This window comes from Canis lupus, chromosome 4 (assembly GCF_003254725.2).
Source record: "Canis lupus dingo isolate Sandy chromosome 4, ASM325472v2, whole genome shotgun sequence".
In the NCBI taxonomy this organism is placed as follows: domain Eukaryota; kingdom Metazoa; phylum Chordata; class Mammalia; order Carnivora; family Canidae; genus Canis; species Canis lupus.
In genome coordinates this window covers 13,936,797-14,211,848 of record NC_064246.1, presented here as the reverse complement: position 1 = coordinate 14,211,848, position 275,052 = coordinate 13,936,797, and the positions used below count along the sequence as shown (strand labels likewise).

The window sequence follows — 275,052 nt, the reverse complement described above, 5'->3', positions numbered from 1 at the left end:
CGCTTACTGTGAGTAGGTAATCAGGATGCGTCAATGAACAAAACACACACAAATTTCTGTCATAATAAAGTTTGCAATCTAGTGTAGATGACAGACAACAACATTTAGCAAAAAGAAAGTAGTCTTGGAATTGCTGGGAAGGTAGGAGTGGCAGTCACAGTGGAGCTGACTGAAGAGGAGATGGAAATTGTAGATATTCTTCAAGAAACTTAAAAAGTGAGTAGAAATGCAGGTAAGAATATGATGAAGACGTTGGGGTGTTGGGTCACTGAGGTTTTTTGTTTCTTTATTTTATTGGTTTTAAAAATGGGAAATGGGGGCACCTGGGAGGCTCAGTCAGTTAAACATCTGCCTTTGGCTCAGGTCATGATCTCAGGGTCCCGGGATCCAGCCCCATATCGTCCGTCCCCCATGCTCAGTGGGGAGTCGGTTCCTCCCTCTCCCTCTGCCTCTCCCCCACCCCCGTTCATGTGCTCTCTCTCTCTCTCTCTCAAATAAATGAATAAAATCTGTAAAAAATAAATAAATAAAAACAGGAGAAAATAAAACCTATTTAGAGCTTAAGGAGCAATCTACAGAGATATGGAAAATGCAAGAAATGGGGCACTGAAAGAGCTTTGCCCCATGCCTTATGCTGCATCCCAGGGGAGCCATTTCAATTCCGGGCCTTGGTTTCCCTGCTTCTAAAATATGGATGTTGAACTACATCAGCAGTTTTCAAACCATATTCATGAGTTTTTTAGCCATTTAACTTGAATTTTATTTTACAGTCTATTTCTATTCAATTTTAAGAATTTTAATAACAAAACCCATATACCCCCAAATTCTATATATTGCAGCTCATCAGTCCTTTTATTTGTGTGGCCATGTGATCTTGTTTTGACGAAGGCCTTGGAATACAGTGTCCTCTGACATTTGAAATTTATGTATTTATTTTTTTTACGGAGGATCCACACCCAGCATGGAGCTCAACATAGGGTTTGAACTCATGACCTTGAGATCCAGAGCTGAGCCAACCAGGCAGCCCAACATTTGAAATCTTTTAGATCAAGTTTCCTGTTTATACTTATATTTTACTTTTTAAAAAGATTTTATTTATTTATTCACGAGAGACAGAGAGAGAGAGATGCAGAGACACAGGGAGAGGGGGAAGTAGGCTCCATGTAGGGAGCCTGACGTGGGACTCGATCCTGGGTCTCCAGGACCAGGCCCTGGGCTGAAGGTGGCGGTGCTAAACCACTGAGCCATCTGGGCTGCGCTGTTTATACTTTTAAAATATAAAACTGTTACTATAGTGCACTGCTTATTTGTGCGAGAAATGGTGCTTTCAAAAGCAAGGAACTAGATGCTGAGGCAGATGTAAAACTGTTGTCATAAACCCAAGTATCAATATTTTCTATTTGTCAAACCAGTCTTGTCATTCTCATTTGTCCATGATATAAAAGGTTAAGCATTAAAATCATGACTTCTTGCCTGCTTTTAAAATACATTTATGATGTTAGAATGGCTGTTATGGTTAGTTAGAATCTAATTTGCATGTTGGGGTTCTTCTACACATGATTCCATTGACAAGATATTCAAAGTCTGAAAGCTGCAGACTAGGATAATCTCTAGAATTCCTTAGAGCTCCACCAAATCTACAGTTCTGTTGACCAAACAACATAACCTGGATTTGTAGGATAATTGCCAACTTCCCACTTCACTTTGTAGTTGGAGCAAGCTTTTGATGAAAAGAAAGGAAAAAAGGCTCCCTGTAAAGGAGGGGAAATTCAGCTGAACTTCATGAGACCAGCTTAGCTCTTTCAGGGAAAACGCTAAAGAGCCAAAGGATTGGCTTTCCATCACTGTTTCCCATAGCTTGGTGGGAAACCGGTTCCCCTTAGAGGGCCATCTCTGTCTCTTCTAAATGACTTTAATTCCGTTGGTTGCATGGAAATAAAACACCATCCAGGAGCTACTCCGAACTGTACAAACTGAATTCTGTTATCTGACCCAACCCCTAATTTTCAGTCTGTCAGGGTGTAAGTATATGCTTTTGGCTTTCTCTGAATTTGCATAAACTCCAGTAATCTTTTTTTTCCCCCTGGGTTGATAATAGTGTTTGTGTTAAAATCACACCTTCTTTTCATTTCTTGCATGCATATAGGCTTTTCTCCTGTTTGTGGACACAAGTGCTTTTATCTCACTCTGCAATCAGTCACAACCCCGGGTGGAGGCAGGGAACATTTGCTACAATATTTCCTATATAAACAGTTTCACTGTAAAAGGAACAATATGGCTCTAATTTTGATGTATGATCAGTTTAGAAATATGCAAACACATTTGAATATACATCCTGTACATGACAACAGCAATGTGAAATTGGATACACGAAAGGGTTTTGTTGTTTTTTTTTTTTGCTATGGTGATTTCCCCAGCCCCCCCGCCCCGCCAGATAATATCAGCTTTATTTCCAAGCTTTTAAGTGAAAATGCCTGCTTTGATAGCTTTCCCAAATTGATAAAAAATATATGTAGTCAAATGGAATTTTTTTTTTAATGGTCAAGTTATCCCCTGGCACCCACACTCTATCTTAGTCTGAATACAAATAAAAGCAGCTTAAATTGAAGAGGGTTTAAATTTTTCCAATGTAGCTGTGAAGTAAAATTGGAAGTGGCAGGGGTAGACATACAGCCCAGGGATATTTCAGATGCATTTGTTCAGTGTGACGAAAAAAGCACTTGGATCATTCTGTCCTATTCGACTGGGCCGGGAAGGAAGTGAACGTTTGTCCCTCTGGTTTGGTCACAGGCTGCCTAGGTGTGGTTTAGTATTGATCGGGCACCCTGGTGGTAGTAGTGGTGACTTTGGTCTTCTAGCTCTTTCCCACAGTACAGCTTTGGGGTTGAACAACAGAAATATAGTGAATGTAGTTGTAATTTGGCTACTTTACATTTTCTATAGCCAACAAAGATCCTTTTTTTTTTTTCTTTTAAACATTTTATTTATTCAAGAGAGACACAGAGAGGCAGAGACAGAGGCAGAGGAGAAGCAGGTTCCCTGCGGGGAGCCTGATGTGGAACTCGATCCCAGGACCCTGGGACCACGACCTGAGCCAAAGGCAGATGCTCATCCACTGAGCCACCCAGGTGCCCCAACAAAGATCCTTTTTTGAAGGTAAAAGTATCACCCACAATCCTAAAACCTTAATATTAGTACCATTTCTTGGGAATTTACTCAACACCAGAATTTACTAACATCAGCTGAGCCAACTTGGGAGGTGGATACTATTATTAATATCCCTGTTTTTCTGAAACGGAACCCGAGGTTTAGAGTGACTATGTAATTTAGCTAAGATAACATTCAGGAGGAAACCTAACTGGGATTAAAGTCCAGTTTAGTGGACTCAGGACTCACTTCTATGCCAGACTGTCTCTCAGCTCTAATGCACAAAAAGTCTTACTTTACTATGTTTTTATTTGTCTGGGTCCAGAAATATGCACAGTGTTCCTCACGTGAAAGTAGAGTGAATACACATTAAGGCACACACTGGAATGTATTAAAATGGGAATACTGGAATTTTTGGAGTATCTTTTAATTGCCTTAAGGGTTTCTGATAATTGCTTTTATGGTCTTCTTTACTATGATTTCATCATTTGTAATGGCTGCATAGTTTATCCTAAAAATATATTTACTGCATGATTTCAAATTACGTGCTTAGGCATTACGTATTTATACACACCAGGCATTTTGTCTAGCCTCCGCCCCCTTCAAAAACATTGTTGCAAATGTTGATCATTATCTCCATTTTACAGACATGGAAGTGGGGAGTCCTACGATTGACGTAACTCACCCAAGATTATGCATCTGGTCAGTGTCTGGGAAGAAATATAGGAGACTTGGCTCCATATAACCTCACCCTTTCTACTATTCCACAGCTGCCTTCAGAAAATTAGCAAACCAAAACGTCCAATACTTGGGGCATGGATAGGTATCATATCCCTTGTGGGCCATCAACCTTCTGTGTTGATGGCAGATGAGTGTGACTGTATGCACTGTCTCTCTCCAGTGAGAGCTTATCTTGTGGACTACAGCGACAGGAGGTGTGCTTGGATGTGCGTTCTGGTGATCGGGATAGATTTGGGCGGATTTATCCAGGCCCAACCACCTGTCAGACAATATGAGTTTGAAGGTTTGGGGCTCTGGGGACAGAAGGACAGAGGCATCTTGAGCATTTGACTTCAGTGCTTCATCTGGGGAGTGTGTACACAGATGGGGAGTCCCCCCACCACCTGACACAGTTTGGAAACCCTTTTTCTACAAATGCTAAGCCCTAGCTATTTTTTTTTTCTCACTCTTGCCTTTTCCCGGTGTCTTCTTCTGTGTCTTCATCTGTTCAGGTGAAATCCCGTAGACTGGGTGGTTTAAGTAACAGACATATTTTTTTCACAGTTGAAGAACCTGGGAAGTCCAAGATCAAGGTGCCAGAAGATTCCATGCCCAGTGAGGGTCTGATTCCTGGTTCATAGACTGTGTCCTCACATAGGGGAGGGCAGACTCAGAGCCAGCTCTAGTGTCTTTTTATAAGGGCACTAATCCCATTCATAAGGGTTCCACCCTCAATACCCAATTATCTCCCAAAGCCCTCACCTCCTAATGTTATCACATTGGAGGGTAGGATTTCAACCTATGCCTTTGGGGTGGGGGGACACAAATATTTGGTCCATAAGAGTAGGGTTTCCTGCTGTGAGGATGCCTGGTGGTACACCTGAGATCGTTTTTAGGGACATCAGGATAAACTTCATTTTAATGGTTATGCCCTAATTTTAATGTATATTAGAAACAAACACGAGCAGCTCGTTAAGCAGTGACTTTCACAGATGCGAGTGCTTGGGATGAGGCTGAATTGAAGGAAAAAAGTGAATCATCTGAAGAAAATATTAAATAAATAATAATAATAATAGAGGTGGTTCTAGGATGTGCAGAAACCCTGAAGGTGGTCTGTGCGGGAGGGCGGTTTGGGCAACACTGCCTCGCAGACACTATTCCCCTCTCCTTCTGCACTGCCACCACAGCACCAGGCCTTCTCGAACTTTCTGGCTGTAACTCTGCCTCTCTCACCCTTTGAATCCACCCCTCTGTGGCCCTGGCGCGTGGCACAGTGCCCAGCACAGAGTAGGAAGTTTGGCAGGGACCTGGGTGCTGTGCTTGCCGGATGGCAAGCTGGCGGACCTGTGGCCTGCCCCTGCGTCCTGTCTCCCAGGACTAAGTTCTGGGATCCAGGGCCCCCGAAATCTGATCTCCTCCTAAGAGAAGGAAACAAGGGACAGAAATAGAATCAGAAATCTTGAACACAGATAAAAGGCTTTTTGATATTTGCATGAAATATGCTTCTTAAAGAGGAACTATTTTTATAGCATTATCTATAAGAGATTATAGGCAAAAATTAATTTTCTAAGTCTTTATAGTTAAAACAGTCTGTGCACAGAAGGAATTTAAATTCCTCTTTTAATAAAAAACCATGCATTGTCCTGCAGGCAAAGGGCTAGGTTGTTGTTGCTGGTGTGTGTGTGTGTGTGTGTGTGTGTGTGTGTGTGTGTGTTTTAATGTGATTATTTTGTGATTTGTGAGACCAAGAGAAATTTGTGAAATGCTATAGACTGCTGCGCTTACCTCACTGCATACCGGGCTATGTCTATGCTGCTTCATAAAGGGTTATTTGGGATGGGGGTGGAGGGCAGAAAAATTACAATATAGCAATTCAATAAAGTATTGTAAAACCATAAAATCTAGCAAGGATAAGGACTAAAGCTTTCTAGGTGAAGGAATTAAGAGACAGGCGAGGCAGGTCTAAGTGCCTGAGCTAAATGAATAGAAGGCCAATAATTGAGTTTAGGGCTGAGGGTTGAACCAAAGGCATTTGAAGTGTTAATTTATTAAATAACCCTTTGCTTTCATGGCTTACAATAAAAAATATTTGTGGTCAGGAAAGTTAGGAGACAGGAAACTGAAGTCTTCTAAGCCCATTTCTACACTTGGAATGAAACCAAACTGTTATCCAATCATAAACCTTATGTGTTTATTTGCAGGGGAGTGGGGAGGGAGACAGGGTAGCAGTATGTGATTTCTATTTAAAGTGCCTCTTTTCGCCCTGGATTTCAGTCCTAACAGGGTGTCTTCCTGCGGCTTAGAGGAGACAGCTGCGCCCCTACCCCTCTACCGCCTTGATCCATAGCACCCACCCTCTGAGCTGAGGTGCATGCGTTGGCTCAGTTTCCCACTTTGGTGAAAATTCACAGGGAAGTAGGGAATGGTTTAATGATCAAAGCTGAACTTGATCTGTATCAAAAAGATCCTTTCCATCCTGGACATCTGAGCCACTTGAAAATAGTTTAGATCCAAGAGAGAGACTACCCAACTGTCCACACAGGCCAGCTTGAAAGGAGACTGGGGCAGATCACCAAACATGCCTTGTCTTTAATACGATGGAACGGTGTATTTGAGGGCGAGCCACTGCCCTTCAGCTCCTTTTCAACAGGGGCTGCATCCTGGTCTAGTCTCAGTGAAGAATTTGATGGGAAAGACCCCCCTCCCCCAAAATAAAAATAAAAACCAGGACAAAGATATGAATTTCTCATACAGTTGGATATTGCTGAGATCTTTATTTGATGGATGAAGTAAAATGACTTGTCGTGGTGTGTAGCCACTGGGGAATGAGACACTGAGTCTACTTGGATAGCAGAGTGGTCTTGAGCGAGTGACCTAGCCTCTCTAAACCTCCATTCCCCTCCCCCCCCGAAAATGGGGTTAGTGACAGTTTGCATTGCCATGTTTGTTTATAAACAAACATCTGGGTTCTCCATTCCCAGTCCAGGGCTGAATATGGTATAATTTTGCCTTCTTTACAAGCTTTTGTCACAGCGTGGAGAGAGAACATGTGTAGGTTTGGTATAATCTGCTCACTCTTTACCCAGTGACTTTCTGAGATAAGGTGGGCCAGAGGGGAGATAGGAACTTAAATTTACAAAATGCCTGCTATGTACCAGGCATTTTACATACATCATCTCATCTAATTCCCACAAAAACAAAAAGAAAATTTAGGAGAGATTATTATTCTCTTTCTCAATCAGGAATATTGAGCCTCCAGTAGTTTGCGCGAGGTGACCGATATAGTGTGCAGCTGGGGGCCCAGTAAGGTCCAGACCAGGTTGTCTTGGCTCCTGAGTGTATGTAGGCTTTTTCTGTAGCAGTAGGGTAGTGGGGGCAGAGAAGATGATAGAGGGAGACTAGAAGTCAAAACCCTGGGACATTAGGCACGGCTCAAGTGGCATGACATTTCCTCTTGGTTAGCTACTGAGAAAGGTGCCTTGTGAATCAGACCTCCTGACATATAAGGAACATTCAGATTTCATGTTTGGGTCCCAGGGGAGATGCCCTGGAGATTACAGGGACGGTGTACACATATGGTGGCTATTTGCTGGGCATCATTACATGCCTGGTTTAGTTTCTAAACTAACTATGAGCTCAGCTCTCACTTAAACCTCACACTAGCCCAACGAGGTGGGCATTGCGGCAAATTGAGGCCTATGGACATTAGGTATTTAGGTATTTCATTCCATTATCTTCAAACAACATAAGGACAGAGCCCACGGTAGAAACAAGATAGCACAGTACTCAAGAAGCCCAGGCTCCCTACTGCTAGAATATGGCACATTAGCCATAGTCCGGGGGACATTTGAGAAACAGAGTTAGGCAGGACTTGGTGACGATCGCTACTGCTGGGTAGTGATCTGGCTTTGGGATCAGTCATTCCCAGCTGGTGTCCAGGCACTGCCTCAGGCAGGCACGGGGAGGGAGCTCCCCAGTATCTCTGGGCCCTTTACCCTGATGATAAATGGTAATCCTAATAACGCTCCCTCCTGGGGTTGTTTTGAAGATCAAATGAGAACATATTTGTAAAGAAGTAGCAAGATAGAGGCAGGATCCAGCCCATGGGTGGCCTGTAATGGGTTTTGAAATGTTTTAAGTTGCTGCTAATTTTTAAAAATAAAGATATCACTGAACTGTCTGCCTGCCTGTCTACCTATTATCTATCATCTCTCTCTCTCTCTCTCTCTCTCTCTCTCTCTCTATCATCTATCATCTATCTATCTTTATCTTTTTCTTCCCCAAATATGAAATCAAGGACGCAGATTTTCTCTGACAATTCAGATCTGGCAGCAAAGGACTTTTGTTCCCACAATCAAATCAAGATAAACTGCAGCTACTAACTTGGAAAGCACACAAAAGCCTCAGTCTTTGCCTCAGTTTGCCTCAGTCTCTCGCACTCCCTACTGCCTGCTTTGTTTTAGAGTATAGAGCCTGACATATGGCAGCAGTGCTGTGCTTGGCATAGAATAACATGCAGAAAGTAGCAGTCAGGAGCTGAGCCCTGCCAGTCTGACTCCGAGCCAGCAGGATTAATCAATCCCTCTAGTCTCTGGCCTCGCTACTCAAAGTGTGGTCTACAGGCCAGCAGTCCTGGGGTCACATGGAGCTTGATAGACAGGCAGTATCTCAGGACACCTGGGTGGTTCAGTCGGTTAGGTGTCTGCCTTCTGCTCATGTAGTGATCCTGGAGTCCTGGGATGGGGATTGAGCCCCTCATTGGGCTCTCTCACCCTCTTCTTCTACCCCTCCCCACCATTGTCCTCTCTCTCTCAAATAATGAGTGAAATATTTATTTATTTATTTATTTATTTATTTAAAGATTTTATTTATTTATTCATGAGAAACACAGGATAGAGAGAGAGAGAGAGAGGCAGAGACACAGGCAGAGGGAGAAGCAAGTTCCATGCAGGGGGCCTGATGTGGGACTCGAACTCAGGTCTCCAGGATCATGCCCTGGGTTGAAGGTGGCACTAAACTGCTGAGCCACCGGGGCTGCCCTGGGTGAAATATTAAAAAAAAAAAAAAAAAAAAAAAAAGATAGGCAGCATTTCAGGCCTCACCCTAGACCTGCTGAATCAGAATCTGCATTTTCATAAACACCCTAGCTGATTCTCATGCCCATTGGCATTTGAGAAAGACTGTTTTATTGCTCTTATTATTACTATTTTTTAAAAGAATGTATTTATTTAGAGAGTGTGAGCAGGAATGGGGTAGAGGGAGAGAGAGAGAGAATCTCAAGCAGACTCCACGCTGAGCGCGGAGCCTGACTAGGACTCCATCTCCTAAGATCACTATCCTAAGATCATGACCTGAGCTGAAATTAAGAGTCCAACACTTAACTGACTCAGCCATCTAGGCACCCCTGCTCTTATTATTAACTAAATGTTTGGACCTTCAGCTTTATGGAGTAGACCAGTATAATAAATGGGAGACTAGCCTGGGACCTGAGAATGGAATTCAAGTATATGTCCTTTGAGACTTGATCAACTCTACTCTGGGCCTCATCATCTTTCTCTGTAAAATGAGAGGACTGAGGAATATTTATACTTTGCATTCTACACAAACACCTATTTACTAGTGGTGTGGCCTCTAGACAAGCGCTTTCAACACAACGCTGGGTGCTGACGCTATGACGTCTGATGAGGCACAAGCAACTCCCGCCCATCCTCTGGGGCCTCTCAGTTGAGTATACCAGAGAGACAAACAAATTAACAATTACTGCACTTATGACAAATGCATGCCCAGATCAGACCCCATGCTAATGCTCTGTGATTCCCCAAACAGCATCTAAGATGCACTAAATGGTCCCTAGTGTCCTGACCCAGGTAAAGGAGCCCCCACGTGAGTCTGAGCAACCCTCCAGCACAAAACACGCTCAGTGAGGAAATGGACCTGCCACGTTTATTGCCCGCAACTGGGTGCAGCCCCAGGGGAAGACATAGGTTGGACCGACACGATAAACAGTGTAGATCTCACAGATCTTTATTTATTAACATTTGTCCTGGGGCAGGGGAGGGTGGTGGTTGGTGGGGTGGGGAGAGAATGCTTTTTAATTTCATTAAAAAAATAAAATAAAATAAGGCCTCTAAGCTACCACTGAATTATAGATAGTGCTAATTTGTTTCAATTATTTTGCTCATTATGGGCAGAAACACAAGTTGCCATTATAGGCCCAGGACTGAGAAATCAAGTCCCAGATTACTCGTGTGAAAATACAAGTGGGATTTAAAAATGTATCAAATAACTAGCTGTCACACCTGATTAATACCACCCGATCTAAGAGAAGTGGCCGTTCTATCTTCTAAAATGTCATTAAAATATCAAAAATAAAGAGTTCACGTAATTAAAGAAACATTATTTTGTTCACACAGCCTGAAAAAATGTGATTAGGCAGCACTTCTGAAATGGTGATATTCAATCAGGTAGGTGTGCATGTACCAGCTCGGAGCAGACGTTGCTGGTTATGGGAAACGTTGCCTCCTTACGTGCTGCGTGGGGACAGGCGCCAGGGAAAGAGAGAGATGGAGGTGAGGGCACATGGTTCATTTGCTCTGAAGTCAAAAGAGTGGAGTTTTTGTTTCAAAGCCAAAATAGCCCTGTTTTATCAAATAAGCTATCTGGGTTACATTTCCTGTCAGCAAAGTGACAGGATCCACGTTGACGCTCGGGTTCCGAATAAGACTGATTTAGTTATTCTGTCACTAAACACAAGCTTAATTTCCATTCAACAAAAACAAGAATAATTGGTTTGGTTTTAGAAAGACAAGCAATCATTTTTCATTAGCGTATGCAGGAATGAAGCATGCTGTTGGTTGTTAATGTATGCTCACAATGATGCCAGGGGCTGGGCATGAAAACTCTGCTTAGCATTCATTTTTTTGTGAAATAATTTTCTTAAAGTGGGAGCTCTGCCTAGAAGAGTCTCTTCAGCCTCATATCTATGTTGGCTCAAATCGTTTGGCAAAATAAGTTTTTATTTGTTGTGTCTTGTTCAAGGTAGCCACTCAATAAATGTTGATTGAATTAATTTGCAGGAATATGAGTAGAAATTGGCCTAAGAAAACACAGTTTTCGCGTAGCGGATGGGCTGTACACTTTGGCCTTGGAAGGAGAGGATGCCAAGAATGCTGGTGCTTCGTAACTGAAGGCCTGGTCAGACTACACAGCCTGGCTGTGTCCACGTAATGTGTTTCTGGAGAGAATGAGCTGGAGACTTGCATTCCCTTAGGTCTTCCAGCATTCGCCAAATAAACCAGGTCTTCCTGGTGTATAAGTGAGATATTTTGTGAGGAATATTCATTCAAGCAGTGTGTCTACTCAATGCTAAAGCCAATGGTTGAAAAGCAAATAATTCATCTGATTTGACCATGGCTGCCCTTATCTCAGGAGTGATTTTAAGTGTCCGTGGATCGCAGACAGGATCAGGGACAGTGCCAGCCAGATTGGTGGTTTTCTGGACCGAAGTAAGAAATACTCAGGAGAGCTCCAGCCCCGGAGTGCAGGTCTGTCGTCGACTGTGCATATAGGGAGCTGTAATTTGATTAGGGCAATGCTAGGCCATTGGAGGCCCAGTCCCCCAGACCAGTGTTCTTCAATGAGGGGTGTGGGAAGGAAATATTAGGACTCTTTATTTTTTTTTTAAAGATTTTATTTATTTATTCATGAGAGACACAGAATGAGAGAGAGAGAGAGAGAGAGAGAGAGAGAGGCAGAAACATAGGCAGAGGGAGAAGCAGGCTCCATGCAGGGAGCCCGATGTGGGACTCGATCCTGGGACTCCAGGATCTGGCCCTGGGCTGAAGGCGGCACTAAACAGCTGAGCCACCCGGGCTGCCCAAGGACTCTTTATATTAAGTGTTGGCCTCATCCTTTTTGCTTTCTGTTTGTTGGTTGGTTTTGATGTGTATACACTATACTACACATATTTGAAAGAAGAGCAAAGACACAATTTATAAACAAGTAAATATACATTTATGAGGGATGCTTGCTCAAAAGTCTTTGTAATAATGGAGTGAAACAATCCAAATAGTTTAGAGGTATTGTGCTTGATGAAGCTCTGTGAGAGTGATTTATCTCTGTATAACCAGTTTCTAGCACAGCATGCAGAAAGCACTTTTTATATTATAGCCTCCAAGAAAACTGGCTCTTCTTTCTTTTCTTAATGCCATATCCCAGGTATCTAACACAGTCCTTAGAATTTAGGAGGTGCTCAAAAAAATTTTTTTTAAATTAACGTCTACTAGATAAACCAATTGTTCCACCAGAAGGTGTTTGTGTTGTTGTTGCTGCTACTGTCGTGTTATTTTATTTTTATTTTATTTTTTTGTTTTCTTACACAATTGAGGATCTCTACCTTGGGAGATCTTTGGAAGTATTTTGGACATATTGAATGATCTATTTGTCCAAACCTTTGAAACAGAGGGTAAGATATGCTCTGTCTTTTACATATGATCTGCATGCCATCAGGATTCCCTTTCTCTTTAAATTGTAGACCAAACTTATTTTTAAGCAATCCTGATTGATTGATGCCCAGATTTAAATCATGACACTCATTTTCTTCTCAACATTCATATTCTTCACTTTGCAGAAGGGTTATCATAAAATCCCTTTAAATAAAGATATTTCTATATAGTAAAGTTTGACTAATAAAAAGTAATGAGTACCCACATTTTTAGGAATACTCTTCTGTATTGTGTGAGGCAGACCTTCAGAGTTGTTTAAGGTGCTAATATGTCTTAATTGGAGAGAAGAGCAGAATGACTCACAGAAGTCATTTAAAATCTCATGGCAGCATATATTGTGTGTATGTGTATATGTGTGTGTACGCTTTCCCTTATCTACATTGTGCCAGGTTTTTAATCATATGACTGAGAACAGGAAAGTATAGAATTACAAAAGTCCAACTTTGGATCTTAGCTGTGCTGTTTATTAGCTGTAATTTGCCTATAGTGATGTTCTGGAGTCTTAATTTACAACAGTTGCTTCTAATAATACTTTCTTTATAGGCATATGGACTAGGACTCTTTTGGTTTATGAATTATAGAAAACCTAATTCCAGTCAACCTACATAGGTAAAAGGAGTTAATTTGCTCATACAAGTGACAAGTTCAGATCATAGGAGTGGCTTTCAGCCCACTTTCATCTAGGGCTTATCCAACATCATCACAACTATGTTTCCTCTGTCTTTTTGGAGGCTCAGGTGGGGCAATATGGCTATAGCAGCTCTTTCATCATTTCTAGGAAAGAGTATGTACATTTATCTTAACAGCCAGGCTACACTTCTTGCCTGTCACTGGCTCGTTTGGTCATGTGCTCATCCCTGAAGGAATAATTGTGGCTAGGACAATGTGCTGTGCTAGTTGGCTCTGCTCTTGGCCATCTGCCTATTCACAGCACCTGTCACTCCACCAAAATTACTTGGTTCTGGAGTAGGAGATGGACTGTTCTGCAGAGAAACATTGGAGTAAGTTTATAAGATGAAAGAAAAGTGAATTCTAGAAGGAGGCAGAAATACCAGCTATCTTGGCTAGTTTGTGGTGAGATTAAATTTAGGTCACGTATGTGAAAATGCACAGGATATAGACAATCAGTGAACAATCAAAAGTAGAAAATCAGATTAAGTCAATCTCAAGAAATGAGACTCAGAGCAATATAAGTGGGACAAGTTTGAGATTAAGTGCACAAGCCTTGTTTCCTTGGAATAAATTGGCTGACTTCACTAAATGTTTCTTCAGCATCTGTGCTGTGCCAAGTGTTGTATATAGGCCTATGGGTATTGAAATATAAAAAAGAGTTGGTGTTGGCACTGGATTATTTTATGGTCTAGCAAGGGATACATACAGGTGTGCATATCCTTGCAAACAATGTGTGGTAGTGTTCCATGGAAATGTGCACCAGGGCCAGTGGGAGCCCTACAGGGAGGGGCTCCTAGCACAGACTTGGGGGATGGGTGTAGTGATGAGGGAGGCATTAAAGGGGAACTTTTTTCTGGAGGAAAAGTTCTTGAGGAGAGTTTTGAACAACTAAAGAGAGCTATCCAGGTGAAGAAATGAGGTGGGGAGAAAGCTTTTTAGGAGCAATGGAATGGTATGGATAGAGATGGCAGATCTAAATGCACAGTATGACTCCTGAGAGGATGGAGTGGTTGCTAGAGGCCATTTTCTACAGTTGATGTGGGGAATTGGAGTCTGAGAGTTGCAGGAGATGATACTGAAAACATACTTCTGGGGCCCTGACCGTCCAGGGTCCCATATTCCATGTGATGGACACTGGGCATTAACTTTAGCCTATGGGGGGCCACCAAATGGCTTATAAGCAGGGGAGCAATATGGTCTAACCGGAATTTTAGACTATTTAGGCTGGAGTCGGTGAACTGAAAGGAGTGGGCCCTGATGGACTCTACAGAGCTCAATCCAGGAGAGAGATGTGGGAAGGCCTGGACCACTAGTAGTAGATGTGAAGGAGGAAAGACAAGACGGCAGGAAGGGAGGAGTTAAGGCTGCAGGAGTTAGTGACTGGTCAGATGTATGAAATTAGGGGTAGAGAGGAGTCAAGTGTATGACAAATATTGGGGTACATATGAACCTGTTCCTTCATGATAAAAGGTAAAAGGAAAACTGAAACTGGATAAACAAATCCATCAAAAAAAAAAAAAAAAAGAAAAGAAATGGTTGAGGACATAACAGTACTTCCACATGGTAGGCTAAAATTACTCTGCAGAAGTCAAAAATAATATTTTAGTAAAATATTTAATGGTTGGGATATATGTTCATGATATAGAAAGGGAAAAAAGCAAGCCATAAAATAGGATAGCATTATGACTTCAGTGCACATAGTTATAGGAACATCTGTATTATATAATTCCAATTGACTTACAGCATATTAATTACTTTTACCTCTGAAATGACCGGGTATTTCTTTTTTCACTTTTAAAAACAATGAACTTGTAATACTTATTAAAATTAGATAAAAATCAGTGGTACACTATACAAGAAAACCCAAACAGCCATTTTGGATAGACATTGACCTTCCAGGAAAAAGGTTCCCAGTGAAGATGGGTAACTGGGTTTGGGACTTAAGTCCTGAGCCTGGGGAAAGAGTGTCCACTTGGGCCTAATGCATTGGTGGGTGAGAATGTTCATTCACGTCACAGGTTTTGAGGAGGAGCTCTGACATTTGATATATCTACGCAACTGAAGCCTGAAGTCCATCATTTGCTATTGGCTAAGCCAGAGGATCCCCCATATCCAAAGACCGTGAAGTCAGAATGTGAATGTGAAGCTTTACTCTGTATTTTTTAAGCAGAGGGATCATGCAAATCACTTATCTTCCCCAAATCTCATTTTTCTCACTTCGAGAATGGGGTGACTACTACATGCCCAACCTAACCTATTGGGTGAAGTTGATGCAGGATTCAAGAGATGATGGGAAAGGTCTTCCTAATGGGTAAAAACTTACCCACCTCTGAGCTATTATTTACCTTTGTCTTGTAATAGCTTCTAGCTTAGTGCCACCTCTTGTCCCCCAGATGACCTCCCACACCATGGTGGGGAACTGGTAGGCTCATTCGATGTGAATAAGTTTACAAATAAACGCATGCAGGTATTCACCCACATTCCTCCCTCACTCGCTATAGCAACAAAGATAGTGTGCCACATATTCCTACTGAGAAACATGGAAGTCTGTGTTTGCTTTTTCTTCTTTTCCCCAGTGATACCAGCTGGCTTATCCCTCACATTTGGGTTAATGTGCCAGAGATTGTAAAATTCAAAATGTTGAACAAAAGGCCAGAGAGGAGTGACACCTGTGGGTAAGCTCTGGGTCAAAGGCATTTTTAAAGTGTATTAACATATGAGTGGTGGTATTTCACCTGAAAAACCATGCCCACAGAGCATGACTGAAGGCAGGTGATGCAGGGGGAGTAACCTGGAGGGAGAGTAGCTGCTCAGGGCTTCTCTTGCTGCCTGGAGAACAGCTACCATCTCCACTGAAGTGAGTTGCCTTCCACTTTCTCGTCAGGATTTTCCTGAGGAATTGGGATTTCATCAGGATTGCAGTGTGAAGGGCGTCCCCGAGAGTTGTACCTGCACAACCATCTGGCACAGTGGCCCTGGAAAAGAAGGTAACATCAGCAGGGAGAAAAGTGGCAGCTCTTGGCCTTCATGACATATTAGTTTATACTCTAGACTAGGTTGATTTGCTGTAACAGCGTTGGCTGCTTTACACAGACGTATGAGTGTGATGCTTGTACCTCATGGCTCACTCTCAGGGCATTACATGGGCATCATCGCTGTGATAAATGGCATTGGTGGTGTAGCCTTAGTGATTGGCTGGGAATAGGGCAGCTTCTAAATATTTAGTAGAGTCAACTTATTTGATGCAGAAACTACAAATTAGAACAGAAGACTCATATTTTTAGTGGACTAAGTAGCTTTTGAATTTGATATTATTAAGATCCTCTGGAATGGTTTAAGATTTCTCCATGCAATTCAGGCATTGAGAGTTTGTTTCACTGTACCACTTTTCTCTCCTGAGCTCAAATCTGTTTCTCCCCAAGGTCTCTTCATCTCTGTAAATGTCCCGTTGCCTACTCAGCTGCTAAGGACCTTAGAGTCTGGTCTCCTCTGTCTTCCCTCACACTCCACCTCTAACCTATCAGTATTGACTGTCCATCCCCAGTCTGACCACTTTTTCTCACCTCCACTGGTTCTATCATCTCTTTCTTAGACATTGAGTTAGCCTACATAGAGTTTTCTTGTTTCTATTCTCTTTCTCTTTTTAAAGATATTTATTTGTTTATTTATTTAGAAAGTGAGTGGGGGGAGGGACAGAAGGAGAGAAAGAGAGGGAATCTCAAACAGACTCCATGCTTAGCGTGGAACCTGACTCCGGGCTTGATTTCATGACCCTGAGATCATGACTGAGCTGAAATCAAGAGTCTGACACTTATCCATCACGCCACTCAGGCGCTCCATTCTTGATTTTGTTCATAAGCTCACACAATCTATTGTTCACACAGCAACAGAGTGATGTTTAGAGAAATATCCGGAGATGTTTATCATTCCCCTCTCAGAATCCTTCAGTGACCGTATCTCACAGTAACCAAGAATGGATGAGAAAAAATTTCTCTTTATAAAAATATTTCTGCTAATAAATAAGGAAACTATGATAGAATTAGAAAACCACCATTTAAAAACTCTCTAGGAAAAAAATAAAAAATAAAAATAAAATAAAAACTCTCTAGTGAAAAAAACATACTTAGCTAACAGTAGTGGCTACTAAGATTAGACTGAAAAAGAATGATAAACTGCCATCGTGTGTGGATGTATCTGCTATTACCTACAAAATTTTCTTGTTAAAATAGTAAACCCAAATCTGGCCAAACTTCTACATCTAATTGTCAATGCATAGGAAATACGAGGGACAGAGGTATATAATAAATGACACAATGGAAATGCACTTAGCAAAAGTCAAAATGTGGGGCATGCTACAGGACAAATAACTTGACCACTTCAACAAATAAAGAGCAAAAGGGTAAAGCAAAGAAGGTACAAAGAAACTTCTAACTGTTTGCACTGGACTTTTTGGTTTCAGGACTGAAAGTCAAGCATTCTAGAAACCTGCTCAGTCCCAGGCAAACTGGGAGGGTTGGTCATCATCCTCAGCAGTGGTGGAGGGTGTGGGGGTGGGAATAGGAAGAGGATCCCATGGATTAAAAGAGGCATAATACACAGATATTTGGACTTTATTTATATCTTACTTAAATAAAAATTGTATGGGATCCCTGGGTGGCGCAGCAGTTTGGCGCCTGCCTTTGGCCCAGGGCGCGATCCTGGAGACCCGGGATCGAATCCTACATCGGGCTCCCGGTGCATGGAGCCTGCTTCTCCCTCTGCCTGTGTCTCTGCCTCTCTCTCTCTCTCTCTCTGACTATCATAAATAAATAAAAATAAAATAAAAAATGGTATGCCTGTGTGTGTGTGTGGGGGGGGGGACATGACGGAATGTTTGATGAAATTAGGAATTTTTTTAAAGTTGTTTTTTAGGTCTGATTATGACCTAAAAGGTCACGCTTTTAAACAAAAAATTATTTTTTAGAGATATATGTTGAAATATAAAATGACATGATGCCTAGGACCTCTTCTGAAATAATCCTGTGTGTTTAGATGGAATTAGGCCACCTGAATGGACGATTGCACCAAGGTGATAAAAATATGGGGATTTGTTATACCATTTTTCTCTAGATTGGTAAATGTTTGAAATTTTCTATAATAAGTCAACTTGCAAACCAACAACCCCAAAATTCCCTCCCAGTGTCTTCCCTTTACACTCAGAAGACAGATCAAACTTTGGACTGCCCCTCCAGGGGTTGGCGAATTCCTAGAGAGAGTAAACAACTTGCCTTGGGGTTGGGGCCTGACTTTTGATATATAAACCAATCAGTCCAGAGCTGTACTTTCACACCTCCCTTTTTTCAAACTCCTGTAGTCCCAGACCATTGTCGCCTCTGCACTAAATCAGCCGGACCAGGTACTAGGGACTACCCGGGTAGCCCAGAGCCCAGGGCTCAACTGCTTGCCCTGCCTCACCCATTCCTTACCCATTCCTTACCCATTAAAACCACAACAAAAGCTTTTGCTCACTTTTCCCTTTTACCCCTTGTGCCTTCTGACTGATCCTGCTGCTTCCCCATGCAGCCTTGCCTGACATGGTGAGACCTCCTTCCACTGGGAATGGTGAGTAATTATCTTTTCAATGGCACCTGTCTCCTGATCTGTTGGCCTCACCATACCTGAATAAAACCAAAATCCTAAATGCATTTTGAAACACCAACACTTGTCTTCTATTTCCTTACTTTGCTTTACTTTTCTCTAGAGTACTTATTACTATCTCTAAAGCATTACTATATGTATGGCCTTGAGAGTAGGAATCCAGTCAGTCTATTCATCTTTTGATGGCCCAGAACCTAGAACGGTACCTGCTGGGTAGTATTCACTCGGTAAATATTTGGGAAATAAATTAGTGAGAGAATAACCCCCATTTGTTGCTTGGGTAAATAGAGGTTTGGGAAGGGAGATTGCATTGCAGGGAGTTTAAGGCACTTCCACCTTAGCAGTTATTCGTGGAAGTTTACCACCTTCCAAATGTCAGAGAAGGTGTGATCTCTGGTTGATGCACCTGATGCAGGCGGTAAGGTTGTGACCTTGGGAGAGAGCAACCTGTTTTCTGTTCTGAATGCCAGTTTCAGTATTAACAACGTCACTTTGAACAGGTTATAGCCCCTCACAATCTCTGTTTCTTCACATTTAAAGTGGAAAAATAATCTAGAGTGAATGAGTTAATGTGAGGACAATTCTTAACATAGTGCCTGGCACGTGGTAACTACTCAATAGACAGTAGTTTTTACGACTAGGGTGATACCTGCTATCTTGACTGTTTTCTTCTTCTTGGATCAACAAGAAAAGTAGGAAAACTAATAAGGGAGAAGGTAAACCTACTATGATTCTTATTGGTCAAAGTACAATTGGACTATGATAGTCATAAATCCATTTGCTCACATGGATCCAAGCAGGGATGTCAGGTAGACTGGAGACCACATCATATAGAGATGACTGATACATTGGGAGAGCTTAGCCCCCCAAAATAAGACCTGAAGGAGACATTACAGATGACTTCTAGTAGCTGACATGTGCTCATGCAGATGAGACAGCAGATATATTTTGGGGGCTCCTCAAAAGGAGGGCCAGGACTCCTAGCTTACCTGAGCTGTCCTGAGACAGAGTAGGCTTCCTCCAGCTGACTGCCACTTCCCGAGGCAGGGTTATGTCTACAGGAACCTCACTGCACCCCCTGAGCCCAGTCATAACAGACACCAAATAAGTACTTATCTCATCAAGGAGAGAAACGGTTGCTGGTCAACCACTCAGTGATTCTAAGGTCTTCTGCAGTCCAGCTTTCCATTTCTGTGATTCTACTCCAACCCAGTCAGCTTTAGAGAATGTTCAACCCTAGCTCTTGGTTAATTACCTCTTTAACTCATCATATTTCACTGGTAAAATAATTCAATAAATGTGGGTTTCTCTTAGATAAACATCATTAATAATGTCCTTCTATGTATTACCCTAAAACTGCAAACTCAGAAGCCTTTGAAATTATCTACTGATATTTGGGAATTATGAGACTAGTCTTATATAAGTAATTTTATTATCAAGGAACAAATGGCAATATAAGGCTGTCAGAATTGCAAGGGATTTAAATGGTCATTTGGTTTAGCCTCATGTGATACTTCAATCCTTTCAACAATATTCCTGCCAAGCAGGCCCCCAGTATGTATTTGAATATCTTCAGTGAAAACAAATGCACCTCCCTGGAAAAGAGGTATAGAATACGATTTGAGACCACGGACTTCGGAGTAAGGCAGACCCAGGATTCAAAGCCCAGTGCCGCTACTTAAAGCTCTGTGCTCTTTGGAAGTTATATGACTTTTATGAGCCTTAATTTCCTCATCTATGAAATGGGAAAATAATGTTGTTTGTATCACAGAGTGATCATGGACTTTCAATGAGATATAAAATGGTTGTGACTTTGCCTGGCACGTGGCCCATAGCCAATACACTGTAGTTCTCTGGGTTTTTTGGGAACTGCTTACTAGATTGACTATTGGAAAATATTCCCTTCTATAGTTGAAGATTGACCAACTGGCTCAGAAAGATCAGTTGCTCAGAAAGATTGTAAGGCCTTCTCCAACAGGAAAGAAAGACAAGAGGACTTAGTGATATCTGCCATGGTTTAAGAATTGGGAAAAGAGGAGGGGGGGGGGGGGGCTCCGAAATTCAGTGAACGACAGCATGGGTGCAGTTCATTTGCTAGTTCTGCCTATTTTTACCTCGAAGTCCCCTAAAATGCTGCTGTTCTCTCACGTCTCTGATCCTTCTCATCTCATGAGCCCTGCACCCAATCCTTACATAATATTTTTCCTGTTGGGTGGCTGACTGGCTGTCCTCACATCAGTAATGCCCCTCTTACTTGAAGAGCAGGAACAATGCTGAGTAGCTGTCAAAAAGACCTTACTTTTTAACCAATTCATCAAATTCAACAATGACTTTTTGTAAATGCGATATGAATAAGGAGAGACAAGTCTCACTTTTTGATGCTAACAGAATGACAATTACACCTTGGATAAGGAAACAGAAATTTCAAAATGAGACTCCAGCAGTAATAACATGGAACCGTAGGGTCTTTTGGTGTGGGGGCCAGCAAATCTACTTTCCTTAATAGCTCCTGAGGGCTTCATGACATGATATCAGAGTCCGACAACTGGTGCCTAAAGTAGCTTCACTCATCAGGAAAACCATAATTATAATCATTGCACTCTGTTTAAGAAAGCAGGGAAGTTTGTAATATTTTTTACAAAGGTTGCCAACAATTAATGGAAAAGAAGGAAATAATAATCCTGGAAAGAGGATTGAAATTTTTATTATGTGAAACACCACATTCTTTGATGATATTGCACAATTAGAAATGTTTTCAACCTCAGTCTCACTTGGGTGGCATGTAGTATTTAGGAGCAGAGACTATTCAGTGCTGTGGAGAGATTATAAATTAAATAGATAAAAAAACAAAACTGAGAGGGAATGAGGGGTTCATCGGGAGAGATGGTAGATACCCATTTAATTTTGTTTCAACAGGCATTTACCAAGCACTTTTCGTGTGCCAGACACTGTACTGGGGCCTAGGGGTATTACAGGAAGGTGCTCACTCGCTCAAGGAGTTCATAGTCTAGCAGGAGAGACCACCATGTTGTAAATCAGTCCAGCCCAAATGGAGGAAAATAATTCTGCCCAGCAGAGGATAAACGGTGTGGCAGGAAAAGCTAAGAGGAGTACTAAGGTACTGAAGGGTAACTAGGAATTTGCTATTTTCTAGACGTGCAAAATGAAAGGCATCCAGAGAAGTCACTTTTCCTGTTATTTACAATCACCTACAGTCATATCATCATAGAAGAAATGATGAGGCCAAAAAGTGTTTTGCTGGGAAAAAATTGGATTTTGAGAATGCATATAGATGGAAATACTGGAATTGAGTCTGAATCAAGAAAATGGAGAAAACCTGAAAATATTTAAATAAAAGGAAAGGCTAGAGAAGGCATGGGATTTATATGACGAAGGAAAGTATGTACTTAGGCCAAGCCAGGAGAGCCACATTTTAGTGTGTTGCTAGCTCTGACTGTTATGAAGTGATCTTTCGGAAACACTGTAAGTCATGGCCATCTAACTAATTGTTCAGATGTTTATTTATTTATTTATTTTGTTCAGACATTTAGTAAGAAGATGAATGAGCTTGTAATCAAGTTTTCTTCTAGATCCAAAATGCCCCAATGTCCTACAAGATGAGGGAACTTGGATAGAGACAGCATCTGGAAGAACATAGTGGGAATTCAAAGGAATGAATTCATGGCCTTTCCTTTAAGAGCTGGAGGCCACTTGTGGGGTCCCATGAAAGGCACTGGCATGGGGCAGGTGTCTGATTTTACAAGTGGTTGGTATTTTATAAATAGCATTGTGTAATTGGAAATCTCTTTGAGCAGGAACTCAAAGTGAGATGGCTGGTAATAAGATGGTGACCGTAAGGATAGGGCAAAAGAGGAGTGTCTGAGGACTTACTGATCTGGGAATGTCAAGAAGAGGTCAAGTATTGGTAGGGTGTCCACATTTGGGAATATTCTGGTACTCAGAGAAATGGCTTAACCTGTGGGATAGTGTTTAGATTTCTACACTGAGATTGTGACTGCGATCTATATCCTTGGGTGTCTGGTCTGAATAACCTTATATAGGATGATCAAGGGCTCTGTAAACATTCAAGCAAGACGATGAGCCACACGTCCACCTTCTCTTACAGAAAATTTGTGGGATTTAGAGAGGAAGCCAGGATAGGCTATCATGCACCCAATGGAGAGCATTAAGCTTAATGCCACCCACTAGCCCTTCTAATGGTTTCGATTACATTTTATATTCTTAATTTTTGCAACATCTTGGTAAAAACCTCCTTTGACTAGTCCGTGGGGATCAGTGGCATTGTGTCATGGGGAGAGTCCCAGGAAACTAGTCATGATTTATAGATTTACAGTTTAACAGCAGCACTCAAGCGTCTCACTCTCTGAAGCTTCCTCAGTTGTCAGAGGCAACAGTTTTAGTGGGACAGATTCCCAAACACCTGAACAGAAGGAAGCAATAGCATAGGAAGCTACCTCAGGGGAAGAAAAGGGGTGCCTTGAAGGACATGTCATCCTACCACAATCACAAAAGCTTTGAGGGCACAGAAGGTAAGTGATGGTGCAAATGCCAATGTTGAAATGAGTAGCAGTTACCTGTGAACACTATTCTCACCCATAAGTATGTCATGGATTTATGGAGATGGAATTTTGTGACCCATGTCAAGCTCTTTGATAAATGGTATTGTCTTAACTGGTGCTAATGTGGTAGGGTTTTTGTTGTTGTTGTTGTTAACCAAAAAAAGTTAAAATTACTCATATTGCCATCACTTTTTAACAATAATATGAAATTAACCATTAAAATCTAAAAATGGCGTTCTCATCCCAGTACGCCCACCAAAGGTAACCACTCAACATTTTGCTGTGCATCTTTCCTGAGTCATTTTGCTGTCCTCCTATCTATCACCTATTATATGTAAATATGTATATATATCCATCCATATCTACATGGACAGGATTATCCTACATACATTTGCCTGGACCTATAGATATATTGTGGATATGTTTACATACTGGTAAATATAAATGTATAACATTTTAAAAAGTAGCTATATAACTTTCTATAGCATGTATCATAATTTCAACCAGTGCCCTCCTAGTGGACTTTTATGTATTCTTTCCCTTCAGTTTTGTTGTAAACAATGCTGCAACAAAATCCAAATATATGCTATGTGTGCTTTCATTTCTGTAGCCTCGATTCCTAGAAATGAGATTACAGGGTCAAAGGCTATACATATTAAAAATTTTACTTTCCAGGAAAAGTTGGGTCAATTAATATTCCCAATATCAATGTATGAGAGTGTCTATGTGTATTACCTCTGGCACCACCGAAAGTGTAACTCTCAAATTTCTCCAAATTGAAGGCTGAAAACCAGTATCTCATTAGTGATTTAGTTTGTAATTCCTGACAGCTCAGAGGTTGAACATTTTTCTGTGTTTCCTGTACATTTGTTTTTCCTTTTTGCTTAATTGCCTATTGCAATATTTTGCTTATATTTCCCTTGAGTTATTTGTATTTTAAGTTAATTATCAGGAACTCATGATATATTTCACATTAACCCTTTATTGATGTTTTCTTCCCAAGACAAGTGACCATTAAAGAAATGCTTAAGTAGCAAAACATTTTATTCTATGGGATTTCATGCCAAAGCCCAGTAAATACAACTGATGAAAGTGAGGCCTCAGAATATGGTCTTTATATACCATTGCTCATTAAAATAAAGCAGGGCTCTTTGGAAAAATGGCGAATTCCAGACATGAGGCAAGAAAAGTATGAGAAGCACCTAGAACATCTAGGCATAGTAGAGAAAAGTTATCAAGGACTACAGGAGTCACATGCAAGGACCCAGAAAGCCAGTCTAAGTTAGCTCCACTGGACAAAGGTATGAAAATGTGAGGCTCAGGAGGACATTAACTGCAATGAAGTAAAACATCAAATTGCTCAAATCCATGGATTTATACTGATAGTTATAAGAACGCTTGATTGACGATAAGGAACAACTAATTTTGAAAATGGATAATAATGAAAATGAACATTTATCCTGTCTTTCCTGTACCTCAGAGTAACCAGAAAGCTGATGAGAAGTTCTCATCATAAAAGTATTTCAGCTGATAACGTTATCAAAATTAGAGTATCAGCAACTGAATAAGGGATCTAATGCAATGATTCTGATGAATTCTCTTAGTGATTCACAAATTATTTCATGAACCCCTAATGAAATGAGGGATCTAGGCAATGGCCATACATGGCTGCTAACTTCACAAAAAGCTCAACATCAACCAGATATGAAAAGCCTCCTGAAACACCTCTGAAATGCTCTTGCCAAAAAGTCAGAAGCAACTCTCAGCAAATGTCTGGCTGTAACTAGCCCATTACAGGAAATACTCCGGACAGAGGAGGGACATGTTAAATGAGACCACGGGACGCAATCAGCAAAATCCAGACTGTACAGAACAGAAGACATGGTTACTCCGGCAAATTTCAACCGAGAGGGAGAGAGAGAGAGGAGAGAGGAAGGAAATGTCTTAGACCCAAGGAGAGTTAAGAGACATATCAACTAATTTCCATATATGGACCTTATTTTGATCCTGATTTACATACATACACTTAAAAAATATGAGACACTTGGGGGAACGGTAAGTGAGATTACAAAATTAATGCTAACTTTTTAGGTAAGAAAATAAGTCATTATTATTTTTTAAAATGTCATCTGTGTCTTGGAGATGCATGCTGACAATATTTACAGATGAATTCCACAAAATACTATGCCAGAGGGTAGTGACACTTGGACAACCTCTGGGGTAGTATTTTGTGGAATCAACATATGCTTTGAGTGGCATTGGGCTAGTTTCATCAGAATCACTGGGGGAACCTCTTACATCACAGAGGCTTGGACACAAGCATGGGCTCCACACTTGGTGCAAGCAAAGAAGTTCGTGGCTCATTCACAAAACTAGAATGTCAGAAATCAGTTTGGCCTTGCAAGCTAGGGACTTTGACAGCCTTGTGGCTCACATGGCAAGGCTGACCCAGCCCACAAGGTCCATGAGGTCTCTAATCCTGAGGGTCTCCCCGTCGGTTGTGCAGAAGGACCACCTGGAAGGGTGGTAAAAATACAGTCCCCTGGGCTCTGCTTGCAGAGGTTCAGACTCTCTATTTGCAGGCCTGGGGGCCCAGGCAAGCTATTGCAACACAAAACTCCACAGGTGACTCTGAGGGCGCTAAGCAGTTCCCCAGATGATTTCCTCAGCCCCGTCCTGGCCTTGGCCCACGGAGCTGTGGTTTAATAACATGCCTACAGCGTCTCCCTGTTGGCGGGAGGCTGACGGCCTTCCCCTTGGCACCTGGGCAGGTTCACCTGGGCACGGCCATGGAGACACGGGCTCATCATGATCCTCCTCCTTGCTCCTCAGCTCACTTGCCAGTATTTGTTTTCTGAAGTTGAAACATTTTGCTTTCATGGGGCCCTCCCTGCATATCCTCTGTAGGCAGCCCTCCTGCTTTAGAGCGGAGTTGTCCCGCTTCTTTGTTTTTAACTAGCATTTTTAACTAGTTTCTGGAGGTGGGGCTTCCTGCTGCTCCACTGGGTCCCTGGGCTAATGCTTCCAATTGATATTCCTCCTGCAAGTTACCTCAGAGATAAGGCTCCTTCATGGCTGCCGAGTCTGGCTGATTTCTTCCCCAGGCCTTGACTGACTTTTGCTTTCCTATTATATCACTTTATTGATTGATCAAAACTATTGCTCACAGCTGCTGGTTAATGGATGATGGCTCTGGAGTTTTCCTGAATACAATTATTTATTGCTTTATTGATGTGCTACTTATGACTCTGTTAAGTACCACGGGGTGTTTAATTATGTGAAAGGGAAGTGCCAAGGCAGCTGCTGAAAGCTGGCGTTAAAGAGGCCCGGCACCTGAGCTCCTGACAATGTGCCATAAAACAGCCTTAAAACACGTGCACCCACAACGGACAAGCCCCGCTCCCGAGTTTAACGAGCCTGCCAACAGAATGGACTCGGGGAACTGCCGTGCCACGTTGCTGCGTGATACTAGCCACCGCACCGGCAATGAAATCTCGATGTTTCACGTGAAAAGGAGACTTCTGGGGGAGTTTTCGTGCATTTTCTACTTACTGCTAATGATCGAAGTGGAGCCCACGATGGGCACCACAGTTAGAGGATAGAGGATGGGATTGAAACAGGTAGAATGGGGAGCGTGTGGCCCACATGGCCTGCAGGCTACCTGGAATTGGGCTCCTTTCCGGTGGGTGGTCTACTCTTGCCATCCCAAAGGGCAGCCACATCGCCCCAGGAGAAGCCTCTGAGAGAAACACGAGCAGTGGACTGTTGGAGTATTCACCACATTTTGCTTCTCGTTCTGTCCCTGCCAATGAGGATGAGTTCCCCAGTATGACGCCAGTGAGGTCAACACCTCAGAGGCCTTGGTGAAATGGGATTTGTGCTGGTGTTTGTATTTATTTATTTATTTATTTATTTATTTATTTATTTATTTATTTATTTATTTATTATTTATTGTGCCGGTGTTTGAGCAAACTCCTTGCTACTAAGTCTGAGCCCTGATTTGATATAGAAGGAGGAGTTTCCATCCTTTGAATTCTTCAGGTTGGAAGTTTTCAAGTTACACTCTGAGCAATCCTAGATTCCTTGTTTCAAAGGTGGGCAGCCTTATTTACCATGCTAAGCTGAAGCAGAAGGGTCTTTGGGCAAAATGCCTGGATTGGGGACCTTGTGGACAGCTTCCTTGGGAAGCCAGCACCCCATGGATACCTTGAGCAAACCTAGCACACCATCCATACCACTTGTAGGTCACCTCTGTCTTAGGAATCTCTCCAGTCTTGGGAAGATACTCCTTGACAGTTTTGATTTACAGTAAGGAAAATGCCTTTTCCCTTTCAGTCTCCTATAACATCAGGAACATACCATAAATTAATATCTCAGGAAATAATCTTGTCATAGACATGTATAGATGCCAACATAAATAATTTGTATGATGGGTCATATTGTAGTGCAAAGAACTCTCAGTCTGGAATAAGAAAGAGTTGGAATCCTGCTTTTCAGTTATATGACCCTGGAACAGTCAGTTAATTCCTCTGAATCTTGCTTCCTTATTAATAAAATGGACAAAACCATAGCTACATCACAAGCTTGTTGTGCATATTAGTTGAGATGATAGAGGAAAAAAGCCCAGCTGTATCCTTGATAATGGTGAATGAGAAAACACTAATAATCAGTTGTTCCCTGATAATAATATAAGTTGTTCTCTCAGGAAAAAATCGAGATTATTTTTTGACTTCTAATGCATTTCTTTCTAGAGTTTTTTTCCATGCTGCACTTTATGGAGATTGTATACTCATGAAATAAGCCTATGTTCAGGATGGTAAACTTGCATATGAAATATGGTGTTTCCTGAAAGAATATTTTTACAAACATATATTTATTAAAAGTTTTAAAAATGTGTATGAAATTGGGATCATATATTGTGTGCAATTGTATATTCTAGTTTGTTATACAATTATGTCATGAGTAGGCTCATTTTAGGAAGCTTTGTTTTGTTTTGGAACGTAAACGCTGTTCTCAAGAATTCCTCGGAACTGGGACTTTGCTCAAGTACTTAAAAAAAAAAGTTGTTTATTGTACTTAAAAGCCCATATTTGTCCCATGTAATAGGGAATGCCTAAATAAAAATGGGTACTTTTCCATCACTAGGATCTGAGGCTCCGGAGACAGCAGAGCACTGTGGATGATGGGTGCAGTGGTCCTGCAACCAGGGAGTCAGGATTGGGATCTCAGTTCTTCCCTTCATTAGGTTTAACTGGACCTTGGAGAAGTTCTTCAACCTCTTTGAGCTTTGGTTTCACATCTATAAAAGGGGAAAATCAGAGCGCCTAACCCAGAAGGATGTGGTGAGGAATACCAGCGACAAGCTAGGTAGGGCATTGAGCCAGTGCCTGCCATGGAGTAAGTGCTCAGCAAATGAATAGAGAGTTAGTGATTATTATTTGATTCTTAGATTGCCTTAAATTAAAATGAGCTCATTGAGATGCAATGAAGGAAACTGATCACAAATAGGACCCATTACTTACATTTATTTGTGTTAACTGGCTGAGTTCTTACGCCAAGCCTAGCAATGTCTTGGAAGAAGGGCATTTGGAGAGCTGTGGCCATGACTTTGTTTTCTCTTGTGGAGTGGATTTGTGATTCAGATGCTCAGTCCAGTGCCTGAGCTGGATTTTGCTCAAAGCTTTGTTGTAAAATACTTTTCCCTCAGGATGTTGAAAGTTGAAAAATATATATTATCAATTTGATTTTCTTTATTTAGTGTTTATTATAGTTTCAGCTTGAATGGTATCAAATGGTACGATATGGAAAACCAGTGTTATGTAGTGGTTTAAAACCCTCTCTCTGAGGGGCACCTGGGTGGATCAGTCAGTTAAGCATCCAGCCCTTGATTTCTGCTCAAGTCATGATTTCAGGGTCATGAGATCGAGCTGCCTGTTGGGCTCTGTCCTGGGTGTGGAGCCTGCTTGAGATTCTCTCTCTCCTTGTCCCTCAGCCACTCCCCTGAACCCCCATGCCTGTGCTTTCTCTCTAAGAAGCAATCTCTCTTGGTCATCAGGCCGAGCTAGGTCATGGCTTTGCATAAGTGAGGCAAAAACTTCTTTTCTAAGCTTCAGTTTTACCAACTGGGAAATAGGGATAATAAGAGTAGAGTCATCTTTGTATCCTTTACCATGCCTGACATATAATTACTGCTCATTCTGTTGAAATCATCCTCAGGCTACATTTTAAGCTTCTTTGTCCTGGTTTGGCATGTGTGAGGCCTACCCTACCTGCCCATCTCAGACAGGCCCCCTCAGATCCCTGACTACATGACTTCATTGGTTCAGTGGCCCCTGGTATAAATTCTACTCTTGGCTCATTTGGGATCTTTATTAACACTCCAACCCGACATAATCTTACAAGATCCACTTGGGTATGCATGATTCTCATGCCCACCCTGACGGCCTCATCAAGCAATGATGAGTCAAACCCCACTTCCTCAGGGTTCCTATGAACATTTCATACAGGTCTCTGGATCATTTAATGGCCTACAACATAATCCAAGTACAAATCAGACCTGAGGGCATTTGGAGAAATGGAGAAGCACTCCTCTATATTGGAAGAATGAAATGGAAGTCCAGAATCTTTTTCTGTTCAGAAATGAGATGATATCTATATAAGGATTGTATAACCAATAAAGTGCTTAATCAGTGTGACTTATCCCTGTCATGATATCTGCTTAGGGCCTCGCTCTCTGGGGAATGAGCAGCAGGCAACTTTCCTCTCCACTTTCAAGATGCAGAAGTTTGTACTAGAAGGCTAGATGATTGGCTTGAAGATATGTAGGTAGTTGGTGACACACGTGGCATTTGAAGTCAGAGAACTGACTCTCAAATCATTATAGTAGCATTGAGTACTTACTATGCATCAGCTACTATACCTGGATCATTTCCTTTAATCATTTGAGTCTATGAAATAGGCATCTTACAAATAGAGTAACTGAGATGAGAAGAGAAACAGTTTACTCAGGTTCTCACAGCTAGCAAGTGATGGAAGTGAGGTTTAAACTTTGGTCTGTCTGGTATAAGGCCTGAGCTCATAATACATAGCTTCCTGAGGAAAAACCTATTCTATATTGAATAGAGCATAAGGCATTTATGTGAAGCATTAAAAACAAAATCATGTTTTATTCTGTCCTTCCTTTATTTGACAATATTGACTAAGCCTCTATGGTGTGTGAGCCACATACTATACAGAACAAAGAACTGCAGTTGAACTTCTTGGGAAGTTACTGCTGATATTTTGATTCCACTCAAGGGGCCTTCTAGGGCCCTGCCCGTAGTCAGTCTCCCACCCCGGTGACTTGTTAGCACTCTGGCTTGTGCAATAACTGCTATCTCCTGCATTTCTTTGCTTGAAAGCTACCTCTGATCACCAAAACCTGCTTTGTCGGCCCGTGTGGCCAGCTGTCTGTGCCCCAGAGTGAATGCCTCTCGGGAGCAACCTCATCGAAAGGCTGATGGCAGCTGGTATAGAAATTCCCCAGCTCCCATCTCTCTGGTGGGATAACACTGAGGTGTGTGTCTACACTGGCTCTCTTAATCCACTGGGACTAAGCTCCCATTGCCCAGAGTGGTAGTTGGCTTGTCTATACATCTTGCGTTGGCTGCCTTCCCTGGCCAGTCTCATTTTCCTTCTCCTTGACTGGTGTTTTTCTTTTGCCTCTCAGATTAACTTCTTCACTCAAATCCTCGTCTGAAGGGTACTTTTGAGGCAACCCAAGTTAAGACAGGGCTCCTCAGGATTATTTTGGTCTATCATGAGTAGGTATTTTGAATTTTATGAAGATAAGCAGACATTTAAATTTTGTCTTAGGAGTTAATTCTTGCTCTAGTAGTTGTTTAACTTATTTTTACTTCAGCCTCTCCACATAGTCTTATGTGGGGCTATGGAGAGCTGTCACCTACTTTATACTAGACTCTCAGTAGATGTCAAAGAAATAATGTACCAAACTTTCTCCTGAGAGAAAGTTCTTACCTTGCAGGGATTTACTTTGTGAGGCCTTCTGGGGTGAAGGATACACGAAGTACTTACATATGGTAGTATTCTCCTTTTTCTGAATCCTACCATTTTAAAGGAAGTGCTTATTGCCCTTGTTGAGAGGGTAAGTACATCCTAGACCTAAGCAGGTTTTTGTGTTGGGATTTATCCAACAAGTCTGGATGAGTGAACCTGGGAGCCATCCTTATTGCCTTAAAGGGCATTTTAATTTTGCTGCTCAACAAAAGTTTATTGAACTTTTACGGGATTTGAACCCCAGACGAAGCAATGTGGAATATACACAAACACACAAGATGGATAAAAGGCAAAGTTCCAGGTAGGGTAATGGGTCTGGGAAGAACAATTGAAATATCCCTTTTCAGGGTTCATTTGGGTGGTAACACATTGCATCTTACAGAATAATCAGAAAATCAAATAGACTTTGATAAGTTTGCCTGATTTTAAAAATATAATCTCGGAGGGGGAAATGGCCTGTCTGCAAAGACAAATGGTCACCAAATCTCAAAATAGTTTTTATTTTATTTTTACTCAGCCAACAAACATTCCTTTTTGGAGTTTTAACCTAATTTCCCAGAGTTGCCTGGTCTATCTTTCTCCTCTAATTTTAATGTTCTACTCAAGTCTTTAAGGTCTCAGTTGGTTAATGTTTAATGCTCTCCATAACCACTGTTTGATATTTACACTTTATAGGGCTAACCAAATTTGTAGAGCAAATTAAAAGTGTGCAGGTCTTTGGTAAGCCACGTTTAGATATGTGTTGCTCAGAAACCATCTCCTTGTTCAATACTGCATGCCTCAAATAGTTTCAATTAACTCTCCTTTCCTGGCAAGATCCACAGCTCTCTGCATTGCTTTTGGGGAGCTATTACTTCCCAGATTTACAAATGTCACAGCCTTATACCCTTCTGTTTCCAGAAATCATGTCACGGCAGAGAGCTTCACTTCTGTGTGAAGTGAGAGTGTCAGCAACAGGTAACCTATTAAACCAGATTGACCAAAGACCACAAAAGAAGTACACTGGAGAGGGAGCAGGGGAAGCTGGCGGTGGAGGATTTGTGGGAGGGAAGGGGAGAGAAAGAATTGAAGATTTGGTATTTTAATTTTTAAAAAAAGTACATATTCTTGAAAAACAAATGTGGGGAGCCTGGGCTCAGTTGGTTAAGCATCTGACTCTTGAATTTGGCTCAGGTCATGATCTCAGGGTTGTGAGATGGAGCCTTGATGGAGCTCTGGACTCCAAGCCCAGCGGGGTGTCTGCTTGAGATTCTCTCTCTCTCTCCCTCCACCCCTCCCTCAGTGTGCTCTCTTTCTCCATCTATAAAATAAATAAATAAATTTTAAAAAAATTAAAGAAAACCATGCAGGTACAATAACACACAGATTAGGTAAAGAGTCAATACTGTAATTACCTAAAGATATATATTGTTTTTCTCACCTGTGAGTTCAATTTCAGTTGCTTTATTTTGTTTTGTTTTTGTTGTTATGAACACGCTGAAAGGGTGGTGGGGCATCACACAACAGACAGCAGTGGGGGGGACCAAAGCTTGGGTTTCATGTCTAGTGAAGGCAAGCCTCATTGTAGGACATTGGCCACACCCTCTCCTTAACCACACTGGGCATCATCCACGGAAGAAGAGAGTGCTATGATCTCTGGAATGCCTTCCAGTTCGGGCATAAGGGGATTCAATCCAATCTTTAGCCCCAGTCATGAAATTCCAGCTGACTGGAAGTTGGGGCTTCTGCCAATGCTCTTAAAGGACACAAAAGTCTCACAAGTAATTGCCCAATAGACTACAACTTAACTTGAATTTTCTTCAAAGAGTGTCTTGCTTGCGGCTGGCGATTAGCAATTTTTTTCTCCATCTTGCCAAGCCAATGTTCTCTTTCAGCTTTGTTGAGAGACCCTAGTTTTGACACAGCGTGAGAAGATATTAAGAAGCTTCTGGGATTTAATCAGCAGATGAAAATGAGGAATCCTCGAACTGTAGGGTCATTGATGGACTTGGGGACTCAGATTTCCTGGGGGGCGGTGGCGGGTGGTCAGATTTCCTGTCTCCTCCAGACGATGGAGAGAGTCAGGCCCGGTCCGGAGTGATAGCTGCTTTCCTGGCACATGGGCAGTGGCTGAACACTAATGTGTTTAACAGTTGGACTTATTTTTAATCTACTGTATTAGGAACACAAATTAAATCAAGAACAAAATGTTACCAATGTTGTTTTTTTGTTCCTGCATATGCATATATCCTTAACACTGTTTTGCATTCCCTTGTGCTAGGAAGCTCTCCATCTGACATCTGACTTATTTCATAACATTAGTTTTTTTGTTGTATTTTTTTTAAGTGCAAATATATGTGGAGGAAAAAGAGAAACAAGGAGCCACCGAATTTCCACTCAATGCAGCCCCCCCAGCTTAAAGAAATAACTGCAGTACAGATTTTAACAATTAACATTCCTGCCGTGGAAGTCGTTCTGATGGAGCTAATAAATGTTTTCAAACACTCCCCAGCTCAAATACGCATTCAGCTTATTTTCTGTCATTTGATGGCATGGGTGGGTTGAGACATTCCTCCTAAGCCTTTTTTCCCCCCTTCTAGTCAAAGAAAGAGATCTTATCTCCCTACCCGCCCTGACTCACCCCCTTCCTCTGCCCTCCCGGCTCTGCTCTGCTCTGTGCCCACTTTGCTGAAACCTGACTTACAGGTCAGCGCGCTGGTAACAGATTAATTTTACTCTGTGAGGAACACCAAGCATTTTGGCCAGGAAACATGAGAACCCTGTTATAATATTACCGTTTTTCTAAATTAAATATTAGGAAAAATTAAACCAAATTGTGGCGCATAGTGCAGTGGAAAATATTTCTCTTCCAAACACTTCTCTGTGATAAATGCCCGTGTAAGGGAAACACAATAAATATGCACTACATTAAAAACCAAGATTATTCAGGTTTTAAGACTTATAGCTAAAAGTGGTTTAATGTTTCATGCCTAATAATAGATTACTCCTATCACATTTCTAACCTTTATTTCTCCTAGCTTTGAAGTCCAGCCATATAAAGGTTGTTTGTAGAACCACACGAAAGTTAAAGCAAATATTACTTAGAATGATTCATACCAGCAAGAATTTGCAATGAAGGCAGAGGCCTGTGTGTGTGTATGTGTGTGTGTGTGTGCGTGCGCGTGTGTCTGAATCAAAGGAAATGAAATGTTTGTAATATTTTTTGGTTGATAAATTTATTAAAACATTTTAGAGGCTTGTAGTAGAGGCACAGCTGACATAAACAGTCTGACTGGAAGCAGATTATATTCTGCTCTGTGGGGGAGACAGAATTTAGAGGGGAAAAATTCCCTGGATTTCAAAAATTGCCACCAGGTCACAGCAATACTTAATTAACTGAATACATTAACGGAAGGCTATAACATAGACGCTAAAAAAAGGGTGGGGGGGGGAGAGCATGAAGTTCATTTAATCCTCTGTTCTTTGCTTACAGATTAGCCTTTCAGAATGAGCAACCTGATTTTTTTTTTTTTTAAAGGATCCATTTACCTTCCAGAGCTTTTCATAGCAAAACATTTTGCATGGTTGCAAAAGAAATTAATTTGTTGCCAGTTGCTCCATACTGGCAGGAATTCTGAATAAAGAATGTAAGCAATCTATCTTTGTTTGCAAGATATAATTAATCTGGCAGTTAAAATTCTTTGGAAACATTCTGATGACTTATGTGGAAAAGTAGCGCAGCATTTTCAAAGAAAACTCAGAACTGTATGCAGGGGAAGATAAAAGATATATGAAGTGTTTGTTCTAAGCGATACTATTCATTTAAAGATCATAATGTAACCCCACCCTAGCAATTATTGTGAAAAACAAGACAAATCTCCGTCTATAGCTTTCTGACACAGTCTTGATTTGAGAAACAAAATAAGCACATTACTGTTATAGTCTAATAGACTGCAAGCTGTTTTATTAGAGTCAGCTGAATCCTGTTTTGCATAAAAAAGAACTCTGTTTGCTATCAAGAACACATTTACATTAATATGACTTTGACAAAGTAAAATAAAATCGCATTAAGATGATGTAAGTAGATAAGACAATGAAATCTCTGTGAGATAGTTTTGGCATACGCTAATTACAGTCAAGTCCCTGCAGGAAAAGAACATATTTTTACACCAACTATCCATGTGTTTGAAAATGTAGAGAGCCCAAAATGCAATCCTTGGTTTAGGTATTTCCTGAATACATTGTGTTTCTGAGGTAGTTTTTTTTTTTTTTTTTTTTTAAAGGAGCCTGCCTGATAAATAACACTTTCATTTACTATAATGCAAGCAAGTTTCTTTCTGAATACTAGCCTGTAATCATCCTGATTATTTTAAGGGACTTTCCAATATAGGGCAGCTGAAAACAAGGTTTTAGATTACATGGTAATTTAGGAATGCATGAAAAGCTAAGCAGTTACCATAATAGGGTTCTGGATAAACTTCATGGTTTTTAGAGCAAAACATAACAACATATGTTTTGTGATTTGTTTCAATGATTTTTCTGTATTTTTTTTGTTCAGGTTCTATCAAAATATTTGGAGGCCTCATCTGTGTACAGCGTTTTTATAACCTTATTTTGAAAACTTTGATGTCTCTCTTTTTATTCAGTCATTAAAAGAAAGGCAGTGATGGATGATGATAATGCTGTGGATTTTATGACTAATCAGTTCTTGGCAGTGGCCATATTTCTTCCGCAGTGAAACTTTAATATTCCTTTGGCCTTGTATAGACTTAAAAAATTTGGGCTAGGGAGGGGGACTATGGTACACCAGCTACTTATTAAGGATTACCAAACAGTTATTTATTGCTCAGAAGTTAGCACTCTGATATAACACCTGACAAAATGAAGCAATCAGGAAAGAGGATTTTTCCCCCTTCCTGGTTACTCACAAATATTGGATGCCTCGTAATTGTGTTTTTCCCATGTTTTAAAGGCAAGAGTATGGGGAAAAACTAGAGACAGCAGAAAATATGAGAGGGAAGAAAGTCTCCTAGGCATGAGATGGCCTACCATTTGCATTTCCTCTTCTCCCAACTGTCTGTGATGATGCAATTTTTATGAGGAGCCTGACTTTCTGCCTGGAGTCTTTGATGTATTGTTCTTGAAGTTGCAACAACAAACACCAGGTGTCTCCACTTAGCTGAGCTAAAGTTTCTGAAAAGGAAGGCCCCTATGCCAGGAAAAGTTGAAGCAGCATTCCCTTTCCCTAGTGTGCTTGGCTACTGCCTACAGGAGCCCAGAGTGACTGGCAGGGGCCAGGGGAAAGGAGTTCATTCGTTGACGAGAATTCAGGTTAGAGTCCATTGACTCATATCAGATCTGTAAGGGAACCTGATTTTTGTGTGGAAGTCATGAAGACCGGGTCCCTAGAAACATTGGTATGCTGGAGAAGGAGTCTAGTTAACCAGGGATGCAGTGACTGGAGTTACATCCTTGGGCTACTCTGACAAGGACTTGCCATCCTGGAAAGCAAGAGGCCAGTACTGGGTGGATGGGAGCCTTCTTCTAGTGGGAAAGCCAACTCAGTGGGGATCTTCTGCTTGCGGACAATTAGACTGAAGACCTAGGAACTTCTTCTCTACCCGTGGCCAATACCTCAAATTCCAAGTAGGGATTTTCATTAAAATTTATTTATTTATTCAAAAATAATCATTTGTTTCTAGGTACTGTTCTAGACTAAACCCTTTCATTTGATGGCAAGGGTAACAACTGAGGCCAATGTTTGCCCAAACACTATATTTCATGGCATTCCAATAGGGCTTGGATGTAACCTGTTCAAGGAAGGTGATGTTTGCTCCAGAGAATGTGACTGTGGAAGCAGTACTGATCTCAGTACCAGGGGAAAGCTCTGTTCCCCATAGGTACTGAGTAGCCTTCAAATAACCACATGGAAGATGGGAAAGCTAAGAGGTATGGGTTCTAGTCCCAGCTCTGCCTCTAACTAGCCGTACAATGTTGGGTAATTTGCTTGCCCATTTTGATCTTAATTCTTCATTCCTAAAAATCAGCATTGAATATGTATTAAGACACTTAATCATCAAAACAACTTTATGATCAAGTTATTACCTCTATTTTATAGATAAGGAATCTGAATAACAGATTAAGAAACTTATACAAGGTCACACAGCTAGCAAGTGATGGTGCCAAGAATATTCAATGACAATTTTGGACCAGATGGTTTCTTCTTCAAGATCTAATCCATGATTTTAAAAGAATGACTTTTGCTACAGCTCATATCTATTGTGATAGAACAGTCAATCCTCTAAGCAGAAATCATCTGCTTAGAAATCATCAGTCAACAGATTTATTGAAACATGTACTTTGTACTCTAGCCAAGGTCCTAGAGAATCCACAGGGAACAAGATAAATAAAGTACCTGCCCTCAGGGCCTTACAGTCTAGTGGGGATGTGTGTGTGGAGCGGCTAGTAAATAGGCAGTCCATTTGTATAACAATATTAATTATCACTAACATTTCTATGGTGAATCATAGTATTAAAATATTATGGCAGACTCTTCATTAAATCCAAAAGGATAAACAACCCAAGTGCCCATCAATTAATGAATGAAATAAAAAACATGTGGTTTATCCATTCAATGGAATATTATTCAGCCATAAAAAGGAATGAAGTATTGAAAATGCTACAACATGGATGGACCCCCAAAACTTGTTAAGTGAAAGACGACGTACACAAAGGCCATATATTATATGATTCCATTTACATGAAATGTCCAGAAAAGGCAAAGCCATAGAGATAGAAAGCCGATTAGTACATGCCAGGATCTAAGGGAAGGGAACATTGGAGAATGACTGTTTAATGGGTATAGGGTTGTTGTGGGTCTTTTGGAGTATTGACATATTCTGTGATTATTGCACATCATTGTAAGTACTGAATATTTCTAATGATAAGTTTTGTGCTGTGTGTGTTTTACCACTATTTTAAAAATGATGATAGATAAGGCCAGGCTTATTCCCATTTCAAGTTAATAAATTCCTATTCTCCACCTGAATTATGGAAAATGGCTCACTAGTGTTGTGGATATAAAGGTGAATAAGATATAATCCTTCTCCTAACAGATTTTATAATCTACTGACTGGAATAACAGAAGATCAACAACGAATTGCAAGAAAGCATAATTAAATCATCTTTAAAATGGCAGAACAGGCAAAAATGAGGAATACTGGGGAGAAAGAAACAATTCATCACAAGGGCACCAAAGATGGCAAAAATATAAGTCCCATCTGAAAAACCCAAATGGGCCTTCTGCATCATGATGGTGATATAAAGCAAGGATTGGCACACAGCCGTATAGTAATCGTCGGCCATGAGGGTCAGGTGGTGGAAGTTGGTGGAACCAAAGAAGGTGAGGAGGACGACAGAGCAGTGTAGTGTGTGTAGATAAAGCTGCCCCATGCTTCTACAACATGGCTACTATCTGAGTTATGGTGACAGATGAGGGGCAGATGTCATGGAAAAGTGGTGACTCGGGTCCAAAAAAAAAAAAAAAAAAAAAAAAGAATTCGTTTTCTACTGAGGTTGTTAGAAATTCTCATGGAGGAAATGGTGGTTCTTGTGTCTTAAAGGTTGAATAGAAATCCAGTTGATGAAAAACAGGAAATCAACAGGGAGGATAAATAACTTGCCAAATGTCATATAGCAGTGATGGAACAGAAATTGTATGGTAGGCTCCTCATTCTAGTTGAATATACCTTCAATCCTCCTTATTTGTAGATTCCATCCTTGTGAATTATTTGTAGTTCAGACCAGTACTTGGGGCATTTTTGCAGGTTTCTGTGGATCTGTGCAGAGTGGTGAATTGAGTTACTGGATAGGCATCTTCCCAGTGGAGGTCAAACCAGGCAACATCTGCCTTCTCGTTTCCTCTCTCATACTGTAAACACCTGTCTTTTTTGCAGTGCGTTTAGTGTTGCCTTTTCACATTTTTGTGCTTTTACTGGTGATTTCACTATTCAAAGTGGCCCCCAGGCATAGTGCTGAAGTGTCGTCTGGTGTTCTTAAGTGCAAAAACGCTGCAATGTACTTTGGAGAGAAAATGTGTTAGATAACTTTGTTCCCACTTGAGTTATAGTGCTGTTGGCTGTGAGTTTTATGTTAACGAATCAACCATATATGTTTATCCAGGTATCTTTAAATAGAAACATACAAAAGTAGGTTGTATGTTGATAAGTTGATGAAAATGTTGGGACCAGAGGCTCACAGGAACCTAACCTTGTATTTCCCCTAGGAGCAATGGTTCAGTGTTCACAAATTCAGTACTTGCCATCACATTTTTGATTCCAAGTACTAAAAATACTGAGAATAGACTGTACTTCTCATCATTCTTTACTTGCAGGTTGAATTTGGGTCATCTTTTCTTTGCTCATCACTCATCATCAATCCATACCTCCTGGCTAAACACACACACACACACACACAGATGTGCACATATGCATCACATACATGCACACACTCACACGTGCACATACACATGTACACACTTCTCTCCACAACTGGTTACATAATTTTTAGCGTTCAGAGCAAAATAAAAATGCACATCCCCTTGTTCAATAGTTATTAAGAATTTTAAGATGGTAAAAACATGGCATTAAATCATATGCACACACTGCACACCCATGAAGCTGGCCCTGCTTCTCCCTCCACCAAATCAGCTATGTCTTCACTTCAGTGCATGTCTTTCTTTCTTCTCTGGGACAAAGAAAATCTGGTCACTGCTCACTCTACATTATTTGAGATAGGAAGTTTACCAAGCCATTTGGCCTTACCAGATGTCTCTGGGGAAGAGGGTAATACACTTACAGACACACTGTCTGTGATGACTCGGTGGCTGAATGGCTGGTTTGGCCTTTGGCCTCCTGGAGTCAAGTGACTTGGAGGGGGTTTTGTTTTCTCACCAACAACCAGCCAGTGTCACATGGGCTTGCATATAACAGCAAAACAGGGCCGCAGAGCTACACTCTGCCTCTCTCGATTCCCCGGGGTCACATTCCCTGCAAGAAGTCTCCTTAATGATTTGATCGGTCCCAATTTAGCTCCTTGAAGTTCCTGGACAATGCTGGAATCTTGGCAGCCTCTCGCAGGCGGCCTTCGTTCAAGGACTGTTGCCTCTCCAGATAGACGTCCAGACTTCCAGGACAGAAGCAGGGGGAGGGCGGGCACTGGACTCCTGAAGTGGATTTGCTTGGCTCAGAACCTGCTTTTTACAAAAGTTGCGGCTTAAGTGTTCAGTGAGGAAAGGAAGGGAGGGGAAGAACAGACATTTAACAGCAAGGCAAGGAAGGCAGATCCCTGGAGTGCATTTCCGGATCTGGGCTTTGCTCAGTGCTACTCACCCTCTGACGCAGCAGGAATGGGACAAAGTCCGGGAAAGTGTGTAGGCTTGTGAGGAAGCAGACTGTACTTCCTTTTGGAAAGGAGGACCCAGTCTGCTGGGTTCCCTAATTCCCACCTTGTGGTTCCCAGACCTCTCTCTACCTGTCATCTCTATATGGCCACATATCACAGGGCCTTCAGGGCCATCTTATTCTAGAAAGCCTCTGAGCCCAGGGAAGGTAAGAGGTTGTGTTAGCTTGCCAAGGCTGGCCTTACAAAGTACAAGATATGGGGCTTAAAGGATGGAAATTTATTGTCCCATGGTTCTGGGGGCCAGAAGTCCAGGAGCAAAGTGTTGGCATATTTGGATCCCTTTGAGAGCCACAAGGGATAATCTTTTCCAGGCCCATGCCCTAGCTTCTGGTGGCTTGCTGGTCATCTCTCACATTTCTTGGCTTACAGATACATCCCCTTGATCTATGTCTTGATGTTCAAATAGTGTTTTCCCTATAACTAATTACATCCACAATGACCCTATTTCCAAATAAGGCCATATTCTGAGCTATCTGGGACCCATATTTCAACAAATGAATTTGGAAGGACTCAGTACAATCCAGAACAGAGACTGTGGTGAGAATGAAGAACAGTGGTGAGATTTAGCAAGGTGTGTGCTGACGGAGGTGGGCCAGACAGCAGTGGTCCGTGTGGACCAGGAAGAAATGGGACTTAGACTTTTACATGTGCCGTGGAGCCAGGCTGTAAACCGTTTTAAAAGGCAACAGAGTAAAGTCAGACTTACTGTCAAAGGTAGGTGGGAGCCACTGTAGACTCTTGAGCTGGATTGGAAAAGTGTAAAAACGGCATTTGAGGCCACTGGCTCAGGCAGATGTAGGATGTAGGACAGGATGGACTGCGGAATCTGCCAGTAGAGGCAGGGGTGAGGGGTAGGGGATGGGAAGGGCTAATTGCTACCTGGGAAGTGGAATAGCAAGGCTGTGAGAGTTTTTAAAGGGAAAAGAAGATGGTAGGATATGATTCATTAGCAAGGTTCAGAAGATGGGAGCATTGATGATAGGAAGCAGGGTCTACAGTAAGGTGGAGACAGGGAAGTTGGGATTGCGGGTGCAGAGGGCACACGCACTTGCATGAATGCGCATGCTCAGGTGAAAATCTTAGTTTGGAATGTCTTGTGTTTGAAATGATGTGCAGCATCTAAGAAGGAAGGCATGCGCTCTATTCAGAGATCATAAAGGGCCAGGTAGGAACTACATTAGGCTTTGTGGGCCAGATGGTCTCCTTGTAGCTTCAACTGCTGGTGCATCAGAAAAGCAGCAGCCATAGGCAAGATGTAAATGAATGGGCATGACCATAGGGAATATGTAAATGATGGGCGTGGATGTCCATCGATGAGACTATTTATGAGTTGGCCAACTCTTATTCCCGTTTTACAGTTGAGGAAACTGAGGAAGCCCTCAGTTAAGCAACATGGAGTTGTTTACTTTTTCCTGACTAGGAAGTTTAACCAGTCTCTGGGTGGAGGTCTGCCATTCAGGCAGGAAGTTTGCCTAGGCTTGATAGTTTGCCTGAGGCAATATCAAATTTAACATCTGCTTACATGTTGTCAAAATTTTAACTTTGCCGGCAATTAGCAGTCTTCAGGATAGCTGCACTGTGTTCTTGCTAGAAAGTAAGGTCTTGATATTGCGTAATATCTACAACCTGTTCAAAGCCTGGAAGAGAGAAAAGTTGAGGGAAAATAATTTAAGGCTCATGTAACTTGCCCTTTTCTCTAAATTACCTACATTTTTTCCTTTGATCAAGTTGACTGCTGGGTCCCTCACAGAATCTTTCTCATATAATTTAAGACATCATCTTGCTCTCTTTGCTGGAATTGCTACAGAAAAGTTCTGTGGATTTTGCTTCTGATTTAGCAGAGACTTGTTATTGAAAATACCATTTATGGGGCACCTGGGTGGCTGAGTGGTTGAGTGTCTGCCTTTGGTTCAGGTGGTGATCCCAGGATCCTGGGATGGAGTCCCATATCAGGCTCCTGGCAGGGAGCCTGCTTCTTCCTCTGCCTATGTCTCTGCCTCTCTCTGTGTCTCTCAAATAACATATTAAAAAAAAGAAAAGAAAAGAAAAGAAAATGCCATTTACTACATTCCCCTGTAAATTGTTCCCTGTGAGAAAGCTATCTCAGAATTTAACATAAGGAAATTTGTTCTGAAAAAATGATTCTGTTTCTCAGCTAAACTAATTGCAACTAATTGTTGCAACTAATTCTAATTGTGTTTCCCTTTTTGATTGGGCTTCCAGGAAGCTCAGAGCTATGTTTAAAGTGCAAAGATAATAATTGTCACTTACTAACATTTTCAAGACTAAATCTCCCTTTTTGCACCTATTTCATTAATTTTCTTTTTCTTACTATAAGCTGCTTTGAATACTTCTTAAAGAGAAATGAGTGTTTAGAAAACATAGATTTAAATTGAATTGATTCAGAATAAGAGAGTTTTCCAGCCAACTGGTAACCTAAGTTCCTTTAGACTATAAAAACATATTGAAAAAGACTTTATGACTGAGGGCAGACATTGGCTTGTATAACTCTTAGAGGATACATGGTGTTTGCCTTATGATTCCACATCTGCTGAGTGACCTGCCCAAATGATCACTACATATATTTGCCCTAACAGTAAGCACTGGGAAAGGTACTCAGGACCTGGGAATAAGCGCAAGGCATGGTGTTAGAAGATCTGAGAACTTGTTTTAACTCTGCCACTAAGTAGTCACGTGACTTTAGGCAAGTGCCAGAAGCTCAGTGGGATGATTTCGAATGTCCCTTCAAATGAACCTTCTGAACACTGTTGTATACTTGCTGCAGTCTGTCGTTCCATTGTTCTTCAAGGGAGTGAGTGAGTGTGTGTGTGTGTGTGTGTGTATACATTCATGTATATACATTCATTGAGTTATAGAAACCACATTATTTCAAATAGATTTCAGTAGCTAACAAAGATTAGTGCAATAAAATAAGATGAAATGAATTGAAACTAAATACAAAACAGTTTTCTACAGAGAGGAAAAACAAGACTAGAAGGATAAAAAGGGAGGTAGGTAGGTAGGTAGTAGGTAGACACCTGTGGAATTAAACACCAGCATCTACCTGCCAGCAGAAAGCACATTTGGTTTCTGCATAAACACTGTTAGCCTTAAAAATGGAAGCAAAATGGAATAAGAGTGTGAAGAAATCACTTTGTCTTAAATTAAATTTAACCAATATGTGATGGAAACATAGCATGCATTGATTGAGTGTTAAAAGTCAGTTGCTGAATCATTGATCTGTAAAGATGCTTACTGGATGCAATAAATGGAAAGTCCTACAGACCAAAGGTGCAGCAGGGAAGCTCAGGGCATCAGGGCAATTGCGACAGTGAGACAATAAGGAGTTTTGGTTGCCCCCCCCTTTTTAAAGATTTTATTTATTTATTCATGAGACACACACACACACACACACACACCCCCACACACACAGAGGCAGAGACACAGGCAGAGGGAGAAGCAGGCTCCATGCAGAAGCCCTACATGGGACTCGATCCCGGGACTCCAAGATCATGCTCTGGGCCGAAGGCAGGCACTAAGCCACTGAGCCACCCAGGGATTCCCTGGAGTTTTGGTTCCTAATGGCTGCCTGTGGCTCTAACAGAATGAGGAGCCCCTCTGAGAGCCAAGCAGATAGTGGCAGGGAAAGTAAAAAACAAAAAGGAAGTAGATTGAGGGAATTCAACAAACAGCACTTCTTATGACATTAGTGAATGATAAGATAATATAAGGGCCCATTCCTCTTTATGGGGAATATTCTTTGGTGAGCTCTTCCAATGGGAAATTCTCAAATACTGTAATGTGCTGATATGAAAGATTTATGCAGCAAAAGGCCTGAACAGATAGCAGAAGAAATTGAAAGGTATGGAGGCTGGCAGTCCTGCCATTAATACTTCATTCATTTAACAAATATTTATAGAGCTCTTACCATGTACTAGATACTATGTCAATCACTTAAGGGAATGGGGGCAAGGGAGCAAATAATGAGTGATAAATCATATCTGTCTTTCAGAAGCATATATCATAATGGAGAAACTAGCATAAAATAAATATCATTCATTCATTAAAAGTATTTATTGAGCATCTATTATGTACCAAAGATAGTGCCAGGTGAGATCCACAGTGCAGAACTAAAATGAATACCATCCATCTTGAAATGTTTAGAAATCTGTAAATCAGGAATTTTTCGTTTTCATTTTTTTTCTATCTCAACAGAGAATTAACAGACTTTGCTGAGCAGCGCAGAGATTAAAAGGAATTAGAAGGTCCAAGTGGATAGATAATAAAGCAACAGGAAGAACAAGGAAGATTACTATTGTTTAGGAAGATTACTGTGGTGATCTTGGTGAATCTATTGTGATGAACTATTTAATTTAATGTAAATAGTAGGTTTTCTTAGTTCTGAAGATTGAGGTTGTACCTAAAATGGTGATCTTATATATTTATTGAGGGGCAGAGCCTGGAAAAATGGCCTGAATCCCCAGGAGAAGAGAAGGCCTAGCTAGCAGGTGGGTACTATATGTTGCAACATGCTCCATCCCATGTCTGCGGCAGATGTTATTCAGAGATCACGCACTGTTTCCTGCTATGCCCGGATACAGCCTCAAGATCCTTCTTATTACAGTGTAAGTGTCCAGGGCTTTTCTTGGCACGTAAGGATGAAGTCTTTTTGCCTCTGAAGGCCCATTAGCCATTGGGATGTGCCCTAGTTCTTCATGCTTTGAGAAACAACCGAATGCTTTGAGTTTCTTATGGGCTTTGTCCTGTTCTTTCCCTCTCCCCGGCCCCCGATTCCCCTCTGCCCCTGCACTATACTATGTTCTTTACATACATATTTGATGTGATCCTCACAATAAGTCTGGGAGGTGGGTGCAATTATTATATCTTCTGAGACTAACTTGCCCGAGATCTCACCCACAGTAAGTGGTGGAATGTGACTTCAAATCTACACCAGGTATCTAATCCCAGAGCTGAAGCTTGTCCCCTCACCAGCCCTTGAAGAGTCAGAAATGTGAGACTGGCACCCCCAGTAAGTAAGGCTGTCCTTTTTAATGAAGAATTCACGCCCTTATTTCTAAACTTGAAGACATCATCTATATCTCTAGGAGAAATGACAGAGTTGGACAACCCTCAGTCTCACGTTCCATCTTCTTATTTGGACCAAGGAAGGAACAAGATGCCGAAGCTCAAGTGTGTATCCCTGTATCCCACCCACGCTCCCTGATGTCTTGTGACCATTACTGGGAAGGAACAGCTGGGATAGCACCGCTGGCCTGGGGGATGGGGATTAAATGCTTAGAACCCTAGGTATCTTTTTCTTTTTCCAGGGATATTAACTAGCTGATTTGAATTCCATTTCTCATCCTGCCCCATACTCATTTTTGGGTAAAAGATTCAAGAGGATAAGTTAGGCATCAGAACAGAGAAGCGAGACATACGGATTCAGACAATTGTAATCTCCAAATTATCAAAGGTTGACATGGAAGAGGAAAACCTTATCTTCTTTTTTTTTTTTAAAGGAAAACCTTATCTTCTAAATGAATATCGACAGGACTAAGATGTGAACAAAATGAGAAGTATTGGAAATAAAAACAGTACTACTATTGATAGAACTCCTACTAGATGCTAGTGAGATGCTTATTTCAGTGCTTTACATGAATTTGAAAAATTTGCATAACCATACAAAGCTAAGATTATTTTCTCTTTTATAGTTGGGGAAAATGAAGATCAGAGAAGTTCAGACACTTGCCTAAGGTGACGAAACACCTCTAAGTGGACAACACAGGAGTCAAACCATGGTTCCCCAATTTCCAAGGCTCTTTATCGATTTGCTAAATCTGACCTATGTGAAAATGGTATAAACTTTAAACCACCAAAACCGAAATATATTATGAAACTAATGAAACTTAAGTTCCAGGGACCCTCACTTGCCAGGGCCCTTTGTAAGACTTTGGGAGAGGTCCCAGTAATTTTTATTTATAACTTTGTATTCTATTGCTCAAAGAGGCTCCCCTCGATTATATGAGCTTTGGACTTCCATGAAACTTGAATCTGCCACTGAAAGCACCATATATCTCTAGGCTGAATAATCATAACGTCCAGTCCTTCCATTCTTATCTACCACCATCCCATGGAGAATCTAGTAGAAACTTCTTCTCTTCTCTTAGCTGGCTATTAATCATCATCCAAATTTCCGGTGTTTTCCTTCTCTGGAATCTCTCTCTCCCTCTTTTTATTTTGTATTTATTTTTTACTTTTATCTTTTTAGATTTTGTTTGAGAGAGAGCATGAGTAGGAGGAGGGACAGAGAGAGAGGGTGAAGCCGACTCCCTGCTGAGCACAGAGCCCATCATGGGACTTAATCCTAGGACCCTGAGATCATGACCTGAACCAGAGTCAAATGCTTAACCTACTGAGCCATCCAGGCACCCCTCTGTCTCCTTTTTTAGATAGCAAGTTTTGTTGGGAGCTGACAGCTTCAGCATAAAAGTATTAATCTTTTTTCTGGCATCACACATATAACATTGCCAGTGGTGTGTTTGTAACCCCTTGTGAGAATGGCCAGTCTTCTAATTATAGTAAATGCAGTCAAGGAAAGGGCCTAGATTTTAAACAAATAGCCATGAATTCTACATTTGCATGTCATGCTCTGAAATCATCTTTTTCTGAGTCACAGATTATCCATTTAAATCAAGCCACAAAGAGCATCGTGTTTTGTTAAGTTGGGGCCTTTGGAAAGGGTAAAAGAATTCTAGCCAAATATACTGAGATTCTGTACTCTTCAAAGTAAAACATCTTGGTAAATCATAGTTCTCTAGTGGCTACACATTCAGGACAAGAATATATTCATGCTGAGTGAACTGTATTTCCAGAACTGTGAAAATGTAGAATGTACAATTACTGGAAGATTCAATGAGCGCTGGAGAACACCGAATTACTGTAAAATTTGATTTGGAAACTAATTTGGACCATATGATTATTGGGACAGGGCTTATAAAAATCTTTTTTTCTTACTGTCTACAGAAACAAACTTGGTATTTGTAAGGAGGTATTAGTTCAGGCAAAAACAATGTTACAAATAAGCCTTGTGACCTTAGACAATGATATGGTGATGATAGTGACTAAAGTTCACATTATTATTTACTACATCAGGTACCATGCAGAGCACTTTATATCCATTACCTCATTTAATCCTTGCAACTCCATCATAGTCCCCATTTTTCAGATGAGGCCACTGAGGCCCAGAAATGTCAAATGACTTTCCAGGTTGTTTGGTAGGTTGTTGACCTGGGATTTGAGCAAGGATCTCATAGCAGAAACCAAGCTCTTAAACACTCTTCATGCTATTTCCCCTTTGGGGGCTCAGTTTTCCAATCTGTAAAATGAGGAGCTTGGCTCCCCCCTAGTCTCTGCTGTTTCTTCTAGCTGTAAAGCTCTAGGATGCTATGATTTCAAATTGTAATCCTCTGGCAGCAAAAGAGTGCTTGATTTTTTACTAATATGTTTGTTTTTCAAATTGATCTCTACCAGCTCAGGGTAATTAAAACCCCACAGCTCTTCCATTTCCCAAATAAACAGAGGCGTGCACATTCACCAGCCCTCACAGCAGTGCCTATGGCGTTGTTTATGCCTAGCACCTAAGATAAAAATCAAATATATGGTGAAAAGTAGTGAGCTCTGTATGAATAGAGGAATAATGTGGGCACACCCTAGCCTAATGTTCTGTAAGTTTCTGCTTATTTACTGATGACAGTAAGTGTTGACTTGATCCAGGGCTCCCATAAACAACTTCAGATGTTCTGATGGTAAATAGTACTTTACATTCATGGTGGCTGTGCAGTGGAATGGTGGCTTAGACATGCCCAGAGGATCATTCAGCAGCTTGCAATCCAGGTAACCATTTATTATGGCCAGAATGACAGAATTAACAATTTGAAAAATGCTCAGCCTTTCTGGATTAAGATGCTATCATGGCAGCGTTCTTTGTGCACAACCTCAGTTACCATGGAAATCATGATGTAGAATGTTCTAAGTTCTTGGCATCTCTGGATTGCAAGTATTTATTTACCTTTTGTGAAGAATATGTTCCTGAATGGAGGTCCAAACAGAACAGGTTTCCAACGAAGAATGTGGATGCTGGTTCCTTAAGTACAATGCGGCAGGGCAGGGGAGAGGACCCTTTGCTCATTTCATAAACAGCTACTGAATGATTCTCTTCTGGCTTTCTGTTGGGAACTCTTGGCACCCAGATGAAGTATGTGAAGCCTTGCCCTCAGGAGTTGTAGCACGGGTAAGAAGCTGCACATGAAAAGAAGCACTATGTATGCTTACATGGTGCCTATGTCTTTCTCTATGTTCATGAAGAAGATGGCATTGAACTGAACCTTAAAGGATAAGAATTTGGACATACAGACATGGATAAGGGTGGAGATGAAGGAAAGACAGAAGGAAAGTCTAGGTAAAGCAAGACAAGAGACAGATTGGGCCTAGGACAAGTCTGTTTCTATTTTTCCATTGTAGCATCATTGTCATTGTCATTGTGCTGTTGTTTGCTTACTGACCATCTCCCCACACTGGAGTAGAAGTTCCTTGAGAGCACGGACAAGGAGCAAGGTCTGTATTATTCACTGACATATCCCGAGTGCCTATGACTCTGTCTGGTACGTAGAAGGAGCTCAGTCACTATGTATCACGTGGAGAGAAGATGGGTTTGAAACAAGACAGACCAAGAGTGGAGGGACATGCAGAACCTTGGGATCAAAGACACATTGGGGTTTAGTTATCCCAACTGTTGGACAACCTTTTTCTTCACCTATTTTTTTTTAATTTTTCAAACTTCTTTTTTTTTTTAAGATTTTATTTATTTATGATCGACAGAGAGAGAGAGAGGCAGAGACACAGACAGAGGGAGAAGCAGGCTCCATGCCGGGAGCCTTACTTGGGACTCGATCCCGGGACTCCAGGATCACGCCCTGGGCCAAAGGCAGGCACCAAACCACTGAGCAACCCAGAGATCCCCTGGACAAGCTTTTTTTTTTTTTTTTTTTTTTTTTTAATTTATGATAGTCACAGAGAGAGAGAGAGAGAGAGAAAGAGAGGCAGAGACATAGGTAGAGGGAGAAGCAGGATCCACACAGGGAGCCCGACGTGGGATTCGATCCCGGTTCTCCAGGATCGCGCCCTGGGTCAAAGGCAGGTGCTAAACCGCTGCGCCACCCAGGGATCCCTGGACAAGCTTTTTTTTTTAAAAAATCAGAGCTTTGCATTTGTGTGCTCATAATGCTAGCTAAGTACATCAAAAGAATTGAAAAAAAAAAAAAAAAAGCAAACAAAAACCAAGCAGACATTAAGACTATGAACAGGAGTCAGAATGGGGGGCAATTTAATGTATCACAGCAAACATGTAGCAACCACAAAGCAAGCATTATGGAGGTCAAGATGAACTTCAAAGGGGGAAAGATTGTGTTTTCTTGGTAAATAATGGTGTCGCAGAAGAGGCAGTATTTCAAGTACAATTTGCATAATAGGTAGATTTCTAGAATGGAAATGGAGAGGAGAGGGGCATTCCAATAAAAAAGCAATAAAATGAACAAACAAACAAACAAAAAAAACCCCAAAAAACTAGAACTGGGAAGAGGAAGAGCTGTTATGAAGAACCTAACTGTGTCAGTATTTTAGTTTGTGTCTTACTTAAATCATCTTATTTATTTTTTGCAGAACCAAATAGGACAAGGTTACAGATGAGGCAACTGACCTTCCCAGTGCAGCTGAGACTTAAATCCATGTCTTTTTGATATCAAATCTGGTGATAATGGTAATAATAATAGGTAACATTCATTGAGCTACCTTTTTCTTTATCCTCTTGGGAAACCCCACCCTTCATGAGACAACATAAACATCACCTCCCTGGAGATTTTTTCTAAAAGTTCTGCATTGAGTGATCTGCATCTACCCTAATTAGAATAGCTATTTCACTTTATTGCAATTATCCAATGATATATATTTGGAACATACTAGATCATGAACTTGATGAGGAGAGGGATGGATGTATCTGCCACCTTCTTTAAATGGACTCTTGGTAGCACTTCTTCGTGTAACCAAATTTTGAATCCAAATTCTCATATGAGATCATTAGATGAGCTGAGCTTGAACTAAATGGTTGTACTCCTACTGTGGGAAGCCTGGTAAAGTGAGTTTGATATCAAGTTCGTGGTGAGACGGGCTAGTAAGTTGGGGACTCCGTGACATACATGTTGATGATCAGGTGAGCCAAACATTCAAAAAGAAATTCAGGAGTCCACCAGAGAAGGCAATGTTGTCAAATCATTCCCTGAAGCACCTCTGAGTAAAGAAAAAAATGTCTTGTTTTGGGTCAGCATTATGGATAAAGGGAAGAAGAATAAGAGAAAGATTAAAAGTATGGACAAAGAATAAAGGCTAACCTTACAGAGACTCAGGAGAGCACACAGTCTAGACTGTGTGGGGCACAGGTTACAGAGTTCATCCTCTGAGCTCAGTGTGTGCATCATGGGTGGGGCCTGACTGATTTTAGGGGTTTATGAACATGTTTTATTGATTTTTAATCTATTAAATATTTTATTTATTTGACAGAGAGACAATACATGCACAAGCAGGGGACAGGCCAAGGAGAGGGAGAAGCAGACTTCCTCCTGAGCAGAGAGCCCATCATGGGGCTCAATCCCAGGACCCTGGGTTCATGAACCAAGCCGAAGGCATGCCTAACCAACTGAGCCATCTAGTCTCCTCTATGAATGCATTTTAAAATATTTGAATAGTTATTTATTTTAAAGTATATTGGACAAAATAATTACCACATCAAAGCTGTGAGTTCACAGCTACTACTGCTTAGGAAAAGGTTAAATTTAAGTTCAGTTTAAAAAGGGTAGTTCAACATTAAAAGGATTCAGTTAATAATACAGCAGGTGGCACATAGCTGGTAGAAGAGGAATGGTTAGAGCCTGGGAAAGCCAAACCTTCACTCATTACCTACATGTCTTTATCTCAATGGGCTCAACCTCATACTTCAAACGGGTACAACAATACTATCTCGACTTCCTGAAGCCGGAGTCTAGACTAGATCTCTTGTGCCATCCAGGTGACACTTCAGACAGTTTGCCACATATGCCAAGAATGCTCGTGAATTTGGGGGAATTTAATTATTCGTCCTCAGTATTCAGCCAAGTCTGGGAAGTGCAGACCTCCAAGTACCAGTCTTTAAATTCGGGTCTGCATCTGAGTGGCCTTTGGAGGAAGGGTCATCGTGGTTGGGTGTATTTTTGCATTTGCTAAATGATTTAAGCTCAGTTTTTGATTTGCTCTAAAAATGGGTCTGCTCCCTGGCTCAGTTTCACATCCTCTGGCTTTCCCATCCATAAATCCTTTGAGTTTGTCTTACTCTGAGACAGTGAACTCACTGAGATGGGAGCATGCCCAGAGTCTAGCTTCCAGTCTAGCTCCTGGTCGGCCCATAATGGATGTAGAAACAAATCCCCTGAGAGTGGACATTATTCTACTTATATAAGTTCAGCTCTCAGGAAATTGTATTACCTTTTTATATGTCTCCCCCCTCTTCCCCACAAATAATTTAGTTAGTTATTCCTTGGGGACGTTTATGGTTCAGCAAGACCTGCCACTTCAGGAAGCAAAGGAAGAGAGAAATTGAGAGGGGAAGAACACTTTGCATTTGTTAAGATGTTGGAGTAGCTTTGGCATGGGGAGAATCTGGCTGAAAATGAAGTGGTAGCAGTGAGGACAGCCTGAACTCAGTGCTCTGAGCATTTGCGAAATGGCAGTGGAAGGCATCTCCTACTTGGATCTGTGCGTATAAGAGAGAAATTTGGATAGATGCCCTAATTGTAGGGTCTGTTTTCAGCCTATTGTTAAATATAGCTTACATTGCATTGGCAGGGACTTTGGACCCTAATAGTAAAGCTGGGTCAGCTCTCAGACCGAAGAAGTAGAGCCAAGGATCGTACCCTCAGTAAGCAAGCCTCAATGCCCTTCCTTTCCACTCATGGTTCCATGAATAAACCTCAGACGAATCATTTTCTCAGTCAACTGTCTCTTCTTTGAATTAGTAATAGTATGGTTGATGGTATCTCTGCTCACCAAAGACTCCATTTTCTTTGTTGTACCTTTTCCTTAGGGCACTGACACATTTCCACCTTGTTAGACATACAAGTGGCCATCTGATTTGCTTCCGCCAGTGAAATATGGGCCGAAGTGATGCATGTCTCCTGGACAAAAGCTTTAGGAACTAGCAGTGTTTTTCCTCTCTTTTTCCTTTGCCACAGTAGCTAGCAATGTTCTAGCTTGGGTCCCCGAGCACAGGTGAGTTGGAGCAAAACTGCCACAAACCTGCAATGGATACACAGTGAATTCAAGAGATAAATCTTTGAATCTGCTGGAATTGCTGGAAACCACTGAGTTTTTCTCTGTGTGCTGTTTGTGACAGCCATATAATCTGGCCCATCCTGGCTGATAAAGTAGTGATGGTAATAACCCCAGCAATAAGAATATTGCCATTTTGGGGAGCTAAACCCAGCTAAGGATTTTACATGCTTCATCTCATTTAATTTGGTAACAACCGTGTGTGGTAGATCTGTTTCCTCAGTTTGCAGATGAGGAAGTTGGAGTTCAGACAGATTGACAAAGTTTCCTGTGGTCATGTCCCTAGAGTGTATGGTGAGGATTTGCACTGGCCCTTGCTCTAAACTGCTTCACTTTTTTATGCATCCCCATCCCAATAACTTTGTCAAGTTGTCATCCTGTGCAAAGGCCAAGGCTTCAGATTCTCAGATGCTCAGGTATGGATCCTTGCAGGGAACAAACCTACAAAAACCAGGCATGATGTCCCATAATCTGGGGAACAAAATAAGAAAGTGTAGCTAATCTCTTGCTTACAACTTAAAAACCTATTATTTGTCATGTAAGGGAAGATAAGATCCAAAACACAAAATTTCTTATTATAAAATGGTGCCCTACTCCTACAAAAATAACCCAATAATTGCATTAAACTACTAACTTGATAGTATGTTGGGAGTTATATAAATAAAAAGGACAAAAATTTATCACCAACAAAATGCCACTGTGCAAGCAAATTTAGGGGGAATATTTAATATATGAATATACTATGTACGTATGCTTATAAAATATATTTTATCTATATACATATTTATATATTTATGTAAATGTATTCACATATATATAACACATATATAAGACATATGTATATAAATAGAATCTGCTTTAGAAATAATGGTCTGGAGAATTCATATTTGAACATATACAATATATATGTATGCCTTAAAGTTTAGTTATTGGATAATGATAGACCAAAAATACTCTTGGTGCAAATATGCACCATTACACACAGTAGGGTTTACCGAACAACTGACAACACACACAATTAATGGTGTTATAATGAAACCACAGTAATCTGTAATTAAAAAACAAGAATAGCAGCAATTTGAAAACCACAACCACCCAACCCAGAACAACATTGCCACTACACTGACAACAAAGGATCCTTCCTGAAACCTGTGGGAATTCCAGCTGTATGTGAGTGAGCTTACGTTGGAGTTTGCAATGTTGCCAAGTGTTATGTGGGAGCCAAACTTGTTAGCAGAGCAATGAATTAGGATCCTCAATCAATCTGTAATGTGCTAACTTTAATTTATGAAGACTAAAATTTAGTGACCTCTAATTGTCCACGTGGTAGTAAATAATCCCTATGTCTATGAATTAAAGGACTAGTTTTCTTTCATTGAAATGACAGCCGATCAGATCAATGGGTCTCATTGGTCTTAGTTTGATAATCACAGTTCTAGAAGTCTGGTGAACCAGATTGCCTGACTTTTTCTAATTACACCCCAATCCAGATAGATTTTTTGGCAGATACCTCCACACCTGAGGGCCCAGGCACTGAGCATCTGCTTTCTATATATTTTCAAAAAGGTCTTTGGGGATCTGTTGATCATTTCTGAGAATGAATTTATTTTGTGAGGTGTTTTAGTCCTGAGAGAGAAGTGCTTTGTGTTGAGGGCTTACCTGGTTTGCCCTGATCCAGTGGTCAGCATCACATTTCCTAAGGCTGGGAGAATGTTAATCCATCTGTGGGCCAATACCACCAAATGGCTAACGTGTTTCATAGATACGGTGCCGAGAAAGGAAAGAGAGCTTCACACTCTGGTGGAGAAATGTTTTTTGAATTCCTAGTTGGGGACACATGATTAAAAAACTCTGTGTGAAAAAACAAAACAAAAACAAAAAACCTCTGTGTGATTTTTCTCCAGGGCCCCTGTTTGGACCATTATCCAGGTAATTCTTTCGGCTTCCCTGTTCCCTGACTCCCCATTTTTGTACCCCTACCTACCTATTGCTCCCAGTAGAGGTAAAGGGTAATGGATGACTTGGTACCTGTTCAGAAGAGATCGGGCGTGTCCAGAGTGGTACAGCTGTAGATGACCCGGTACCTGTTCAAATGAACATCCAATGACTGAAGACAGGTTGTTTTATTTTGTTTGTTTGTTTGTGATTCAAGTTTGATTGTTCTGAATTTAAAATATCCTGTTGGTACACCTGCCTGTGTATGCCCTCAGCATATGTATTACTACTTAGAATACCTGTGTTAGGGGTTGAATTATATCACCCCCAAACAAATATATTGAGGTCCTGACTCCCCCATACCTCAGAATGTGATATTACTTGGAAGTAGGGTCTTTATGGAGGTATCAGGTTAACATGAGGTCATTAGAATGGGCTCTAATCCATTAAGACTGATGTACTTATACAAAGGGGACATTTGAACCGTGGAGACAGGCATGCAAAGAGAAGGCTATAGAAGACACAGGGCGTATACCATCTATAAGTCAAGGAACGCCTGGGCTACCAGAAGCCAGAGGAAAGGCGTGGAGCAGATTCTCCCTTACAACCCTCAGAAGGAATCAACTCTGACAACACCTTGATAGAGAACTTCTAGCCTCCAGATCTGCGAGACAATAAATTTCTGTTGTTTACGCCACCCAGTTACAGCAGCCCCAGGAAACTAATACACCATGTAACTTTGCCGATGGTATTAATGCATTAAAGTTTAATTTAGCAAGTGCCTGTAAATGAATTCAGGCAGAGGTGGTGATATCTGATAATGGCTTAATGTGCTGCTCCCTCCTCAAGCTTCCAAATGTCGTCTTCCCCGCTGGGACCTACACACCATTTTTCCACCAAGCCTTTTGCTGTCCCTCAACCCCTCAATGTCCTCAGTTCACTCTACTAGCTTAGACTCCCTGGGCCATCATTATAGTCATTTATTGTGTGTTCCATCAACTACTTCACCCTCCCTCTTCATTATTCTCTCTGGAAAACCTCAGCCTTGATTAAATTCTGCTCTCTGCCTGTACCCAGACAACGAAATGTGGCTGCAGAAAACACACATGATGAACAATAGCATTTTAATTAATAGCTACTAACCTGAAATACTTGGTCTAGTCATTCCCTCCCTTTACAGAGGATGATTTTCTTTCTTCCTCCTCAGAATTCTGGGATCCCCTTCCCTCTTCATTCTCAGCTAATGACCTTGCTTCCTGTTTCACAGAGGAGCAACCAATAGAAGATGTCTCCACACTCCAGTTGCCACGTCTGCTTGAGTCTGAGCTGTTGTCCTCTTGGACCCCCTTTGACTATGTTGGGCTGTCCGTGCTCCTGGGTGCCAGATCTCCCCTCTTCTTCCTTCTTTCAGGAGAACTTGACCCTTGCCATTGTCTGTGCCTCTTCTGTATTACCAGCATTCCCTGTTTACTAATCTGCTGGATACTTCCCATCAGCATACAAACATGCTGTGAGTTTTCACATCTTAAAAAAAGAACCTCTCCTGACACACACTCTTCCAGCTGCCAGTTCATTTCTCCGAACGTTTCTACAAAAAACTAGTTGAACAAATTGTCTTTATGCTTTTCTCCAGTTTCTCTTCCTTCCATTCTCTCTTGAAGTCACTCCAATCCTTTCTTTTGCCTCCAGATGAATGCCACTAAAACATCCTGTGAGGGCCACACCGACACTCTCCAACTGCTATGTCCATTGATCACTTCTCAGTCCTCAACTTCCTAAACTTATCAGAAGTACTTGGCATAATGATCAATTCCTCCTTGTTGAAATATTTTCTTTCTTTGGCTCTAAGACTCCTTATTTGATGTATTTCCTTCTGTCTCAATAGCCACTCCTTCCTATATTTTGATGCTTTCTCCCCATTTCTCAAACCTCTGAATGCTGGCATGTGCCAGGACTCAGTCCTTAGAATTGTTATCTTTTGTATCTATCCCATGCTCTGGGTGAGATTCCATCTCATGGTTTGGAATATCTAAATGCTGATCATCCTTATTTTATTTTTCAATTTTTACCTTTTCCCTGGATGCCAGATTTAGGTGCCGACTCAACACTTCCACTTAGGTGTCTAATAGGATCTCAAAGTTAACAGAGCCCAAAGTAAGCTCCATGTCTTATACCCCAGGTTTTCCTCCAACAGTGGCCCCTTCACAGCCCTGCTATCCCTATCAGCTACTTAGACCCTGAACTACATTTACCTTGAACTCATATTTCATACTTAATCCATCAGAATGAACGATATGCACTAGTCATTCAGAAGGTATATAATACTTACTGATTTCTCCCACCCTTTGCCTCTCACCCTGGTCCCATCCATCATCATCTCATACCTTGTTTTGGAGATAGCTTCCTAATTGTTTTCCATGCTTCTTCCCTTGACACTCCATGTTTTACCCAAGCCACTCTGATCCTGATGATTGACTGATTTTATTTTCTGTAACATCCTAATTGAGATAATAATATTCACATACTCTGTATAATTCATTCATTTAAAATGTACAATATTATGGTTTTTAGTATACTTACAGAGTTGTGATGCTGTCAGCACAATAAAATTTTGAACACTTTCATTGTCCCCCAGAGAAACCCCATATCCATTTAGTAGCCACTTCTTATTTCATTGTCAGGTCCCCTGCCCATCCCCAGTCCCTAGGCAGCTACTAATCTAGTTTCCTTTTTTATAGATTTGCCTGTTTGGAATATTTCACGTAAACAGAATCATGCCTGTGACTGGCTCTTGTCAGTTAGCATACTGTGTTTGAAGCTCATCCATGTTATAGCATGAATCAATGTTACATTTCTTGTTATTACCAAGTAATATTGTATTCTATAGATATATTTTATTCATCTGTTCATCAGTTAATGGACATTTGTGTTGTTTCCACTTTGAGCTATTATGAGTAATGCTGCTATGAACATTTATGTACAAGTTTTTGCATGGGCATATGTTTTCATGTCTCTTGGGTATAGAAGTAGGAGTTCAATTGCTGAGTCATAGGGTAACTCTCTGTTTAACCTTTTGAGAAACTGCCAGGTTGTTTTCCAAAGCGACTGGATCATTTTACATTTCTACCAGCAATGTGTGAGGGTTACAATTTTTCCACATCCTTGCCTACATTTGTTTTTGCCTGACTTTTTGCTTATAGTCATCCTAGTGAGTATGAAGTAAACTCTCATTATTTAGCTGTTCCTTACACACATAAGCCAAATTGTGACACTGCTCCTCCCCATTTACTAAGTACCCTCGTGGCTCATCACTCATAGAGAAATTCAAAGTCCTTCCAATGGTTTTTAAGGCCCTGTGTGATTTGCTGCCCATCCCTCCCAACTAGACTCTCTCACATGCCACATTCCCTTTTGCTCATTTTGTTGTTTGCCCATGTAGCTTTTGCAGATGCCATGCTTTCTGCCTAGAATAGTCATTTGCTCCAGATAGCCACCAGAGTTGCTCCCTCACCTTCTTCATTCAATAAATAAATCTCTGTTCAACTCTCATTTTGTCACTGAGGTCCTCCCTTAACACCTATTAGTTCCTGAAGCACCTTTCCCTTAGACACCAGAGCCAGCAAATGGAAGTATGTTGGGCCAAGGAGACTTTTCAGTAGGTGTCCCAGGCCACATGAATTCAGCAGCCTATACCTTCTTCTTATAAGTAACTGCTTATGACCTTGACAAAACTTTGATACTTAAATTAAAAAAAAAATTTCCCCTGTGAGTTTTTTTTCCTTTTTAAATTTTTTTTAAATTAAAGATTTTATGTATTTATTCATGAGAGACACAGAGAGAGATAGAGAGAGGCAGAGATCCCCTCTGGGATTTTTCTTGTTCTTTCACAATAAGGGAAAATAAGGCAGAGTGGAAATGGCTCTTGGATGGGACAGACATTAACATATAACCTATAACATTGCCAGAGGGGAGTTGGTGTTAGAACTTTAGTCCCATTTGGTCCCTAGGCTCCCTAAAGATGATGTGCTGTGACTATCTGGAAAAAAAAGAAGGTGATGGGCAGGTGCAGGCAGACGTGTGTAGGGTGACCATCAGGCAAAGGTTTCAATTCCTGTCTTGTCACTAAGTTGCTGGGTGACCCTGAGTAAATCACTTAACCTTCCTGGGCATATTTTCTCTATTTGTAAAATGAGGAGGTTAGACTACATGATCTTTGAGGTCTCCTCTAGCCTTGACGTTCTGTATCCTGCCATACTTTTCACCTAATGCTTGTTTATAGACCTTAGGGTCTTGGGACCTGGCAGCTATCAGCGAAAGATCTTCTAATGCAATTTGAACCCAGTGGAGCTTAATGTATTTTTGTATCTGGGCTTCAGGAGATCAAGCTTTGAGTTGGCAATATGGGGAATTCAGTTGCTATTTTTGACAAGCAGTTGGATTTATTGAATGATACATTGTATCTGGCAGCATTACTGACAAATCAGGGAACAAGGACAGTGTTAAGAATTTCAAAATAGTTAAAGGGCCTTAAAAGATGGACCCTAATGAGGACAGTAGATTATTTTAAGAACCACAGAATTTGTCTTGCAAAACCCTCATTATGTAGAATGAGTTACTTAAAGACAGAGAGAGATGATATGAGGCGGGACGTGTGAAGAGGGGAGAGGGACAGGGCTCAGATGGACTGAGCAAGAAGACTATTACTCTTGCTCTAAATAGGTGAGTTGATTTCTTATAAGTGTGCATTTTTTGGGAAAAGGGGAAAGTGATCATGAAATTGTGAGGGTAAGACAGTTTGGGGATGGTTTGTCTTTATGTTGCTTATGGAAATAAAAGATTTAATTCCCGTAAAAAAAAAAAAAAGTCCTATTAAGGACAAGTAAAGATCAGAGCTAACTTGCCTGAAATGATGACTCATGCTAAAATTGGTTTTCTATGTGATAGTTTCACCCAGTGTGATTGTTTGACATGACCTAGGGCCACCTCTACTCAAGAATTCCTTATTGGGCCAGGTTAGTGACAAATGTAGCTGGAGTCCAAATTTATGAATGGGACCCTGGCCCTAGCCTGCCAAGAGGTAGAGAGGACTAAGGGCATTGGAAAAAGTGGGACATAGTCCGTGACTTCTGCCTGAGAAGTTGTCCTCATGGTCTTGCTGATGCCATGTGCTCCTAGGACAACTACCAGTAAGAGTCATTGGGGCAAGTGGGTTTGTGATTCTCCATACCTGGCTCTGAGCATGCAATCATAGCCTGTGGCTGAAATAAGGGAACTTTTACCAGAGGTGGTGTGTAGGTTTCATGTTCAGTATCAGCATTAATTAATTATTAGTGATTTCCCAGAGCATTTTGTTGAGGATTCTGTTTCTTATCAGGAGAAAAGAGTAGCTTCATGGATTAGCATGAGATTAGGGGGCAGGTGATGAATGGAATCTTATCTCTGTGTGATCTATGGTGGGTCTGCTAGTTCCACCCAGTGGTCATCCTCCTGGACCTTGAATATATAACTGGAATAGATGTACTTGGGGATAGGTAGAACCATCACATTGTTTTTTTTTTTTTCTTGGTCAGGGGAGATGCTCTCAATGGGCAGAGCATCAGAGGGTACACTGGACTGCCACTTTATGTGAAAGGATAAGTGGCCCAAGGTAAGAATATGCATGGAAAGCATGTACACAGACTCAGAGTCATGGCATATGGTTGACTTGGTCAGAAAGAGGCCTTTAATGAACAAGATTATAAGACAGAGGAGAAGATTTGGGCAAGACACATGTAGAGGGACTTAGGAAAGTGGGTAGTAGTGTGAAGTATGATATGTTAAACCCCACCTAAGAGCACCTACTCCCAAACCAACACTAGCAACCAAATTTCATCTCACTGTGGAATCTTGGGCTTTGGCCAGTAAATTGACTAGATTTTTGTTTGTATTTCAGCTTATTTGCTCCAGAGAGAACTTCCTTAACTACCTTAACTAAGGGCTTGCCACCTCTATCTTATCACTTTGTTTTATTTTTTTCATTGGTTTAATGATTTATTATATGCTGCCTGTGTCTTTGGTTAAGTCTTCAACTGATAGAGAAGAGACATCTTTGTCTTATTCACCACTTTATCCCTTGTGCTGGGAACAATTCCTGACACATAGTATGCATTCGATACATATTTGTAAATGAAGGAATAGGGCTCAGCAAGGTTAAGTAACTCGCCCAGGGTCACACGGTTAGTATTCCAGCTGGGGTTTGAACCCAGGTGCCAGCATGCTACTTTGTGACTTTGACCAGATATTGACATCTGTCTTTGTAATTTAGTTTCTTCCTCTATATGTGTGTGTGTGTGTGTGGGGGGGGGGGGGGGATAATGGTATCTACCTCTGTGTTATCCTGAGGATAAAAGGAAGTTGTAGGTATAAGTATTTAGAATAGTGCCTGCTAGACATTTAGCATGGTAGAAGTGTTCACTACTACTACTATTAAGCAGTGAATGGGATTTAAACTTGAATCTGACTGGGTCTTAAGCTTTGATGCAGACCCTAAGTGGCATTTTTAAGGGCCCTGGACACTTGTCGGGAGAGGAACAATGACTGAGGAGAGAGCAGGTGTTGGACTCACAGTTCCTTCATAATCTCACCAAAGGCACGGTGGCAAACTCAAAACTACAATAGGTCTCTGTCCTCAAGCAGAGCTTTCCTTTGAACAAAATGTTTTAAATGTTTACAGCCACATCATGGAGCCAGCTCATCGGTGATGGCGCTGAGGCAAGAAGCACCCTTCTCCAGGACCAAGGATAGCGATAACTTTGTTACACCTGTTGCCATACTGTTTATGTATTCCCTCCATCGAGATGCATGGAAACATCTATAGAAATCTTGGGACATCACCATCTGTGATGGTAGAAATACCTTCCTCAGGTATCGACTGCAACTTCACTTTGACTTGTGTCAACTGAATTTGCCCTTCTGTCTGAGATATAACTGAAGGCAGCCTCCCTGTGGCCCTGGACCCAACTCACTTCGGGTCTGACTTATGAACTTCTGACCGCCAAGGACCTTGACCAACGGCTTGGGTGGGATTTATGGTCCAGGACTGTTTGAGTTCATACCACTGACTGATGGAAGCACATGGCCACATTTTTATTCCTGACACTGAAAACTTCGCTGAAACCACTCTTGGGTGAATTGCGTTGAACTTTGCCTGGCATTTTGTGCCGGTATTGTTTGCTGAATACTCTAGTGAGTGCTGAGCTTATATTTACTGCATGATTTAACTGTAAGTTTTACTGTTTGAGTTGACCTCCAAGAATCAAAGTAAATGACAAGGCCCATTATACCTTATTTTGTAGATTTGTTCATTGCCACGGCCACGATGCATTCTGCATTTTTGACAGGGGGGTTATTTCACATAAGATTCTAGGATACTCATTGCTTTGCCAACATTAAGAATTTGATTTAAAAAATTGTTTTTCTTTCCTAATGTGGACATGTGTGAAATATTCTCATCTGATAATTTATTTTGTTCTTCCTTTCCTCCCCTAGCAATGTATTATCAGCTTTTCCTTTGCTTTGGGTCTCAGGAAAGGTTATATGGTGTTTTAATCGTATGTGTATATAATGCCCATTAGTACTAATGGGATGTATTCTTTCATTGGGACATAATCGCTAATAGTATGCAAATCAGCACATTCGTTCTTCTCCAACGTTTGCTGAAGGCTCCATTCTTGGGCAACATATGGTCTCTAGTCACCTCCTCACTCTGCTCTGAAAATTTTCCATTACACATCTTAATCATCAATTTTTTTTTGCCCTCTGCTTAAGAAATGAATTAAGGCAGTAAAAAATTGAGATGACAACCATTTTTAGATTGAAAAGAACCTCTTCTCCTTGCTGCCAAAACCCACTGTTGCATTTTTACATTTTTATTTTTCATTTTTTACGTCACCAATTAGCACCTCAAAGTGATTTTTGCGTCTGGCATGCATGGGGTGTGAACTATAAAAATTCTGGTTTCAAAGCTTCTTTTGCTCTGTTCTCTGGGAAAAATTCCCTTTATCAGATAGCAATTGTTCAGGCACAAGGGATAATAGTTTAAGATGTGTCCGAATAGCATTTGTCCAGACAGTGAAAGTAATTTTAGAAAATGTGTGGGTTTGATAAAAGTTAACCTTGTGAATAGCCAGAAAGAAGAAATTAATTTTGAAAGAGCACCTAGTATAGGTCAGGCACCACATTTACTTTCTCTTATTTGGTTTTCATAAAAGTAAAGGCAACTAAAATAACTTGCCCAGGTTAATTTGTTCATTTGCCCCCTTATTCTTCTATCACAAAATTATTTAATTTGAGCACTATCCTGTTCTAGGCATTGTTCTAGGCCCTGGGGATAGCATACTGAATGTGATACACTTGTTCCCTGCCTTTATGGGGCTTACAACCTAATTGGGAAGACAGATAAACTACAACTAAACAAAGAATATATCAGTGGGAAGTAAATGATGGCAAGTGCTCCAAATAGTATGTTAAGATAGAGAATATTGGGGGTACAGAGTGAGAGGAACCTTGGCTTTGACCTTGACCTTGAATACACAATGCAAGTAGGGACCAAAGCCTTGATACACACACAAGTTAGTCTGTTCCCAAAACTACTCTTTTCACTATACTTGGGTCAATTGGGCAACTCTATTCTGAGTATTAATCAAGAGTATGATGACCTAACAACTCCTGAGTCCCTAGTATGTGCCAGGCTCCATTCAAACGTTTGTGTTTTTCCAGCTACCTATGAAGCAAGAATCATTTTCCCATTTTACAGATAAGAAATCTGAGACTTAAATCTGAGATTTAAGTTTGTAACTTGCCCAGGTTGCATCACCTGGGCAGTACCATTTTCTCTCTGGTCCCCAATGCTCTTGTTCCCAGCAGCTAGATTCTACAGCCATCCTTTCTTCCCAGAGTCCATGGGGTTCTGTTCTCCTTGGGAAAAGAGTTTAGGGAATATGGACTGGCCAATACATTCTTTCTCTATTTCTTAAGGAAGGAAGGAAGAAAAGGAAGGAAGGAAGGAAGGAAGGAAGGAAGGAAGGAAGGGAGGGAAAGATCCATGCCTGAAACCTAGAAGTAAAAAATAACATAGATTTCGAATGGAGCTCTATTTTTTAAAAAATCATGTATTTTTCAGATTAAAAAATAACTATAGGGGCACCTGGGTGGCTCAGTCGGTTAAGCATCTGACTCTTGATTTCCACTCAGGTCATGGTCTCAGTGTCCTGGAATTGAACCCCCACTGGGCTCCACACTCAGTGGGGAGTCTGTTGGAGATTCTCTCCCTTTCCATCTGCCCTTCCCCCTGCTTACACACACTCTCTCTCAAATAAATAAATCTTTAAAAAAAATGACTATAAAAGTCATAGGTGATTTGGGGGAAGAAAAGGATAATGAAATGTAAAGGCAAAAATAAAAATCACTTATAGTTCCATCATCCAGAAAGAGTGGTATTTTTTTTTTTTGGTGTATGAGAACAAAGATGACTGACATGTATATCGCACCTATAATGTACAAGGTGTAATTTCACAAACTTCACATACACTAACTAATTTAATAATCACAGTAACCCTACGTGAAAGGTGCTGTAATTATCCCAAAGTTATGGAAAAGGAAAGTGAAGGAAAGAATGGTTGAGTAATATTCCCGAGACCAAAGGATGAAGCCTACCCAGTTCTGGTGTCCATGCTGCTCATCATCCTGACATTCCACCTCTATATTAAAAGAGATGTATATATTCTTTTATAGATCTGGGATCACACCTTACATGCAGCTTTAGATTCCACTTTTTAAGATAACATTATTTCATGGGCATTTTCCATGTCCTTATATATTCTTCAAAATATTTTTAATGGCCGTATGGATATATTTTATATAACCACCTCCCACTGTTACACACTTAGGTTGTTCCCTGTTTTTTTGTAATTATAAAAAATGATGTAATGAGCATCTGTGTTCATAAATCTTTAATCAGCTTCTTGATTATTTCCTCAGGACAGATTCCTGGAAGAGAATGACTTGGTCAGAATTTTTGGCATTTACTTCAAATCTGTGGTAGGAGAAAAGTGTTCAGATGTGTGTCACAAGATTTAAATAACATAAAAACTCAGGAAAGTTGGAGATCTGTGTGGGCTGAGTTTAAAAAAAAAAAAAACAACAACAATCAAGGAAGTCTTCCTTAAGGAGGTGGGTGGAGTATGAGCCGGCCTTGGACACAAGACTGGAGCCTTATGTGGGGACATTTCTTTGAGGCTCTGGACATCACTCTTCCATGAGTCAGTTGACTTGGGCAGGGGATCGGTGAGAGAAGGCTTCATGGAGCAGAGTCTTACAGGATGAAAATGAACTTCCAAGGTGGACAACCTACGCAGGCCCAGAGGTGTGAGAGAACATGAGGGGCTTTTAGTTGGTACAGGAATGATTTGGGAGAAGAGCTCAGAAAAGGTAGGTCAGGGCAAAATCCTGCAAGGCCTTGCACATCACCTCAAGGACCACGAGTTCTCTGGCGCTGGCAGTAGAGCATGCTGAAGACTTCCCGCCTAAATAATATGTGGTCATATTTGCATATTTGATGGCCCGGTGTGGTCAGGAAGGAGATGAGCCCAAGCTGATGCAGGCAGTGGAAGCCCCTCAAGGGAAGATGTTCTGGGGACTCAGAGGAGTACCCCGCACAGAGTTTCTGGTAGCTTTGCCTGCAGCAGGCCGTGGTCCCTCCTCCTTGTTCCTTAGCCTGTGCCAAGGGGAGTACAGACTGAATATTTATAAAACACTGACACAGAGATGAAAAAGCTGCAGAAACAAAGAGCACAAACACTTCCTCTATGTCATTGAGAATTCACATCCATGAGAAACATGCATGCATGTTGGAGCAGAACATCACAGGCAATGCGCCTCCTCAGCAGGTTCAGTGCATCTCGGTGGCCAGGTGGGCAGGAGAGGGGGCAGCTGGCTAGGCCCGGCCACTGGCAGCCAGGGCTGTTCCTTTCCCAGCAGACAGGTTGCTCGGTGCTTTCTTCTAGGCAATTATTTTCGGAATGGCTAGAGATTTCGATCAACCAATCAAGCTTTTATAAGAAGCCACTTTCCTTGATTATGTCCCCGATCTTTAACTCAGAGAGATTTTCCTCAGTATGTCTTGACAGCCTCAAGGTTTCAATTAATTTCTCTCTTCCCACCTCCTGCATCTTGCTTTTGCTTTCATTTGGGGAGCTGGAGTGTTCATGGGCTCTCATGAATTTCCCTTACGGGGCGTGTGTGTGTGCGTGTGCGCGCGTATATGTATGTATGTGTGTGCGTATTTTAAAGGCTTCTTTCTAGTTTCTCTCAATGAGGAATGTCCCATGAAAGGGCAGAATGATTTGTGAGCAGAAGGCCTGAGTGAATGAGAAGTGAGAATACAGATTGTGGGGTATAGAGGATTCTGACCCCTGGGCAGCGGGTTTCCGGATCAGCCCCAGGGGTGCAGGGGTGAAAGAGGCAGGATCTGTGTTTTCAAATGCAGCAGGCGTATCTCTGCTTCAAAATACACTGATGAATATTTTGAATTTTAATGGATACACATCTATTTCAGTGTGATTTATTCCATGGGAATGATTGCTTTTCTTTTAAAATAAAATTATTTGCATAAGATATAAGTGACTTAAATAAAAATGTGAGGTAAATATTAGTTCAGATGTTATGTGGAATGTGGCAAATCTCTCGAAGGTGGCACCTAAACGCCTTAAGATCAGGAGACACCGAATCAATTTTGGAATCAGAGAGACATGGATAAAATTCAGGCTCTGCCTTATACTAAACGTGTGCTTCTGAGAAAAGTAGTTAATAGCTCTACATCCTAGTTTAGCTTAGTTTTTTTTTTTTTTTTTTTTTAAATCTGTAAAATGGTGTGTACCCTTCAACACTGTTGTGGTGTTCGGAGATTCACTTGTTCAGCCATGTATTCATTCAATCATTACTGAACATCTGCTATATGCCACTCACTGTCTGGGCCCAGGGAATACAGCAGTGAACCAAACAAGGCTGATGCCCTCATGGAGCTCCCGTTCTGATGGGGAAGGCAAATAATAAATGCATAGATAAGATATATAAGAAATTGTCAAGTTCTATGAAAAATGTAGCAGAGTAAGAGAGACGTTATAGTAGAGCCTCTGAGAAAGGAATGCATTAGATGTGTTTGAGGAAGGGCGAGGTGGTCACTGGGTGGTGAAAGTGGAGGGAGGGAGAGAAAAGGGAGGAAGGAGGAAATGAGGTGGGACGAGTAGTCCAATGCCAGGATAGAGCACACCTGGTGGGGTGTGGTAGAGACCTTGGGTTTTATTTTAACTGTGATGGGAAGAGGAGTGATCGATCCAGTGTATCCATTCACAACGGCAAATTGTATTAATATTTGACTAGCTATTTACTTAGTGCCCAACTTGTGCAGAGCGCTACATCAGGTTTGGAGGTCTGGGGAATACCAAGCTAAACTGGATGGAGGAGCTCAAATTCCTGTTGGAGAAACAGTCATCTAATCAATTAATATCTGAAGTTCGTCCAGTACTTGCTGTGGGCCAGGCATAATTCCAAGTGCTTCCTCCTAATGCAGTAGCTCATGTGGTCCTTCGAAAACAAGACTATACAGTCAGTGATTATCTCCATTTTGCAGATGAGGAAGCTGGGGCTTACCCATCGACATAGTGCCTCTCACCTTTCAAAGGCAGGAGAGTGAAAAACACACGATCCCATTGAGGGTCAAAGTTGGGCATGCAGAGCAAACGTTACCCCCAACGAGGGAGAACACAACCAAGAGACTGCAGGAGCCCTGCAGTGAGGCTTGCCACCTGCTCTCTGTGATGACAGCCACCTTGCCTCTCCTCTCCGTGCTTCTGTTTCCTCATCCATGAAATGGGATCAGCAGCAGTAACCATCCCACAGGACAGTAGTGAGGATGAAGCGAGACCGCATGTGGAAAATGCGTTTGCACAGAGCCTGGTGTGTGACAAGCCAAGATTCTCAAGATCTAGCAATACACCTGCAAGGGATTAGGGAGACACTTCATGGTCTGGGCCTGGGCCTTGAGGGGGTGAGTGATAAGAAGCCAAGGTAGAGGGATCCCTGGGTGGCGCAGCGGTTTGGCGCCTGCCTTTGGCCCAGGGCGCGATCCTGGAGACCCAGGATCGAATCCCACTTCGGGCTCCCGGTGCATGGAGCCTGCTTCTCCCTCTGCCTGTGTCTCTGCCTCTCTCTCTCTCTGTGTGACTATCATAAATAAATAAAAAAAAAAATTAAAAAAGAAAAAAGAAGCCAAGGTAGATACGTTAATTCCAGACTGACAGAGAACATCCCCTGAATAATAGAGTGTTGGTGGCTCCTGGTGTGCTGGGTGGTGGGGGAGGGTGTAGTGGACAATTCTTTTAATTCTATTAACCTGTGACATCGAAGACACCTTGACTGCTATCCTTGGCACAGGGAACTTTTTTTTTTTTTACAGGCTACAGGGAAGCTTTTGATCCTTTGAGCATAGGGGAGGCGATCGTCTGACTGTGCGTTGGTAGGCATGCCCAGCAGCAACATGGGAGGAGTGCCTACGATCCAGGCCATCGACACTGAAAACCAGACAGGCACAGGAAAGAGTGGGGAGCAGAGATGGAAGGTAGAGACATCTCAGAGATGGAATCCACAGAGCTCGAGGCCTAATTTCACCAGCTCCTTGGAGCCACGCGCACGCGCATGCGCACACAAAGCAAGAGCATGCTAGACTCCCCCCACCCCAGCCTCGGTCTGTGTCCCATCGGGGATGAGGCTACTTATAGTTCCTCAGTTTCCCCATCTTCCCCATGTAAGATGAGAAAAATAAAACCAGAATCTCATGGTTCCCAACAGCCTATGCTCCCATATTACGTTAGCTTTGAGGACCCTATGGAAAGGCAGACTGCCTTCATTTCTCCTGCTAATAAAGAACTGTCTTCCTCCCAGAATACAGTACCCACGACGTGCATTTTCTGAGTATCAGCAAGCAACGGTTTGGGTTTGAGCTATTCACTCACTTATGATCTGAGATTATTCTAAAAAGACTTCGCAGCTTAGTCTAATTGGGTAATTGGGATGTTTCCAGATGAAATTTGACTTGTATTTTTAAAAAACGCTTTGAAGAACTGGTTGCCATGGTGCTGTTCTGCTGACAAGATCCTTCACTGGCTCCCACTAAGCAGCAATAATGGGCTTCTGTTTATTCTAAGTTTCAGGTTACCCCACCTGAACATCCTCTGCAAGGAAGGAAGGTATGAACCTGGGGGATCGAGGGGAGTGCTTCCCTCCATCTCCGTGATGGGGGGTGTTTGTGTGCAGCTGATGGGGATGTTTGTCAGGGCAGGGGCAGGGGCCTGTCCAGGCCAGGAGGGACTTCCCAGACCGCCTGACCCCTGGGCAGCTGGGAGTTGAGGAAGAAGCCACGGCACATCTGCCCCGGTATAAATTGGGTGGCTCTTTCAGGATGTGAATACTTATCCTCTCAAATTTTGGGCAAATAGGTGTTGGCAGAGAGAATTATCTTTATTTTAAGAAATAACATGGTTTTAAAAATTAATAGTTACGTTTTTATAGTATTATTGTTTTAAATTGGAAAAAAACTTTTGTTCTAATTCAATTTTTCAACCTACTGGATAATAATTCCTCCCCACCATCCTTAAACTTCTATCCGAGTGTTTATTATAAGAATGTGAAACATCTTCCCCAGATGCAGTATTTTTGGCTTCATTAAAAGTTTTTCTAGTTCCTCTTCAGTCATGTCAATATTTACCTTGGGCAATGCTTTGTATCCTTTTGTTTATAATTCCAGAATTCTCCAAGACAAACTGATTATTCATGACTCTCTGGCCTAGGTTACAATTTAAACATACCTTATGTTGACGTTTTAAGAATATGAGTCTCCAAACCATTTCCTGTAGTTCTCATAGTTTGTGACCTGCTGTAGTCACTTTATGCCTTGTAATTTTTTACCCCCTTTTCAGGTACTTTCCAGGTGCATCTTTTTCATTGATTATACTCTTAGAACATTGGTAAGTGAACTTTCTCTTCCTTTCCTTTTAAAATCCTGGGATCCCCTTATCCTGCCAGGGATGCTTTTACAACATTGCATCATACCCACAATGTTTTGAGCACTCCCGTTGTTTTTCTTAGGGAGCACACTCTCCCGTGTTGCCCACTCCCTTCTGTTGTATTTCTGGCTGCTGATGAAGAGAACACGTGATCTCAGTTTCATTGTTTATTTACAGCCGATAGGATATATATCTATTAGCTATAGTATAGACTAAAGTTTAAACCCTCAGTGAGTAAGAGGAAGCCTTAATGGCCAAAAAGACGTCACAAGGCTATAGCATGTTTTTCTCGAGAAGCCCACTTATGTAGAGCCAATCATCTTTCTTAATCACTCAGGATTTTATAATTCTGTGTGTTTCTTTTGGTTCTCTACATGTGTCTTACAGTTGTAGAGGAGTTAAAAATCTACAAAGTATTTCACATACATTATTATTTTTGATCCTTATAACAACCTTGTGAGGGAGAACCAGAGGATTCAAATGACCTGTTTGAGATCACAAAGCGAGTTGCATAAGACACATTTTCACCCTGGAGGATATTTATATTAATAAATGATTCGGTTTTATGTAAGTCTTTCTGTTCCTTTAAAACACAAAATACTTAAACACACACACACACAAAATACTTTTTTCTTGTTTGGGGGACATTGCATGTGCTACTTCCTTCCTTCCATTGCATGAACTACTTGACTTCTTCCTTTGATTGGATAAACTTTGATTAGCTTTGATTTCACTTCCTCTAGGAGCATTCTGCAGTCTCCCAAATCTAGGTGAGGATTTCTTCCTTTGTGTTCCCACAACTCCCTTAAAAATATATAATTTTATCACAATGTCTGTCACCTAATGAACACTTGCTAAGCTTGTGCTGTTATCATTCTCTACCCATTTCTTACCACCTGTATATTTCTTGCTTGCCTTTATCTAGCTCCGGCATGGCACTCAATAAACAGTTATTAAATAAATAAACAATGCAAGGGAGCTGGGTAGCTCAGTCGGTTGAGCATCAGTCTTTGGCTCAGGTAGTGATCTCGAGGTCCTGGGATCGAGTCCTGTGTTGGGCTCCCTGTTTAGCGGAGAGTCTGCTTCTCCCTCTCCCTCTGCCCCTCCCCACCATGCTCTTATGAACATGCTCTCTCTCTCTCATTCTCAAATAAATGAATACAATCTAAAAAAATAATAATAAATGATGCACATTCTGTCTTCTGGTTGATGTAGTTCTTGGCTCCTTGAGCTCAAGAACAAATGCCATAGAGGACCCCAAGAGGATCCAGAGCATTTTAGATATTTCCAAGTTCATGCTTCATAACACCATCTGAATCTTGGTAATTTATAAGGTTGCTTGTTTGTCAAAACAAAACAAAATGAAACAAAAAGTCCTTTCCCCCTTACTTTGCCTTTACCTCCCTTTTTCCCTTGGGGAGCTGTTCCCTTTCCCACTTTTGTTCAGTGTCATGCAGGTAGGGCTGCCCACACCTTGGGACTGGGAGGAGGTCTCATAAGCAGATTTTATCCTCCAGGTGCCAGGACAAGCTGAGGGATGGGCACTCAGCTCAAGCTGATACCTCTGGGACTCCTGCTGAAACTCCTAGGTAAGAGAGGGTCTCTTTTTCCTTCGAAGGTTGCAGGCAATAGAAACAAGCATAGAACAGCTGGTTCTTTGGGGACTCATGGAGAGATCAATGAAGCCATCACAGAACAATGAGACCCAAGAGATGGGGAGAGGGTGAAAGTATGATAAAGACATCATTGAACACATGGATATGTTCAACACTTGATCCCTTGAATTTCTAAATGTATGAACTGATAAACTCCCTTCTTTTGTTGCAACTAGTTTGAGCTGCATTTTGATCAGTCACCAATGACTGATAGAGTTCTGACTAATTCAGTGGAAAACAAAATACCATCGTATTTTTATTACAGATATTAGTGCTTTTTGTTCCTTTGTGGCTTTGGCTTATGCTTTCACTTCTTCATATGTGATTTACATCCATGTAATTTGTCTTAGGCATTTAATTGGGAACCAAGAAAACCAGCATGTTTTTTACTTATTTCCCCCAACTCTAATGCCATGCTCTAGGATGTGCCCTGGTTCATATTGTAGCTGAGCACACACTTGAGATTCTTCTTCTAGGAGTGGTGATAGTTTTACACAGGTTCGACCTTGCCTATTGGTCTTTTGGGTTTCACTGTGGGAGAGCGAATGCACTGGGGGCTGGGAGGGTGCTCTGTGATCTCAAAATAGCACAAAGCTCCTGAGCCTATAGAAGCAGGGCCTCAGAACTGAATCTGAATGAGCTTCATGCTTAGTTATGGGCTGACAAGGCCTCCATATTCTCTTTGGAGACCACTTTCTGCCCCGTTCTGGGGCTGGAGAATCAAAAGGAGTTGCAGGTTATTTGAACATCATGGTTGGTAGATGGTGTTATTTAAGTGCTGTGGTGACTCCATCCATGGAATGGGTCCTATGGAAGGAAGGATATAAACATCTCTCTTTCCTAGAAGCCTTTGAGAAGTGCCAGTGAAGATCCCTATGATGATTGTTTATCATAGTCAATATACTCAATATACTTATCAATTGCTCTCTATTCCTGATTCACAGATGGATATAAGTAATTAAAGCAGGGATGCAAAGATTCAGTCCTAGCTCTTTGCCAAAACATATTCTTGGAAACTGAATCATTGAGTGCATCACTGTATATGGACAATATTTTCCATTTAGAGTGTTATATTTGGGACTTGTGTCCCCAAACAGGGATGCAGCTTCAGATATATTAGAGATGACTTTTCATTGTCACCAAATTCAAGATACAAACTGCAAAATCATAAAATAATGAGATTAGAATCTAATTCCTATTAAAAAATCTAAAATCACAAGTTTTAAATGAAATATATATTCCTTACCTATTGTTTGTATCAGTACCTCAAATATATGTGAAATATTCATACATCACATAAAGATCTATTGTAATGTAAACAAAAATGTGTTTTTTTCTTAGTGATGTGTTCATTTTTGAAAGTGTTCTTACTTTAGAATTAAATTAATTTTGCTTGTCTTCTTAGAACCTTGAAGGGTTTTAGGAGGATGTTTTGGATGATTTAGATCTATATATCACTGCCCACTCACTTTTGAACTAGTCTTTTCTTTTACACTTCTCTATAGTAAGCATGGACGTGCCAGTCTTTTGGTTAACCAACTGAGTTAAGAAATGTTTATGGTGATGGTGATCACAGTGATGATGGTGGTGGTGCATTCCTTGAACCTGGTAAAGATATGGAGAAGCAACTTGAAAATTGTCACCTGCATGTAACAAAATTGCAATTACCAAAAGATACAAAATCGTCTATTAAGTGAAATTCAGTTTTTCTGTGAGCCATATTTGTAAGTAAGAAGCGAAGTCTGCTGCTTCTCTTCATTAGGCTGAATTAGCAAAATTTAGGGCTCACCTCCATGTGGGACTTGGAAAGGTCCTTTCATCTTGTGATGTTCTAGTGATAAGATTAGGTTTTAGGTAGATGGGCAGGGAGAGAACCCAGAAGTCCTGAGCTAAGGCATGAGCTCCAGTTGACCCTATCAGAGAGGACTGCCTAAGACCTCAGGACACAAGGACAACCAACTTTGAGGCATTTGGCATTTTCTTCTGTAAAATGACTTTCTTGCATATGACTTCCCAAGAAATTTTCTATGGATCTAGGCTTCTAGATCTTTAAGAAAACCATGTTCATTCCATCAGTATCTTCCATTGATTCTTAACAAAACCTAAAGAGAAAAAAGGCTTCTGCCTCAGCCTCAGTTAACCTGAAAATTCAATTAAATAGCCTTCTCCAAACACTCTAGGTCATTGAAGTTTAAGTATGCACGTCCTTGGAAAGGCCAGGCTAGATGAAACTGACATTTTGAGAGCTGTATTTTGCATTGAAATAGAAATTGAAATAGGAATGTATTTTTCCTTGCTTGTTTTGATAGCATTTTTTTCTGATAGAAAGTTTGGGGAGAAGGGTTTCAGGGGGCAAATTTTGGTTTATTATTAGTGAACATTTTCCCCAAATTGTACACTGTTGCTTAGTTCACAAATGGTGCCTAGCAAAATTATGTTTTTGCTTTGCAACTTCATTGCTTTCTTTCTTGCTTTTCTACAAGATCTTTAGATAGTTAAGGGTGGCAGCCACTGAGATTCAGTGTTGACTTCTGCATTGGAAAGTCTCTCTTTCACTGTATACTAGATTTAGTGAGTTCAACAAACAGCTGTGCTAATGAACCCATTCTGCTTGGTGACACACTTTCGCCAGGGCAGTTGATAGGTAATCCGCCTTGCAGAGGATGGCAGGGGCATGGGGAAAATGCTGTTAGGAGACCAGGCCCTACTTATTTAAAGCCAGGTTCCTCCATTTTCCTTGTGGTATTTAGCATCTTGCCTCACAATTTCTCCCCTCTCCCCACTTTAATGAGGTGCACAATCTGTCTGCCATTTATATATTTCCAATTGGTTCTACTTCTCTTTCAATTCCAACATTTTTATTCCTGGCACTGGCAACGTTGCCCAAAGTACTCTTAGGTGAGTGTCTGGGGGTGTTATTCTGTAAGAAGTCCACAGCTTGATTCAATCTCCTGATAAAATTACAACCGGAAAGCAGCAAAGTGAATAAAAGGAGACAAGAGGTGCTAACTGAGTGACAAAGGCAATCTTGTCACACTAGTGTTATTCAGACCAATGTTAGCCTGGATGCAGAGCACGTGCCTGTTCTAAGACTTGGGTGGTGCGGTTTTGTCTTTGATTTTTATTACCATGCCCTGAATGAAATTACCTGTTTTATATCTTATATTTCTCTTGGAACATGTTAACTTATGTCTAGGCCTTGGATTGTGAGAAACCTATCTGAGTGACTAGAAATCCAGGTATTATTTTGTTGTTATTGTTAATTTGTTCTAAAATTTTCTCTAAAGAAGTGAAGGGAAGACCCCATTTGCTTCTAAGAAAAAAAGAATAGTCCCTTTCCCCAATGACTTTTGGAGAATTAATAGCCCTAGAAATAGGTGTGGGCATGTCTATGTATGTTCAGTTAGCTCGGCTCCAAATTTTGTCCTTGAGCTTCTTGGTATCCTCTATTTTAAGTTCTCTTGTGGGCATTGAATATCAACCATTGTTTTTGAAGCTGAGGATAGTTTACTCACCCCTAGAAGAAACTTTCTTTTATTTCTTTCTGGCTTTATCAAGGTATAACTGACAAAATCATATATATTTAAGGTGTACAATGTAGTCTGATGTACGTATACATTGTGAAATGTTTACCACAATTAAGCTAATTAACATGTCTGCCACTTCACATGATTACCTATTTTTTTTTTTTTTTGGTGATAAGAACACTTATGATCCATTTTTAGCAAATTTCAGGTGTTCAGTACAGCATCATTAACTCTAGTCACCATGCTATGCATTAGATCCCCAGAACTTACCCTTCTTATAACTGCAAGTTTTACACTTTGAACACCATCTCCCCATTTCCTGCATCCCCAGTCCCTGCATCATTCTATTCTCAAGTTGAAGGAGATCTACTATTTTGTTGCACATATAAGTGAGATCACGTTTGTTATTCTGTGTCTGACCTATTTCGCTTAGCATAATGTCCTCCAGGTGCATTCATGTTATCACAAATGGCAGGCTTTCATTTCTTTTTTATGGTTGAATAATAGTTCATTGTAGGTTTACCTATGTATCTATCCTATATCTATCAATATATAATCCATCTATATCTCATTTTCTTTATCCATTCATCCATCAACAGAGCCTAAATGGTTTTCATATCTTGGTTTCTGTGAATAATGTTGCAATGAACACGGGAGTGCAGATACCTCTTCAAGATATTGATTTTATTTCCTTTGGATATATACCAGAATGAGATTGCTGAATCAAGAGAGACTTTCTTCTGTAGGAAGTATTTTTGATTTTCTCAAGATGGAAAATGACTCAAATCGAAAGACTCTGAGATACTGAAGCCACTTCTGTAAATGGCTCCCAAAGATTGTTCTTGAAATCTTGACACCATAAGGAAAGTGTCTATTTGCAAGTGGGGCAGCAAGCCCTAAGGATGAGTGTCAGGATTTACTTACACTTCATGGACATTTGGACTATGTGACACTGAGGGTCCCTTATGGTTTTGATATTATCCAGGAATGAGGGAGTTCCTTCTTCAGGAACTTCCTTTCCAGATGAAGGACATCCAGCTTTTGCCTGAGTGTCAAAGGAAAGGAAGGATGATAGGAAATCCACTACTTTAGCAAGGCATTATTTGGGATTTCTGTAATTGTGAAGATTATCTTCCTACCCCCATGGATCCTACTCCCATAGATCCTTCCTCTTAGAAGGCCCTTCCTTCTAGGATGGACCTCCTAGAAAAGGCCCATCAAATCCCTCCTCCCATGACAAATCTTCAGTATTATCTTCTCCAAGTCATTCATGCTTGGGCTAAACATCTCTAGGGTTATTAGCTTCTGTCTAGATGTGTTACCATCTTGACCACTCCTGTGTGGAAACTCCAGCTAGTCAGGGTCTATATAGAATTCTCACGAAGAACTGGCAGGTGAACAGAATGTAATATCCACACTGAAGGTGGTGTGATATCCTGGATGTGGTCTAACCAAGTGCAGAGTAGGCGAGGGTTCAGCAATCTCTTTCTGGAAACATCTCACGTTCTTGTTTTTAGGAGAAACATCTGCCTCTGAATTCCAAAGTAATCCAGATTCCTAGGCAGTGCCTGAGATTCGATATTTCTGCTTGGATATCCAAAGAACCACGTAAAATCAAATTTATTCAAAATCCAAACCATGTTCTCTAAACTGACACCACATTCGGCAACTCCTCTTGACTTTGCTATTTCTGAGAGTGAGACCCAGATTCTTCCAAACATCTTTGATTCCTCCTTTTTCTCCTTCACCTCCTTCAGATGGTTTTCGTTCCCCCTCCATGGGGCACCCTGTTCCTCCTGGGCCTAGTTCCTTTCCCGGTTTGGATCCGCCTTTTCGGCTGATACTGGGAATGTGCAAAACGTAGGGCATTCCCGTAATACTTTACACAATCAGACCTTCTTCGAAGGCCACACCGAGGAGGGGGTTTCTGCAAAATAACTGGCTCTAGGGCAGGGCTCATGTGCATTTTCCTGAAACACACATGCACGAGGGAAGAAGTGCATGTGACAAAGAAAGCAGAGAATGAAGTTATCCATCTTCTTGACAAGCCTGATGTTGAAAGGGCCACGGGACGGACACAGCCTCAGACTGAGTCATCATCTACAAATAGTTAAAACAAAAGTTCCTCCAGCCTCGGCTACAGCCAGAGGAGTGGGGCAGAGGTTCTGATTGAGAACTTTGATTTCCCACAGATTGTTTGAGTCTTAAATGAAATTTGGAAAGGTTCCCTGACATCAAAGGCTGTTCCTTTTGGCTAATCGATTGAGTATGTTGTGCCTGTCCTCCCCCGAGTCCCCCACGACTGGGAACATATGTCAGACTCTCCCTCTGCCAGTAATTCGGAGGCTCGTGATAATAAAACATCCTTTTCCTACGTAAAAGAAAGGGTGGTCCTGGGGAATGTTATAGCAGTAGAAAGCAGCAGTGATTTACTCCTCCCTGAAAAAATACACAGAGTGTGATCAATCCCTACCCAAATATCATCTACATAATTTGAAAATAAGACATTGGAGGGAATAGGCCCAACCTCACGATCCTGCTCACATTTACATCTGGAACAGCTGCCAGGGCCTCTCGGAGTTGATTTTGTTCAGTTCTGCAGGGCCGACTTGAAATCCAGGCAGAAAATGAAAGTGAGCAAATTTACCTCTGGCATTCAAAGAAACGCTTTTGGTCAAAGTGAGTATTTCTGACCATGACTCATTTTCAAAAGAAGCATTGAATTCGCTTTGTCATCTTTGCCTGGATCGGGCTCAATCGGCCCTTTTATGATTTTTAAAATATCCTATATAGCCAGGATGGCATTTATTAGGCTTCAGCTATTCAATATTGCATTTCAATATATAAAAGTCAGTGTTCAATTGAATATTGAGTTTTCTAAGGAAGTAAACCTACAGAAAAGAAATTTGCAAGAATCTAAAATAAATGAGTTTGAGGAAGATCAAACTGCCCTTTTGGCTGTTTCAGAGATCAAAAGATCTCTCTTTTATAGAAATCAGGAGCAGTGTGAATAGCCTCTTTCCTCTACCGCAAAGCCCCAATTTTTTTTTTTTTTTTTTTTACGATCATTGATAGCTTGGGACTGCACCATAATGGTATGAAAGGCCCCGGGGAGGAGGGAAGATGGTTTCATTCCCGAAAAGCACCCAGGACTTTTGCGTCTGAAATAGCAGGTTTTTCATTTAATTTAGTCTCGAGCTCAGTAGAGTGAGAAAATGAAAATCTGTCCTCAGCTCCTTCAGGAGGAGGGGTGGCCTTCAAGGGCTTGAGAGGGTCTCCTGATAATTGTTTTTAAAGCCTGCCTGGGATTTTTGTCTCTGCCTCTCAGAGAAGCTGGATTCTGTGTCAGGAGGCTGTCTTTGGGTTCCTACTGCCCTATGTTCTGCATAACCTTAGGGAGTTACCTCATTGCTCTATGTCTCTATTGCTTCTTCTGTAAAGTGGGGATTATAATATGTACCTCCTTGGTTTATGCTCCCTCCAACTTCGGGGCCTTTGCTTGTGCTGTTCCCTCAGCGTGAATAACTTGTGCTCAGCCTCCAAGATTTAGCTGGAATATTTCTGGAAAATATTCCATGAACCCCCAAACCCAGTTATGCCAACTTCCCTTCCACCCATCAGTGTGCCATGGTTTTCCTTTGTAGTACTGGCCTCAGTCATAAGTGAGAAAATCCCGTGTGAGAACTGGTGTCATGTCTGGTGCCTCCTATAAAGGATTAGGAAGTTGAGTTTATTCTATAATAAAATAAAAAAACCCAAAGGGTTTGTTGAGTGAATGAAATCAATGGAGGAAAGTCCCCCACCAGAAAGTGATCAAGAAATGGCAATCCCTATTTCCCAGGTACCAGGAGCTCCACAAGTGTCTGGGTAGTGCCTCCACGGAGTGGCTGCTCCAGAAGGTTTTTGGCTGTGCAGACGAATGTCACCAATCATTTCCCAACCAACGGCCTGTTCTTCACCTGCCCATTTCGTTGTTTGCTCTCTGAGAGCATGCTGCTATTGACTTTCAGAGAGATTCTTGCTCAACCCCTCATGCTGCAGGTTTTCTCTCTCTTGGGATGGTCATAACCTCATAGAGCACTCCCCCTGAGAGGTCTGCGGTGAAGGGTAAGGAGCTGGGTGGTGACCATGGTGTTTTCTGCTCTGGTTAGAGGATTGAGTGGAGTGCGGTGGGGGAGCCAAGTCAGCCTTATAAATTAGATTCACGCTCTAACACTTTCAGACATTACCACTACCATTACCACTATCATCTCTGTCATTATTAAAAACTTGCAACAAATACATTACAGTTTCAAAAACCTTTGCCTTCTCATCTAGGAACCAAAAATTCCAATCAGCACTGCAAACCATTCATGTTTGGAAATTCACCATGAGAATCTTTTTTGCTTGGGCTAAGGCAGGTACCCATATGAAATTACTTTATTACTTATTAACTACATTATTGTGAATTTATCAACTCATTTCATCTGAGAAGTTGGGGGGCAAGCATTAAGGCACTTGGTTGTTTATGCAGGAGAGAAGTGTCTTTGTCAGAATTTAGTTGCAGGTAACAGAATTCAGTCTAGTTATTTTTAACAGAAATGGATTTCATACAAGGATTATGAAGTTTACAAAAACCCTAGAAGAGCTGGAGGAGAAGGCTCTCAGCAGAACTTCCAGGACTCACATTCTGGAACAATACCTCAGAACTGACCCACAGAGGTTGCTGCTGCCATGATCCAGAAGAGAATCACCTCTACAACTGCTGGTTCTCATACATCACCAGGTCTGTCCCAGCCCACACCAATGAAACAGATGCTCTTCTGGGCTTGCCTCTCAGTAGCCATGGTGCTAGGGTCTGGATCCCACCTCTGTTAGATTTTCCACACCTGCTGACTCATGGAAGTAGCAGAGTCTAGCCTCCACCTCGAAGTCTACTTTCGTATTTCCTGAGGGAGTGTCTGCTTGGCTGAAGTTAGGTCTCATATGGAACCTAAGCTTTAGGCCACTCTGGGAAATGACACCACTTAGCTCATCAGCCTCTGTGGAGCCATCCAATGGCCATGAAGGCATTGAGATGGACTAGAGTGAAGAAGCCTGCAGATTCTAGCACAGGTGCACATGGTAGGAGTGATAGGGAGCATTTTTGAGAGGGAAACACAGAAGGGATTGAAAACAATCTTGACTGACCTCACAGCTATAGAGCTGGTCCTGGTTATCAAGGTGAGGCATTTTAGAAATGCCACATCAGGGAGACATTATGGTTTCCTTTGGGTAGGTGGTATTAAGATCTGCTTGTAAACTTCTTTGAGTAAATAGCCTCCCTCTCCTCTACCCCTGATGTTTATAGTGGAGGTGGTGATTTGAAAGCTGGCTCCCATAGAAGGAGGGGAAGGAGAGAACTGAGAAGGTGGTAGGCCTCTCCGGCTTGGTAGGTGGGAGGTTTAATAAACAAGGCAACTTACATATGAGGCATGTCTTGGGAAGCTGTAGATCAGTACCCTCCTGCCTTCCAGAATCTTAAACATCTAAATAGATGTCTTAACTGGATTCAGTCACATATACTGTCCAGACGGTCTCAACACTCAAGGGCTACTTCCTTGAAACTGGCTTCCAGGATGGGAATGGTAGGTAGAATGTTCTTTCCAAGAACACGGAGGGAGTGAGGAATCTCTGATTATCTAGGTCCTGTTCACAGGTTAACTGGTGGTCACACCCCCTCGATAGCTCCTTCAGCATGTTTTAGTTCCCTCCTTACCAGAGTAGGAAAGGTGTTCAGACTCACTTGCAACTGAGTGGACTTTCTTCAGGCCAGTGTCTCTGTGGCTTAAAAAACCATCTTCTCACAGTGGCTGAAAAGAGAAGCTGTGGCACTTTTACCTACTAGGTAAATCTCTCTTTCCCTGATGAGGAGACCCCAAATGAAGGTTCAGAGTTGTTCATTTTGGATGGATCATGGAAACCCCTCCGGCTTTTGGAAGCAGGCAGTCGATAGCGTTATCCTGCCATCTTCTTTTTAACATTCAATCCAGCGAACACTTTAAGCTTTAATAAACATCTTCTCCTTTAATAGTGTTGACTCCAAGCTAATAAGGCAACTAACGAATCAAGTGAAGGTAAATTTCTCATTAACAATTTATTTAACTTTGTTGAAGAGAGCAATTCCAACTTCTGCTAATTGAGTTTGTAACAAAAAGATGGATCCATTTTACTACCACCCTCAGGACCTTCATCAAACTCTGAGAAAGGTAAAGTAACTCTCATTAGCAGACTAAGAGGTAAAATCTAGGATGGAATGGAAGGTACCAGAACACTGTTAAATTCCAAAAACTTCAACACATTATAAAGCACAGACTGGCATTTCACAGTATTTTGAATTTTATTTGCCAGAGGAAGAGCCCTTTGACTTGAAGCTAAAGCCCTGTGTAAGACTTTGAAGATACTGGCTTTAGGATGTGGGTGATGTGTTCAATTTCTCCCCCTTTATTTAAGATCCCTCTGTGGAATGTGGAAAAGCGTGCTGGGTAGACCTATAAGAGGACTTACCCTTTGCAGCTGATCCAAAGCCTTTCCCTCTGGCTCCAGGAGGTTGCTGTAATTTAGGAGTTTTATAACGAAGGGCTGAGCAGGACTGCCTAAAGTGACAGCCCTGCGGGCAGAGGGGCATGTGGTGTGTCTGTGATCGGTCAGTGATTGAATTGGAAGGGATTTAATAATTCTTGAAATTCTCGGCTTTTTCCTGAGACTTTCCTCTGGAAGCCTGATTAAATGAGTATTATTTCTTCTTAAGTGATTTTACAGGTCGTTTATTTTGGATTTATGAGTATCAACACATTTTAAAAGGTATTAGCGAGCTGTACTGCTGGATACTTGTTCTCTAAATCATTAACTTTACTCTGTATCAGCATCAGATAATAAGAAATCTTTCAAATATCACTTTGTTTTTTTCTTCTTATGTATTCATTCAGGCAACAAATATTTTTTAAACACCTTCTGTTGCTAGGTCCTGGAAATACTCCAATGAACAGACAGGCATGGTCTTGCTCTTACTACATTGTAAGAATTAGGAAAAAAAATGTTTAGTAAAGTCCATATTATTGTGAAGTCATGGAGAATGAATCTGAATTTAAATTAGTCATCCCTTCCCATTCAACACTGCATCCAACAAATCAAGTTCTATATGGAGAAGCACAAACAGGATAAGATTCCTCTGTGTTTTTACATATGCTAGTGTGTGTGAACATTTAAAGTAGGAAGAGGAGGTGAATTGGGGAAAAAAACTATCCTTTTTCCTCTGTGGTCTTTCCCCAAGGTAGAGTTTCCATAGAATTCGAAATTGGCCAATCGTTCTAAGTCTGTAGCTTCAAAAAAGAAAATGTTTGGGAGGCACATCTCAAGTTTTGCACCTGCCCATAAAACCTGCTCTTTGTCTGTGTCCCGTTCATAGGGCTTGGGTGTCCGGTGTTGGGCACAAGGTAAAGGGAGTGTGAGTAAGTGAATCATTTGAATCATGTTGGTGAAGAGGATGGAAAGGCTCAAACCAGATAAATGGAATGATCTGGAAGCAGGAGAGGCAAGGCAAACAATAGCAGAAAGGCTAGTCATGAAGTCAGGAACAAGGTGGATTTGGGTGAGGATTCAGAATGGGGATCACAGGAAATGTTGGGTCTGGGGGGCATTGGTTCTCTGTATTGATCTGAAGCCATGTGAAGAGTCAGGGGTGGAGCCTTGAGCCAGCATGAAAGTTCCTGTTGGGTTTCAGTACTTGGAGCCCCCAGGAGTGGCCAGCTGTGCAGCAGTTGCAAGACTCCCTGAGAATTGCCTGTTCTTTTCACCCTTGGCTTAGGAGAAACCTGGTGATGAAGGATGTGGCAGCAGAGTCAGGGATGCCACCATTTTCTCAGAAGAAAACAGCAGTTAACCCAAAACAGAGGAAAATTCAGCCATGTTCACGAAGCTTGAGATTTGACAAAGTACTTTACCACCCATCTCATTGGCCCTCCAATGGCCCAGCTGTAGGTGGGCAGCTAGAGGGAGGGTGGTCTTCCCGTTTGGACAGATGATGAAATGGAATCCAGAAAGAGCAAGTGGGTTTAAGGTCACAGAACTATGTCAGGTTAAACTTAAAGTCTCAGCCTGAATCTCCTCATTCCAGCTGCAACTCTCTTTTCAGAAATTTAGAGAATATTCAAATGATATGGAAAAATAAGTAAATGATAAAACAGAGCATTGCAGACATATTGACTCTTTGAAACATAAGTGTGAGATTATAGCCAAGTATCTGTGATTCCTTTAGAAGCTTTGGCAATTCCCCCTGGCTGTCTCCTTTTCCACCATTTCAGCCCTGGTTGACACTGGTGGAAATGTGTCTCTGAGCATTTACTGCACCCTCTTTCAACAACATCCAGACTCAGTATTCCGTATGTGGCTATAGTCCTCATGGTAGTTAAGATCCAGGAGTACCAGGAAACATTTTATTGAGTAAGATTCCACCCATTGGCTTACTCGGTTCCTAAACTATCTTTCAGAAGTAAATCAGAAGGTTTTACCAGTCTATTTGTTTGCTTGAGTCAGGAAATCTGAGGGAAATGAATCTAATTCACTCTTCACATTTCTAATTAAAACTCCTTACATTTCAAACTTTCTGACAGAAAAAAAAAAAAAAAACAAACACCAGAAACATTGTGTGGAATGCAGCTCTGAGAAGACACAATCCATGTGTGATTGCTTGAGCAGGAAGGGTTAAACGAGGCAACAACAAAAAAGCCGCTTGTTTTTGCTTGCTTAAAAAAAAAAAAAACTCAAACCATCTCCAAATGTAGCTTAATCCATTTTCAGACTCTATACATTATGCATCAAGATTTTGTACAAAAGGAATTTGAGAGGAGTGTTTGCGTGAAACCACTCCAGTGGATTCAATTTGCAGTTTAGCATATTAGACTCAAAAAGTTTACAAGACATTCTGAGCACCCTGCCTTCTGCCCTTATGGACCAGGAGGTTGCTACTTCAGATAAATAACTTTTTAAGAATGAATAGGTTCCATCAGGTGTCCTCAAAACAATTAAGAAAGGATTTGGTCTCCCTTCCCCTTAGCTCAGCAATGATGACAAAAGCTCAAAGAAGAGAAAGCATGATTGAAAAGGTTTCAGGGGTTCTGCAGATCCTGAGGTTCTTTCAGGCAAAGCCACCTGGCCCAAGGTAGAAAAGCTAGTTGTGAGAAGACACTCCCCCTGTAAGGAGCTCACACAGGTAGCTCCGTAATAGCTGCCAACCTTACTCACCTTCAGTTCAAAGCTGAGTTGCCACTGTGGTTAAACATGTGGATGGAAAGCTCAGAATCGATCATCCAGATGTCTTCACCTAGTGGATGTCACATGTCATTGAGACCACATCTGGATACTTGGAGGACCAGCTGTATTTTTATTTCCTTTTAAGTAATGAATTGTTGGGGTCTTGGAAACATAGTATTCCTTTCTTCTTACCCAGAGAACATGTACCGCTGGGGAAATACGCTTTATGGTGGCCATCAGGCAAGAGTCTGGAGAACCCCCCAAACAACCCATTTCTGGGTTGTTGATGATGGGAGGTCCTAAGCTGACAGGTGAAATCTGACCCTGGCATCGTTACTGTTACAAACTAGGGACTGTCTAAACAATCTAAAGAGCATTGAAAGTTTATAGTAACTTTATTAATTTATTATTTTTTTCAGTATTGAAAAGTTCCCAGTGGCATGGCTGGTTGCCTGGGCTACAGTGTTGTGCTGACAGCTCCAGTCCTTTTCCTGGCAGCTGAAGACCCAAAGACAGTGACCAATGAGAGGGTGGCATTCTCCTCTGAACTTTTCATTAGGCTGGTGATTCATCTTGAGACCCACATTTTATGAAGGCTGTGAATTCCATGCAATGTAGCTGTTGAGGTGTCTACATTCAAATTGGATTCCATTAAGTTTATGGCGTGATTAAATGTCTGAATCATAAGGAGTCAGGGTTGAATTTATGTGCCTTCTGAAAGCACTTTTGAAGACTGGCAGCTTAGATGAGTGTAATTTGATGCATGGAATCAGAAGAACAAACCTAAAGAGACATCAACTCAAATATAACAAGGATCTGAGGATTGAGGTGAGTGCTGCTCTTGCATATATGTAGTGGGGCTGTTATCCAGCATGCATTTTTTTTTCCCCTTCAGAGTATCCAATTTGGGGCATAAGAAGGGACTGGGTGGTCTGCCATTGCAGTGATTTTCAAACTTAAAAGTCCCTAACCAAAAAAAAAAAAAAAAAAAAAAAAAAAAAGTCCCTAACCATTAATTGAGGTGCTTGTTAAAAATGCCAATTTCCAGGTCCTGTCTTCTGATTCTGAAGGGATGGAGTGGGGTGCAGGAATTTTAGGCCTCACTAGGAGAAACACTGACTTAATAATTATCTTACATTTGGACAAGTGATATGCGTCTTCCATTGCCTGGCTCACAACTAGTGGTAAGAGAGCAAGATCCAGAACCAGATCTCTGTACGGTTTGCTCAGTTATCTTTCATCGTCCACTTAGTTCTTGCTCATCCACACTCATATATATGATGTGGAAATGGATGGATGTGAAAGCTACACGTGCCATGTTAGAAAAGTAGAGAACAACATGAGGTGGCAGAGAGAGTGAGTGAACGGCATATTGCAAGTTATCAAAACTGAATTCCAACATCTCATTAAAATTTTTGAAATATTCCTTAACACATCAGGGTTAAATGGGAGTTGGATAATACTTCACATATTTGAGTCAATTTTAGGCAATTAAATGGCACATGAAATACTTTCATTTCTGCATTTCCCTTTATGGATTTCTTTGACTCTAAATACATCAAATATATAGCATTTAGAAATTCTAGAACTGATGTTGTTAAACCCTTTTTTATATTCTGACAATTTGCATTTATTCTTTAATTCTCTAATTTGTGAATTGGTTCAGATCTTTAGCAAATTTTCTGAGTTGTTAGCACTCTTTGTATTGATTTTATAGAGCTGTTTATATATTAAAGTTGTTAACTCCATATCTATCATACACCTTGCTGAAAGTATTTTTCTTTTTTCTTTTTATTTATTTTTTTTCTCTTTCTTTTTACTTATGGTGAAATTTCTTTTGTACAGAGCAGTTCAAAATTTTTTCTGTAGTTAAAATGATACTTTTTGCCTGTTCTCTGTGACATTGTTTCATTGTTTTTATTTGTTAGAGCCTTCCCCATAACAAGATTAGGAAAAGAATCACTTATATTTTCTTCTAGCTATTCTTTAGTCTTAACATTTGCATTCATGTTTAATGCTTTAACCTGTTGATATACTTCGTAAGATGTAACATACAAGAAAACGAATATGTAACAAATATTTTCCCTCAATTTATTGTCTCAGCATCATTTCCTGTAGATTTCCTTATTTTCCCATCAGCCTGTGAAAATAGAATTATTTTTATCCCCATTTTAGAGATGAGTGAACTGAGGCTTAGGCAGCTGATGCTGCTTTTATCTACAGGAGCAGATCTAAGAACGTACCTCAAGTCTGAGTGACTAAATTCATACCCTTGGCCACCCAAGTGAATTTCATTGTAAAACAAATTCTTAATTTGGAGGCTACTTTTTCACTAATATCATACTTGAAAATATTTTAGCTTTGTCAGGTTTCTAAATTAGAAAGCCCTTGCCCTTTTTTATTCTTTCAGCATTCATATTGATCGCAGACTAGCATTTGCAATTATAGACGCTGAGATTTTCCGTGAAATTACACTTAAAAAGACGTCTCTATTATATTTAACCATTACATCTAGCAAAACCCTGTAGGAGAGTTTTATATTTTTCTTCAGCCAGGTCCTTTACATTTCCTATTTTCACCTTAAGTATTTGGTATGTGTGTTACTACCGTAAGAGATTTTTTTCCATTATATTTTGGAATCATTATTAATCTATAGAAAATCTATTTTTAATATTTATTTTTAGCCAGTTATGTTTTTAGAATAGTTCTTCTTATGGGTTTTCAGTGTAGATAGTCTTGCATTCTAAAAACAATAATGGTTTTAGCTTTGTGTTAATTATGTTTTTAATTTCTCTATGGTGTCTTACTGTAGTGCCAAGAAAAGCTCTTACCAATGGTGAAAACAGCCATCCAGCCAGCATGTCTGCTTGCTCTCTGCTCTCTCTTCTACAAAACACTCATGAAGTACCTCCTCTGACAGGCACTGTGCTAGACGTTGGAGACAGAGCACGGTCCCTGCCCTCCTAGAGCTATAGTTTGGATAGGGAGACAGATATTAGACAGATATTCACATAAGTACTTCATTGTATACTACCCTTGTCTCATTCTTAGCTGAAATGGGAATACATCTGGTCTTTCAATTTTAAGCCAATTCTTTAACATGCTGTGTTTCTTTAAGACTAGTTTCTAGGTTTTCTTTTGTTTTGTTTTTTTTTAAAACCAGGGATTTTTAGGAAAAGGCTTTCCAAAATCACCTTCTTTTACCTACTGTCAGTCATTTTATAAACAATAGACCCGAGGCACAGTGGGGTAATGTGACATGGCTGCCATCAGTCAGTTCTTTCTAACAGAATCCTCTGTGGAATCCAGCTCTAGAAGCCATCTCAGTACTACAGGGGCAATGTGTCCACTTACCCAATGCCATGGGCTTACTAATGTGAAGACTGGGAGCTTTTTTAGAATAGTAGTCATTTTGGGCAGCTCTCTGCGCTTGCCCTGGGCTAAACGGTACCTGCTGACTTCTAATGGTTGCTGCTCTAGAGACGCCAGGAAAATACCGGAGCTCCCAGGGGATTGGCCCAGAGGCGGGCACAAGGGTAGTGATGGTGCAGGCCAGGGGATAGCTTAAACCTATTAGAAGCAGTGCTTATTTCTTAGTCAAAAAATAGTTAACATAAAATGTATGGAAAACACAGCAAACAATTTTAGAATCACCTGTAATCTTACCACCACAAGATAACCCCCATTTTGTTTAAATGCTTTTTCTTGGCCTATCAAATTTTCTCCACAGCACACATAGCATGTTAAGTGATAGACTTTTCCTTATTTTTTTTCCATTCAATATTACATCGTAAACAATTTCCCAAGTCTGTAATTGCCTCATCTTTTTGTTTGTTCTACTACCTCAGTTTAGCCCTGACACATGAGTTTTGCTTTGCAATGCTCTGCTGATTCATTTGGCTATTCATTTTGAAATAGTTCTAACAAATAAAGGAGCCTATGAGGACACCTTGAATAAAGACACTTAACTGAATCTGAAATGGCCACACTTGGTTGAATGAATGATGACCATGTCATCAAAGTTTCAGCAGGAAGGAAATGGTAATAATAATTCAATATGAATCCAGCACCTTAAGAGCTGAGAAGGTTTGGTTTCAACAATTTCTAGCTATTTTTCATAGACATGTTGAAATGCAGCTAGCTTCTTCTATGGTAAACATTTAAAAAACCACACCCACCCATAGGGATAATAATCAGCATCAGTAGCATGGTTCTTGAAAAGGAGGAAAGATTTCACTCTCTCTCTCTCTCATCTATCTATTGCTTTCTCTAAAGTTTGAATTGGAGAACACCGAGCATGGTAGGATGTCCTGAAGCATGATGTGCTGTGGAGTAGACATGCAGCTGCCCATCCAGTGGCCACTTTTTTCTCTTCTCTCTGATAGAATCTCAATTTTCTTTTTCCACCTCTGTCTGTGATCTGAGCACGCCTTTTATTTTAACTTGTCAACTATCCAAATCAGAATAAGACTTGAGTAACACATATTAGTTTTTAGAAATAAATATAGTTAATATTGACAGCACCCAGCATATCAATATTCACTCTAATGTAGGCCTTCATGAGGTTCCTGTGGAAGTCTTTAGTAAATAATTTTTAGTGGATTACAGAGTATTTCAGCTCAGAAAATACTTCAACCAATAGGAAAAACTATTAGCAAATTAATAATTTAGAGTCTTGTTTATGCTTTTCTTATTATGTTAGCATAATCCCTAACCATAGACATTTAAAAATTTACAGGTCTTGCTCAAAGTAGAAAGTATTTAAGGTGTGTCCTCTCGTGGGAAATTCCAGAGTGTGCAATTCATCACGTTTGTGAGGCTCAGTCAATTATTTCATAGAATGTCAGCCTAGGAGAGGCCGTGGGCTTATATAAACTAAGAATTAATTACCTTATGTAATAAAACTAAAGCAGATCCCTAGTTAATGAATTTGCTAGTTGTTTTCTCAGTTTATAGACATTGACCCATATGAGACATAATACACATGCACAAACACAGACAGACATAGTCACCGAGTTAATCAGGGTATGCTCAATTGCTGTAGCAGATAGACTCCGGAATGAAGTTGCCCGAAGAAGTGGGAGCTTACTTCTCCCCCATGACAGTCTGGACACATGATTAGGTTGGGAAGTGTCTCCTGCCGTGGGGGCATTTAGGAACCTAGAACCTAGGCAGATAATTGTTCTATTACCTTCAAAATGTCACCTTTCTCACGGTCATCCAGCTGACAGGTGGAAGAGAGAACAAGGAGAAACCTTGTCTGGTCTGCAGCAACACCCTTCAAGAAGCCCCCCATTTCACTCCTGTTCACACCTCACTGCCTGGAGCTTAGTTACATGGTCACACTTGACCACCACGTGACCTGGGACACGCAGCCCTGCCATTCTGGGAGAGTGGATTCCAGTGGCCGGCTTCTGACACACAAGTAGTGTAACAGAACACCAGGCTGGAAAAATCTCTTAGCTGGTGAACCCATCCTCCCCGGTCTCTTCTCCATTCTCCCCATTGCCATCAGTATCATCTTGGCATAGTGCAGATGTGCTTGTCCTTCCCCAACCACCTCCACATCTCTTAAAAACTTTCAGTAACTCTTCATTGTATTTTGGACAAAGACAAAACTCTAACTTGACATACAAGGCTCTGCATAATCCAATGTCCACTTACCTAAGCATTTTCAATTTTGAAAAATACTCCTGCTCACTTTTGAGGCCCTGCCACACACTCTCCTTTTCACAGCTTCTACTTATGTGGTCTCCTTTCTAGACACTTGACACTTGCTGTTTCCTTGGTCTGAAAACTCTTTTCTTTCCTTGTTGCCTCATTAGTGCCTATTGATCCTAAATATGACTCTTCCAGTGGAAACTTCCTTGATTTGCTCAAAATCCTCTAAGTAAGCTCTCATTGCAGGAGTATATCTTTTTTTTTATAGCACCCATTACAGTTATGCTTTTATAATTGCTTGTGTGACTGATTAAAATCTACCTCTCTCAATAGACTATATATATTCTATGAGGAGAACAGTTATGTCTATTTTAGCTTATATGTGTTCAGTGTCACTTCTTACCCCAAGAAGATACTTACTAAACATGTGTTGAACATAAGCATGTTTGAATGAATGAATGCAAAATTGTATTTTAGTTTGGCTCCTGCCACAAATTAATTGTGATCACAGTCTTCACTCCTCAGGGCTCAGTTTCTTCATTGTGAAAGGGTTGAATTAGATGATGTTTAAGACCTTCAGCACCATGGTCCTTTGGTCTTACTCTTTGAAAATTGAATCCTGTGGGTCATTACATTTGTCAGTCACTCAGGTACATTTCCTAAACAGATGTAACAAATTTTGAATCTGGCAAGTTAGAGTGAGAACACTTCTTATTGTTTCATTTTGAATTTCAACACAAACGTTAAGTTTAGCCTAATCCATGAAGTCCAGTAACAACTGAAAAGGATAGAGTTAATGAAAAACAATAGTATTGATTATTATACAGAAAAAGATAAGGAAATAAAAGCCACAAACATTTTGTTGATCATTGTAAGAGTAACTTCTGTATAGGGTCAGAAGATGAGCAACATGTTACTTTTATTCTAGTTGAATTTATTTATTTTTATTATATTTTATTTATTTATTCATGAGAGACAGAGAGAGAGAGAGATAGAGAGAGAGAGAAAGACAGAGAGAGAGAGACAGAAGGAGAAGAAGGCAACCCACAGAGAGCCTAGTTTGAGACTCAATCCCAGGACTCTGGAATCACCACCTGAGCCAAAGGCAGATCCTCAACCACTGAACCACCCAGGTGCCCCTATTTTGATTGAATTTAAAACTTGGCTTTCAGAAGGTCATGAATTGACAATGCATTCACAGAAAATTTCATTGGTATAAGAACAGGGGTTTCTTCTTCTTTTTTGATTTCAAGATTGACATTCAATAAAAAAGGTAATATCTAGGCTATTTTAATCTTTTTTTGTGTGTGTGACGTAATGGCAGGAAATCTTTTCCATATCCAATTTCAAGTTGTTTGATATTACTTATGTATCATCTACCTAATCTATCACCTATCCTCTCCCTATTTAAAAACAGCACTTTCCATATCATATTTATATTTTAAAAGTCAAGGAATGCTCACTTAGAGAAGTCTTAGTAGGATCTAGGGGAAATTTACTTCATTGAGCATAGCTTGAGAGACTAGGACCATTCTATAAATGGTTGTAAGGTTAGCTGATTGATAGACCACACTAACATGTTATATTGTAGAGTTGGGTATTTAAAAGGAACCTGTATACCCTCTGCTTTTATGAGTTATGCATGTTTTTAGAAAGTTTCAAAATCTACCATGGAACTGAGAAGATAAGGTGAGGCCCAGGACTGATGATGTTTGTAGTTTCTCTTAGAAGTGGATTTTATCACTTTGACCTTCTTTATGACCATTTCTTTTGCTGGCTGTCTTCGATTTTTCATGTGTCACTAAGAAGGGGAATGTCTCTACATCAGTGGTGAAATCTGACTAGGGGCATCTTTCCTTCTAACTAATTTTGTTTTGGCTGAGAGTCTTTTAAATTAATAAATGATTTTTTAAAAACAGTTTTAGATATACATAAATCTTTAAAAAAGATTTTATTTATTTATTCATGGGAGACACACACAAAGAGAGGCAGAGACAGAGGGAGAAACAGCCTCCCTGTGGGGAGCCCGATGCTTGACTGATCCCGGGGTCCTGGGATCACGCCCTGAGCTGAAGGCAGAGGCTCAACCACTGAGCCACGCAGGCGTCCCAGATATATATGAAAATTGAGTAGATTAGTACAGAAACTTTCCAGATATTGTTCCCCTCCCTCTGCACAGTTTCTCCTATCATTATTATTGCTGTAATTACTAGTCTTACATAAGTATGATACATTTGGTATCATATTAGTTCATACAATTAATGAACTAATATTGATATATTTTTTAAAGTCCATATTTGTATTTATTTTTTTTAAATTTTTTATTTATTTATGATAGTCACACACACAGAGAGAAAGAGAGAGGCAGAGACATAGGCAGAGGGAGAAGCAGGCTCCATGCACCGGGAGCCCGACGTGGGATTCCATCCCGGGTCTCCAGGATCACGCCCTGGGCCAAAGGCAGGCGCTAAACCGCTGCGTCACCCAGGGATCCCCCATATTTGTATTTCTTTAGATATCCTCTTTCTGTTGCAGAATTACATCTAGGATTCCATGTTTCATTAGTTGTCATGTGTCCTTAAGTTCCCTTCGACTATAACTTTTTCTCATATTTTCCTTGTTTTTGATGACTTTGATGGCTTTGCGTAGTACTGATCAGGTATGTTGTAGAATGCTCTCTTACTGGAATTTGTGTGATGTTTTTCTCATGATTAGCCTAGGGTTATGGGTTTGGGGGAGGAGAGTACTATTTTCATCAACTCTTATCAAGTATATATGCCACCAATATGATTTTTGAATGTTGACATTGATACTGATCATATGGAGGGAATAACACTTGTCAGGTTTCTTAACGGTAAAGTACTCTTTCTATACTGTATTCTTTGGAAAGAAGTCGTTATGCAGAGCCCACATATAATGATGGCCGTTATGCCCCTCCTCTTTTGGAGTAGAGTATCTATATAATTTATTTAGAATTCTTTTGCAAGGGAGATTCGGACCAAGATTCTTTTAATTAGGTGGGCTTATTTGGGTTTCAGGCTATCCCAATAAGCATTTTCTGGCTATAATTATGCATATATTTTAAAGATAAGGCAATATGACCATGGCAACAGGACAGAGTGGGATTAGGAACATGAGGATCTGACATTGCAGACCAGCCAGGTTCGTTGCCAGAAGTGAGACCTGGGTAGACTTGTCTCCCCTGAGAGTTGTTTTGTATGATCAGAGGTTCTACTTGGCAATATCGCTTTACTTGTTATCCTCACTGCCTGGAACAAATGTTCCATGGTGTGGCCCATGGCTGGTTTCTTCCCCTATCCTAGTCTCAGTTCAAACACTACCCCTTCCAAATAGAGTTCTCAGAGCACCCCAGGTAAAGTAGCTCTCCCACATCCCAGAACCTTCTATCTCATGGCTTTGTATTAATCACTAAGCATCATCTATTGTTATCTAAGGTCTTCTTATTTCTTCACTTGACTCCAGCAAGTCAAGGACCTTACCTATCTTATTTTCATCTGTCCTACCTAGAAGGTTCCCTGAATATACTCAAAAGAAGAAACAAACATCAAATGACCCTTGGAGACATCCGCACTGAACATTCTCTGAAGCTAAAAATTAAGTGAAATAACAGAACTCTTTGGCAGTTCTGACCAAGATAAAAGATAAGCCCATCTCCACTGCTGGTACTTCCATGAAAAAGGACAGGATCCTAAAAGCAAAATAGATTTTTAGTATTCTTTCCTTGTTTTGGAATTTGAATTCCAACAAGATGGTATTATTTTGACTTAGATTCCTTTTTGCTTAGGAAACTTAAATTAATAGGTATTTTGGCTGCTACGAAAGAGTACTGACTTCTCTTATTTAACAAATCAATGTCCAGGAAAAAAAAGACTTTGATGTCCAGAAGAGGGACGTCTTCCTGAGGCTCTCTGAAATTTGAGATGTCAGAAGTATTTCTCCTCTACAATTGTTGGGAAAAGGAGCACGTTTATTCTCTAGGGGAACTGAAGCATAATGAAATGCAATCTAAGAACATGCAAACTTATTATCTACCAGGATGGTTGAATGGTTCCAATCAAATGGAGGATAGAAATAGGGGCTTTATATTCGGATTTTGGAAAAATGACTCCACAGCTATATTTAGGCGCAACAGTGCCTGCAAATACCTGAAATTGTGGCAGTCTGTGGCTTGTTCATAACATAATGAATATATTTTCTCTTTGAAACTTAACATGGGGGTGAGGAAAAAGTGCCCCAAATTATTCCTGGAGATGGAAGAAAGCTATCTTATTATGGATGGTAAGAGAAAGATTGCAGCTTGTCTAAGTAATTGATTGCCGTTGGTTTTTAATTGGCTCTTCAGAAGGCTGCCTCTGTGCCAAAGACTGCTTCAAGTAGGTGAACCCTGTGACTTCAAAAAGTCAAAATTGTTCTTTATTTCTCTCACTCGTAGGAATTGCTAAGAAGTGGAGCTTAGCATCATTAGCAGTAGGAATTCTTTTATGAAAATACTATTTTCCTTGTCTTCATGGATAGAAGTCTTAGCACCAGGGAGATGACCTTTTAAAAAATACGAATCTGATGTCAATTGCTATTTAAAACTTACCAACAACTTTCCATTGCTATTAACTTAAAAATGAAATTCTGTAATGGGTTCTATGGGACCCTGCGAGAGCTTTGACTGTGGCTAAATTGTTCAGCCTCTCTTGTGTCCCAGGAACTTTGCACATGCTTCTGTGTCTGAAACTCCTCTTCCTTCACCTTCTTCTGTCTAGTTGATTCTAGGTACCCCTCAGTTCCCAGCCCAAATGTCAAAACTAGTGGGACATGTTGTGACCTCCCAGACTCCTTCGTTCAATATGCTCATAATTCCCCAAAGCTTGTCCTTATCATAGTTGGTATTAACTGCCTCCCCTACTAGATTATTAGGTCAGAGACCATGTCTGTTTGGCTCACTACTAAATGCCCGTACCTAGTAGGTACTCAATGCTATATACTGAAGAATGAATGAATGAATGAATGAGGCTAAGTTATACTTTCCTTTTTTGCATAAATACTTTCTAAATACTTAATACTACTTTTCTAAATACTTAATATGCTAACAATAAAATAAGTGTATTCCTTTATTATAATTACAAAAAGGAAAAGCCAGGTTTTACTTTGTTTCATATTGATAATGAGATAGCTCAATTGAAAATGAAGTGAAGAATGTGAGTTTTGTGATCATACGGGCCTAAGTTCAAAACCTGTTTCGAACACTTACTGGCTGGGTAATCATGGGAAAGTACCTAAAATTTTTCTGTGTTCCAGTTTCCTGGTCTATAAAATAGTTCAGACCTTGGTTTAAAGCTCTGATCCATCAGTTACTAATTGGGCAACTTGGTTCAAGTTAATAATTTCTCTAAGCTTCAAGCTTCATAATACCTCTCTTTCTCTGTCTTAGGGTTACTAGGAGGATTAGCCACACACACACACACACACACACACACACACACTTATAAACATATGAACGTTGTTCAATCTGTGTGTAGTAAGAAAATAAAAGCAAATTAACACGACAATGTGGCACTATGTTCTACTTATCAAAATACCAAAGATAAAAAATTGGCCAATGCATGTTTTTGGTAACAATGTAGAGAGAGATATTCTCATAGACTGTTGAGGTAGGTATACGCATTTCACTGTTGGTAAAATATCTTTGGAAGGCACTAAATTTGACCTAGAAACTTCCCCTCCTAGGAATTCATCTTACAGGTACAATCAATCATACATATTCATAAAAATGGCAATGTAGCATGTGATAGTAAATTACTGGAAGCAGTAAAAAGTTCATCAGTAGGACTAGTTTAAAAAGTTATGGAATTGATAAAATGAAATACTGCATGGTAATTAAAATGTATTGATAGAGAATTACCTCTAAAATATTTGATGAAAAAAAGCAATGTAAACAGGATGCAAATTATATTTTAAAAATGATCGCTCTATAGAAGCATTCAATTGTTTAAATGGCTAGAAAATGCTTCAAGAATTTACTGGAAGCCATGGTTGCCTCATGGGGAGAGAAATAAGGGTACGTAGCTTGAGTGAAATTTATTTTTCATTGTCTAAACGTTGTTATCTTTAACTGAATGTTTACATTCCTTTATCAACTTAAAATCAATTTAAAAGATCTACTGCTCCTATGACTGCTCTTTCTGTTATTATTAGAAGTTAGAATTAGGCTGCCAGAGACCCCTGGGCTGCTCCAACATGAAAGATGTAAGAGAACACAGTGACAAAGTGGTTACCATGGGAGGACACATTTATCTACAGGTGCCAGTGGAGAGACAGAAGGCTGGTAATTCTGCCAAAGAGGCTCATCACACATCTGGGCAGTGGGTATTAGGGATGGGCATTGGCTTTTAGGGTATCCTAGAGGGGAACAAAGACCAAACCTCACAACAAGTGTCCTTTAATATGAATTTATTGGATCCTTAGAACTACCTCGAAAATAAGTATGATCCCCATTTAATAAATGAGCAAACAGAGGTTGCAGAGCTTGTCCAAAGTCATGCAGTAGCCAGTGGTGGGAAGTCAGTCTTTTCCAAAGGCATGCTTTAGGCATGCTTATAGGTATCTGTGTAGTTTTTAGGGATCTTACTGCTACTGTTTATTCAGTTTTAGACTGCTGTCACTCTTGCTCAAAATAAGCACTATATTAAAAATGCAAGTCCACCCTGCGCCAATGATTGCATTTGAAGCCATGCTTGGTGATTTCTAGATGCGCCTTTATTTCCTGTTTGTGGTTCTCTAATTTTACCTCTGTTTTCCCTGGAGAATAGACTACTTGACAGAATCAAGCCTTGTGAGCCCTCCTATTGATCTCCTATGGCCTTCAACATTTTCAATTAGGAAGGACAGGTCAAGGAAGAAACACAGCTCAGCACATCTTCAGGCCTTCCAGACTTGGGACCGAATGAACAATAAACATGGTTTGATCTTAAGGACTACTCTTAATTTGCTGGTCAGTATGGTTAGAAACTTAACCAAATGCTTTCAGATCTGTCTCTACCTCAAATGAATATTCTGGGCAACCTCTTTGATACTGGTTTAGCCCAAAGTTAGAGCACAGAACATGTTTGAGCAAGTGCCACCCAGATGCAAGTACCTCTGGTTCCAGTATAAACTGGAAACTTCTTGAAGGAACTCTCTCTTCCTAGTAACGCTCTCCATTCTCAAATACTCTGAAGTCTAAGAAATTTGGAAAGGACCTCGCCAGTAATTAATTTATCCAACCTGAAACAATCAGTTGGCAAATGGATATTTTTCTTCTAAAATCATAGTTTAATAAAGGTATTTAAAGGCTTGAGATGTTTTCAATCATTCTATTGCGATATAATGGTTAATTTTAAGAACTCTGTGAGTTTGATTTGTATTTAAGATTTTTACAATCTATATATAGGTTGGTCTTTAATAACCATTTATACATTGCTTCTTTTTATATAGGTCATGTATTCTCCTGGGAGAATAACAAGATTAGAAATAACAAATACAGTACAGAATAAATTAAAGTGCTTCAAACTGCATTATATAATTTCAGAAAATTGGTTTCACACTGAAACGTTTAAATAAGAAAACCAAATGATTTAAGGGGGAAAAAAACCCCATAGTATATGCATTTTAATTGCTATTGTTTAGCAAGTTTTATCCTTGGCAGTGTGGTATCTGTTCACAGGGCTAGAGTAATGTGGCAGCTCACTGGGTCAATATGGATAAAATTATTATTTTTTTTTCCTTATTTAAAAAAGTTGGCTTCATTCTCCCTGAAGAAGAATAGCATTTATTAGTCAAAGCGTCAAAGGAGTATCGTAAAAGTAATTGTATTTTTATATATAATTCTCCAAACTCTTGTATACAAAATGTTCTTATTACACTTTGTGCCATAAATTCAGAGGGTGTTATGGGACAGGAGATAGCAAAATGGGGGCCAATACTTTTCTAATTACTTAGGATAATAAAAAGGAGGGCTTGGTTTTTCTCTCCCAGTGAAATGAAGGAGATCTGGGGCTCTTAGAGAGTCTCCTGGGCCGGCTGGTTGTGTTTGTTTCTGTGAAGTTTAGCATCACTCTCCTGGTACTGAGTCCTCAGGCCTTTTTCAATTTTTCTATTCGTGCATTAAAGGCCTCTTCCTGTATTTGCAGCTTTTCGTTTATCTCGGTCTGTGAAGACAATCATAAAAAAGTGGTTATGATGGAGCTATCTTTTGCTGCACATTGTCTTTGTGGTTTTGACATACTATAGTGCCTAAAGACAGACATTATCCCTCACACACCTTCCTGTTTTGCAGACGGAGCCGTGTTTCAGCCTGTAGTGATGTGATAACACTTTATCATATTTCTCTGCACATTCCCGATGTATAGCATGGCTGCTATGAACAGGAAGTGGTATTTGGACAGCCATTTTTCACATAGCCTTGTGTCGGAAGATAGGATAATTTATCTGCATTCTCAGACAGACTTTACCAATAAGCACCGAATCAGAATAACTGCTCTGGGCTCAGTTAGTGCGGTGTTGGGGGTCTCCCCACCCCTTTGCAATGATGTTTTTGTCTCCTGTGTAATATGTTCTAAATGGGATCTCAGAAAGCTTCTGTTGTGAAACCACAACACAAATAATCTCACAATTAGAACAACTCTCATAATTAAGAATATTCATCATACATTATCACTCTTGGAATTATGCCACTTTGTGGTATAGTTTTGGTAGAAATAAGTACGTGATTGCTGACAGGTTTTAGCATTTGCTGCAGCTGTGATAGCATTTAGCCTCTGGCAGTGATATTCTGTGGGCTGACACTGCTACCTGCACAATTCCAGAAATCCTGCCACATTATCTGAACATTAGTAGTCTGGAAATATCCTCCCTTTTTCATGATGGATAATAAAATTATGTATTAAGAAGCCAGCGATGAGTGATGTGGCAAAACCAGTGTTTGGTTTAGGTGATTTAAAAAGATTTGTTTAGGTGATTTTGTTTAGGGATTTACGAGCATGTGAGTAGTTTATACACAGAAGTATTAATAAGCAATTCAAAGTTCAGAATGTTAGTGCCTATAACATAATTTGATGTCTTCGGGGTAACTGTATTTTGAGAAACTTCTATTATTTCAATTTATACAGAATAAATTTTAAAAATCAAATACTGTTTTGGGCTACATATAAATTTTCATTCTTATTTATTTATTATGAGTGTAACTGTAACAGATAGTTTTGAAATGTATACCCTGGCTCCTTATGTGATGAGATTTTGTTCACCTTCAAGGTAAGAATCAGTATTTCTGAAAGGATCGCGCTGGTGTCAACAATTCTGCATCCTTATGTGACTCTCCATTTTTTTCTTGGGGGGGGGGTTTCAATTTTTTGATGTTGTTGTTTTTTAAAGAATTATTTATTTATTTTAGGGCAAGAGAATGAAAGAGTGCATGCATGAGTAGGGGGAGGAGTAGGACAGAGGGAGAGGGAGAAAAATCTCAAGCAGACTCCCTGCTGAGCACAGAGCCTTGCCCGGGGTTCCATCTCATGACCCTGCGATCATGACCTCAGCTGAAATCAAGAGTCTGATGCTTAGCCCATTGAGTCACCCAGGTGCTCCTGGCTCAAGTTTTATCAAGCCCATCAGTTCTGGCCTCTGGTTTCTCATTTTTTCCCCTTTTTCCTTTCTTGATGGTTGGGTGGAGGAGGCAAGGAAGAATGAACACGGTCCTCCAGGTTACAAAGGAACTCTGTCATTTTTTAGGAATCACTAATCCCCTTGGTCTTGGTTTTCGTAGAGTTGGAAAGAGCACTGATCTGGGATCTGGAGACCTAGGGGTTAATTTTGTTATGTAGCCTTGGACAAGTCACTTAACCACCTTGGGTATTAGTTCTTATCTGAAAAATTAAATAGCTAAAAATTAAGCATATTAACATTAGATGCTAACTTCTAAATTCATAATACCAACTCTTATTTTGTGATATATTCACCAGTGTTATATTTCAGTAGTATTACTTTGTGAATTATTTTTAAAAAATGTTACCCTTGCTTCCATCTGACATGCAACCAGATAGGAATTGAAATAGTTTGAAGAAATAATCTTGTCAGGATGAGCACTGGTTGTTATATGTTGGCAAATCAAACTTCAATTTAAAAACAAGAAAAAAAAGAATCTTTTCACAATTCTAAAGGACAGAGAAGCACCACTCTAAACAGTTAACTCTTGACTCAATTAATGTGTTCTATGCCCACTAATACTTTCATTTCTTTCAACTAAGGACACAAGTACTATTACCTATCAGCTTCTGTTTCACTGTGTCATCAGTGTTTTCACCTTAACCTGGAGACCTTTCTTATTTCATTGACACAAAATTCATTGACACAGGTGTGGGCTTTGGGGAGATGGTTCTGAGGGTAAGGTGCAGCACAGTGTGGTGACAGAGGGGAGCTACATTTCAGCTCTCTAGACTATGGTGATCAGTACTTCAGCTCAGGCACAAGCAGCAGAGCCTGGATGCAAACTCCAGGTCTGGTCAAGAACAAGGTTGTAATTAGTCTACCATGTCTCCGTGTTATTTCTCAGAACATTGCTGAGCATATAAGCTATCCCACGACCACTAGCATAGGGAAAGTTTCTACTGCCTTTAAGGGAAGAGTGGAAAACCCATGACCTGGGCTCACTAGCCTTTCACTGACCGCTACCTTGAGGTGATCTCCCTCTCAGCTTTTCTAACCTGGAAATTCAAGTTGACCTAGAAATACCTATGGTCCCAAGATGGCAAACTTCCCTCAAGGTTTTTATGTTACATTACCCTGTTGCTTGGACAGGGCCAACAGCCAACATTTAATGTAAGAATTTAGTGTTAGTATTCATATTTCTCTGAAACGTAATTCTTTAAATATATTAAAGTTTGCTCCATTGGGTATAATTTTTATTATACAACTCAGAGCCAGAATAATTTCATTTTGAATGTATCCGTAAAATTAAAATACCTAAACTATATAAGCTTAAAATGTTTGCTCTATTCAGTATAATTTTAATTAACATCTCAGAGCCAAGATAACTTCATTCTTAATAAATCTCTAGAACTATAAAGTGAGTCAATGGGAAAATAAGTGGATTAACATAAAAAACTTAAAGATTCACACTCAAGATTCTCTGAAATTTCTGAATTATAGAAAGTGAAAAATGCCTGAAACTACACTGGAGAAGGAGTTCTAAAAAACAAAACAAAACAAACAGACAAACAAACAAACAAAAAACCAAAAACCACACACACACACACACACACACACACACACACACACACACACAACTGTATTCAAAACATGAATTCTCTAACTACTTTTCCTCCCAAAATTGTAAAACAGCATGGCTCTTAAATAAAGGAGACATGAAAACTATTGGGAAATTGAAAACATCTTACAAATACTAATTCATTAAATGTTCCTACAGCAAGTCAGTGTGTTCATACCCTGACCATGGACATGCGGCTATCTTTGAACAGGGATGCTGCAGTTTTAGGAGCCAGCAGTATTGTAAGGCAGGGTTTAGAAGGGCGAAAATAACGTACCTCTCTAAAACAGGGGGAAAACTCTAGGTAAGCAGTGAGGAATTAAACTTGGAACTCGACCAAGACCCAAGGGTAAACACTGAAATAGTGCCACACCACCAGAGTATTAAAGTCCAAAGTGGTCTGGTCGTGATATTAGAGGTTGTGTGGTTTTTGTGGATCACACTGGGATTAGAACTAGAATCCAGGTCATAGCTCCTATTCAGGGCCTTTCAACAGTTTCTGACCCTGGCAATGCTGGATAAATGATTTAGTCTTTCCGTGTCTATCATTTTTCAATATATTTATCAGTGAAGTGCCTGGCTCATTCTTATATAGTTTACCAGGGTTGTTGAGAGAAAATACATAAAAGGGTTTGCTGTATCTTGAAACATTGCATAAATCCACATCATCAAGCCACTTTATTGAAAAATTGGCAGTAATTTGGCCCAGACTAATGTCCATGAATCCATTTAAAATGGAAACGACTGTGGCACCTAAAGGATCTGCATCCCCCACCTCTGGTCCAAGTCCTTTCTATGCCTAATTGCATTTAGATGAACCAGCTAATGAACTTCCAGGCCCAGCAAGGTTGGCTTCATGCCAAAGGGACAATAACACACATACACAGCAATCATATTCTTTCTGTTATAGAGTAGTGGTATAAATGTTGCAAACTCTAACAGTAAAAAAAAAAAATTCAATGAATAGTTAAAAATATACTGCTCACTACATGGAACATGGCTTTGGTAAAGATGTTTTCAATTTTGGGAGCCTGCAAACAATTCTATTACTGTCTAGTAGTTCCTCAGCAATAATTTCAGAGCTGCAGGATGGCAAAGGAGCCCAGGGCCATGATTATACATAAACTATATTTAGATGAAATGTTATCAAATCTAAAAAGGAGATATGTTCTGAACTCAGTTTAATTCAACTGCACTCTGCCCTTCTACACAGTAACCAGTTATTACATTCATGGGATTGTTAACAATAAAGCTTTGTGTAAAACGTGTTCTACCACTATTTCTGGTAAACACTAAACACCCCTTATTAAGCTGAGGACTTTGGCTGATTCTATGGGTATCAAATCATTAAATGTTCATGTAAATAGAGCATTAATGTTTGATGATTAGACAAGTAACAAGGTGTGCTCATGCCAAGCTAATCTTTTGCTCTTTCTAAATTAGTTGTTAATACAGTGTGCTTTTTATATATAGTCTCATGTTCAGATAACAATTAAATCTTTTCCTGAGACATATTAATATTTTAAACATGTAGTATGTTGTTCTGTTGATTCATAGTCATTTCTAGAAGAAATCATAAATCTTCTTAAAATATGCAATTCACTTGTTTAATCATTTTGCCTGGAAAATGATGCAAGTCTTTGTGTTGAGGTAGAAATGAGTTTTGGTTTTGTTTTGTTTTGTTTTGACAGGGAAAAAACATTAAACATAAAATTAAGCTGACTGATCCATCACTGGCCATTGCTACTAGGATGGCTGTCCCACCACCATATCCATGCAGCTTTTGATGTAAATTGCTTAGTTATTAGTAATATGTAAAAAAGAACAAACTATCTGAGAGGGAGTTCAAGGATTTGAAAGCCTCTCTTTAGAAATTTGGTGAGAAGACTTACCTAAGAATTACAATTGATCTTCTGTGTTTACTGTTAGAAATGTATTCCATTTACTCTTGCATGTGCAATGTTTACAGTATAACTGGCATGAAGTTTTAACCATGTTATTTTTGGAGTTTCGTTGATGGATGATTTTGTAAACTGACAACACATACCACAGTAGGTGATGTTGGCGAATCTGTTTTGTAATCTTATTGAGTCTCAGATGACTCAACTGAGAATTATGGGGAGGTGTTAAATTGAAGTCCTCCATCATAAGCATCACTGGTGCTAGCAGAGTGTGGGTAGTGTTTACAGGCATTAAGCTTGAGGTTGGCTAATTAACCAGCAATAATAAACTAAGTGAGCACACTATCAAGGCCAAGTACCTGAATGCCGATTAAAATATCATCTGTGACTTGATCCAGTACTGATTTTATATCTTCGATGGTGAAACCCACTAAAGGATCCACATCGGAGGTGTTGGCTTCTGACTGGGATTCCTCAAGGACTTGTTTTTGATCCAATCTCTGGAATATTAAAAGACAACAGCACTCAAGTGATTTCTGGAACATTCAGCGATTTATATGTAATCTCAAACTTCTGTTGGGTGCTTTTGTACCAGGAATGATGTCGATCTGGGAGAAGGTTTTGATTTGATGTTATCCTGCATTATTGTTATTCATGAGCATCAGGACAGATCCAGCCATGGTGCTGTGAATCAGTGCTCACTTGGAGGGAAGTGGAGACTGGGGAGGTCCGAGTGGAAGAGATTAAATTTGCTGAGCCATCCTTAGCTGGCCCACCAGTGCATCAACCCTAAAAGAGATATCTATATTGATCTGGGAAAAATCAGAGGGAAAGAAAATGGAAGAATATTTGGTTTCTTTCCTCCTGCTTGTAGAGAATACAATGCTGAGACAAGGTGAGTTAAGAGACAGAAGGAAACCTACCTTCATTTCTGTATCCAATATTGGGGGTGGCTCTATGAATGTTGAATATAGATCAAACGAGATTCCTTCTTCTAGAGGATCTGGGAAGAGGCCACCTGAAGGCTTGACAACCTCTATCACTTGCTGAAGGGGGAGAAAAGAGCTGTATCATGACAAACCCTGTGGTGACTAACCACAATTTTGGCCAATTCATTCATTTCTGACTAAATATTGTAATGAGCACATACCATATAATACATAGCACATATTATATAACATATATCACATAACCAATTATCAATTACATTAATTAAATTATATGATAATATATAATTATATGTAATTAATGTAACTACATACATAATTTTTATATAGGTATGCATATATATCTACATAGTGCCAAGCCTATAATCTTTTAAGAGCTATCTCCTCTGAATTCTTGACACCACTGCTCTCTTAGTTCTCTATTGCTTTTTGATCTCTGTATTTCTGTATCTGATAGTTAGCATTTTATTCTTCCCACTGTATTATTCTCTTTCTATACTATGTGGCTTAGGACTTCATTTTATACTGCCTTGATCTTTAATTGTTTTATGTATCAGTGTTCCCTTCCTGTTGCCTACAAGATCTCCGTAGGTAGAGACTGTACTTTAGATCCTCTGTACACCTTCTCCAGTTCTGGTAGAGGTTGGGCGCTTGAAACATTCACCAACCGCCTAATGATGATCGATGTTACTCAGCAAAGTGTGGCCGTTCTTGGGTGCAGTGACAAAACGGCCACCGGGAACTTGGTGATGAGGACAATAAACACGTTGAAGGTTAATGTATAAAGCCAGTATGCTGTGAATCAGAGAGATTTGCAAAATCAACCAAAAACAGAGGGCAAGGCAAGATCTCACCATGAGCACTTCAGAATTTTGTAGTAAGTGTGCAAATCTGAGGGAAGGTGATGCTTAGTCAACACTGGGAATGAAGAAATGGGAGTCAAAGAAGACAACTTAAGCAGTGCCCAGTCCACCATGACTTGGAGGTGAGAAAGAGGAGATGAGGGTACTGATGGCGCCACACATCTGAATCATTTAATTAGTTCCTTTTGTTCTGATTCCATGTCTAACAAGCAACATTTTGATCATAATTCGACTTCCCATCTCAACTGATCTATAAAGACATGCCCAGCTGAGTGCTTTGATTTTCATGTATATTACATTCCTCACTGTAAATCAGTACCTTGATGTTCTAGTTTATACAGTAGGCTCCCATGAGCTTGCTTTTGAGGCCCAAAGGTGAAGCAACCCAATGTGTGCTGACAAAGTCAGACCCCAAGCCTACAAGTTTAAAGGCAAAACTCTGGAAATGCATAAAATCACCAAATAATTACCATCCTATGGGACTTGGAAAAACCTGAAGTCATCATACATTCATTTCTAACTTCTCCACAATATTTCAAGTTAACTTACATGTGAAACATGCGATCATGTATAACTTACCTGTTATAATGTTTTGTTATTTGAATATTACTAAAATTTTTTATTTACATAGGTTTTGGAATGTCCTGAAAGCCAAGCTATTACTTGGTCATCCCAATGTATTTTGCATTGAATTCATATTATTGATTTTAATTCGGCTTTATAGAAAGTTGCTTCTTAGTATAAATAAGGACTGAAGTGTTAAAACTTTATAGTCAAGGCAATTTGGAAACCAAACAACTAAATGATTGGCTTAGGGTCAAATCATCACCTAGTGCCAGGGTTGGGAGTTAAATCCTGCTGTGCCAACTTCTCGGCCTATATAGTTTTCAGTATGTCATCATGTTGCTATACTTAGAAGTTTTTTTTGTTTTAAGATTTTATTTATTTATTCATGAGACACAGAGAGAGAGAGAGAGAGAGAGAGAGAGAGAGAGGCAGAGACACAGGCAGAGGGGGAAGCAGGCTCCATGCAGGGAGCCTGATGTGGGACTCGATCCTGAGACCCCAGGATCACGCCCTGGGCTGAAGGCAGGCACCAAACTGCTGAGCCACCCAAGGATCCCCATACTTGGAAGTTATTATTATTAATCACTTCATCTCTATTCTGTTAGGTGACATCATGCCAGATTGTCCTTCTTAATTTGACTAAATGTTAATCAAAATAGTATATATATATATATATATATATATATATATATATATCAGAACAATTCTTTTCTCTCATCATGTTCTTAAGTCATTTTTCCCCCTAAATGAGACAAACATTTTCATCTTCCCACAAAATTATTTGTACCTTTTTCATCATGCTTCTTTTTCATCCTCCCACACCTTATATTGCTCTTTATTTTACCAAGCTGGGAAAATGAAACAGCTAAATATAATTTAGTGTCCTTTGCAACATTATCAGTAAAATAAATAAGCTGCACACAGGATCCAGAGACAAGGGCAGATGATGGGGCATTTACTGAGTGGTACAGACTTTCATAGAGGGTGAGGGAGAGGAATTCAGTGGGGTGGGGAGTGGTGGTGAGTTAGCCATTGGAAAGTAGAAAAGAATGAAATGGGGTTTACTGAATTTACTACAGGCCTTGAGAAAGAAAGCATGAGCTAATCTGCAAGGTAAAATATTTCCTTTAATGAAGCAGAATCTTATTTTGTTACTCTTGCCAAATTTGTCTTACAGCTCTGCTTTTCTGCACAGAGGATCAGACTTTCTGCTAATTTTTTCTGATCCCTTGGTGGAAATTCACATTAGATTGCTTCTGCATCCTAGTGGTAGCAGATTCCATCCCGTACCTCCTCATGCCCTTTCTTCCATCGGATCATACACAGGAGTGCAAACAAATATTTGTGTTCTCATTGTGTATCTCAAGTTTCTCATTTTGTCCCTCACACCTCTCCGGCCTGGATTTCTTTACAAGGCTCATCTGAACTACCTGCCGACTACTTAGTTTTTTCCTAGTCTTTGGCACTGGTAGTGTGTGTATGTGTGTGTTTGTGTGTGTGTGTGTGTGTGTGTGTGTGTACTGGTCACATACTTGGGAACCTGGACCACTCCCAGCCCCACATTATTACTTTTTTTGGTGGAGTGAAGCTCCTATTTATCCCAAGAACCTCTTTTGCTTGATTTTTATGAATATAGCTCAGACAGGTATTCATTTGATTTAATTCCTGCACAAAAACTTGGGCTGAGAATTTCTTTTCTTTAGTGTGTTTTGCATACTATCAATGAGCCAAATCAGGGCTACATTTTTCTCTTTCACAAAGAGTTACATTTGGCTTTGTTAGTAAGATACTAGAAAGGAAAGAAATGCCCCAATTTCAGATGGGGGTAAATACAGAGTCATCTCACTAATAATAAGAAGGCACACTGTCAAATATATAGTTTGAAATAAACATTGTGCCAGAAGTATCATAGTGATTTTTCCCCCATTAAATAGTCTTTTTAAAAAACAAGTTTAAGGAAAATTAGAATCAATAATTGTGGTGAGAGCACAGAGCCAGCAAATATGTTTAAATGAAACCGTCTGATGCAATACTTTCTTAAAAAAATACAATTAGGCCTTTGTATTTTTTTTAACAAAACCTCATGTTTTACAACATCACTGGTTCTGTAATAAAATCTATTTAAAACAGAAAGACATGGTCAGCTTTATTAAGTTAGATTTTCTGAAAGAACGTTATAATTTCCTCAAGTCTATGAATAGTTGAGGCAAATTAAATAAAGCTAGTTTTATAACTATTTTTATACATTCCTGTAGCATTGTAATTGTCTCATATTTTTTCCTCAAAAGTCTAATATGTTACCTCTTAAACCTAGGAAAATAAAAACAGAAAAAGGATCAAGTATGTTTATTAAAAAAACACTCTTCTTTGGTAGCCTGATTTAGCAAAGCACCCTTTCTTCTTCTCTAAGAGAATAGCACCCATAATCTTCAGATCAGGAAACAAAGGGAAAGACTTTAAGTGACTTGCCTGAGGCCTAATGCTGAGATTAAAAATCAGGAGTTTCTGATTATACACATACATCCATTTGGCCAAATGATTGGTTTTGCTTGACTTTCAAATACCCCCTAAATATTACTTTGAATGTAAAGCAATAAATGTGTTTCTCTTGCCATTTTTGAATGCTTGCACACAAATGGATATAATAAAAACAATCATGTTGTTCCATGTGAATGCCATTTATATTTTTTCTGATAATGAGCAGACCATTTGAACCAAGGTGAGTACATTAAAAGCTCTAATAAAGAAGAGAATAGATTTCTAAACAGAATAATGGACTGTTAAGTGAACATACAATAAATAACATCTACAGATGTGGTCGCTAGAAAATTAGTTTTGCATAACTTACCAATATACATTTCCCCCAGATGTTATCTGTTACATGAAAATTAACTTAAGTTAGCTATATTGTTCATTATGTGCACACTGCATTAGTGTTATTTAAGATGGTTTACAATCTGAGCTTTAGTTGAATTGTGCTATGGTATTTAAAGAATATCAAGTAAATGGCTTTTTGGCATAATTTAATACTCGTAAGTACAAAATTTCATCGCTGAAACATTATGTAGGTCTTAAAAAATCCAAGATCTTTACTTTACAAGCCAAATAAAATCACTAGAATCCTTTTAAGATTTTACATATTCAATATGAAATGGACATCTATCATGGGAATAATGATAGGAATTTTGAATCCTCCTGGAACTAAGTACAGGGTCAGTTTAGGTTTAAAGAATGCTTATAGGAATTAGAATCTGCTTCAGATCTTCCTGTGTCTGAGAAGAAGTATAAGAGTTTTATCTGAAAATTGTGTTACTTCATGCTTTCTTTTTCTACTTTTTGTGTTAATATTAATGATTGTATCAACTTTGGCATACTGTTTTTGTTATTGTGTTGTTTTTATCTGTTGTTACTTTTTATTCTTTTCCTTTGGAAAAAAGTGTGGATGGATTTGTGGGTAGTGGTTGTACTGAAGAAATCTATGATCAAGGTGGCAATTGTTAAATTATTAAATCCAATTATTAAAATATCCAAGATATTAAAAAACGCAATTGAAATGACAACTTTCCACTGTTTTGAACAGCAGAAAGCAAGATAAATCTGTTAAACCTTTTTGGAGCGATAGAAATACATACAAAAAAAACTGGTATGCTTTAAAAAGACATTTGTTTCAAATTGTCAGATGATGACTTCATATGTAAATCAAAACTTACTACAAAATGTCAAAGTTTCAAAAAGCAAACTTTATTGCAAACATTTCCCAATACTAATTGAGGAAAAAAGGCACAAAATTCCTGTAATGTTTTAACTATTTTCTCCCCTTGAAAAAAGGCATTACTCATTTGCAAGTCTAATGAAGAGGTACATGTGTGGTTCTGGAAATTTTTAACAAAAATTGTAACCCCTTGCCCACAATATACTACACAAAAAGTAACCAACATATGAGTGCCACCTGCAAAATGCAATAAACTCTGGTAATGTCATACTGAGGCCATAAATTTAAAATCAAAAGAGAGGAAATTCAAAAGCTCAGATTATCAGAGAAACTTCAATTAATCCATTTCTAAAGTGTTTTCTTTTGTGTTCAGGCCATTACAAACTTCTTAATATACCCCATAAATGTAGAATATCAATTCTGCTACAAGAGTCCTCCTCCCCTTTTGCATTTTTGACTTGGAAATAAATTTGCAAATGCAGCACATTAATTTTCTTTCCTGTGCTTAATATGCAGTATTTACATTTTGAAAAGGTTCAAAATGTTGCCAGGCTTCTGCAGGGTATGAATAGACATCTAATAGCAACTTCTATTTTTATGCACAACATACTGGCAGTTTGAACATCTATAACTTAATAGAGCTTTGAGACCACCAGATCCACATGCTGATCACCTCAACAGTGACCAGTGACACAGGACAAGTTAGGACAGGAAATGAAGACTACCCATTCCAGCTGAAGTGGTGAGGAGGAATTTAAGTTGGCAGGGCCACAGTAAACCAAATTGCAGTCTGGCTAGGACACTCAAGTTAACACCTAGTGCCCATTTTTATTTATATCTTTTGATTTGATCTTGTTTAACTTGGGCTTGAAATTTTTTAAAAAAGTGAAATAATGAAAGAAACTGATTCAGAATATTTTAGATGTCTTCAGTATTTCCAAGCATAGTTCTGTTTTTAAGGCCAACATTATAATTTGAAAAGAAATCTGAGTTCTCCTATCTTAATGACCTCAGACAACAAAATCCTCTCTAATGAATTTGAAAAAAAGTACCTTCTTGTAGTGTAAATGCAATTTAAAAGGAAAAGATGTTTTGATCTGGCTCTGGTGTAAACATTTCCTGAGGGATAGAACAGTTCTTCAGATACCCAGATATTTTCTAAAGATGGCAATAATCTGGAAGATAGACCACTGAATTATAGGCTTTAGACTTGGCTCTATTCCTAATTGTGTGATGCTAAGAAAATCCCTAGGCCTCAGTTTGTTTATCTGTAAAAGTAGGATAATGATAATTGCTACCTGGCTACTTCATTGAATTGTTTCAAGCACAAATTAGATAATGTGGATGAAAATTCTGGGAGTTCTTCAAAGGGAAAGTATTATTAAACCCAAAGGTGGGTTTATTATTATTTATAATTACTGTTATTATTGAAAGGATCATCGTTCTAATGCCAGCACTGGAAGACAGAATAGGGTAGCCATATTGAGAGTACACGTCCATGCTATTTCTATATGAAATTGTTAACATTGTCCCAAGAGTCCAGTTAATGCAGAAGAGTTTGTTAATAAGGACACGTCGCCATCACCCTTGTTTCTTTTTTTTTTTTTAAGATTTTATTTACTTATTCATGATAGATACACATACACAGACACACAGAGAGAGGCAGAGACACAGGCAGAGGGAGAAGCAGGCTCCATGCAGGGAGCCCGACGCGGGACTCGATTCCAGGACTCCAGGATCACGCTCTAGGCCAAAGGCAGGCACCAAACCACTGAGCCACCCAGGGATCCCCAACCCTTGTTTCTATATAGTCACAGCCTTTGAATTACCAAACATATATCCAATGTTATCTTACTTGAAGAATTCCTTGGACCCAAATAACTTCTCTCTGGAAACCTAGATAGCATGACACAGTGAGTTGTTCTGTGGCATGATCAGGAGAAAGGCAAACCACCTATTTAAAAAAGGAGAACGTTGACATCTAACTTTCAAGATTAGAAAAGCTGCCTCTCTTCCCTTCCCCACCCAACTGATCACTCTTTTCATCTTTTCAGGATCCAGTGTGGCCTGTGGTTGTCCAGACTGAGTTCACTTCCAAAAGATTTCCTTCAACAGATGTTGTCAAAGGTAAGGAGTTATGGCACATAGGACACATTTTTAGCATGTCCTTCTGGTGAAAATGGAAACACCAGAGCTCTTGAAACTGCTAAGTTCAACACTGTACTTTTGGTTCTTAGCAATCTAAGACCTTATCTTGCAACTTCCTCAGGGTGAGAGAAGGAAAGTATGGTTGGTTCTATGATAAATAGTTGGAAAATACCTAATGCTTTTCAAAGATATTTTTAAAAAGCCACTCAGAGTATATTTGTTTAGCTTACTAAGTTACACTCTAAAAGGCATATCCTTGAACTCAGTGTAAAGTATTTCAAACAGTTCTGATCATGGATAAACGTGTTTTGGTTTCATCTTGGCATTCTATTTAAAGCTGGATGGTTTTTAATATTTAATATTGAGGAAATACTCCATCTCATGTTTTAAGAATTGAGGATCAGTATCTGTAAATTAGTTAGTGTGAAAAAGATGAGTTATGCAATTAACTTTGTGGAAAGCCTGTTTTGAATTATCAAATATAAATTTAAACAATTGATTTTACATATGCTGCATTCTAATTATATCTTATGATAGCTTCGTGAAGATGAAACAGTTTCATGGCCTTTATATTTGCAAATACTCGTTTTGAACAACTACCTGGAATTTGCAGAAATCACATGAGAAAATAAGTCATAATGCTTAGAAGAGAAAGTGCGATAAGTGAAGGAACCCTAAGTCTTCGGTTCTAGTCTTTCTCTTTTCATGGACTTCCTGTTATTTTTCACAGCTTAAATTACCTGAGTAAGAGGAGGCTGAAACTATTTGGATAAAGCTATCCATGTAATTTACTTAACTTCAAAGCATACCAATTGACTTGCACTTCAGTCCTGAAGTCATCATCTGTTGGTAGCAAAAACACCCTCCAAAACTAAAAAAAAAAAAATTCTTAAAACTATATTGAATTAATTTCATTTAGAAATATAAAGCTTTTTTTATGGCTAAGCTAGAATGTTTGTAGAGTGCCATGAAGTCTTTAAAGAAGTCAACATAATATTATTATTCCTGACCTCTTAGACCCAAGATGTCTATTTTAAGTAATCTGACATTAAAAATGTGCTGACAAATATAGATTAAAAAACAACACAGGAAGTTGTAAATCAGTTGGTAACCCTTAGCATCAAGGAAATAAGAGACCACGAAAATGTAGTCATTTACTTTAGTCAACCTCAACCTTAATTTTTAACTAAAGAAAATTCACAGAAGGCATGATGTTTACATTTTAGATATTTTATTCATAGTTTGTGTGTTTCCTTTTTCTGCAGTGGGCTCATAAATTATTACAAGGAAACATGTTGTCACAGTTATAAATATTTCCCCCTGGGCCTAGCTCCCTCACCATCCCTCCCCCCACCGCTCCCTTTAAAATCTCCACTAACTGGTTCTTTAAGTGCAGTAGTCATTCTTCTTTGATCAGCAGGGCAGGATTTTCGTGCTTCGGAGAAAACTGCTGTTGATTACTCTTGTGTGCCTGGTGTTCTGGAAACAGGGCTCTTTCAGGGAGCACCCAGGCCCTTCCTTCCATGCAGGGCAGCCAATTATTATATACATGGGGTTGTCATTTTTTCAATAACCTAAAAGAAGCCTCGTCTTTTCTTCCTAGGAACAGTTCTAGGTCCTATAAGTTTCCAAGGCTTTTTGTGGAATCTGAATTATTGGAAATTAACTACAAAACTGGTTTTGTGACTGGTGGCACCGCATGGTAATACATTTTTGCAAAAAAGACCTTCCGCCTATGATATGGTAAAAATAAACTGAAATCACAGCAACTCTGAAAAATTTACGTGGTATATGTATTTCAGATTTGAATGTTTTAGAAATCTGGACCCCAATCCCACCCTCCTTACATGTATAGTCAGAGATCTGGATTAACTCTGCCACTCAGTAGAGAGTATCTCTGGAGCATGTTTTCTTTATTTGTAAAATTAGGGGGTTAGACTAGGTCATCTCTAGTTCAGTTACAGATGCTATATCCTATGTTACTAAATTTCAAGTGGCCTTTTCTCTATTTATACAAGACTCAAAGTTGCCAGCCTGTGCAGATCCTCAGATTCAGTATTTTTCTGTCATGATGTAGAAGAATATTTGGATTACAGTCTCAGTACTTAATGGAATCTTAGACAGGCCATAGCTTGTCCATTTATTTCGACTTAATTATCTTCTGCAAACCTGTTCCTCCTTCATTTTCTTTATCTCTCAATGACATCACCAGCTTCTTGGTTTCTGGACTCAAAATGTTGAGGTTGTCTTCAGTTGTTTCCTCTCTCTCGGCCCTACCATTAAATCGGGTGTTGAAGGCACCTCTGTGAAGTGTGTCACCTCTGCCCCCTTTCTTTTTCTTAACAATGCTCACCATGTAGCCTCCAGGTCCAGGATCTTGCCTTCAGAGATCTTGAACTCTGGCCATACTGGATTATTACTTTCCCACTATGCGCAGTATTTTCAACATAGTGGGTGCTCAATAAACATTCATTATGGGAAAAGAGAAAAACAGCCAGCCAGCCAGCCAGTGTGGATGGAGGTGCTTTCCCAGCAGTGAGTCTTGCCTGTGCTGTCCTCTTTGCTGTGAGGGCATTTCTTCCTCAATCTGGCCAATCAATATTCCATCTGCCCTTCCAGGCTAGCTCACTTACCTCAATGAGGTGTTCCTTGATCTCCTTTGTGCTTCAGAGTATTTTGCTTGTTCCCCTGGCAGAGTATTTGTTACATTGTACTTTAAGTTATAGCCTTGCCTCAGTGATCTCCCACCACTTTGTGGAAACAACTTGAGGGCAGAGACCATGTCATTCATCTTGGGGCCCTAGTTCAGGTCTTTGTACAAAGGCAGCATTCATTAGGTGTTAAATACTCCATTAGGGTAACGATTCATTCAAAAATTTTCAGGGCTGCCAATTTGTTTGATCTGCTATGATTCAGTTTTAAAAGTTTAACATGAAAAACTGTACCACTTGGAGAAGCAAATCTAATGGTTTATTGTTGCATCAGTGCAATACCTGTATTTCTCAGTTATGAATGGAGTCCTAGAGTATTCGCTTGATTACCATCATGCCAAAAAACAAAACCACCTTTCACTCACTTGACTGCATTGCTTAAACTGACTAATTAGTTGTTTTACACAGTATAGTTTAAAATTCTAAAGAATTCCTCAGAGATACCACTTTCCCCCCACACAGCTCCTGATGGAAGTAACATTATCATCAGAAAATCTAGGGATTTTCTGAGTTGCCCAACTCCAGGGTCCATGATTCGTATTGCTCTTCATGGGCCATCCACTTGCATCCCCAATTCTCAAAACAATGTGAATGTTACCTATTGGAGTTGTAGCAGCACTGGCCACCATCCAGAAAAATGAAGATTGCTGATGAAGAAAAGAAGCTCTCCGTTTATTGAGAATCTACTCTGAGCCCGGCATTGGGCTAGTTAGAAAGCACATTATAAATATTGGGTCCCTCAATTCATACTACCTTGTGAGGAGAGGTTTTATTGAGCTCATTCTTTGGATGAAGAACCTAAAGCTCACAGAGGCTGGGTAACTTGGTCAAGGTCACACAACTAGAGAATGGCAAATTCCATCAGAACTTGAACCCAGATCTATTTGATTCCAAAGCCCATTCACCTAATTCTTGGCAGCAAGTGGAACCCCACTCTTTTTTTGGGGGGGAGTGGAATCCCAAAACTGTTTCTCTCTGATTTACAGGTGAAAAATACAGGATTAGAACAAATAAGATGATGTATGCACATAGGGATCTGAAAGCATAAGTTCTCAGGGAATTTCAGAAAGAATTTGTTCACTGGTTCCTCACAGCCCTACTGTGCATAATTCCAAAATAACTCAACAAAAGTAAGACATGGAAGTTGTAATTTTTTTTTAAGATGGCAAGATGTAAAAGACCTTTGGTTTATAAATAAATTTGAGAACATGCTTAATTCATTTGTGGAAGCAGGAAAATATGGGAGCATCAGTTTGCTGTTGGAGACTGGAATTGCATGTTCCTGCTCAGATCGTACTTGGTCTCATTTGTTGTAATTGTAACGACTGTTTTATTTGGAATCACAGTCTTTTTCTAGGAACGGGCACGTAGAGAAAAGCAACCAATAACCTAGACAGTTAAAAACCACATTGAGAAATGAGTCCAGTTGTGTGAACAAATCTCTTGTGATTAGTCTTCCACTGTGTGCTGTAATGTGCTTTAAATCCATTTCCATATTTTTAATTAACACTTAGTTCCAAAAAACTTTCTGGAGGCCATTTAAATCACAAATGGAGGAAAAAACAAATTTGCTTTATCAGAAAATTGACTATAGACTATTTTGGTGCCTTTTATTATTTTTACATTTTAATGATTAAAATTAAATATAGCCCGATTCCGACAGAAGACAGTGAAATAATTTTCATGGCTGATATAATTTTAAAGTCAAACCTGAGTGAATGAGATATTCTTTCTGTTGTGGACGAGTTTCATCATCCATCCTGTGGCTCTAATTTCTGATCAGTCCCATCCATTTCATAAAAGGAATTAGACAGCTGTACCACGTTACTCTTCTAGCAGAGACCCGGTGGTGCTTTGGCTCTATCTCAACAGCTGTCCTATAGGGACTATAGTGTTTGTTCTGTCTTACAGATTTTAGACACCTGTTTTCATAGTTTGAATCATTCATTTCTTTTGAGTGAAAAACAGAAAGCACAAGTTTTATTTTAAAATTCTTTGCACCAAAAATATCACCTGCTATATTGAAACCCAGTCATTGCTACAAGTAAAAGGCATAACTGCAGCTCTCTGAGGATGCTTGTTCATATGTAGTCCTACAACAAAGGCCACTGTCCTCATCTAGAAAATGGGGATAAGGAATTACCTACCACTGGGTTTTGTAAAGATTAAATCAATATATGTAAAGCACTTACACAGTGCCAGGCATGTAGAAACAGCTTAAAAGTGTAAGCTTGTTTTTTTCAATATATATTTTCATGTCATTTATTTATGTCTACAATAATGATAAACAAAGATCTCTCCAGGGTAAGGACTTGGTCTATTTTGTTCCCCACTTCACTTCCTGGTAGGCAGCTGATAAATAACGGGAACGTAATAAATATTTATTGAATAATTAAATGTAGGAAATCACTGTGGTCAATAGATCATTCTATCACCATTTCCCCCCTGCTCTGCAAGTCTACTGACATACAGGGTGCCAAATTTTGAGATTTTTTTTTTCTGTATCTTCTCCCTGCCACCAGCCCATGCCCCCAACTTTGGCTACTGACTCTGATTTATAACTCAGACTGCTCCTCATCTGGGTGTCCAGCCTGGCTTCTTGACTTGACATATTCTTCCCCTATTAATGGTTGGATTCTTTATAAAGGTGTCTGTGTTAGATGGAGTCATGCCAAATGAATAGATTGTGGTGGTAGGACTGGAATATAAGGATGAGCATAGCCTCTTCCTTGATGAAGGAATTATTCAGGCCAGGAAAAGCCTTGAAGGATCGTTCTGGTTTTCACACTTGTATGAACACAGCCTTGGCATGAGGGGTTGCTAATGAAGCCAGAGAATGTGGCCCAGCATGTTAATTTACTTGATTCGGGGAACTTCCTCGTATTTATAAATGAACTCCATACATTAGGCAACTGATATTTAGATAAGAAAATCAGAAAACAGCACATGCTGTAATATAGTGCTTCAACAGATTATAGTATCAATCGATTGCAGCAAAGCTAACACCATTTAAGTAATCAAAAACAAGCAAGGACAATGAGCTACTGTTTCGAAATCCTGCTAGAAATAAGAAACCAGGACTAAAACCATTCAAATAATAAAGGTAAATTGCAAAACTAAGCCATAGTATTAATTGGGCTAATCTAACTATACAATCTACAACTGAATCTTAACAGATTTAGGATTGGAGTATCACTGGAAACATCAGCCACCTGATTATCATCATTGCCCTAAGAGAAGATGCAGCTTTTACCTGTGAGGGATCTGGTGTTCAAGTAATGTTCTGAAGAATGGATAGAATATCAAAATGTTATGAAAAGGCACATTTCTATTTCTTTAGCTTCTAGTTGCATTTGAAGCATTTTATTCTGTTCATCTTGGCAGTGATGGTAAATACTAAGAAACAACTGGGAAGATAATATTTTACAGTTATTCTTTTTTCTAAAAAATACTATTTTCCTTACAGTTTATTTTGTTATAATTGGTTGGCTTACTTGCTCATTGGCAAATAATTTTATTTTTGATTGTAGACACAGTTATAATGTACAACTTTGTTCTTTTATTAGATCGATTTTTCTGCTGGTAGATCATAAGGCACTTTATTATTTTAGCAAGAATTTTTAAAAGCATTCACTGCTACATCTCTGAACTTCACCATCTCACTAGCATCTGTCAGATTTAATCACCTACAGGACTACCTTATAAAGATTACCTTATCAGAAAAAGTGTCAACTTGTGAGCTTAGGTGTGAGAATTGCAAAATAAAGCTGAGCTACACTAACAACTGCTGTGCTAATTTATTGTAAATTATGTTTTTTTGTTTGCAGAGATAAGACACGAGAAGCGTTTCTATTTAAATTCATTTCCTATTATTTCAACATAAATACCAAACAGCTCGACAAGAATGTGAGAAGGTAGGATATTCCTTAAATAGGTTCTAGTGATAGTGAAATTTATTTTCTAAGCTATCGGGACCAGTCATGTCACATTGTTCTAGGTACAGAATCAGACGGCACAATTAACACAAAACATGGATGTTTAGAATATTAGATGGAAATTGCTGATGGTCATGTGAAGAGTGATGATTTATAGGATATGAACTGGAAATAATTGCGTAGCAAGCTGGTCTACAACAGAGCTCTAATTCACTGGGCTGACACTGTTAACTCATAATGTGTCGACCTGGCACCAGCCATGATAGATTATGGCTGTTCAGAACACATAAGCATATCCCTTTCATGAGCATTTTGGGAACCGTAGTTCAGATGACCCCAGTAAAAACAACTGCAATGGTTTAGCCAAGCTGGTTCTCTAAGAAATGTAAGAATCATGATGAGTCATTATGTTATTGAAATTCAGAACTAGGTGGCAATGAATCACACGGAGTTATCACCTTCAAATCATCAAAGGGAATATAAATTGGGTCGTATAAAGTACCATGAGTCTCACTGCATTTTTAACTAGATGAACCTCTTATATAAACAAGGTTTTATTATTATATGTATTGTTATTATTATTAAAACTAGAGTAAAATTTAGTGCACATAAAAGTGAAGGGCTAATGTTGCCAGCTTGAGCCAGAAAGAGGACAGGCCTGTATTGGTAGATTGCTTCATGTAACACTATCATTACGTTTTGACCTATATGAGTCAATGCCAAACATGGGAATTTGTATGATTCTTAAAAATGCATGAGTGGATGGGGCACATGGTAAGAGGTCCTCAAATCAATTTTGTTTTTTAAGCTAAACTAGAATTTGAACTAGAGAACTTGAGAACCAAGGGTAGGTCAACCCAACTCTTTCATTATCCTCCACCCTCCTTTTTAATACATTGGATCTTTCAAAGAAAACAGGGTAGAAATATCATTTAACAGAAGAGCAAGAAAATCACTTTGCTGGCTTTGCTATGACTTTTTGCTAGTAAGCTGTACGCTATGCCAGATCACATATTTAAAAGCAGAGTTTTGCCTCTTGGGGAAGAATTAGATTTCAGTTCAGTTCAATTGATCTGGGTGCATTCTGTACAGGTAGGATTTTTGTACTCACAGGGGTTACAATCTGGAGGTGAAGTTAGAAGGCAGGGGATATAAAATCAATGATAACAATACATGGAAATGGCCACAACTGGGCTAGAATAGGGGACTACTGGGTTAGTCATACTTTAGTTAGATGATGACTAAATGATGTGCTAGTTAGGGAATCAGCCAAATGAAGAGACTAGCAAGGGTGGGAAGGGCATTGTGGAGTATTTGGGTGTTTCCATTGTCAGGTAGCCACTCTTCATAATAATTATCCAAAGCCAGAGGAGTAAGTGGCATTAAAACACTTGACTATAAAAATATTTTAAAATAAACTTGGCTCTTGAAGAAGCTGAACATACTTGTTAATTGCTGATAAATATTACTTTGATCATAAGGAACAGAAGAAATACTGTTGTTGGTTAATGGTTATTTTTACTTAAAATGTTTATAATTGGAGGGATACAAATAGGCCTGTGGTCATAGATTATGGAAAACACATTGATACATAAATATATTTTAAAAATCCAAATATTAATAACTACTGACATTTGTGTAGTCCTTTCTCCCAAAGCTCTTGACAAACATTACTGACTATACACATACAGGAATAGCACTGAAATGCTGCTACTCTTTCAAAGGACAAGATGTTAATTCAAGAGAAAAGTAGCAAATGGCTGATATACTTAAATATAGGTCTGCAGAATATAGGTGTGCATTTGGAAACGTAAACTCGCACCACAGAACCTCCCTCCCAAAGTGTTTGTCATATTTTACTTCAACTTTATTGAATTAGTGGTTTCATTTAACTCCATTTTTTACTAAGACACAGATGATTTTTATTTTTCCTTAGATGGAGATTGAGCTCCTTTATGATTGCTGCATGGTAGTAAGTAAGGACCCAGGCGGATGGCATTTCCTTTCTGAGGACATCAGCTCTGGCCCTGTAGCACCTCCTGGTGTGAGGAGGCCTGATACGCCAGCGCAACACAAGAGTGCCGCCTACTGAAGGACTGGTTTTGTTTGATTAAGAACCAAGATTATCCTCAGTTATCTGAAAGAAACCAACCACCTGGTTCAAACAAGTCTCATTTATGAAGTATTAGATCAAATGGATTGTTGCTGGGCTGGTTGGTGACACTGATTGAAAACATGCCATGTTTGTCATACTTACTTGAACAATGTGTAAATTACATGGCAATAATCATTTATAAAGATGAGAGAGAATGTTTCATGTATACTTTTAGGGCTCTTACTGTAAAATATTAATTATTTTATTGCATTCTCAAAGTATGACTGGCAATGCCAGAAATATTATTTGTTTCTTTACATTTCCTGTAAAGATATCAATATCAATCCTACAGGTCTTCAAAAGTTCAGCTAATCTACCAGCTCCCCCTTAAATATTTCATATTTTTTTTTCTCAGAAAACAAGGCAGTCTATGTTTCTAAAACTCTCATATATACAATCATGTTTAGCATACCTTTACTGAGCATGCACTAATGAGACAAGTACTGCTTAGGCCCTGGGGATTCAGACACAACTAATACACATTCCTCGACTTTCAAGGAGGTCACAATCTAGTGTGTGGGTGGGTGGGGCTTGTAGAGATGACATACACAGTAAATTGCAGAGTGAAATAATTATTAGAAGTATATGTAGGGTGTCCTAGAAATTTAGAGGAAAGAACTATCTCATTGTGGTGGAAGGGAAGAGGGAAAGAGATTCAGGGAAAATGTAAAAGAGATAGTGCCTGAATTAAATCCGAAAGAATAAATAATGCTAGCAAGCAGATGGGGTGAGATAGAGAGGGAAAAATCCCAGACAGAGAGATAGACAGGGAAAGTGGCCTTTACAAAAACAGAGAGAGTAAGAAGCACATTCCCAGATAAGAGATGTACACAGTGTTGGTGAAAAGCTGGGGTCACATGGGTCTGGGTTTAGTCCCAGCTCTAGTGTTTATTAACTACATAACCTTTGGGCAAGTCATTTAATTTCCTATGTGCCTTGTGTTTGCCACTTGTCACATGGGGCAAGTAACATGCTAACTGGCATTTAATTGGTAGAACCCATTTTGGGGGGGATTTTGTGGGAAATTATATCAAAAATTCAAAGCTGAGAGCTATGGAAATGAAAATGATTATGTAGAAGTCTAACAACAAAATGAAATTTTGTTTGATGACTGCTAATGTTTTAAAAATTTACATGTTTTAAATTTAAAATGTGGTTTGTAGTCTTTTGGAGTAAGTCATGTCTAAGAAGTAAGTGTATGTTTGTCTTTTGCTATAGCTACATTGAAATGATGGGGAAAAAATAAAAAAAGAAATCAAAGGATTTGTTTTCCATATGTCCCAATAATAGCCAGCAATTTTTAAAATAAGTTTAGTAAAAGTTAGAACAATGCAGTTCCCTCATCCTTTGCTGAGAGGAAGCCTACTTGATTAATGTAATTAAAGGGTTGCTTGTAACTCAAGACTCAATTAAAAAAATAAATTTGGCCTTATTACTTTACTTCCAACTGGTGGTTTTCCTAGTGTGATTTTTGAGCTAAAATCTGCGGCTGCTTTGTTCATGACACATGAATTGTTTTAGCACATCCTTTCCCCTGCTGTGCATATGATTAAGAAAGCAGAGGTTAAATAGTGCAGTAAAGAATTGGGTAAATTCATTCTATTCTTGCTCACAGCACTTAGGTCCCCTCCCCCTTTTCAGGACTGAAAGAGTGCAGAAGCCTATTATCTTTTCCTGAAATAATTTAAGATATGTTCTTATGCTGAAAGTGTAACTTTTCTTTCTCAACATTTTCTAGTACACTGATTTTGTGATGTCTGTGCTATAGATATTATCCGTATTAGCAAGAAAACAAATGCAAGCGCATCCTACCATTTTATTCAGTGCTCATGGGTGCTTCTCACTGTGATAAGCATTTTGCATACATGGTTTTATTTTTACTTGTGATACTCCTACAAGGTAAGGATAATTATTCTGATTTCTAGATGAGAAACAAGAGGCTCTGAGGGGTTATGGTATTTTTCCAAGATGCCACAATTGGCAGGAGACAGAAATAAGGTGTTAAATCTGGTCTACTTCATTCTAAACCTGGGTTCTCATGCATTTGCATTTTTTGTAGGGCAAGTTTGATTCAAAGGATTTAAAACTAGTTCTGGTACAGCATCTTCTATGTGTTTGGTGCAATACATGTTAAATTCAATTGAATGGAAATTTTAAGCTCAGGAGGGCAAAGAGCAGTGAGTTCTCTACCCTCCTTGAGTTTATAGTCTGATGTGGGTGTGACTATAATATGAAGTGCAATTGATAAGCAACAGAGAAGGCGGTGTGGTATAGTGGGGAGATCATGACAAACTCACCATGTCCAAAGGAACTCTTCATTTCTTCCCTTAACCTGTTCCTTCCCCAGTCTTCCAAGGAATGGTGCTAATATGCATCTGGTTGTTCAAATCAGAATCCCTGGGCCATCTGCAATTCCTCCCTCTCGCTCACCTTTTGTATCTTTAGCAAGTCCTGTCTGAGCTGTGCTGAAATCTGACAGCTACTTCTGTCTCCCTTCCCTGTCACAACGTCCTCCAAGCCCTCCGGACCACAGATGTCATCACTTTCTAGCTGTAAAAAATAAGTGTCCCTGCTCCTCTACCCAGTGAGAACCATGTACGAGGGGCAGCCAGAGTAGGTTTTGGGGAGCCCGAAGCTAAGGTATGATACAAAATTACATGCAAAAGTGAACATATAGAATGACAACAGTAGTAGCGAGAAATTATATATATTAAAAAGCTGATGGGGGTGCCTGGGTGACTCAGTCGGTGAAGCATCTGCCTTTAGCTCAGATCATCATCCTGGAGTCCTGGAATGGAGTCCCACATTGGGCTCCTTGCTCAGCGGGGAGTCTGCGTCCTCCCTCTCCCTCTGCTCCTCCTTCTGCTCGTGCTCTCTCTCCCTCTCTCTCTCAAATAAATAGAATCTTTTTAAAAAGCTGATAAATTCTAAAAATATCACAAAACAGAAAAATAAGTTAAAGATCATTAGCTGCTTGACCTCACATCTGTGATATATTTTACTCTACTTTTTGGGTTTCATACTCTAATCAGCTCTTCACATGACAACGATTTTGTAATATTATCTTCCATAGAAAGAATGTAAAGATTAGTTGGTCTTTGCTCTAGCTCATTAATGGAATTTCAGCCTTTGTAACTCATTATCGGTAGTATCATGTACATTTGAGGATTGATGTCAAATTTCAGAAAACCCGTATCCAAGTTCCCTTTCATATTTGACTTACAGAATTTAAGATGCTTTTCAGGTTCTTTTCTGCAGTGAACAATTTAAAATAATCGTTACTTGTTGAATGGATGGCACTCATTAATCAATTTGTGTCGATGTCTCCGCTGTAGAGGCATATCATACGTTTGATGTTATCTTCATTGATGTTAGTAGTTTTTGTGAAAATGAAAGAAATTTAAATCTTTTTACAATGTGTTCATATGATTCACTCCTCTTCACTAATTGGACTATCAAGCAATCTAGAAGCCTATTCATTGCTTCGATTTAAAATGTATTTCTTCTTATTGGATTACTACTTTTGTTCTGATCTGAATTTGGGGGGCTTACAATTACTCATTGATGTCAGAATAATTTCTACTGATTTAATTGCTCATCTGTATTGCCCTTGTTTCATATTCCACTATACTTTGAATTTTTCTCAGTTCTTTAATAAATCAATTTTAAAATGACAAAAGAAGGTACTCTGAATATAAGTCCAAATCACAAGCTGTAATTTCTCACTTGTTGAACTAAAACATTCCAAAAGTCTGCCCAAATTGCAGTTAAAATGGCATATTCAAAATTTATTGAATAAAATGTTTGCATTTCATTTGCACTTGGGTTTTTCTTCCAAGTCTTCAAAAATATATTTTAGAGTTTTTAAAATGTCATTTAATTCTTATTGCAAGACTTGAATAACTTTTACACTGCTGATAATTATTAAAAATTTCCATAGACTAGCTTCTAGCTCATACCTCTCAAACCTGGTTTCTCTTCCACTATTTACACACGTCTGGGGCCTGGTCCTAAAGCACACATTCATATGGCAATGTGACCTTGGACTCTGTACCTTTGTATTAAGATGTCATAGTGGGTGGTAGAAGCCATATCTGCACAAAGATGGCTAGACATTAATTATTATACAAGAGTTCCCTCTCCTGAATCAAACAATGGCCTTTCTAATATATGTAGCTATGTATCTCCAATTGTCTATAGGAAGTTTATACTTTGTCATTCTATTATCAATTATATTCCATTATAAATTTAATGTATTTAACACTAAAGTCATCACCACAACCTTTATTATCATTATGAAAATATCTTTTCTAATTATGTCAATGGCACAATTACTTTCAGATCTTCTTGTCATCAAATCCATACAAGATTTGATTCACCTTCCTAGTCTTTCATATCTAGATTGATATCAACTTCTTTGTTAACTTTTTAAATAATATTTTTACATATATATGCTCATTCCTTTCCATTTCCATTGCTATATCCTGAGCCTATATATTTTTTTTACCACTTCTCTATTTCCTAATTTCCTCATTTATCTTTTTGTCTCTAATCCTTTTTCACTTCAAATGTTGTGTATAACATTGCCAAGTTACTTTGATCAAAATACTGCTTTTATCATACTAGTCTCATGCTTAAAAATGTAGTCTAGAATTGCTTTTTTTTTAACATTTAGATAAGAGTTTTTATCACAGATGGAATAAAAAAAAGAGTTCAAATTTCTGAAGAATTCAAGTTAATAGTATTAATTTGGATGACTTGAGTAAAAATTGAGTTTCAACGTAATAGCAGTCACATTATAGAATATTTTCTAAATAGAGCTTTACTTTTAAGTGGTGGCATTCTCAACTTCTTAACCAGGGTTCCCAGAGAAGTCAGCCTTTGTGCCTAAGGCATCCACTGTTTATGATAAATTAACTTCTCTCCTGTGTATATAGGATCTATGTATCATTCTTGAGAAAATGAAGAAATTGGTCACCTAAACAACTTTCTGTAGCACTCTTGCAGGACATCTATTAAAAAGATTAGTATAGTAACTGAAATAAACTGCTAACAAAATAGTACAAGTAGAGATTCTCCATCTACCTTAATGACTTTAAAAAACCCTACTTGAGAGGCATCTGGGTGGCTCAGCGGGTGAAGCATCTGACTGGCTCAGGTCATGATCTCAGGGTTCAGGGATCGAACCCCACGTGGAGTCCCACATGGAGCCTCACGGAGCCCCTCATGGAGTCCTGCATCACATCAACCTCTACTAGCTCAGCAACAGGCTCTATGCTCAGCGGGGAGTCTGCGTCTCCTTCTCCCTCTGCCAACCCACTTCCCCTCCCTGTCATCCGCTTATGCTCTCTCTGTCTCTCAAATAAATGAATAAAATCTTTAAAAACCCCCACTTCATTTATAATAACAATGTCCATTTGTATATAAACAGTGAATACTGCCAAATTAAAATCCTGTCTTAAGGAAGCAAGAGGCTATTTATAAACAGCTTCCACGTAATATTGTCTACATTATGTGTCTCTGTTCTTTTATAGACTAAAATTTTACTATTAGTGTAGACCAGGTTGACATTCTGAAATTCTAAGTTATTTAGGTTTGAATTAATGAGGTTTCTACTGTTTATATTTTGCAAGAAGACTCAAACTGCTACAATGTGTATCATCCAATATAATTGTTAACATATAATGTATTCTACAATGTTTATGTTAGAATTATATGACAAAGACAAATATTTTGAGAGGATAAAATATAACATTTCAATTCTGGGCTATCATTAAAATGTTTTTAATTTAACTTTTAAAGTTAAAAGTGGGTAATATTTGTTAATAATATAAAATAGTGATATTGGTGTATTTGGACAGCAGTTAGCTGTTAAAGTGACAGAAAATCCAAAGTTCAACAGCTTTAACAAGATACTATTTTACCTTGGCTTCACATAAATATCCAGAGTTAAGCAATAGAAGGCTATTATTTTTGGGTCTAGATTTCTCTATTCTTGTTGTTCCTCCATGTTGGCCTTCATTCATTTTTGCAAGATTATCCTCTGGTCCAAAATAATTGCTCCATCTGAAGCCATCTCCCCATTTTTAGAGATTTACTTATTGGGGCCCATGTGTGGCTCAGTCCGTGAAGCCTCTGCCTTCAACTCAGGTCATGATCCTGGGATCCCGGGATGGATCCTTGCATCCAGCTCCCTGTTTAGAGGGGAGTCGCTTCTTCCTCTCTCTCTGCTCCTCCCACTCATGCTCTCTCTCCCACTCACTCACTCTCTCTCAAATAAATAAAATCTTTAAAAAATTATATATTTTTTTGAGAGAGACTGGGGGAGGGCTAGAGGCAGAGAGAGATGGAGAGAGAGAATCTTAGGCAGGATCCACACCCAGCATGGAGCCTTATGTGGGACTCAATCTCATAATCCTGAGATCAGGACTCGAGTTGAAATCAAGAGTCAGTCACTTAACTGACCCCACCATCCCTTTCATATTCTAGCCAGAAAAATAGGAGAAAGGCAAAAAGGATATGCTCCTTCTCTTTAAGGACACTTCCATTAAGTTCCATACTTTACTTCTCCTCACATCCCATCAGCCACAAACTGTTAAGGCTAAGCTTACTTATTTACTTACTGTAAAGAGCCTGGAAAATGAAGTCTATTCCAGTCAACGATTTGCCCAGCTGAAAATCCTCTATTAAGGGCAAAGTGAGAGAATGGATTTTTGATGACAATTCAGAGGGTTCTGCCACAGATCATGTTGTCCTCATTAACAGTCCCCAACTGCCTAATAATAAACCATCTATACTTAGAAGATGGTAGGAAGTATGCCAGCAAATTACACCTAGTTGTAGCAGGCAAAGTTTAATTTTCCAGCTTTCAACCAGGCTTGTACATCAATATCACCATGGGGTTTTTCAGATTTAGAGATGCCAAGCCCTAACCTAAACCTATTGAACTCGAGTTATGGTAAGGCAGGTCAAGAGCTGATTTTTGAAAGTACTACAGATGATTCAGGTACATGATCAAGCTTAGAGAGCAGCACAGACCCATCCCTTGGTGGGATATCATTTAAGAAATAATAAGGGAAAGGGATTATAGGAAACACTGGGTTAGAATTGTTAGCATCTCTTTTTAATTTATTTTTATTATTTTATTTTAATTTATTTATTTTATTTTATTTTATTAATTTATTTTATTTTATTAGTATTATTTTGGAGACAGACCATGCATGCATGTTCAGAGGGAGAGAGAATCTTAAGCAGGTTCCACATCCTGCTCAGAGCCCCATGTGGGCTTGATCTCATGACCTAACTTGAAATCAAGAGTCAGTTGCTCAAGTGACTGAGCCATCCAGGAGCCCCTGTTAGCATCTCTTTAAATGTTCCCTTCTTCCCTCATTTATCTGACCTGGTTACCCATTCTTCTGTTCCCCACCTGTCATCAAGCCCTCAGAGCAATTTTGCAATAGCTCACATGACAGAGGAAGGAGAGAGAACAAAAGGAATTTAGGATTTAAAAAGTTTCCTGCAAGGAACGTAGGTGATAATGACATTTACAGCTACACAGTGAACTTCTTGAAGGTGAGGCCTTCATCTTTTCCAAAGAGGACGTCTAGAGCCTACAGTGTGGTAGAAGCTCAAAGAATGTTGGGGTGAGGGAATACTAAGTACCATGCTGGTTTAGCTAAGTGTAGCTGCTCCAGGGGATTTTGGTGGGAAACCGAGACTCAGTATGTAAGATTACCATCACCTAGCCTTCAGTGGTCTCAGCTGGCTGATTGTATCTGATTTTATTGACATAAACCTGCCTGGAGTCTAGAAAGAGAGATGAAACTCCTGCTGTGCTGAATTAGCTTTCTGAGGGTATCTTTTGAGCCCCATGTGTTCCTTTTTGACTGTGGACCACGTGATGCTCATGCTGTAAAGTTTTTGGGGTTTATCCTGGACCCGTCTGAGGGAAATTTTCTGGCTGGGCCCCAATTTTATTCCACTAATTTTACTGTTCTAAAGATACTTCAGATTACATCATTCCTTGTCAATGGAACCTCCTATATTCCTGGCCTTGGAAAATCCCATTTTTCTCTTAGATTCTCTTTAGAACATAGAAGAACAAGGATATGCAGTACTAAGTGTGTATCATCTAAAAATTTAAGGTTACTTTTAAGTTAGGTTGAGTTTCTTGACTATGGTTCTAATCTCATTTTACTAAAGAAAATGAACACCACTCTCCACTCTTTTCCACATTATCTCATCCTATTTTTATTTTAAGATTTTATCCGACACTTCTAGTTTGGATGAGCTTACTTATAATCTCTTTGATCATGGCTATTGCTTCAGAGAGAGCTCCACTTACTTCTCTAGTCATGAATGTTGCCAGTTACCTAATAGTCTGTAATTACAGACGTTTAAACTTTAAAAAACCAGTGTTTTTCCCTTCCCATTTGCAAGAGACAGATTTAAAGAGATTTATGTGAAGAGACAAAAATCCATTGTATTTGTTGTTGACATAAAGAGCTGCAGATAGCTTTCTGGTTTTTGTTTCAACTCTTTTTAATGTTTTTCCCCCCTCCTACTTCTTTAAGAAAGTCTTAATTAGGTTTTAGTGGTTCTTAACACCTGTCTAATTTTCCATTTAAGAAGGAAGGTGGGGTTTAGGCTCTGCATAGTTAGCAGGTATCTTAGCATTAGCAAATGAAAAAGGTTGGGTAGTAAAGCAGTAGGCTACTGGAGGAAAAGACTAAATAGGAATAATGAGACACCTAAATCCAGGGATCTGAGGATTTTTTACACACTGAACTTGATTATTAACGTGCGTAGAGAATAAATAAAAAGAGCTTGGGGTATGTATACATATGAGTGCATATGTGTGTGTGTGTGTGTGTGTGCCTGACATACATGGTAATTAACAACAGCTCCAAACCGGGAAAACTGAAAGTAAAAGAAGGTTTAGAGCTGAGAGGAAAAACAAACCAAACTATTTTGAAATGAATACCTAAAATGGAACATTAACTTATCCTTAGAAAAAAGTTTAGATCTTGAATTGGGGGGGAAAAAAAAGCTTGAGTTTGAAAAAAGTTTTTCATATTTTTGGGCAAATATAAGTAAGTATATATTCTAAACTTCGTCATTTTTTTCGTAGTTTAAAAATATAGTCTTTATGTTTCTAACAATAAAGCTCTGTTTTTATTACATAAATCTGAAAATGTCTTGGACGAAGGATTTATCTTTCTAGTTAAAGATTTGAGTATGCTCTTTCTTCTTTGTTATTTAAGTATTTAAGGAAAAATCAAGGAAAGAAATCTATTTCAATAAGATAAGAAATAAAGATAAAAAACTGACTGCTTTGATTTGTATTTCGTACTGCAAATCTTCTGAACTGTGAATGCTTTTATATTTTAAAAGTTTAACAACTAGTTACAAATGAAAAAAAATTACCAAATTATTTCAAACTTCAGTAATATAAATGTAATGATTTTGTCACTTTGTTTGAAAATCATTCTCATGGGCATAAAAATGAAGTTTTAACCAAACCTCCACAGGAGGGCACTATAGCGTGACTCTGGTATAAATTGCAACTCCAGCAACCCATTCTGTCATTAGCTGGTTCTTGATTAAACATCTAAAATAGTGAGTCCTTCTCTTTAATTAGAAAATTCTAGTTTTCAAAACTTAAGATAGGTAGATTTCACATGTGGCAAATATATTTTCTTTGGTAAAAAAAGGAATGTAGGTAATTTAATCTTTTGTGGCATATACTTAAAATCTTATCACAAACTATAGCAAAATTGGTAAGATGTGTGGTCTGGATGAAACAAAATCTAAATAGGTTAAAATTATGTAATATTTTAACAAATAACAGGGATATTTTAGAACTATCAGGCTAAACAATCAAACTCAAAAGACATTCAACAGATACATGCATTATTACTTAGAAGTGGTACATTTTTATAAGTAGCATATGTAAATATTATTACAAATAATATGTATTACTTATAATGATATGTCTAGCTAGCTAGGCAGTAGGTATGTAAATAGATCTCAGTGAATATAGAAATATAATTAAATATAAATAGCAAAGCATTTCCAAACTGGCTCACCTCCTCTTGATAAGGCTTTAAAAACATTCACTGTAATGATAAAGGTGGATATTTGGTCCAAATTAAGATGTTTTAAATGCCCCTGGTCCTAACTCCCAACATCATTAGTGTATTTTCAAGTAGTTCTCCAGGAGATAAAATATTTGGATATTTTACTAGAGTTAAGTCAATATGAAAATAATTGTACTCGTGGCAGTTACCATGTGTCTTTGTGGGCCTTGTTATTTTGAGGATTTGCCATATAAGTCCAAAAAAGCTATACTGAATAGACATTTTTATAAAATTTGAAGAGTAACAAGATCAGTGGTTATAGATATAGTTACATACTTGTATAACTGTACAGAACAAATCTATTTCCATTAAGGAAATTAGTCATTTCATTGTAGTTTTGCCAAAAAATGGCAGGGATTTGGGTAAATTCTAATAATGGAGGGAAAGTCTAGTTAGAGAGGTGAAAATCCTTATATCAACCAGCTTAACTTTCCCTCTTTATGGTCAAATACAGATAGCTTTAATGTTCTGGGAATTTATAGTTGAAGCAAAATAATGTAACTGTAATACAAATCTCATAACTTTCTGAATCTGCATTCTCTATAAGACTCAATGGCATCATATTTTCATACAAATGCAAAACACTTATTTAAAACAAGTTCTCTAAAACTTTTGTTGGTTCACACCTGGGTTGAATAATTAAATTTGTTGGTAATTAAAATGCTAGTTCATCACTCCCCTGGGGATTCAAGGCAGCCTGTTTTAATTTAAATATCTTTTCTTTTAGCTCATAATTACAGATTCTTTAGCCATTAAAGAACTCAAAAGTAGATTTAAAAGTAATGAAAAATAAGAAAGTAAAATTTGCATAAACTGTTTCCATATAATAAAGATGACTTTTAAATATTATTCATATGTAAAATTGGCAAATTGCATAATGAGATACTTATCATAAATAATAGAATCTTATACCATTAAGGTTTTCTTTGTTTTTTAATCTGGAATCTAGCATACCAGAACATTCCATTTACTGGATTTTTTGTTTTTTAGAACATCTATTTTCCAAAATTTTCCCCAGATTTACTGAAGTATACTGTTCTATATTTTAAAATTTTACATACTAATGTATACATTTTTATAAGATTGGACATGTCCATACACTTATGATACTATCACTATCTCCAAAGGATTTCTTGCTTCTTTGTTTACTTATTTTTGTGGTAAAAATTACTTAGCATGAGATCTAACCTCTTAAGTTTTAAAATATGCAATAGTGTATTGTTAACTACAGGTACTATGTTGTACAGTAGATCTCTAGAACTTATCTGAAACTTTATACCCATTAAATGCTCCCCATCTAGCTCCCCCTTCATCCCCTGGCAAAAACTATTTTATATTCTCTGCTTCTATGAGTTTGACTATTTTATACACTCCATGTAAGTAAAATCATGCAGTATTTCTCCTCCTGTGACTGGCTTATTTCACTTAGTAGAATGTCTTCCAGATTCATCCATATGCTGTTGAAAATGGTAGGATTTCCTTCTTTTTTAATGCTGACTAATATTCCAATACACAAACACACACACAATTTCCTTTATCCATTCATCTATTGATGAACATTTATGTTGTTTCCACACCTTGGTTATTGTGAGTAGTGCTATAATGAATATAGGAATGCTAGTATCTTTTTGAAGTGCTGATTTCAATTCTTTTGGCTACCTACCCAGAAGTAGGATTGCTGGATCATATGGTAGTTCTATTTTAATTTTCTTTTTGAGGAACCTCCTTACTATTTTCCATAGTGGCTGTACCATTTAACATTCCTACCAACAGTATACAAGAGTTCCAATTTCTCCATATCCTCACCAATATTATCTTTTTTCTTTTATTATTTTTTCTTTTAAATAATAACCATCTTAACAGATGTGATGTGATATCTCAATGTGGTTTTGATTTGCAGTTCTCTAGTAATATAAGTACCTTTACTACCTGTTGTTGATTTGTATGACTTCTTTGGTGAAATGTCTCTTCAAGTCCTTTACCCATTTAAAAATCAGCCTTGTTTTGCTTTGTTTTGCTATTGAATTTTAGGACTTATATATTTTGGAAATTAACCCTTTATTGAATATATAATTTGCAAATATTTTCTCCCACTCTGTAGGTTGCCTTTTCACTCTGTTTCCTTTGTTGTGCAGAAACTTTTTGGTTTGTTGTACAACTATGTGTCTATTTTTGGTTTTGTTGCCTGTGATTTTGGTGTCATAACCATGATCATTGTCAAGACCAATGTCATTAAGCTTTTCCCCTATGCTTTCTTCTGGGAGTTTTAGTTTCAAGTTTTATATTCAAGTGTTGAGTCCATTTTGAGTTGATTTTTGTGTATGGTGTAAGATAAGGTCCAATTTCATCCTTTTGCATGTGGGTGTCCAGTTTTCCCAACACCATTTGTTGAAGAGACTATCCTTTCTCTATGTGTATTCCTGGTACCCATATCAAAAATTATTTCAGTTGTAGTCAAATGACTTGATGTTAGTAACTCAAAAAATGCAACTTCTGTTTTCACTGAATGTTATATCACTCTTGGATACTAAAGTGTCTTCTTAAAAAGAGTTTTATTGGGATCCCTGGGTGGCGCAGCGGTTTGGCGCCTGCCCTTGGCCCAGGGCGCGATCCTGGAGACCCGGGATCGAATCCCACATCGGGCTCCCGGTGCATGGAGCCTGCTTCTCCCTCTGCCTCTCTCTCTGTATGACTATCATAAATAAATAAAAAATATAAAAAAAAAGAGTTTTATTAAGGAAAATGTTTTCTTTTTTTCTTCCTTCTTTCTCTCTTTCCTTCTTTCTTTTTCCCTCTCTCTCCCTTCCTCTCCTTCCTTTCTTCCTTTTTGATCTACTATTTTTACCAAAGTCAGTAAGAGATACTGATAGATTTTTCACAAAATCTAACTTGTCAAAATAAAAGCAAATTTTGGTTAACCATAATGCTCCATCTCTTAAGCACTAAGCAAAATTTTGCTGCAAAGTTTATTTAATTTCCAAGTTTGACTCCACTGAAAAACAGAAAACAGTATTTTGAGGAGTGATTGTCATTTCTACTTTAAAAACAAGAGCAATCAGAAGGTGAAATATGACGTTAGGTGAGTACTAGAAACCTTCACACTACAATAGTTAAAAAGAGGAAGATAATGGGAAGTTTACAACCCTGGATTTTATAGGGGCTTCATCTTTAGGTAAATGAAATGATACACTATGCTTCCTTGGGCAGGATTATATAACAAAATCCAATAAAAACAGGAGCCAGAATATGTGGAAGCAGCTTCTCTGAAGGGCCCATATAAATTTCCAGTGCTCCTATAATTCAGACCTTCAGATTTTAAAAATATTACACAGAATTGTAGTCATTTTTGGTTTGTTTTACATTTTTCTTTTAAATAACTTCCAATTTACACATAGGTTATGGAAATAATACACAGAGTTCCTGTGTAACTATTGAGATTAAATTGCAGACTAATGCTGCATTTCTTATCAGACTTCGTGCCTATATAATCACAAAACAGCTATTAAAATTAAGTTGATCTAATATTGCCATGTAATCCCCAGACTCCAACAGAATTTTGCCAAATATCCTAATAATGTCTTTTATAGGTCCAGGATCCAATCCAGAAGAAGCATGTTTGGTATTTAAATGTTTCTGCAGTCTGTTTCAATTTACAAGAGTTCCTCAGTCTTTCCTTATTTTTCTTGACCTTGACACTTTTGAAGAGCCTAAAACAGTTACTTTTTAGGATATTGTTCTTTTGGAGTTTATTTGACATTCCTCATGATTTACACATTTTTGGCAGGAGTACTCCATGATGTTATATTCTTCTCATTGCAGTTTATCAGTAAACAACTATGTTAATTTGCATAATTTCTTATACTATTAATGTGTATTACTAGGATAAGATGGTATTGGAGAAGTTTCTCTGCTATGAAGTCAATTACTCAGCATATTATATTTATTCAATATACAATAACAATTTTTATGGGCAGATACATTGATATTATGTAAATATTCATTTCCTTATCAAACTTTTACCTTTAGTTTTAGCATTCTTTGATCATTCATGCTGAAATCAATTACTATTGTGATGATTACCAAATAGTAATATTCTAATTTCATTATTCTTTTTGGATTTGTTGTCATTCTACTGATGCATCCTATTTCCCCCTGTATATCTATTTTTTAAAAATTCATGTATTTATAACAGTAATGCTTTATGAATATGTATTTTACTCAAATGGTTATTGTTACTATCATAATTTATTTTGATGTTTAAATTGGCTAATGGGAGACTTTCAAGCTAAATCCTATGTCCTTTGGACAAGATCCTATCACTGTTTGTATACTTCTTTGCTTTCTAGTATGTCAGCATATTCTAGACCAATCTAACTTTTTTTTCCCCAAACCCAAAGTCAGCCATTTCTTTCATTGGAAAATGATATTTAGAAATCAAGCGCTGGGTGCTTAGAGTGCTCACTGTTGCTATGGTATCATTGTGCTGGGTCCTCTCAGCAGACAATATCAGAAAAAAATTATCATTATATTCTATCTATCCTCAAAATCCATTAGTTCACACTGATAACTCCGACAACATGTGGTTTATTGTAGTCTTCCCTCTTACTACATATATAATTCTTTTCTCCTAGAGTGACAAAGCTCATTTTTCTTGTCATACTTATTTGCTCAATGACCCCACGCATATGCAACCAATTTTCAAAGTTGTGCCAATCAAAAATTCAGCCTAGACATGTGCTATCCTCTCTCTACCCTCATTGGCCCCAGTCAGGCTCCAAGGGAGGAAATGGAAATGGAAATGGATGAAGAGAGGAAGGAGCAGGAAAGGCTTTAAGAATCTTGTCCCTGGCTCCATTAGTTTCCCATTCCTGCTGTTCCTTTTAGTGACTAAACTCTGGACTTTGGATGGATACACATTTCTCCAGACTCCTGCCAGGTGTGCTGGCAGAAGCTTAGCTTGGTCAAAATTTTTGAAACTCCAAATCCTTGGAGTAATCTTTTGGAGACTGTTCAATATTAATTGAAACAATCAGGTTAGCTATTTAAGTTTATAAAAGGAATTAATATTATATTCTTTTTCTGTTATAATCTTAAGGGTTCAATATATTTTTCACCTTTTGAAGGAAGATATAAAATGCATAGAAATACTGTGGATTACTCTTTCTTTTTTAATTAACAACGGGATATCTAATGAATTTACTTATGATGCTAGTTCCCCATTCACCTGTTATTGCCCAGAGATCCACAATCACCTGGTGACATTTGGTGCTGCTTTGTAAATACAGACAGGCCAACTGCAGTACTGGCAGATCTGTCTCCTACTTCCATATTTCAAGAAAGATATTTTTATTGCCAATATCTGAAAATTGATACGCCAAGTGTTAAAGGCCCTGATATAAACACGAGTAAGAAATAACTTTGTATGTTTAAAAGAAAAACAACAAAAATGGAAAACTCAACAATACATAAGACTTATAGAGGTAAAAGGATTTAAAGAAATTAGATATAAAGATATAATACCCATATCTTCAGGTGCCTTCAAAAGCATGTTAAAACAAAGGAAGGATGAAAAAATGGTTTTAGTCTTACATTATAGTTTAAAAACACTGTGTGTGACCCACAGATTTTAAGGCTCTAGAAATAAATTTAAAATCAATTCTGTAACAGATGTTAATGTAAATGATGCTTACAGGCATTGATAAAACACTGTGCCTTCCCTCTACTAACATATTCCATAATTATACTGTGATTTAAATAGTTTATATATAGAGAGATGAATGTGGAACAGGAGAAAAGTATTCATACATTAGCATTCTGAGTAAGTAATTCAAACATCTAATTGTTCCAGCTCAAGGAATATTTAAAAATATTACCAGTTAGGTGTTCAAAATTATTTTGGTTTTTTATTGAGTCATGCTGATCATTTACAAAATTAGAAAATGTTCTTGATCATTATAGATGCACATTACAGAAAATACAGAAAAGGAACAGAATGACAATTATCAGAAAAACCTTTCTGCTTTTCTTTTATCCTAGATACATTAAAAAATCATCTTTTAAAACTGAGCTTGTGCTATTTGTAGAGTTATAGATGAAAACAGACATTTCTAGTTATGTTTTTATTGGAGAGAAATGCTCTACGTAAGGGGCTTGATTGTACATACTTTGAACTCTAGAGCTCTTTTAGATGCATTTTAATTAACTTGAAACAGCTTAAATTTCTCTTCAATATTCTGAGAACACCAGTAAAAAATCTTACTATTGTAAAAATTATTCTTGAGGTTTATGCAATGGCCCATTCTTAAGTCTTTCTGTTTGTAACTTATGTAGAAACAAACGAAAACAAAGTCACTTATATCAAGGACAAAAGGGAGACAGTTAATGCAGGTACATAAAGGAAACTGAACCTAACTTTACAGGAATTTACAGCGTTTTTCAGAAGCAGCAGAGGACACTAACTATTACCCAAACTCCAGATCAGTTCATGCCATCCCTGCATTTCCTGGTCCTCTTGACTCAGCTATCCTAATCCAAATCAGAAAGAAGACAACCAGGCAACCCATCAGCTGAAAAAGCCAAATAACTTTCACATTTTATGGGATACATAAAAATCTTTTAGTCTTTGAGCAACTTGTAACTCTTGGTTCCTGTAACCTTGAATTTACTGGCTTGAAGGTCAAAAGCTTTGTAATAAATTCATCTTTCCGCTTTGTTTTATTCAGTACTCAGAGTTTGGTTTTTGATGCTAGAATGATTTGGAAATTCCAGTTTTATTAGTATAGTAGGTATAAAGACCATGATTTTTTTTTAATGGTTGCATAAGTTTAATTGGTTCAACTCAATAAATGTTTGCTGAGTACATCCTTATGTTAAAAACCTGTAGGAGACTCAATTAAATAAGAAATGGTCCTAACTTAAAGAATTTATAATGATGGACGGTGATAGCTTAAAAAAAAATCACATTTTGTCTTTCATTATTATAATTTATACAAGTGCTGAAAATGAAGTGATGTAGGAGTTCAAAGGAAGTCATCCAATTCTGGCAATCATATATGATTCCACTAATCATAGTATTTTCTAACTATTAGAATGAGTAACATAATCTTACCATAGTATTTTCCACACCAGTGAAAATGATTTTATTGCTTTTTAATTATAAAAATGAACAGAATCATTGTGAAAGAGGTCAAGCAATACAAAATAGTAAAATAAAAGAAAAATAACTAAAACCATCCAAATCCCATAAATCTTTAACCTGTAATCATTTCCCAGATATTATTCCCATGTAATCAAATAAAAATAAATCCATATCTTTTATACTGCTACATTTACTGCACATGTATATATAATTTTAAGAAATGGGTGATATGATATAGGTATTTTGCAATCTTTCCTTGTCAATCTTGTGTGAAAATTCATGAGCTCATTATTTTTAATGGGTATTATGTAGTCTTACATTGGATGGATGTAGCCATATGTGCTTAATTAATTTCTTGTTGAGGAACATAATTTTCCAAATTTTTATGATTGTAAAAAGCAACACTAGGATAAAAACCATCATAGATATACCTCTGCACATGTTGAATTATCTTGGACTAAATCTCTGAAATTGGAATTGCCAGGTCAAAGGTATGACTTTTTAAAATTTGGATACACTTTAACAATTGTGCTCTAGCAGAGTACCAATTTAAATTTCCACAAACAGTGCGGGAGAGTTTTTTACACATGGACTAACACTCGGGATTGCCAGTCTAATAAAGGATGTGGTATCACATTACCTTGTTTGTATTTCTTTGATTGTGAGTGAGATTGAATATCTTTTTCATATATCTAATGACCCATTTGTTTTTTCTTTTATGAAACAATGTTTATGTTGTTGGCTTATTTTACTCTTGGGGTGTTTTCTTTCTCTTATTTATAAGATGTTAGGGATCTTAATTCTTTGTTTAACATGTATTACAAATAATATTTCTCTTTTTAAAAAAGTATTCAAACTTGCTTTTGTTGTCTTCACCAAAAATGTAACTATGATGTTTTACAATTATTGATATTTTTCCTACAAGCTCAGAAAGGCCCTCCCCACACAGAATTATAAAGAAATTAGAAGTGAATTCACTCATATTTTCATCTAGTTCTAGGATTTAATTTTTCAACTATACATTTTATTTATCTGGTGTTTTCTTTGATGTTAGGAATGAGCTGGTAATGGGCATTTTTCCAATTTCCATATTTCATCATTGATTTGAATGCCATCTCTATCATATATTAAGATCCCGTATATGTTTATAGCTCTTTCTAAATTCTTTATTGTGTGACAACGATCTGTTGATTTTTGTTTTCAGATCCTGTATCATTGTATCTGGTAGGATAAGTTACTCTTCATTATGTCATATTCTTACTCTTCCAACTGGAAGGATAATTTCGTGAGACCCTCTCTCGTGAGTCTACATACCCCACAATGAGGGTACCTCAGACACAAATTTTATAGAGTTTTGATTGGCACTGCATTGTATTTAAATATTAAGAGCTTAAATTTTCACAACATTGAGTATTTCAATCAAGAAAGAGAAGTGCTTCTTTTGCTATTCTTTCAACTTTGTCATTACAATCTAAACTTTTTCTTCATTTTGTAAATGGAGTTTTTATTCTAATATGTATTTTCTGATTATACTAGTTAAACATAAAAATGCAATTGACTTTTATATTTTAATTTATAATAGCTACCATACCAAGTGCTACTTTTTTTCTAAAAGTTTTCAATTGATTTTCTTGGAGCCGGATAAATAGTCACACAATTTGGAGCTACTCATAATTTTGCCTTTCCTTTTCCAGTATTAATAATTCTTGAACTAAATTGTGCTCCCCTCCCCAAATTAATATGTTGAAGTCCGAAGCCACAACATGGCTGTGTTTAGAGCAAGGAAGTAATTGGGAGTCCTGTTCCGGGAAGATTAGTGTCTTTATAAGAAGAGGCACCAGAGAGCTCCCTGTCGTTCCCTGTTATGCGATGGAGGGAAGGTGGCCATGTTGAAACCAAGAAGAGAGCTCTCATCATCAAAAACTGACCATGGTGGCACTGACTTCACAGACTTCTAGCTTCCAGAACTAGGAGAAAATATATTTCTATTGTTTGAGCCATCCAGTCAGTGGTATTTTGTATGGCAGCCCAAGGAGATGAATGTATTTGTATCATTATCTTATTACACAGTCTATAAGTCATTAAAAATGTTAAATGATAGCAGGAACTGCTAGCACTATTTTTAATGGGAATGCTGGTAGTATTTGTACTTTAGCTTTAAGTTTGGGAAATGCATACTGTAAAAATGTTAAGTATTCTTCTATTATGATTTTTTTCTATTATGATTTTAACAAGAGCTCCTATTGGCAATGTGTGTGACTATTAAATTTTATCAAATGCTTTTTCAATACTTATCAAAGAGATAATTTTTTTCTAGAAATGACTTATGTCCATGGGCCATCCTTGCATTCCTGCAATAACTCTACTCAATGACAGCATGTTTTTATTTCAAAGTATCACTGAATTGTATTTGCTAAAATTGTATTTGGGTTGTACCAATATTCATTAGTGAATTGCTTTATAGTTTTTTCTCTTAGATAACTTTTGACAAGATTTAGAATCATCATTCTGGCTTCATAAAAAACATGAGCAGCCTTTCTTCTTTCTATAGCCCTGGAAGAGTTTAAATACATGTTAACTATCATTTGAAGATTAAAAAACTCACTTTATTTTTAGTTTCCATGGTATAGCTATTGGTTGGTTTAGGCTTTCAAAATCATCTTGTGACTATTTTGATATTTTTTCTTCCCCTTCAACCATATTTCTCTGCAGTTATCTATGGCCATTTCTGCTTTCTAATTCATATGTAGTTTTGTATCAGTGTTTTTCCTTTATGTTTTTAAAATTTAGGCTAGCTAATATACTTTCTTTTTGAAGAAGAAATTATTTATTAATTCTGCTGGTTTTCTTTTGTAAAATTCATTAATTTCTGCTTTATCTTAATGACTTTCTTCTGATTTCTTTTTTTTTTAATTTTTATTTATTTATGATAGTCACACAGAGAAAGAGAGGCAGAGACACAGGCAGAGGGAGAAGCAGGCTCCATGTACCGGGAGCCTGACGTGGGATTCGATCCCCGGTCCCCAGGATCGCGCCCTGGGCCAAAGGCAGGCGCCAAACCGCTGCGCCACCCAGGGATCCCTGATTTCTTTGCTCTAACTATTTACTCCCTAAATTCTTGAGTAGAATGCCTTATTAATTCTTTTATTGTTTTATAGCAAAACAACATTAAGGTCCTGTGTAGAGCTTTGGTTGTGCCCTATAGATTTGGCAATTGGTGTTTAAATTTTTATTATTCTAGCATTTTGATTTGGATTTACTCTTTGACTATAGTCATATCAGAGAATTTTAACATTTCCAAGCATCTACTGCCATGTTGTTTCTTTATACATTTGTTTTTCATTCCTAATTTTAATGAATTACTGTCAGTGTATTATGTACTCTATTTTATTTTATTTTTATTATTTATAAAAAAGATTTTATTTATTCATGAGAGAGAGAGAGAGAGGCAGAGACACAGGCAGAGGGAGAAGCAGGTTCCATGCAGGAAGCCTGATGTGGGACTCGATTCTGGGTCTCCAGGATCACGCCCTGGGCCGAAGGCAGGCACTAAACCGCTGAGCCACCCAGGGATCCCATATGTATTCTTTCTAATACAGGAATTTATGGAGGCTTTCTTTGGAGACTAAAATATTGCACTTAAAGTTTTTTGATGACTGATTGTCTTCTCTGTAGACAATAGATGAAATATAAAGATTGTGTGTATGTGTATGTATGTATCACATGTTAATGTCTACACAAGGCCATCCACCATGGGAGACCTAAATGACCAATAGACAAAATGACTCAGCCAGGTGACATCAACTAGCTTTTGCTACCAGGCTTTCCACTGTTGGCATGATGGGCACATATGGCTGGCCATTTAGGCCCTACATGGGATGCTCTGATGAATAATTCTCACTCCAGAGCTCTCCAATGGGGTGGTTGAGGTTTTGTAGCTCACTGTCTGAGTTGTTCAATATCTTTCTTGGTCCAATCCTGCTTCATCCCCCTTCTCTTCACATGTGTTGATGCCTAGTAAGGATTTTGCACCCAAACTCCATCTTAGCATATGATTAGAGGAAACTCAACTTGTGACACTGAATTCTATGGAATGCATCATTCTTTTTTCTTTTTTATTTCTTGCATCATTCTTTAATACTCTGCTTCCAGTTGGATTTGGTCAAATGGAGCCACAAGGAGAATATAAGCAGGCAGAGAGAAAAAGAATGAGAAGTCCGTATATTTATTGCCCTATTTCTCACTGCTTTGGTATGGTTTTGGCCTATACCGTACTTCTTTTTGACCTTGGTTCCAGCCTTATGGTGCCTTTTCCATGATTCTATCACTTTTTGGATGCTATGACAGCTTGCCTTTTCCTTCTCTCTTCAGGCTTCTGGGTAGTATATTAGTGAGAAAAAAAAGCTAGATTTGCTGCTGTGAAAAATTGCTCCCAAATCTCAGTGACTTACAACTATAAAAGATATTTATTGTTCATTGTGGTGCTGTTATCTGATGTCCAATACGGGATGTAGGGGATGGAGAAGCACAAACTAGCTTTAAAAGTTTTTACCCATGGGGCACCTGGGTGGGTCAATTGGTTAAGCATTTGACTCTTGGTTTTGGCTCAGGTCATGATCTCATGGGTCACTGGATCTAGCCCTGTGTTGGGCTCCTGCTCAGTGGGGAAACTGCTAGAAAGATTCCCTCCCATTGCCCCTCCCCCACTCTTTCTCTCCCTAAAATAAATACATAAATATTATAAAAAGTTTCTGCCCATCTGTTTCATGACATTTCAGCTCACATTTTATTAGCTCAAATAGGTAATGGGCAATGTTAACCTCAGTGGAGCACAGAAGTCTAAGCCTCCCCAAGAAGAAGCAGAAATGGATGAACAGTAATATACTCTACCCAAGGTATTAATGCCTTTCCTGCTTTTGCTTGTACATAGGTGCTTACCAGCTTATGGGGGTTCTCATCCCTATGTAAATAAAGCTTTAAAGTTGAGGTTGCTGTTTCATATCCAGAATCCTGATAGATAGTGTGGTGTTCACTGAGTCTTTTATCACCATTTCCCTTCAACAGTATGTGTTTTTTCTTTTAGAAATCATAATGATTACATTATTTTATGCTTCATTAGTTAAGAATTTAGCCTTAATTTTATGCTCAACCAACTTTAGTACTCACCAACCGTCTCTCATCCTGTGACTTTGCCATTTCTGTAGTTTTTATTTGGATGAATCTATCTTTACTGACTGGATTGTGTTGACTAATGGATTTTAAAAAAAAATGTTACCTAGACACCTAGGAGATATGCTTCCTCAAACATCGCACATCCAATATTATTTCATACTGTCTGGACATTTGAATACAAATTTGACTGAATATGCAATTTAGAGTCAAATCTCTTTTTTTCCCCCAAACTCCATTGACATTGTTCCACAATATTCTTGAATCTAAAACTGTGAAGGAGAATTCTTAAATCTGTTTTTGGTTTTTTGTTTACTTTTACTTCTTCCTTTATCGATGACTTACTTTTTCGAAAAAATTATTTATTTTGAGAGAGAGAGAGCAAGTAAGCAAGCAAGCATGAGCGAGAGGGGCAGAGGGAGAGTGAGAAAATCCCAAGTAGACTCCCTGCTGAGTGTGGAGCCTGACATGGTAATCCTGAGATTACCACAGAGCTGAAACCAAGCATAGGACATTCTTGTGCCATGCAAGTGCCCAAGATGATTTATTTTTATTGCTTGAATGCTTTAGCCACAAAGTTCAATAACTTCACCTAGATATATCTCAGAGTTTGTCATTCTTTACCTTTTTTTTTCTAGAACAGTGACTCTTTTTGTTCTTTTTTAAAAAAAAGATTTTATTTATTCATGAGAGACAGAGAAGAGAGAGAGAGAGAGAGAGAGAGAGAGGCAGAGACACAGGCAGAGGGAGAAGCAGGCTCTCTGAGGGGGGGCTTGACACGGGACTTGATCCCAGGACCCCAGGATCATGCTCTGAGCCAAAAGCAGATGCTCAGTCACTGAGCCACCCAGGTGCCTCTTGATCCATTTTTAAAAAACCGCTTATTTATTGTTGACTGAGGGACTCTGGTGACAATTAACATCATCCCAAATCCCTTGAAAGCTCAGGGAGTAAACCACAAAATAGAACAAACTCCTAACAAAGAGAAGCTTCCTCCAGTTTAGAAGTGTCAAAAATCCAGAGAAACACATAGAAGGAAGTCTTTCATATACCCTACTACTTGATGTTTGCCCCAAGATGGCACCACTTTTGATTAAAAAAACAGGTTAAGGATCCCTGGGTGGCTTGGTGGTTTAGTGTCTGCCTTCGGCACAGGGCATGATCCTGGAGTCCTGGGATCGAGTCCCACATTGGGCTCCCTGCATGGAGCCTACTTCTCTCTCTGCCTGTGTCTCTCATGAATGGATAAATAAAATCTTAAAAAAAAAAAACAAAAACAAAATAAAAGAAAACAAAAAACAGGCTAGAGGTAACAGCGTGCTTCTTGGAGAAACCACTTCCCCATCTGTTTGGCGATCTTGCTAATCTACAGGAGAAGAATAGACCCTATGCTGAGTCCTTTTTGACTTTCTTAAGCTAACAATTACAAAAATGTAGGAATCTTTATATTTTCTATCACATGTCACCTGCAACTATATACTATGTCATAAACTGAAGATCTTAAGCTTGGCTCTCTGTATCCTCTTTCAGTGTGGTCTAAATAGTATTGTATCTAATAGCTGTTCTGTAGCATTTATAGTAGAGGCCTACCTTTTCTTAGTTTCAGTTGGAAATCAAAGAGTTTTGTAAACATGTCCATGTTGTTACCTTTCCAAGAAGCCCATTATAATTTTCATAATTTGTTTTAGTAAGACCCAGGAAAGCAATGATCAGACTTAATGTTTGGTTTAAGATACAGGAAGTCAGGGCTTTATTAATACTTTCTGTAACTCTGAGGCATTTAGAAGTAAATTATATATTGGAATTATTTTACTCCATTAGAAAGTGTATCCAAGTGGTAATTTATTTAACCTAATGACTTTCTGTAAAATTAACAGTGTTTTCAAAGCATGTTTATGAAATGAAAAAGTAATTGTTGAAAGTTTTTCATTTGGCAAATTTGCTGGACTTTTTTAGTGAATTGGACATCAATTTCTAAGCACCTGGAAGATACAGGCATTGGATAGAAATTAACCATTGTGTGTGTGTGTGTGTGTGTGTGTGTGTGTGTGTGAGAAATGTAACCCACCAGATTAACCAAATTTATTTCTAGTGATAGAATGAGAAGCTGTTAGATCTCATGAAATAATACTTACTTATTGATACTTTCATTAGATAAACTTACAGTGGTCTTGCACGATGAATTGGTAAATAATATTGTTTTAATGTTAGTTTTTTGAACTTTTTCCAGAAAATTGTCTACTTTGTGAACTGAGAAAACTGACTTGCTTGTTTGGATTGACTCAGTGTAGTACTAATCTGTCTTCTGACCCATACTTTGGAAATTAAAACATATACACACACACATACACACCCAAATTCTGACCTTTGCTTCATGTTTAAATAATAATCTCTTTATGGAAAAAATGCTTATTTTTATACCTCTCTTTAAACAATTTGTAACTATTTTAATTTAAACTCAGTTGATTGAGTGTTTTCCAGTAAATTGACTACTTTCTGGACTGAAATGAACAGTTTGCCGTGACACTGTGCAGCCCTAACCTGCCTCCTGACCCTGACTTTGTAAATTAAAACACCTACACACATCATCGTTTTCATGGACACACATACACACCCAAGCTCTGACCTTTGCTTCATGTCAAAAATAATAATCTCTTTATGGAAAATCGTGCTGAATTTATGGCAAACAAGTAGAAAGCTTTCACTCCAACTGTATTTCAGAAAGAATTTTCCTATGTTAAAATTCAGTGAAGTTCCCTTTAGTTCATTAAATGCTCTCACAGTCAAGTATGAAAACGTCTTCAAGTTGTTTATTGTACCAAGCCTGAACCACACGCACTAACTAGCATCCATTTATAATAATCTAGCCTGCCTTAACCATTAAATTATATTTTCCTATATTTTCTAAAACATAGCCCTGCTAAAGATGAGCAATTTCTTTTCTGTTATCTGGTTAAAATGTAACATACTTGCCTCCATGGCTTTGCTCAGATTGTTGCTAATTTCCACCTTCTCAAATCTTTGCTACCCTTTTCAAATTCTGCCCTTTTTTGTAGGCTTACTTCATTCCCAACTCCTCCAACAGAATTTTTAATTTTTGTGTAATATTACGCAGTGATTACTCCCTTTCCTGACCCATTATCTTATTTTTTTTTAAAAAAACAAAAGCTTTCCTGTTAAGTCCTTAATTATTTAATTTTATCTAGTCAAATAGATTGTGTCTTCTCTGATGTCAGGTACCATATTATAGTCTTTTAAAATTTTTCGACAGTCATAAAGCATACCACTGAGCACATAATACTTTCTGATTGTTAAAAGTATCATAAGTATGTTTAATTTTCTCTAATTATAATTGTGGACTATTACCTCTAGGTAGAGCACAATTTTTTAAAACTAAGGCATTCTTAGGCTTTGCTTTTCCTGTATGGATGATTAAAGGATTTAATATTATATTAAAAACTACACTAAGGTAATTTGAAGCCTTTGAAATTCTAGTAAGGCAGAAAATAGATAATTTTGTTTTCAAAAATAAGAATTCATGAGATAGACTGTATTCCATATAAATATGGGAAATGTAGAATCTAATTCAGAGGAAAAATGGCTTTCTTTCCCCCAAAGTCATTTCCTGAGTATGTTTTTAGAGTCTGGTTTCCCTCATCAAGTAAGCCAACTTCTGTCAGAATTTCAGAAGGGTTCTATAGGATACCTGAAGGATATTTTCTTCTTATTCTTTTGTTTCCTTTCTTCTTCATTCCTTGGTCATTTCTTCCTTTCCTTTAAAAGCTTTGTAGGGCTATTAGGATGAAATTATCAGAGCTGTGCCTGGCACATAGCTAAGAGCTCAGTAAGTATTAATCATTGTTATTATTATTTTTTCTTTATTATGGCCCCCACTTCCACAAACTTGGTAAAATACAAAAATTATTTAGTATTATTTTGCCTATTTGAATCTAAAAATATGGCTAAGAATCAGGAAGAAAGTTGCAAGTCAAATACTCTCAGAAGCCCCTAATATTGGCCTATTAGAAAGTTTGGATTTTATTCCAACGTTCCTCAATAAATGTTTATGAATCATCTCATATTTGTAAAGTGGTGCAGGGGAGGCACATATAATTCAGACATATATCTAATAATTTTCTACAATATGAATTTCTTATTTCAGCAACTAGAAATAATGTTATTTGAAATGTAGAGGAGATAAGACATATAAATAATTCAAGGTTGAGAGTTAAAAGTGCCCCAAGAAAGGTATAGATAAAATGAGAGTTCACAGGGGGAAATGGAAGAGCTATTTTCAGTTTAGGGGGTTAATAATTCATAACAGAGAGGATTTGAAATGAACTTTGATGATAGAGCTAGTTTTGGAAAAGCATAAATTTTAGGGAAGTGGGAAGATGTGACGGATTATGGATGGCTGCAAATTCTAGCACTTCTTGAATTGAGAGGTTGAATTTATTTCCCCTCCTTTGGAATCCTAGCTGGTTCTGTGACTGCTTTTACCAATGCAAAGTGATCAAAGTGACACTGTACCAATTCTAAGCCTAACCTCAGAGGACTGGCGGCTTCCCCTCCTCCCTCTTGCAAACTTCACTTGTGGGATCCATGTAATGAGCACCATGTCGGGAGCCCAGCTAGCTGCATGGGGAGACCATGTGGAGAGAACACACATGGGGAGGTAGTTTCAATAGTTTGCATTTTCTTGATGACTAACAAAGTTGGACACATCTTTTCCTTTGGATATGTTTTGGGGAGTATATGTTCAAGTATGCCCATTTTTTTTTCCCTACTGGTTTATCTGCCCCATATCTTACTGTTTTCTAACTGTTTATCTATTACAGATAAGTCTTTTTCTCCCACACATTTTATGGCAAATACTTTCTCCCAATCTACTTGAATTTTTGTGCTTTTAATTGTGTCTTTTGTTGGAAAGAAGTCTGTAATGTTAATACAGTATAGTTTAATAAGTTTTTTTCTTTTATGGTTAGTATTCTATAAGGCCATTATGATATTTTCTAAGTTTCCTTCTATGAGCCTAAATGTTTAACCTTTGTATGTATGTATGTATGTATATGTATCTATCTATCCATCCATCTATCCACCTATCTATCATCTGTATTAGAGAGAGGGAGGGGCACAGCAAGAGGAGGAGAGAGAATCTTAAGCAGATTCCATGCCCAGTGTGGGTTCAATCTCACAGCCCTAAAGTCATGACCTGAGCTGAAATCAAGAGCTGGACGCTCAGCCAACTAAGCCACCCAGGCATCCTTAACCTTCATATTTAGATCTACCCCTCATTTGAAATTGATCTTTGTTTATATTGTGAGCTATGAGTCCACATTCATTATTTTCCTTATGAAATTATACATTTGATCCAGTTTCGCTTACTGAAGAGACCCTGGTTTCGTCTCTGCACTACATTGCCACCTTTGTCATTAAACTAAATGATCATGTAATTGTGGAGGTCTCTTTCTGCAGTCTTTTTATTCTCTTCCAGTGGTCTATATCTCCCAAATTAAGCACATTGTTGTAATTACTGTAGATTTACAAATCTTGAAATAGGATAGTATAAACTCTGTAATTTTTTTCTTCAAGATTGTTTTAGGCCTTTCTTGTCGTTCACTATTCTTTATACATTATAGACTCAGGTTGTCAATTCATGCACAAAACCTGGGATTTTTAATAAGATTATGTTGAATATGTAGACCAATTTGGAGAGAAATGGCAATCTTTATTATATTGAGTCCTCCAATACATAGCTACTGTGTATTCTTTCATTTGTTTAGATGTTCTTTCATTTAGTAACATTTTGTAGTCTTCTATGTATATATGTTTTATGCACTTCCAGTTAGATCTCATGCTTTTTTTTGAAGTTATTATAAATATTGTTATAAATGTCATTTTATTTAATTTTATTTCCTAATTATTTCTTGTTAGTATATAGAAAAATTATGTTTGTATGTTGGTTATTTCTTGATTTACAAAATTATTTAAAAAAAAGATTTTATTATTCATAACAGAGAGACAGACAGACAGAGACACAGGCAGAGGGAGAAGCAGGCTCCATGCAGGAAGACCAATGTGGGACTCCGTCCCGGGGCTCCAGGATCACTCCCTGAGCCAAAGGCAGACGCTCAACCACTGAGCTATTCAGGCATCCCTACAAAATTCTTTTTTAAGTTCCACTTTTTCTGTAGATTCTTTTGCATTCTACATAATCAATCAAGTCAAATGTGAAAATGTAGTTTTAAATCTTTCCCATTTCTATACCCCAATTTTTTCCTGCCTTATTGCACTGGCTAAAATTTCCAGTGTATACTGAATAGAAGTAGTGAGAGTAGACATCCCTATTCCCATTTTCAGGAGTAAATTTTTTCAATATTTGACCATTAATTATTTTACTTATTCCACATTTTCTAGCAGATTTTATAATGACTGGGTATCAAATCTATGAAATTATTTTTCTCCTCCTAATGAGAAGATCGTAAGATTGTCCTCCTTTATTCTAAGGTGGTAAATTATGATATATTCTCAAATATTAAATAAATCCTGCATTCCTGAAATAAACTTAACTTGTTCATGGTGGAATATCTTCTCATATGCCATCGCATTTGATTTGTTAACACCTTGTTTAGAAATTTTGCATGTATGTTCATAAGAGATATGTCAAAAATTTCCATTTTTTGGTAATATCCTTGTAAGGTTTTGAAATTAAGGTTATGTTAATCTTTTTTTAAACTTGGAAAATTTATATAAGATTAGTTTTATTTATTTTTTAAATATGAAGATATCTGGCCTTGGAAATTTCCTTATGGAAAATATTTTAAGTTAATTTAAAAATATTTTAGGGATCCCTGGGTGGCTCAGCGGTTTAGTGCCTGCCTTTGGTCTAGGGCATGGTCCTGAGGTCTCAGGATCGAGTCCCACATCAGGCTCCCTGAGTAAAGCCTGCTTCTCCCTCTGCCTGTGTCTCTTCCTCTCTCTCTCTTTCTCTCTCTCTCTCTCTCTGTGTGTCTCTCATGAATAAATAAATAAAATCTTTAAAAAATAATAAAAATAAAAATATTTTAATTAAATTTGATTTCTTTGATACAGGGTTATTTAAATTTTACAAATCACATAATTTTTAAATATTATAAAAATTTAGATACAACATTGTTTATATTATCTTATCATCTTTTTAATGTCTGTATGAGTTTTAAAGATCTCCAACTTATTACTAACATTGTATTTTGTGTCCTCTCTTTTTTCTTAAATAGTCTTGCTAGGACATTATTGATTTTATTAGTCTTTCTAAGGAATAACTGCATAAGTTAGTTAATTTTCTCTATTGGTTGATATTTTTCATTTTAATTTCTGCTCTTAGCTTTTTAATTTCCTTCCTTATTCTTTCTTTTAGTGTAATTTGATATTTTTACATATATTTCTCTAACATGTCTCTGGCTCAGGAGTCTGGGGTCTTCTGCCAGCATCCATGAAACTGATAGCTAACCTGTAAAGTATGTAAAAATCTCAGATCCTTCACAAATCTTGACAATAATACTCCCTTATTATCTTTTTAACATTTGTAGAAATTTTAGTAATGCCATATTTCTTGTTGCTGTTATTGGTAATTTTGTCTTCTCTGGTAACTTTTTCTTTCTCTGCTCAGGCTCCACAAAGACATCAATTTTATTGATCTTCTAAGAAATAGCTCTGCTTTTTTGTTTTATTTGTTTCTGTTCCTCATTACTGCTTTTCTCATATTTATTTTGTGTTTAATCTTCTTTTTTGCTAATTAAAGTGGAAGTTGTGGTCAGAGATATAAGACATTTTTTTTAATGGTACCATTACAAATGGAACCATTTTTTTTTAATGGTTCAATTCCTGGTAAATATTGATTTAGCTTTATCCCACAAATTTTGATTTTTTTTTGTTTTAATTTTCATCCCATTCAAAATGGTTTTAAAATTTCTTTTTGATTTCTTCTTTGATCTATGGATTATTGAGAACTGTGTTATTACCTTATGCAAATATGGAGTTTTCTGTCACTGATTTCTAATTTAATTCAATTGTAATCAGAAAACACATTTTGTATGATTTGAATTCTCTGAAATTAATTCAGACTTGTTTTATGGTACAAAATATGGACAATTTTGTAAATATTTTTCATTCAGTTTAATGAAATATTTTCTGTTTTCTATAAATGTCAACTATGTCAAATATTTGGTAGTATTGTTCAAGTCTTCTATATCTTTATTAACTTAGTTTTCTTATTCTATCAGTTATTGAAAAGGGTTGAAATCGCCCACTGTAATTATGGATTTATCAATTTCTCTTTGTGGTTCCAGCAGTTTTGTTTCACATATTTTGAATCTCTGTTATTTTTTTAAGGTTTTATTTATTTATTCATGAGAGACACAGAGAGAGAGAGGCAGAGACACAGGCAGAGGCAAAAGCAGGCTCCATGCAGGGAGCCTGATGTGGGACTTGATCCCGGGACTCCAGCATCACACTCTGGGCTGAAGGCAGGTGCTAAACCGCTGAGTCACCCAGGGATCCCCTGAATCTCTGTTATTAAGTACATACATGTTTATAATTGTCCGCTTGAATTGGCCCCTTTATCATTATGTAATAACCTTCTTTTTCACTAGCCAATTCTTTGGTCTAATATCTACTTTCTTTGATATTTATATTATTCTTCCTTTCTTTTCATGACTATTAGCATGGTATATATACTGTCCATCCTTTTTACTTTTAACTGATTTGTGTTCTCATATTCAAAGTATGTTTATCCATTATATGTTCTCATTCTTTTGGGGAATATAAATAATAGTGAAAGGGAATATAAGGGAAGGGAGAAGAAATGGGTAGGAAATATCAGAAAGGGAGACAGAACATAAAAACTCCTAACTCTGGGAAATGAACTAGGGGTGGTGGAAGAGGAGGAGGGCGGGGGGTGGGGGTGAATGGGTGACAGGCACTGAGGGGGGCACTTGACGGGATGAACACTGGGTGTTATTCTGTATGTTGGCAAATTGAACACCAATAAAAAATAAGTTTATTATTAAAAAAAAAGTGTGTTTATCATAGGCATCATATAACTGGGTCATACAGTTGGCAATTTGATGATCTCCTTTTGTTTGGGTTGTTACATTTAACTGCTAAGGTTAGGTTTACATTTCCATGGAATGTGATAATTGATATAGTTGAGTTCAAATCTACCACCTTGTCATTTGTTTCTATTAGTCCCATGTGTCCTTTTTTCTCTTTTTCTGTCTTCTTTTGGATTAATTGAGCATATTTTTATTTCATTTCAATTCTGATTAGCCATATTTTTTGGAATATTTTAGTGGTTGATTTAGAGTTTATAGTATATATCTTTAATCCTTTCTACCCTAAGTAATACTCTGTATTACTTCATGTATAGAAACTTATGGCAATATACTCCCATTTCTTTCCTCTTGGCCTTTGTACTACTGTTGTCATAAATTTTAGTTTCTTTATATGTTATAAATCCAGTAATACAGTTTTTGTTTTTGCTTTAAATAGTCAGATATTTACATTTTTTTCATTATTTGATATTGGCTCACATGTTTACCATTTCCAGTTCTTTCATGCCTTTGTATAGATCCAGATTTCTCTCTAGTATCATTCTTTCTGCCCAAAGGACTCACTTTCACATTTCTTGTAATGCAGGTCTGCTGATGATATCTTTTTAAGTTTTTGTACTTTTGGAAAAATATTTATTTCACCTGCAGTTTTGAAAGATATCTTCACTGGGTATAGAATTCTAGGTTGACAGTTTATTTTCTTTTAGTGCTTAATCATCTTTCTGGCTTGCATGTTGTCAAGGAGAACTTTGCTATCATCCAATGAGAACTATACTGTTATTCTTACTTTTGTTCCTCTATGTGAAAGAAAAAAAAAAAAGATGAAGTATTTTTATTTTCTGATTGTTTTAAACTTTCTCTTTACTACTGTTTTATACCAATTTGGTTATCATATTTCATAGTTTAGTTTTATGTGTCTCATCTTCGGGGTTTCTTGAGTTTCTTGCTTGGATCTGTGAGTTTATACTTTTCATGAAATTCAGATAAAAATTTGCCACTATTTCTTCAAATAGTTTTTCTTCTTCTCCCTTTCTCTTTCTAGGAGTCCATTACACATATATTTGGCCAGTTGAAGTTGTCCCTCAAATCACTGACTTGTTCTTCTTCCTCCAGATAGGTACAAAGTAGAAGTAGATAATTCCAATCCAATTATGTATAGGAAATAATGGAGCTAGTTTCCAAACATTGTAAGGCCAAACATGCCTTTAATTCACCTCCACTTCTTAGGATATATCACTTCAGGATCCCAACTGACCAGCTTATTTTTGAACTTTATTTTTTATGCCCCTTGTACTAAGACTGCTATAAGCTCTGCTTTGCTACAGAGATGTTATCTGTATAGCATTTGAGTCGTTTGCCTGTCAAAGCTTAAGAATGAGCATATGCCTGGAGTGCATAGCTGTCTTAGAGTATCAGGTTCACTGGTCTACGCCTACCTTCTACCTGTGATCTTTATCTTTTAATCCTGACAGCCTTGGCATACTCATACTTTAATCCTTGCTTTCCTATTCTTATAAAATTGCCAAAAGTCCTGTTGGATTTTCTCCTTCTTAAAGGCTGCCCTCTACCTATTTCTCAACTTCTCACCTTGTACTTCCTAAAACAAATACCACTAGGGGAGGGGAAAAGCAGCACATAAATATTGGGCTCACTTCTTTCTGGGATTGCGGCCTCTTAAATCCTAACTGCCTTACAAGATCTCCAAAGCCTTCAAAAGAACTTCTAAAAATTTATCCACTTTATTTTTGTTCTTGATTAGTGCATGATCCATTATAAGATAATCAATCAGATCTGGAAGCATATGTGCCAGAATAATTATTTTTTGAATGAAGTAGTTTTCACATTGAGAAATCTGTAATTATCTGTAAAAAATATGCTTTATTGTGTAATACTCCAAAGGAACATATTTCTGCTGTTTTGAAAAGTCGATAATATATTTTTTTCTTTTTACCTTTTGATACTTGTCACCTATTTCTCCTGGTGTTTATTGCACCTTGCTAGCAATCACCAATTTGTTCTACCTATGAGTTTGGTTTTGTTTATGGGTTTTTGCTTCCTTTTTTTTGATTCCACATATAAGAGATAGCATATAGTATTTGTCTTTCTTTGTCTGCCTTATTTCACTTTTCATAATGCCCTTTCAGTTCATTTATATTGTTGCAAAATCTTGATTTTGTTCTTTCTTAAATTGAATAACATTCATACATCACCCCCTATCTTCTTTATCCATTCATTGATCGACCTTAGATTGTTTCCATATATTGGCTATTGTAAATAATGCTGCAGTAAATACCCATTTAAGTTAATATTTTCTTTGTTTGGATAGACAGCTAGAAGTTGAATTGCAGGATTGTGTGCTAGTTCTATTTTTACATTTTGAAGAACTTCCATACTATTTTTCATAGTGGCTGCACCAATTTACATTCCCACCAACAGTGCATAAGAGTTCCCTTTTCTCCACATCTTTGCCAACACTTGTTTTCTTTTGTCTTTTTGATAATAACCTTTTTAACAGGTATGAAGTAATATCTTATTGTGGTTTTGTTTTGTATTTCTCAGATGATTACTGGTGTTGAGAATATTTTCATGTACTTGTTGGCCATATGTAGGTCTTTGGAAAAATATCTATTCAGATCTTCTACCCATTTTTCTATCAGCATGTTTGTGTTTTTTCTTTACTATTGAGTTGTCTGAGTTCTTCGTATATTTTGAATATTAGGTCCTTCTTTGATCCATGATTTGCATATATTTTCTCCCATTCAGTAGCTTGCCTTTTCATTTTATCATTTCCTTTGCTATACAGAAAGCTTTTTGGTTTAATGTAGTCCCACTTGTTTATTTTTGTTTGTGTTGCTTTTGCTTTTGGTATCAGATTCAAAAAACAAAAACAAAACAAAACAAAACAAAAAACAAAAAAAACCCATCACCAAGACCTATTTCAAGGAACTTATTGCCTATGTTTCTTTCTAGGAGTTTTATGTTTTTTGGGTATTATATTCAAATCTTTAATCCACTCTGAGTTTATCTTTGTGTGTAGTGTAAGATAGTAGTCGAGTTTCATTCTTTTGTATGTGGCTGTTCGTTTTTCCAACACCATTTATTGAAGAGAAATGTTCTCCATTGTACATTCTTGCCTTGTCATAGATTAATTAACCATATATGTGTGGGTTTATTTCTGAGCTCTCTATTCTGTTCTATTGATCTATATGTCTGTTTTTATGTCAATAGCATAATGTTTTAGTTACTATAATTTGTAATATATTTTGAAATCAGGGAACATGATGCCTCCAGCTTTGCTCTTTCTCAGTATTACTTTGGCTGTTTGGGGTCTTTTGTGGTTCCATACAGATTTTAGGATAATGTGTTCTATTTCTCTGTTCTATTTCTCTGAAAAATTCCATTGGAATTTTGATAGGAATTGCACCGAATCTGTAAAATTGCATTGGGTAGTATGGACAATTAGTAGTATGACTCTTTGTTGGCTTCTGGATGAAATAACCACCTTTCCCAGTCTTGAAGGAGTGTGCTTATGTAAGAGATGATCCTTGTCACTCAACCATACCTCAGCTCTTTGTTGTCTCTCAAATCTTTATGCTTGTCCAAGCAATCTGTTATACTTTTAGTATTTCCCAGTAGTTGAGCATGTATATGCCAAGACCTGTCACTGTCCCTAAGGGGAGAATCTCAGTTTACTGTATATTCAGGGAATATCAGTAGCATAACAACTGCTTTTAGGATCCAAACTATTCAATAGAAACTTAGGGTTTCTCTAATTAAATCTAAGAGCTCCTTAAAAAAGCTATTATAATGTAGTCACTATAATGTATCACTATCTCTTTCTATATCTTTATCTGTACACACACATGCACACAGATTCAGTATCTAAAGCCTCTAGTCACAATGCTGTTATATATTAGGAACTGGAAATCCATGGCAAAGAACAAAAGTTTTCCATTGATCATATACAAAAAAACTCACAACTCACTGGAAATCTCATTCAAGATAGTAAGAAGGTAAGTTTATTCTTTTTTTGGGCAAATTAATACATTACATTTTTAAATCATTCTGTCTTCAAGTTACCAAAATCCAAATTTACAAGTTATGTAAAATACTTATTTTATGAAGTCACCCATGCTTTAATATGTCCTTTATCCTTTGATTCATTTTATAATTTTGAAATGGCAAGTACAGCTTATATTACCAAAACATTTCCTTTAATCTGAAAAATGTGATTTCTGAAAAGCCACTCAACACAAATAAGGCTCTAAGTAAAGCTTCCTTTTCTAAATCAGTTTAAATTACTTATATTTTAGATAGTGATGCAGTGTTAGAGCCCTACAAAAAAATGAGTGAAATAGCACTGAGTTTTGTCAATTATATATATTTTTTTCTATTTGAAAGGAAGAAAGGCAGGCCAGTAGTGATTTAATTGACTTAAAAAAATCTTTTCTGTTTCTGTCTTTTGTTTTTAGTGGTTTAGTAATTCTTGGAGTCCTTTGTAGTATGTAAAATGAATTTGTGTAAAGGCACTGAGTTTTTGTGTTTTTGAATTTGTGTTAAATGCACTATGAATTTACTGTTAAAATTTAACTGAATTTTTATGGTTATGGCATAAAGCTAATAAAATAATCCAAATATTGTAACCATGTTTTAATCAAAGGTGACTATCTTAAACTGACTTAATTCCAAATGTCTGGACTTGTTTTAACTTAATGGCTCTATGTCTAAGCAATAATTTAATTTTAAGCTTTTTGTTTATTCCAAGTAAAGTCAAACAATATGTACATTTGTTAGAAATAATCTTTGGGCAACACTTGAGTTGATGTATCCCATTAGAAATGATTTGGGGAGCTTCATTTGAGTAACCTATCTAAACTGTCTCTTATGATTTGTGTAAATAAAAGGGGAAAATTAACTATATATTCTTTCCATTCAAAATTAACTGTTGAATGTTAAATATTTTCCACATCTATCCATTTTGGATTTATTGAAATAAGTTTCAGAAGTAGAGCCTCTTCCAAATTGCTAGAGCATTTGAACCATAAAAGACTTTTAAAAATATTTTTCAATCCCATGGGTAGTAATCTAATATTTAGGAATTTTTTAAAGGAATGAATGGGGTATAAACTTTAAAATTAGAACTTCATGTGTGATCCATCATAGACAGCATTGTTTTAGTGTTTATAAAGTGCCAGGCACTTGAAATAGACAAAGGGGGAAGAGAAAGGGAAATAAAATTTATGCAGTATTCCTTATTTTCCAGATACTTTAACTGTTATATAATTTCTTATTTTATTTTTAGATTTATTTCTAAAATAAATCTAAAAAGAAAGAGAGAGAGAGAGAGCAATGGGGATGGGCAGAAGGAGAGGGATAGAATCTCAAGCAGACTCCCCACAGAACATGGAGCCAGAGGCAGGGCTCTTTCTCATGACCCTGAGATTATGACCTGAGCTGAAATCAAGAGTCAGATACTTAACCAACTGAGCCACTCAGGTGCCCTTACAATTTATTTATTATTTTTTTTATTTATTTTTTATTTTTATTTTTTACAATTTATTTTTATATCACTTTTATAAGTATACAAAGTTATCCTGACTTCAAAGATGAGGAAACTACAGCTCAGTAAGATTAAGTAATTTGTTCATGAGTATAAAGGCAGAAAACGGAAACAGAATTTAAGCACACAGAGGAATGGAAAGGAAGGCAAATCATAAGATAACTGGTTCCATTTCATCGTCAAATACCACATTTAGTCATTCATTCAACTGCTCACACTGTTGGACTCTAATATGTGTCTAGGTATTGACACTGGGGATATAAAGTGAGATAAGGAGTCACGGATCCCAAACTTAAGGGGCTGGTGGTACAGTATGTGGTTTTAGGTTGCAAGTGCTATGAGAGAGAAATGCCTGAGGTGCTGGAGCTCAGAAGATGGCAAACTTAATTAGCTTGTGAGTTGAGCTGCTGTCTTCTATTTTGCTTATCTTCACAAGTATGAGAGGCAGATATTATTCCCCCATTTTGTGGATGAAGAAATTGAGATTCATAGAGATTAAGAGTATTGTCAATGATAACCCAACTAGTAAGTGACTTACTTTGGACCAGGCTCACGTTTCAGCTTCTGTTCTCACCTTGTGGCAAACCTGCAATAGGACTTAGTGGTTTTCTGGTATTAATTATGTAAGAGTACATTTATTAAAGTGTTAGTGTCCCATGTAGATTTTACTGGAGATCTTTTAAAAGGGTATTTCATTGTAGCATTCTTTTCTCACTAATATTATTAAAAACTCGTTTAGTGGTTAAGAAAGCATGAACATGTCATAGGAATGGCAAATGTGATCTACATTCCAAAGGTGGTTCCCAGCCTCTCACTCTCCTGTTCAAAGTCAGCCTACAGAGAACAGTCACCAGAGAGGGACCAGTGATGGTACTCACTCCCTCACCAATGCATTTCTTAACGCCTTGATGAAAGGAGACTGTCCTCTGGACACACCCAGGATTAATAGTTAGCAGGTGGCTAAATGGGTTGTATATTACTTCCTCTTCCTGAGCTATCTGAATCCTTCCTTGACATCATAGTGGGGAAATTGTGGCACATCATGCTCACTGACTGTAGGCCCTACGGAGTTCAGCCTTTAGTTAGCCAGCCTAGCGACCAGTAAAGCCACTTCTGGGTATTCGAGCCACACTGTCAAATCCTGAATCCCGAGTAAGTGCACCCAGATCAATACATTCTTTCTCTTCGACCTCTATTTTCTCATTTTTTTTGTTTTATCCTAATACCATGTTCCTCAGTGTTGCCTTCCCACTTCCCCCTATTCCTGCCCAATAAATTATCTGGATATCACATATGCATGTGATCAACCCAGTTCAGAATTCCATGAAGTCTAGTTTCTGAGGCCAGCCCTATTGTCAATCACTGTATGGTCATAGTTCTACAAGAAAATAGGTAACTGGCCCTGGGTAGTTAAAGGGGCTATTTATAAAGATGAAGGCTGGTTTGGGATAAAGTAACAAGGATGGTTCAGTACCCTATCTGTCCTTCTCCCTGGGCTGAATGGGGAAGAGGATGGAACCGTTTTCAGAATACAGACAGAAGGACTGTATAGACGGGACAGGAAGCTTATCCTTCTGTAGAGGACATACCCAACATTCAGTGACTCAATACAGAGGGTGCTGGGAGGAAAACCAGTTCAGCCTATCTTTTCCCACTCATGCCCTCCATCCATCTCCCGGTCTACACTGGCCTGGCTAGAAGGAGTCTACTGATAATTTCCAAAAATGTTGGCCTTCTGAGGCACAGAGTAAGGTAGAAAAGGGAGAGTGGATCTTGGAGGGGCAAACAAAATCTACCCAAACAATAGGCCAAATATTTAATGTAGGATTATCTATGATATTTGAAATATAGTTAGGAAATAGCTATGTTCAATTATAAGTTTTACCTAGATAACTAATTATATTGAATAGATGACTATACTCACTTTTTTTGTTTGTTTTGGTACTCATTTTGTGAAAACGGAACAATTAAATATTCAGAACTTCAGGCAAAGAGTTTATCTTAAGGGATATTTCAAGTTTTTAAAAATTTACATTTATATCAGAGTTATGCTCATTTGCATTTAATGATCACATTACTCCAAACATTTGTTATTTAACAAAGAATAATAAAGTATATTCTCCTCTCTTTTCTCAATGTTGGCTGTAACTTAATATACAGGAACAGTGTCCATTTTTATTATAATCTATACATAAACAGTATATATATTTGGTTAGCAGTATTTTTATATAAAAAAGAATATCATGGGGTTGTGTGTAGAAAGCATAAAGAAAAAAAGTAAAAGTGATTAATTAAAAAATAAGTTTTTTGTAGTAGTATTTATACCATCTTCTTAGATTACGTATTTGGAAGGTAATAAAGTTAAACCATGTCTTTCTTGTTGGTGTTTTAATTGTTAAAACTTCTATGGGTAACCAATATTATGACATGCTATTTAGCTTAAAAGTGGTCTGAACAATCTCTTTCATTCATGGTTTTCTTTGGTACGATTTGGTACGTAGCGATTAAATCAAAGCCTTTGCAAAGAAAGTCTGGAATAGCAGTAAGCATATGGACATTAGTCTTCAAGTCTCAGATCTTTAAAATGTGGTTAAATTGGGGCCTACTTCCTATGGTGAAGATTACCTATGTTGATTACCTGAAGTGCTTAGACAGTTCCTGGCATATTGTAAATGCTCAGCTAACTTAGCTTACCTTCCCTCTACACTTTTGCCTAGTTACCTCCTATTATCTTAGGACTCCACCCAGAGATAATTAGCTCAGAGGGGCTTTCTGGGATCTGCTATTCCCCAAATTAGAGAATGCTTTCTAATATAGGTCTTTACAGTAATCTGTATTTTTCCTTTACAGTACTTGGCTTGTAATTACATGCCTGTGGGTTCATTAAATCACTGTCCATTTCTCTTGCTCATTTAGCATTATGAGTAACTGTTCTTGTTTTGCTATCCCATGTCATGAACTGATGGGGAAAAAATATTTGAAACAAACTGACTCAGAGAACTTAGTATGGCAAGCATACCACAATTGTTTAATAATTATCTTGATTATTAAAGGTGGCAATAGGCACAACTCTGAAAATTATTGGCAATACCTAGAACTGGAAATGCATTTATAAGACAGTCTTCTTGAACCTATAATTGTTCTTCTCAGCAAAGTACTTGTTGAGCTTTGTCCATGTAGAACTTAAATGCACATCTATCCCTGGTTCCTGATGCCAAAGAGTGCACTGAGTCCAATATCTGCTTGGTTCAGGCACCAGGTGAAGTTATATAGTTACCAATAAGTAATCCTTGCTTATGAAAGGCTTAGTTCCAAACACTTAAGCACTACTCTCTGTAATTCTAGTCTGAACTAATAAGAAAGTACTATTTTTTAAAATGAATGATTTTTGTTTGCACAAATCAGAAGAAATTGAAATTTGGTTATACTATGAAGAGATATTAAGCACCTATTACGCACAATCCAGTTTGGGATATGAGCTATTCATGGTGGAGAATTTGACTTTTTTATAACAATTCCGAGGCTTCCTGAGAGTGAAGAGCCATTAGACAGAGCAGGCCAAGTGGGTTGTGCAACAGCAGCCTGACACAGGGGAAGAGAAAACAAAAGACGATGAACAAGCACACACTGGAGGGTGACTGAAATGGGATAAAGAGAGAGATTTCAATTACTGCTCTAAATGGAAAATATGTTACTCATCTGTTGCTATGTCAATTATCCCAAATGTGGCAGCTCAGAATAACAAACATGTAAAGTCAACCATTCTGTGGGTCAGGATTTGGGGCTGGCTCAACGGGGTAGTTCTGGCTCAGGTTAGGCTGTTGGTCAAGGCTGTAATCATCTCACCTTGGGAAAGATCCTCTTCCTACTGCACTCATGTGGCTGTTGGCAGGCTTCAAATGGGCCTCTCTAGAAGCTTACTGAGTATCCTTATGACACAGCAATTGGCTTACCCCAGTGCAAATGACTCAAGAGACAGATAGCAAGGTACTGCAAGCAAGCCTCATGGTAATCACAAGATGGAAGCCACAGGTTTTCTTAGAGCCTAATTTTAGAAGTGACATCCCATCAGTTCTGCCATATTCTGTCCTCTAAAAGAGAGTCACTAAAGCCAGCCTGCATTCATGGAAAGAGAAATTAAGCTCCACCTCTTGAATGGAGAAGCATTAAGGAACTTGTGCACATATTTAAGAATGATAGAGGAAACATGAAAGGACAGGGAAATATCCAGATGTGTAGGTGGTACCTTATGCATAATGTCTGGGCTGACCTTTTAATGAAAGCTTACAATATAAAGTAAGATTAACTATTTCCCTCCAGCTCTTAGGAATCAACTGTTTTTGTGTATATATGTATGTGTGTATATTTCAAAAGGCAGGAGCAGGCCTGAGAGGAACTCCCCTACAGTCAGGTGACATATAAACCAACACCGTAAGGTACAATGCCTTAATGTCAAATCCCAAGAGCAGTCAGTAGGAAAGGAGGATTCAGCATGGCTTATGGAAATCAAGAACGGCTTCACAGAAGGCACGAGTTGCTTCAAATTGTAAATATTAATGTCATATATATTTTGCTTTTTATTGAAGAAGAGATCTTTCAAGTTAGAGTTTTGCTGTTTAAATGGAGCAAAAATATCTGTGTTCATTTGTTAGCTGTGTCTTTTCCCTGTCTCAAGTTCCTGATCTCTTTAGTTAAAAGGCCTTAATTCTTTAAGTTATGCAGTATTGAATAAAGATCGCAAAACATTCTCTGAATGATGGATAGTTGCACCATCCATCCATTTAGCTCTTCTTTTGAGAGAGACAGACAGACAGATACACACACAGAAAGAGAGAGAGAATCTCCACCCACAAGCATTGGCATGATTCTGTGTGTACCAGCAGGCATGCAAATTCTGAAAAAAAGGGAAAGTAGGTTGCTGTTCCCATCTAAATTCTTATTAGTCCAAAAGCCATGCTCTGGGAGCTATGTAACTCTATATTCATCAGTTAAACTTGCCACGTTTGCTATGGTCATTAGTGCTTCAAGCAAACAAAAGAAATAAGCAATTAAAAAAAAAAAACCAACCAACAAAAAACACTGTACCTCACCTACCCTTATATTATTTCCTTGATTAAGCACAGAGCTAGTTTGCCACAGAAAACTTTGGGGTTTTTATCCTCTTTACTCCAATAGTGTCAATGGTGCTGATGCAGCTGCGTAATTTGCATAGAAAGTTGCTTGATTCTGTAGTCAGAATACCAATAAGGTGGCCTCTTTCTAAGCATGTTTATTCTCTCTTGATTGACTCTTCACTTGCATGCTTTTCTGCACAATGCACACTTACTTGCATATTCTCAGCCATCTGTCAAACACTTACCAAGACTTAAGTCTGGCCTCGTAATCAAACTTGAATGCTATGGAAACATTGGTACATATATGGCCCAATACTATAGAACTGTAACCACAATCTTCTTCTTAAAGAAAATAATCAATAAAAATATGTTACTCTATATACAATCTTGGTTGACTTCATTTAATTACAGAAAGTTGTAATAGTTAAGTCTATAATTACCAAGACAGAGTTAGTTATACATTTCTAGCAAATGACTTCTTAGTAATAAACAACTGTAGTTCTCTAGCCACATGAACTATATAGCAGTCCAACATGATTTCCAGCCTGTAGAAAGGAATCTACTTCATCATTCTATTAGTTATGCTACCTAGATTCAGACTTCCTCTTCATAAATTTTGGACTTTACTAACGAGAACAACATTTGGAAGTATACTCAAGGGAAGAACAGGACAAGAATAGTTTAAGTTGGAATTATACTAGAAAATCCTAGAAAAGTCTGAGATGGATGGCCACATGCTTATAGATGATCCAACTCAATTTTCCATCTAATGCTTTAAACTATTTTACAAAATATCTATCCACAAAAATCATGTAGCTGAATTAGAAAATACTCAATGAAGATATAATTTATTGCCTCTCAATTCATTCAATAAAATTTAATAGGTGCCTTTTGTTTGCCAGGACCTGTGCTAAGAGTTGCTAATATCAAAGTGTGGAAGGCATAAGCCCCTGCCTTCCCACATCTTATCCTTTCCATTTCTGGATATGTCTATTATTTAGAAAGTGATTGCATATACCTAGTCAAAATCTTCCCCGAAAATAGCCAGTTACTGGTCTTTGGTCTGCCATCTGGGAGTTATACAGACAAGACAAATCTCTTTTTTATCCTGCCAGAACTTCAGATCTGAAGATAGTTATTATATCTTCTCTGAACTTTTTCTTCCTCAGAGTCAGTCCTCTGGTCCTGGAAAATCCAGGTTATTTTTCACTGAACACATTGTGATTTGAATATGCTCCTTTTCAAATGTGGGCTGTTGAACATTATATAATCTGTTTTAGACATATCTGGACATCTTAGAGAAGAATGAAAGGATCATTTTTTCTTTAAATCAGAAGCTTGAATTATTAATGGATTCTTCTGAGTATACAGTCACAGAATAGAGACATATTGATTTTTCTTAGGCTTCGTTCATCCTGCCACTTCTTACCATCTATTGGCCAGATAGGATCTTAAGTAATTAAGTAAATCCCTGTAGCTAGCGTCCTTGTTTTTCCAGGTCTTACTGTGATCATTCTGGACATTTTGGTGATTTATATAACTCATGAATAATAAGATGCTCATCCATGAGTAACAATTAAATCTTCATTTGCAATAGAACCTTTTGCTTTAGGGAAAAAGAACACTGCCTAATCACATAAACATGAAACGCATCTCTTCAAAATAAAAAAAAAAAGACATTTTCATAATGTTATGCAATCTTTTAAAGTTAAATAAGCAAGAAAAAAGAAATAATGCTGAATAAGGAAAATAAAAGGAAATGAGATAAAACTTAGATAGTTTAAGTCTTTACTCTGGAAAAACAGCTATATGCTATAATACATGCTGACTGCAAAAAATTTCAGGACATACAAACAAGTGCATAGGGAAAGCAGAGATTATGTGGTACACTATCAACATCTAATGACTACAGATAAAGATTCGATGTCTGTCCTTCAGGGCCTCTTCTCTATGTATATATACATGCATATGGATATAAAATTATAAACTGCAATCACAAACACATTTAGTAGTCTGGGTTTTTTTCCCCACTTAACATAGTGTGAATAATTTTCCACCATAAACACAATGCTATATGAGTACTCTTAATAATGACAGCATTACATTAGATAGAGGCACCACATATTTTTAAAACATTTTTTTTTCTAATGAGACATTTAGGTACTTCACAGTTTGGGTTTTACATTTTTTTTTCTACTATAAACAAATATATGCTTCCATAGTTTTGCACATTGTCTGATTACCTCTTTGGGAAAAACTCGAGAAGTACAATTATTGGCTCAAGGGGTAAACACATTTTGAGGTTTGATATATCTTGCCAAACTGCTCTCTGGAGAGTTTACCATTTTATACCCCTCCCATCAGTATATGAGAGTGTCAGTTCACCACACTCTCATAAGACAATGTGTATCATTGTCATTTTTGAAAATTTGGTCATTTTAGTTCAATTTGCATTTCTTTGAGTATTAATGTGAAAATTTTTATATACATTTATTGGCTTTTTATACATCTTCTTTTCTAAATATGCATTGTTAATTTTTCCATTAATATGTTCTCCTTTTGCTCATTGAAGAAATTATGCATATTTTTAAAAGATTTTATTTATTCTTTTGAGAGAGAGAGATGCAAAGAGAGAGAGAGCATGAGCAGGGGAGAGGCAGGGGGAGAAGAAGCAGACTCCCTACTGAGCCCAGAGGCCAATGTGGGGCTTGATCCCAGGATCCAAGACCCTGAGACTGTGACCTGAACCAAAAGCAGATGGTTAGCTATCTAAACCACCTAGATGTCCCAGAAATTACATGTAATAGACTATTGTATCTTTCCGTCATTTGTAGTGTAAATTTTATTTTTCAGAGTTTGTTTGATTTGTTTGTTGCGTTCCCCTCCCCTAAAATAGAAGTTATAAATTTTGATGTGGTCAACATATTAGTGGCCTCTGGTGTCTCAATCTCAATTTATAATGAGCATTCCCATTACACAACAAACATTCCCAAGGTGGTCCATTTAAAGCAGACTCTTCATAATTAAAAATGAGTAATGTGAGCATATTTCTTCTATCTCAGCTTTTAATTTTCTGGTAATCGGTTTAATGACTGGTATTTAAAAGGATTGATTCAGAGTTTTTAAATTACACACTGAAATAATATTCTCCAAATATAATGTTTTGGGTTTAGGCAATGAAATAAAATGTTCCTTCTTTTACATTAATTGATTCAGTAAAAAATTATCAAACACTAGGTGAATGTATATAGTTCCTATACTGAGAAAAACAAGAAAAAATAGTATCAGTTGTCCTGATCTCACAGAACTGCATAATTAGTTCCCAAGATGTAATGCTATATTTGGAAGGCATTTAATGCTGAGGGAAAAAAAAGGTAATGTTAGAGAAAGTACTCTTTCCTCCCTCCCTTCCTTTCACCCATTCTACTACTTTCCCTCACTGCCTTTCTCTTTTCTTCTTTTCTTCCTTTTTCTATTTTTGATTCCTTAAGAGATGGGTCCCTCAAACTGAACTATAAGGGAATGCTTTGGGTTGGCAGAAGAGAGGTTGGGGAGCATTTCAGGCAGTAGGAAGAGTTTACTTCATAGCAGCAGGAAGTAGGAAACCTGTAATTATGAAAAAACCAATCAGAGAACTGGCCACAGAGGAGCTGAGATTAATGCTAGTGAGCCAACATATGAAAAGACTTGAGTGACAGGTTCAAGAGTTTACGTGCCATGTGATCTGTGATGGAAACCATCTTTAAATTATGCTCTGCCATTTATCAATTATTTTACTGGAGACAGATCCCTGAATTTCTCTTAAAAGATTTATATTTAGGGAGGGATGATTATTTTTCTGTGCTTTGAAGAAAAAGGGCTGGAGTGAAGTTTGATAAATTGTATACCCAAGCGTCAACTATTTTCTTTAAATGATAGATTCCATAGTCAGTCACACATGCCAGGTAGACCCGATAGAGTTATTTTAACACAACAATTTCTGATTGATTTTCTTTAGCAACACCCAATGTGAGCAGGTCAACTACAAATTATGTCCTGTATGATTTTCCCTTCCAGCAGTTTGCTAATAGGATCATCCAATGAGGGGAAAAAAAAAAAAAAACCTTTTTCAAGATTAAAAATATTATCTGGATAAGTTTAGATTATTTTGATAGGTACATCTCAAGGGTAAACTGAATAGAAAAAAAAGATATCTTTATAGCTACGCTTCAGTTGCCTTTCTCCTTTTCAAAATATGATCAGACATGTGATGTTTTTGTTGCTTTTTTTTTTCTCTTAAAAGGGTGAATGTTTACATAAGTCTCTTATTTTGTTTATTCAGGACACCGTAACTTTATAGTTTAAAGAAAGGAAATAAAATTTATGTTCCTATCTGGTTATTTTTTCCCCCAAAAGCTAACAATTTTTAAGTACAGTGTCATTAACACCCATAATCTGTGTGGGTTTTGAAATAAGGATGAAAAAGTGTTTTCTTTATTTTGTTTTTGCTTTAGGAATAAGTGCTCAGAACATGAAATTATATACAATTGACATTCACTGATTTTAGAGAGGTCTGAATTTTCTACATTTGCTGACGTTAAGTGGTATTATTTTGGGTTATGAAAGGCTGCCAAAACATGACTCTAGGCAAGGTAACCACTTAGGTATATTTATCATTTTCTTTAAATATCTTTCTAAGTATACTATATTTATAATAATCAGATTCTGCAACAGTACCACTTGTGAAAACAGGGCCTGCACCAGCAGCTGCACAGTTTGTACAATGCACAACTCCATTAATCACATAGACTACAGTGTGAGTGGTGCCTCCTGGGCTTGTGCAGGGGGAGTCCCTGTGAAGATGTCCATGTTATAAAGTAAAATTCTGAAACATATCAAGTATGTTGGCTTACACGGTCAAAAATAAAACTATATCTATCTGTTACATTTTGTATATTTAGAGAAACTATCAAAGAAATCTTATGAGGTTTTTATATTCAAACACAAATATGTATGTGTGTATGTTTAAAAATATATATATATATAACCTTTGAAGGTACAAATGATCCAAGATTTGATGTGTTGTCAGTTTGGTAAAATGAAAATGAATAAATATTTTAAAAATGTACTATGTATACATAATTCATGATATCAATTTTATTTTCTTAGGAAAAATTTGGGATGCTATAGCACAACACCAGATTTTTACTCTATAAATCACTTTCCGGCTAAACCTAATTTATACTTAAAATGTGGCAGCAACACACTTGCAAAGTATTTAATTTTATGGATTGAGAGTTCACCTATTTTTCCTATTCAGTCTTTTATTTTGTAAACACCCAGATGATCTCTGTCAATATATTAGTATGGAGACATGTTTATATGCGTGCACTTAATTTACAAAATGTGCCTCAGTACTTCTTGGGAATGCACTAGGTAGGGAGCTCTCCATCCTTATTAGCATTGCTGCTGTCTGTGTTCCAGTTGGCCATTCTAATAGGTGTGTAGTAGTATACCATTGTTATTTTAATTTGCATTTCCCTGATGAAATATGATTTGGAGCATCTTTTCATATGCTTATTTGCCATCTGTATGTCTTCTTTGGTGTGGTGTCTGTTAAGATGTTTGGACCATTTTATAATTAGATTGTTTCTTATTGTTGAATTTTAAGAGTTCTTTGCATATTCTGGATCAAACGTATTTTTTGCAAATATTTACGCCCAGTCTGTGGCTTATCTTCACATTCTCATGATATTGGCTTTCCCAGAGCAAAAGGTTTTGATTTTAATGAAGTCCAGCTAATTCAATTATTTCTGTCACAAACTATGCCTTAATGTTGTATGTTAAAGTTACGGCCATACCCAAGATCATCTAGGTTTTACTCCTATGTCATCTTCTAGGAGTTTTATAGTTTCGTGTTTTATATTTAGATCTGTGATCCATTTTGAGTTAATTTTTGTAGAGGGTCTAAAGTTCTGTGTCTAGATTCATTTCTTTGTATGTGGAATAACCAGTTGTTCCAGTACCATCTGTTTAAAAAATCTATCTTTGTTCTATTGTATTGCTTTCCTCCTTTGTCAAAGACCAATTGAGTATATTTATAAAGGTCTATTTCTAGGTTTTCTGTCCTGTTCTATTAAGCTATTTGTTCATTCTTTATGGATACCACACTGTCTTGATTACTTTAGCTTGATAATAAGTCTTGAAGTCAGCTACTGTCAGTTCTCTGACTTTGTTCTTCTTCTTCACTGCATTGGGTAGGCTGGGCCTTTTGCTTTTCCATATAAACTTTATCTTTTAATTTTTAAAAATTTAAAAAATTTAATTAGCCAACTAACACATTGTTAATTTCAGATGTAGTTAAACTTTAAAATGAGTGTTTTGATCTTCATAGGATACCTTTTTGGGACTTTGCAATTGCATTTAATCTATACATCATGTTGGGAAGAACTGACAGCATAACAATATCGAGTCTTCCTATCCAGGATCGTGGACTATATCTCCATTTATTTAGTTCTTGATTTCATTCTTCAGAGTTTTGTAGTTCTTGTCACACAGATCTTGTACTTATTTATTTATATTATACTTCAGTATTTCATTTTTTAGAGCTAATGTAAATGGTAGACTGGCAAAAGGAACTACTGTATGTAAGGCTTTAGTAATGCGGTGGCGGGGTGTCAGGGAAGAGAACATGTTCTATAGTTCTATGACTACATATCAGTCTTTTAGGGACCCCGTGCCTCTGGACCGTAAACTTAACAGGAGTTTCTACTTTTTTCTCCCTCCTTAGATGGGACAGCATGGCTAGAGTGGGCTGGAGTTGGGTGTTTCCATTTGCCCAGTTGGTCAGACTGTGATAATATCTCAGCAGGTTAGGCTCTGGTTAACTCATTTCCCTTGAGTGCAGGTCCTGTTAGGAATAACTAAGTGGTCTGGCATATTTCAAAATGGTTCTTTTTCCTCTCCCCCTGCCAGGAGCCCAATGGCATTTTTCTCAATATTTGCTGTGGACTCCTGATGAAGCTCTGGGAGGTAAATCTCACAATTTAGTGGGGCCCCTCATGATTGGGCCCATTTGGAGTTTTAAACTCTCAAGAGTTGTTGGCACTGAGCCTCCAGCAATTCATCAATTACATTTCAGGTTTTCCTACCCTAGCACGGTTCCCATGGCAGTTTCCACTCATGAGTCTGTTACAATAAGCCACAGTGACCTGTATTTGCCTATCTGTCTCTCCAGTCTTGGGGGGAGCCATCCACCCTGCGTCCTTCCTTCTCATATGAATTGAAGAAGCGTTGTTGGTTTTCAATCTATTCAGCTTTTTATTCTTCATTAGGATAGACTGGAAAATTCAAACTCCTTACATGCAGATCTGGAAACCAGTACTCCTACTTGTTTTTCAGAAATCTAATCTATTATATCAAACACATAGCCAATTATCCTGATTGATTTTCAATGTCACTTATTTAAATACTTAATAGCACACATTTGTTACATTTGATCTATTTTAATTACTATTCTTATTAATGCTCAAGGGGTCTCACCTTTGACCAATGATCCCATTGGTCTGTTTGCCAATCCCTGTCTAAATACCATATTGTTTTAACTACCATAGCTTTATAGACTGCTTTGGTATCTAATATGGCAATGCCTTCTCTTCTTCTTCTTCTTCTTTTTTTTTTTTTAAAGATTTTATTTATTCATGACAGACACACACACACACACACACAGAGAGAGAGAGAGAGAGAGAGAGAGAGAGAGAGGCAGAGACACAGGCAGAGGGAGAAGCAGGCTCCATGCAGGGAGCCTGACATGGGACTCGATCCTGAATCTCCAGGATCACACCCTGGGCTGAAGGTGGCACTAAACCGCTCAGCCACCGGGGCTGCCCAGCCTTCTCTTCTTCTGCCTCATCTCTTTCTCTATCTTCTTCCTCCTCCTCCTCCATCATTATTATCATCATCAGCAGCAGCAGCAGCAGCAGCAGTATTTGGTTAGTTATACAGTTCATCTATGATAGTTTATTTTTCCTTTAATATGAAAGTTAGAATTAAATTCGTGTGTGTGTATTTCTAGTATGTAGCACATACAAGTATTTATTAAATCAAAGTCTGTATTAGTTTCCTATTCTTGCTATACCAAATTACCACAAATGGAGTGGCTTAAAACAACACAGATTTATTTATCTTACAGTTATGAAAGTCAGAAGTTCTCAACTTAACATGGTGACAGGGTTGCATTCATCCTAGAGGCTCTAGAGGAGACTCTGTTTCCTTGCCTTATCCATCCCCTAAAGGCCACCTTAATTCCTTCACTCCTGGCTTCTTCCTCCATTTTAAGGCCAGCAATAGATCTTTAAATTTCTCTCCCTTTCTCTGACTTTGACTCTCCGTTCTTCCTTTACTTTTATAAGAAACCTTATGATTACATTGAGCCCACTTAGATAATCCAGGATAATCTCCCCATCTCAAATCCTTTAATTTAGTCACATCTACAAAGCTCCTTTTGCCATGTAAGGTTACATATTCAGAGGTTTCAGGAATTAGTATGTAAGCATCTTGAGGTGGGTGGGGGGGAATCATTCAGCCTACCTATAGTCTACCTATAGTCACTTTTGGAAGATACTAAAAATTCAATTTATTATTTTGAAAACTATCAACAAAAGGAGAATAATCTAGCAGCACGTATTCTGTCTTTTCTAAATGAACTGTATCTCAGTTTAATCAAATAATTGAAGAATGGAAGTTTCTATTCATCGAAGTATCCAGATCATCAATGAAAAAAAGAATGATGAAGTAGAATATCACCATTTTTAACCCTTAATGAAATAATAGATCTAAGTAATGATGATCAGTGGTTGCTAACATTATGAAAAAGAAAACCAGACATTATCTGTCTCCTAATATAATTGTAGAATACCACCTATAAACTCTACTAAGCATTTGAACTGAAATCTAGTTAGTCTTCCAACATTTAACTACCCATTTACTAGAAATATGGAAGATAGAGATATGTTCAGAATACCACAGGAATGTGATTGGCAAACTGTGGAAAATTCTATAGGGTAGAAGACATGGATTTTTCAACAAACAAATTATAAGGAAATAAAAAATACAAATAGTAAACATATAAATTTAAAATGACATAAGAATCTAATTGCAACATAGGTATTTTATTTGGGTGCTACCTCACACATTCAAACACATGGATGCGTAAATAAATACAAATACAACAAGTTATAAGATAATCAGAGCTCTTGAACATTGGTTGCATAAGTGATGATATTAAAGAGTTACTTTAAATTCATTATATTTTAGAGTCACATATTAAGATACTTAACCATTATGGCCATAAGCTCATAACTGTTGAAACTAGGTAATGGATATATAAGGCTTAATATCCTATTCCTTCTATTCTGTATTTGGTTAAAATGCTCCACAATAAAAAATTAAAATAATATTTGTAAAGTGCCACTATAATCATGGCATATTGTGATTATACTGAGTTAAAGGCTAATTTGGAATGACGTGATATCTTCATAAATTGAGTCTTCTCAACTGTGAACATGTTTTACTTTCCACTTACTCAGATTTAATAAGAATTATCTCTACTAAAACTACTCATTTTTTGTATTATTTTTGCATGTTTTTGTTAGGGTCATTTCTAAAAATGTTATGGTTTCATTATTATCAGTGTGAGCCTTTTCGATTGAGTTATTACCCAATATATAAGAAAATATTCTTTTCTTTTTAAAAAAAAAAAGATTTTTATTTATTCATGAGAGATAGAGAGAGAGAGAGAGGCAGAGACCCAGGCAGAGGGAGAAGCAGGCCCCATGCAGGGAGCCCAACCTGGGATTCAATCCCTGGTCTCCAGGATCATGCCCTGGGCCGAAGGAGGCGCTAAACCACTGAGCCACCCAGGCCGCCCAAAAAAATATTATTTTCTTAATGATGGTTTCATATCATACCATCTGCAAACAATGAAAGCTTTGTGTCTTATTTTCAATATTTTTCTTTTTCTTCTATTTTGACTTCTTTTTTGTTTTATTACATTGGCTAGGAACTAAAAAGCATTGTTGATAATAATAATCAGTTTTGCCTTGTTCCTTAGGGGTATTTTAATGTTTTCATTAAGATACTTTTAGAGAGTTTCTTGTGTTGGCATATTCTCAGTTAAGAATATAATCCTAAAAAAAAAAAAGAATATAATCCTATAACACCGATTAACTTGAGTTTTTTTAAAGTGAAAAATGGGTGTGTAATTTTATCAAATGCTTTACCATATCTATTGAGATGGTCACTTGGTTTTTCTCCCCTTAAGCTGATAATGTACTTAATTGCATTAATAGATATCTCAGTGTTAAACCACCACTCCATATATGGAATAAATCCTATTTGAACATCCAATCTTCTAGTATATTTCATTTTCTAATATTTTATTCAAGATTGTGGCATCTATCTTCATACCTGAGATTGCCCATAACTTTGTATTATTCTTGCTCACTTTTCATTATAATTCATTATAAATTCATAGAATAAGTTGAAAGCATTCTCAGAATTATACTAACTTCAAAGAATAAGTTGAAAGCTCTCCATCTCCTTCTATCCTCTATCACAATTTTTATATAAAAGGAAATTATCAACTTTAGACATTTTGGTGAAACTAGCCTATAATATCTTCTGGGTCTGATGCTATTTTTACATTTGGATTTTTAAATATCTTATATAATTATCATTCCATTAATATTTCCTACATCCCCTCAAGTAAACATTGGTAATTTACAGTTCCAAGTTTTTTTTCTATATTTTCAATCCTATCTACATAAGATTATACCTGATACTTTATTAAAAGTTTTCAAATCCTATTTTGAATTTCCAAGATCTCTATTAGTTCTTTTTTTTAAGAATACAATAAAATTTCAAACTTTCTTAAGAATATCAATCAAACTTAAAATCTTCTACCATTTGCTCTATCAACTCTGTTCCTTAGCTATTATTTGACTTGTTCATAGAGTTTCATGTCTACCTATGATTTTATTTTCCTCAACTGCTTGGTGATTTTGGGCTGCCAGCTTATCTTTACATTAGATGGTCTTGGTTCACTTGCCTGGAGATGTTTGTTTGCCAAAACTTTCTGCAAAGATGGTAGGAGAGGGGCAAATAATAGCTTACGTCACTATTTTGATAAAGTCACTCTTCCCTTTTGTAATGGCTCTTTCTATTTCTTTTGGGGATCTATTTATCCTCTGTCACTTGTTCAATATGGTCTACTTGGATCTTCTAGTAGCATTACTCCACTCCTCTGGCCACAATGATTAATTGAGAGTAGACACATGGCACAAGCAGGGCCAATAATATTAACATTGCAAGGAGGAATGTCCCTTTCTCCTGGAGTTGCTCAACTGGAGCTGCCTCTGTCATATCTCCCACTAGTTAGAGGAAGGACAGTGTGCAGTGGAGGGGGATGAGATCAAAATAAAAAGAATCAGAGAAAAGAGATGAAAAAGGTCTAAGAGAGACAAGAGATTGAGATATTTGCATCACTTGGTTCAAATGGTTTGACTAGGTACAGCCAGTTAACGTTAGGCCAGCTCACTCTCAATTTACCAGCTGGTGACCAAGTTCTATACCCTTCCTTTTTCTTATTTCTTGAACTATTTTAAGTGAGATTTCTTTCATGGTACAAAACAAAAACAAAAAACAAACAAACAAAAAAACAAAAAACAAAACAAAAACCCAAACACAGTACAGTGTCTAACTCATTCACAACCTTTAGATTTCCTCTATAAGCTTTAAACCTACAGATTAGATGATCCTCTTTGTCTTCTATTTGTTTGCATAGGATCTTAACACTTTGGGTCCTACACTATTATTAATTATTTAATCACCTTTCTCCTCTCATTAGATAGTCAACTCCTTGAGGACAAGAATCGTTGCCTATCATTTTGTGTCCCTAGAAGTTAACAAAACCTACAATGTACTAGGGACTGGGTAACAGATGTTGAATGAATAAATACATAATTTTATAGTTATATCACCTCATTTTAGTAGATTCTTGGTGGTAGATACCTGACTAGAACCATGACTTTGGGAATCTGCTACGAAGTTTTGATCATCACCATTGCTAATATCTGATAGTGTTCTTTATGTGCAATTATTAAATGTTTCTTGTAGTTTTTAGGTAACAAAAGCAAAGAACAGAGAAGTTTCCAGGTTTCTTCCTGAGTGTGGCCTTGGGCCAAGGAAGATATATATACCCTAAGGAGAGTCTGATTCCCTTACAATTTCTGTGTCACAGGATCTTTTTTTTTTTTTTTTTTAAGATTTTATTTATTTATTTATGAGAGACACACACACACAGAGGCAGAAATACAGGCAGAGGGAGAAGCGGGCTCCATGCAGGGAGCCTGACGTAGGACTTGATCCCGGTTCTCCAGGATCATGCCCTGGGCTGAAATCGGCACTAAATCTCCAAGCCACCCAGGCTGCCTGGTGTCAGAGGATCTATGGGCTAACTGCACTGTCACAAGACACGGAGAGCTCCTGCCTTAAGTGACTAAAAGGGAGTCCTCATCTCTTTATTTATTTAATTTGTTTGTTTATTTATTTAAAATTTTAAGTAACATACAATGCAATATTGGTTTCAGGAGTAGAATTCAGTGACTTATCTCTTTAAATACTGAGTGAAACTCATATATTTCATCTTCTCAGGTGGCTACAACTATGGGAATTTGCTGCCTCCATTCTGTCATTATCCTAGCTCATTCTGGTTGTTTGCTACCTTTCAAGATAAGATGTCTGATCTGTAAACCACCCAATGAACTACAAAATGTCATTTATAGAACTGTATCTATAAATGTTTTAGAAATATTTCTAGATTACGAAGCATTTCAGGTCAGGAACAACGATTTACTGAAAATGTGCCTCTATGATCTAAGCATAATATGAAATTTCTTGGAAAGGGTGAGTAGAGATATCCATAAGTGATCACTAAATTCAAAAAACAAAACAAAACAAAACAAAAACCAATTCTTTTAAACTAAAACCCAAGAAAAGTATGACTATGGTTTATTTCTGTTCTTTTCCTAACAAAAATTAATATTTAGTAATTATGCTTAGAGGGGATTTATGTGTTTTATTATAATTGCCTATCCACAATTAAGAAAGAAACTAAATTTTATCAGTGTTCTTTAATTTGAACACTAGCCTGAGAGCTAAATTTGGAACATTTATGCAGTTGTTGTGTGGACCTTATTTGGTCCCAGAGCACTGAGGTCAGCATGAATAATCACATTAGCAGGGCAGACCTCTGCCTTCTCTATGAAAGGTTGTTAATTAAAAAACAGATATTTGCACCAAGGGTTATCAGAAACTTCTACAATGCCATTAAATATTGTAGTATAATACCTACTTTGGTTAATCCTTTAAAATACCATGAGTGGTCTAATTCTTGAAGACCTAATATCCTTTAACTAAAGATTTTTTTACAGCTCTGGTCAGCTTGGAGAAAATACAAAAGACAAAGGAAAATAAAGGCACCAAAAACCAGTCTACTTTCTCCATTTTTTCTTTCTATAACCATAAATGTCACCTAAATATATCCTTACAACAAGGAAAGGGATGATTGTGCAATAACAAAGGGAAAAGGGAGTTCTTTATGAATTTTTTTCTTGATGATTCTAAATATATGCTTGTGCTGCTTTTGAAACCATTATTATTTTCCCAAAGTTTTGTTGAATAGACGAGATAGGGTTGTATTCCAAAGTGATCATTATTGCAACACTGTTGTACTACGTGATGTAATTCTCCAGTGGAAATGTTTTCAGTGAAACTTTGTCAAGTGACACCTAATTTAAGATATAGTATGAAGAGACTAAGAGAAAACTTTAAGGAAAGTCAAAGGCAAAAAAGGCTCCTTGTTTTCCTTTAATTCACTTAAAAGACCAGCTTCTTATGAGAAGTGCCCACATGGAGGATGAGTAACAACCAATTGAAGTGATTATGAAGCAAACACTTTATAAAATCCACTATAACAACACTCTGGCAGATAGGAAAGTTGGCACATTCCACCTGGTGTTTAATATCAGGAAAACTTCAAAGATAACATAAATATCTCCTTATTCACTGTTTATTTATGACCATGGCCACTCCTATGCCTGATACTTCTGGGCAACATAGCCTCCTCCATGGTTGAGAAGCTAAGGAGCACTTTTTATGGGATCTTTAGCCTCCTTCAGATGTTTTCTTACCCAGGATTCATATCTAGCAATTATGGTTATGTAATTATATGTAAAGCTGTTACAAAGAGTTTTCAGATAGATCAGTTATTGTAGAAACACTTTTGTATTCAATGTCACTGAATCTCTTACATAGTTTGGTTGAAGGGCTATGGTGCATTATACTCTGTTTTGGCAGAAAAACAGCACCTCATCCTTGCCTTCAAGGAAACTGCAGTTGAATTGTGTTGACTATATTAATCCACAGAAATAATTAGAAAATCATATTAGCATAGTACATATTTATGTGCTTATTGGTATAGTAAGTGTAGCTAGAATAAAATAATAGGATGTGATTAAAGACGTTGTCTAAACCCTTCCTTTGAGATGTGATGCAATTAAGGAAGGTTTGCTTCGTTGAGGAAGTGGGATTTGAATTAGACCTTAAAAAATGAGTAGATTGGGGAAAAATGTGAAATTAGAAGAGATTTAACTGAATTAATTTATCTCACTTTTCCCAATTTTCTTTGTATGAAGACATACATAACCCATTCAATTTTGATTTGTCAAATATCCCATAAATACATAAAGTATATATGATTAACAATGCTTTTAATTCCAAAAGACAGCTTATTTTCTTAATCCAAAGCTCACTTTATGTAATTATTCTTTTTGCAAACTACTAGTTGGTTATATTAACACTTGAGTAATCTTGACAAGAAGTTGCTTTAAGCAGTTAAAGATCCAGATGCTGATCAGCATGCATTAAGTGATTCAGCTTAATTGGTTTCATCTAGATAAATTACTTACCTTAGTTCCTATCACAATTTCTTCCCTGGTAGAGTAGAATAGAAACTCATATAGCTTGTAGTGTTGAAATAAGCTGAAACACAAAAGAAATGTGCAACTCTGATAAATTTATTTTAGGAAAGAAATATGTAAGAGTATTTATTAAAGGAAAGTTATTCATATTGGCCAAGCAAAAGACATTAAACACTAATATGGAGTTAGTTATGTCTTTTATTCCAAATGAATTGTCCAGCAATAGTAAGAAACTAAAGATTTACTTTTTTGAGACATTGACAGTATAACAGTAGCTAATATAAAAACAGTAAATTAGGGCAGCCTGGGTGGCTCAGAGGTTTAGTGTTTCCTTGAGCCCAGGACATGATCCTAGAGACCCAGGATTGAGTCCCACGTCAGGGCTCCCTGCATGGAGCCTGCTTCTCCCTCTGCCTGTCTCTCTCTCTCTCTCTCTCTCTCTCTCTCTCTCTCATGAATAAATAAATAAAATCTTAAAAAAAACATAAATTAATCCGTGGTAAGTGGATAGGTTTAGAATAAGGGAGCAATTAGATTGCATCTTGACTTTTTTTGGTTGACAAATAATGCACTGTCCCTAAATAACACCAAATTTCACATTATTCTTCATGTTTGGCTTCAAACTGGAGTCAATTTCCTCTGGAATGAATGACACTGAATCCTATATTCTACTTCTGTATCAATTACTTCTCATGTTCTCAAGCTGTTTCAAGATTAAATTAATCTCTGATAACACCTGATGTTAATGATGCAATATGAACTGAAATCCATTTAGAAGTTGTCTGATTTTCGGGATCCCTGGGTGGTGCCCCGGTTTGGCGCCTGCCTTTGGCCCAGGGCGCGATCCTGGAGACCCGGGATCGAATCCCACGTCGGGCTCCCGGTGCATGGAGCCTGCTTCTCCCTCTGCCTGTGTCTCTGCCTCTCTCTCTGTGTGTGGCTATCATAAATAAATAAAAAAAAAGTTGTCTGATTTTCTTGTAGAATATTTGATCACATGTCAAAGAGAGGAATTAATTTAAGACAGATTATTTCTTTAGTTTCTACCCAAAGACTAGATGGTCAGTGTATAAAAACTGTGAAGAGCTAAAGGGTAAGAGTTTCTTAAAACAAGTATTTCTAGTAAGTTTACAGATCTTAGCAATGTATTATTGAGAGTTAAAAATTTACTGAAGGGCTGATTTCTAATATCCTGTTTGTGATAATATTTGAATTTTTCTAATTCTCTTCCTGCTGGTTGGGAAAATTAATAGACTCATAATACAGCAAAATGCCCAAGAACAAAAAAATTGTCTTAGTGGTTTCTCTTTCACTCTGGTGCCTTTTGCTATTTAAGAAAATTGATTTTAATATAACTGAGAAATTAACATTTGCAAAATGTAGCTACAGAGCATGTATAATAATGGCTTCTCCTGAATGCTGTAATGGATCAAAGTTTCAATTCATTTGAAATCAATGAAGAAATCCTCAGGCAGCTGGGTCTCTCTGAGTTATATCAGCAGTTGATTTCACTACTAACACAATCCATTAAAAAGTGATGGGTATGCAGACTCAGTCATGGTATTTTTTTTTTTTCAAAAAAACTCGTACATTCAAATTAGTCATCAACACTCAGAAAACTAACATAGCTTTTGACATTACTTTGATTTGTTGGCTAGAAAATGCATCAAGATTAGTGAAGTCTGATGATTCAATGAAGCAAAATAAATTCAAATTCTCCTTCCCTTATATTGCTTACCTAGAGAAAGCTTTGAGGTTAAAAATATTAGGCTGGCAATAACCAATTTTGAATAGAAAAATTAAAGACTGTGGAGTATTTGGAAATAACTTGGCTTCCTCTCAGTGAATTAGTGTAAAATTTTCCTTCCATCTTATGTTACACAAAGAAGTTAATTCATAAATCTTCCTTCCTGCAATTTTATAATCTTTCAGCCTTATTCTCCTCATTGCATATAGGAATTAGATTGTCTCATGCCAAATGGAAATTCACTTTTTACAATGAAAATAAAATTCATGACTTGGATGAAGTGGTCAAAGATGTAAGTTGGGGCAAGGCCAGGACTAGGGTAAAGCAGATGAAGGAAGGGAAGCACCTAAGGAGGCACTTTTCAGGGCCAGGGCAAGTTGCCTCCATTGCTTCACTCTGGTCCCCATCTTGGTTGAGGTTATGTAACTTTACCAAAGATCTATTAGATTACTTCCTATGGGAATAAAGTGACACCTCTGCTTTGGGAATACATTTCCTCCTCCTTCCTTTAGAAGGAAGACATCCAGCTGACTCAAGCCCCTAGACTATTTTGTTAAACATCTTGTCTTAGTTCTAAATCAAAGAGAATACTCAGAAATAAAATGGGTCAAGACATCTGGGCTCCATGCCAGGAAGTAAGATACCCTGTTGATCACAGAGGGTCAGTGCTGATTTTCTTATATTGAGTAAATGCCAGTGCACATTACCTTCACCTAACTCCCAAAGAATAAGTAGAATACACAATGACAGAAGTGTACTTGGACCAGACATATCTAAATGATGTCTTATACTGAAAGGCTTCAGTAGCATTTTATATTTATATTTGTATATATTATATAAAATATATTAATGTATATATTGAATAAGTAGATTGGTCAGTACTTACAGTAATGTTAGTGAGGTATTTTGGTATTAGTTTTCTTCACAGATACATGATGGAATATACAAGTTAGATTCTATTAACAGTATTAAATAAAATTTCAGTTTTATTGCCAGTTAAGTTTCATGTGCTATAGGTCATGTTCTAAAAACTACTCTCCCTAAATTGATGAGGGCTTTCACTGGTTGAGTAAATTTAATATCAGATTAAATTGAAACATGCTTATATTTTCAATAATTGAGTTAGCTTCATATTTATAAAACTTCTTTGTAGTCATTAAAATGAAAAATATTATCTGGTTTAATTGCCATTAAATTTATATTTGTGGACCTATGAGGCATTCTAAAAAGGAGTTGTAGAAAAGAACATTTCTCTTTACATAACTCCAGTATCAATCCTAGTATCATATTAAGCAATATTTTATTTTCTGTAACAGATGAATTTAAAATGTATTAATTCTTTGAAATCACAATGTGAAGATTTAATGGCATAAAAATAGTTCTGATTCACTTTACCTGACCTCTCAAATACTAGTTTTTTGTTAGTGTTTTTAGAAATGAGATGAGAAATTTTTGGTAAGTGAAGTTACCCTGGTAAGCATTTAATGGTGACTAACACCGACATCCCTTCCTAACAAAATCATTTTCTGAAATGAAATGTCAAGAAATAGACTGCTGAGCATTTGTCCAGAGAGACAAGATGAAAAGAGACAAGTGGCACCTTTCACCACCTAGAAGGTGTCATTAGGGCGCCTGCATGGGGTTAGTTAACTATCAGTCCTGGTGTCCATTATGAACTTCCTGGGTTTAGAACTCAGAGGTAATAATGTGTTCTTCAAAGAGAGACCTGGCAGTCTCAAACAGATAAAGAAAGGAAAGAAGAATGCGACACAAATAGGCAGAGAATTCCCCTCACCCAGCGATTCTGATGGGCAGAAAACCTTGGGGAACAGGTTGTCTAATTCTGGATTTCCTTTCCCTTCCTTCCTAGCTTTACTTTCCACACAAGGACCTTGCTTTACTTTAATTGATATGAAGAGTACTGTAGCTTTTAGTGAGAGACACACATTAGGAGGTATATGTTTTATATTAAGAAATCAAATTATATCAAATGTTATTATATAAAACATATTATATCATATACGATTATTAATTCATGCCAGAAACCAGTATATAAGCCTTATCAAATTAAACATTAATATTTAAAAAGCTTCCAGACTACAGCCAGGATCCTTGCCAAGCAAATCTTGAGCATGTCTAGGACATTCCTTATTTTGGAGTTTTAAAATTTAAAATTGGAAAACACTGCAGTATATAGTAATGGAGGAAAAAAGATATTCTTCAGAAGCTTTTAGTCAGGCAAAAGAAAGATTTTACCAACTCTTGTTTAAATATTTGCAAATTCTAAAAATGTCCATGTCCCTTGAGAGAGATGCATGCCTCTAATGCAGACCTTCTGATAGATTATATAAAAAGATAGATTTCTTATTTCACCAATGAAGAATCGCTATAATAAAAATACTTTTCCTCTATTTACCATCATTTTCTAAGCATAAAGAAAAACAATGAGTTTAATTGGTTTAATTTCTAATACAAAGCATTTAAAATAAATTTTTAGGGCAGCCCAGGTGGCTCAGTGGTTTAGCACAACCTTTGGCCCAGGTTGTGATCCAGGAGACCTGGGATCGAGTCCCATGTCGGGCTCCCTGCATGGAGCCTGCTTCTCCCTCTGCCTGTGTCTCTCTGCCTCTCTCTCTCTCGCTCTGTGTCTCTCATGAATAAATAAATAAAGTCTTAAAAAATAAAAGAAATTTTTAAATGTAAATGAACGTTATTCTAAAATGTAAAATTTTGATGTCAAGGCCAACTATTAAAATATAAAGTCTATTGTAATCAGGTCTGATTAATGTGAATAAATAATTTTGTTAATGAAATTATATTAATTAGGGATTCAAAGAAAAAATTGGATAATTAATTATAATTCTGGTAAAAAAAAAAAAAAAAAAAATTATAATTCTGGTGAAATTATACTCATCAAATACAAATCTTTTTTAAGAATGAAAGGTTAGCCAAAACTCAATGTCCTGAATTTATTTGTTGGATGAAAGATTTAATATTACCTTGTTATTGGCTGGGTTAATTACAGTATAAATTCTGTAAAGGTCTTAAAAATTGAATTCTTTTTGATTTAATAGATATTTTGTAAAAAGATAATGAAATGAAAAAATAAATGCTACTAAAAAAATTCATACCTTATTTTTAAGTAGTCAATGACAGCATTAGCTTGTCTTATATTAAAGATACTCCATTCCTCATTTTTCTGTGAATGAGATGGTCCTATTTCAGCCATAACTTCTCCAAGCCATTTTATGTTGTCTTCCAAAGACATATGCAGTGCTAAAATAAGATCCAGAGAAGTCTTAAGCATTATTTTGATAGATGCTTTCGGAACAAAATAATCCAAGATATCCTTAATGTGCAAATATTTACTTTTTCAATATTTGTGAAGACAATGGTGATAGCAATGTTTTTAATGGTAAGTTAATAATTATATTTTGTGTAAAAGAATAGAGGCTGACACACCCAAAAATTGTAAATTACTCTAATGCCATATAATTGTCTAAAGATTTTGTTCCCATTTTAAGATACAAAAATAATATAAAACCTACCTAAAAATTACTTTAAAATGGGAAAAACATATTTTTAAAGATTTTGTTTATTTATTCATGATAGACGTAGAGAGAGAGAGGCAGAGACACAGGCAGAGGGAGAAGCAGGCTCCATGCCAGGAGCCTGATGTGGGACTCGATCCCGGATCCCCAGGATCACACCCTCAGCCAAAGGCAGGAGCTAAACCGCTGAGCCACCCAGGGATCCCCGGAAAAAATATTTTTAACGATCTTAGAATAAGAGCACCTAGAAATGACACAGAAATTGTTTGGATTAGCTGGTGAAGAAGACCTACATGGTAGGTTCAGTTAATGTAGACAGGAGAGCTGAACTCAGAACTGAAAATGTAAATGCACAGAGTCAACCAACACTTGGCTTTGGGGAATTGTTAACATGTGGGAATTTGGGACTGAAGATTTTCAATAGATGCCAGAAATATGTATTTTTATGTAAAACATCAAGATATTTTTTTCTTATCCAAGCTCCAGACTTATAACTTATGTAAGCTGTTTCTCAAATGTATGCCTGGTGGTGGTGGTGAGAGCCAGATGACAGCGCAGAGTGACGCTGACACCACTTTGCCACCATTACCAAAAATAAACAAGTCAATGATTGTGGTCTCTTCTCTTGCAACTAAAAACAAACAAAAAAGCAAAAGTATCTTCTATGGCATGTGTCCAGTTGAAAAAAGAGTAGATAAATGTCAAAAGCCTTAAACTTAACATTTATAGTGTCTATAATACAAATATGAACTTCCATCTTCTTTTCCTGTTTAATTATGCTCATTTTTACTTGTGGCAAGCAAAATATTATTACGTCACACATACACACTGACGAGTGTTGAGTGTATACACATAAAACTGAAGAGCTTGGAGATGGAGAGTTGAAAGTCTCTAGCAAAGGCGAGGTTGGACCAGCTGCTTGGAGGTGTCAGCTGGGGTTCTGGAGTAATGTTCCGGGGACCCCACCCTCCCAGCCTTAACCAAACCTCTATCTCTCTCAGGAAACTGTCAGTCAACTTTCCACATCTTGCTAATGAAGTGAATTTTTCAGGGAGGCAAGAGGGGGTGATGCACAGGATTTATGAGAATATAAGCACCAGCCACTTCTGACTACAGAGCTACTCTTTCACTCTGGGACGTGTAATTTCCCCAAATTACCGATAAAATGACAGTAAAGCAATGAAAACTTTTAGGAAGAGGGACGCCTGGTTGGCTCAGTGGTTAAGCATCTGCCTTTGGCTCAGGGTGTGATCCCAGAGTCCTGGGTCAAGTCCCACATTGAGCTCCCTGCATGGAGTCTGCTTCTCCCTCTGCCTATGTTTTTGCCTCTCTCTGTGTGTCTCTCATGCATAAATAAATAAAAATCTTTAAAAAAATTTTAGGAAGACACTATAAATACTAATTTGAAATTTGTTTCATCTGGATTCTTTTCTATCTGTAGGAATTTGAATGAAGCAAAAAACTAAATAATAATTAAAAACTGGTTTAATTAATGGCAATTGGTTCCTTTCCCATAGCCTCCCTCCAGATTGTCTTTTATAAGTTAGATATATGAAATATTGCTGGATAACTAAGCTTTCCTATATCATTCTAAGGGGAGCTTAATTATTATCGAACATTTTTTTTCTATGATAAACTTCTTTTGAAACTTTCTTGGGATAACTTCAGAAATGAAATATTTGTTGGATAAAAGCAATTCAAAAATGAATGGATTAAAAATCCGAATAATTTTATTACTAAAATGGTATTAATTAAAGATGCAAAGAAAAAAGAAATTCTTAGATAATTGATTAAAATTCTAGATGTAACTGCACTTATCAAGCACAAAATACATTTATATGACTATTTCCTTATGTTGAAATATAATTGACACTTTAAAATTGTTTTTCTATGTCTAATGTCTATCTATAGATAATGGCTTTAAAAATTAGGAGAGTTATCATTTCACTTATCTAACTGAAATATTTGCTCTTTTAAAAATCACATTTAGTTATGTGATTAAAATATGAAAGATTAAACCATTTAAATAGTAAAGGCTGTTAGAAGCAAAATTTATCTTCAAAAATTTAGGGTAATGAAAGAACATGCTGGACATAATTAGTTGGAAGACTTAACATGGTACCTTATAACGGCTACTTACTGGCTAGGTGATCTGAGTTCCATTTTCTGTATCTATACATGAGAATAAGACCACTTTTCAAATTTATAGTGCTGTTGTGAGGCTCAAATAAGACACGCATCCCAACCACTTGGTAAACTGAAATGATATGTACATTAGTATATTATTATGTGTGTATAATGCTTTCTAGAATCAGCCTAAAGCTGGCAACTTTTGATGTAGTAGTAGAGACGGTGAGTTCTCACTCACTGGGGCTGATGCCAGTGACTTTAAGGAGTTATTTAATCTTTCTAAATCTCATTTATTTTTCTTATTTTTAAAATGGGGAGAATAATAGAACTATTTCAAGGTTGTGTGTAAATTAAACAAGACAGAATTTGGAAAGCAAATGCACTGTGACTGGCACAAGTTAATCCTATCCAAATGTTATCTATTACTAACATTCCTATATTGGAGAAAACGGTTCAATTTCATAGAACTAAGTATTCTATGGTTACTTACTAATATTCATGTTATCTACAAGGGAATAAATCTAGGCCCATGGGCCTGGAAAGAGGTCAAATGCCCCATCTGATTCTCAACAGCTTGTCCCTGGTCAGGCTCTGGAACAACTCAAAAATGTATAATGTTTGTTTATAAAGATTTATTTATTTATTTGAGAGAGACAGAGAGAGCAGGATTAGAAGGGGCAGAGGGAGATGGAGAGAGAAACTTCAAGCAGACTCCACCCTGAGCATGGAACCCAACCTGGAGCTTGATCTCATGACCCTGAGATCAGGACCCGAGCCAAAACCAAAAGTCAGAAGCTCAACCGACTGTACCATCGAGGCACCCCAAAATGTATATTGTTAAGAGCACTGTACAAATCCTATGTAGCATAATCTTTTAGTTTGATCCAATTTGATTTCAGATGGGTTGTCTGCAGTATGCCTTGTAGTACAAGTTTGAGACAAGGAACAGATCAGAAACTGAATCAGTGGAAAAGACAGTCCCCTCACTAGAATTTTATTAATGGTCAACCACACTACAGCTAACAACCCAGATTATGTTCTTCAGGGCTTTTTCTATTAAAATGTTGCTGGATGGGAATGTTCACTGTGGGCTCAGGACTCTACCACCTCTTAGTTTAAGTATAAACAGACTTTACCTCTTTCTCTGGCATGCATGGCTAAAATTATATTCTTTCCCAATGATAACTATAATCTTGTTAGGTTTAAAGGTTTGAGGGGATTTTTTTTTTTTTTCTGCCAAAAGGAAAAATTAGATCTCTTGCTTTTTTTCTGGTTAGGCTTTACATATGTACTTTCACTCTCTCCTAGTTTATGAGGAGGCTGGATGGATCCTGCTCAAGTTTTTAAAATTCATTTTTGAACTGATATCAACAATATAAAATTTCACATAAAAGAAATATTTTGAGTCAGTTGTACGTTATGGAAAAAATTTAAAATGGAAATAACTTGTCAAATTTGGAATGTGAGATTCATGAAAATGTTTTACTTTTCTTTATTCTGTTTCTAGTTTGTGAACACTCAGCTAAAGTGTTGCAAAGCATAGGACTGTTCACGTCATATATTCTATTTTACAATTTAATTTTAGTGTAGGTGATATATTCACATGGTTCAAAAAACATATGTGAATACATATTGTGAAAAGGCTCCTCAACCTTTGTAGTCACATGCCCAGTTCCCACACTCTTCCCTCCAGAAAACTTTCCCCAGTGTTACTGAGAAATAATTAATATATATCACTGTGTAAGTTTAAGGCACACAGCATGATGGTTTGATTTATTGTGAAATCATTGCTGCAATGGGCTTAGCTAATGTTCATCTCCTATAGATACAATAAAAAGAAAAGAAGGAAAAGAAGGTAAAGTGAAAAAAATTCTTTGTAATGAGAATTTTTAGGATTTACTCTCTTAACAACTTCCCTATATATCACACAGTGGTATAACTGTAGTCATCATATTCATTATATCCTAGTACTTATCTTGTAACTAGAAGTCTGAACTTGACCACCTTCTACCTCTGGTAACCACAAATCTGATCTCCTTTTCTATAGGTTTGATGTTATGTTTCTTTTTTTGTTGTTTGTTTTAAATTCCACATGTAAGGGCGATTATACAGTATTTGTCTTTGTCTGACTTATTTCACTTAGCATAATGTCTTCAAGTTCCATCCATGTTGTCACAAATGGTAGAGTTTCTTTGGCTTTTATGGCTGAATAACATTCCATTGTTTTATATATATATTTCTCACAACTTTTTTATCCATTCATTCATCAATAGACACTTAAGTTGTTTCCATATCTTGGCTATTGTAAATAATGCCGCTATGAACATGGGAGTGCAGATATCTTTTTGAGTTTGTGTTGTTGTTTCCTTTGGATATATTCCTAGAAGTGAGATTGCCAGACTATGGTTGTTCTATTTTTAATTTTTTAAGGAAACTTAAAGCTGTTTTCCATAGTGGTTGTACCAGTTTACAGTCCCACCAACAGTGCACAAGGGTTCCCTTTTGTTCACATCCATGACAGCATTTGTTATCTCTTGTTTTTTGATGATGGACATTCTAACAGGCATGGAGTGATATTTCATGTGGTTTGAATTTGCATTTCCTTAATGACTAGTGGTCTTTTCATGAACCTGTTAGTGTTTTGGACATCTTCCTTGGATCTTCCTTGAAGGATATCTTCCTTGAATAGAGATTCAAGTCTTTTGCCAATTTTTAAATTGGGTTATTTATTTTTGTTCTATTGAGTTGTAGGAATTCTTTATGTATTTTAGATACCTACAGAAAGTTTTTATTAGCTTTTTCTGTATTTTCCTAGTGTGTGTGTGTGTATACATATATATATATATATATATATATATATATATATAAAACAAAAACACAAATTCTCATTTTTGTCTTTCGTAAACAAAAGCACACAATTCTACAACTTGCCTTACTTAATAACAATATACGATTCCCCATATAATACCTAAAAAGCATTCTCATTCTTTTCTTTTTACTGCTGCATAGTATTCCATGCTACATATGGGCTAACCCTATTGATAAACTTTTAATTTCAGAGTAGTTTTAGCTTGACAGAAAAGTTTCAGTAGTATCACAGAGGGTTCCCATATACCCCATACAGTTTCCCATATTGCTAACATTGCTGTGGTACATTTGGCACAACTAATGGACAAATATTGATACTTCACTATTGCCTAAGTTCATATTTTCTTTGGATTTCTTTAGTTTTTATAAAGTCTTTTTTTTTCTATCCCAAGACCCCATCAGACTTGCCCTGGTTTTGAGAAGACTGGCCTTGACGGTTTTGAGAAGTAGTAGTTAGATATTTTGTAGTATGTCCTTCAATTTTGGTTGTCTAATATTTTTCTCATGATTAGATAGTGGTTAAGGATTTGAGGGAGGAAGTCTACAGTGCCATTCTTATCATATTATATCAAGGGCATATGTTATTTGACATAGCTCTTGATGTTGCCAGCCTTAGTCACCTGGCTAAGATAGTATTTATTAGGCTTCTCTACTATAGAGTTCCTGTTTTTCCCCCTTCCCAAACTGTCCTCTTTCGAAGGAAGTCACTGTGTAGCCCATACTTAAGGGGTGAAGAGTTGTGCTTTAACTTCTTGAGGGTGAATTATCTACATGAATTATTGGGAATTCTGTATTTTACCTAGTTGATTATTTATACAAATCATTAATTTGTATCAGCATGGATTCATGGATGCTAATTTTATACTTTGGACTATAATTCAATACTACTATGTTGTTTTGTTCAAATTGTTCCAACTTTGGACATTGGAAGCTTTTCAGTTGGCTTCTCTATTCCATTGACATGCCGACATCATTTTGATTTTTGAGCATTTACTCTTGGCCACTGCAATATGCCTGACTCATCTTTTATGTTCCCGGCTCCAGGTCTACAATCAGCTATTTCTCTAAGGAGCCTTGGTTCCTTTTATTGAGAATTAAGTTATAAACCAAGACCCGGTTCCTGGGTATGCTCATTGATACTGGATGTCATTGCTTCTAAGCCATCTCCGTGGACAGAGCTAAGAAGAATATGTGTGTACATTTGACAACTATATATCTGTATCTACATTAAGTTAAATATGAGTTCATGCTGATGTCTCTAAGTGATATTCCTAATTTTTTTGCCTTTACAAACATTATTGCAACTAACAACTTTACATATGTATGTATGTATGAGAGGATATGTAGGATAAATTCCCAAAAGTGGAAGTGCTGGGTCAAAGGGTACATTGGAGTACAAAGGGTACATTCATTTTTTTTTTCACTGTTCAAAATCATCCTTATTTATTTGGTTACTTATTTAATTATTTCCCTCACCCCCACCCACCTCCCCGAGGATAAGCTCCAAGAAAGCTGTGATGTCTCCCCTGGTACTTTGCAGAGCGTGGCAGATAGAAGATGCTCCATTAGGATTTGCCATATGAGTGAATTGGCTTCTTTCCATGTGCAGGTGCCTTAGCCTGCTCCTGCTGGAGGGTGAATGGAGACAGGGAGGAGGAAGCAGGAGACCCTTGAGTGTGTACTTGGTGGCTGGTTCAGATGTCCTCGATTAATCTAATTCTCTTCATTGGGCCTGGTGCAAAGATTTCTGCTTGGTTGGAGAAGAGGGGCTGGGCTCTGGGAACTGCAGCCCCAGCCCCCGAGCTCTGGAGCCTGCTGTGCCAACCCCCTCCTCCATGGCCAGGCTCTCCCAGTTAATCTGCCTGCCCACAGACCCTTTTTTTTGCGGGGGGGGGGGGGGGGGGCGGAATGCAACAACTTTATTGAAAGAAAAGTGCAATGAATTTTGTCAACAGCTTAAAGGGGGAAATTAGACACCTCCCCTCAAGCGCAGGACCAAGTGCAGAGTGGATTCCTTCTGGATGTTGTAGTCGGGCAGGGTGCGCCCATCTTCCAGCTGTTTGCCGGCAAAGATCAACCTCTGCTGGTCAGGGGGATGCCCTCTTTTTCTTGGATCTTCCCTTTGACATTCTCGATGGTGTCACTGGGCTCCACCTCCAGAGTGATGGTCTTACCAGTCAAGGTCTTCACAAAGATCTGCATTCCCCCCCCTGAGGCGAAGGACCAGGTGCAGAGTGGACTCCTTCTGGATGTTGTAGTCAGACAGGGTGCACCCATCTTCCAGCTGTTTGCTGGCAAAGATCAACCTCTGCTGGTCAGGGGGGATGCCTTCCTTGTCCTGGATCTTTGCCTTGACATTCTCGATGGTGTCATTGGGCTCCACCTCCAGAGTGATGGTCTTACCAGTCAAGGTCTTCACGAAGATCTGCATGCCCCCCCTGAGGCAAAGGACCAGGTGCAGAGTGGTACATTTCTAAATCTGATAGAATCTTCATAAGGGGGATTTAAATATATACTTCCATTAGTAATACAGGATAGTACCTATTTTCTTATAGCTTTGACAGCTCAAAATGCTATCAAAATTTTACTTTTATCAATCTGATATATGACAAATGACATTTGTGTGTAGTTTTAATTAGCATTTTCCTTATTATCTTTAATACTAAACTTTTCATTTGCTTAAGAATAACATGTATTGTGGCACCTGAGCAGCTTGGATGGTTAAGCGTGGGACTCTTAGTTTCAGCTCAGGTCATGATCTTGCAGTCATGGGATTGATCCCTGTGGTAGGCCCTGCACTCAGTGCAGAGTTTGGAATTCACTTCAGATTCCTTCTCCCTCTCCTTTTGCCCCTCCCCCTTCATGTGCACTGTTCTTTTTCAAATAATAAATCAAACCTTAAAAAAAATAAAATAATCACTTGTATTTATTTAGTCATATCCTTGACTTACTCTTCTATTGCATTATTGGTCTTTTTCTTCCTGTTTCTGCGTATTCTTTTTATATTATAGAACTTAATAGTTTGTTGGTATCTGTAATAATTTCCCCAGTTTCTTATTCTTGTAATTTTTCTTTTGTTATAAAGTTCTTCCCCATCCAAGGTTGTAAGAAATTAATCCATGTCTTCCTACAACATTTTTATAGTTCTAATTATTTTACATTTATTTATTTTAAGATTTTATTTATTCACAGGAGACATACAGAGAGAGGTAGAGACATAGGCAGAGGGAGAGCAGGCTTCTCACAGAGAGCCTGATGTGGGACTCGATTCCGGACCCCTGGAATCATGCCCTGAGCAGAAGGCAGATGCTCATCTGCTAAGCCACCCAGGCGACCCTAATTATTTTACATTTAAGTAGAAAAGTGACCCACTTGGAATATATTCTGGTATATGGACAGAGAGGGGGCTGGATTCAATTTTATCTTTTCTAGACAGACACAATATTATTTACTGAATACTACATATTTTCACCATAGATTTGAGATGTCATTTTATTAAATACTGAATTCCAATGGTTGGGTCTATTTCTAAACTTTTGGTTCTGTTCTTTTGGTCTATTTAGTCATTAACCACTGTGTTCAAATACTTAAGATTTTATTACACTACTACTACTGCTGCTAATAACAAGATATGCTATATAGCTCATTACACTTTTTAAAGACAATTTGTATTTGCCTATTTTCCATATTTTTGTTAGAATTACCTTTCCTAGTAAATCATCTCTAGGCCAAAACATCAACAACAACAAAAAACTCTGTTGGTATTTTTATTGCAATACTAATATTATACATTAACTTAGAGAGATTTAGCATCTTTATGATGTAGAGTGTTTCCAAGAATGTTGTAAGGCTTTTCCAAATGTTGAAAACTTCATTGTGACCTTTAAAAGTGCTCTGAAGTTCTTTTAATATAGGATTTGTACATTTATTTTTAAAGTTTATTCTTAGTTTCTCTTTTTTTGTTAAAGCATATATATTTTTTCATCATTAAATCCCTTTCTTTTTCTATGTAAATACATATTTTTAAAATTATTAGATTTCCTCAGTTTTTACTTAATATTCTTTTTCTGTACAAAGATCCCATCTAAGATACCACCATGTACTTAATAGTCTTTAATAGTCTCCTGAGGAGTCTTTAATAGTCTCCTGAGGTTCCCCTAGAGTGATCATTTCTCAATCTTTTCGTGTTCTTGATAACCTTGTCAGTTTGAGAGGTACCAAATAGTTTGTACAATGTTTCTTAATTTGGGTTTGTCTAATGTTTTCCTCTTGGTTGATAGGAATTATGGGTTTTGATAACTTTGCCTATTTTTGATAGGATTGTTTTTTTGTTTTCTTTCGAGAGTTCTTTGTATGTTACAGAGACAAGACTTGTAAAATATGTGACTTACAGATATTTTTTCCCTGTCTGTAGCTTGTCTCTTCATTCTTTTATAAGTAACTTTTCATAAAACCAAAGTTTTACAATTTTATGAAGTCTAATTTATCATTTCTTTTCCTCTATGTGTCATGTTTTAGGGGTTATATCTAAGAACTTCTTGTAAAACCTTAGGTCATGAAGATTTTCTCCTAGTTTTCTTCTAAAAAATTTATAGTTTTACATTCTAACTTTCTATGATCAAATTAGAGCTAACTGTATCAAGTGAAAGGTTTAGGCTGAGGTGTACTTTTTAAAAATATAGATAGAAGTTGTTCCAACATTTGTTGAAAAGGCTACACTGTTCTGTTGAATTGCTTTTGCATATTTATATAAAAGAATCAGATGACTATTTTTAAGTCAGTGTATTTCTGAATTCTACCTTCTGTTCCATGATCTATGCATTTATCCCTTCACTAATTCAACATTGACTTTATTATTGTAACTTTATAGTAAGTCTTAACATTGGGTATATGATTTTTGCAGCTTTATTCTTATTTTTTGTTTTAGATATTATAATTTATTAGCCATTCCATATAAATTTAAAAATCAGCTTGAATATGTCTAGAAAAAAATCCTGCTGGGATTTGGATTGATACTGCATTAAATCTACAGTTTGGGAAGCACTGACTTCTTTACCATGTGGAAACTTCTAATCCAAAAATATAGTATATTTTTCATTTATTTAGGTTTTATTTCTTTTGTCATCATTTTGTAGTTTTTAGCATACAGATCTTGTACATTTTTTGTTAGATCTATACTTAAGTATTTCGTTTTTTGAGCTATCGTAAATAATGCTATTTATTAAAATTTTGGTATATAATATATATTGCTAGTACATTTAAATACAATTGACTTTTGTGCTCTGACATTATTCCTGCAATCTTGCTTAATTTACTAGTTCTAGGATTTTTTTTTTATTGTTTAATTTTTTACATAGACAATCCTTTTATCTGAGAACAGGGGCCGTTTTATTTTCTCCTTCCTCTTTATTTCTTTTTCTTACCCTATTGCACTTATTGCTAAGACTTTCAGTCCTATATTGAATAGGAGTGGTGAGAGTAGACATTTTTGACCCTGATCTTACAGGGAAACCATCTGGTCTTTCACTAAGTATAACAATAGGTTTAGATTTTTTTTTTTTTAGATGTCTTTTATGACATTGAGGAATATTACTTAGTTTTCTTACTCTTCTAAAATAATGAATGGATGTTGTATTTAGTCAAATGCTTTCTCTGCATCTATTTATATGTTAATGTGGCTTTTCTTCTTTATTTACATTGATGAGATTTTCAAATATTGAACCAGCATTGAATTTCTAGGATAAACCCCAACTGGTCATGTGTACTACTTTTTTTTATATGTTGCTTGATTCATTTGGTAATATTTTGTTGAAAATTTTTTTAAGTTTATGAAGGATCCTAGTCTGTAGTTTCTCCCTCCTCCCACCTCCTTTTGCTCTTGTTGCTGTTCTCCTCCTCCTTCTCCTCCCCCTCCTTCTCTCTCTCTCTTTTTCTTATTCTCTGTCAGGTTTTGGAGTAAAGACAATTCTAGCCCCATAAAATGTGTTAGGAAGAATTCTCTATTTTTTTTCAAATTTTATTTATTTATTCATGAGAAACACAGAGAGAGAAAGAGGCAGAGACACAGGCAGAGGAAGAAGCAGGCTCCATGCAGAGAGCCTGACCTGGGACTTGATCCTGGGTCTCCAGGATCATGCATGCCCTGGGCTGAAGGTGACGCTAAACCGCTGAGCCACCTGGGCTGCCCAGGAAGAATTCTTCTATTTCTGGAAGAGATTATGTATAATTGGTGATATTACTTCATTAAATGTTTGATAGAATTTTCCAGTGAAATATCTGGTCCTGGAGATTTTTCCTAGAAGTTAAATAATTCAATTGCTTAAATAGTTATAAGACAATCACGATATCTATTCATCTTGCACAAGTTTTGCTGGTTTGTGATTTTTGGAGGACGTGGTTCATTTCCTTTTTGTTTTCTAATTAGTGTACATAGTGGTTTTTTCCTAATGCTCTGTTAATGTCTGCAGAGTCTGTAGTGAATCCTCTTTTTTTTATACCTGATAATGATACTCTGTGCCTTTTATAGTTTTTCTTTCCTTAGTCAAATTTTGCTTCATGTTTATCAATTTTATTGATGTTTTCAAATATCTAGATTTTGGTTTCATTGATTCTACTTTTTTTTTTTTCAATTTTATTGATTTTTGTTCTTTATTATTTCTTTCTTTTCTGCTTGATTTTTGCTTATTTTTAAAAACTGGCTTCCTGAGGTTTAAGTTTAGTTTTTTTTTTTATTAATTTTAGATTTTTTTCTACTATAAGCATTTAATGATATAAACTTCCCTCTTATAATTGACTCAACTGTACCACATAAATTTTCATGTTTTCTTTTCACTTATTTAAAATCTTTTCTAATATCTGCTGAGATATATGATCCATATACTATTTAGAATTTTGTCGTTTAATATGTTTGAAGATTTTCCTGAAATCTGTGTTATTAATTTCTTGTTCAATACCTTTGATCTGAGAACATATTTGTATGATTTTAATTATTTTAAATTTAAGGTTGTTGTATGACCCAGTATATGGTCCACCTTGATCATTATTCCATGTGCATTTAAAAACAATGCCTATATTCTGTAATTGTCAATTAGATCCAGTTGGTTGATGTTTTCCTCTTGGTTTAGCCTGTTTGTTGCCCAGTCATCCTCTTGAAATTATGAATTTATGCCTTTTGTCAAATTTGGGAAATATTTAGCCATTGTTTCTTCCAATGTTTGTTTAGCACCATACTCTTTCTCCTGAGACTAACAATATATGTCTATTAGAACTTTGGTTGTCCCACAAGCCCCCAAGGTTTTGTTCATTTCTTTGCCAAGCTTTTTTCCCTGTGTTTGTTGTTCAGATTGGATGACTGCTATCATTCTATGTTCAAGGTCACTGATTTTTCCTTTGCCTACTCTCAATTCTGTGATTTCTATCTAATGAGATTTTTTTTATTTATTTTTTTAATAAATTAATTTTTTATTGGTGTTCAATTTACCAACATACAGAATAACACCCAGTGCTCATCCCGTCAAATGTCCCCCTCAGTGCCCGTCACCCACTCACCCCCACCCCCCACCCTCCTCCCCTTCCACCACTCCTAGTTCGTTTCCCAGAGTTAGGAGTCTTTATGTTCTGTCTCCCTTTCTGATATTTCCCACACATTTCTTCTCCCTTCCCTTATATTCCCTTTCACTATTATTTATATTCCCCAAATGAATGAGAACATACACTGTTTGTCCTTCTCCGATTGACTTACTTCACTCAGCATAATACCGTCCAGTTCCATCCACGTTGAAGCAAATGGTGGGTATTTGTTGTTTCTAATGGCTGAGTAATATTCCATTGTATACAATACTAATGAGATTTTAGTTTTGGTTATTGTATAATTTTGTTCTAAATATCCATTTGTTTCTTCTTTATACTTTCCTTTTTTTTCATGGTTCTTTTTATTTTAACATTTATTTCAAGGATGTTCACAATTATTCATTTAAGCACTTTTATAATACCTGTTTTATAAGTTGAGGATTTTTTATTTTTTTATTTTTTTTATTTATTTTTTTAGTTAAGGATTTAAAAAAAATATTTACTTATTCATGAGAGACATAGAGAGAGAGAGTCAGAGACTTAGGGAGGGAGGGAGGAGGGGAGAAGCAGGCTCCCTACAGGGAGCCCAAGTGGGACTTCATCCTGGATCCCAGGATCAAGCCCTGAGCTGAAGGCAACCGCTCAACTGCTGAGCCACCAGGCGTCCCTATAATACCTGTTTCAAAGTCTTTCACATATAATCTCAAAACTTATTTCCACTTATTGTTGGCATCTATTTATTATTATTTTCCATGCAAGTTGAGATTTACATGGTTCCTTGTTTGCCAAGTAATTTTGGCAATGGTGTTGAAAGATTATTGTTTAGAGACATGTAGTATTCAAAGATTCTAAATATATTTGTTCATTTGTTCATTAGGGGAAAAACAGCCAAAGTCTGTCTGATCAGTTAATACCATACAAATTCTTTCATTATCAAGTAGAACTATTTTTTCTTCTATTGGTACAGTTATTTATCTTTAACATGGCACTACATACTTACATATAAGCAAAGACAAAATTCTCCCACTTGCAGAGAAGGAAAATAATACTTTCTTCTCCTCATATACAAGAACTACCAATTCTTGGGGCCCCTGGGTGGCTTCGTTGGCTAAAGCGTCTGCCTTTGGTTCAGGTCATGATCCCCGGGGTCTTGGGATGAAGCCCCTGGTCCGGCTCCCTGCTCAGTGGGGAGCCTGCTTCACTCTCTCTCTCTCTCCCTTTGCTGCTCCCCCTGCTTGTGCTTTCCTCTGGTTCTCTCTCAAATAAATAAATAAAATCTTTAAAAAAAACGAATTACTAATTCTTCCCTCATAAGGGTGACTAGGAGAAGGAAGGATGAATAAGGCACGAGTGGCTTCTGTTAGTTTTGCCAATTCACTTAAAATTTCTCCTGCTAGAAACTGAGGGAGGGAGGAAGTGAGGCAGGGAGGGAGGGAGGCAGGGAGGGAGGGAGAGAGGAAGGACGGAAGTGGGAAGGAAGGGAGATGGGAAGGAATGAAGGGAGGGAGGGAGGGAGGAAGGGAGGAAGGGAAGGAAGAAGGAATGGAGGTAGGGAGGGAGGGAGGGAGAGAGGTAGGAAGGAAGGAGCAAGCTTTAAACTGACATAAACATGTCTTTCAATTGAGACACAAATACCTTTGTATTCATAGTGCTCAAGGCCTTTTGATTATATACTTGGAGATTCAGGTTCTAGTTTTGGCAGTTCTCAGCTTGCAACCTTGTTCACTGGACTCCTTGCTCACCTTTGAGGTAGTGGTTATAATAGAACTCCCATGCAGGAGTTGCTCTGAAGTTCAATAATGCATGTTAAAGATTAGAACCAAACACATAGAGCTGGCAATATATCAGTGATAGATTTCTTTCTTTTCTTCCTTCCAAGAAGCAATTATATTTATTCTGAAACAACATTTATCACACTTAAAACTGCTCTAAGGAAGAATCTCCAAATTTCCTATAGTAACTCATTCCAATATTATGTAAGAAAAAAAGTCACAAAATCTAAGTGCATGCGAGTAATGTCTATTTAATAAAGTTTAGATATCGACTAAAGTACCTCTTCTCATTAGTCATTTTGAGATATCCCAGTAATACTTGTAGGTAAGATGAAATGAAAACAGTTCAAACAATGAAAAATTACCTAAATAAATGTGAACTACTTGACATTTTGGGGATGATGGCATTGATAAGATTTTTAAAAATCTGGCTGTCAGATTTTCATATCTTTGGCAAGTTAATTAAGAGAACTTTAGCTTGTTAAATACTGTTTGAAATTTTACACTTAATGAAGGTATGAACTATATATCTTTGCTCGATCCAGAAAAAAAAAAAAACCATAATTGTCACTGAAGGAATTACAATAATTTTATTGTTCCTAATTTTAGGAACTTTTCCTTAAGAAAATTAGAAAGTGAACTAAATTTTCTTTTCTTAAAAAAAGAAAAAAAATGTACTTACTTCTAAGATTATGAAGTAACATATCTAGTAAAGTCATAAATTTTATATATTGAATAACAGAAAAGTCCATTCCTCTAGCCCACAAAAATCCAGATACATAATAATCTAGTAGAATGGCTTCCTTTAAACAGGTGTGAAGGTTTTTGAAATTCAATTTTTTTTTCAGTTTTCTGTAACAAAAAGAAAAATCCAGACATTAAAATCAGATCAGCAAATGGTTCCTTTCCTAAGTTTTGAAAATGCAGATATTTTTCTTGAATGAAAATTCTATAATACCCTTAATCTAAAAATATCCACAGTTCTATAGAAATCCTAAGTCCAAAATGACATTCAAAAGGGAAACAGAGGGAAAAGGAAGAGATACAGCAAGTTCAAGCATTCCTGTTGCTCCTCTTCCTCCCCTTCCTCTATTCTTGTAATTCTCCTCCTCACCTTCCTCCTTCTGTCTTCAAAGTACAGTAATTTTACTAGCATTTTCTTCTCTGAAATTCAATATCTTTTTCCATTTATACAATCAAGATTGTGTCTGACAACATTCTGGAACTATCTTGTTAAACAAATATCTGTCCTGTTTTCTAAACAATTCCAGTTGTGTATATTTTACTTATTTTGTCTATCGCTGTAATTTTCTATTAAACTTCAAACATTTTTTTCAAATCATTTCATTTTATATACTTTTCTCAATACTGTTTTCTAGGTCCTTTGGTGTTCTCAGCAGTGTTACTTCTCCCTTGGGCTGCTTAGAGAGCTCACCTCCATAAGATCTTTTCTTTTCTACTCTTTGCTTTTTAATATTATTTATCCCCCTTTAATTTCTTATCTATTCCTTGAGTTTTTATAATCTGTTTTATGCTCTTGTTGTGATTGCTTCATAGGGTTTTTTTTTTTTAAATTCATGGTAAGTGTTTGGCAGTATAGACTCTTCATCTGCCATCTCCATGCAGTTCTTTTTAATTAAATATTTGACCTAAATATTTGCATGTGTTCTTTGTTTTTCATTTTCATTTTTTCAGTGTTTGATTATATGAAAATGAAGGCAACTATTTGTCTCAGAGTATTTCAGTGAAACTTCTTTGACATCCCTCTATCCTTGCTCTTCCCCAACCCCCTTCACCACTTCCCCTAGTACCATTTGAATCTTAACCTTCAACTTGAATTGCAGGGCTGAATAGTCACCATTTCTATTCTTTGTTCAGATATTCCATCCCAAAGGAGGTTATGCAGGAAGGAATTTGGAGCAAGATGCTATTGCAGTTTGAGTGCAAAGTTCCCATAAATTTAGTGGCAATTTTGTAAGTTTTTCCTCTGGGTTTAGATAAAGAAAGATGGGATATGGGAAAGGACATGCCACAGCTGTGGCATCAGAGACTACAGGGAAAGAAAAAGATGCTTAACAGGGACTTAGGAAGTTGTGCTATAGTGATATGTGATATAACTATCTACTTTGTCTCACCAAGAATTCCAGTAAAAGTATTACATTATTCCTACATGCTCTTGAAGTTGAAGTGCATCTTATTTTTTTAGATGATGACATTCAGAAATATGCCTTAAGGCAAGAGCTGAACAGCTCAGGGAGCCCAGTTATGGAAGGTTATTAAAAGATCTCTCAGGGTTATTTCTGTATTTAAATAGTTATTTTCAATTTAATCCTTAACCTTTTTCCAAAAAGGATTCGTGTGGATCTGTAAAAAAATCAGGGTTATATTAAAAGCATGAATGAATGATAATAGTTGGGAGATCATGGGAAATGTAATCAGACATTTAACTTTGCTTGAAGTGTACTCTAGAAATATGTTTTAATGATACTATAATGTTTCATTTGGTTGGCTGCTTTCATGAAACATAATTTTTAATTTTAAAAGGTAAGGAAATGTGCTGATTTCTTATAATTTATTTAAATAGGTTTATAGCTTTGTAGACTGTATGGCATACTTCTGTCACATGGTGACAGGATACCTAAATTATATTTCTGTCATTTTGAAGGGTATATAATCCCCATTTATAATAATGCTATTTTAAATGGGAAGCGAATGACTGATTGCAAATATTTCAGGATTACTGTTACAAAAATCATATAAAGAACCTCAAGAAAATTACTTTGCAAAGAAATGGCTCCTGACATAACATTATCATTTATTCAAAATTGATATCCTAAAATCTGAGATTACTTCAGGTGAATTTATTAATGAGACAATCTAAAAGGTCAACCTACATTGAACCTAATTGTTTCCATACAGTTAACTTCTGTATCACCCTCTGTATCATTTCCTTCATCCTAGATGTAACCTCTTAAAGATTAAAAATACCTTTAGAATTTAAATATTTGACAATAAAGAGCCAATAAGTGGGGAAAAAGAAAGACTGTCACACAAGGTATGGTACACAGTACAACTTAAGATGTGGTGAGAAATAAACAAGTCTAAAAAATTTATTTTCAATACCTTTTTATTTAATATTAATTGCATTTAATATAACATCTTTTGACATTGCATACAAATAAATTGTAAACTATATTAAATGCCTGTCATTTGCATATTATTTTGCCTACTATAAAATACCTATTTTTTGCACTTCAATGATCAACATTTGGGATTATCTAAAAATGGAAAATATTTTACTTAAAGCATAATCAGTGATACTAATATAATGAATGCATTTTACTAATCAATTTTTAAAAAAGATTTTATTTATTTGACAGAAAGAAAGAGCACAAGCAGGGGGAGTGAGAGAGAAGGGGGAGAAGCAGGCAGCCTGATGTGGGGCTCAATCTCAGGACCCTGGGATCATGGCCAGAGCCAAAGGTGGGTGCTTAACAAACTGAGCCACTAGGTGCCCCTACTAATCAATTCTGTTACTAAAAAACAGAATTTCCAATGGACATTCATTTCTATAAAAATGCTAAAATTACTATGATAAAAATGCTATGTTTAAAAATCTGTGAAATTTTTAATTGACTAATACTTAAAAAGCTATATAGCTGGTTAGCAGTATGGCCAAATCACAGATCACCAGGATTTCTAGCAAGATTTGCAAGCCCTGAAGGTGAAGAGCATCCTGGGAAACGCCTGTCAGTGTCATTTGCCTGCTCTTAATATGCTTTCCCTTCTCAGATTTCTCTTCCAGCCAGTACATTTGTCATATTTCCTTCTCAGTAGTAAATCACCTCTATTCCACAATATTTGTAAGATTTGCAAATGATAGCCACTGACAGTCATTTTCTATTTGTCCATTATGGTCCACAATACCCTCCTAACATCCAGATGACTGGCTTGGAGAACAGACATTACTGTCCAGAACATCACATCTCTACACATTATAGTCAATCAGGCTTCCATTATTAGAGCAAGATAACTTTTAAAATGACTGATTCTCAAAACACATTTTAGGAACTTGGGTGTTAGATATATCTGACTAGAGTTCTAAGTAAATGATTTGCTGGAGAAATCAATGGCCTTAAGAAGGAGATGTACATATATTAGAATTGTTCCCATAAATTCAGTTATATTCACATTTTTAGGCAAAATACATGAAATCAGAGTATTTAGTATAGCTTCATATTCAAGAAAAATCACAGGTGGATGGCTAATACTCAGGATTTCCAAAATATTAAAATGTATATTAATATTACAGAAAATGCAACTTATTGTGATTATGAGACAGAAAACCTTAAGATTATTGTGCCTATTGACAGTTCTATGAATGAAAGAGAAAAGTAAAAGACACCATATGTTAAAGACTGCTTTTCACTGTTAACATTACCATGTTAGTCTGAAATGCATTTCTCCCACCAACAAGACAGCTGAGCAGTGTAAAAAGTCAGTTGTTTGATAATTTTGGTGTTCCAGACTTGAAAGTGTATATATATATACATATATATATACACACACACATATATATCTTTGCATGATATAATAACAATTCTTCTGAAAAAAGTTTAAAATATGTAACAGCATATCACGATCATTTATAGATGCAGAACTAGAACTGTTTTATATTTGGTTGTAATATTGAAGTGCTTACTGTTGAACTCCATCCACGTCCTCTGCTAGCATTTCAGTGATTTGAGCAACTGAAAGAAAATCTGGAGACAGAATCTTTTCATGCTCCTGGATCTCAGCCTCTCTCTACCAAAAAACAACAACAAAAATAAGTGTAATGAGTTATTTCAATCACATTTACAAATTAATCCAATGATAGCAATGTTCTGTGTTCTAGTTGCTATCAGAAATAAAATTTAAACACAATTTTCGATAATCATTTTTCTTTCCATTTTCAAGTAACTATCTCTCTTCTTAAAAGTTCAATATCTAGCTAATCTTATGCATATATTTAAAACTGGGTGATGGCTTTCAATTAACAAACTTTTCTTTGGTCTTTATTTTTTTCATCATGATAGTGTACTCTTTCTTTTTTTAAAGATTTTATTTGACAGAGAGAGTAGAGGGAAAGAGTGTGTGAGAGCACAAGCAGGGGAAACTGTAGGAGAGGGAGAAGCAGGCTTCCTGCCCAATGTGGGGCTTGATTGCAGAACCTTGGGATTATGACCTGAGGTGAAGGCAGATGCCTTCAGATGCCACCAGGCAACCCCTTCTCACCTGTTTTGTAAAGTTTATTCAGAGATATTCTATTGTTTTTGGCACAATTATATATGGGATCGTTTTCTTAATTTCACTTTCCACTGTTTCATTATTAGTGTATAGGAATGCAACAGATTTCTGTACATTGATTTTGTATCCTGCAAATTTACTGAATTCATTTATCAGTTCTATATATAGTATCATGTCATCTGCAAACAGTGAGTTTTACGTCTTCCTTATTAATTTGGATACCTTTTATTTCTTTACGTTGTCTAACTACTGTAACTAAGGCTTCCAGTACTATGTTTATTCAGCATTGAATAAACATAGTACTGGAACGTGATGTAATGAGCACTGGGTATTATTATATAAGATGAACCACTGACCTCTACCTCTGAAACTAATATACAGTATATCATAATTAATTGAATTTAAATTTAAAAAAAAAAGTGGTGAGTGGACAACCCTTGTCTTGTTCCTGACCTTAGGGGAAAAACTCTCAGTTTTTCACTATTGAGTATAATGTTGGCTGTAGGTTTTTCATAGAAGGCCTTTATTATGTTAAGGAATGCTCCCTCTAGACCTACATTGTTGAAAGTTTTCATCATTAATAGATGCTGTACTTTGTCAAATGCTTTTTTCTATGCTTATTAAAGTGATCATATAGTTTTTAATCCTTTCTCTTACTGATGTGATATATCATGTTCATTGTTTTCTGACTAGTGAACTACCCTTGTATCCTGGGAATAAATCCCACATGATTATGGTGTATGATTTTTTTTAATGTATTGTTGGATTTGGTTTGCTAATATTTTGTTACGGATTTTTGTATCTATTCATGAGAGATACCGATCTGTACTCTTTTTTTTGTGGTGTCTTTACCTGGTTTTGGTATCAAGGTGATACTGGCCTCAGAATGAATTTGGAAGTTTTCCTTCCTCTTGTATTTTTTTGGCATAGTTTGAGAAGAGGTATTAATACTTCTTTAAATGTTTGGTAGACTTTGCCTGGGAAGCCATCTGGTCTTGGTCTTTTTTGTTTTCTGTGGGTGTTTTGATTACTGGGTAGATTTCCTTGCTGGTTATTGGTTTGTTCAAATTTTCTATTTTTTTCCCTTGCTTTAGTTTTGGTAGGTTACATGTTTCTAGGAAATCCAACAAGGAGACATCCACTCAGCAGTGACTAATCTGTCACATGTCTCACTGAGATCCACCGGGCAGTGTCCAGTCTGCCATGTGACTCACTGAGACATCCATCTAGCAGTCTGTTGCCTATCTCACTGAGACATTCACTATGTCTCATTCAAGGAGGCAACATCCACCCAGCAGTGACCAGCCTGTCATGTCTTAGCCCTATAAGCTGAAAACCCAATGCAACTGGAGGTAGCAGGACCACTTCTTTATTCTAAGAGTTTTGGTCCTCAATAGGATTGGCCACCAATCCTCAATGCAATACCAGCATCCCAGAATTACCATAAAGAGAATTTACCCAACAATGAAAAAGAAAGAGTTAGAAATCTGGGCTCTATTCTATTTTTTTTTTTAAAGATTTTACTTATTTAGTCATGAGAGACACAGAGAAAGAGGCAGAAACATAGGCAGAGGGAGAAGTAGGCTCCCTATGGGGGAGCCTGATGCAGGACTTGATCCCAACGGGACCACAATCTGAGCCAAAGGCAGATGCTCAACCACTGAGCTACCCGGGTACCCCTCCAGGCTCTATTCTAGGGAAAACATGTGGTGGATCAAACATGCTGCTTATGGGGAGAACTTCCCAAAGAGTCACCAATGGGCCAATCTTCCCCAAATGTGTCTTGTTATCTACTGGCAACAGTCTAAAACCACTGTGGAGGTTTGGAGCACTGGATGATCAGTCTCATCTGTGTGTTCTCTGCAAGCCACAAATAAATTATCATGGGAGAGATTTCCCCTATGGATGCTACATGAGGAATAATCTCTGACATCTTCCAATGGGAAGAAGCAAGTGTTCCTTTTCTTTGGAGCTGAGTGATTCAATCTCTTATGCCAGCTAATAGTTTTAAGAAAAACCATCCAAGAACTGAAGCAGACAGTCTTACAATTAAAGTGAGAATAAAGTTTCAGAGCCAGCTAAAGCAATTCAAAATATAGGGAATGAATAGAGAGTGAGAAGAGGGAGTGAGAACAGGTTCCATATCAGTTCTCCCAGTTTTCCTTTTCCCCAGAGAACAGACCAGTTACACAGAGAAGCACAGAGACAGAAATTACATCAGCATTAAACCAACTCTGTTTCACAGAGGAGGACCTTACCAATCCTCAAAGGTCAAATTGTGCTATGCAGACTTAATTTAGGGTTACCATTGTTCCTCAGAGGGTCACTTTATAATCACCAAGATGATGCAGGCAGCCCAGGTTCAAGAACTCAGACTGGGTCCCACAGGACCAGCCAACTGGGTCCTTGCCTTCATGCAGGATGGAAATCAAATGTAAGCCAAGAGGAAGTAAGAGTAGAGTTTATTGGAAGACATAGAGAGAAGTGATACAGACAAAGCATCTGGAAGACTCAGAAAGGAAAAGGAGTATGAGTTTCATCTTTGCTTGGGCATCTGGACTTTTTATGGAGAACAATGGTCTGGTATATGCATCCTCTTAGGTATCCAAGAACTGATTGAACAAGAATGAGTCAATTTGCGAACTTTAAAAAATATCTACATATTCCTCATTGAACTTGGGGCTCAAAATGAGGCAAGGACAAGTAAAAAAACTTGCTAGCCTCAATAACTTAACATCTAGTGGAAGGAACAAACCAAGGGTGACTTTAGACAAGAAAATAAAATGATAAGTGAGCTGTAGTAAAGGGACAAGAATAGAGACAGGACAAAGAAGGGACCTCCTATAAGAGGAAATGGACTTGGTGAGATTTGGCAAGAATGATGGAATGAAACAGCAACAGGATACTTGGGGACTGGTTCTCTAAATATCAAGTAATGCATATTGTGATGCCTTGGGTACAAGACAGGAACTAGTTGGACCTAAGTGGGAAGTGAGCATTGGGAACATACTGTGAGAGATCTTGAATAAATATTTAGTGAGTGATTACAAAAGCAAGTTACTGCACAAGAGATCATAAATATTTTAGACCCTTGCCTGGTCAAAGAATGATAGGCTCAAGAGTTTGTTCTTAATAGTACAGGCAGTAAGGATAACCCATGAAGTTTTTTTTAGCAGTGAAATGACAAGATAAAACTGTCCTTTAAGGAAGGGCGATTTGTAGGAGGGTGAAGGAAAGAAAGGAGCAGAGAAAGGACACAGAGGAGAGTTCAATGAAAATGTCTTTGAAACGGGTCAGGAATGAGGCATTGGGCTGTACTAGGTTCCTAGCAGCGTACACGAAGAGAAAGGGGTGATGCAACATATTGTATCTGGGGGACTAAAACTGGGAAGAATGAATAGTTTGAGTATCTAAAATAGATAATTGAAAGGGAAAGGTGGTGATTCTTGGGGCCTCCAATAGCTGAGTCCTTTTGTTCAGAGTACAGTCCGTAAAGACCATATGTGGCATTCTTGTTACACCAATAAAAATAGAAGCATTGGAGGATGATGCTGGATTTAAGAAGGCTATAAGACAAGTTTGATTTCAGTGGTTGAGTTTAAGGGTGAATATACATATCAAGGAAGAAATGTTTAAAAGGTAATGAGAGATGCTAGACTCAGAAAGGTCTGGCTTAAAAATGTTAGTTTAGGAGTCACTCCAAGTGTGAGAGTGGTGGAAACTGCCCAGAGCCAAAGCATGGGGAGAACAGCTGTGAATGGGGGTGGAGGAGGAGACTGAGAAGCAGAGGTAAGCAGTAGCTCCATGAAAATCAAGAACTGTGAGATTTGCGGGGAGGGAGGGTACAAAAGTTTTCAGTTTGGAAAATAGTTATTTATCCTTCCATGTGAATGGGTTCCAGTAAATAAGAAGAGCAACAAAATGCTTTGCTATAATTAAAAAGATCACATCCCACATTTTCCTTATTTCTTCCCAAGAGTAGAAAAATCCCAAAGATAACAGTTATTGGTAATGGTAATCAACTTAATGTCTGTATTTAATATCAGGTTATTATATTTTTATTTTAAAAATCTAATTTAGACACAAAATATGCTACTTTATTAGCTATCTTTTTGTAACCTAGGGCTAGCAAAATAACCTAAACTAGGTCATTCTATTAGTTTATAAACTCAATAAGAAAAAAATATTATAGCACCTAATAGAATACCTTGTACCTAGTGGGCACTCAGATACTTGTAAATTGAATTACTTGCACTCAGTTTTTAGGTAGGATGGTATTTTACTCCAGAACATATGACCATATATTTGTTAAATGTTTGTTGGTTCTGATTTTTAGTATTAGTGTAAAGTATAATTATTCCTGTACTGTCAACCCCATTAGACTTTAAATTCCTCAGGGACATTCAATCTTCTTTTTAGAATTCTACAGATCCTACTTATGTCAAAATAGGTTGTTAATTGACTGTCTTAATTCATCTCTATCATCTGATGACATTATTAGATGATGGAGAAAGATGAACAGAAAGACTTGGATTTGGATGGTTCACCAGGGTTTGACTACTGATTAATTTTGTGATGTATAGCCAGTCATTTGAACCTAAGTTTGAATTCATGTTAAAAAATCATACTGAAGTGTTTTAATATACAAAATTGCTATCATTATTAACAAAGATTTGCATTAAAAGTACATTGTACAGACATCCAGATCAATTTTGTTTGATGTGAAAATTTTCTGCATAGAAGAAAATAGGTCACACAAGGACTGCATGATAGGGAATACAATAATCTTAAGCTTTTTGGACAATAATAATTCCAGCTAGGATGCATAATATTAGTGTCTCATTTTTTACTAAACTTGCTAGCTTAAGCTAATCATCTTGTAGGAGGGTTTGCCTCTGGTTTTTGTTTTGCTTTGTCTTAAATTGAATTCTTGAACTTATTTTACACTAGAGCTCTGTCTTGTTTATATACTGCCTTGCACTTGAAATGATATAAGGTGGTAAAAAAATCTTTAATCTTTCAACACATACATTCTGACTTGTAAAATTAAAGATACAATACAAAATTCATGAATAGGCTAATAAAAATGTGATATGTAATTTGGTTTTCCATGTAAAATTACATCTCTGACTAGAAAAATATGTTAGCTAAACTTTACTGTAACTCATTTTACTCCACCACCTGGTGGATTTTAGCAATTATTCCAGACACAATAAAATTGTAAGTCTAATATTATTTGTCAGATAATCTTTTCTCTGAATTTTTTCTCTTACTCATCTAAGCTTTCCACATTATATATGTCTTCCTTCTAGAACTTAAGCTTTTGGGGTATCTTTCTATCTGTTACTGGTAGTGTCTGAAAAGATTCTTAATAAACGTTCATTAAAAGAAAGCTCATACAGTTCATCAAAGATGACAAAGAGGGGTTTCACAGTCATAGAGAACATAGACCAATATACAATTTCCATACTTAGAAAAGCTCTCTTCAAGCATGAAAATAAATGAATTAAGGAGCAGCACTGTATTGAGCCATGTCAGAGCCTGAGGCAAAAGGAAAAATCAGTACTACTGATGATGTCCTCATTTAATGTTTTGATCCATTATGAATTTTTTGTATTAGCTTTCAATTTTTTTTTTAAACTGCCTTCAACTGAAGTTTATCTTGATTACTAAATTTCTGGAATCCCTTAAATTTTGTGTCCAAGAAGACTGACTACCTTACCTGCCTCATTACAGTTCAGAGGGAGCCAATTTAAGAAAAAAAAAAAAAAAAAAAAAAAGATGAAAGAAGGATAGGTGAAAACAAGAACTAGTGCTTTAAAGTAATGAATAAACTAGGCAAAAATCTTCGGCAAATGAGATTAAACAAAAAAAAAATACATGCCACATTCTATAGAGATACATTTGAAAATTACAGGACAAAGTCATCAAATTTGGACAGGAATAAGAAAGAAATGGAACTGACCAAATATAAACTAAACTGGGAGACTATTTTCTAAAAAGTAACCATGCCAAGATGATTGCACACTTGAGTTCTACCTAACAATCAAGAACACATAAATTCTGTTAGTCTAGGGACACTCGGTGGCTCTGTCCTCAAGTGTCTGCCTTCTGCTTAAGTCATGATCCCAGGGTCCTGGGATTGAGCCCCACATGAATCTCCCTACTCAGCAGGGAGTCTGCTTCTTCCTCTCCCTCTGCCCCTCCCCTCTGCTCTGTGCTCTGTATCTTTCTCAAATAAATAAATAAAATCTTCTAAGAAAAAATTCTGTTAGTCTACTAATTGCAGGCTGTAGACAATTCATTGTTAAGAAGTCGGCATTGTCTACACACAGAAATCTAAACTAGCACAAAATGGAAATTCTAAACCAAAATCAGATGTGAAAACTTTAATTAAGATATTATCTTAGGAAGTTGAATCCAAGAGTGTACTAAGAAGAAAAATAAGCTATCATTCTGACCAAATAAGAAATTTCAGAAATGAAAGGATGGGTCATCATTAACAACAACATGTGTTTTATGTCAAATTAAATGATAATAAGGAAATAATAACCAGGCATTTGTTAGAATTCAGCAACAAAACTCTCAAAACATGAATAGAAAAAAAAAAAAAAAAGCTTAAACATAAAAAAGATTATTTGCCAAAACATCAGATTGAATGGTGAAAAACTGAAGTCATTCTTATAAAACCGGAAACTAAAAAGGGATCCTGGCTAGTAACATTATTGTAATTCAAAACTCTATAGACATTCTAATAATATAATACGAAAACTAAATGTGTGGCTTAAATATTAAAAATTGATTAAAAAAATCTTTATTTGAAGATTACATGGTTGCATACCTAAGAAACCTGACATTGTACTAACACGGTTTCAGTTAATAAGAAATTTGATAAGATGGTTACATAACACAAATATATAAAGGCCAATTACTTTTCTCTATATTAGAAACTAATTAGAAATGGAAATGGCAGAAACTTGATTAAACTATACTTAGTTATAAATATAAGAAGGTAAAAGACCTACAAAAATTATAAACTTTATCAAAAGTTTAATAAAAAAAACTCAATAAAGGAGATTTATTGGAAACCTTCAAATTAAAAAAATTAAATCCTTCCCACATTATAAATGTAACGTGATGGCAATTTTAAATCTTAACCGTATCATTCTGGAACTTTATAAAATAATTTTCAAGGATTCTTATGGAAGAATACATACATTTTCAAAGAGAAAAACAGTGAGAGGAACCTTTCCAAATTAGATAATAAAGCTAAATATAAAATAATATGGCACTGACACAAGAATGGGCAGACTATTCAGTGGAAAAGAAAAGATACATTCAAAAATGTATCTGTAATTATATATATATATATATAAATTTTTGGAAATTCAAAAATATATATACATGTATACAAAATATAAATTTACATGTATTCATGTATACATATATATAAATGTTTGGACTCTCTATTCTGTTACTACTCTGCCCATCACTGTGTTCATTCATGTGTGTATACACATAGTGTGATAGTGGCAGTCAGTCCATTCTCAATGAGGAGAGAGGGGATGGTTTATTTAGTAAATGAAGCTGGTATTAACTGATGGTTCATGTCTACAAGAAAATAAAATTAGATCCTCATTTTAAATATATCTATCAAAAATTAATTTTAGCCATGTTAAAGACTATACTTTAGTAAAATAACACTTTAAGTATTAGAAAAAAGAGTAAAGATTATTTGTATAAATCTGAAAAGGAGGCTAAAGAGAGGAGAAGAAGCAGGACTTCTAAGACAGGAAACCCAAAGACCGCTAGTAAAAAGAAAAACAAGCCCAAGTGTCTGTCAAATTCCCCACACCCACAGCTGCTACTCCCAGAGGTTCTAAGTGTTTCATAATTACTACTGTATATCAACATTTTGAGGAATATTAGTACTGTCTTCTCAACAATATTTTCAGCAATATATCAGGCATCCTCCCCATGGTCTTGCTCAGGTTTTCCTATAGTATGTGCTGAAAATGGCTTCAACAAATATCTCTTGGGAGAGACAGAAATTGCAGGACCCTGATCATCTTGCTGCTCAAGTTGAGCCTCAAGTGTTTCTCTCCAACCCTGATGATGCTGGGGTGGGGGGTGTGTTCAAGGTCTGTAGGGAGACCATCTAATGTAGAGAGAATTATCCGTGGCCTCCTCCTGGCCATGTTGAAGATCTCCAAGGCAAGTAACAGCATTTTTCCACTTAAGATTATGTAAGTGTCCTTTGTCCTGATAAAGTCTTGAAGGCACTGAATAAATAACATCTATTAGGAAATACGGTAATGCTTAGAGATACTTTCAGAGGAAGCAACTGGGCAATAAGCATTTATGTCTTCTTTTAGGTCTCTGATGTGAGCTGAAGTATAGTCCTTTTTTGTGTACTACTTAAATGATATTTCCCAAATAGTATTTTTTAAGGCACTAAAAAAGTCAGTTTATGAGTCAACTAGTGATAAAAGACTGAGGATTAAATTCTAAATATTCATTTATAAATTCATTTACAATTTAATTTATAAACATTTATAAATTTCATTTACAGATCTATATATAGCAAATATTTTCAGATTTTTGTCATTTTATGTCTGGTCGTAAGCACTTGCACAGATATCTCCCATTTAGTCTTACCTTTTAGATGGAGGCATTTACTCCCATGTTACTAAAGAAACTGGAATGTTGAATTCAGAAAGTTGGCAAAAAGAGTTTATGCAATGCCACAGAAAAAATATATCTTCCTGGACCTGCATCTCATGTCTGCTTGTTCACGGTATCTCAATAGACTTAGATCTCAGACGCCTAGGTGGCTCAGTGGTTGAGCGTCTGCCTTCAGCCCAGGGCGTGATCCTGGAGTCCTGAATTGAGTCCCACATTGGGCTCCCTGCATTGAGCCTGCTTCTCTCTCTGCTTGTGTCTCTGCCTCTCTCTCTCTCTCTCTGTGTCTCTCATGAATAAATAAATAAAATGTTAAGAAAAATATATTTTGATCTGTGTAACTATCTTTCTTGGCATATGTCAGACCACCTGTGATTTTAATTAGTTATATTTTACTGAGTGCTTACTATGTGATTGGGATAATTGGCTGTTTTTATTCTAGGTACTGGCAAAAAAAGAAGTCTGGAAACCTTAGACTTAGAATAAAGCTTATACTTTATTTCTGATTGACTTGGTGAGAGAAAAAAATTCACTAATGCTTGGCTTAGATGACTAGATGGTCTACTGGCTAAGTCAATTTGGACATAGAATTTATTAGAAATGACACCATAAGGGACTAGGTCTTGGAGAATCAACTCTGGAAGGAATCTGATCTGAGAAGAATCTTTCAGTATCTAACTGAAAAGCAGAAGTTTTGGGAACATAGATTCTGAGAGAGGGGTCTTTGCCATCTTTTCTATCTAACCCCTAAAACACATTGTGGGCAGAAATGGGCAGCTGGCAGCCTTATCATTCTAGTGAATGCAGGCTCTACGGATCAACTGGCTTCTCTGTGACCTACAGGAACTCTGCTTTCACTAGAATGGAAAATGGTGTTTCTACCATGCAGTGTATCAGCTTGTTCATCTCAGTACAGGCTAAGTGAGTCCAAATTCCATCTTGATTTCTTCAGTTTGTTACTAACTTAAAGATTGAGCATTTTCTGAATTGCTTGTCACAGGGAATTCCTGCTACTCCAAGAAGTTAACAGATGTGCCCACTGACAGTGCTAAGGTGTAAGATAATCATCTCAGGTCTATAACTAACTCATTCATCCAATCCATCCAAAAAAAAAAAAAAAAAGTGACATTCCCCCCCCCCCCCCGCCCCCCCCCACGGCACTTCTTTGCATCTTCAAAAAAAAAAATCATGGGGTATTTCTTTGTCCTTTCTTCTTTCTTTCCTTTTTTTTTTTTGAACTGCAGATTTATTAATCCCAAATTATCAGAGTCTTCTTGGAAAGTACATATTTACATGGATAAGTAAGTACATGCAAGTGTACACTAGCAATTGAGCACTTTCTTAAGTTTTTGTACATATTTAAATAACCGACTTAATTGCGAAATTTTCTCTGCCACTTTTGAAATTGTATTACTTACATTAGAGATCACAAGGGAGTAACTAGCTTAGTAACCAGTTTATCACATTAAAATGTATTTTTAATGTATGCTAATTTCAAAAGGCTCATAGGACCGTCAGCATGCTTTAGTGGTCTGCAATACAGTATTGGGAAGAATCTGTATATATCTCTGCGGCAAGGCACCAAATTATTGGCTGAGTGTTCCACATTCAGAAGATAGCAGCCAATACTCACCTTCTGCACCCACACACAAAAAATGTTATTTAGACTAAAAAAGGGAGTTGAGCATCGCAGTGTCAATTATAACATCATTCACCTTCGGTCTTAAAAAAACTGAAGGCAAAAACAAACAAACAAAAAAACCAAAAAAACCCCTGAAGACAAAACTTCGTAGAACAACATGATGGATTGTGTGAAGGTTTAAACATTTTCTTTTAGCAAATCTGGAATAGGAGGTGTGTGCTTAATTAAAATCTCAGGATACTAAGCTTATGAGTAATTAAAGTCACCTAAAACCCATTTATTAGGGAGAGCTGGCGTTGGGAGGGGCCTAAAGAAAGTGATCCTCCCCCAGCCCCAGCCCCAGCCCCAGCCCCAGCCCCAGCCCAAAGGAAACCACTGGGGCCCAAGGAAGTCCAAGGGCTCTCCTGAGGGCAGGTGGGCGAGGAGCAGCCACGCACACCCGGGGGTCGGCTTTCCAGCGCCTCTCCTTCCTCCTCTCGGGTATCTCTGTACTTAAGTGGTAAAATCATCAGGGAGACCCCAGGCCCCGGCCTTCACGCGTTAGTCAACCTACTACCAAGGAAGAGTCACTAATGCGTAGCAGCACCTTCCGAAAGCGACCGGCCCAGGTCAGATCCCAAGGTCCCCTTTCCAGTGCCGAGGGCGCGGAGGTCGCTGGCCGCGGAAGCCACCCAGGGGGGAGCTGGTCCGGCTCCCACTCCGGGGCGCCCCGCGGGGCGCGGCGGGGGCAGGGCTGGGGGCGCGGGCCCGAGCCTCCCGGGCCCCGGCGCCGCCCCGCCCCGCCCCCGCCCCGGGCCGCCGGCCGCCTCCCCGGGCGCGGGCCTCAGCCGCGGGCCGCGCGGGCCCGGGGCGTGCGCTCGAGGGTCGCGGGTGCCGGGAAGGGGCGGCGTACCTCCGACTCGGGCGTGGTTCCCGCCGGGGTCGTCGCCGCGGGGGTCGTTCCCCCGGGAGGGGTCCCCAAGGACGCCGTGGTGACCTCGCCCCGGAGTTGCGGCCCTCCGTCGCCTAGGCAACCGGGGCGGGGCCAGGGGCACGAGGGGGCGGGGCCCGGGGCGCGAGGGGCGGGGCCCGGGGTGCGAGGCTCGGGGACGCATCCCTCCGCGAGGAGGCTTCTGGGTGGGAACGTGGGCCCCGGGGGAGAGAGGGGAGAGGGGGGAGGGGAAGGCGGGGGCGCGGGGGACTGCGGGGCTGCCCGGAAGGCTGAGCCCGCTGCGGGGCTGCGAATCCGTGGCTGGAGGCAGGCTCGTCCCTTTTAGTAACAGAGCAAGGAGGGAAAGAAAGGAAATTTAAAGAACAGCAGTTTATTTTATTTTATTGTTTAATTTTTTTTTTAAGAACAGCATTTTAAATGTTAGTAGGTGGGGAAACGTCTAATGCTAACGGCAAGTTCTCAATAAATATTAAAGTGAGATAGATTATTGGAACTTGATCATTGATTGATTTTAGATATTAAGGAGTCATTGTAATTTTAAGGCGATATACTGTTATTGTCATGTTTAGAAGAAAAAAAAAAAACAGTGTCCTTGTAGAGAGATACGTAGTGAAAGATTCAGTGATGATGAAGAGATGTAATGTATGCATTTACTCCAAAATCATGAGGGGAGGGGCTTGGGGAGTGGAGTTATGGCAGGTGAATCAAGATTGGGTACGTGGAGGGGCGGGGTGGTCATTACACCACTCTTTCTATTTTAGATACGTTTGCAGTTTTCCATAATAAAAGCATTTAAAAGCAATATATTTAGGATACCTTGGGTGGCTCAGTGGTTGAGTGCCTTCCGTTTAGGTCTTGATCCCCCCCCTCCCCCGTCCTGGGATCCAGGAGCCTACTTTTCCCTTCTACTTATGACTTTGCCTCTCTCTCTCTCTCTCTCTCTCTCTCTCTCTCTCTCCCCGTGTCTCTTTATGAATAAATAAATAAACCTTTAAAATAATTTAAAAATATTATATTTAGTGGCCGTATTAGTATTCTCTGGATGACAACACCTGCTTTGAAAATTCACCTTGTATTTACCTGCGTGGGCGATGCTATGCAGAAAGTTTACTATAAAAATCAGACATTAAGTTTACTATAAAAATCAGAGTCCTTTGGTTTCCCCATCTGGGAAATGAGATGGTAACATTGCCTGCCTCATAGCATCGAGGATTTAACATGTTAATATATGAGGATTTTACACCTGAGGATTTAGCATGTTAATATATGAGAATGTTTAGAACAGTGTCTGGCACCTGTGTTAGGTATTAAGATTAGTATTAGTTTGTATTGTGTTTCTCCTGATGTTAATCCACCCTGTACTCAGCTGCCAGGATAATATTTCATTGTGGGCCTCTTATGTGTGCCCAATGCCTCTCAGGTCAAATTGAACACTTTAGTGTTACATAGCCTCATGATAATTGTGCCCGATTGCCTCACAGTTCAAGTTATGCACACAATTTGTACTGTCAACTTGTGTTCCTGGAGTCTCTCATTTTGTGTATGTTTGGTCATTCTTTCAAGGGTCTGGCAGTGTCGTTTCCTTGATACCTTCATTCCTAAAGAAACTGGTTTCATTCCTAATACAGAGTAGTTATTCAACAATGTGTTTATGACTTCCAACCCCATTTAAAAAGGACTACGTTAGAACTTCCTCAATTAGTGAAAATATAGTCGATTTATAGTGATTGCCAGAGTTCATACAAGAGCTACCACCTCACAAACTCAATACAATGCTTAATTATTTGATTGTTTCCTTTGATAGCTACTTCAAAGGAATTGAAAATAACAAGTCACCTTCTGCTAGGTGACAACTCTCCACATTCTTTAAATTTAGTATTTGGTAAAGTGCTAAAGCATTGATCTCTCTAAACTGCAGTTCTGGTTTCCTCAAAGATGTGATTTATTTTTCTGGCCTTTAATTGTCCTGCTATTTCTTAAACAGTGTTTAGGTTTTCTGTGCCCCTTTTTTGGAACTAGATGGATACTCCATTAAAGATGGAATCAATTTCCACCGTGATGGGAGAGTTGCCGGATAGAGGGGAGAATTGTTTTGTAGGAATTCTGTTTTTACTGTATTTAATGGTGTAATTTATTGGAGAAGTCATTTTCAAGGAGGTAATTTAATTTTATGGGACACAAATTTTTTTGCCCAGTAAGGAGTGGTGTTGAAAGCCCATTAGCCCAAAGGTTACTTTTAATTTGCACAAGTTGAAGCTGATTTTAGCCTCCCACTTCTTTTGTAGGGAGGTGCCAACAAGGAAGACAAATCTCAGTAGGTGATGTGCTTTCTTACATGGAAAGGTCAGTTAAGTCTTCCTTCTCAGGTCTCTTTTGAAGATAAAGGCTTCTAACCAAAGGCTGTAAAATTCCATTTTTTTTATCTTATTGTTGTAGGATGGAAGAGAAAAGGAAACATATAGGTCTTGTAGTTTACAATTATTGCTTGAAAAGACCTTTGACTTTTACCACATCACAGTGAAATATGGGATAGCTTGATACTGTTATTTTGATCAATTGGATTGGCCCCTGTTCTCATGAAAGTACTCCCATCTATATACCTGTAATCCTGTATGTGGCACATTTTACAAATAGAATCAGATTTTTTTGAAGAGAGGCATTTTCACAGTTTTGCCAATTCAAGTATTGGATGTTTAAAATAAACCATACTTTTAAATACCTGAGAAACATTTAGGAAAGGACTGGATGTTGATGGTCTAGTGTGGCACTATATGGCAATGAGCAGTGACAATGAGATGTCAGCTGACTTTTTAGGGTAAGGAAACATTTCATGGTGCCTGTGTTGCTGACTCCTTTTAAGTATGAATGAAATTCTTCAACAACAAATGAAATAATATCACTAATGCGATTAATGACGTACTGGTAGTTCAAACAATGTGATTCCTGAGGTCTTCAATCTATTAATACTCCTGATGGTCTTAGGTGGATCAAACTGGAAAAATTCCAATGTGTCCCTTAAGTGGTTCTGAGATACCACAAAGTCCTGCAGATAGGATTCAGAGATTCAGATAACACATTGTATCTTAGCTTTGAAATATGTTTAAACTGATAGATGTAGAAAGAAAAAAAATATAAAAGGCATTTTAATTTGTGAGTAATTGCCTTCATTCTCTGTTGCATATTGAATTTTAGCCAAGAAAGTATTCCAATAGCTAATCAATTTTGAAATATATTTAGTTTTCTTCACCTTTACCAAATCCTCAAATCTGGCCTTCTCATTTCAACCAAGGGCCTTAATTTTTTCAAGTCATAAGTGAGAACATTTTAAAGCTTAATAAAACACATTTAAGAGATGGCATAGTAAACCTACTTTAGTAGAGTTAAGTAGTTCTAAGACTAAACTATAGGAGGGGGTAATGATTTTCAATAAATAGTTGGTACAATTTTGACACTATTCATTACCTGCAACTTGTCTTCAAAACTCTATACTCTTCATTGTGGGTATATCTGTTTTTCCTTCTTTCTCCAGTTATTCCCTTTACAGTGGATCCTTACACTGTTCAAATGAAGACTCCAAGTCTCTTTCCTAAATCAGAAAATACTCTTTTCCTAATCCAGAGACCTCTTTAAGATAGTTTTGTAACTCATTCTTTTTCTTCCTGATCAATTTATTGAAAAAGTGGGACCTTATTCCTCATCTCTCTTTAAACCACCCCATACCCTTACTTCATTTGCTTTCCTCAAGCTGTTCCCCCTCAAGGACTGCCATTAGGCTCTGTCTTCTTTGGTGTGTGGACATTCTCTATTTGCCTTTTATATCCACTCTTTTACTTCTCCACTTGGCCTTGTGACCTGGAGGGTTGACTGACCATTATGGACTCCAACAGCTTGACTTACTACACTCCTTGCCCTCCAACTTGTGGTTCAGTTTGGCCAATGAAAACACCAGTAGGGGGTGGAATGGGGAGGAGTGTGATCAGGGTCATTTATTCTCCCTTGTTTCCTCCCTGCAGGATTATAGGCAGGAAGTAGTAAGTTCCTATGCCAAAAGCCTTCAAGGCCACAGCCCATCCCTTAGCTTCTCCAGAGTGCTATGGCTCTCTCTGGGTTTTGCCCTAGGAGCAGTAATGCCTCCCTCCCGCTGCTAGCCACAGGATGGTTCCCTGTCCCTTGCTGGTTTCCCTTATGTCTGCCCACATGTTTATAAATAGCTCCTTTACTAAACTTTCCTCAGTTCCCACCTTTTGCCATCTGTTTCCCGCTGGTACCTTGACTGATCTCAGCAAAAATTAACTCCAGAACATTTAACACGGAAGACTAAGCCTGGCTCGCTCAATCCTATTGTTGTCCACCATTTGGTTGTTTTGCAATGAGCAATATTGTCTATAAGAAATCTTGAACAATTATTTAGGTAGGACTACACCCCACCCTCACCCATTCTCTGCCTGGAGGAGCTGCACCCAAGTTCCACTCCCCTGAGGATTGATGGAAAGCAGGGGAGTACTGGAACTACCCATGGGATCTGTGTCCTAAACAGCTGTCTGTCTCAGACAGCTCATATAAACTCCTGGCTCCCCAAATTCTAACCTTTGGATACCAGACAGCCTACATAGTTCTCCTGTTGACAAAACTTTAAAATTCGTCCTATAGAAACACAAAATAACAGATCACCTGGGCCGAGGCCCAGGTCCTGCTCTCTCCATGAGTGATGGGAAGTGCTGGGGAGAAGTAGTGCCTTCTCTTCATATCGATCCTAGCCCTGAAGGTTTGAACTGTCCCATAAAACCTCGGATGCCATGTGGTATGAAATTCATCTGGAAACCAGTAGGACACACCGGGCAGGGGAGTGGCTTGTGAGAATGCATGTAATTCACAGATTTCACTCATCCCAGCACGTTTAGATTTATCATCTATATTTGGACAAAAGTCCTATTAATTATTTTCATTTATAAATTGTTCTTTATTGTAGTATTTATGTTAATGGTTTCATCATTCCTTTTATGCTTCAGTGAACTACATTTGAATCATTGATCCGTATTTGTGGACTGATAATTTACTGCAAAAAAAAAAAAAAAAAACAAGTTAAACCTAGGCAATGGGATACATATTAAGTGAAATGCTTCAGCTGAAAAAACTGCACCCTATTTCCAGCACGTTAGCCAAGGGAGCCTGACTCAAATTCTTAAAGTGCAAGCAGCATCTTTAAACACATGATTTGAGTTGGCCAAAAAGAATTTTTATAAAAATCAAAATTCATCCCAGATTTTACATTTGTGAAATATGTACAATCAAAATAGTTGCAATGATGTTTTTCCCTTCTAAAACTGCCTAAAAGTGACTGGGTGCCATTTAGTCAATGGTAGGGGACTCCATTACTCTTTCAATGTATTTTTGAGCAAGTTTATCCTGGGGGATTCTGGGAAGTATCTTGACTGGGCCACTGAGCATTGCCTCCTTCTCTGCACTACCTCCCACCCCATTCTACTTTTAAATTTAGCAAGTCTAATTTTACCTGTTTTGCATAATAGCTTTCTTATAAATTTTGTTAGAAGGAAGGATTCTAAGCTTGACAAAGTTTGAAAGCCACTGGATAATCTCTAAGGAATCTTCATCTTTGAAAATGCTATTACAACATAATTTCCCAAAGCATTCATTGTCTAAAATGTTCACTTTGGCAAAGAGACAATATTACTATTATTAAACACTTCTGATGTATATGCATGCTTATGATTCTAAGAAAGTAAAATAGCATACATTATCTCATTTAATCATCTGAATCCACTGTTACAGTATTCCACATAGCATTGCTTTTGATCAAGGAAATTATTTCACAGCAGAAGAAGCATGGCAATGAGCCTATGCTCATTGGTCTTAATGATGTTCCTTCTCATCCTGAGTAGAGGGTTTGATGGAACAGTGGAATGGCCTGTTGAAGGCTTAGTCACTCAATTTGAAGATACCAGCTCAGTGTCGAAAGCAAGGTTCTCCAGAAGGCTGTATAGGCTCTGAATGAGCATCCACTATATGGGGTTACTGCTTCCAAAGCTAGGACTCATGGGTCCAGGAATTGAGGAGTGGAAATGTAGTGACAACATTTGTTCTTACTATCCTAATAAACCTCTAGCAAAATGTTTGCTTCCTGTTCCCATGACCTTCTGCTCTGCTGGTCTAGAAATATTAGCTCCAAAGGGAAGAATGCTTCTATCAGGAGACATATCAAGATACCATTGAACTTGAAGTTAAAACTGCCACCTGACCACACTTGGCTTCTTATGTTCCTGAATCAACAGGCAAAGAAGGGAGTTATGGTGTTGGCCGGGGTGACTGATCCTTAACACCAAGGGGAAATTGGGCTTCTACTCCACAATGGAGGTAAAGAAGAATGTGTCAGGTATACAGAAGACCCCTAAGTCCTCTCTTAGTATTATCATGCCCCGAAATTAAGGTAAATGGAAAACTATAACAACCCTACCCAGGCCAGACTACCAATGGCCCAGGCTCTTCAAGAATGAAGGTTCAGGTCAACCCACCAGGTAAAGAAGCATGACCCAGCTAAGTTACTTGCTGAAGGCAAAGGGAATGCATAATGAGTCAGTGGAAGAAGGTAGTTACAAATGCCAGCTATGACCAAGGATCAGTTAGAGAAACAAAGACTTTGTCTTGAGTATTTTCTCTTTATTTTGTTATGAATATGTTTGTGTTTTTTTTTCCCTCTCTTCCTCTCCTATGTAACATAATGTATGTTGACTTCACATGATAGTGTTTATGTATTATTAATTTTACATCGTGGTATTCAAGTTATAGGAAATCAAGGAGAAGACTAAACATCACTCCAGGACTTTACCTTCTTTTCTGGGAGAGGGGTTGGTGCCTTCTCAGTCATACACTGGATAGCTATATTATGTTAAGCAGAATTATGACCATGTTATTTTCTTTATTTGGAGATTAAGTATCCTTTAAGGAGATGCACAAGATGCCAAGCTGATAAGGTGTGGATTTATGATGGCTAAATTTTATTTGTTTGTATTTATTTATTTATTTATTTATTTATTGAGCTTGAGTTTGGGGAGGGGGAGGCAGTGGGATCAGGAGAGAGAGAGAGTCAGATGCATAACTGACTGAGGCAGTGCCTGAGGCACCCAGGCACCCCAGTTAATTTTATGTGACAACCTGAGTAGGCCACAGGGTCCCAGATTTTGGGCTGAACAGTCTTTCTGAGTGTGTCTGTGAGGATGTTTCTGGATAACATTACCATTTCCATCAGTAAAGTCGACTGAAACAAAAGTGGATTGCCCTCCCTAATGTGGGTGGGATCATCCAATCCCATGAAAGACTGAAGAGAACAAAAAGGTGAAAGAAAAAAAGAATTTGTGTTCTTTGCCTGGCTGTTGAGCTGAAAGTCTTCTTTTGCCCTGGGACTCAGGAGTTATGCCATTGGTTTCCCTGGTTGTTCAGGCCTTTGGACTTGGACTCCATCATGACTTTCCTAGGCCTCCAGCTTACAGATGGCAGATTGAGTACATCTCAGTCTCCATAGTCATGTGATCTGTTTCCTTATAATAAATCTCTCTGTGTGTATGTATACATTTCCCATCAGTTCCGTTGCTCTGGAGAACCCTAATACAATGGTACTATTTTGTTTTATAGATGAGGACATGGAAGCTCAGAGAGCCAACTGACCTAATGTCTTATGGCTAGGTATATAGCAGGCAGGCCCAAGTATGAACTAGTTCCTGTGACTGCACAGCTAACTCACCTGGCTCTACTTTATCACAGTACCTCAGCTGTGCTGTGCACTCAAGAGCCTGGGTGGGTTGATGAGGTTTGTCAATGGAAACTTTCCACCTACCCCTTTATGTTCTTTTCTCATTCCTGCCCTGCTTCCCCAGTGCATTCACAATAATTGCTAATTCATTTAGTGTTTTACTCCTGGCAGGTTATTAACTAAGATATATAGTCATAACTAAAGTGTGAGGTGATATGACTTAGCACCTACTAAGGTATATTTATATTTTACTAGGAGACTCCTTAAAGATGGAAAATTCTTTTGTAGCATGAGGTTTTAATAAAGGATTGCCAAATTGTGGAATTTATATTTTGAAAACAGAAGGTCTCTTCTAGTGTCTTTTTAGACCTCACCTAGAGAGAGCTTAATCCCACTTACTAGATTCATAATATGTTGTGATTTCTCCTCTAATCCACAGCATCTATTATTGCAGTGTTCTGATAAGCATCCAGTTAATAGGTAGAGCAGGTTGGTGAAAATGTAAACAAATCAATAGAAAATATTCTTGTAGCTATGGTTATGCTTCATTCTAGTAGAATAAGTGGTATATTTTTAAACATTATTTTCCTATTTCACCAAAAAGTTCAAGTATGTCTTTTCATTTTTTCAAAAAAGATTTTATTTATTTATTCATGAGAGAGAGAGAGAGAGAGAGGCAGAGACACAGGCAGAGGGAAGCAGGGAGCCTGACATGGGACTCGATCCGAGGTCTCCAGGATGACACCCCGGGCTGAAGGCGGTGCTAAACCCCTGAGCCACCTGGGCTGCCCAAGTATGTCCTTTCAGATGAAATGCATTTTTGTGTGCCTCTAAGCTGGGTTAAGCATTTACACTACAGGAATTCATGATATTGTGCAGCTTTCAAAGGAGAATACTAAACTATCACAGAATTTTCTATGCCATTTTCTATTTTATTTTATAGTAATAGAAGTCATCATCATCATTATTATTATTACTTTTGACCTGTAACTAATGATCATTTGTAACTAATGGTTAGCTTCCATCTTGTTAACTGTGATGATAGTCCTACATGCATTATGGTGCCACCTCATGGCCATGAGTATCCTGGTAGACTTAGGTTGAATGCGGAGTAGTATAGTAAATCCTGTCAAGTGAGACTTTTGACCAGCTAGGTAACCTTAGGAAAAATGACTTTATTTTCATATGATATTGATGGTTCTTCTTAGAAAATCATTAAATATTTCTTTATGCAAAGTCATCGAAACTTAGAATGTTTGCATAGAAAAAGGAGAATATAAAATTGGAAAACTAAGAGCAGAGAGGATGGATGGTAGAACAGAAGCAATCTTCAGATTTTGGAGAGAGAAAGTAAGGTTAAATTAAAAAACAAAACAAAACAAAAAAACAACTTATTGGAAACCACCACAAAGGAAAACCATACTCCTGTCTTGAGGAGTGAGTTCTTAGGAGATTTGGCCAGACTCTTCCGATACGGTCTGCTTTCTCTGGAATTACCCTCCCCTGGGAGAAGTGTTGCTAGAACAATCCCCTGTTTGGGACCTAGATCCTCTAAGCAAATTTGAGAAAAATTCTTTTTCTTCCTATCATTAGACTCTCTCTTAAAATAGTTGATGCCATGGTCATAGATACTCAGTTGACTGATGCAAGTTGGGTAAAGTTCAGCAGCTCAAATAAATATTAGAAATATGTTTGAAATGTAAATTTTGAAAGGGCCATGGACTGCTCTTGCCTAAGCAAACTGTTCCTGAATGCCTAGTCATTCTTGATGTGACAGTTTTCTCATTGAAGCTTGGCCATACTCAACAAAAGCTGGACTACACCCTGGATTTCTTAAATGGTAGAGTCCAGTGGTCATATGTCCCCAAACAGCCAAAGACAACAGGGCAGGACATGCTTCTGGTTTCTTATTATGCTTATTGTTGTGTCCTCTGAAACCTGCTGACAGAATTACTGTTCTCTCTTGATTGGACAGAAGAGGACCTCTTTTTCCATAGGTTACTGGAAAATTTCTATCTACTCTTTTCCAGCATCAGGTACTAGGCTCTTCCTGGAGTGGTGAGCCACTATAAACTAACTTTCCTCCTCTTAGGCTCCCCTTTCTTCCCTACTGAAACCTACATGGGGGTGCCCGTGAAACCAGATTGGGTTGCATCCATTCATAAAAGACAAACTCAATACTAGAGTCCTGCTTCTAACTCCATCTCCTGTATTTAGTGCTTAAGTATATGATTATATTGAGTAGTAAGAGCTGAAAATGGAGTAAAAGGAATTTTCTCCACAATTTAAGACAGTTTAAGACTGCTGATAATGTGGCCTGAGGCATTTTCTTACCATTCATTCATCCATTTGTTCAACAAATGTTTATTGACTACAGACTAGGGGCAGACAATACTGTAAGCATTGTTGAACAAAAGCCCTCTTTCCTCTCAAATTCCACCCTGGTGAATTAATAAGCCTAGAATCTATTTCAAATATAAGAACCCACCAATTAGTATGTTGGAAGGCTTTTTGTCTATGTGAGTCTGAGAAGTTAAGATCTTCAAAGAGCCTGATATATTGTTATGTTTCTTGAACTGGAAATCATATCCTACTGGTTGATGGTTAATGGTTTGTCAGAAAGTGGTAAGTGCTATGGGAAAAAAAAAAAATAGAGCAGAGTAAAGGAGAATCTGAAAGGTGGGGTTGGAAGAATCTGGGCAGTTGCAGTTTTAAGTAGGATGGTCAGGACAGGCCTTAAAGAGAAGATAAGGGCAGCCTGGGTGGCTCAGCGGAGACCGGAGACCGAGGACCGAGGATCTAGTCCCACATCAGGCTCCCTGCATGGGGCCTGCTTCTCCCTCTGCCTGTCTCTGCCTCTCTCTCTCTCTCTCTCTCTCTCTCTCTCTGTGTGTGTGTGTCTGTCTCTCATGAATAAATAAATATATCTTAAAAAAAAAAAGAAGATAATACCTGAGCAAAGCTTTTCATCACCGTTATCATAACTAGCGTTCCATCTAACTGCTTCCTGCACATTATCTCATTTAAAACTCCCCACAGATGTGGTCACTGAAGCTTAAAGAAGTTAATTATTTACCCCGATTACACAGCTATTTAGTAAAGGTGACAGAATTTAAACTCAGGACTATATGAGTAAGAGCCCAAGTTACACTACACTGTGTTGTGTCTCAAGGCAGTGGTTCACAAACTGTGTTTGGAGGTTGCACCAAAATTTGATGTGACATTAGTTTTTCAGAACATCTATTATCAGCCATACCTTTGAAACTGTATTTTAAAATGTGTATTCACAATCCTGTAATCCACATGTTAACATATTGTATTGTAGGACCTTGACCTCTTAAAACTGGGTTAGGTGCTTTTTTTGCATGCCTGCAAGCAAAATTTTTCGACCTCTGTGCATACATTTGAACACTGTATAAATGTTTCATTGGCTAGTCATGGTTAAATTTTGCATGATTTTTTAAAAAATCAGGTCTTGGCATGTAAGTTCAACATAAAACTGTAAAATAGCTCATGTGTAGCACAGAGTAGGATCAGGAATGTCTGCTGGGTACGTGTTCTCACCATTATGGAATTGTTGACAATTCATTAACAAGGGAACCCATAACATATTTATATAATGTGATATGAAAAGTAATTTACTACTGTTTGTTAGGTTTAGATGTTTTTGCCTGATTTATATTTGAGAAAAGCTGAGATCTAATTAGTGACTAAACCTTGATTTTATCTTAAGTTCTGAATTACTTAATAGAAGGATATCCTGAGACTATGGGGAAGCTTGATTTTGTTTGTTTGTAAATCTACCATTTAAAATTACTTATGTAGATCTAGGTTTTGTTTCTATTTTAACACTGTGAAACCAAGTCAGAATATTGTAATAAATTTAATATTGAGACTGACATGGCTGGAATAATCTCACTATGCTAATTTTTATCATTGTAAACAAAAATATGTTATAATCAAATAAATGTTAGTTATAATAATCATGTGTTAAAATAAACTACAGGCAGTATATTTAACATCTATTTACATACTGAACATTTTTATCTATTTATGTACTGTAGCTTAATTTTTAAAATATCAAGGGGAAGGTTATACATAGGTCAAGATCTATTGATGTAAATATGGAAGCGATTCTAAAATGGCAGCTCCAAAGGAAATAGGAAATACCATAAATTGTGCCCATAGTTACCCAAATGAAACTAGGAAATACTGCTCCTTTTTGACTATAAATAGTTCAATGATCAAAACAGTATTTTTCCTCACCTATTTTTAATCTATATAATTATACTATTAAGGAAGTAGAATAATGTAAAAACTTTCATAATTTCATTACAAGTCATTGATGTTAGGACAGAATTTGGAGGGACACTATTGTTGGGGTGTTGGGGGCAAAGAGATAATTCATTTGATTTTAAGATTGCCACTGCTATGTCAACAGAACTCTATAATTTTACCTCATCACCCCTCAACAAACTTGCAGACTTAACATCTAAAGTTCACCTTCTTACATAGGTAGAATGTAAGCTCTTTATTGCCAGTAACATGAGACGTAGGCATTAATAATGTCATTTCCATTATTATTACTTTGGTCACTAGAGTGAATTGTCTTTAGTAGTTGATTAGTAAGTTGAAAATGGTTTCATTTATGTGGAAACCATGTTTTAAGTGGAAAAATCAAGACATACAATATGAACCCAAAACTTATGTTGTTTTGAGCTAGTGAAATTATTGAAATGGATATGAGATAGTAAGAAAACAGAAAAATGCACCCTGTACTTCCAGTATAAAATGAGAGACAAGGACATAGATGGACACATCTCAAAGAAGAAATATTAATGAAAAGAAACACATAAAAGAGGTTCAACCTCACTAATGATGAAAGAAATGCCAGTTAAAGAAATTTTAGTACGTCTTGCTTATCAAGATTCACAAATGTGTGGGGCAGTGGATACTCTCAGGCACAGTGGTCCTCCCTTACCCATGGTTTTACTTTCTGTGGTTTCAGTTATCCTCCATCAACCATGGTCTTTAAGCATATGATCCTCCTTTTGACATATGATCAGAAGCTCATTAGTAGCCTGATGTTATGTCACAATGCCTACATCATTCACTTTATTTCATCTTACCACACAGGCATTTTATCATCTCACATCATTATAAAAAGGTTGAGTACAGTATAAGGTTATTTTTAGAAAAGACCACTTCACATAACTTTTATTATAGTATACTGTTATGTTCTATTTTATTTTTAATTATTGTTAATCTCTTACTGATCCTAAGTTATAAATTGAACTTTATCATAGGTATGTATGTATAGGGAAAATGTAGCATATATAAGGTTTGGTACTATCTCTGGTCTCAGGCATCCACTGGAGGTCTTGGAACATATCCTCCATGGATAGGGTGGGAAATACTATACTTCTCATGGACATGTGAATTAATACAATTTCTGGAAGTTCAAATGACAATATACATAAAAATGTAAAGGTTTGCATACTTCTTGTCTCAGAAATTACATTTCTATAACTGTATTCTAAGGACATAAACATAAACGTCTACAAATCCCATCTGTACTTTTTGATGTAACATTGTTTATAATCTGGGGTGGAGAGGAGAAATAATGTAATGTCTATTAATGAGGGAAAGATAAAGTAAATCTAGTGAAATCTATAACATGAAATTTTGTATGGTTATAAGTATGTTTGAGAAATTATTCATGATAAATTAAGAGAGAGTATAGTACAAAGTAAGAAATACAGCATGATAATCATGTGAAATCTATACATATATATTTAGTACAGGAACTGGAGAAATGCTCACTAAAATATTTGGTGCCTCTGGTGATTTCTTTTCTTTCTTTTTCTTTTCTTTTTTTCTTTTTTTTTTCTTTCTTTTTTTGCTTATTTGTACTCTGTAAATTTTCTATAATAAATAGGAAATGTCATTTTTCCATTACTTAATGGAAAATATAAAACTTACACAAGAGTAGAGAGGATAGTATAATGAACCTCCCTGTATTTAGCTACTCCCATTTCAACAGCTATCAACAAAAATCCTTTTAAAATAATTTTTTAGGGATGCCCAGGTGGCTCAGCGGTCAAGCATCTGCCTTTGGCTCAGGGTGTGATTCCAGAGTCCCGGGATCAAGTCCCATGTCAGGCTCCCTGCATGGAGCCTGCTTCTCCCTCTGCCTGTGTCTCTGCATATCTGTGTCTCTCATGAATTAATAAATAAAATCTTTTAAAAAAAGACAAAAAAACCCACAATTTTTTAAAGTTTAATAACCATAAACTGTTGTGAGTAATTATTAATTATGATTCTTTTTTTTTTTAAAAGATTCTGTTTATTTGAGAGAGAAAGAAATGGTGAGAGAGAACACAAACTGAGGGAAAGGGAGAAGTGGCTCCTCGCTGAGCAGGGAGCCTGACAATGGGGCTCCATCCCAGGACCCTGAGATCATGACCGAAGCTGAAGACAGATGCTTAATAGACTGAGCCACCCAGGTGCTCCTAATTATAATTCTTCATAAAGAATTTCTCATATCTTCCCTTGAAAAATAACTTGTTTCCACAGCTTAAATCCTGTTTCCAAAACATTGGCTTAGTCACCAAAATTTTTGTAAAGGAAAGCTAAAAGCATTTCAGTGTTGTTAATGAAAATAGTAAATCAATAATGTGATTTTTTATTTTTTTATCAAAGTGAAAAACACATCTCTTTGCCTGGCAGTTAATCATTGCTGCCCTGAATATATAAACAAGAAGGCTGTGAACAATGAGATCCAAAAGGTGATGTGGCCAATTGTGTGTGGTCTTTGCTATGTCTTTCTTCTTCTAGATTAGGAATGAAGCAAAATTTGGTAAAGCACATTTAAGTAGAAGGATCTCTATACTTTGCAATTAGTTTTGAGCACACTTTCATTCTTGAATTCAGAAGCTGAAATACAGAACGTGCTGTGCAAGCAGATATTACAAGGGTTTTCTAGGAAAAACGAAGAGCCATTGTTGCTCCAAAGGATTATGTGCTTACATGCGAAAATAGACTTCCATGAGTTCAAATATTTTCCCCACTAAAGAGTAAAAGACACAATGAGGTGCATCAACCACCATCTACTATGTTTACAGCTAAAAACCTTTCCTTCAGACTCTTGATTTTGTACCAAGCTTTAAAGACACTGTTTCACACTGTGTTGTTAGGAAGGGGTGTGTGCATTTTGATGAACTGACCCCTTTGGTGAACTTTAATGTGCACTATTTTTTTAAAAATCCTGGATAACATACTTTTTGGAAAGTGAAAAATTGTTTCTTTTATTTCCATAAGGCCCAGTACTGTGGTTCCAATGCACTCAGTATAACTGGACCATAAAAATAATAAATGTGTGACAACGTGAATATAAACATAATAAATGTCATGTTTTCACATGGCAAATTGTCAATATCTATTGACATTTGTTCTTATGGCATCTATTAAGGCCACACCATATTTATTAACTCTGGTTTGATTACACCGCTCCATTAACTTGGTAATTTCATTATAGTTTAAGAGGGATTTTAGCTGCTGGATTTAGTTTAAATTTTATGCACAAGCCCAGAAGTCCTTGGGCAGTGAAAACATTTCATATATATAAAATAAATAATTAATGAATAGAAGCTATTTTGGAGAAGCAGGAAACAACAGAATGAGGACCAGATAACTTTTTTGTCACACAAACTGAGAAATTGCTCACAGAGATTATAGTTGTAAACTATGTTAGGTATATTCATTCATATGCTTATTAATAAAAGACTTGTGAGTAGAAATACAGTGTGAACAATAAAGGTGGATGCTTGTACAGGGCAAGAGGCTGAGTAAGTTGGTTTGCATATGAGCTAATTTTAAACATGATGTTGCAGAAATGGATGAAAAAAATGTTCCCCTTCTCATAAATCCCACAAAAATTGCCAAAATTGGTTAAAAGCTTCTTTATCTTGTAGTCCGTATCACCAGTAAAATAAGGACTATGAGTCTGTTACTTTAGCTATCATCTATTAACAAGTTTCAGACCATACCTGGGCTAGACCCTTCAGTCCTCAGCCCACTAACTTGTTTAATTTATTATCCTTTCTGAAGGCACTTAGAACATCAAAAAAATGTTTTTAAAGCCTTGAAAACAAATGAGTAAACACATGCTCTACTTATCATTTTGTCAGACTGAACAAAGCTCTTTGGATGTGCTCAACAGCTCTTGGATGAAGACAAACCTGATCACTTAAAAAATGAACTTCATTGGGATCAGGAAATTTCAGCAGAAGCTATTCATTTTTATGAGCATTAACTGACAAAAATCTATGTATTTGACATAACCCACGTATCTGTAAAACATCCCCTCCATGTTAACATCAGGAATGGAGAATCGGGCAATTCAGATAAAAATTGTAGCATATGGTAGAGTCTTTACAATGGTGGAAAGATAGGCCAAAAATTATGTTTGTAAATTTCTGAAATGATTTCCAGAAACGCATTACAGGCTAAGTGCTTTATACAGTATGTATTGTTAGCAGGTGTTGTGAGCACTTTATTTCTAACACACAATGCTGACATTTTACTCCTTTATACTCTTTAAGGGAACAAGCAGCATAATTGGAATTCCTTTGAGAATGATTTGTTAGTTATTTTGGACCTTTATAGGGAGTAAATGGTAAATAAGAGCTGAGTTTTTGGACATTAGTATCTATTGGTTGAGCAGATTATACTGTAAATTTTAAAAAGGAAGGGCAATTTAGGCAATGATGCTAACAGCTGCACGGTTATTGTGTAATAGTGGCCCACCTGGGCTGAATTGTGAATTGCAAAACAAAGCTGAATGCTTTCAATTCCGTGATGTATTATGCTACAAGGGAAGCTCTCAGCTAAGCAAAATGCAGAGCTACTGTCAGACCATCCCTCTGCCAAATTACTACTGCACTGAAGAATGACTACAGTGATATCATTTGGTGAGATCATCACAGTTCACTTCTCTTAATGTTTCCATCATTTCTGATCCCAATTTTACATCTTGGTAATTTATTTTTGGTAATGAAGTGTTTTATCCCCCTTCACTTTGGTAGACCTTATATTAATTTTTTAAACACTTGTCCAGCTCTTTGAAAATAAGAGTGCAGAAAGTTTTCTCCCACCTTCGTTATGATGAATGTAATAGGTAAAAAATATCGAGGCAATGAGTTACATGCTATGATTTATATACGTCAACTGCAATTACTTTAAACATAGAGGAATGATCTTATAAGTGGATTTAACAAAAGCCTGCTTGCACTTAAGAATTTACTACCAAAATATGTGATTGATTTGCTTTCCATAACTTTATGAAAAAGAAAAAAATATCTTCTACATCTTCATCAAGACCCCAACTTTGCATTCCTCTAATATTCCTTTATATTTCCTAATGTTGAGGGTAATGGAGGCTTCTAGAAACATAATTTGTAGGAAAAGAAGAGTTGAAACATAGAGTAACCACCAAGTGGTCTCACTGTGAATCATCACACATAAGAGCCAAAGGAAAGTTGGGCATTATATCAGCATTGTTTTCTTTCCAGATTTTGCTCAATCTGGCTAAGTTTTACAAATACTTTCGGGGCAGGCTAGAGTTCTGCATCTTGATCTTTCATATGACCCTGAGAAGTCCCTTAGGCGTACAGATGTGTTTGAGATGGAGTTTAAACTACCTTTCAAAATGTATCAGTAGCAAAGGGTGTTCATTTGGTTGCATTCTCTTCACATGTCCTCAGACAGAAGCATGGAAACTGCTATTATATTTTGATGCAGAGAATAATTCAAATTTTTAATAAAGCCAAATGGCTGCCTGGATAAATCTGTTAATCAGTTTTTCTCTTTGCTTGTTTTCTTTCAGTAATGTGGTTTCCATTAGACATTTCAATTCTGCTTCATGGCTGGTGAGCATCTGTTTTAAAATACAGTTAAAAATTGGTACTCTTGGTCCAATTCCAAGGGGCAAAATCAGCAGGAATAAGTAATCCCACAGCCTTAAGAAGAACCTTCTAAACCATGAAAAAAAGTACTAAGTACTAAACTTTGAATAAAAGAGCCATAAATGAGTCTGGAAGCCTCATTTACATTGTAATGTGCATACCAGCATGATGTCATTATCAATTAGTGTGAGTATTTTCTAACAGCCATCTATTCTGACTATGTAGTCATTTAGTTTATGGTTATGATTGCGGGGTGTGTGTGTGTGTGTGTGTGTGTGTTGGTATCAGAGAGCAAACACTGAAGCTGCAATGTCCGTGGAAGGTAGTAATACAGAAAAAAATTGATGCCAGCCATGAATCAGTCCTGTTTCATTTAATGTTATTTATTGCTATGAGGTAGATATAGTACCTCAGAAATCTATGCGTGTTGAATAGCATAATAAAATCGGGCTGTAATATAATCTTTCTACTGTATGAGTTAAAGCAACAAATAAATATATATATTCTTTTTTTGTCAGTCCCATCACAATGTAATCTTTTTTTTCTTTTGGATTTTGGAATGCTATAGGTATTGTCAAGACTCCTATTTCATTCTTTATGTTTTAATGTTTCAATCTCTCTGTTTTGATTATGTTTCAAAAATCCCCATGCACTGATTAGAGAAGTGGCATCTGAGCTGTGAGGTGAGACTGTCCTCTCCAGTTTAAGATTAGTTCTTTAGAACTCCAGGCTCTCTGGGAGAATCTAGGGCAATATAGGGCAGTTTGCATGGACATTGATGTCATGAGTGAAATAGTCTTGATGAGATGCTGTTCTTCTTAAATCTGCTTTCTTGGCTTTGGGCTATCTTTTAAAATTTAATTTAATTTGTTTCTACTTCTTTCTGTACGCTCTGAAATATTCCATAGCTTCCCTAGTCTTATTATTAGTAGTAACATTTTCCATTTTGCTGTATTTCCACATATTAACTCATTTGATGAATAAGAAAAATGAAATTATCTTATGATTTCAGAACATAAATACTTATGATGACTGAGACTCATCAGTGAATGATATCCATGTAGTTTATATTTTTGTGGTATTTCTTAGTAATATTCTTACATAATATTGTTGAAAAATATAATAATTGTCTGAAATATGTGCACCTTTTTTTTTCATTGCCTTAAAATGACACCTGGTTTACCTGTGCAAAAAAAAAAAAAAGGGTAAATAAATGAAAACAATAAGAAAACGCCATTTCTGGACTTTGCTCTAAGCATTTTTACAGGTAAGGTTGGTTTTCCTCTGGACAACAGTTTCCATCCAGTATATATCCAGTCCTCAAGGCTATCAGTCTAAGGCTGTTTCACTCTGAGCACGCTGCAGCTTGGTGATATGTGTAATGTTCTGTGTCTTTGTTAATCACACAATGGAAGGATTCAACTTACTGAATCATTTGCTTTATTACAACTCCAGAACAGCACTGTAGCTGCCTCGTGGGAACTTTCTTGGAGGGAGTTATTCTGAAGGCAGTCACTATGTAAATACATTCCTTCAATTCCTGTAAATGGCACCAAGACGTTCTCCTACCACTCAGTTAAAAAACAAAATGACCCTTTTGATAAGCTTTCCTGGTGGAAGTTTTAAATACATTTAATAATTTCATGGTGTTAGCATGCTAAATTGCTAGGGTGGTAACTGAATGGGATAATGTATGCGAGAGCTTTGGTACATTGCCTGGTAGGTGATAAACAGTCAGCACGTGCTAATATCCAGCAGTGATGCTGGCTATTGACCATGTTCACATCATATATTGAATTTCAAATGGGTATCCACCTAAACTGTCATATTTGAAAACTGGATATGCCTTCCTTTATTTCCCAGAACAGACCAATGTGCATTTTTTTAATTTTATGTATTTATTTGTTTATTTTTTTTAGAGAGAGAGAGAGCACACAAAAGAACCAGGGTGGGAGTTGGAGGATCAGAGGGATAATGAGAGAGAGGATCTCAAGTTGGCTCCACGTTCAGTGTGGAACCCCAAGAGAGGCTCAATCCCACAACTCTGAGATCATGACCTGAACTGAAATCAAAAGTCAGATACTTAACTGACTGAGCCACCCAGGCATCCCTATTTTTTTTTTTTTTAAGTATGTGAAACTCTTCCTTCTGACCCCATCCTCTCTCACCATTTCTGAGATGTTGCACAATCAGCCATCACTTCAGGCTCTCTTGCTCCACCATCTTTCTTGCAATCTATGAATACTCTCAATCTACTTCTAAGCCCCATCCATAAAAAAATACCTTTCCTGATCCCATCTTCCCTTTATGCAATTGATTTTATGCAAACTTTATAAACTTTATGCAAAATTTATTCTTTCTTTCATAGCCAGACTTCTTAAAAGAGCCATCTCCTTGGTGTCACATAATTTGAAAAACATCAAATGGCCGGAGAAGGACAAATCATATGGTTTCACTCATATGTGGAATATAAGAAATAGTGAAAGGGATTATAGGGGAAAGGAGGGGAACTGAGTGGGGGAAAATTAGAGAGGAAGACAGACCATGAGAGACTCCTAACTCTGGGAAACAAAGGGTTGCATAAGGGGAGGTGGGTGGGGGATGAGGTAACTGGGTGACCGGTACTAAGGAGGGCACTTTATGGGATGAACACTGGGTGTTATCCTATATGTTGGCAAGTTGAATTTAAATAAAAAAAGAAAAATGATTGGCATAGTGGAATGAATACAAAGATATAGTGGTGTGTCCAGTATCTCCAGGATCAATTGCAAATTGAGTGCCAGTCAGACAAAAAAGATAATGCTTCTCAAGTCTGCCTCCTAGTATCTACAATGTGAGCATAGACTATAAGAAATTGTTTTATATACAACGAGGTATGCCAAGGAAGACATGGTGTAGTTTCTATCTCCTAGCTGTCTATGAAATCATTGTGGAGAGGACCACATGCATAGAAAGATCATATAGTGAAAGAGAAGATATAGGGTGGGGGAGGGGGTTGGTAGCAACATTGGAGCCACATTGGAGCTGGGTCTCAAGGCTTGGTGGAATGTAGCAAGGTTGAAGAGATGTAGTTCCAGGTTTGGAATACTAAGCAATATGGTTAGCGACAAGAAAAGGTAAAATGTGTTTGGTAGACCGAGAGGAATGATCCATCTAGGAAAGAACATTTTTATGGGAGAATGGTGCAGGTCAACACAAAAATATTACTCAGTGTGCACTTTATTCAACAAATATGTTCCTGGAGAGTGGGAGGACATAAGGACTGCTGTATCTGGTTCATCTAGCAATAATGACAACTGGCCCTCTCATCAATGAATAAATGCAAAAGAATCAGATTCTCATAGTTTTCAGTCTTACCTTAATGTGAAAGAAACAATTGCTTTAACTCTTTCAGGCATTTAAGTGATCTATCATTTGCTTTGTGCACCTGCCATTTTATGTGTTAATAATGAGTGCTGAGTGTTGTGGGCCTCTTAGATGTAATTTTAATAAATATTTGAATGCTGCTCATGTCAACCCAATTTTTACTATTAACTACCTTAATAAATCTCTGCTATATATATGGTACACCATGGGGCAAATTTAGGGAGGAATTATACTAAATTTATAAATTACTAGCAATCTCACAGGCCCTGGGTAATTTTCAAATTCCACAAAGTTCATTGATAAGAATAGGACTATAAAGAGGTTCAATTAGCCTTTCTCAGGATATAACGTACTCTTCAAAAGCCATATGAGATTTTACATGGCTGGAGGTCCATTAGATAAATGACTTTTTTGCACTAGATAGGACTCAGGAGACCTGAAATTATTTGTGTGTAATCCAGTCATCCACAGACTTCTTGTACTTATTTATTGTTCTATAGCAATATTATATTGATACACTAGATGCCAGTTGTCATATTGATGTTGCAAAAATATTTCTGATTTTTTTCTCTTCTGAAAGACTCTGTTCCTCTAAAAAGCTTCTGTGTAATACACATGAATTAGTAATTTTAAGATGTGATGGGGTGAGGGCTAGAGCTCTGGGGACGGAAGGTACAGACAGGTCTGCTGCTTTATGCAATCTGGTAGCTGTCTGACGAAGATGGGGAGTTATTATTGAAAACATGAAATCAGGTCTTAATTCAGTGACTTTATACTAGCTTTTCATCTAAAACACCATCATCAGAGGAACACTATGACACATTTATCCAACCCTGATCTTTGGGAAGTAGTCAAGGTAGAGTTTTCCTTTAACATCTGAATTTGACCAAGAGCTCTTGAGCCAATTTGGAAAACAGTGTGTTAAGAGGAAAGTCACAAGATTCAACAACAAATACTCATCTTCTTCCTGATTTTCCTACTGGAAATTCAAAATCATGAAGTTATTGGCAAGAAAACTCTCAGTGTTTTAAGTAACATATTTTAAAGATCTACGTAATGTAATATAAGAGAATCAGCCAACAATTGATCAGAAAAATCTGAGCTAGACCAAACAGTGTTATATGCATGGAAAAACATCAGCTATATTTCTTTGAACAGACTCTTATTTTTCCTGGTTGTGTTATTCCATGGACTAACTTATCTGGAGGTTGAAATTGTCTTGCCATGATTCAGAATCCTTTTAATGAAGTTATAAAAGGAATATCTAATATCACCCAAAAGATGAACTTAGCTCCATGTTTAAAGACTAAAACTGAAACTTCACATGACGTTGTTCTGAAATCTTCCTCTGACAAAGCTTACAAGACTCTATGAGCTGGAAGGGAATTTAAAAGTTATTTCTTTCAACAGGCCATTTGCAAAATGAGGAGCCTGAAACCCAGAGGGTAGCTACATTCCTCAACTTCCTGCAAGTAGGTCACAGCTCTTCCTGGTTCCCCTCTGCCACTGGCTTGAGAGCAAGCAGTTCTGAAAATTCTCTGTTTCCACAGGCCCATCATTTTGTTGTAATTTGTATCACTTGATTTTTTTGAGTATTGTTCTTGTGAGTAAAGCATGTGTCTCCATGAGGATGCCAACTACTTTTAAGCAATAATTATGTTTCTTTTGTTAAGGTTTGGATACATGGTGGGGATTCAGAGCATAAGCTTTGCTGTCTGACAGACATGGATTCAAGTCCTAGCTCTGCCACCTAGTTGGTGACTTTTGACGAGTTACTTAAACTAAGCTTCAATTTCCTCATAAAATAGTTTTTATTATTGTGAACATAGTGTGTAGTCAATAAATACTACTCATCATTATCATTCAATAAATGCTTATTCATCACTTGAATATAGGAAACATTTCTGAGGCTTCATTACTACATTAAAAAATATTTCTCATTCCATATTATTAAAAAGGTGATAGCAATAGTATTTAGAGACAAAATTTGCAGATGTGTTCAACTGTCCCTTGTTGGTAGTATTTCTAGATTTGTAGACTTTACAACCTCATCTGTATTATGCAGAAAAAACAACTCTAAAGGTAACTTATTGACTAGTTAGTGAGTCACCGGTAGGTCAGAATTCAAGCGAGGTTTGATTCAGAAATTAATGAGGGCTAGAATATGGAGGTTCCTCAAAAAATTAAAAATAGAACTACCATATGATCAAACAGTTCCACTTCTGGATATTTATCTGAAGGAAATGGGAACACTAACTCAAAGAATATATGCACTCCCATATTCATCAAAGGATTATTTACAATAGCCAAGATATGGAATGTCCATTGTGAATGAACAGATAAAAAAAATTTGGAATATATATACAATGGAATATTACTCAACCTTAAAAAGGAAATTTTGTCATTTGCAAAAGCATGGATGGACTTTTAGGGCATTATATTAAATGAAACAAGTCAGAGAAACACAAAATAAATTAGTCATGAAGATGTAATGAATAGCATGGTGACTATAGCTAATAATAGTGTATGGTATATTTGAAAGTTACTAGGATAGTAGATATTAAAAGTTGTCATCACAAGAAAAAAAACTTCACAACTATGTATGGTGATGAATATTAGTTAGATTTACTGTAGTGATCATTTATCAATATATACAAATATGGAATCATATTGTATACCTAAAGCTCTAATATAATGTTATATGTCAATTATGCCTCAATAAAAAATTTTTAAAAAAGAAAATATGTTGTCAAAGATCCCATTTTCTTTCTGACTGTTCTCTCTACCTGCAAAGTATCTGCTTCATCCAAAAAAGGCTCAGCTTTGGGGAACTAAATGCTTCTTAATTCACATTAGGCAGTAAAAGAGATAAGATCTCCTCTGGTAGCTCCCAGAGAAGAAGGTACAAACTTATTTTTTTAGAAAATCTCAGCAAAGAACTTGTGTTTCACTGGCCCTCAATGGGCTCTGGTCATTACATCAGAGAGTAGATTTGCTGACTGGTTTTAGCTGGTCTGGATCCAGCTCTGATGTGGGGATAAGTCAGCTTTCTATCACTAAACATGCTGTTTGGGGAGGAAAGGATACTCAAAAGGAAATTAGAATATGCTTACTAGGAGAAAAAGACAATGGATAATGAATAAACCGAAATGTCTGCTACATCTCCTCAGAGCTAGTGGTATATCCCAAGTTTGAGATCAAATGTTAGCTATCACCACAGTTCTTTATTTAATATATCATCAAATTCTTTGCTTTTTTACAGATTAGTAATCACTATGGACATAAGTATGTTGTCATGAAGATATTTAAAGTATTACTTCTATTCAAATTTTCTCAATCTCCTCCCAAAGCAGTGGCATATGGAGAGTTTACTATTATTGGACAGGAGGTCTAGATCAATTAAATTAAATATAGCACATTGCAGAATCTCTGGAGGGTGGTATTTGAAGCTTTTAACTCAAAGACAGAGTAGTTGTCTCATTTTGTGTTCTCATATAACCAAATTTTCTTTAGAAAAAAATTTTTATTAAGCAAGATAGATAAGGGATTGGAATGAATTCATTTGAATCATTTTGACCATAATAATAATTTCCACTTTTAGCAATTCATAGTGTTATCAATATGTAATCCTTCTCATTTTCACACATATTATTTAACAAAATACTAATCAAGTTGAAAATTCTTTTCTTTTCTATCAAAGAAATTTATACTCTCAATTCTGACATTCTCAGAACACTGATCACACTGCATGAATATGTGAGGATACAATATGTATCTAAGCTGCAGTAGCCAAAAATAATTATGGCTCAAAATTAGTTTGTATCCCCATGGAGAATATACACTTCACTTACAGGAAAAATAATCACAGAACTAAATGATGCCAAGTACAACAAAATGATGCGACCACAGAATTCCAGAGAATTTTCAGAATAAAGAATATGACTTATTTTGGACTTTATGGTTTTTGAGTACACCAGGGTCTGGTGATAGTGACTGAGTAGCCTAGCAGAAGATTGTGCTTTGGGCAGTCTGGTAGTGCTTGGAGTCACAGATTCTGTAAGAATCAGGTGACAGCTACAAATGCTCACACCGGAACAATGTTCCTTCACCCAGAATTTCACATATAATTTTGAGGGTTCATGGACTCCCTGAAACTCATTTTAGCCCCCAGCACACATTTGTGATAAACATTTTTATCAGAATAAAAAACTAAACCCCCTTTCCTTGAATTTTAAAATATAATATTTAGATTTTTATAGGCATAGCTTTAGGGATTTGAAAGAATGAGTTTACTATTTCTCAAAATGTATTTCTAGTTGTTCAGCCTGGTAGGACTAAGAACATGTGAAGGAGTAAGAAACATAAAACATTAATGGACTCTTCCAAAGCCTTGCACACAGTAGGTACAATGAGTCTTGAATAAAGTGATGAAAAATCAGTCTTAGAATAATGCTGAGGTAGCAGCTCAATTCCAGTGTCATAAAAGTAATGTTAGGTAAATACTTATTAAAATAATTCTCTTAATTTTGTCATAAAACAAATTGCTTCAATATTATATAATTTTTAGGCTTATATAGGATTTTCTTCATATCTGAATTCATTAGAATATACAAAATAAAGTGCTTATCCTCTACTTCTATTTCTTGCCTTTATAACATCAGTGAAATATTTTCCAAAATAAACAATATATTATGTTCATGGGTATACTCAAGTAGTTCTATGAATAATGTTCCTTACAGTTTGCATTTTAAGGGATATTTTAATTTTGTCTTTTGATTTTTATAATCTCTAAGAAGCTCTTTTCTAAAATCCGTGTTCTCACTGGAGGTGATCCAACACATCGACTCAAATGACTGAAAAAACATGATTGGTCCTAACATTGAGCAAAACTATGTGGAAAATTTGTAATGATTTGTAAACACTTTCACACTTATTATGATTCAGATATGGACTGTGGCCCAGGAAAGATTTGGATTTATTTTGATAGTCCCTGTAATTAGCTCAGCAATGTTTTCCTAAGTTATGATTTCATGCTATTAGAAATTGCACATTGTTGAGATACCACATGCAAAGAAGGTATGATATTATATGGCAACAATTAAAAATACTATAAAGTAAACAGGTTTCAAACCAAGAAAACATGAAGTGAATGTGGCACAAATAGAATCAAGAAGGAAAATATCTAGACTTTAGCACTAGGTACCATTCTCAGCACATGGCCCAATTTAGTTTTGAGCAAGCAGAGTGAAACTAGAGTACAGATGAAGCAACAGGACATGTGGACTTCACTCTTGCCTCCCCTGGCATCAGTCTGGAAATCAAGGACACATGTCTTGACCTAAATGCTACACAACCAATATCTTTTCTTCTAGGAGGTGTAAGAGGCAGGATTGGCTATATTATTTGGGGAGCCCAGTGCAAAGTGCAAATACAGGATTTCTTGATCAACATTCATCTGAACAAAAATTCAAGATGGTAACAGCAATGCATTCAACCAAGCATAGTCCTAGGCCACTGCTTGTCCTGGTGACAGAGGAAAAGAGTAAGAGAGACATCTCTGAATCCTGCCTGTCCCAGTGCTGGCTCCTCCTGGACTCCGAGGAGATGCTCAGATCAAGCCATAGGGAATGGCCAGTGCTCTGTTTGGTGCAAGTTTCAAAAGCAGTTGAGATGACAGGGGCTGCTCCTACCCGAAATCTATCCTCTAGATAGATTGTGAGGATTAATGAGTTAATATCAGAAATTGCTAGAGGGCAAATCTTCACTTGCCTAAAAGAGCATAAAATTTTTATTTTGTCTTTTATGCTTTCTGACAATCCCTTCAGTCTGCCACTAGGCTTTTAGTGGAGCGTGTGGAGAATTTAGGACAAGATGATGAATCTTACTCAAGGGCATCTCAATAGCTTTGCAAACTTAATGCAATAATGTAGGTCTTGGGCGCTGTGTCATGGACTAAACGAAGACAGCAGAAATTCAGATAAAAGAGGCTATAGTTCATCCTATTGTTATTATTTAGGAGACAAATTATGGCAATGAATTTTTTTTAAATCTTAAAATCCTCTTTATCATTGCACAGCTACCTAATTCTATTTTGAATAACTACAAAGCTATAAAGATACTCAATGGAGTACTGAAGGCTGTATTTTCTTTTACATAGTGCAGAAAGGATACACTTTGTCATTAGAAGGAAAAGAAGCCTCAGCCAGGTTGTACATCTGGAAAATAGGTAAAGCCCCAAATGAAACCTGTTGCAACAACTGGGACAGAAACGAAGTTGCAACATCCTTTTCTTTGGCACCCACTTGGGAGCCCAGGAGTCAGGCTCCGGCTCCTCGCCTGCTCCATCGCCACTGCAGGATTGGGTCTAGAGTGAGGCGTTTAACACTTGGAGTCCAACACCTGAACTAAAAAAAGACAGGCAGACTAGAAGCAGAGAAAATAGTCAGAGGCACCCTGGGGAGAAGGGACAGGGGGACAGGAAGCCAGAGAGCAGCACATCCTCCAAGACAGTAACTACCTGTGACATCGGCCCTGGGGAACTCCTTTCTTTCTCCATGTTCCCCTGAGCTGTGGGTTTCCCAGTGTGTGAGTAGAAGTTACATTGAAGTCTTCAGTCCAAGAAACCCTAAGGGGTAGAGGGATTTGGTTCCTGCCCTTGCTTACAGGCTGGCAGTGGAGATAAGGGTATCAAAGATGCTGAAAAGGAGTAAGAAGATGGTAAGGGATTTGACGAGGAGACAGAAAGAGGGATGTTAGGGCCTTAGACACCTGAGGGAGGTGTTCAGGGCCTGGCCATGAGGTGGGCAGAAGGGGGAAAGGAACATGGCAGCATGCCTACCCTGTGCCAGAAGGGAGCTGAGAACTTTCCATAAATTTATCTCCTGCAGTCTTCATGAGGCCTCTGTGAGCTCACTGCTATTAGCTTCATTTAAAGACAAACATTGTTTTCTCATTTGTGATCAAAATTTTAAAATGAATGAATGAGTTAATAACCCCCTCCCCCATACAGACATAAACATGAGACATGATTAAGATCCTTAGGATAACTCAACACCAAAAACATTACGGTACTCTTCCTTATATATAATTCATAATAAGACATCATATTATAGTCACATATATGCTAGAATTTAAACAGCTTATTTTCAGATTTTCTTCTAGCTAAATCCTGGGTAAGTCTATTAAAGGTTGACTTGTATCAAGTTTGAGGGGCCCTTGTTCTTCTGTACCTTTATTGTGTACTCTTAGCTAGTTTCTTGAATAAAATGGCACTGTACCCAAGAGTGACAGAGGCAGTAAGTGGCAAAGCAAGGAGTCAAATGTTGGTCTGATGCCAAAGCCTGGGCTCCCAATGACATGGCTTTCCCATTGAGCCTACCTGAGGTGCATCTAGCACCTGGGTGTGTGCTTAACCATGAAGACCTGCTGATCATTGGGAGCAGCCATGTGGGTGGAAATAGAGCCTCTATGAAGAGATAAAGACTTTGTAGGATGCTCTTTGAGACTTTGTCACAGGTTTTCAAGTCATACAAACCTCCCCTATATCTGTGATATATTGTTAGATGACAAAAGCAGGTTGCAGAGAAATGTACACAGCACGATCCTATTTTTTCCTAACAAAATGCCCCTATATCTACGTGTATAGATGTTGTTACATATTTGTAGAGTTACATTGGGTACTGGAAAGAGATTTAAAAAAGGAAGACAAAAGGGCAAGTAGATTGCTAGTATAACATAAAGAGAACATATAAAATAACACAGTTCCATCTACATTACCTCAAATAGATAATCATTGAATGTGCCTACAGAAAAGTTCTCCAGGTAACACAATCAAAGACAACAGTGATTTGTTTGGGTGATGAAGCTGTGGACAGTTTTGGTCTTTGATCCTTCCTTTTGTCATTTTAATTTAGCTTTTGCTCTAATGTAAAATAACAAAGTAAGCATAACGGGTCTTCCCAAAACTGTGTAAGTTTAGTGGTGCCTATAGGTGAACAGCCAACAATGACACATCTGCTAGTCATAGAGGCCCCTCCTCCAGCTCTCAACTCCCCTCTGTGTTTCTGGCTGGGAAATACCAATGACCCACTGTGCTCCCACAGGGCAGAGGCTAGCAGTGGTGAAAGCCGCTAACCACACACTGCACCCCATGTAAACAGTAAAAAAAGTGGAGGGTCCCCTCTGGGAACTTGGGAAAATGCAACTTGCCTACCCTGTTTGAAAGAGGAGTAGTGGCCACTCCACTCCTGGAGATTGTTGTGTTGTAGGATGGTGAGCCCCATATCTTTTGATCCTCCAGTTCTTCTGGAAAAATGCAAAATTCAAATTTGTATGGGCACACTGTTCATTTTTCATGACTAGCACTAAATCACATCTGACAAGATGCTATGTAGAGCCACAGCAGACACATGTGCAGTCACATGTCATTGTGCCTTGAAGGAGAAAAGCCCAATTCAGTATTTTGATAAGAGCTCAGAAAGTTCTAGCAATGGTCAGGCAGAGTGGTTAGGATGGGAAAACTGAACACAGAGATCATGAAGTCACACAGTGGGGGCGAAAGGTAACTGTGGTCTCATAAAAAGACATTGGTGATAACTTTTACTGATCCCCAGTTTTGCTGAGTGTCTGTCTTTTCCTAGCTGTCTATTCTCTCTCAGATCGACTGTTAAAATTGAACTATGGCGCTCAAACACCGAGAGGGTCACTTTAATAAAGAGTAAAGATATTCTGTCTCCGAACCTCACCACATATGCACACACATCCCACACATCCTCAGCATGTAGAAACATGGAGTGTTGTTTTGCTCTTTTTATTACTTAAGAGCTAGGGATAGGAATGAACTGATGTAAAATAGTATAGTGTGTCATTGCATGTTCTGAATTCCAGCATAATTCAAACACCTCCCACTAAGATTTGTCATCCTGCCTCTAGGCAGGACTGTTCTTAAAGTGTTCTTGACATCTGAGCACCTGTGGTATTCATTAAGCCCTCCTGGGAATAAGACCTCCTTACAAATACTCAGAAAGTACCTTTCTCTGAAAGAATGAAGTTCTATATCTCCATCAAAAAGATGAAGGCATAACCTTCACTCTGCTCTATCTGAAAGGGCAAGAAAAGTAGGTTGACAATGTAGGGAGTAAAATTAAGTCTGTGCCAGCAAGTATTCAAGAGGTATGCTTTATGTAGCTCATGACTTCATAGCAGCAAAACCCTCCTCCCCACTCTGTGTCTTCAGAAAAGGGGCAAGAGAATCCTGGAACATCGTACTCTATTAAATTTTAAACACTGCTGGAAACTAATGCTTTTAAACATTGAAATATTAAAAATTGTCTGTACCCAAAACAGATATTCTTATTTTAGGAAGTACTTCTTCACCAACTATCACAACATTCTTTTGCAAGGAGCTAGCTAAGAGGGAGTACAGTTTTTTTTCTGCCTTGCAAGTCTGTCTTCTCTGTTCTGGTTCAAGCCAATAACTCATTTTATGCAGCTACAGACCAAGAATTTTGAAATTTCTGAGTCATCATTCGAACAGCATAATCTCCATGATCCTGAAGACACATTTCTTGATAACATATTGATTACTATATCCCTAAATGGATATTTCTGGTACATTGCCTGTCTAGCAGCCATATATTCCCACCTATTTGTCTGGGTAATTTCTGGCTTCAGAAGAACATATGGGCCATATTCACAACTTCTACCATTTTCAATGTTTATCTTTATTCCATCAAATTTCTTATGGGTTCTTTCCATTTCCCTTCTGTCTCTTTATTCTCTTCATTTTCTCTGATTAGTAATTCGTTTTACGTAAAGCTCCAGTTTTAAAGTTAGTGGAATAGACACACTCAGGAATAAGAAAATGGTAAGTCCACAGGCTAAAGTTTTAATCCTTGCTCTGTCATTATTTAACACTAACAGTCAGAATAGGCATTTAACACACTCTTGCCTGAGATCTCCCACTTACCAAATGCCACGAGGGCAGTTTTCTCCTGCCAGCTTCACAGGAATATAGTGGCAATGCATAATGTGCAGGAATTACTTTGAGGGTCTTTGGAAAAATCTCCGTTCTTAACCTCACTCTGCCAACATTGCCCTTTGAAGCCTATGCCAGTCACTCTATGGGTTTTCCATCAGAAGGATCCGAGTAATAATTCCTTTCTCTACCCATTTCACAGAGATGCCTGAGTCTCAACAGGCAATCATCACACTTAGAAAGGACAAACACTACTCAGAATTTAAGGCAGTGTGGCCTAGCTTCTGGAATAGAAATAGTAACAACTGGGACGGTTATCCATGCCCTGTTAGGTGCAGGAACCTATGCTTTGTGTTAATTATAAGATCTCTCACAATCTTTTTTACTATCTCTGTAATGTGGGCATAGTTATGTGCATTTTTATATGTAGATCAGGAAACTAAAACTTAGTATGTGAAAAACTAATTCAAGGTCACAAGCCTAAGAAGAAGCAAAAGCAGAATTTGAACCTAGTTTTTGAGTACTTTTTTACCTTAATAAATGATGGCTATTTAGTCATCTACATTCATTGATACATATCTATATTTACATTTGTACAATTGGCTTTTATTATGAAAATTTTGGAATGTATAGCAATCTGATCTAAATTTCTGAATGTCACCTGTTTATGCATCAAAGAAGATGATAATGCTAGAAATGGCTTTAGGGCCAAACAAAGTAACTGCATGTGGTTTCTAAACTGGGTCTAAATATAGATGCCACGAGGGATTGTATGCTGTATCTAATCTATAACAATAGGAAGCAGATCACCATTTTCCAGGGGCCTGGGTTAGTTAGTGGTAGCTTAGTAAAGACATAAGGGAACCCTTTGGGGTGATGGTGATATTCTATATCTTAATTGTAACTGATTGCACAGATGCATACATTTATCAAAACTCATTAATCTTTATACTCAAAATGGGAATACTTTACTATCGATAAATTATGTCTCAATAGACTTGATTTTTGAAAGACAGATGCCATCATTCACTTGCTGTCTCATGAGGCAAATTATTAATCTATATGTCTCATACTCCTTTTGTGAAAATGGGAATACTAATTGTACCCACCTTCAAAATGTTGGAGAGTATTAAAAAAAAGGCACCATATAAAGAGCCTTACTATCATTCTTGGTCATAGGAAGCAGTCAACACATGCTTATTCAACAAAAGTATGTGTCAGACAGTGTTCTAGGAATAGGAAGAATCAGTGGTAAATATGAAAAAATGTCTGCCCTCACAGAGCTTTATACTCTAGACTGGGAGAGGCAGATACTAAGAAAGTTGATCATTTGGAAATGACATTCGAATAGCAGTTAGAAGAGATAAACCAGGAAAACAATGATGTGAGTGTGTGGCTGCGAGGATGGTGGCCATTTCCCTGAGTGGTCAGTGAAGAACCCTATGGAAAAGTGCAAAGGAGTCAAAGGAGGAGGAAGTTTCTAGTGAAGGGACCAATGACTGGGGAGACAAATGAGGTGGAAAACTGGAAAACTGGAAAACTCCACAGCAGGTCCACTCATCTGCCCTGTGGAAAGACACTGCGGAAGTGGGGAACAATGTGCTCTGATTTACATTTAGAATAATTTCTTTGCCTTCTGTATAAAGGGTGGATTCCCAAGGGGTGAGAGAAGCAACAGGTGAGAAGTAGTGATGCTTGGATGAGGGATGGGAATGAGATATAGTGAAACATGGCCAGATTTGATATGTGTTTGGAGCAGAGAAAACAGGGTTGCCAACAGTTTGGATATGGCAAGGGATAGAGAAATCATTTTTAGCTGAAACAACTAGGTGCTATTTACTGCCTTGACATTCCCTTTTTTTTTTTTTTTTAATTTTTATTTATTTATGATAGTCACAGAGAGAGAAAGAGAGGCAGAGACACAGGCAGAGGGAGAAGCAGGCTCCATGCACCAGGAGCCCGATGTGGGATTCGATCCTGGGTCTCCAGGATCACGCCCTGAGCCAAAGGCAGGCGCCAAACCGCTGCGCCACCCAGGGATCCCTGCCTTGACATTTACTGATATTTAGTTGTAATAATTTCTTTTTTTGTTGTTCTGAGAAGCCATTTGGTGGGTGTTAGGTATTATATCAGAAAGCATTTCTGGGCTAACTACTGATATTAACGTGACTGTGTGCTAAGTGCCAGTTTGGGGTCCAACTCTTAGCTGTAGGTCTTACATTGTCTATTAGGTAATTAAATGCTTATGTCTGAAATCAGAAGGGCACTTGTGCTTGTGCACGTGTGCACGTACAGGTATGAATATGTGTGCATGCAGAGTATGTTCTTGAGGCTACAGAGAGCTCTGCTGGTAGAGCCCAGAATGTTCCCTTCTCCATAGGGATCACCAAGTTGCCCCTTGCTCACTTTACCCATACCGTCCTGCACTCCGCATAACCTTTATGGAGCTAAGACTTTGTCCATCTCTGGCTCCCTCATTACTGCTCTATATTTTGAAAACACCTTGATTCCCTCCAGTCTTCCTCAGTATCTCTGGGGTGGCAAGTGGGAAGATGTCTGGGACACTTCTCTAGTTTTAGCTCATGGTTTAGAGTTCAAAGGCGGAAGCTTAATTTTCTCCCTTCAGTGGGGAGGTTCAGAGTCAACAGCACATTAGCTGATGAATGGAACTTTCTCTCCTGCCTCCGCTTCCTTCTTCCTTCCACTGGAATTTCACTCAGTGTGAAGAACTCTACTCTGGGATGAATCAATGAGCCAACACCCCAGGGACCAACTGACAACTGGTAGAACCTTTAATTCAATAATAATAAAATAAAGTCATTGCCCTCCATTGAGCACATCCTACCTGCCAGGGCTTTATAGGAATTCTCTCTCCTAATCCTTTCAGCAAACTTAGAAGCTCTCTTGTACAAACTTGTAAGGCTCTTTTATTTTCCGCTTCTAATGGTTGAGTACACAGGCTCAGAGAGTAAAATAATTTGCCCAAGGCCGCACAGCCAGTAAATGACAGAATTGGGACCTCAAGTCAGGCCTGTCTGGCTCCCCATTCCTAATTTATAACCGCTAAGCTATAGGGCCTCACTCCTCTTAAAACTTGGAGTACGGGGCTGTTACAGCAAGACTCCCCAGAGTCTTGGCCTATTACTCAATCAACCACTGGGATGCTGACCGTGAAGCTCAGCGAACATTATCACAAATGTGGCAGCTGCTGTCTTAATTAAAGGGCCAGGTTTTCCTTGTCACTTACAGAGAAGGATCTGTTTGCTAGGTTTTTGGCTTTTTATCAAGGCATGGAAAAGAGCATCACCTTCATTTTCAGACTTGAAGTTTCCTGATTCTCTCTGGACAGGCTTTGTGTGTGTGTGTGTGTGTGTGTGTGAAATACACTTTTAACCCATTGGTATTTATTCACTACAAAACAGTCCATAGATTATTAACTCTGAGATTTCACATGCCCCCACATTTCAATCATACTGAATACTTGTAATACTTCCTGTCCTTATATGACAGAGTTTGGGCATGTGATATCCAGCAAGTAAGTTCAAACGGAGGCATTGTTAATGGGCAAAAGCACACACAAAAACTATCTTTCAGCTTCGTGTTGCTTTAAGATCCGGCCAGAACTTGTGAAAGAAAACCACACACACACACACACACACACACACACACACACACACACACACGAGAAAGAGAGAGAGAAGACAAAGAGAGCAGAGACAGAGAGGGGGTGGGGAGAAAGAACACGGTTGAGAGCAGGAGGAAGTACTAGAAATACTGTTTAAAGGCATGATCTCATGAGATTTCTACTCCACTTTAGCAGGATGAAATATTGGGTTTATGTAGATAATCAAACATTGGAAGCTGGCACTAGAACCAGTCCAGACAACCTTCAGTTCTTCCACTGCTACTTGCAAACTTTATTTGCCAGACAAGGGGCCAGAGATTATTCCCCCTCCTATGACAATTTGCTATTCAGAGACTATGTCTTTATGTGACTCAGATGTGCTTCATTTGAGTGAGGGAGAAATGAAAGTCTGAACCACAGATTGCTAACAAAGCGATGCAGATGAATCTATTAAAGTGTATCTCCTCGCTGTTTTGTTTTTGACTTCCAATTGGCACTTTTTCTTGCCTCTCAGCTTTGAAACTCGAGAATAAAACGCCTCTGGAAACAAAGCAAAGCGAGCTGAAGTGTGTGTGTTACACAGAATACTGAGAGCGATGTTTGTGCCGCACACAGCTACAGCTGTCACCGATTTTTCATCTACAGAGAGGTCAGCCAGACAAAAAGACCCAAGACAACACATTCAGTAGCATCTTTGTTCTCACCTCCGTCTAGACGACGTAACTTGTAGCGACTCCCAATTATGGTCATAGAGATTTTTCAGCACATCACTGGTTTGGATATTAATTGTTGGTCAGATGGGGGAGTTCTTTTAAGCTCCTCAAATAAAATAAATGTAGCTTTCATTAAAGATGTTAACCCAGGAGCTCCAGAGACTTAACTCTCCACGCTGGAAACTGATTGGTTTATCTCCAGATTGTTTTGTGGGGATAAGGATTAGCTATGAATTCAAAATGATTTTCAATCGTAAAGAGCTGCTCTGTTATTCAGAGTTTGATCGCATAGGTTATTACTGAGATCTTTTGCTCTACCTTGCTTGTCTTCCTTATAGTTTTCCCCATCCCTTCCACATCAAATGGCTGGATGGGGTCGATCTCCTACTTATTAGACGCCTAAGAAACAATTAATACACTCAGATTTAGGGATTGTTCAATCATCAGTGCTGTCCATCTCCTTCTAATTATTTGTGGCTATTCAAATGTAAAACTTTTGCACATTTTTTTCTATTCATATTAACCATAACACAAGCTAAATAAAAAATTAGGGGGCTTTTAATCTTGGTCCTCAAATTTTGTGCTTTCAACGACATAATTTGGAAAGCATTTCCCTCTTTCTTGAAGCACTCTACATGATAAGAATGTTTATTTTGGGTGATTAAACAAAATGGAGAGTGCCAACCTCATTTTTTCCAGTAGACGATTATGTTTTTTTTTTTTTTTAATGTTGAACTTCAGCTTGAATGAAACTCAGTGTCTCCTCCCTTTTCTTCCTGAAAGATTGTTTTATGTTCTGTCTACTTCCAAAGTATTCAATTTTATAAAAAGTACTAAGGGAAGAAATTGCATACTGCTGTACCGGGGCCAATGCAAAACAGTATTTTCCTTGGGTTACTATTTACCTTTTTCTCCATTACTCGTGTGGTTATGTCCTGAATGGAAGGAGGCAACACAAGCCTTCACAGATCTCAAAATCTATAATTAAGAACTGCATCTGACAAGAGTTTTTTTCCTACTGACAAAAAAAAAATATGTCATTTTTAAAAGGAGTATTACAGGAAGAGTGATAAAAATAGGCAAATGGGCAAAAACTGTTCCCTGTCTTCTTCATGGCCGAATACAAAGTGGGTTTTTTTGGGGGGGAGTTGGGGGTTTGGATAAGTCCTTACAATGACTACACTGTTGACTTGGCATGCAGATCAAAAGACTGACAGATTTAATTCATGTTTCTATGCTATCCAAACAATGACATGTACGAGCCAATCTGTGCTGCTTTCAGCAAGTAATTGAAGGTAGTACAAACACAGACTTTAAAAGATCAGTGGTGCCCAACTGAACTGTTCGACAAAAAGAGATCCGACAGCGCATATTCTTTTTTTCTGTTTTGTTGGGATTCCGCTTTGCCTGCCCTCTGCCCTGCCCTTACTCTCCTGGAATTAATAGCAACTGGTAGCCTGTGCATTGTGTCAACAGAAACGGACACACACGCACCGTGTATGAACTTACTTGTCTGCTGCTGGCTGAAGAGATAAGCTCCAAGAGTGCACAAGAATAATCTGGAGACGTTTGGAAGTTAACCACAAGAAATCCATGTTTGCATAAGCTTCCATCACACAGGCAGTTTTTGCTTCATAATGCCGGGACAGTCTGGGTAGTGAGGTAATCAATTCATCCCCAAATGCATAAAGGATGACCCTGCAGGATGTTGACATGACATTTTCTGTGGATCTAACTTGCTTGGAAACCATAGACAGCATTTTTCTCCAGTAATTTGTGTACTGGATGCATTTTTTTTTTCAAATTGCATCGTGCCAGCAATTTGGTTTTTAAATACAATAGTCTTTTGAAAATTACTGAAGAAAATGAATAGAAAATCACCAGCATCATAGCAAATTATCCTAGGTCAACACATAATGCCTCCATTCTCCAGATGTCTCAATTCAGGCAGCTACTTTGGGTATCTTTGTCTAAGGATGCATATAAGTATTCCAAGTTTAATAATACATGTTCTGTTGCGTGTTACCGTGGGCTAACATCACTGTATGCATATCTTCCACAGTAAGGTTCCAAAAGAAATGAGTTTAAAACAATGTACCCAGAGGCAGTGCTTTTGCTTGAATGTTTCCAATGAATTCTTTGTTCAGAATCCTTGCCTGTACTTTAGGGTCATGGATAATTTCTCATGATTTTGTCTCAATTATAAAACTATAATTGTTTTATACTGAAAGATGTTAAAATACAATTTCCACGTTTTTTTAGTGTCCAGAGTTTAAACATTTGGAAGTCATCTACGCCATATAATTAATTGACAAATTGTTTCAGAGTATTGAGTCTAAAACAGAGCTACATAAACAAGGCTGGCTGTCTTAAAAAGAGTTCCATAAACAATACTGGCTCCTTGTAGAAAAAAATTAGAAGTATCAAATAAGCAAAAGCAACAAAAGGTATCTGTAATACTTTCACTCCAGAATTATTATTATTATTATCATTTGGATTCTGTCCTTTCAAACTTTAAAAAATAATAACCATGCCCATTCTTTCAGGAAGTAAATAGGAAACTTGATCCATTAGTCATTGCGGAGATATATATGTAATATTTAATTTAATTTATTATCTCCCATAGAGTTGTGCAGAGTGCTTTGTTTTTGAGGAGTCTTTTTTTCTGCATTGGGTTTCTTCTGTGAATGTCTTAGAATTTAGAGTTTTTGGGTAGGAAGGCATAGCCTATACACGTCTATTGTAGCACAAGTTAGGAAGTGGTTAAGTAATATTAGCAGGATCACCTGGGCTGGTCAAGGAGAGAAACTGGCAAAGAGAAATACTTGCTACAAACCTGAACAGAAAGGTGAAATATTTAAAAAAAACAGGGAGGTGAGGGATAGCTAAAAGAAATTGGATATGTTTAGTTCGTGAAAGGGCTTAAGACAAATTTGATAACTCTCTTTTTATCTGAATGGTCTCCATGTGGAATACACTTCATGAGTGCTGGTTTGTCCGTTTGAGGGTGCTATCCTAAAAATAGGAACAACTGGGTTGTTTAAACAAGAAGTTCTTTCTCACAGCTCTGGGGGCTGGAATTTAGAGACCACAGTGCCAGCATGGTAGGTTCTTGGTGAAGCCCCTCTTTCTGGTTTATAAAAGTCCATCCTGTACCCTCATTTGGTAGAGAGAAAGGAAGCAAGCTCTCTCCTGTGTCTTCTCATAAAGGCACTAATGCTATCTAAAGGGTTGCCTCTTCATGACCTAGTTACCTCACAAAGGCCCCATCTCCAAACACCATCACATGGGGGATAAGAGTTTCAACATATGAATCTGGGGAACACAAACAGCCAGTCCATGGCAAGTGCTACAGACAAGAGAAAAAAACAAAACAAGGCTACAAAGTGATTACCCCAGAGGAGGCTTGGGATCCTATTGAAAAGGAAGAAGGAACCAGCAAGTAGAAATATACAGCAGTGTTACCAGCTGTTTAAAATAGTGAACCCCTGGGGTGCCTGGGTGGCCCCGTTAGTTAAGAGGCTGCCTTTGGCTCAGGTCCTGGGATCCCAGTCCATGTCAGGCTCTCTGCTCAGCAGGGAGCTTGCTTGTGCGCTCTCTCTCATTCATTCTCTGTGAAATAAAAAAAAAAAAAAAAGGTAAATAAATAATCTTTTAAAAATAATTTTAAAAATAAAATAAAATACTGAAGCCCCCCAATTATTAAAGGTGCCCAAAGGGACGTCTGGGTGGCTCAGCGGTTTGCCGCCTTCGGCCCAGGGCGTGATCCTGGAGACCCAGGATCGAGTCCCATGTCAGGCTCCCTGCATGGAGCCTGCTTCTCCCTCTGCCTGTGTCTGTGCTTCTCTGTCTCATTCTCTCTCATGAATAAATAAATAAAATCTTTAAATAAAAATTAAAAATAAAAGGTGCCCAAAGGGATGCTGGTTATTGGCCAGGGATTAAGGTCAGCTGCATGGGGAGAAATGTTAAACCGTGTGAGAAACTCTTCTCCAGGACCATCATTCCTTCAAGCAGGGCAATCCAAAGGGCCTGACTCCAGAAGGATAAGGTTGTTTGTATACATCATGTTGAAACTCAATGAGGTCTGAAAGAAAACTAAGAGCAAAAGCAAAATCAGCTCTGGTTTATACACCTATTTGGAGGAAACTTCCCATGATCAAAATAGCAGCTCTTTTGCTGATGTAAATGGTACTTTTAATTCTAGAAGCCTAAGTTCTATAAGTTTCACAGACACTTTTGGAAATTGTCAGGGTCTTGACTTTAGTGGTATGGCTTCTGTATCCCACCTCAGCAAAGGGAAACGTGAGAAAGCCTAAGGAAATGGGGAATTGTGTGTAACACACTTGATTAAGTGAACTGTATTCCCTTCTTTCTGTGCAGAGTCTAATCAGTTAGTCTGTATATGAAAGCATTGCAATTATATAGTCTAGAAGCAAGCAAACATAAATCACCACTTTGGCAAAAAACCAAACCGATAGGGAACGAAGCACAGAGATAATTCGTAGGTAGTAGAATAATAGCATAACCCAGGATGACTTTATGTTATTCCAGAGACAGAACAGGGTTGAGCATTATTCCTAAATACTACGATATCTGCAAAGGTGAGATGATCGTTATAAATCAAGATGTTACAAAAAAGAAGAAAAGAGCTGTAGCTAGAGACAGATGCTCCAATTAGCAAGATATCCATTTCCAAATTATTATGTTTTCAAATAAATTCTGACGTGCAATTTCAGAACATTGGAAACTAATACTAAACCAGTCCAAGTAGAAACAGGAAGTAAATCCTGGTGGAGCTGTACGCCCTCAGCATATTACTAATAAGTCATTCCATTGTTGTGGGTGGGGGAATGGGTAGTAGGAGCAGAATGATTTTAAAAACCAGCCTTTACCTTGAGATGGTTTTCCCAAAACTTGGAGTTGCGAATAAAAACTGGCAAAGTAGAAAAAAAAATTGAATGTTATTACCACAGCAGATAGTTCAACCAGATAGTTTAAATTAATCTATAAGGACCCTCATGTTCCAAAGTATCAAATAGAGCTGAAAAGTCTTATGAGCTTAATTTTACCCTCTGCCATGTGGTATGCATCATTATGCATCTCAGAAAATCTATACTGTCCTTACATACAGACACAAAATTCTGTTTTCAGGAAGTTCATTCATGCTATACAGTTGGGACCAATGTAGGCCCATAAAAATACTAACCTCACTCCCACCTTGCCAGCCCTCAATATATACAAGCCAGGTTTTCAGAGAGAAAACATGGGACATGGTGATGCATGTACTGACTTCAAAGAGCCACTCCCCTGATAAGTAGAAGAAAGGGGAGGAGTAGGTGAGTGCTTTTCAGAGTATGATCCAGTGTTAAGAATCAGCTGTGTTGTGTTCTACTAAAGCATTTTTCTAGAATTATCCCAGCCCTGTAACATAAGAGTCTGTGGGGGTGAGACCTGTATTTTAAATAATCTTTCTAGGGATTTTGGCATACTGTCTTGTGAGTCTCATTGGCTTAAGTAGAAGTGTGGGGGTTCTCCTCCCTGACATCCCCCATAACCTATAGAATTTGTGGGTGTTGTAAAATCAGTATTAAGGAATGAGTGTTATGCATAAAAAAAAAGCCAGGGGAGATGAGATGAAGACAAAATACATGAAGAATGACAAGTTTGAAGATCAAATAATTTGAAGTCTGAATGTCTGAGTACAGACTAATGTATGACATATGTAGACATAAGCTATTGAAATCAAAAGCAATGGTTTGGGGATAGAGTGAGGGAAGGATATAAAATGGCTGTGTTCCTAAGCTGTCATTTATGTCAGCCTATTGCTTGTCACTGGAAATAAGCTGAGAATCCCCTTTGTATAACACAGCGATGAATCTTGGAAATTCTTACAAGCATGTTTAAGTGCCATTTACAACTCAGCTGAAGCTTTTCTGTTCAGTTTATACAGCTGTTGCCAACGTGATACTAATAAAGATGTTTTATGCCAAGCAATATTTGAAACCCTTTAGATGTATTATCTCAATTAATCTTTTCTGCACTTCTCTTAGGTAGATGCTATTAATCTTCCTGTTTTACAGATGAGGACACTGAGGCCCAGAGAAGTTGGTTACCTTACATAAGGTTTCACTTACTCCACAGCAGAACCAGGCTTTAAACAGAATACTGACTTTGGATCCTGTGATTTTTAAAGCAGGATTTCATTCTGCCTCAAACTTTGGGACCACATTGTATAGCAGGGATCAGCAAACTTTTTAAATAAAAGGCCAGGTAGTAAATGTTTTAGGCTTTGTGGCCATACGGTCTTTCACTGCAGCAGGAGAGTCATAGAAAACCGTAAATCAATGGAATGACCATGTTCTGATAAAACTTTATTTACAAAAATAGATGGCAGGCTGTGATTTGTTGTTCTATAGCATTTTTTAAACATCCCCCATTCATGGTGATGGAAAAGAACTACAAGTTTCTATTTTTAAAGGAAGGCTTCTGTGATTAAAGATCGTATAGTCTCTTCTGGTAGATTTGAAAATTTCTGTCCCTTCTAATGGCCAAGAGGCAAAAGGGCATGTGTTTAGCGATGTCATGAAGTGGTGATTCTGCTTTGAAGTGGTCACAATGTCTCACCTAGCTGCTCCTGTGATGAGAAACATGGATTTATGAAACAGTCAGCTAGGCTCAAGGGGTGGGACTTTCTAGAATGGAGACAGATCTTGCATTTGGGAATATACCTCATGTGGGAGAGTATTACACCTGTGTTCTAGGTTTCTTTATCTCCATACATTAATCCAGTGGGTTGTCCAGACCAGACAAAATCAACAGTTCTGAGGACTACACTGTTGTACATACTGTAAGTGTTGTCGTTTTTTTTTCTTTGTGAGCGCATATCCCAACTGAACATTGATTGAAAACATTTCCTTACTATTTCATCAAAATGAGGAGACATTTCCAGGCTAAGCTCTTTCAGATGGCCTGTTAATGAGTGACTTGTAAATAATAAATATTATTGATAGTGGCTTTTGGAAATTCTCTAAATGCTCTAGATTTTGGTTTCTTTCCATGTGTAAATTGGGACTATAACAGCTGCCATTCTCCACAGAACTGGGAAGATTGAATAAGAAAGTAGAACTAAAAAACCCTGATAAGTTCAGAGAGCTGAAGAACTCTTGTTGGTAAAGGTATCACTTAGATCTTTTGGGATCATAGCACTGGACAATATTTTTGACAATTTGTAAAAAAGTTAATTTGTCACAGTCATTGTAGAACACTCTAGGACTGTCTGAGGGTAAATCTATATGCACTGTAAAAGGGGACCGAAGGCCTTCAGGCACTCTGTGAAATATGGCAAGAGTGGATGTTGGCTTTGAATCCACATGCCTCACAGTGATAATTGCCACTTTTTAAAATGCAAATGCTTATCCATGTTTTTTAAGAAAAAAATGTAAAAGAAGGAGTACGTTAGTTGTCATTCTAACAAAACTGGAAGAAGCTGGAAAGTAGTTGGCAGAGAGATTGATCCCTTTTCCCTGCTTTTTTACAGGCTTTGCTTTGGGAAACGTTAGCATTTCTGTGAAAAACAGCATGGATTGTTCTAGTGACCAGCAACTACTTGGTGATATTGGGGAGACTGACATCCACATAAAAAAAAAAAAACAGACGAGATTTACATAGCTCCTTGAGGTGTCCACAAATTAAGTTCATAACTAAGCAAATTGAAGAATATTTACTTGTAAGAGTTCTGAGCTCTTTTTTTTTTGGAGGAGGTTGGATTGATGCAGGTGAAATAGATATAATCAGGAATAATGCCGAGGGTGAATGGGACCTTGGTTGTTCAATAACAAACCCACTAAAATGTTATGAATAATCTAAAATTTTGAATTCTTATTATAGTCTCTCTTTATTGAGCACTTACCCTGTGTCAGGAACTGTGATAATGGCATTACATAAAGTATTTTATTTATCTCACTCCATCTCTCTGAAGGAGGCGCTTTTACTTTTCACATTTTTACAGATGAAGAAAATGGCTAGAGGCACACAGCTCATAAGTGGGATTTTAACCCAGATTTGTCTGATGCCAAAAGCCATAGCACTTAATCACTAGTTAGAAAAAAAATACAGGGATGGCTGAGAACTAAGCTTGCTTTACACAGAAATGTAACTAAGGGGAATAGAGCTCGTGGGTAACTTTGATGGTACAATTAAAGTAGAGAAGACAGATTTTTCTTTTCTTTGGAGAAGGACCACAAAGTGATCATGAGTAGAAGACATTTTCCCAGCTGAGGTCCCCAAACCAATGTAAATGTCTCCTCTTCAGACTTTCCTTTGCCTCTCACCCACGCATTATTTTTTTCTCTCAGTATTCTGTTTCCATTATATGACCTGTCAGAATTTGAAAATTTTCATTTATATATACAGAAATCCCTCCACCCCAACCTTTCCTAAAGTTCATGTTATGCCATTTCACTTTTACCAAAAAAAATCTACATTAGCACATATTCTCACTAACTAAAAGAAATCTGAAGAGCATTTTCACTTACTTACTTACTTTATTTATTTATTTGATTGAGGGGATGATGGTGAGAAGGGGCAAAGGGAGAGGGAAAGAGAGTATCTCAAGCAGGCTCCATGGCCAGTGTGGAGCCCCACGCAGCCCCATCTCATGATCTGAGCCAAAATTAAGAGTTGGATGTTTAACTGACTGAGTCACCAAGACACCCTGAGGATTTTCACTTTTATGAAAAAAGGAAAAAAGTAAAAATAGCATTTGGTGTTTATTTTGCAGCAAGTCCTTCTATAGGCTTCATGCTCCGAGCAGCAAGGGTGGCTCCACCAAGATCCTTCTCAGGGAACTACACTCAGGATCTCAGCATCCAACCACCATAGCTTTCAACTATCTGTGAGCATCTGTGCTCTACCTTGATTTATTTCATGTATCTGTTAACAAAATGTGTCCTGAGGCATCTGAAAAGCCCAAGAGAGGTTATTTTTGGGGTCTCAGAATGCTTAGCATTTTTTTCACATAAATTAATGGTAATTCCTTCTTTGCTTTACACCATTTTGGCTAAGAAAGTTTTCAGAGGATGTTCTACTTTTGGGAAGGAAGGAAAACTTGTATATTTGTTTCCTGTTTATTTTTCTCATTATACTATGAGCTTTGTGAGTACTGCTTCCCAGTGGGCTTTGTTCTTCATTGTATCCCCAACACCTCATAGTGCCAAGCACATAGTAAGCACACCAAAACCGATAGTAATAAGAAAGCTCTACCAAACACTTACTATGTGCTAGGTGCTGTTCCAAACACTTTACATGTATTATCTCATTTAACTCTGGGCCTGAGTCTCTGCTCATATTAAACTCATAGGGAGGTAGTGAATATACTCTGTGTGGGTTTTGTCTATCACTGATTCTTTTCATTTTCTGTCTTATAGCTCTACTGCCTGCCATATTAATGTGCTTTTTTTCACTAATCCCAACACAAAGCTGTTATTTATTTATTCTCAATTGTTTCCTTGTTTATTATATATGTATATTTTTATGTAATATATAATATATGTGGATAATACACACAGTGAGATTTACCCTTTCTCTTGTGAAGCTAGGCTGCTCTTTTTGGGCAAATCTCAGATAATACCAGCCATGAGGCTGAATTGAAATCACTTTTATGTACCAGCTTAGAAAGGGGGAAAATGAACTCAGTTCTTGAGAAAGAATAATGTCTTGAAGAAGAATGAATAAAGTCTGTTTATTACATATCTTTTGGGTTTCTAGTTTACTTATATCCCTCTGCTTATGAAGAGCAGAAGTGAAATTCAAAACACAGTCATACCATTAAGAAGTTTATAATTTTTGAAGTTGTAGAATTATGGCCATTCTTGAGAAAAATATTTTGGGCAATGAATCACATGTCCTTTGAGGGCTTGCACAAAACTCTTGACTTACATATTTAATCAGCTTTCTGGTAAAAGGGATGTGCCAGGAACCATAGTGTGTAGCTTGGTAAATAACTACCTAATGTACATATGGGTGAGAAAAGAAGTCTTGATGAATAACAGCAAATTGTTAACATGTTATCTTAGAATTAAATGGGAAAATAGACGCTGAGCAAGATTCTAGGTTAGAACATCAAGACGGAGAGGAAGAAAGGCAAAAGTAAACCAAATATAGCCAAAACTGACCTAATTCAAGTACAGAAGGTGAAATTATCCATAGAATCTTGTACATAGTAAATATTCAATAAACATTTGTTTCAACTGATTTGATTTCAAGAACGTTTACAGGAGGAATGGCCTCCTCCCACATGTCAGTACAAGTCTTTCACTCAAGCAGAAGGAAAGATTAGCTGGTTGTTTTTGATCATCCTTGAGAACAAGGCTCATGCAAGAGATTACTTTATTCTCTTATCTTCCTGCACCACCCCACATTTTGACCATCATAAGTCATTTTTCTCCCTTCCTGTATTCTCTGTCCATGGGACCTGTGACTTCCATTCTTAGACACATCTATGCCAGATGGGTAAAAGAACAATGTGAGGAGTCATTTCCTTTATCTGTTTTTGTAAACAGCCCAGGAACAGGAAACAGGATCTAGGGACGTTTATATAGGAAAATGAATGACATATTTGAGTGGTGGGCTATAGAAGGGGGCATGATTGAAGGAGATTAGAGGTATCACCTTAAGTGAGAGCTTTAAAGATAAAGTCTAGTTACTAATAAATAATAATTAGGATTTTTTTTTGATTTAAATTAGTCTGTTTTGCCTTTCACTTATTTAAAGAGAGCCAATTAAACCAATTAAGGGCATGCCCAAGAGTCATAAAAGCCATGAATCTAAGAGTAATATCCCCCCAGTGAAGATGTTTAATGGTCATGGGTAGGTCATATGCCAAAAAGATGTTCCATGTCATGTTTCTGTTATGCTGACCAGGGGGGAACCCTGACATGAGCTTGCCACACAGGAGCTGATCTCTGTCTTCTTAAGATGGAAACCTGGAATGGCAGCTTATGGAGGAGGTTGATGTTTTGCAATGTGCAGTGGACAAGAGGCAGTATCTTTGATCCTTGGTTTTCAAATTACCTAAGCAGTGCTGTAGGGATTTAATTGCACAAATTGGCTAGAGAACAAATAGAAAAGTAGGCAGATGGTCATAGCCTTCATAGAACCACAAACCTGAACATTTGCCTCAAGGCAAATGTCACCACTCTGCACCATAGGATAGATGGAGGAAAGGAGGCAGAACAACTCCAAGCAAAAGGTGCTTCAGAAGGAATTGTCTGCCTGTTTTTCTTCCTTGGTAGCTGTGATCTCAGGCTACTCTAGGTTATCTAGAATAATGTGTTCTGTCTCTCTTTCTCTTCCTGTCCCTCTTTCTTTCTCTTATTCTCTCCCTACCAACTCTCCAAGAGTTAGTAAGGCTCCCTGATTCTACAATATGCATCCAGGCTTCCCTCTATTGCTCCCCATTACCTTCTGCTCCCTCCTTTTGGACTAACAACTGATAAGATTTGTGCATATTTGGCATGTTTAAGCTTGTAGTGAAATATTTGACTATTTTTGGAAATTGAACAAGGTTTAAAAGACATAGATAGGTAGCAAATACTGTGGAAAAGGTCAGAAAAATATGAGAGTACAAAGATTCATAAATTAGGGATCTGCAATTTAGTCTTGTAGACGGCTGTTGCAACAAGAGTTTTCTTGAATAGTTGTATACTTTAGAAGCCTGAGAAGAGAGATAGTATTTTTTTGGATGCGGACAGTATTTTGAAATTATTTTAAAATTACTCTGGTTCTTTTTTTTTTTTTTTTTTTTTTTTTTTTTTTTTTTTTTTTATTTATTTTTTTTGTTTTGTTTTTTGTTTTGTTTTTTTTTTGTTTTGTTTTGTTTTTTTTTTATTGGTGTTCAATTTACTAACATACAGAATAACACCCAGTGCCCGTCACCCATTCACTCCCACCCCCCGCCCTCCTCCCCTTCTACCACCCCTAGTTCGTTTCCCAGAGTTAGCAGTCTTTACGTTCTGTCTCCCTTTCTGATATTTCCCACACATTTCTTCTCCCTTCCCTTATTTTCCCTTTCACTATTATTTATATTCCCCAAATGAATGAGAACATATAATGTTTGTCCTTCTCCGACTGACTTACTTCACTCAGCATAATACCCTCCAGTTCCATCCACGTTGAAGCAAATGGTGGGTATTTGTCATTTCTAATAGCTGAGTAATATTCCATTGTATACATAAACCACATCTTCTTTATCCATTCATCTTTCGTTGGACACCGAGGCTCCTTCCACAGTTTGGCTATCGTGGCCATTGCTGCTAGAAACATCGGGGTGCAGGTGTCCCGGCGTTTCATTGCATTTGTATCTTTGGGGTAAATCCCCAACAGTGCAATTGCTGGGTCGTAGGGCAGGTATATTTTTAACTGTTTGAGGAACCTCCACACAGTTTTCCAGAGTGGCTGCACCAGTTCACATTCCCACCAACAGTGTAAGAGGGTTCCCTTTTCTCCGCATCCTCTCCAACATTTGTTGTTTCCTGCCTTGTTAATTTTCCCCATTCTCACTGGTGTGAGGTGGTATCTCATTGTAGTTTTGATTTGTATTTCCCTGATGGCAAGTGATGCAGAGCATTTTCTCATATGCATGTTGGCCATGTCTATGTCTTCCTCTGTGAGATTTCTGTTCATGTCTTTTGCCCATTTCATGATTGGATTGTTTGTTTCTTTGGTGTTGAGTTTAATAAGTTCTTTATAGATCTTGGAAACTAGCCCTTTATCTGATAGGTCATTTGCAAATATCTTCTCCCATTCTGTAGGTTGTCTTTTAGTTTTGTTGACTGTATCCTTTGCTGTGCAAAAGCTTCTTATCTTGATGAAGTCCCAATAGTTCATTTTTGCTTTTGTTTCTTTTGTCTTCGTGGATGTATCTTGCAAGAAGTTACTATGGCCGAGTTCAAAAAGGGTGTTGCCTGTGTTCTTCTCTAGGATTTTGATGGAATCTTGTCTCACATTTAGATCTTTCATCCATTTTGAGTTTATCTTTGTGTATGGTGAAAGAGAGTGGTCTAGTTTCATTCTTCTGCATGTGGATGTCCAATTTTCCCAGCACCATTTATTGAAGAGACTGTCTTTCTTCCAATGGATAGTCTTTCCTCCTTTATCGAATATTAGTTGCCCATAAAGTTCAGGGTCCACTTCTGGATTCTCTATTCTGTTCCACTGATCTATGTGTCTGTTTTTGTGCCAGTACCACACTGTCTTGATGACCACAGCTTTGTAGTACAACCTGAAATCTGGCACTGTGATGCCCCCAGATATGGTTTTCTTTTTTAAAATTCCCCTGGCTATTCGGGGTCTTTCTGATTCCACACAAATCTTAAAATAATTTGTTCTAACTCTCTGAAGAAAGTCCATGGTATTTTGATAGGGATTGCATTAAACGTGTATATTGCCCTGGGTAACATTGACATTTTCACAATATTAATTCTGCCAATCCATGAGCATGGAATATTTTTCCATCTCTTTGTGTCTTCCTCAATTTCTTTCAGAAGTGTTCTATAGTTTTTAGGGTATAGATCCTTTACATCTTTGGTGAGGTTTATTCCTAGGTATCTTATGCTTTTGGGTGCAATTGTAAATGGGATTGACTCCTTAATTTCTCTTTCTTCAGTCTCATTGTTAGTGTATAGAAATGCCACTGACTTCTGGGCATTGATTTTGTATCCTGCCACGCTACCGAATTGCTGTATGAGTTCTAGCAATCTTGGGGTGGAGACTTTTGGGTTTTCTATGTAGAGTATCATGTCATCGGCGAAGAGGGAGAGTTTGACTTCTTCTTTGCCAATTTGAATGCCTTTAATGTCTTTTTGTTGTCTGATTGCTGAGGCTAGGACTTCCAGTACTATGTTGAATAGCAGTGGTGAGAGTGGACATCCCTGTCTTGTTCCTGATCTTAGGGGAAAGGCTCCCAGTGCTTCCCCATTGAGAATGATATTTGCTGTGGGCTTTTCATAGATGGCTTTTAAGATGTCGAGGAATGTTCCCTCTATCCCTACACTCTGAAGAGTTTTGATCAGGAATGGATGCTGTATTTTGTCAAATGCTTTCTCTGCATCCAATGAGAGGATCATATGGTTCTTGGTTTTTCTCTTGCTGATATGATGAATCACATTGATTGTTTTACGGGTGTTGAACCAGCCTTGTGTCCCAGGGATAAATCCTACTTGGTCATGGTGAATAATTTTCTTAATGTACTGTTGGATCCTATTGGCCAGTATCTTGTTGAGAATTTTTGCATCCATGTTCATCAGGGATATTGGTCTGTAATTCTCCTTTTTGGCGGGGTCTTTGTCTGGCTTTGGAATTAAGGTGATGCTGGCTTCATAGAACGAATTTGGAAGTACTCCATCTCTTTCTATCTTTCCAAACAGCTTTAGGAGAATAGGTATGATTTCTTCTTTAAACGTTTGATAAAATTCTCCTGGGAAGCCATCTGGCCCTGGACTCTTGTGTCTTGGGAGGTTTTTGATGACTGCTTCAATTTCCTCCCTGGTTATTGGCCTGTTCAGGTTTTCTATTTCTTCCTGTTCCAGTTTTGGTAGTTTGTGGCTTTCCAGGAATGCGTCCATTTCTTCTAGATTGCCTAATTTATTGGCGTATAGCTGTTCATAATATGTTTTTAAAATCGTTTGTATTTCCTTGGTGTTGGTAGTGATCTCTCCTTTCTCATTCATGATTTTATTAATTTGAGTCTTCTCTCTCTTCTTTTTAATAAGGCTGGCTAATGGTTTATCTATCTTATTAATTCTTTCAAAGAACCAACTCCTGGTTCTGTTGATCTGTTCCACAGTTCTTCTGGTCTCGATTTCGTTGAGTTCTGCTCGAATCTTTATTAGCTCCCTTCTTCTCTTGGGTGTAGGATCTATTTGCTGTTTTTTCTCTAGCTCCTTTATGTGTAAGGTTAGCTTTTGTATTTGAGTTCTTTCCAGTTTTTGAATGGATGCTTGTATTGCGATGTATTTCCCCCTTAGGACTGCTTTTGCTGCATCCCAAAGATTTTGAACAGTTGTATCTTCATTCTCATTAGTTTCCATGAATCTTTTTAATTCTTCCTTAATTTCCTGGTTGACCCTTTTATCTTTTAGCAGGATGGTCCTTAACCTCCATGTGTTTGAGGTCCTTCCAAACTTCTTGTTGTGATTTAGTTCTAATTTCAAGGCATTATGGTCCGAGAATATGCAGGGGACAATCCCAATCTTTTGGTATCGGTTCAGACCCGATTTGTGACCCAATATGTGGTCTATTCTGGAGAAAGTTCCATGTGCGCTTGAGAAGAATGTGTATTCAGTTGAGTTTGGATGTAAAGTTCTGTAGATATCTGTGAAATCCATCTGGTCCAGTGTATCATTTAAAGCTCTCGTTTCTTTGGAGATGTTTTGCTTAGAAGACCTATCGAGTATAGAAAGAGCTAGATTGAAGTCACCAAGTATAAGTGTATTATTATCTAAGTATTTCTTCACTTTGGTTAATAATTGATTTATATATTTGGCAGCTCCCACATTCGGAGCATATATATTGAGGATTGTTAAGTCCTCTTGTTGAATAGATCCTTTAAGTATGATATAGTGTCCCTCTTCATCTCTCACTACAGTCTTTGGGGTAAATTTTAGTTTATCTGATATAAGGATGGCTACCCCTGCTTTCTTTTGAGGACCATTCGAATGGTAAATGGTTCTCCAACCTTTTATTTTCAGGCTGTAGGTGTCCTTCTGTCTAAAATGAGTCTCTTGTAGACAGCAAATAGATGGGTCCTGCTTTTTTATCCAGTCTGAAACCCTGCGCCTTTTGATGGGGTCATTAAGCCCGTTCACATTCAGAGTTACTATTGAGAGATATGAGTTTAGTGTCATCATGATATCTATTCAGTCTTTGTTTTTGTGGACTGTTCCACTGAACTTCTTCTTAAAGGGGAATTTTAAGAGGCCCCCTTAAAATTTCTTGCAGAGCTGGTTTGGAGGTCACATATTCTTTAGTTGCTGCCTGTCTTGGAAGCTCTTTATCTCTCCTTCCATTTTGAATGAGAGTCTTGATGGATAAAGTATTCTTGGTTGCATGTTCTTCTCATTTAGGACCCTGAATATATCCTGCCAGCCCTTTCTGGCCTGCCAGGTCTCTGTGGAGAGGTCTGCTGTTACCCTAATACTCCTTCCCATAAAAGTCAGGGATTTCTTGTCCCTTGCTGCTTTAAGGATCTTCTCTTTATCTTTGGAATTTGCAAGCTTCACAATTAAATGTCGAGGTGTTGAACGGTTTTTATTGATTTTAGGGGGGGATCTCTCTATTTCCTGGATCTGAATGCCTGTTTCCCTTCCCAGATTAGGAAAGTTTTCAGCTAGAATTTGTTCAAATACATATTCTGGCCCTCTGTCCCTTTCGGCGCCCTCGGGAACCCCAATTAAACGTAGGTTTTTCTTCCTCAGGCTGTCGTTTATTTCCCTTAATCTATCTTCATGGTCTTTTAATTGTTTGTCTCTTTTTTCCTCAGTTTCCCTCTTTGCTATCAACTTGTCTTCTAGGTCACTCACTCGTTCTTCCACCTCGTTAACCCTCGTCGTTAGGACTTCTAGTTTGGATTGCATCTCATTCAATTGATTTTTAATTTCTGCCTGATTAGCTCTAAATTCTGCAGTCATGAAGTCTCTTGAGTCCTTTATACTTTTTTCTAGAGCCACCAGTAGCTGTATAATAGTGCTTCTGAATTGGCTTTCTGACATTGAATTGTAATCCAGATTTTGTAACTCTGTGGGAGAGAGGACTGTTTCTGATTCTTTCTTTTGAGGTGAGGTTTTCCTTCTAGTCATTTTGCTCAGTGCAGAGTGGCCAAAAGCAAGTTGTATTGGGAAAAAGAGAAAAAGAGAGGAGAGAAAGAAGGAAAGAAAAGAGAAAGAGAAAAAAAAGGGAAGAAAAAGGAAAAAAAAAACGAAAAAAAAAAAAAAAAAAGAAGAAGAAAAAGAGAAAGAAAAAGAAAGGAGAAAAAAAGGGGGTGGGGGATGGAAACAAATCAAAAAGCAAAACAAAACAAAAACAAAAACAAAAACAAACAAACAAAAAAAGAACCACCGGGGAGTATCTTCTGATTCTGTGTACTTTAAGTCCCTTGGCTTCTCCTGGAAGTTGTCCGTCTAGCTGGTGTTCTGGGGGAGGGGCCTGTTGTGCTGATTTTCAGGTGTTAGCAGTTGGGGGAGCTGCTGTGCCTCTGCCTGGTGCAGGGCTCGGTGGGGGTTGTTTACCCCGTGAGGCCGCAGGAGGAACAGCCCCAGTGGCGGGGCAGCTCTGGAAACCTGGATTCAGCTCCGGCAGGAACTCCGTCTGCAGGGCCTGGAGGCTCCGGGCGGGGCCGCTGATCTGCTCAGCTGGGGCAGGAGCGTCCTCGCTGTCCTGGGCCCTCCCGGCCTCTGCCTGGCCCGGGGGAGGCGGGATCCTGGGCTGTGTCCCGGCGCCCTGTGCTCCGGAGCCTGCGCTGGTGGATTCGCGCTCCAGGGCCGCAGCCCCCTCCGCGGAGCCGCCGCCCGAGCCCCTCCGAGCTGCTCCTGGAACCGCGCAGCCCCCTCCGCACGGAGCCTCTTCCTCTGCCCGAGCCCCTCCGAGCTGCTCCCGGGGCCGCGCAGCCCCCTCCGCGGAGCCGCCGCCCGAGCCCCTTCAGCTGCTCCGGGTCCCGCCGGGTCCCCCGTGCGCGCTGCAGCCCTTAGGGAGCTCGGCGCACTCTCCTGGGCGCGCAGTTGCTGTTACTGTCCCCGGGAGCCCGAGGGCATCCTCGCCCTCCTGGGTCCTGCTCCAACTCCCCGCGAGCCCCTTTCCCCCGGGAAGGTCGGTGCAGCTCCTGCTCCTCCGGGACGGGGCTCTCCTGTCCTGGGGACACTCGCCCCGGCCTCAGCCCGGCTCCTCGCGGGGCCCCTCCCCCTTGGAGGCCTTTGTTCCTTTATTTCTTTTTCCCCGTCTTCCTACCTTGATAGATGCGCGAACTCTTCTCACTGTAGCATTCCAGCTGGTCTCTCTTTAAATCTCAGGCCGAATTCATAGATTTTCAGGATAATTTGAAGGTTTTCTAGGTAGTTTGGTGGAGACAGGTGATTTGGGGACCCTACTCTTCCGCCATCTTGCTCCCTCCCTCACTCTGGTTCTTAAACAGCAAAAAAGAGATTACTTTTATTAAAAAGAAACACATACACACATATTAAAATGTAATTTTTCTAATGGAAATTCAAGTTCTTCCTTTCCCTGGTGGACAGCAGAAAGGGTTGGAAAAATTCTTCTCTTGATCTCTGATATTTTCTAGAGCATGTGGCATGGACCCCAATAATTTTAGGATGTAAGTAAGGGGAATTTGAAAGACCCAGTTCAAATAAGAGGGCAGAAACCCTGAGAGCCTGGATGCCTTGTCTGATGGCACATCGCCAGGGATGACATGCTTGATCTGAAGGGATCTTACTGGAAAGAGAGTTCAGCCTTCACTTGTGCTGAGCTCTTCCATGAGTCACCAGCTCTCTGAGTCTCTACTTCCTTCTGTGCAAGACTAAAGAATCTAGCAAGGGTCTGGTAGTATGAAAAAAAAAAGCCGTGTAAATGTTAAAGTACTTTGCATATATGAAATGTACAGATGGGAACATATATGAAGTAATTGGAGGGAACTTCTAATCTAGTTCTCTCTCTCCTTTTTTCCCCTCAAGTGAGATATTCAGCTAGGATCTGCTAGATTCACTTGCTGGAGTTATTAATTTTGGGGGAGAGGTGTCATGGACTTCTATGAGAAGTCGATTCAAGCAATGAACTCTCACTGCAGAGTAAGAGGCTTGTGCCTATGTTCAAGCATGAGCCTACACACTCATTTTGCATGCATATTGACTTCATGTCCTGCCTGCCTCTGTTGACTCTAGCATGGCACAGTGGATGAGTGTGGACTCTAGAAACTAGTAGACCTGGGTTTACATCCTAGCCCTGCTACTTGCCAGGTCCCTGATTACCCAAGTTACTTAACTTATTCGAGCTTCAATTTAATTTCTCCAACTTGAATACAGAGATAACACCCATCCTGGTACATCTTGGTATGTGGGCTTATGGCGGCATTATATTTTGAGTTCTCAATAAGTGATAGGAGCGCTAGCCATCACTATTTTTATTATTACTATGCTTTCACATAACCTTGAGGTTTTGCCTTGGTATATACTTCATAAGATTCTGCTGTGGTGGAATTTTGAGTGATGTGTGTATGAAAATAGCCCAAGAGAGATTTTCAATATTGTCAAATGAGAGCAAAGAAAATTTTAGCAAAAATTTAGGCCCCACCAGCAAGAATGTTCCCAGCTAATTTGGGAACATTTAGTAGCCACAACCACTAAAAATGTTTTTACTGGAAAGGGTAGATAAAAATGTTTAACAGACTGAGAAATGCAGCTGTAAATCTAATTTAACATTTTGTAAGAGAGAACTCTTGTCTGGGAAATGCCTATCAGGTAGACTTTCATCAAGATAGAGATTTGTATTATATTTAAGATGCAACATTAGAAAATCAATTAGTCCAGCATTGTTATAAAGGGTTATATTGATAGAGTTTTGTCGGTTTCTTTGACTTGAGTTTCTTCATTTCCCCTACTTTGCATATACTCTGGTTTATAGTAACCACACTTTTCTTATGGGCCATTTCTGTCTTGTTTCTCTTAAATTGTTCCTTTTCCCAAGGTTCTGATGTTAGCCAGTGTAACATTAACATAATTTGGATTTCCCCTTTTGCACTTGGTTCTTAACAATAACATCCAGATGTCGTTTGCAATATAACCTAATTCTGATTCAATAAAGTTTGGGTATTTCACAATATTTTACTATCAAAAGCTTACTTCACATTTCTTTCAGTTCACAGTGATTTAGATTTTCCCGTAATCTATTTGGTTCCAACATAGGGTCATAGCACTGAAAGGAACTTTAGAGGTCATTTAGTCCAATCTCCCTGTGTTAGAAATAAGGAAACTGAATCCTTGTGAGACCCTGTGACCAATGCTACTAATATAACTAATATGTGGGCAAACCTAGGGAGAAACCATGGATCTCATTTTCTCTAGGCCTCTCTGAGATTAAATACACAGTTGACCACTAAAATATTTTGAACTTTTTTAAAAAACAATACTTTCACTTATGTACTATATTCTAAATTCAACCCAGGAAGATATTTAGAAATCTCTAAGAATGACTGAAAATTAAAGATGTTATATTGTGACTTTTCTTGAAAAAAATTAACTTTAAAAACAAATCATTATGTTGATGCCTGTGAATTTGAAACAAACTTGTACTTTCTCAATTTGTATTTTTTTGAACATTTTAAACAAAGAGGTCAGTTTTTAAGTAATAAGTCTTCTACATTTAAGTAGTTTCTTGAATATAAAGTCTGTAAATGAAGAGAAATGAAGTCATCGCTGGATCATATGTCATTTAGGGTCATATGTAGAACTTTTATACTTTTCTCACTAGGAAAAGAAAGCTTTAAAATTTACTTCACGTGGAAAGGAAAAACCTTACTTAAAGAACCGAACCTTTCCTTAACCTAAGACCAAAAAGAATGTAATTTAGAAAATGTATATAGTAAATGCTAGTGCATAAAAATGCCTTCATTTTAATCACAATCCACTTTTGATTTAACTGGTATTGAAATGAGGAATGCAAAGGCAAGTTTAAAGTGGTTTTTTTTTTAAGTGGGATATCTGCCAACTACTAGCAATTGAGTAATTATTTTCCCCACAGGACACCTTAGACTCATTGGAATGTGGCTTAAGATAATAATCAGATTCAAAGAAATTCTGATGCCAAGGTAGCTTGGAATTTGGTTGTGATGCTCTTTTCAGTAACATACTAAACTTAGAGAGACATACTCCAATTCTGTTTAGCAGGATACACTATGGATCGTCAATGAAATGAAGGGAGGCTTCTTTTCTGCCGCCAGCTCAAAAAATTTACCAACTTTCATCTATGGATTTAGAAGACCCTAATTTAATCATTCTTTCATCATCTTCAGTAATAAACTTTTTAGTACCCACATGTGAGAGATAGAAGTTGATTCTATTTAAATCAATATTATCCCCAAGTATGTTTTGTAGACTACTATTTTTTGAGAAAAATAAAATGAATGTGGAAATCTAAAAAACCAATAATGACAGCTGACATTTAGATATACCATATGCAAATACTACTTTAAGCACTTTATAATATCCATACCATTTCATTTAATCCTCATAAAAGTCATAAAATTAGGTACTATTATATTCTCTTTTTCAGAGGATCATTGGAGATTAAAAAGACTAGCTAAAATATTCTAGACAGCTAATCCACAGTGAAGCTGAACTTAAAGTGCAGTCTAACTTTAGGCCTGTTACTTTCAAAACTGTAACACAACAGTGTGTCTAGAGGATCTCAACAATTATTTTCCATGATTAGCCAGTTTAGTTGATGCTAAGTTTTAATGTGAAAGGTGAATTGTTGATATCCATTCTTGGAATCACCTTGAAGCAAATGCTAATGTACTTAAGATTTAGTGTGTTTTAGATGTATTTTATTACATCTGAGTTAACTGCAGCATTAATTTGCAATTCAGATTCTGTGATTCTTCTTCAAAAAGGCTTGAATGTTAAGGGGGTCACCAAAAGATGGAGGAAGCTGAAGGCAAAATTGTAGTTCATAGAATAGTCTCTCAAGATTCTCATCCCTTGATTGACAGGAGACTTTCTGCCATGAGTTGATGATAGAATTTCTAGGGGGCTATCAACATTAGGTTTGTTCCATGAATCAATGACATGGGTATACGGTATACTCTGAAGGACTGGAATAACTTGGGACATTGGAGTTTGAAGCATGGCTGATTTGGCCAACCAAAACCAAGAACTCCTAAAACATCACAAAACATCAGCTCATTGAACACATGTAAGTAACAAGACAAAACTTAAGGAATTCAATGGAGGTAAAGCTTGGCAATATCCAATATATGATCCCGACCTTGTACCATTGGTCTGGACAATGGCTTGTTCTAGGCCATAGACACATTTTCAAACAAATGGGAATTTGAGGTATTTGAGAAAAATTGAACTGGTCAATTATTAGTTCCTTGCCTCTAAATGGAAGGACTGGTACCAGTATGGGATTGGGCTTTCAGGAAGACACATCATCATTATGAAATATGTTAGTCTGTGTTACAGAATGATCCTGCCTTGCTGTTTTTATTATCTAGTAAACAGCATGTATGTGGAAAATAATTTTTGGGATAACATAGTATATCTTCAATCTTGAAGACTCATCTTGTTTTTTCACATGGTAAGGATGCCTAAAAGTCTTACAGTCTTCTAAAATAGTGCTTCTCAAACTTATATGGTCATGTTTTCCCCTTTTTAAGTAATCATTATTAACATTTAAGTAATAATTATTAACAGAACTAGTATTCTGTGGAAGATGGCAATCTTCACATGAGAATAACCATTCTGGTACAAAATGTCTCCTTTCCCACATCTCATTGATTTCTTTTTGTTTTCTAAGTTTTTATCCTGCAATCTTTTAAATATACATAAGAAATATATAATGGATTCCATATACCTATTTCTTTGATATAATATCTATTTAGATTTTGCCACATGGCCTCAACTATTTTTGAGGTGATTTTTAAAGCAACATCATAATGTTACATCCATAAATACTTTGGTATGCTATTACAAAATAATAAGAAATGTCCGTACATATCTACCATGCCATTATCCCTTCTAACAAAATTAATAGTACTTCTTTAATGCTGTCAAAAACACAGTTGATATTAATTTTTTTCTAAATTGTTCCCCATTTGTCTTCTTTATGAAGTGTTCAATTCAATGGCTTTTATTAAATCCATAGAGTTGTGCATGCATGCACTACTACAACCAATTTAAGAATATTTTCATTAATCCCCCCAAAAGCCCTACTTTCCTTAGCCATCACACCCAAGTCCCCACATCCTCCTTACCCTTAGGCAGTTATTAATCTAATTTTTGTTTCAGAGATTTTTGCCTATTCTGGACATCTCATATGTATAGAATCATACAACATGTGGTTCTTTGTGTCTGGATTCTTTCATGTAGCATGATCCTTTCAAGGTTCATCCATGTTGTAGCATATGTTGGGACTTCATTCTTTTTTATATGGCCAAATAGTATTCCATTGTGTGGATAGACTACATATTATTCATTCATGAAGTAGGTGAGGGACATCTGGATTGTTTCTACTTCTTTGTGATTTATTTTTTTTATTAAAAAACCCTTTTAATTATGAACAATTTCAAATATGTAAAAAGAGAGAGAATGTGATAAACTCCCAAGTAGCATCTCATAGTTTCCATATTATCAATTTCTGACCTATACAATTTCATCTATACTTCGTCATTCTCTTGCTTTCTAGATTATTTGCTCTCCTAGACAGCACATCATTTTGTTCATACATGTTTTAGTATGTGTTTGTAAATGTTAAGAACACCTCTTAAAAATCACCATCATCATTCCTAAAATAGTAATTCCTTAAGACTATGAGATATAGGGATCCCTGGGTGGCGCAGTGGTTTGGCGCCTGCCTTTGGCCCAGGGCGCGATCCTGGAGACCCAGGATCGAATCCCACGTCGGGCTCCCGGTGCATGGAGCCTGCTTCTCCCTCTGCCTGTGTCTTTGCCTCTCTCTCTCTCTGTGTGACTATCATAAATAAATAAGAATTAAAAAAAAAAGACTATGAGATATATGTTCAGTGATAATGTTCATTAAGAGGCTTGTCTTCATATGTTAGAATTGATTAACTTAGTGGATATTTAAATTGTCAAAGCCAATTGATATATTTAGGATCATTTACTGTGCTAGAGGAAAATACTGCTCCTTTCTTTGGAATTTCAAGACATGAACACTTTTCATGGTTAGACCACTCATGTAGAATCTGCCTCTGCCTGTCACTCCTGGATTCCCCAAAAGTCCTTCCCCAGGTTTACAGGTACCCAAATCAAGATGTCAGAGATGAGAAATGCTGAGGTCTGGCAGAGACAAAGTGGGCCAAGTCTCCATGAACTGGAGCAGTGGGATATTGATCTGCTGTAGAAACAATCATCTCCCAGCCAAGACTCCTATTTATATAGCCAGGTCATGGAACATAGTCTGGGCCTGAGCCACATCCATGAAAGTAGAAGCAGTACCACTAGATTAGATGGGGGAAATTAATGAAATCAAATGTTCCAGGTAAGATATGATCTACTTTTTCAGGCATAAAATGGGGAGTGATTGATTCTATCAATGTACACTTATGTTGATGTTTCTTACTTTCTTACTTTTATGGGGGAAAATTGCACTATTTATCACTGAAATCATAACTTAGTCTTTAAAATAGTTTTTAAAGGCCTCTACAACTCTTTCAACACTAAAATTTATGTTAATCTAACCTATTACAAATAAAGGAACTACTCTTACTTTTTGTACTTGGTGATTATAGTAATTGAGAATGTATATTTTGTCCTGCAATAGAGTGATGAGCTTAATTAGTGGCAAATTTATTGAATGTTGTGTGTGTGTGTGTGTGTGTTAAAGTGATTACTGAAGACAGGGAAAGTATGACACTGACTGGATATAGACTAAAAGTAGTTTATTAATTCAGAGGATTTTGACCTAGAGAAGTCATTTTAAGGCACATATCTTTCGGTAAATTTTAGGGACACCTCAAAATCTTTGAAGTAAACATTTGTATGTTTGTCTGAACTTAGGTACTTTGTTTTATTTTTTGGAAAGCCCATAGCTTTCAACAGTTTCTCTAAGGAATCTGTGAGACTTCTCCTGTATAAGGTTACAAACCAGTGATTTAAGGGTTTGACAAGAGAAGCCAGTGAAGTTCTTTGAAAATATTTTTTTTCCATATGTTTTTATCTGGTCAGAAACTTTAAAAGGCCAGGCATGGATGACATTTGTTGAATGAATGAATGAATGAATGAATGAATGGAACAAATGGATATTTACCTTAATTTACTCAAGTCTCTCAGATTTGAGCCAAATCAAACAGTGATTATTTATTACTTGTTCTACTGAAGAACCCAATAATACCGTCAGTGTTCAATAGGAGGGATAAGCATAGGGAGAAGACTATATGTCCCATATGGAACTTGATACTTCCAGAGGTCCCATGTTCTTGTAGATCATTACTAATGTGCAAGTGCTTAAGATTTAAGTGATAGATTTTAGAGTTACTCTTAAGGATGCAGTTGTGTGACTTTGTATCTATAACTGAGGAAAATGCTAGAGATAACTTAAATTCACATAAAAAGTAGGTGTATTCAGCATGCTGGATACAGCTTGGACCCACCTATCCACCTTCTATTAACCTTTTCAGAGAGATGAACTACTACAAATGCAGAGTATTTTGTAATATAATGAGATGTTATTTGGAGAAACTCAGAATGGGGTAAAATTCTGGAGTGGGCAGTTCCTCTGAGATTGTTGTTGTTTGTGTAATTCTGTGCTTTATTAATTCTTTTCTTAACTCATTGAGAGGAAAGGAATTTCCGTCCCCCCAAACCAGAGTATGATGCCATTAAAGACAGCAGAATAAAAAAAAAAGACAGCAGAATATAGATAATATCAAGAGTTTAACACTGGTCAT

At 37.8% G+C, this 275,052-nt stretch overlaps 1 protein-coding gene and 5 long non-coding RNA genes across 11 annotated transcripts; 4 read left to right on the top strand and 2 right to left on the bottom strand.

The window, feature by feature from the left end:
* The first annotated feature begins 1,609 nt into the window (after positions 1 to 1,609).
* Positions 1,610 to 16,030, top strand: LOC125754918 (uncharacterized). The gene is made up of 3 exons (XR_007410060.1): positions 1,610 to 2,021; positions 2,994 to 3,156; positions 15,928 to 16,030. It is a non-coding gene; the product is annotated as an uncharacterized LOC125754918 (long non-coding RNA).
* A 22,327-nt stretch (positions 16,031 to 38,357) lies between these two features.
* On the bottom strand, positions 38,358 to 48,750 carry LOC112651551 (uncharacterized). The gene is made up of 3 exons (XR_003130873.3): positions 47,939 to 48,750; positions 42,279 to 42,393; positions 38,358 to 40,544 (listed from the first exon to the last, which is right to left on the bottom strand). It is a non-coding gene; the product is annotated as an uncharacterized LOC112651551 (long non-coding RNA).
* On the top strand, positions 48,371 to 52,821 carry LOC112651550 (uncharacterized). Of its 2 annotated transcripts, XR_003130870.3 has the most exons (4): positions 48,371 to 49,046; positions 49,277 to 49,369; positions 50,474 to 50,583; positions 51,370 to 52,821. It is a non-coding gene; the product is annotated as an uncharacterized LOC112651550 (long non-coding RNA). The 2 variants fall into 2 exon arrangements; XR_003130866.3 differs by lacking the exon at positions 49,277 to 49,369 and having other exon boundaries at positions 48,565 to 49,046.
* Positions 52,822 to 81,074: 28,253 nt separating this feature from the next.
* On the top strand, positions 81,075 to 122,021 carry LOC118354450 (uncharacterized). 2 transcript variants are annotated; one of them, XR_007410116.1, is made up of 6 exons: positions 81,075 to 81,609; positions 85,072 to 85,480; positions 111,666 to 111,738; positions 113,363 to 113,461; positions 118,298 to 118,384; positions 120,342 to 122,021. It is a non-coding gene; the product is annotated as an uncharacterized LOC118354450 (long non-coding RNA). The 2 variants fall into 2 exon arrangements; XR_004814915.2 differs by lacking the exon at positions 113,363 to 113,461.
* Positions 96,759 to 214,071, bottom strand: CABCOCO1 (ciliary associated calcium binding coiled-coil 1). 4 transcript variants are annotated; one of them, XM_049108969.1, is made up of 9 exons: positions 198,106 to 198,244; positions 197,394 to 197,547; positions 185,225 to 185,341; positions 182,665 to 182,809; positions 178,613 to 178,726; positions 177,775 to 177,847; positions 104,446 to 104,568; positions 103,882 to 104,022; positions 96,759 to 98,511 (listed from the first exon to the last, which is right to left on the bottom strand). In XM_049108969.1, exons 3-9 carry the CDS (start codon positions 185,322 to 185,324, stop codon positions 98,437 to 98,439), a joined length of 771 nt encoding a protein of 256 aa, XP_048964926.1. In that variant the 5' UTR covers positions 185,325 to 185,341; positions 197,394 to 197,547; positions 198,106 to 198,244; the 3' UTR covers positions 96,759 to 98,436. The 4 variants fall into 4 exon arrangements, with proteins under 4 accessions (XP_048964926.1, XP_035570925.1, XP_048964928.1 ...); XM_035715032.2 differs by lacking the exons at positions 178,613 to 178,726; positions 185,225 to 185,341; positions 197,394 to 197,547 and adding exons at positions 202,126 to 202,229; positions 213,929 to 214,071 and having other exon boundaries at positions 198,106 to 198,275; XM_049108971.1 differs by lacking the exons at positions 185,225 to 185,341; positions 197,394 to 197,547; positions 198,106 to 198,244 and adding exons at positions 202,126 to 202,229; positions 213,929 to 214,071.
* On the top strand, positions 158,718 to 231,864 carry LOC125754942 (uncharacterized). The gene is made up of 3 exons (XR_007410117.1): positions 158,718 to 158,807; positions 200,804 to 200,906; positions 231,619 to 231,864. It is a non-coding gene; the product is annotated as an uncharacterized LOC125754942 (long non-coding RNA).
* Positions 231,865 to 275,052: the final 43,188 nt, after the last annotated feature.

Excerpts from the sequence above, each read along its gene's own strand:
- CABCOCO1 (XM_049108969.1), bottom strand. The coding sequence starts at position 185,324 with ATGCGTGTCTTATTTGAGCCTCACAACAGCACTATAAATTTGAAAAGT. Across the intron at positions 104,569-177,774 it reads AAATTGTGATAGGAACTAAG|CAAGTGATAGAGGTTGTCAA; the intron begins GTAAGTAATTTA and ends CTCCCCCTTCAG. Across the intron at positions 98,512-103,881 it reads ATATTTTAATCGGCATTCAG|ACCGAGATAAACGAAAAGCT; the intron begins GTACTTGGCCTT and ends TTGTCTTCACAG.